Here is a 202,224-nt window from a genome sequence, read left to right as displayed (position 1 = left end):
TGGATCAGCAATCCTCGAAAATTTTCAGAATAAAACACGTTCGGTAATTATTTAGTTTAGGGGCCTTACCTGGCGATGTAATTATGCTCAATCGACGCGTTTTTGCACGAAATAATCTGGCAGAAAAAAAGTGTCGCTCTCACACGTTCAAACACGGTCTCGGTTTGCACGAAACGAAAGAATCTAACAGAAAAAAGTATCGCTCTCACACGTTCAAACACGGTCTCGGTCTTGTACTGTCTCGAAACTCTCGAATAATAACCGATACTATCCGACAAGGAAATGTGAAGAAGAAGAAGACCAGAAACTATCCCCACTCCATATCACGTGACCGATTTTAGTTCCATTTTCCGGGTCATAGTGCAGATGGCGATAATGTACATCCGTCCTTCGTTTTAGCATGGGAGTTTGTACACCTCATAGAAGTTAGCCGGACAATTTCGACTTACGACATTTTTTTTTTACGAATCGATTGTTAGTCGTTTGTTATTGATTGTTAGACTAATTAGAACGTTTGTTAGTTAATAGTTTTTACGTAATCACAAAAATAATTTGTAGTGTTAATTTAGCCGGTAAATATAGAATTCTTTACAATTTTCGATTCAAACCGTGGTCAATCGATGCGGAATCGTTTGTTAGTTCCGAATATACTAAGTAAAACGTTTGTTAGATCACGGTTTCGCTAAAAAAAAGCGAAAAACTGTATATCGTTTAGCTGCCGGAGAGTGGGGGTGAGACGTAGAATATGTGGTGGTTTCGGAACGCATTACGTTATAGTTTATCAACACGGGAAACGTGCTTAACCTATTTTTAATTTATTTGTCAGATTTGTGTTTATGCCTAATACCTGGCTACATTTCACGTGCAAAAATATAGGTAAGTGTAAAATGCAAATTTAATTCTGAACTTAGTAAAAAGTATCCTTGCAATATGAAAGAGATATAGATTGCAAAAGTAGAGAGGTAACCTACTAAAGTTGTATTTGAACAATTACATTAAATTACAGATTTATGAAATATAGAAATAAACTTATATTGTATGTACAAGTAGATATAAGTAATTTTGTCATCGTACGGAAACTCGCAGTTTAAACTAACTATAAAATTGTTTGCAGATGCTTGATGTCATTGATGTCATTAAGAGGTAGAAAAGCAGTGGAATACTTCATGCACTTCCAAGTAAGTTAGAAAAGCATTAGCGAAGCTACTTAATCTTGTACAAATCATATTAAAGTACACATTAAAGAAATATAAATATATTTTGTCATTGTGTAAGGGTTGGAATCTGTCTTGGGACAAACGCAAAAAGAGAAGCCATAAGATGTCAAAGCGCTTAATCGAAACGAAACAGAGCATCAAGAACCTCGTCGTAGAGCGAGAAGCGGTGGCAGTCGAGCTGCATCATCTACGACCGGAATTTCCGAAGATGGCAGTTCAGGCCAACACGCTGATTATTATACAGAAGTAAGTTTCATTTTCAAGTTACAAATTTGATTTTGGACGTTTCAGAACTTTTATAATTTAATAACAGAAAGAGATAGTAGCAATAACTTGAAAAATATGTGTAACGCTGATTGACTATCGTGTTGTGAGGGCGTAATTTTCTTAACGTTGCCGCGCTATGAAAGGTTTAATTTACTGCATGATTTAATTTATCCGTATGATATTGCAGACCGAGGATTGCGAAAGTAAGAAAAGTTTATAAGAATTACATTTGTAATTTATAGGACGTAAACATAGAAGAGGATACAGAGAGTAGTTCTGATTACATGGGTGAAACGAGTAACGATGAACACAGTGGGTGGTGGTAGCCAATCTGGAGCCAGTATGAAACCAGGCGATGATCTTGCTACAGATAGCACATTAAAACGGATTCTAGAGCAGGATTATGACCTAATGAGTATTAAGAACAAGGTAAGCTAGTAATTAAATTTTAGTTAATATACATATATATTACAGATATAAGCTATAAAGCGTTTGTGCCGGATACATTTTTCAACAACTAAAAACTATTCCTGCTGTTTGCATTTTATTTATTTTTCATATTTAAATTAAAATTATACAAGGATTGTAATTTATGTTAAAAACTAATCTTTCACTGAAAACAAATATACAAATATATCACTGATATTTATTTCAGCTTATACTTCCGGCGCAACCTACTGTGATAAATATTCCAGAATCTCTGGCACAGCATTTCACTACGACGCAGTTTACGAATATCCCAGAGAAACCTTAATTCTCATATCGCAGTTTACGAATGTCTCAGAGAAACTCTCTGATTGTGTCGATTAATTATCGAACGGAAAAAGGAAAATACAATAGCAATGTTTTTTTTACGTATCAGGATAAGCTGTGATTATATAAAAAAAGAAAGAAAAAAATAACGGAAAACAGAACCGAGCAGGAACAGGACGCAACTGTATTTCTAGACAGTCTGATTTTGTAAATTATTCTACAAGGAAAACACTTGTGTATTATATATATATATGTATATGCGGATATGCGATATTCAATTTGATATGATATATGATCTATGACGTTTGTTTATTACTATGTAAAGTGACAGACTTCGAAATTAAACATTAATTACTGTTAATCGTGGCGTTTTGAATTTACTCTTTTTCTTTTCTTTTACCTAAAGAGGATTATGAGAAAGTGAGAAAATTCCAAACGCTGCGAGAGTGCAGACACAATGGACATCCGAATTTTACAAAACGTGAAAAAACATTCGTCTTTTCTCATCTCTAAACTCTTCAGACCGTGTTAATGATTAAACAAAATAATTTACACGTCACTCATAGAGCTAGCGCGATAAAAAAATAAGTTAACATTCGTTGAAACAACATTATACATTTATGCCTAACAACAATTTTTTGTGCTTGCACTCGCGAATCTCTTGCCGACGTGATACTCGATTTTCTCACACAGAATTTCTTGCTATAAGACACAAAGGGGAGTTTACTTCTTGCGGAAAATACTCGGCATGCTGAGCGATTCAATTTTCTGTTGAAGAGATCTTGTTCATCTTCTGGCGCATATCCTTGGCAAACATTCACCGTCGTCATCGATAGGGAAAACCGGAGCTCGTCGAGTGTCCTGGAATGAAGATAATTTTTTTACAAACGTTTAAACATTTTTCGTTATCGAGAAAATGTGTACAGGATACATAATGTTTCTAGAAAAGTATTCAATGGTCCAAAGATATCGAAATTCAGAAATATTCTACCAAATCTACTATGGATTATTGCGACTGTAGATTACAATTATATAATCACAGTAATTTCAAATCCAGGTCGCTGCCTGGTCTGCCGAGATCAGGAGATCTTTTTTTCGGCAATCAAAAATTCCAAGAAAATTAGCGTGTCGCTATAATAATGAGGGATGTTCGAAAGATTGCACCGCGTGATAAATTATAGTAATAAAATATAAAATTTCTTATATTTCTTTACCTCTGTATGTCTTATAGTTATTAATTCGTCAATTATTATAAACACGATCAGATATGTTTATCAAGAATAAATAAAGGATGTCTTTCAATACATTTGTATTTTCTACTACTAATCTTTATTATTATTGAATATTCTGAGATCACAATTTATAACATGTACAACTATTTCTTCTTAAAATGTAAAATTAAAAAATCAACTAGCAGAATTTAATAAAAAATGTAGCTATCACAATTTAAGAAATAAAAATAAAGAGACATCCTCTGTAAAAAGAGAAGTTTAAGAGAGATAATTCATAGAAAGATGCGTGGCAGAAAGATCACAAGCTGCACGGAAAGCACGAACAATGATATCGTACGACGCACTGAACAATATTAAATGTAAGTAAAAATTTATGAATATGATCAAATTTGATATGCAGTTATATGCAGATGTAATTAGGATTCATCATAAAGTATTGTGAGAATAAATGTATGAACTGATATTATTTGTTGTGAGATATGGATAAGTAATAAACATTCCATTTCGTTTAAACTGTAAGTTAGGAAATAGCATTAGAAAATAGCATACTTTATACTAACGTCTTACCTCCTCCTTGGACTCCAGTAAGTCTCTCACAAGTATAGTAATTCTTGGCAATAAAATCGTTCTACAGTCCACATTTAAAAAAAGCGGATTGTGGACGATGTCATTTACCGTCATCATTTTTTGTTTAGTTAATCTACCCGTTGGTAGAGTCACGAGTAAATCTGTTAAAATTGTGCTTAATTGCTTGCCGCTATAAACTCTTAATAAATGAGGTATCGTCGTTGGTAGGTACTTGAGACAGGCGTCTTGAACCAACAGAGTACCATCTGTTTCATGACTCATGAGATTAACGATAGACCGTAATAGATCAGTTAAGGTTTGTGAGAATTCTTCTTCATCCTGATTTAACCTTTAAAAATAAATTACAAATGTCCATTAAAAATCATGCATACTTCTTTTTTTGGAACAGATATTCACAGCCATATTTATTATATTGTCGTATTTAGACAATCGTTTTATTAACGATTATATAACGTATGAAAAAAGAATTGTAATGACAAATAAAACGTACTCAGTAAATAAAAGACGAGATTCGACAATAAATCTCATGCAGTATTGCAGACTTTTCATTGTCTTAAGCAATAAATCTCGTTCCTGTCCATCGCCGTTGTTGACGTTATCTATACGCTTGCGTAATACCGCAATTAATGTCTTATATGCAAGAGTTGCAGAGAAGCTCTCAGAAATATATAAATCTAATACTGGCTGGAAGTACTGGTACTTTCTATCGGATACGAGTCCGATAATATATAAAAGGCACTCAAAGACCATGTCATCGTAGACATCACTGTCTGAATATTACTCATTAAGATAATAAATAAAGCATCCAAAACATCCTGGAACGTAATAATTTCAATATAATTTTCCCTTATAAAAACATTTTTTATTATGTACGTAATCTTAATTTTCGTTAAATCAGATTTATTTTACCTGCAGAAACTTCACTATTTCCTCCCCGTCAACTTTCATTGAAGCAGCTAAAGATTCTTTTAAGTCCGTATTGTGCGATGCCCAATTAAGTAAATCTAATAAGTCTACATTCTGGGTTAATTTAGTTGAGCAAATATTGGTCGCTATCAAAAAACTATCCGTAATGCTTAATGTTAGCGATCCTAAACTTGGCTTTTTCTCCATGTTTAATTCAACCTAAAACACAGATAAAAATAAAGAAAAAGTCAGTGATATATTTGTATAATATTTGTTTTCAGAAAAAGATTAGTTTTTAACATAAATTTAAATTATACAATCCTTGTATAATTTTAATTTAAATATGAAAAGTAAATAAAATGCAAACAGCAGGAATAGTTCTTAGTTGTTGAAAAATGTATCTGGCACAAACGCTTTATAGCTTATATATATCTGTAATATATATTAACTAAAAATTAATTGCTAGCTTACCTTATTTTTATTTGGTAGATCTTGCTTGTCCTTCACCTCACTTGAATGCCGCCTATCGCCGAATCTGCTCTCCATCCTGGAAGCAAAACAGTCCACGTGAATGTTTATATGTTGTTCGTAATTTTGCCGGTCCGCACTGTACGCGTCGGGGCGCAATAATCTCCCGGTCGGAGTCAGTCCGCAAACGGGAGAGGAAATTCAATCAACTGAATCGTCGTTGGTAGATAGGAGCACTTTATTTTACAGTTTCGGATTATCGCGCTCGACGTGTCACTCTCGTGGCTTCTGAAGGCTCACTAAATTCCTGGCCGCGACCGAAGAACGGTTTCCGCGCGTGAAACGCGTGATCGAAACGTGATCAACGGCCTGTCTTCGCAGGCATGGAATGTCTTTGTCTGATTTCGTAAATATTCGATCACGCGTTCCGCACCTGCGGTGACGAGCTTCTAACACCACGTGATTCTCCAAGGACGAGAATGTTAGACAGAGACCCGAAGAATCGATGAATAAAAGTACAAGTTATACGTTGCATGTATGCTAGGATAACTTGGCTCGCCCGAAAATCGGCCAGGAGGTAGACGTATCGTACGTCCGGCACGTCCTCGATTAACGTTAACGTCAATGATTGAAAGCCACGACATGAAATATAATAAATTATATGCGAGACGAAAAAAACGAGAAAATTTCGAAGAAAAACGATAGAATTTCATCGTCGTCAGATGATTGCAGATTAATTAATTTCAATAATGGATTTGATAGAATATCTGAACGTCATGAACAGTCTACTTGCTATTTCAAAAATAAAAAAGGATTTAAATGATTTTCTTTTAGCAATAAATCTCACCTCCTGTACTACACCGCACCGCGATGTCCCTAATTTAATTAATTTCTTTGCAATCTTCTAATTCGATAACACTTCAAATTGCAACAATTAAGAAAATAAGCTGAAGATATATAATTAGTAATCCTTAAGATATATGTAGTAATCCTTAAGTCCTAAGAAATTAATCAATCATAGTTAATTATTTTCCTCACATTCGATTGTGATTGATCAATTTCTCACAGCAGATCTTAATGGAACACTTAATAAAGTTGTAGGGTAGTATTTTATTGTCAGATCTTTTATATTTAAGGCCGGCTGGAGTAATCTTAAGAGAGAGAGATATTATAAACTAATCACTTGATTGTTAGATATAACAGAGCCGTATATATTATCAACCTTAAGCCATTGTCTTGAAATAAGAACCGACTATGTATACTAGCCTTAATTTTACTCATTAATTGTTCGTTGCTTAGCAAGGAAGATTTTACAGAAAAATATATTGCTCTTTTTCTTACCTATATAACAGGAGATGAGGTAATATGCGAAATCGAAATATATACGCAAGCCGTCCGCGACTTCTCTGCATATATTTACTTCGTTTACTGTCTTCTCTATGGTATACGGTATTATTCACTTTACTCCGTTGAGGTTTCTGTTCGTAATATTCTCGGTTCGGAATATTCGTAAACTGCGTCGTAGTACAATGCTATGCTAATCTGACAAATAAACTGAAAATAGGTTAAGCACGTTTCCCGTGTTGATAAACTACGTAATGCGTTCCGAAACCACCACATATTCTACGTCTCACCCCCACTCTCCGGCAGCTAAACGATATACAGTTTTTCGCTTTTTTTAGCGAAACCGTGATCTAACAAACGTTTTACTTAGTATATTCGGAACTAACAAACGATTCCGCATCGATTGACCACGGTTTGAATCGAAAATTGTAAAGAATTCTATATTTACCGGCTAAATTAACACTAAAAATTATTTTTGTGATTACGTAAAAACTATTAACTAACAAACGTTCTAATTAGTCTAACAATCAATAACAAACGACTAACAATCGATTCGTAAAAAAAAAATGTCGTAAGTCGAAATTGTCCGGCTAACTTCTATGAGGTAGTTTGTACCCCCTGTTTTTGTGAAAAATATACACGATCGTTTCAACGTTCTCATTTTTATTCCAGGCTTTCAATCTCAATTTCAAAGGTACGTTATTGTTTGTGCACGTCTTCTGAAGGGTGGGAAAGTTTAATTTTGTACATATTACGTACACAACTGTTTATATCAGAAAATAAGGTTATGAGGTGACAGCATTTTAAAATTTTTTTCAATTATTACTAATTATTTGACAAGTACCCTTCATTAGTACCTCTACTTTACTCCTGTAAAAGGATTTTGCGATCTGTAAAGCGGTTTCAAAATGAGAGCGTTGAAATAATATAATTGTCGGTAATTTGGACGGCTTTAGCATCCCCTTAAGCCGGCGCTCCGACAGGAGCCGGCACTTCGTCTCCGCCACAGCTTTCCGCTGCTCCCGACGAAACCTATCATATCCAAACTCCTAGAGCGACACACCACACGGGGTCCGGAGTTCTGAGCCTCGACTGAATATTCTCAGGTGTCCCCGAACTCCTGCCCAGTCTAACTCTCGACGGCCACGGATATCAGGGTCGAGCGCGCTCGACCTCGCAACGAGAGTTCTCGCTGCTGTAGCCCCGGGACTCCGCTACCCTCCGTTTTCTGTATATACCGCATTTCATTTCCGTATGCCTCATATGTAAAACCGCGCTCCGTGAGTCCGTCAGATCGCGCCGAGTGCATCAGCACTACCATTCTCTGTACACCGCGCTCCGTCACTTTATATCTATCATATCGAATAAACGTTTTAGTGTATATTACAATAAGCTGATTACTGTCTCTGAGCCTTCCATCGAACCCCTTATCCGGCGAGCTAGTCCGCGTTCAATTACGAAGCCAGAGCCAGGCCGCTACACAATCGAAAAAACAAAGCGGAGCCGCACGTGAGATCTCGCGTCTTCTCTGGACGGATACGGCGGTTCGTTCGGCGTATTCACTACGCGCCCGAACAAGCGCAATTATTGATTGTCGTACAAATCAATATAAAATTAATGCAAAGAGAGTTTGCGGGATAATAGGACTTCCATGAAATAAGTAGTGTAACTTTGACTTTCCAATACAAATAGATTTTATCGTTGTGCTTCATGAATAATGGATAATGGAACTTACAAGTTGTATGTTGTTTCTTTAATGATATACACCTGGTCATTATATAAATGATGTGTTCCGGTTTACGACGCACAAAAGTTTGCGGTCCTCGGTCGAATTTGCCCACACCGTATACGCAGCGATCGTAATCGAGCCGAGTAAACTTTGTGGCAAAATCGAAATTGATAATAATTGCTTGAAAAGTTCGACCGTCACCGATCGCATCATTATGTATCTTTTATCACCTCTATATCCAAGCAAGAATAGTCAAAAAACAGCACACGTTGCATTTTGCATTTGTTGTCAGGGATACACTTTAATTTATAAAGTGTCGTACATGACTAGTTAGATTCTAGATGTATAGTATATGTATATATATGTATAATATATTATATATATACACGGCTACTGAATAACATGTATACTTTTATGATTTGTCCCTTAATTGTCGTCTTTTTAATACAAATAATTTCTAGATCGTTGTACATTGTTACGTTACCGATCCGCTCTTACGCGAAATTTACTTACAATCCCTTCGCTCGCTGCCTTACGACTAAATAAAATATAGATGTATTATAAATACCTGTATTTATATATATATGTATATATATAATTTTTATATATGTATATATTTTTATACTTTTTTCCCCGTTTATATATAGTTTACTTAAATCGAGTTTGTTCAAGCTTTATTACTCATAGACAATCTGCTTGATATTTACAGAGATTAGATACAAAATTATAAACAGTTCTTAGTACAAAATAATTTTATGACTATAACGATCAAGGTTCGATAGCGTAGAACAGGCATGGGCAACCCACCGTGGCCAGTGGTCAGTTTCGCTGCGATTCTCCTCTTGTCCGAGACCGAAGAATTTCTTTTCACTGAGTCAATCCCGAAAATTTCGTCTATCGGACAATTTCTCTTAGGAAAGAAATGTCTCCAAAATCATAGTGCAAAACGTGGTCGTAGCCGAGTGATATGGCCGTGCGCGTTGCCCCTGCCTAGATAGAAAATACAACTAGATGAGCTCTCCCCCCAGTTTACCCACGATTACCTGTAAATTCCTCGTAATTCCACCATAGAGGTCAACAATAGAGTATATCGAAATTATATTCGCTCATGCGTACGAAAGAAAAATTTCATCCAACGTTTGTATATTAATTCCATTGCCACGATCTTTAATCATGATGATATACCACTTTGTACGATGCAGTTTAAGTTCATCTGAAATGACATCTAAATTAAACATAACGCTCGTATACAATATACGTGAATGCATGATATTAATGCGTATCATTATGTCATCCATCATTAATGGAGCTATAAAACGTCCATTTCTCTTCTGAAAATGTGATAATTGAAATTATTTTAATTAGTATATTATTCGGCTGTCACGTATGAAAAAACCTAATGATTTCCTTTGCGCTAATAAAACTAGACTCAAAGTTAATGACAAAGATCATGATCGTGCTTTAAATTATTATAAAATGTCAATTCTGTTAGTGATAATCGTATTTTAAAAAAGTCACGAGATTGGTACTAAATATACATATTTTCTAAATTCCGAGGCAAGCGTGATTGTCAATTATACGCATATAAAATGTATATCGAAGAAATCAGCAATGTATACAGTAAATGTATACAGATAAGGATTTGGAACTATCGTTGCAATTAAAATGATAGCTGAAAAATCGAGCTTATCGATAAATAGAGCTTTCTTCGAGAAATGAAATTTCACAACGATCTAGCGTGTTCGTACCTCACAATGCTCGAACAAAATATTTTTACTCGTCCCTGACACTGTAGTTCCGAAAATTTACCTCCAGTGATGCCATTGACAGAGTTCGAATTGTCCGCAAAGAATATAATTAACCACCATTGGAAAAAGGGCACGCTAGGTAGAAGTAAGTTGTCTAGGTCATAATAGCGAATCTTTGCATAGAGAAAGGATTATGCATATCTTCTTATCTCATATTAGCCTATTTCACTACGCGTGACTTCTAAATAAAATTATGGAGCAGCTGCATTTTGGATTTATATGGTGAAGCTGCTAGATCCTAACGTAGGAACCGTATGTTCTTCATCATTCTTTACAATTATCAAAATTTTTACTAAGAGAATCGATTATGCCAACTTTTTATCTGAACCACAATCTGTAATAAAAACAACGTATGTTCGGAATAATCCTTTCGCTATGAAGATTTTTGAATTGGTATAGGTACAGGTAGAAATATACTAAATTATCACATGAGTAGACAAGTAAGTTACTCGTTAGCAGTAAAGGGCAACAATATAGCCAAAGGCAGCGTTATGCTTATATTGGCGAATCTAAACGCAACTACAATTCATTCTCTAGTATCATCTAGAAATACAATGGCAGTCTGCTTCGGACTAAAAGTGTATCGACGATAGATATTATTGTTTCAACTCAGTCACAACCGGTGCGAAAAATCGATTGGCCAAAAATTTCGCGATAGCACGAAATTATATGTCTCTGTTGATCTCTTACATGCAAAATGTAAATTAGACTTAACAATCTTAGGCTTAATCGATTGGCTATTTACTATTTACCTCTGGCAAGATCAAAAATTGGTATTGCCTATTTTCTATTACCTCGTAAATTTATATTACGCGAATTCGTATCTCAGCGATTCTCCTCCGCTCGCTTTAGAGACGATCTTCATATCCCGGTGATATAGAAGCAATTCCAGTTACGTTTAAATTCAACGCGTATATTTTAACTACATATGGCTATGGCCTCCGTACCGTCTCTACTCCTTACGCGGTATTACGTTAATTTATATAAATAGTATTTTAATGATATAACGGTAACATCGCCTATCCGCTAAGTATCGCATAAGTTATAATAGTGTCCATCTGGTATATAAATACACGGAACTTAAAGTCGAAATATATTATCGGAGTCGAGAGTACACGGTGAAGACGCGCAACGGGCGTAGGTCCATCTCTTCTAAATGTTTCCATGTTACGACCACTCCTCTGTCCTCCGCGTGTTTTTAAGTTTTATAAGAAAAGTACGTTCCGATATGTCAAACTTTCGCGTCAACCTTATTACCACTCGCTACGGACAACTTATCGGAAGCTAAACAATTGCCATACGTTTTCACATTAATATCAAATTACAAGCGAGCGTGTTAACGCTATCTCAAAGATAATTCGATTTTCACCCATCACTCTTAAAAAAATTGATGATGACACTCTTTACTACGGTACGCCTATATATATATATATATATACAATATTCTAATTTCATTGATCCCGCCTATCATATAAAGTTACAATTATGATGTGTCATAGTCATGATACGTAGTCTATTACCGTTTTCCAATGCAGAATAGGTGAAACATTACCCTTCGCTTCTACCTTACGCTTACGATGTATGATACTCGTCTATGTTATGACATTAACAAATCCCATTCACGTTAATTGCGATTGCGGTAACTATATTCGTTCGAATAAACATGTACTATCGAGAAATCTTTACAGTCACTTGACTGCTTCTGAAATTTAACGTTCTTACGTGCGTTACGTTTCCACACAGATCTCTGTTCAGACACGAACAAAAAGCAGCGTTGAAAAGACATTAAATTTCCACACTATCGGACAATTCGTCGTTGATGCGCGATAATCATTTCACCGTTTCGCGATATGCCCTATGACGATAAAGAATTTTGCGATGTAAATCACACATGTAGATTCGTCTCACAAATAGGCCCAGAGTGTCTGGGCGATACAATATACGTTGAAAGAGAGTAAAGGAGCGCGATAAAGAGAAAGGGGGGAAATAGGCACCCATACGTTCATAAAACACACTCAATTATAATGCTTTACGATATTAACTCGAACAGTTGTGCCGTAGCGTCTAATATCGTAATTGCTATATTGCCGTACGTCGAATGTGATTCACACATTTCTTTTTTTTTTGTCATCAAACCCTTAATCAAAATGATATAATCCCGAGGGAACCTTAATTATTCTCCTTAAGTAACGACTCTTCCTATTTACGTAATTGTCTAATTGCGCAGTATAGGTACCCATCCGTGCAGGAATGTTCACAGCTGTATTACAGTTACATGGTATTGCTCCTAAGTTCCCGACGATTGCGATAGGATCTTTCACGGTCCTCACAAAACGTCCAATCTCCATCAAACGATCATCTACGATGGGCCAGGTTTTATTTCGCTCTCGTCCAAATGTCGTGTTTTTACAAATTCGCGTCCGTTCCTGTCTTTCTTCTCGTCTTCGAAGTACAGCCTATGCCTATCCCAAGGGATAGATCTTCGCGCCATACTTCACCGCGAGTATTCGCGTCGAGATCCAACACCCTCGTGCCCTAAATCGATAAGATATGCCTCGAACAGTCTCTCGCTACTGATAATTCTACGGAGATCAGTTGCATTCGCGGCACCCCGAACTATTTGTACGACAAATCCGGGTATATCGTAAGATATTCTCAAAGCCCGCACTTAACTTTTTCTACCTATTCTAACTTAATTTCATGTCCGCTAATACTCGTTGTCCAAAAAAAAGGGTATAATACGAATCGAAACGAAATTGAAGGACGATCGATTCCTGTCGTAAACTCCAAGTTCCATACCCTCGTTTCGTTGACGGACAATAAAATTCCATTGTTGTACTTATCATTTCGATGTCGCGATACATAATTGTCCTTCGTTCTTTTCTCATCAGTCGTTCCTTCCTCTCACTCGACCGTTACACTCGCTCGTTTTCGTAATTCCTCTGAGAACGTTGACCGTCGTTGCACGCTCGTCGTTCCAATTCGGTAACGAGCTTATTCTGATTCGCGGTATGACTATTAAGAATGTCGCGCTCACTGAAATTCGGGGCTCAATATCAGGATGTTGGAGCGTATCCAAGATTTTTCCGCTGCAGAAAGAGCGATATCTCACGGAAGGTCGGCCTCTCGGTCTCCTCTCGTTGCCAGCACTCGAGCATCAGATCGTAGATGTCCTTGGAGGAGGCGGTGGGTCGCGGCAGGTAATCGAAGCCGTTTCTGGAATCCTCCTTGCAACTGTCTTCGGGATTGCCGGCGTTGCCGCAATCGGCAGCGTGATGCAGCTGCCGCAGGCACTGCACCACTTCCTCGTCGGACAGGTGCTCGTAGGGGACACGTCTGCCGAGATTCAAAATCTCCCAGAGAGTGACCGCGAAAGCCCACACGTCGCTCTTGGTCGTGTATTTTCCCTGGAAATCAGACATAACGCATGTTACTCAAGCATTTCGAGCAATTGCTAACAATTTCGACATATTGCGCGAAATACCGTGGGTAGAATACAGCCCTATTCCTATCGCCCCGTCCGCCCCGATAAGAAAATATTTATAAAATTATATGACGAAATCTGGATGAAATTGGGAATTCTGCAATTGTCTCAATATTTGCAACAATACTAGTAGAAATTTAGACCTTTGGGCAAATATTGATAAATATTTGCACAATTTATTTCTAAATAGTATTTCAGTAAGACAGCAATGTTATATATAAGGAATCAACTTAGCGGAATATTTGCAAAATTAAATTTGGAAAGAAATTGCGAAATATATAATTGAGAAATATATATATATATATTTGAGTTTTATTACTGTTTTATACTTGTTACTCCTGTATTACTTACACTGAGAAAAAAAATTTGTTAATCTCAAGAAATATTTAGTCCGATACGTTCAACTAAATATTTTAGTTAGTTAACTAAACATTAGTTGAATTAATTAATTCTTGATTAAAGAAACTAAATAAATTGTTGAAACAACTAATATTTAGTTAACTAACTAAAATGTTTAGTTGAACGTATCGGACTAAATATTTCTTGGGATTAATAATTTTTTTTCTCAGTGTAGCATATTCCGTGTTTGCTGGACCATCGATAGATCCTTTTTCGTACGTAAAATATAAACGGTGGTGTATATGTAACTGTTATATATCGGTGTTTGTGGAGTGATTTTGCTTCAAAATATCAAAATACTTGTTCAAAATTTAAACCTAAAATCGAATTTCTCAAATTTTGTGCAAATATCACTCAAAAATTTCATGCCAGCAAGAACATTGCGTTATGACAAATCATCTTAGCGCAATAATTGCAAAATTTCTTTTAATTGAATGATGCAATTATTGTACAATATTTACGCAATTTTCTTATCGGGGGCAAGGTCACAACTTACCAAAAATATTGACTCCCAGGCCATCCATCGCACCGGCAGTGGCATAGTTCCGTCGACCTTGTAGTAATCGCAGGCGTACAGCTCGTTGTCCGTGCCGAAGTCCGAGATTTTGATATGATAAGCCTTACCCACCAAGCAGTTTCTACAAGCAAAATAATGACGTATGGAGAATGCGAAATTATTTCATCTGTTATCGCGTCGAGGGGGGAGAAATTCGCGTCGTTTTACATTTATTTTCGCGCTGCTCGATAATCTTCGCGAATCGTACGTCGATCTCGGCGCCCGTATAATCGATCGGAATACAACGCCCGGACTTTAGGATAACTTGAGTATTTCTAGAAACTGAATGGAGCGATTTTTCCGTCGCGATTCGCACGCGCTAGCGTGCCGGATTGATATCAGCCGGATCAAATATTTTTCCGAACGGCTTGTCTGACAACGAAAGAGGCGCAGTCAGATTGATCTCTCGCCGTGGTACGTGGGGCGCATAGCGCGCCCGCCAATCTGCATACGCGTAAGTACGCATTCTGTGCATGGCAGTCAACCGGAAGCGAGAATGGTTGTCTACATGTAACATTTGCTTGCATATGTGGTCGGGCTGCGTTTCCTGCCCAAATACACGCGGGTATGCAATTATACTTGACGCGTCGAGTAAACTTTCTCCGCGTCGATAATTATGGTGCAGCCATTATCGTAAATCGTAAATCGTTTCCTACGAGAGAAAGGCTTGATATCAATTCATCCGTTTGACAGTATCCGCAGAGATAGTTATAGTATTACATTATACTGGTGTTTCAGGTCAGGTCAATAAAACTTCAGAGTTTTATAAAAAATTGAATTTGGAACAAAAAAGTTTTTATAACATAAGTCCAGAAACGCTTCGTTAAAAAGTTATAACTAAGAAACTTCAAAAAATCACATATTTTAGTGATTTTTAAAAATAACTAGCTAATTGTTACGCTAAAGCGAACGCTACGAATGCAGTGTTTACAAATAAGATCGTTGAAAGGTAGTTTTTTCAAGTTCCTGCTTTTTTTGACGTTTTATTTTGTTCTCTTCTGTACGCCTTATCAGAATTAAATAAAATGGGTAATTTAATCTGTTATTTAATTATTCCTCAGATTTTTTTTTTATTGAATAAAGGGTTTTAAGGTGGTCCTTTCGTGAGAACAATTATTAGATAAGTACCTAAATTTGATATATGTTAAATATACAGTAATAAGGGACATGTGTACGAAAAATCAAGTGAGGTTACCGACACTTTACAAGAAATAAGTCATTCTAAATGTGCGTTCGCGGAGCGTGCCATTGTCATTCTATCCTTGTTTACATCTAACGAACGAGAAAGATAGAATGATGCAAATCGTCACGGCCGAGGTTTTCAACGATTAATACATGTACTTAGCGATCAGATGAATACATTATTCATGTCTTAAAATATTCCCTGAAGTTTCCGAATTTCGTACATACCTTGAAAATAAGGGCTTGCCGAATGTTTTGCTCTGATATATCAGGTTAAATAAGTAGTGGATCCAATCGCATATTGCTTTACTCGTACTGTCATGCCTGACCTAACCTAAATCGAGTCCAACCGCACTACTATTGTGATATTTTTTTAATTAGTAAACAATTAAATACGATTAAATCGTGCGTGTAAAATCATGTTATATTATTATAATTATTGGGATGTTGTGTAATGTTTGTCACTGTTTGTTTTCAATTACCTCATGACGGACTGTTACTTGACTAACTGGCTCCGCGAAAGGACCACCTTAAAGGGTTATTTTTTAAAATGATAAAAAAAACGTGATTTCTCGAAGTTTAATAGCTATAACTTTTCAATGAAGTGTTTCCGGGTCTATGTTTACAGAAACTTTTTTGTTCCTAATTCAATTTTCTGTAAGACCCTGAAGTTTTATTGACCTGACCTGGAACAGTCTGTACATCATAGATAATAATCTTAATATATGGATGTAATTACTTAATCTCTCTTATCGCGAACGCGTCTGATATTTCATCTCGTTTGTCCTTTGAGCGCGGGTTCCACTGGAGATATAGAATATTCGAGCATTTCCCTGAGGAGTACTCAAAGACGGATAGACATTCATGCAACTTCCGCTCAAAGCTCCAGACATTGACCAGTTCACTTTAAAGACGAACTAATCTTCGCCATCTGAGAGACGACGACCAGTCAAAACGTTGTTCCGTAGTAGCGCATGGGTATGGAATAGATAGAATCAATCAATTTCGTTGCCGGAACAAAGCTCCAATTTGGCGGCAGAACCTGGTTAATTAGGGGCGCTTTATCGATCATTGCTATTGGCTACTTCGCCATCGGGTTACTGCGTCGATGAGACTGATCCCCCCCCCCCGGTCCTCCCTATATTGTAGAGTACGACGGTAATGCAATAAGCTGCGTTCACGCCTCGCATTAAAGCTGTTGCAGTATAAATCAGGTGTGATGATCTCCGCTTCCCGCAGACTGACGGTTAGAACTCTGATCGCTTACATTGATATAAAAAATAATAAATCGTAATGACGAAGATCCAAAATCTGTGTAAAATTTATATATCTTATAAAATTTTAATTGCGTAATTTGCGAATTAGGTATAGTAGTGCTTATTGCTAATATATTATTTGTAATAGTAATTTTAGTAATCTATTATATATTACATTACTATATTCGTGATATTACGATATCAATTTAAATTATTTTGTCTGACGACTTCAAATATCTTGTAAAAAGATTTAAAAACATTAATAGATATTTGTTGCTACATATATAGAAATTTTTCGCGTACATGGAGAGAATTTTCTCTTAAAATTTACCCTGAAATCATGGTAGTTGTGGGACAATATGTACCACCAAGAATGTTATGTGAGCTATTCTGATTGATATCTACCATAATAAAAAATATTAATATCTATTACATTAAAATATAAAATATGTTTGATTAATTTTACTAAATTATATCTAGGAAGTTTCAATAATTTTTCAAAATGTACCAATCTGCTTGGTAATTTTTATTACGTTGTTTATTGTAAAATGTCTTGTATATTTTAAAAATTTCTTGGTTGCCAAGTTGTCTCAAGTTGGTAGTGAATTTAAGAATAAAATATAACAAAAAATTCTCTCCGTGTATATTAATTAAATATGTATATTAATACACTGAAAAGTATTATACTTTATGCAAAGCCAAACTCATTAATTTCTACTATCTAAATTTTAATAATTCATGAGATTATGACAGTAATTATTCAGAATTTATGAGATCAGAGAACAATTATTTTAATCTTCGTTGATTAAAAAATAATAATAGAATATAATTAAAATAATGTTAGTTTCTCATCGTATTTTATTTATCTTTTATTTTACGTGTTACACACACAAAAGGGAATTTTAAAATTATTATTATTGAGGAACGAGGATATCAGCGACATTACAGCTGCAGTTGTGTTATAAAAATGTAAAGAAGTGTGAAAAGAAAAAAGACGGCCCAAAATCAGACTGTATAACGAGCTATATGACGAAAGGCCTCCTTCGCGTTTGTAATCGAAAGCGGAACAAAGGCAGGCTTTCTTGACGGAGAACGGAATGTCTACATTCAGCTCTCACGACGACTTCTTCGGTGGATAAAGAGAATCACCCTCTGTCATTGTGCAAGTTGTAAGTCGAAGTTAAACTCGGAATCACTTGGCCATTTGACGCAAGCACGGGTGCTATTGTCAATAGGAATAGAAACGTTAAGTGTACTTGGCTGATTGACGCGGTTGTATAATTGAAGTCGAGGTTCCAGCGTATCAACATTGAAGTCGGACGTTCGGCGGCCCCCCCCCCCCCCCCTAAGTTAGATTGAAAGTTGAATATTGGATATGCGTTGCGAAGGAAACAAATGAACCATCGAAAGGTTTTTCAGGCAGAAATACGGCAGAGAAGAAGCCGAGACGCGGAAGAAAAGCCGTCTTCTTTGAATTTTTAACCGGTTGTTCGAACGCGTAAGCTCTCGTCAGCGGAGAATAAAATTCTTCTGCGCGCCAGCCTTCGGTATTCTCGAGGGTGGATAAGGAGAATCGTGCGGCCTCTTTTATCGCTCGAAGTTGCATTCTAAATCCCAATGTTGAGATCGGCGAGGCCGAATGATTGCATTACGAGTTAAAAACGTGCAACATTTTAGTATTAAAGTTTGCCTATACTCGCTGCAAATAGAAGCTTACAGCTTTGCTGCAAGAGAGAGAGAGAGAGAGAGAGAGAGAGAGAGAGAGAGAGAGAGCGAATACGAACGGAAGTATTTTCGAATCTCTTAGTAAAGCATCTGCAGAACGTATATTTTCCGCGGAAGAGCAGAAATGTTTATATCATATTTTTGGCTAAATGGAAGGTTAGAAATTGCAAAACTAAATTATCGTGATATTTTGAATGTAACAATTACAATGGTAGAAAAAATATTAAACATAATATTGAGTACTATGTCTCTACACTTGTTGCCAGAAAGGAAAAACGAAAGAAAACTCGTCCGGTACATTTGCGATTCGAAATAGGATGAAGGAAATCTCTTTTACCGGAATACGAAATACCCACACGCGGGAATACAGAATGCCAGGGCTTATGCTATTCCTGCTCCTTTAGAGCAGCACGTTTATTCGCAGGATGTCCACGCTATCGCCAATCTCCGATGTCGCACATTAGTAGAGTAGCATTATCAGCGTTATTGGCGAGAGTCGTATTATAACGCGAGATTTTATACCGTCGTTCGTATACAACACCGATCCTGATGTTTCTTCCGGTTGGACAAACACCCCTCGTAACTGGCAAATCCACTATCCTTTCCATCTTTAAAGCATTACATAGAGCAATCGATCTTCTCATTCGTCGGTATTCTTTTTCCATTCGAGCCAATTGAATTGCATTACCGTTTGATCAGCAATCGATCCCTTTCTCCTTTTTCACTCGACTTGGCCCCGACAATGACTCTATATAGCTATACCGCGCGCTCGCGAATGAAATAAGAGGCTACGATGGATTGGCAGTTTGTCTCGGACGAGAGAGGAGTCGGTAGAGAACATATTCTCTCGGTATACCCGACCGACTGGTTCCGATAACGTTTTAAACTTTATAGCACGAAGAATCCCACGCCGGGTTCGATTTAAATGAATAAAAATGTTTCGCTTCGCTCTTTCTCGTTTATTGCGCGATAGATAAATCGCGCGCGCAAAGGTCCTTCGAATAGGAAAGGGTAAAAATGCATTTTGAAAGTATAGCGCGCGCACCATTGATACCCGCAATGTCTATTTCTCTTTTGACGCCGCCAGTCACGGAAGAATTTATGCCCCACGGTGGAATTCCCATACGGTCGCGTATTTCACTGAATATCGTCGGTTCGTCACGCTGACGTGTGCCATCAAAGTGGAAGTTCAGCGGTGGTGTGCCATTAAATTCTGATTAAATTTTGATTAAATCCGGCGGCTATACAAAAGGCATCGATCTATTTGCAACGCGATCGGATCGTATCTCTATACGCTTTTTTTCCTCGCAAAAGCACAGAGAGGGATAACGCGTCGCGGTTTTGACGCAAGTGTCGCTTAAATTTTATAAAAATTCCGCGCGCAGCTTGTTAAAAATTTAAACAAAGCATTGGCCGCCGCGATCTCGCAGACGTCGACGTTCCACGAAAATATTTTGAAATTTGCAACACCATTAGCACTTTGTCATGAAAATGTGAAACAGCGTAAATTAAATATCTCATTTCGAATATCAACCAGCATATTATAGTACATATTATTAATATAAATTTAAAATTATAACTCTGAATTATACATTTCAAATTACTTATATATATTTCATATTTCTATATTAATCATAAAATAAACATTTTATCGGTTTAATTGTGCATGACGGTGAAGTACGTGAGACAGAGGACGACACAAAAGTTCTGACGACACTACTGAACGATATTTCTGCAATCGACGGGTCGAATCGGTGTCAAAAGCCCTCAGGAATGCTGACAGGGCTGATATCGTTCATGAAAGCTTCGCAGGAAGTGTCTCTCGCTATACATTAAGATTTACGAGCGAGGCGTTTGAGAGACACTGTCCAGCCGGAAACTAGGTCCCACGTGCTACGAGAGCTCGGCGGTTTGTGCGCGAATGTGCGATGTGCGCCCGCGTGTGTATATGCGGAAGATATACATATATGCACATATGTGCATCTAAACGTCCTATCGATTCGGCGAGATGGCCATTGCATTTCAATAACAGCCACGTAGATGGACTTCGTTCCATATACGATGTGTACTTTGTATTCGTAGATCGATGATTACCGATACCGGTCACTGTATACGTCATGTGCGGCGTATGAAGATCATCATAAATTTACTTATGCAATATGAGAAGAGCTTGGAAATTAAATGGAGCACGCTTGAAAGCATACAGAGAGTACGAAGAAAAAATATATAAAGTACTTTTCAAAGTGTGTCGCGGTAGAATAATTAATTAATAAATTACGCAACTTGTGAAATTGATTCAAAAATTTATAATATCTACGAGGTATAGATCGATGCAGCCCACATTTTATTAACGCAGTATTTTCATTAGTTTTACTGGCGTCTGCGCGTTACTCGTAGTCAATGGAAAATTCAAGGAGAATAATCGGCAAGTTCCGGCATTAAAATTTCACTACTAGCACAGGCTTCTTAAATTTTAACCTCTTGTGCTTTTAAGTTTAAGACGCGTTTGGATCTAAATGTATAAAAAATACACGCGTTTCTTTTTTTTCAGACAATATCTCCATAATCGGCCCTTCCCCGACAATCTCGATTTATACTTAATGCGTATGAGGGGCGAGATTCCTTTTAGTGCCTGAAAGGAAAATCGACCGCGAACGTGACAAATATTAGGCCATTATATTGGACTGAGAAAGGTGGCTATTGTGTGCTCGAAGTCGCGCGCACTTTGGGATTGCTCCTGCGAAAAACTCCGGAGGAATCACTCCGCGAGTAGTCTGAGAGGGACACAATATTAGAAGCTGATCCGAGATGGTTACGACGATTGAACGCGGTCGAATAAAAATAACATAAAATAAAATAAAACGTAGAAATTTTCTACACACTGAGGCCCGGACTACCGTTGGCAAACTATATAGCTGGCTGCTCTTCTCGCTGCATTCCTCGCGACGATTCACTAACAAATCGTTGATTTCCCATGCGGTTCCCGGCTCCGTTTGTTTTGGGGCTTATGGAAATGCACTGCGGGGGTTGGTATAATTCAATTTCATCGTGAGAGTGTAACGGGGGGAGAGAGAATCGATATCGGTGCCCCCGTCTCCCGTTTTAACAGGTTCTCGACGTGATAAAATCCTCCCTCCACACGTATATACACGTTCCCGGTGTACAACCACACATCTCTGTTAGTTATTAGACTGTGCCCAATTAAAGCGGACGGCACAATCTCTCGAGCGAAATCGCAGCGAGAGGGGGCACATATCCGTCGAAAGATAATCTCGATTCGCGACGATTTAAAGTCGATAGCACGGACCGCGGAGTCTTGTTAGCCCGATGAAGCGGAAAGCGAGACGGGCAAAAAATACGCCCCCCGCGGGGAAGAGGGGTGAGTAAATTTACGTCGGGAAATAAATCAAGAGCGGCAACGGATCCCATTTATCCCTTCCGCAATAACGTAAAAACCATGCCGCGACATTCGCGCCATACCTCTTCCGTGCGTTTGATTTCGCGACCGACTTTCAAAATTACTTTTCAATAAAAATCGCGTACGGCGGGGGGGAGGGGAATATACATCGCGTTTTTCAACCGGTTCCCCTCGCAACGGGGATCATCTCCAGGGATGCGCGTTAGAAATTATAAATCCTGCTGCATATTGTTGCCGCGCCACGGAAGCGTTTGTAATTTTCCTCGCGTCACGTCGACCGAGAAAATTCCCTTGTAATCTTACATCTCCTCGACACGCGTCGATGCATTCGCGCGAGAAAGAGCTTCATATTCACGTCTGTATTCAAATCTCTGACTCTCGTTCTCCAATTTCGTTTAATCTAAGGATCGCATGCGGAGTATAAGAAGATTTTTACACACACAACCGTCTATAGAAGATGTGATAAAAAGATGTATGCAATATAATCTTGATTTTTAACCCTAGCTAGCCATACTTATTTTCGAATCTTTCATTCGCCACACGCCGGTCTGTGAGACTGCTCGACTTCGTCACATTGTTATTTTCATTTTAATTATAATATTTTTAAGCTTGTACTGTAGAAATTGGAAATACAGACTTTGAATAAGATGTTTATGATAATATCAGGCCAAGAAAATTATTTGAACTTAAACTGAACTTGTTATAAGGAAACTAGAAAATTGTGTGTTATTATGTGAAAATTAGAAAATCGAAAAACATTCACGGTCCGCTGGAGTGTGGCGAGCTAGGGTTAAAATTATATCAGATAATTAATATATAAGAAAATTCTTATGTAATTAAATACATAAAAAAATTATAGAGAATTAATAACGATCGTTTGCCCACAAGCTTGTGTCGTTTAATGTATACATCGTAATACCATGCAAACCGAAGGCGAGAACCCGAGTGTTTAGATACATATAGTGAATACTGGTCGAGGACGATAAAGCCTCCCCGTATACGTAAGTTTATTCTCGAGAGATGAAAGCGAATCCGCGGGAGATTCGTTTCGGCAAAGTCCCATTGTACTCACCTAGTAGCCAGATCCCGATGAACGAAGTTCAGGTTCTCCAGATACCGCATGCCCGATGCGATCTGCGCCGCCATATAGATGAGACAGTTGAAACTGAAACGACGACGAAGCGGCGTGAGTTTCCTATACGCCCGACCGCCGCCGTCACCCTCGGAGGGATTCTCCTCCGAGGTGTAGGTCGACGGGAATACGGGGGGGGGGGGCTGCGTCAGAACGCTGTGTGTCGCTCACGATTAATAAACGCGTCAAACTCTCTCTCGCGCGCGGCGCGCGGGAGAAACTTATTGCGTGTTAACTTCAGCGACGGCAGCTCGTTGGAAATGAAACCGAGCTCCGGTTCGTTAGAGACGATTGCAGCACTTCGGCTGCCGTAATCTTGAATACTTTAAGCTCGGTAACAACAGCGCGTTGCCATATCTACATACATTACGGTAGTATACTCATATATCTCAGCGTTAACATTACAGCAGACGAGTTATCAAACAATGCCAGAGTTAATGAAGAATCGGAATTTCTTCTCGGATTTGTACGGCTAGATAATGTAATTTTCTTAAAATTTTCTTAAAAAAATTGCGATTTTCTACGATATGACGGTCTTCGAGATCTCAACGACTCGAGATTAGACAATATGAATTTCTCTGATAATTTTCAAGCAGAATACATGTGTCGGCGTACACATTACGACATTTGATATTTTTAGAAGTATTGAGAGCATTTGATTCGTCGATTTCAACATTTTTTTTTATCTTTCACGAGACTTCGGCGGAATATCAGCAGTTTCAACATGCAAAATTAAAAGGTCGATACCGCGACTTTTTATTGGTGCTACAAGGAATTCCGGAATACGCAAATTGGAATTTATATAATACCTATCGTCGCTAAAGACGCGATCGTGGATTTTTTAAATACTTTGATGCGAGGTAATAAAAATATTAATCGTGATGATATTAATATTTAGCTGCGTTTTCAGGGAACGTCTCATATAATGATAAAAAATCTTTATATCGCATTAGCCAAATATATACATATATGTATATATGTATATATTTTAAGACAGCGGGATATTGCTTTCAAACGCATAGAATGTGCGTTTCATGACTTTTTCACAATTTTATTCGCGAAAGGTACTCCAATTTGATATTTTTTGAAGATATTGCGTTGCTTTTATTTGGGAACGTTCAATTTCCGCAGCGATCGTTACATGAAACATCCTGCACGCGTGCTATTTTTTTTCGGAAAAACGACAGCGAATGTTTTGATAAACATTGCTCTTTCACTATATCAATAAAATAACAAGTCAGCAGAAAAATAATTGAGGGCGATACAGTAATTTTAACGAAATAAAAGAATAGAAATTTATAGTGATTATCACGACAATTCAAGAGTAATTTGTCTCAAATTTAGAAATTATAGCGATTAATATATAGGCATTAACACTAATTAACAATTTTAAGAAAAATTAGTCGTATATGAGGAGGATTATACCGAGTGCCGAGCCTTGATTAATCCCAAAATGTGTCGCTGGAAAGTTACCTGAGTGTCTTGACGCCAATTGGCATGGAATGCGCGTCTTCGGCAGTGATATGCGTCTTGAGGAACTGGCAAAGATCCCCGTGCTCCAGATATTCCATTACCACGCAATACGGTTCCTCGCGGTAACAGGCGCCCAGGACCCGTGCGATATTGCGATCTTCCAGAGCTGCCAGAATCCTCACGTCTCTTTGGAAGTCCAACCTGTGCGGGATTAACCCAGTTCTTCGGTGACTTATCACTAATACTGTAATTAATTAATCTCGCGGGAACTTCTCAGAATGAAAGAAGTCTAAATTCATGTTCGATTTTGCATCAATTATTGAGATGATTTTGTTATACGATTTTAAAGACAGATCTTTAACCCTCCGTTCTCTTGCACCCTCGAAGTGTACACGTGGGTCTGTCACGTTCGACGCTACAAACGCTATTTTTCTCTACCTTAAAGTATTTTTAAAAATCTGAAAAAATTCATGAACCATCTGTCTACATTACAGTTGACGATTTTATAGTCATTTTGAAAAACATCGTTTATTTAATATTTTCTGGCAGACTTGCAAGTTTTACAGTTACGAGCAGAAATCATTTTGGCTCGGACGCCGTAGACCCACGTATACAGACGCAGGAATAAAACGCGAGACACGAAATGTATATTCATGTGTTTAGATATGTGAGAAATACGAAATATATAAATATATATGTGCAAAATAACAAGGCAACGGTAAATAAATTTGATATCGCGTTAAAGCAACAAGAATCACCGCGTACGTTGTCCGTCCCAGATAATGACTCTCATATCGCGTTGCGCGTTCTCTGCATTGTGATCCCGACGCTCGTACAACGTTAACGACCGCAGTCGCCGTCCAGTTCGTTGGGTCGCGTACTTCCCGGATAAGGGAAGGCGCTTTTCAGCGCTATAGAGTACGCACATATGCGCGACGCGCCTTTCCACGCACAGGATCGTTACTCCGGCCTTACTTACGATCGGCTTGATAATGGCACTCTCGCGTGATAGTTTAACGCGACCGTTAACAAAACTGCGGCGCGCGGCGCCCTGCGTATCGATTCCCCGTAAACTAAGAATCCCGCTGGCGTCGCGCGCGATAGTCCTTCGAGCCCGGCAGCGTGGGCGAAACACCATGGTCTTGTCGTTGGCCACTATATGCAAAGTAGCCCGTTTAGCGTTACCGCCGCTTCTAGGGCAAGTTAATGACTTCGCATTAGCCGAAAGTTCGTATTCGCGGTTCAATCTTCCCTCCTCTTGTGCCGCTGACATCGGCGGTTATGCAGAAATCCCCCCGATTCTGCATGCGTTGGTGGTGTTCACGGTACCGCGAACGTGATGCCGAATTCGTAGTTTAATTTCGATCTATGACTGCGAGAATATCCTTTGTCTTCTCGACAACGATTTTTATCTTAATGGCATTATAATAAATATAAATCTACAAGAGCATTGTACTTAAGATATAATTATTAACTTAAGGCTATTATTAACGGATAACTTTCGAGAAACGGTATAAAAGCATTTAAAAAATTGCACTTAGATTTAATTATAACTTCTTGAGTTACAATTCTTGAAGTAAAAGTGGAACTTGCGCGTAGCAAATAGATCTTAACAAATTAGCAACTTCTAAAGTGACGAAACTTTATCATTGTGATTTCGATAGCTCGCGGAGGAGTGATAACCCGTCGAGTAAAACTTTTGTTTAAGGGAGGCACCTCCAATGACCTTGTCCTTCACATTTTTTATATTATGAAGATTATTCTTCTATATAACAATAAGTAAACTTTGAAAGGTTTTAGTCGTTGCTCGTTGTTTATTAAAAAGTTGTTAACAAAAAAAGTTAGAATGCTATAGTATATACGATATGAATCAAAAGGACAAAAAGAAGTAGTCTTGTTTTTTATACTTTATACAGTTTTTAATTTTATCATACAAATATATAGTAAGTACCTGTTAAAAAAAAAATAAAGCTAAACTTTTGTAATTTTCATAACAAAACGATATACTTATATAATAATATATTCTATATAATACATTCTTTAATGTACAAAATAATATACGTACAAAACCAAAATTTTAAACTATATTTGATCAATCTAATGGACACATAGAACTCATTACCTCAAAGAAAGCATCGATGCGTTCATCAAAATCATATATTTTTTTAAATAAAAGTTCTGCAAGATAAATACAATGCAATAAACCTTATTGTTATAAAAAATGTGTAAGTATATTTTGGGGCAGGACACACAGGATGCGAAGAATCTCTGTTGCTTGTTAAGATGTAAATTTATGCACGTACATTTTTAATGAGTAACGCATTAACGTCACAATGACATAGGTTGAGTTAGGTTATATTTTATAGCCAAAAAAATATACTTACAAATTTTTTACAAACAAGGTTTATTATTGTACGGTTCACGTATGTACGTAAATATTTTCTTAAATGTACATGTGTCAGAAAATTACGTTCTACTCATCAAATTTATTTTGTTAATAACTTTTTAATAAACAACGAGCGATGGCTAAAACCTTTTGAAGGTTACTCTGGAGGGTTATAATATATGTAATATATGAAGGACAAGATCATTGGAGGTGCTTCCCTTAAACATCAGAAGTTTTACTATCCGTCGTTTGCCTCGAATGGACGCAAATCGGAGCAATCGAGCCGATGCATTATTTTTAATAAAGTATCACCGCGCGAGTTGCGCATTGTGATACGCATGGCGTATAAAACATTTCTTATCTATCGTTAGCATAGCGGGGGATGCGAGCATCCCTCGTTGTACTTTTTTTATTTATAATCGCGTAACAGACCCTTACGATCACTGTTAGACTCTATACGCAATGATATGCAGGCAATGTAAATTTTGCAAAAGAATCGATAAAACGCGTAACAGTATAAATAAAAAAATTAATCTCAAATATATTCAACAAAATTAGAATACAAAGTTAATTATGCAGTAAAAATGTAATTAATATAAGTATTAGAATAACGAATTGACGCCGCGTGGCAAGGATTCCCTTTAGGTATCTCTCGCGACATGTTGGCATGCACTATTAAAGGATGAAATTTAAACCAGTGTACCTTGAGTTAAATAACATTTTGTCAGTTTTAATTACCATGTGTGTCGAAATTTATTATTTTAACACAGAACAGTATTATTTTAACTCCATTTTAGTTATTAACATTGGTTTAGTTAAATTAACGACATATTAAGTAAAAGGAATGATTAACATTGACTCAAATTGAGTATAATTCGACACTACAAATTTAACGGTGTACCTAAGAGTGCGGATTTGCGGTTCCCATACGTCGCAGCAGTTGCTCGCGTTTCGACGCGGCGGGCGAACTCGCCGATGCAGTCACGAGATGCTATAAGTCATCCGCGCGATAGGAGCTTGTTGCGTGAGCAAATGTTGAGGATACACCGAAGATCTTTTGAAGATCTTTCTCGCGCGCGAGATAAAATACGACGAGTCTCGGGAACCGTATGTGTATCTAGTCGTTATATACGGGATCGACAGAACTCGATTTTTGTCCGCGGAGATTGTTCCGGCAATCTTGAAAGTTGATCTTCTTTTAACTCAAATGTTCAATAAATTCTTTACATTTCTTTACACTTAATTATTAGCATCGATTAGTTAAATCGATCATCGGTTTAAGTATGTGGATTTATTGTTCCGACAAAACTTAGAGCTGTGTGTTTCAAAACCAAAAAATATTCGGCGCGCAGTTCACTTGGAATATAAAATAAAAATCACACAGAAATATATTAGTATCGACACAAACATCCTGTCACGGCTCTATCTAAGCCCTTTGTTATTTAAGTGATCTCAAATGTTCAGATACCTATATACTTATAGCTTTCGCTTGAGTTTCGCATTTTTGTAAAGGTTTAACGAATGGATTGATTATGTGAAAATTGATTCTCCCGGAACTAAATAGCGAAACGTCGATAAAGCGTGTCGATTGAGGTAATGGTTAACAATACATAAATTAATCACTTTCGTAAGATGCTTGTGCAATCACTTCGCACTCGCACACAACGTAATGTATCATGCCGGTGCACTCTGTTACGGAATTGCAATATGCAGCGAAACTCCTCGTACAAGTAGACACACTCTACTGCACGCTAAATCAGCCAAATTGCTCGCTATTCTCCGTTCACGTCGTCTGAGACGTCCGACAGATTGCTCCGTGGACGGAGTCGACGAAATTTCTCTTCGGCTTCGATGCCAGGAGTGTACACCGGGCGGTGCGGTATCCAATGGGGAGGGCCGTCGATTTTCGTATATGTTTGTCGGTGGGAAGCTTTGTCATCTCCGCTACGAGGTCTCCCGCCCTTCGTTCCGCGCAACGTCGGCCCGTGGTGCGCGCCAAAGTCGGACCCGATACCCTATCTCCCTCCCGGTCATTGTATGCAAATCCGTTCCATTCGTGGAATCGAATTGGCCTTTTTTTGATGTCTGACGCGAGATAGTCGCGAGAACGATCGTCCGGGAACGGTATATCCGGACGTTTCGCCGCCGCGGGGCTTCCTCGGCGGACGTCGCGCCGCGACGCGGGTCGTCGCGTGCATTCGGCCGGGGAACACGGACGGGGACTGGTCGTTCTCTATCTCCAAATTTGATGTATCACGTGCTGTTGCCACGATAACGGTCGCTCTCGTATAATTTAGTTTGCCGCCCTCTTTTTCCGTATTTTTGGACGTGTGCCTTATATGCTGTTACGCGAACTCCCGTTTCCATCTCGCGAAAATACTTCCTCTTATGTAAATTTCGATACCGTGGGCTATCGAGCTGAAAATTGTTTTCAACTAACGCGCGCGATAGTTGAAAACGCGGCGATTCGATACACAAATTGAGTCAAATATACTCAATTTTAGTCGTTTTTAACCATTCCTATATAGGTCGCCATTCAACTCCTATTCAATTTTAGTCATTAAGTTAACCAAAACAACGTTAATTTAACTAAAATGGAGTTAAAATAATATTACTGTTCTGTGTTAAAACAATAAATTTTAACACACATGGTAGTTAAAAATAACAAAATGTTATTTATCTCAAGGTATTGGCAAATTTCATCCTTTAATATTTATTAGTGCATAGAGATGTTAACTAATGCATAAAAAGTTTACTAAATCTGAGTGTACTTCTTCATCTAACATTTTACGATCAATTTGTCTCACGATGAGCCTGGATCGCATTTTTTTAACGTTGACTATATCGATCGTATCTGTTCCGGGAGTGAAGTAACTTATGATCTGTATGTCGATCGATATCAATAATGATGCATAAAAGTCGCGAATGCGATCGGATAGCAGACGTGGAAACGCGTCTCCACAATGGACGTAAAAAGTTTATCGTTGTATGTACACGTGAAAATGAAACGGGTTAGAGAAAGGCATGCTCGCGTTCAATCAAGCGTCACCATAACGAAACAGAATGCAAATTTCGGCTTCCATACGGACGTGTATACTCACTTTTCCTTCTCGCTGGCTTCCGGCAGTAAAAACTTGACGGCGACGAGTCGCTTGCCGAGGGTAGTCGTCGTTCCGTATTCCGGAATCCCTTCAGCTTCCGCCACGTATACCTTTATATGCATAATTTGTTTGAATTGCGTTATGTACATGCATGGAAATTACTCATGATCGGGGTAAATTTTGCAGAAATAACCGAAATTCTGTTGTAATTTCGGTGAAATCTCGTCGTACGTGATTTTGCATAAAGTCAACTCTTGGCTAATTTTATTTATCGATTATATTTTATCCTTTTTTAGATAAATAACAATTTGGCAAGATCAGTAATTTTTACTTGGTTTTTCAATTATACAACAAAGCCGAGGTTCTTCTCTGTTTTTAATCTTAGCGTATTATTTTTAAAGAAAATGCAGATTCTTTTGCAATACAGTGAAATCTAAATAAATACAAACCAAGAGAAATTCACTCTCATATTTTATAGTTCCAAGAAAAGTCTGTCTTGCAATTTTATCCTTCCCTTACTTTACGATTATGATAAAATTATGATGCAATTATGATATAGTCTTTTCATTAACCGATAATATATAAAACTACATTCAGAGAACTTTCTGAGCTGTAGTAATCGTGGCCTACAAGTCTATAACGGAAGTAAAAAAATGATCGATTGTCGTATGCATCGCGTAACACATTACGATTGTATCCTTTTGCGACTTCCGCGTAAGAGATTCGACGATCTCGCAAGTCGACCGGGACTCGAGATCGACATGACCGATCTTGCGTACTCGTGGGAAGTCTCGCACGATCGCGTCTGCATGCGGATGCATCCGCGTCCACGGAAGTCTGACGCGGCAACTGGCGAACTGTGCGAAACGAACGAGCGAACGTTTCGGCGATCCTCCTCCTCCTACTACTCCTCGTCCTCCTCCTCCTGCTCGCCTGTCATCATTAACGACGCGTCGGTACCCGAGGCAGGAAACAAAAGGGAATTATTAGCCGCTCTAACGCATCCTAAACTGATTATCCTCGACGACCCCGACGAGGCGCCATTGTGCCGGCGAAGAATAACGCGTCCCGGGCACTTCATTAATCGACGTATTGTTGCGCATCCTGTGCACGTTGAATTGCCTGTGCGCGCTGCGCCGCGCGCCCAACAAACGGATTGATTTCGCGATCGTCGACGGAGGAGTTGCGACACATCGCGCAAATTCACGCGGGATAGGACGAACTTGCTTTATATTCGTGTAAAATTACATGGCAATGGATAACGCTGATAAATTAATTGTTATAACGGCGTAAGGCGTAACAATTTTTCTACGTTACACTAAAGTAATTCCATATCTCTCAAAATTACACCAGATAATTTTCAAAACAAATTAGAGAGTATAAGTTATAATATACTAGATGCACAAATAATCACAAATTAAGCTGTTTTTGCAAGTTTCTAAAGTTGAAGTTTCATCAGCATTAACTTGGTAACGGGCGCCTGGGATTTTTACATCTCAGTATCAAAAAATGAAGTTCACGTCACAGTAATTTTAATGTGCTTCTTTTATGTTTTTAAATATTTTTTTGATTTGTTCTTACTTTTTTTTAGATAATGTTGAATAAATCTATATTATCCTTAAGTACTGGAAATCACTAATAAATTACTAACAAATACTAATAAATTATAAAACAATAAAAAATATACGATATGTAATTAATAACAATGATTTTTAATTGGGGTGTAAAAATCACCCCAGATGCCCAATCACGCAAAAAAATCAAGCGCCCGTGCGATTTATTAGCGTAATAGACGTTACACTAATCAAGGTTCGTTGATGGATAGTTTATCGATTTATCCACTGCCCGTGTCTAATTGGGAATAAATACTTATTATTCGCGGGGTGTAATTGTGTAATAACCAATGTCAATTACCGTTCCGAAGGCGCCTTCGGCGAGTTTGGAGAGCATGCGAAGGCGATGCCGTGGGAAGAGCGGTACGCTGGTCTGCTCCAGACGTCTCTTCAGGGCCGAGAGTACCTCCTGTTGAGTCGGCGACTGCAACACGAAAGCGCAGATGCATTGTGCGGGCTATCCGACGATAATCAACGGTCTGTGATCACGCTAGTCTCGCCAGAGCGCGCATCGTGGGTATCGCAGAATCTATCGGCCGTCATTCGACAAACGGCCTTATCCCCTTCGATCCTTCGCGTTCACGTCTGCGGATTATCGAGTGCACGAGAGAGCGAGCACGCGGAAACTGTAGCGCAACTTACAAGTGTTCTATTGGTCGTGAAATATTGTCGATTGGTAAAAGCCAACTCGCAGAATGTTAGATGATAAGACGCGATATATCTCGCTCGCTACTTTCATCGAAATACTTTTCCGCTCTGGGATTATAGAATATTTCAGTGAGATACGTGAAAAATTATAGGACATTGCAATAAAGCGTTTTAAAGTAAAGAGAAATAACATATAGAAATCTTGTCGGATTTCGTGGATCGTTTGAAGGATCGGAATACACGAGATTTATAAATATTCCGTTACGCGAATTGTTGCACTCATATGGAAAATGGACGCACTTGTGCAACAACGTATTGTTAATACGCTGTGTGCACAATCGTCTATTTTCATTCGGGGGATATGTATACGTAACTGATCGCGGAAGTCGTTCTGAAACCTGATGGTCTCTCATAAGTGAGAGTGACATGAAAAGAAATATTGTCGAACGCGTCCGGGTGTATACCGCCGAGTAATCCCCCGTTTTACGGATAACAGTGAATCCGCCCGGAGAAGGATGATTGGCATTGCTACGAAGCGTCAAGGCCAGACTCGCTGCGACACGGGGTGAAATGTTTTGACTGTTTCGAGTGGCGCTGTCGGGTGTCAATCACGCGCAGACGTCTCGACGTAGACACGGGCACTTTCGGATCTGGAGCGTTCCGTCCCGGGGAGCATTGTGCCCGGATCAATCTCGATTCACGCCGCGGAAACGCCGTATACGCAAAGCGCAATTACCAGATGTGTCTATCCGCGGGACACATCGCGTATCTCGGCGCAGAGAAAGGACTCACTCGACAGTGAAGAAGCTGTTTGCATTCATGACTTCGAGGGAATCGATCGTGGAACAGGGCGGCAAATATGCTTATCAAGTATTCTCCCTTATATCTCCCATAGAATCCCGATCCAAGGCAGAATATTGTGCAATAAAAAATACAAAACACTTTGAATGTCTAAATCGTCCGCCGCGTGATTATAACTCGAGCGACCTCTCGCATTCGTAACAAGATATAAATAAAGATTGTCACAATAAAAATAATTAGGTATGTTACGCTCGATGAAAGTAACAGCTAATTAAAGCGAAAAACGGCCAATTTTCGAGCAATAATAAAGGTGTTAAAAGATACATTAAAACAAACTTGTTTATTAAAAATTTGACAGAATAAGCTGTTTACGTTTCGAACCATAATAAACACAACGAGAAACGTTTTTCGGTTTTCCAGTTTTCGCATAATATAACATAATTATCTAAACAGAATAATAAATTTCTTTCGCCAGTATATAGAATAACAATTAAAGTAATTTAAATCGACCTGATTGGCAATATATATAACGTCTTTCCGATATGAACATTGAAAAACTGTGAGCCAACTTGGTTTGTCGGATTCACACAGCACTTTTTTCAGATCAATATCGAGACATTATTAATTTTGACCATGGTTTTGGTCAGTTGATGTAATTTCTAAATTAAATAGTTTTTAATTTTATTGCGAAAAATATTACCCCAGCCAGGGTTTGAACCTGGAACCTCCCGTATACCGTGCGGGTGATTTTACTTGCTGACTGTCGAGATTTTCTTCATGAAAATGCATTAATAAACAAATAGTCGCGCGCAATGTTATTTCTAAAATATATAATTGTATATACAATTAAAAATCAGCCATTTTCTTCTGCAGAAAATAATTCATCTGAAACATGTACCTTCTGTATTTTGTCGCCACTTTAAGACAAATTGGGCGTCACACGGCTCTTAAAACAAGAGATTACTTGCGTCATAAAATTTTGTACGGGCCGTATGCTCTCGCCGGCACTCGATCCCGGGATGGTTGGCCGTGAAATCAACCCCTATCATCGCGCGATATTTTTGCAATGTCGACTGGATGAGCTTCACCGCTGGAGGCGGGGAGGCGGTTGGAAACGTGATTACACGACGCGCTTTCTCTCCGCAATTAACGGAGCGGACTGAACCGAAAGCCGCTGAACCGCGTAATGATGATACATTCCATGAGGGTTGCATGCAGGTTTGCAGCGGCGGTCGTATCCGCGAGAGGACCCCTGTCGACGTGTCCTGTCGACGGGAGTTCGTTTACCAGGCCGTGCGACGACGGCGATCAATCGATCGATTTCGCGGACAACCCGTTGACTATGCCGCCAGACTCCGGCTCTATTTCCGGCGCGTGTGGGACGAGCCGCGATAGCGATTTATCGTCTAAGCAGAGCGACGTCACACGCCGGCTGTTTTGCCGTCCGTCCCGCGTTCGGCGATTTGTTCCAATTACCCTTTTCCGAAGTCACGTCGCTCCTGTCGCGTTAATTATAATTATTTGCGTTGTGCTAGGCGTGGAAGTTACAGTCGCGCAGTTAGGTATACTGAGAAAACATAACGAAACAACTCTTATTTTTATGTGTCAATCACGGATACTGAAATAAGTGATGAAGATAACGATAATTCAACGAAAATTACGAAGTTAGTTAACAGTAAAAGTTAAAAAGATTTCAATATGTTTAATTTCGACAATGTAAATAATTATCTAAACGTTTCTTTACATTTTTTTAAAGATTAGTTATAGAATCTAGATTAAAAAATATTAGATATAATTGAAGAATCTTGGTAAGACTCGTAGAAAACAAGCATAACTTTGATGCAAATTTCACCAATAAAGTTTCAACCGTTGAGTATTTTTTATCCAAAGATCATAAAAAGTTAAAAAGATTTCAATTAATATGTTTAATTTCGACAATGTAAAGTTATCTACACTTTTTTTTATATTTTTTAGAGATTGATTAGAGAATCTAGATTAGAAAATATTAGATACATATATTTGAGGAATCTTGTAAGACTCATAGAAAACAAGCATAACTTTGAACTTTGATACAAATTTCACCAATACAGTTTCAATCGTTTTTATCCAGAGATCATAGCATGTAATTGCATAATAGAAGAAACATCAGATGATATTACTTATAATATATTATTCCCATACATGAAAGGTGCGCATAAACTCGAACGGCCATTTCAAAGACAGCTTTTACTGCATGTGTATCAAGCGAGGTATCAAGTATTGTCGGCCTCCATCAGCAGCGAACGGTATCGCCGTATTGTTGACACCGGAGAAAAACATCCGTCAATACCGATTATTATACGCTCGCTTTTAACTTGATCTTCGCGGCCGCGATCCCGTGATTCTTTTCATGTCGATAGAGAGCCCAGGGGATCGTCTCGCGTGCTCAATGTCGGTCCGGAGGGGTTCCCGCGCTCTTTTCCGCCCTCGTATAGCGCTCTGGCATTCTGGATACGAGCTACGTTATACTGTACCCACGGGAGGTATATCCGCCCCAAATGTTCCGTTCTCGTTCCACCATATTGATTTAAATTATTAATTGCGAATTTATCTCCGACCGGTGAAAAGTTACGTTTAATGGCACGAAAACGGCGCGCACTTTTTTTCGGCTTTTTATTTATAGAGCGCACATTAAAATCAGTCGGCAGTATTCGTTAAACGTTAATGCCATCGCCTTTCCTTTTCTTGATTAATATAGATTCTCATCGTCTTGCAATACCCACAATTATATATATATATATATATGTAGGTCCAGAGGTATGTTCCGGGACTGTTTACGTTTTTTGAAATGTACAGTCCTGGAATATAACGCATATATATGTAATCAGATTCAAAAAACTGTCCTGTATATATATATATATATAATATACCGTGCTAATTAAGCTAAAGATATTTTTCTACCCTATTTATTGAATAACGTAGTAAAATACAAATGTTAAACGAGAAATATAATATTAACGTATGTTTACATACAAAGATCCAAAAAAATATTTTTGGTTTTTTCAAGACGTTTTCTCTAAAGTCAATAAAGATAAATAATTTGATTTATATTAAAAATTGATATTTAATGGAATCTTTTTTCTGCATTGGATCGTTATTAAAGGACCCCGCACAATTTATATAAAAAAAAATGTTTTCGGTCAATTTTTTTAAATTTTTAATATGTTGAAGTACCCCCAATAGCAAATAATAGTTAATATAGTAAAAGCACGAATAAAAGCCGCAAATTTTCATAGAAGAAATGCAATCATGGAATCAATTGAATGAAAATCATGTACCCCATTTTCCTAGCTTTACAAGGGAATGTTTGGAACTCATCGGTCTCTCACCGATTTTGGATATGTTTTGAATGGGTATTGGATATGTTTTAGAGTAGAGAAAAATAACAAATACGTATTTTTTTATCGGCTTCGAAGCATGTTTAGGAGTTAAAACAACCCCTCGAAAAAACTTCCATGTGTTTGATTACGAGTTGAATGTGTCTGACACCGTGAGGTACATGAAAAAATGTTTTAAACAAAAAGGTTAGGTGTACTTAGATATTTTTAAATGTTGAATTTTTGCAAAAATAACACTGAACGGTGAACGCTATTTTCAAATGCCTATAACTTGATCCAGAAACTAATCATAGAAAGTTGATAAAATTTGTAACTTTTCATCAGAGACACACACAAGTACTACAACATATTAAAAATTCAAAAAAAATGGCCAAAGAAACGTTTTTTTTCATATAAAATATTATAAATCATGCGGAGTCCTTTCTCTTATAATATTGAGATACCATTAAAGTTAACGAAAGATTTCATCTTGTTCATTTTAAAATTGCAAAATTATTTCTGTTACATTCTGGTTTTCGACATCTAGGTTCGTGGGCTTGACGCATATATCATTAATTAATGTTCCTGATGGGTACTCGTCGCAGCTATGTTGGAATGTGACGTCAGAAGCGAGAAATGACACGTTGAAAATTCTTGCGTAGTATTTCCAAATAAAAAGATATTTGCTTAAAATAACACTACAGATCACTTCAGCACACTTCGAAAATACTCCGAGTTGAGATCTATACCTCTTTCCCTTGACAGTTAATAAACAGCCGTAAAACGAATGTGATACGATGCAGGCTTGTGCGCAGGCGCATGACTAAATTTCATATTACATTCATTTTACGGCTGTTTATTAACTGTCAAGGGAAAAGGGTAAGACTTAACTTCAACTCGGCGTATTTTCGAAGTGTGCTGAAATGATCTGTAGTATTATTTTAAGCAAATATCTTTTTAATTGGAAATACTACGCAAGAATTCTCAACGTGTCAATTCTTAACATTTCTCGCTTTTGACGTCACATCTCATGAGATGTCGGGAAAAAGCCCAGAAGCCTTAACGTCATTAAAAAACGAATATAAAATGATCTCATAAAGTACTAAGAGATATGAATCTGTCACCTTCTTGTCCTCGGTCTTCGTGGCCCGCGAGCTCTTGGAGAAGAAGCTGTCCTGGTCGCCGGTGGCGCTGGAGACGGTCGCCCCGCGGCCGGCGCCGGCATCCTGATTGAGCAGGGGCACCGTGCCGAGTTCCGGTACCGCATAATCGTACGACGTGTCAACTGCACCGTTCGCGTACACCGCTGCGGATGATATAGCAAAGGAGGAGCGAGCGCAGAAGGGGATGGCGTATTGATTGCGGTCAGGGCGAATGCTTTGTTGCCGGGACCGTATATGTAGGTGCACGGCCGTTGGCACAGGAGCCACGGCTGTTCGAATGTGTGTACGCGGAGTGCGTACATATGTGTGTCTGCACGAGCGTGCGCGAGTGCGCGAATATAGTCACGAGTAGATGTATAGGTATATGGATGTCGTGTGTGTAGATGTATGGATGTAGGTGAAGACGCGTTCGAGCGCCGCATACCTGAGTGATTGATGTTGGTGCCCTTGTTGTTCAGCATCATGTCTTTCATCTCCATAACGACGGTGCTGTAGCTGTAGTACGGCGCGTACTTTAGCGCCTGATACGGCTCTTGGTAGTCGTCCAACTTCACGATGTCTAAGAGACGATTCCCGAGATCGCGGGGCAAAGTCGGCAGAGAACCGCCCGCGTATCTGAAAGAGGAGCGATCGATTAATAGCTCAGATCGCGTTCCATCTCTCGTCAGATTACGATGGCTGATAATTTCTTAGCTACATCACTCGCGCTCTCCGATTATAGTCGCAAAGAAATAACGGTGCAACATATATTCCCTTCTGGGCATATGTGACTCGATATATTTATCATATAATCTACTATTTATTAACTCCAATTGCAATAGGCATCTTTTATCAGTCCCTTACTCGAGCTGTGCATATAATACATAAACAGCCTCACTTAAATCGTAATATCAATGCGGTCGGATATTACATTCGACCCGCCTCACATTTAAAGAGAATTACGCATACAAAATGTATTGGAATGACTCCGACTTTGCGGATTGTATACGGATCTTTGGTTTTCAAGGGCAGTATATATTTTCCGCTCGAGAATTTTAGTATCATGTGTGCGGAGCACACGCGATCCGTCAAAGGACCGGCGGCGCAACATTCGCACGCCTACTTGAAGTTACACGTTACACGTTCCTCTCTTTCGCTACGAAGCTCGCAACCTGCAATATCGGATTGCACAAAGCGGACAGAGGGGGGGCTCGGGAGGAGAGGGATCGATGCCGAAACCTGGTGCGGGATGCTTCGGAGTTACGAGGCGGCTGTAGGATCTCTCCTTTGGAGACATTCGTGCCGCACAAACTCGATATATTGCCCGAGGATGTCCGTTATTGGACGTTATTGGACGTTCGCTAACGAGCACGGTGGATGGAAAGTTTATTGGAAGGCCGCTTCCGTCATCTGAGCGTGTGGACACAAACTTGGAAGAAATGAGGAGAGCACGGCTTCGTACGACGCGGTCGTGTATTACCGTTAAACACGCTTCGCGATGCAAAAGCGAGTATTCGTATGGTCCTATATCCGGCTGTCTAGACATCCATGGTCACGCAATAAATAAGAACCGACTAAAAGTAATAAACATCATTCAAAGTTGCTCCATCTTACTAGCTGACAAATTTAATTATTATAAAGTTATTTTCTATTAAATTCATATTTAATTAATTACTTAAATTATTATAAAGTTATAATTATTCAAGATATCATATCATATTTCAATTCGAATATGTGACTCAATGTTGAAGATTATTTTAAAATCATGCGATTTTATTTTATCTTTCAACAATGCGCGTATTTTAATCGTAAGAAAATTCTATTAATATACGCGACAGAGAAAGAGAGAGAGAGCGCATCGAAGAAATTACACCCCGGGTTTTTTTTACGTTGTCTAGGATCGCACTGTTCTTAGCAATTTCGTTTCCTCTTTATACGTTATTTTTTTTCTTATTTTTCAACAAGTAATCGATTGTACCTTTCATCGTCCTCCAAGGTGTACGCCATCAGAGCCGCGCCTTTCTCGACGGTGGCGCAGGTGGATCCTAAATGCGATGGGGCTTTACCGGTCATAGGGCTGGCGAAGCACTTGCGTTGCCTATGTCGCGAAACAATCAGAAATATCGCCACGGCGAGTGAAAGTATTACGGCGGTCAGCACGCCGATCACGATCGCCATGTACGTCGGGTCGTCATGTTTCGCCGTCGAAACCGGAAGCTCGCCCTCGGCGGCGCCGTTCTTCTCGACGAAGACATCACTCTGGATAGGCGATTCGGTGGTCGGGGCCTCCTCGGGCGTAAAGTTGCCGTGCGCTATATCTAAATTAGAAAAAGAAAAAAATCAGTTTCTCTCTCCTTCAGGATCCTTGAAATATGCATCCATATTATATATCTGTGTTTTCAGTCTCGAAATTTGGTTGTCCAAATTTGCGAATTCTTCAAATATATTTAAAAAGGATTCGACATATTTAAATATATTAAGAAGTATAATAGGTATTTATGTACACTCGAATTCATCATTTTGTAATACATGATTTTCTAAACGCGCTGAATGACATAGATAGATAATCCACTGTAGCGTACAGCGAAATTTGATATACGGCAACGCTTTGTGGTATCATTCGTAATTATTATGCCAGTACGATTGCAATTAATAACTACCATTATTGTTACATACAATGCTATTATCTCTGTTATTATTATGCCTGTTATTATAATGTTGCACTACGTGTATCATGTCATTATTATTGAAACGCATCCTGAAGTCCTTGAGAGATATTATTAAAAAAAAGTTTGTTTTCCCATCATTTAACCATTTAACGCGAGTGGATAGCCACTGGATAGGTATCGTTGACTTGAACTTTGTGTACATAGCCACGAGCGTTAAGCAGCTCCCCTCACAGAAGGGTGAGCGTCTAATACCTATACGCGCGGAGAGATCAAGCTAATCGTGCATAAGGTGCGCAAAGATCTGCCTTTGAGGACTAAGGATTACAAAACATATGCGCGCGAGATAGATATAGGTGCGTGGGCCGTGTGTAAAGAGCGTATGTAGAGCGTATAATATAATTAACCTATACCTGCGCTTTGACATACGACTTCACTAAGGATGCTTTGCAAGGATACACGAAGGTTCGTTACGGGGAAGGGTCGTTTGGTTTACTTCTCTCGTAAACGCGAGAGATAACGTTCCCTATTTATTATCATCGCGATATTCGCATGAAAGAGAGACCCCGGGCGCGCAGCTTTCAACGTGTAAACATATTATATTACGCTTTTGTCGATGGGCTGTTCTGTGCGCAAAAATTGCGTAATTAAACCCCCCGCTGTTTGTTCTTTCAGAGCGTAATTATACGCGTCACTCTCATGGTGTTTAATAATGCGCTTTAACGAAAAACGATATGCGTCCTCTCGTCACCGGTAGCAGGATTACGTTTCATCTTGCCATAATTATGGGGAGAGAGAGAGAGAGAGAGAGAGAGAGAGAGAGAGGGAGAGATAAAGATTATTGCGTTAGAGATAAGGATTATTTTTCATGCGAAAGATGCATTGATAGTATACACGCCTCATATGTGCACGTTCCATTATTTATGCTTTGTCTTCTCGATTTTCCATTTTACAAGATTAACACTTGGGCGCGTCGAAGATATATATATATATAATCCCCCTTCTGACTCGTCTCTATTTAAATACTTGAATTATTACTTTTTACTTAAATTATTACCTCTCGATACGCTCGACGATTTTTAAATCCCATTTTCGTCACGGTCGACGTGCGCCGTCATTTCGTCGAATACGGGGTGTCACCCCGTTTCTGTCGTTGCATTTCGCTTGCCCAGCGCGGCGCGGCCGACAGAACAAGAAATAACATACACAGGAAGAAACGAAAAAGAATTACGCACACACGGGAGCAACGTGTGATGCACGGATTCACGGCGTGAGCCTCCTAAGTTTGCCGTTGGAGCCTTTTTGTTGCAGCATTCGCATGTGGAATTCACCAGCGAGTTCTTGCTCGAATTTTTTTACGCGCGGGAGCGCGCTACGAAAACTCCACTTCGTCGTTTTACGCGCAGTAAAATAACTTCGTTTTGATGCAATTTCAGCAAGATTGGGTCGGATTATCCTTCTAACCCCCGGTATTTCCTAAAGTTTCGGAACAACGTGTTTTCCGTTAAAATTGCGCATATTGCGAGCCAAGGAGCAATTAATTAAATTGATTAATTGAACGCGTTAGCATAATCACGATTTCTACCGGTGTATATTTATATGTCGACGTTTCGCATATATTAAATCAAATAAAGCATATTATGAACGTCGGTAGTTTTAGTAACTCTTCCTGCACGTTATGTCATTTATCAAATAATTTAATATTCTATAAACAACGGTAATTGGCATCTTTTTAATTGGTATAACAACTAACAATTCATTTAACAAATATAATTTCCAGGCAGATATATGCTGAATGTGAGGAGAAATTAAATTCTGCTGCCGGCGATGTTTGCTTAATCGACTAATAAGCTCGTAACGATATACATTTTATTGACGGTTTATGTAACTTGGAATCGATTCCAACTTGATAAAAATTTGACGGAAAGCCATTATTGCTACAACTTTCTCGTCTTTCAACGTTAAATATTTTAGTAAATTGTTAAATAACGAAATATTTTATTAATCCCCACTCAAATTTGAAGAACAAAATTTTGCCATAATTTACAACATATCGACAGACGTGTAGGAGATGTAGGATCCATCCCAATCATTTTATGTAACTCGTGAATATGGCATGTGCAAGTGCTGCTGTTCTCAGTACCTTTCCAGGAACGTATAATTAACTTCTTCCGAGTCACTTCGCAATCAGCTTGTAATTACACAAAAAAAACATTGCAAACTAGACTGGGATATAGTATAGTATACACCCCACGCGACATAATCTGTACAGTGAAGAATAGAAAATACATGATTACGATAAGTGTCTCTGCCATTGAATGTATATTTATTTGATATGATAACCTGTCATATTAAAACATATGATATAACTTCAATGTCGTTACATTGTAATATTTACATAGCATGGTTTCATTTGTGTTTTCATATTTTTTTTTACTTTATAGGCTGTACGGAAGGTTTATGTGAATGAATTATTAAAAATTATATGCGAGAAATGTATAGAAATAAGTAAGAGTGATGATTGGAAGTTTATTCATTCAAAGTGAAATTAACTTTTTGTTTATTTCTTTTATTTTTGTAATAATTACGATTTTGTTACTAACAAAAGAAACCTACGAAAGTGTTCCTCTCCGATTTTGATGAGCTTTTAGTATGTTGTTCTCTAGATAAAAATAAGAAATGCATATTTTTTTATATGTGCCCATACGCGTGTTAGGGGGTGAAACATCATCCCTTTGAAAAAATCGGTTCTTTTTTCTTTCTGGCTGAATATCTCTGAAATTATAAGATAGAAAAAAAATTCGTATAGAAAAAAATGTTTTAAACAAAGGTTGAATGGTTTGAAGAGTAGGGGAGACCCCGGGCCACCCCGACTCCACAGTCGTCACTACAATTATCTCGAAATCTGTATGTTGTGTTAAGTCGCCATTAATATTGTAAACACTACTTATGGTGTCTATGTGACTAACGGAGTTTAGTGAGATTATATGCCATGTTGTGATTTTCATTAAAGCAAACGTGTTTTCGGAGGTCAAAAGTAAAATTTTTTGCGCGTCAAAAATTTTAAATATTTTAAATATTATTTTCTCTCCGAATCTCGAGATGTGATTCTGAAGAGTAATGCATGCTGAACACAAATCCAGTAAAAACTTTTCATTTTCGTTGATTTCTACTATTTCATGAGCGATCAAACTTGAAATCTGTGTCCGGGGCGAAGTCGCCACCAAGCCATATCATGGAGGCTTCAGGCGAAAATCAAAATCAAAGAAGCAACAATGGTCGGATTCGGGCGAGGACTTGGATAATAATGTACTGCGTGTGCTCAGAGATGACAGAATAGAGCTGACGAGAAACAGTGCGTTTTGTGCGAGTGTAGGGCATATAAGTGTGTGCGCTTTTCTTGCAATTATTTTCCGCCATCGTGTTTTTAATTAATGTTTCTATTTTTTCTATTTAAAAAATAATTAATAAAATGTATCCTATCATTTTTCATGATCGGAATTATGAATTTTTATTTAAAATTCAGTCCAAGATTGGAGTGACGACTCCGCCACGGCAATTTTGACATTTCAATTTTTGCACTTTTGTCGTTTTCATTTTATACCAGTTGAACAAAGTAGACCAAAAATGTCCGTAAAATTTTGTAGTCAAGGGTTGACTCTTTACAACGGTATACCACATTTTACTAAAATTATTTGTTTTGTTGTTAAAAATCGGCACCGAAAAAATAGTGACGATTGTGACGAATTCGCCTCGGTCTGTCCTACATCTTATACACTTTTTAAGCAGAAATCAGTAATCTCTTCACCGATTCTCGCCAAATTCAATAACAATCTTTCTTTAAAATGATACTCTATCCATCAAATAACTTAGGGTAGACCGAGGTAAATCGGATCACAGGGCGAATCGGAGGTTTCTCTAAGTTTTAAGACAGTTTTCGTTTAACGAGCTGTTTTATCGTAGCTAATTAGTAAGTCCGATTCGCCGATTCGCCTAAAAGAGAACTGACATGCTTTTAATTCCCTAGAAATTTCGAATTCGTTTTCGAGGTACGTCACAATTTCAGGATACCCAGCGTTATCGCGTTTACATATTATTTTCAATTATATTAAACATACTTTCGACATCCCGCAAAGACGTTCCTGCAGGAACGTTGGAACGTCCGCATCGCGTTGCGGCAAGATTCTAATTTAAGAAAAACGCGACGCACGCGGCGTACGCATACTTATTTTCGCGAGAGGAAGAGAGAAAGGAGAGCTACGTCTCTCGAAAAGAAAGCATAACTCGTCGCCCGTCCCCAGATTTTCCGCGCGAGTCATCCTGGAATATCCAAGCCCACAGGAATATAAATTTCTTTGGATGCAATCCCGACGCGCGCGCTCTGTGAGTCGTCGTCGTCGTCGTGATCCGAGACGGTTACCTAGAAGGACGAAGCGTAACGTGCGCAGGAGCGCGAAGGGAGACCAGCCGGAGAGATGACGGGAGATCCGAAAGGAAAAACCACGCCGGAGAAGCTTCGTTGCTGATGGGCTCTCTCTCGGAGGCAACCTCGGAGTCTTCGCGCGCGTGCGGTATTCCGTCGCGGAATTTCCGGCGGGATTTACGCCGGACGGAAACAAAGCCGTTATCGCGTTTGATGGCTGGCCGAGCATCATTCATGACGGCCGCGGCGCGGCACGGAGCGGCGGGACGACCCCCGACGAAAGGCCCGTTTTCTCGACGCGATCCCGCATGAAATCTGATATTAAACATTCTTTGCGCCGGCAGGTGGTCGTGTGGACTTGAATTGAAAAAAAAGAAGCTCTGCGCCGCCGGTGTCAAGATATCACCGCGCGATCTCACAAAATTTGACCGCGCGCGGTTGCGATATCCAATATCGATGATGCAGAAACTTGTGTTTAAAATGTTGACGAATTGTAGGCGGTAAGAGATAAAAATGCGGGAAGAATGATCATCCCTGTGATCCTCGTATTCGCGTTTATGCGAATGAAGCTTATCCCCATGGAATTCGTTGTGTGACGGAATATTTTCACATGCGTGCTGTAATCGAAAAGAGATTTCGTAGTCGCGAATAAAGAATTCTATAGCGCTTATATTTGCGCAAATATCAAATCGGATTACAGCAACATTTTTTTCACAAGGGTAGATTAGTAACAAAAATTCTCTAGCAACTGAAAAAAATAACAATTATTATTATAATATCTTACGTTGACAATTGATATTTATAAAACATATGGTATTGTTTACTGTATCGAATACATAACAAAATAGGTAATTATGCAGTATAGGGGAGGCACCTCCGATGACCTTGACCTTGACATATGTTGTCAAGGTCACCCTCCTGAGTGACCTTCAGAAGGTTTTAGCCGTCACTCGTTTTTTATTAAAAAGTTATTAACAAAAAAAAGTTTGGCGACCTCACCGATTTCAATGACCTTGATATATGTTGTCAAGGTCATGACCCCGAGTGACCTTCAGAAGGTTTTAGCCGTCGCTCGCTATTCGTTAAAAAGTTATTAACAAAAAAGTTTGGAAAATATAGCATATATAGGTGCATATATAGGTTTGACGCGCTTTAAACACTTAAATACTTTTAAAGCGCGTCACTAACCTACATAGGTACGATTTACTGCTTTAAATGTTGTGTTTTGGTAAAGCAGCAATTTTTTCGCAAAATAAAGTATTCTCTGCTTTAACAAAAAAATTTCAAATTATCAACAATTTACTGCTTTAAATGGTTTGTTTTGGTAAAGCAGCGACTTTCTCGCGAAATAAAGTATTCTCTGTTTTAAAGAAAAACGTAATATTAGTCGTTTATGCATCTCAGTACCTAAAATAACTGCTATATTTTCGAAACTTTTTTTGTTTATAATTTTTTAATAAAAAACGAGCGACGGCTAAAACCTTCTGAAGGTCACTCAGGAGGGTGATCTTGACAACATATGTCAAGGTCAAGGTCATCGGAGGTGCTTCCCCTATACTGCATAATTACCCTAATTTTGTTTCGCTTATAGTTTTAAAATATGAGAAAAAGCATTTATGATATGAGAAAAATTATAAAATGCACTCAAATCTGTTGTCAGAAAAGTGAAAGAAATATGTGTTGCAAATTTGTGTCAACATATCAAGATGATCTTGGCGATTAGTTTGCCATTATCTTCGATTGAAATCGAAAAAAAGGAAGCATTTAACCATCCGATAAGTGTGCTTTTACCTCGAATAAATATTTTAAAAAGCATTGTGAAGCCCGCACAATATCGATTATCCGTTTAATTATAGCATTACGTCGTACTGCGATTATTCTATCATCTCAAAACAATATATATATAAAGAAAGAAAAATAAACACACTATCTCTCAAAAGTATTTGCCATCTTAAAGAAATTTGTCAGAGATGAGTTTATTAATAAAATGTTAATTAAAAAATCAATAATTTGGTACATGTCTTTATTGCATAGGTAGTTACATGTTATTTAAATAATGTTAAACAATGATTCGACAAGAAAATAACATCATTTTAAATTTTCGCCTTATTAATGTGGCCATCACGTTTTTTTATTACTTACACAGTTTTTGGTATCCTGAATTTTGTAATTGATTTTTGGCTTATTAAATACATCAACGTGATGGTCTCGGAAAATGTATTTATTATTTGAGATTTTCCGTGCGCAAAATAATTACATAAAGATAGGTAGTAAGGAATTAAAGGATAACAACATAACATAACAGTTTTGTATAAGGTAACAATGAGTACATGCCATGCAATAATCTCTACTTTAAATTAAGCTCTACTTTAATTATTGCTGCAAAAAACTAGAATTTTTTCTATTTTTTTTCTGGGGTGGCAAATACTTTTGAGCGGTAGTGCATATCCATTTACACACTGTGTACAAATATTGTATTTAACTAGATTTACGATTGATCATGTTAACTGATCGTAACAGATGGATCGGTAAATTACGGCAATATTGCACATAAAACATTGTCAGAGAATACATCAAATTTCTTTCTTTCCGTGTTCTTTTTACAAGAAAAGGAAAAAGTAACAATGAAGAAAATCGAACGACGCGACGGTAGAAGAGAGAAAACGCATTGGAATCCGAGACTCATCGTCGTATCGCACGTGTTCGCGTCTCTTTTGCAGCTTAGGGTGCGTTCGGGGAGCGCGCTATTAGCGCTATTGCATCATTCTATCTTTATCGCTCATCAAGTGTAGAACAAGGATAGAATAAGCAAATAGCGCTAATAGCGCGCTCCCCGAACGCAGCTTTAGTCGAGCGTGGATTCGACGCTGACAAGACATGGACATCGACGACGACGACGACGATGACGACACGGTGCACATGCAAATGTGCGCGGTAGTACGACGCGACGCAACGCGACGCGACGCGGATGCAGCTGACGCTTCAACGTCAAATGCAACTAATGCGCGCCTTGATCTTGTGTGCTCGGTGAGTTTCTATACCCCGCGCCACGCCGCCGGCATCGCCCCGCTACTTTTTTAACCCCGTTGATTTACCGTTCGAAATGACGCGACGGTGCAGCAGCGAAGCTGCTTGACTCCGCTCGTGACCTCGCTCCCGATCCAGAGACCTCAATCGTGGCGGCGATCTCGGCAACGTGGGATAAGCCCGATTGTCCGACGAGATCACCGCCGGTGTTCCGATCACGTAAAATATGTCACCGGCAATCGGTTGTCGCTTTTCATTCGCTCGCGCCTGACTCGCTTTATATTTCATTCCTCCGGCATCGGATAACCGCGTTGGAGCATTGTTTTTGGGCCGCCACCGCGCCGTGGGCACGCGCGACGGTTCGCTCGCTAAATAACGCGTGGAATGATATGCGGTTGTTAGTAGGTCAGTATTTTCGAAACCCGCTATGCACGAGTTAATCCTTAAACTCGCGACATTACTACAGCGTTCTATTTCCTTCGCACACAAATAACGTGACGATATTCGTAAAACCGTTAATCGAGAGATAAGTATTTTAACTGGGAATTAGATAACCGTTACTAATACGTTCAAGAACAATAAAATGAAATAAGAGCATAATATGGATAAAACTAGACATTGCGAGTTAAAGTTTCAAAACAACGCTGATGTTGTTTTCCGATAAACACTGCGATCGATAAACTGTGGACAGTTTACAATGATTCTGTCTGTTTAAAAATAAGCGCAAGCAACGCCGTTGGCTCCGCGCTCGGCTAGTCGCGCGCGCGCGTTATCGGTTGCCACGATACTTCGGTCTACAAAGTCGCGCAAGAACGCCGAATAATTACGCGGTAATAATCCCCGTCCGATAAGGATAAATTAACTTCGCCAGGAGCGCCGCGGAGCCTTTACGCAAAGCGGCGGAGTCCATAAGGATAATGTTAACGAGCCAAGTTTAAGTACATTTTTCGCGTCGCTCCCGCCTTTGTCAATTAATAATCGACTACCTGGAAGAGAGAGCGCATTAAGTTAGCCAGATGAAGGGAGTTCTCCCTCCGATAACGCTCGAGGCTCGAAGCGACAAATCGCCGGATGTAAGAGCTCGTGATATATCAGGACAGGGAGGGGGGGACACGATATTTAGAATATTTAAGAAAACCTCCGGCATGACCGATCGTCGGCGGTGATTTCATTTTTACAACGGACTGAATAATCGGGATAGAGGAGGCGGAAAACGACGTGGCATATGCGAGAAAGAGAGAAGGAGAGAAAGAAGAGAAAAAGAGACGGTGACTTTGGCTCCACGGAGGAAATCCATGGCCAGTCTCCTCGTATTTCTTTGTCCAATTATGTCTGTCGACATTGGGGCGAGGGGAGAAGGGGCGGGTGATGGGGTTGGAAATCCTTGCAGGACCCCGTACGTGAAGAGGAAGAGGCCGCGGGAGGTGCATCCATTATCTTCTCTCCTCCGACTGCATCCGGAGATGCATCCATTATCTATCTTTCTCAAGGCGGAATCGGACGATATCTATATCACTCGCCCGGTAAATTGCGAGAAAATATACGAACGACGGTCGATAAACTTTTAACGAGTTCCTTTTGTGTTCGGGCGCGACAGAGCCGCGCGAATATCTATAAGTCTCGAGGATCGCGGATCCGATTTGATGAAAGTCCTCGTTGACTCTCTCTCATAAAGAGGGTCACTCGTCAAATGCTCGAGGCATAAAATATTTGTAAGTTTGAAACAAAATTTTTTTTCTCCTCATGAATGAATAATTAAGAGGAGAATCGCAGTTTGATGACATAATTTACTTGATAACTGTAGTAAAATGTAATTTATATCTGGAGATATTTTATATCGTTCCGTATTTTTTGAAAATGTTGGAAGAAGATCTATATAGCTTTAAATCCATGTAACAAATATTAATAATTGTTCACGTTTACTATTGCTGCTTGCATAACAAAGGTACGTCATAACGTCAACCACGATACCATTACATCTACTTTTCAACGCGAGAGAAGTTGTGATATCAGAGGGTAATCACGGAAATGTCTTGTCATTCTCGTATGAGAAACGGATACCTACATCTTCGTAATGTTGTTTCATAGTTCGTCGTGCTACGTGGCATTCGTTTGAAATATCATAATGACATGCTACCGGAACCCTTCCCTTCCGATCCCGCGCGACCTTGCAAAAATATCCACAAGGGAACTCGAAATCACACCGAGGAATATGATTTCCTCCCTCGCGGACACGAGTCGTAATTTGCAAACATCCGTCACGGGGCGGTCATTCTCGTGGGATGTGTCGTTAGCCTGTATCATTTTTCTTCGTCTTCCGCTGGTCCGCTGTCTCCCGGCGCGCCGGTCCCTCCTATCTGTTTCGCAGCTTAGCCCTTTTTCGAGGCTGTGTCCTTTTCATAAACGAATTCGGGGCGATTCGACGCACATGCGATTTCACGCTGCGTACACGAGAGAGAGATTCGCGCGGAATTATCCATCGAGCTGGGCTGGCTCTCCGAGGGTGGTCCTCGGTTATCGTTCGACCAAAGATCGTACGACCGAACTGTTGAAACGAAGATTGAACGAGGCAGTATTACGATGGATCGCTGCATCGAACGTGCAGGTTTCGCAATTCGTCGCACTTACCAAACTTGTAAGATGCATCGATTCCATCACGAATCTTTAAAATGTAGTTTAAAAAAAAACGGAAATTATATTAAAATATTAAACTTCTGAAAAAAATCGGGATATTTTGCGGGACATTAAAAAACCACCAAAAATTATCATTTTTTAATGCTACAATAGCGTTATATTACATGTAAAATTTAACGTTAATAAAATTTCCTCAGTATAAGCACGTTGTTAGCAAATATATAAGTTTTCTTTTTTCCGTAAAAGGCTCTTTTGATTCTTACATCAATTAATGGATTTTGTGCTATATATTCTTCTCATGACATTAATGTCTTTCATCTATATACCGACCCGCCCTGAAAGAGACGCGTATTTCGATGGCATATTATGGCGTACAAGGCGTAGGAACATTATGAATGTACTATAGGGGCAAAGAGTTTCAGATTCCCTCGCTCGGTTCATGTGATCTTGTTGGCAAATCCGCTTGACAAACAACCCTCTATACGCGAATATCTTGAACGAGGGCAGGATGCTCTTTTATGGAAGCTTCCTAGTTACATCATTATCGAGTAATAACTCATAGTTATCTATGAGTACATCCCGCCGGAAGCGTACGAGTTTCTTCCGTAAAACGCTCCTTCCGAGGTTGTTATCAACGGATACTTTGAACAATGACGGACGTTCCCCGATGGCGATCATTATCAGTGTAATTCGGCTTTCAATTATAATCCATATTTCGGAGAATATCGCATTCGCGCGTCCACGATTAAATGTCGCCGAAAGAGACGAGAGAGAATGATGATTCCTATTAAATTTCTATGTACGAGATTCATCGCTATCAAGCGCAGTCGATGACAATTCGCGATTGTGAAGTATAACTATATTAATATTGATTGTCCGTGTGTTCGTTACCGCAACGAGCTTGCTGTATTATTTGTTTCTGGTGTGTATGGCAGGTCTCGAAAAGTTTCTTCTTAATTATAAAGCAATTTGTGTTGTAGACAAACAACACGGTATACCCAGTAGTTCAACACGCACTAGAATCGATCGGATAATTAAATTACCGTAATGACCGCGTTGGGGAACTGTTGAATGGGTATTTTGCATGTTAACGTCATTGTTCTTATTGCGATTTGCAATGCATTTTATGCGCTTGCAAAAGCGCCGTCTGGCACGCATTTTTGCATATACTCCTTTGACGTGGAAAAAAGAGCGCGGAGCAGAAGGAAGGCGGCCAAAGAGTTTCGTACCCGCTTTATGATCTCGTCGCTACGTCGCTAAGTCCTCTCGACAAACGACCCTTTGTACGTAAATACCTTGAATAAGAGCGGGGATGTTCTTATCTCCCATTAGTTCGTCGCGTAATTTCTCATTATACAATGCGAAGATTACGGTTTCCTCAGCACATTTCTGAATTTTAGTCACCTTCTCTCTCTCGGTTAATTTTACTTCCGCTCGAAAAACGCCATTAGTACGTGATCTCTTTAGACTTATAATTTATATATACAAATATATACATATGTATAATGCAAATATAATTCTTCTAATTAAACGAACGCTTTTATATCGGGATGACTCAGACAAATAAAGAAAACTATCTTTCTTCGACACTTGATGTATCAATCCGGATTTCTTGCGCATCGCATATTCGCATATTATTCATAATTTATTTTCTATATTGAAATTTTTCCTGTGAGTATATATATATATATATATATATATATATATATATATATATATAAAAGTACAGCGGAGATATAGTAAAACGTGTTTAAAAACTCGTGTTGTTATTATGTTGTCTATACAGAGTTACGCGGTACGGTTAACAAAGAATTCTACGCGCGAATTGAGCGGAAAAAGCGAGCTCCGTGTCATTAGCGGTCTGTCATAAATGGAAGTTTTTGGCAATATAAAAGCCCCTTAAAGTTACCCTTGTCACGAACGATGTATCGGATTTATCGAAAATTTCGTATCGTCATTGCCGTTCGATGACTTGCTCACCTGCGCGAAAGCTTCCCGTGTATGCGTTTCCGTGCGAAAGCTCTTCTTTTGTCAGGGGAAATTGAAGGGTGACTTTAAAGGATGAGGGATAATCGCGATCTCCCACCTTTGTGTCGCGTTTCCGCTACACGTTTGCTACGTATCGTAATACGCGACATCGCTCGTAGAATTACTACACGCTTTTTTACAAATTAAACTCGGCGAGCAGCGCTACGAGGATTTTTCTATGGTATATTTATCATATTTATCATATTTATGTCGTTTTAGTAAAATAATTTACGCTTTCGTAGTATTCGTGTAATGAGAAGCCATGTTATACCGAGCGCGTATTGATTATTGATTTGCAGTATTCAAAACTATTTATATATACATGTAGATACGTTCGAGCTTTTCTCAAGAATCAAACACTGAACCGTGAGAAATAAAAATCACGCTATGTCTTGTGACAAATTTCATCGGAATTCTTAAACTGAATCCCGATTGTAATGTATCGAAAATGAATTTTTACGTTTTATTTATTGAACCATATCTCTAGATTGATTTCAGTTGAGTTTTGCAGCGGGCTATAAATGCGACTATAAAAACGGAGTTTAGTCATGGTCGTTTGTTCCATTCGTTTGCAGAGATTTTCTTTTTTTTTTATAAAAAAAATGTTTTACTATAGGACAGAGAGAGAGACTTGAAGAGGTAAAGAATAATTTCGCAGCTTCGCAACGTTTTGACCTAATTGTTCGATGACCCAACTGTATTATTTTTTTACATTTGTGACTTTTCAGTTGCTAAATGTGAGTGTTATGTAAATCGATGGAGCGTACAGTTTCGCTCATATTGAATTATTTCAAAGATTGAAATATCATGACCTGATTGCCTAGTTTTAACATTCTCGTAATATCACTCTCTTGGTTCTATTATTCAAGCTGTCCCGCGGAATTGTCCCAGAATTGTCGTTCTTAATTTCAATTTGAGATTATTTGAGATAATGCGCGATGTATTACCTATTATATGTAATATTACCCGCGATAGTTTTGCGCAAATAGATAACTGCGAAATACATTGCGCAATTTACAATTTGTACGATGTCAGTGATATATGTCCCCTGCATTCCATCTACTCTACTTTGATTATAAATCCTTTTTATTCGGCAGTCGCATCGTCCTGAAAATGCGAATAAACTCCTCGTAAGATGCGATTTCCATTGAATCCGTGTTAAATCAGGCGGAATGCGAGAACGGTGGGACGAGGCGAAAGTCGCTTTTCAGAGAATCGCGCACACTCGATATGGAAAAATATCCCGCGATTTATATCTCCGCTGATAAAGCGCCGTCCCCTCTGTCTAAAGCCCGGTCTACATAGGCCGCAGTTCGCAAAACGCAAGCCACACGCACAGTCTACATGTCAATCTAACCTCTCTGGGCATATAAATGTTAGATTGACATGTAAACTGTGCGTGTGTTTTCAGTGTCTTGCGTTTTGCAAACCGCGGCCTATGTAGACCGGGCTTAACGTTCACGCCACGCAGCGTTTCTTTCCCTCAGGAAGCCGATCGCGCGAGAGGAGGGAAGTCGATTTCCATCAAGTGAACGTTAAATCGAATCACAGTCGACTTTACTGTACGCGTGATGTCAAAACCGGGAAGAGATGCCGCGTAAGGAGACACGATATAGATTATTTGCATGCATCTCTTTTTCTCTTTTCCACCCCGCGAGCACCGTCCGTTTTGAAATCGCTGCCTGGCAGATATACGATAAGCCATTGTCAATTACCGCACGTATCGGTTTAAATCAACTTCGAGATTTATTTTTTCGACGATTGACAGGCAGCAATCGATAGCCGAGGTCGTCGAGGGAGCAAAGACGGAGAGAGAGAGAGAGAGAGAGAGAGAGAGAGAGAGAGAGAGAGAGAGAGAGAGAGAGAGAGAGAGAGAGAGAGGCAAGTGGGATAGCGCGGAAGATGGGCTACGGTGGTTCGGTTGCGCCGAATTGGAATGAAATGGCGGAATCGCAAAAAGAAAATACATTCTCCATCGGCCATCCCTTTCTCGCCGCGCCGTCCTTGCTAACTACGGTGAAAGCCTGCATCACGAAACGATTTCGCGTCACGAGCAGAAATTTTCGTCTCTAGTTACGCCGCGATACGTGATGTCCCACGGCTCTTTTTTCCCCCCCGGCCATTGTTTTTGTCCGTTATGGCCGCGCGGATCAGCGTGGAAATATATCCTCGTTCGAGAGTTTTAATGTATTCCGGAATTTCGACCGGCGCACGTCCTGCTGGGGGTAGCTGTCACGGGACGGATGGACGAGAAATGATGGATTCAGTGAAATTAAATGACGGATCGCGCGACATCTCTTTTTAACTTCGTCATTCTTCCTCCCTCCTCCTCCCCCTCCCACCCCACTCCCGCTCGTGAAACATCGAACGAATAAATTTCTATTGCCCTAGTTGCTTCGATCACATATTATGGAGATTTGGAAACATTGAATTTAAACTGTACCGTTTGTATCAAACGGTGCGCGCGCGTGAGTGGACTGCGGAATAAAGTTTCATAAATTCCTTAGCGTTTTCGCTGACTTTGCGTTCAAAGATAATGCACAATTTTCTAAATTGGTACGCTTCTTACATTTTGACGATTTCATTAGGCGTTATTATTTCTTTCTTGAAACTAGAAAGATGGAAAATTATTGTCCATTTAAAAAGGTTCTCTGTCTTATGTTTAGAGAGAAAGAATTGTTTTTAAGGGAAAAGTTTTGTGGTTCTCTGTGTAATATTAATTCTCTCTAATAATAATTGAATGTCTGTAAAAACGTAGATTGATGAGGAATTATTTACTGAAAGGACTTGCAGAAAGATAACATGTGCCCACATTTTTACGAAAAGTGTACAAAGCAAAATATTTTGCGGGATACAATTCACTCACCAGAATCAAAGGTTACTTCGCTGACCATGATCCATCGATCCGAGAAATGCAGTCTCAGCTTAACGAATTTCCCGACTCGGTGATGAAGCTTGATCGTGATGTTTCGAGAAGTCTCGAAGATCTTGTCTTCCATGTACGTGTAGGTAATGGGTTCCCCTGTGTAGTATTTCCCGCCAATACTGAAGAGTATGTCAACTTGTGAAAACACCTGTAATCCGAAAACATGCATAAAGATATTCCGAGTGTTATACTTCTGAGCGTGAATACAAAGTGATCCTTAAGTACAGCAAGAAAATTCAGGAGATGATTCCTGAACCAATTTTGAGACGAAAAGGTCAAATAAAGCTTTGTCCTTGATGGCTTCGTGTCGGAGATACAGTGCGTTTGTAAAAAAAATTTTTTCACTTAATATTTCTGAAATGCGTTAAGATTTTTTATGAAACTCGGTGTGCGTAATGAGTACTCAAAGAGTATTTAATTTTTTTTATTGAACACTGTATCTCCGAAATGAAGTCATTAAAGACAAACCTTCATTTTGTCTCAAAATTGGTTCTCAGAAACACGGAAAAGAAATTAGCTACTGTAGCAAATCTACTCGTAAAATATGGACAATTAACATTTTTTTGCTGCGAGAGCATATTTTTAGTAATAATAGCAAAATATTTTGCTACTATTACTAAAAATATAGCTCTTGCAACAAAAAAATGTTAGTTGTCCATATTTTACAACTCCTTTTTTCCATGAATCACCTCCTAAATGTACTTAGGCTTATCCTATATAGAACACACATATGCAAGCAGATACGAATAACTGCGTGAAAGTAATACAGGTTGCTGCAGTTAATCGAAGGAATTGTTTATTAATAAATAACCCTAAGCCACGAACGGTAAGGGAATACGGATTACACGGTGAATAAGCCAGCTCGAGTGAAATTTATCATACGTATTACGCGCATGAGTGTCTCTCGTCGGCGGGAAAGGGGGGAAAAACACAGTACATATTTCGCAACGGCAAAATTCCTATTTCGCCTCTCCCGAGCTACTTTTTCACTTCCTGAACAACCGCATCGCATGCCCGTAAATTTTTGACCGCGGATAGCATTTTTCAGGGTCTGACTACTTTCGTGGCCCGTAAATTCACGGACGACGACCTGACAGGAAAGGAATTTCGTCGTCACGGAATGCCGGGCCCTTATACTTGCGCCGTTCCCCCGAAGCGAAATTGGGGTCGATGGAGATCGCGGTCGTAAAATCGCGCGCGCGCCCGAAATCGATTCCAATATTGATCGTCGTATTTGTATGATTAACTGCGACCGCGATCGCGCCGCGGCGCGCGGAAAAAATTATTTCTGCTACGGTTAAGTGAGTAGAGCGCGGGCTGATATGAAATAAAACGGATTACGCTAGTGGATATTAGGTAAAATGGATGCCGTGTGCGCCGCGCGACGTTGATGGATAGAGCCGACTCTCGAAAACCTCACCGCTCGCTCGAAGAAGATTTACCGACAAAGTAGAGTGCGGATCGTTCTCCGCGCGCGCGGTCGGAAGTATCACGAAAGACCGTTATACTTTTGAGAACGTTATAAAAGTTTAATGTGTCCCTAAAGTTCGATGGAGTATATGATCTGACCATAAATCACTTATTATCCGAAGTATTATCCGTGATTGCGCGGGCTGTTTTTGTCAGTGGAAAGAGTGCATGTGTATCGAGATTGTATCCATACAATATACTTCTACTCGTTCGCCAGGCTTGACTTCACGATCCGTTTTTTCTTCCCTTCGTGTTGTTTCTTTCTTTCTTTTTTTACAAAAGTCCATCGATTTTCGCGTCAACGCGCAAGTCGCGATCCATTGGTAAATGGAGAAGGAAGAGAGCCGCGCGCCGATCCGTTTCTTCTTCGCGAAGATATCCAGCGCGTACAAAATCGGATTTCACAGCGTAAATGCTGACGTCGGGAAAGCGCAGCGCGATTGTCTAAACAATATCGTGTGCAAACACTTTCGCATCGAGTGTGCGAAGTGCCTGTTGAATATTCGTAAGTCACGGTCCATTTGAAATTCCGAATATCCGGCAACGACGACGATGACGCGGCCCCGACGACGCGACGGATAATCTGGAATTCCGTAAGTTTCGATTAATGTTGAATAATTCCTGGGGAAGGTTCTTAAGTGGACGCTGGACTCCGTTACTGCTGCAAGCACGCCCACGGATGCCTTTCTCTCTCTCCCTGCCCCCCTCCCCGTCTCGACTTACGCAGAGTCCACGGGCGGACTTGGCGAACCCGAGTAATTTGTCGAGGAATTCTGTGTGCGCTGTATTCCGCTGGAATTGTAAACGGGGGATACATCATATCGCGTAAAGTTAATATTGTTAAAAAGTACAGCGCGGAGCCACATGTAACAGCTTGTAAGCGTCGGCCCTGTATAGAAGTTACCGAGTTACCGAGTTTGTGAGCGATAAAGCAAGTTTCTTTGTACTTGCTTTCGGTGTGAATGCATCTAATAATAAGAATATAAAATAAGTTTGCCTGCAAAAATCCTTATGTCAAAAAATTTAATATTCTTAAAAGAAACGTCTGTTATTCGACAATGCGTACATTTTCAATGTATGAATGTAATACAAGCTTGAGAAAGAAAAGAATGAAAACTAGAAGACTAGACAATCGTACCGATTTAATTGGAAAATAATCAGACTTGTCGACGTGATTTTTGATCTGGCGTCATGTCCGAGGTACAAAATTCAACAATGCTTTTAGCTGCGTGCAGACACGCGAGATAATAAAGCGCCGCCGAATTTCCTCCGCGACGTCTGTATCTTCTCGTTTCGTATCTTACACATTCGATAGTACAGTTCGTGCCAGAGAATACCCGGAATACATTTCCAATGATGCGACAGACAGGGGGAGTCGGCCTGATTCGGTTATCCTAATCCGCGTCATGTAAATCCAATTTCCAGAGGTTTATCTCGCGGCAATGGCAGCCGCGAGCGATATACCGTGCGGCGGGAAAACGCGAGATTCGATAGTAACAGCAGGTAGTATAATATCGACATGTCGATGCACCTTGCCTTGCGCGTGGTGGGCGCGTAAGTGGTGCATGAAGATAGGTCGCCATGAAACTCGTTTGAGCTTTCCGTGCTACGTTACCGTCGAAAAGTAGTTCTCTCCGGAGAGAAGAAGAGATATATATATAATGCACGCATGCATGCGCGAACATGCGTGGGTACGCACGCGACGAGAAGTCATATTATGCAATCCGAGACGTAAAAGAAAATATAATACGTAAAACAAAACATTTCTTACAGCATGTTAAAAAAAATCCTGCAAATGTGAGTATTCGCGAAAAATATATAAATGAGCAAAACCAAAATACTTATAATGTTATTTAGAAATAATATTTAGAAATAATATTTAAAAATAATATTTAAAAATTATTTAGAAATTATTGAAAAAAATACCCTTACAAAAATTTAATACTATAAGTGAATACTATAAGTGGTTATTTATTTGATTAGTGATTAATTACTTATTTTGAGTATTAAAAACATTAAAAACAGTGCTTTTAATACTCAAAAGTAAGTAATTAATCACTAGTCAAATAATAATCACTTACAGTATTAGATTTCTGTAAAGGTATTTAACTGCGCATCTATGGGTATCTCAGCACTGCCATCCAGTCAGACCAAAAAAGTGAAAGAGTGACTGCTTTTTGACAAAAAAAAGTGGCAAAAAGTAACCTTCTAGGCATTAAAATATTATAGTTAATGCCTTAAAATATTATAGTTAATTAAAAGTGACATGTTTTATCAAATTGTCAGAGTAATTAAGGCTATTTAAGCAAAAAAGAAAAAAATAAAACATTTTCTCTTATTTTCTCGAATCTACTGCATGGATGACTAGATGACAGCGCCGGTATCTAAATAATATTTTTTGACATATTTCGCATATAATTAAATAATAAAAATTAAAGCACTTATTGAGAGATAGATACCGTGGTCAGGAGACGTGAATAAATATACTTTATCAATAGAACGTCATGTACCGAATTATAGATGCAGCACTAAAAAAAAAACGAAGTAGCGGACTGTAAAAAGAATCCTATATACAATAATTATGACAACACGTGTACATTCCATTTCGTTCCATTAGCCGGCCATGGAGTTTTATTCATTACGTTGAATAGATAACGCTCTTTCGTTCGACCAAATACGTGCCGAAGGGAATGTCCGTTAGCAAAACGGATTCTAAAAAGGAAAGAGCATTCCTAAATAAAATCGGCACGCCGAACACGCGGAAGACCGTTACGCCCGACCCGGGCGTGCAATCACGCGAATTTATGCACTTTGACAAGGCGGCACGCAAATGAGAGAGGAAGAGAAAGAGAAAGAGAGAGAAGTATTCCCTACTGCAAGTCGGAATATCAAACAACGAAAGAATCTTCGCGATGAGCGTTCCGCTTCTCTTATTATCTCTGGCGGAACGAGTAATACACGCGGGTAAATTTATTTTTCGCAAATAAGCAGATTCGTCTCCCCCTTTACGCTTATTACATCACGACGCGCGGCGCACACTCCAGAAAATTACCTGACTCCGGAATGATCCGCGCATGCTATTTCGAGCGGATTTCCAGCCTCGCGGCGCGGCACGGGCGGATGAGCCTGTTTTGATGGCTAGCCTGGTATTATATCGCGGTTCATTATCGCTCGTTGCGGACATGTTTCATCGGATTGCTCCGCCGAAGGGGAAAATGTTATTTGGGATATCAAAGATGCGCCCGCGGAGAGACGGCGAGGCGAGAGTGGAGAACCCGAGAGAGCGAACCCGCATATTGTATAAAGCTCGGGTTTATAAGCTCGCGCGCGGCGTCGTCGCCGGTATATAAAAACCAGGCAACGTGTGTATAAGGGAATTCGGAGGACGATGATCGGGTGTTGGGTGCCGTTACGTCGAGGTTCCCGACCACGAAGGGGGTTGCAACGTGGCCGTTTTGGAGGACCGCTGACCGCTGCATCAAAGACCCGGGAGCGCATTTATGGCGCGTCGCCAGTGTGTGTGGCCGCCGCACCGTGCCGTAGTTTGTAACGGTGAGCGTAATGTGTGTATAAGGGACTTTGTAATTATTGGGTTTAATCGAAGGTTCCGTTCGATTTTTCAGTACGTCCCGATTATCCGAATTGGTTATCGAAAACCCATTAGGATACACTCTCGCGCGATGAGGCGGCCGCGTTTTTATCACTCCCTTTTTTTCCCCCGCGAAAGGATCCAAATGTGCCGCTCATAAATTCAGTAATAACTCTTCCATGTATCAATGCCCAGGCTTTTAGTATTCTCATAAACGAGCTTGAGCGCTCCTGAATAAAATACTGATTCGCGACTTGTACCTTGCATCTCTCTACATATGTTAGGATGTCTATTGATACTCCGTCCTTTTAATGTTCCAGGATAATATATATATTTTTGTATTTTCCTATTTATACCTATATATATATATAGGTATATAGGTATATCTCTATATATGATTCTTTTACGATTGGTTTCTACACTTGGATCCAGGGAAAAACCAAAGGCAAGGTCCAGTCATTTTAAAAAATTACTGATCGCTCGCTGAGTTGCTTTTTCTGTTGAACGCAACCATTGAAATTCATTCACGTCTCAGAAATGTTTATGATAACACCATTTCTGAAATACGAATAGATTTCAATCAGGACTCACTTCTTCCACGGTAAGAAATTCAATCACCGCCCTTATTTGTTACGCGTACCTAACACACCAGTTTGAACTGTTCGTGTGACACAGTAACGTCTGATCACACCATTCAACATAACGCAACTAGAGACTTCAAGTGACAATTAACTCAGTGAAACGCAAAATTTTCTATGGCGTCAGATTCGAAAGAAAAATATTAGGAGGCATTACTTCGTACCGATCCTCGTAGTTAGGCACGTAGCTCGGCTTATAAAGTATATAATCCGATCCATTTATGGTCCATCTCGCGTATGCGCACATTTTTATGTTATCCACCCTGCGCGCCACGCGATAAGGAACGAACACCGCTCGCGGTATACTCGCAGCAGATTTCAACGAGCGCATACATTCTAATTTACATTTAACAGGCTATTAAAGTTTATATACATTCGGCGGGAATCTGGGGTGAAGTTGAATCGTAATACGAACACTTTGGAGGAGGGGGGAGGGGGAGGAGGCGGGAGCGTATTTGGAAGGGTGATCACTGAACCCAGCATCAAAGAGCTATACCGGGGCGTTTATGCCGGATTGCTCGCCGCGCGGCTGTATTTGCGCTTTGTGCAAGATATTCACCGTATACGCGAACCAGTTCGCGAATGCGAGTGCGTGCGCACGCATGACTACGAGCCCCCGCGCATTTTTGACAGGTGCCAAATAGTATATTATACACTACAAGGGCCGAAAGTTGAATTTTCGATTTTTCGCGGCAATTGTTTCGTCAACACCGCCGCTGGGGCCGGATGTGTACGGCTCTTCTGGGGAAAAAAAAAAAAAAAAAAAAAAACCAGCGGTGTCAGTAGCGCAAAACTAACGGAAACACGTCCCTATTTGAAGGACCTGCGCTTAACGACGTACTCGAAACACTGCAGATCAAAGTTCGTTATCGTTTAGATTGCTGGATCAAAAAGAGCGCTTTCATTTACAATTTTCCATACACCGAAACTGACGCTGCGTTCTCTGCGCGTATAATATTCACTCGCGCGCTCGCGGTTTTATCCGCTATACAGTATCCGCTGTTCTATTTTTGTGCCTAATTTTTAGTATATATAACGATTAAAAAATTATTTGCATGCTTAAGTATAAGTGCACTGTTCAATATTAAAGGAAAATTTAAACCAGTACCTTGAGTTAAACAACATTTTTAATTACTGCGTGTGTATCAAAATTTATTATTTTAACACAAAACAGTATTATTTTAACTTTATTAGTTTAATTAAATTAACGACATATGAGAAGCAGTGACAATCTAGAGAAATGGTTAAAAATGACTCAAATTGAGTATAATTCGTAAAAACACTACGAATTTAACAGTCGGCACAGCGACTTTTCATTAATCAATTCAGAAGATACTCGAAATGGAGCAAACAATGCTGGCCTCGCTATTCCAACCACTTAAAAAAATTAGTAATATAAATTTACGATTTATGAAAAAAAATAATAATAATATTTTTTATAAAATATGCTAATACTAAAAATTTCCCCGTTGTACAATAATAGCCGAATTTTTTGCATAACACGCGGTATTAACGACGTAAAATCTCTTTTCTCCCCTGCGATTTTAACGTGAAAGAATTATTCGGGGCAATTTTACTCGGATCAAAATTCGGTGCTTCCGTTTCTGACAACGTTCAATAATCTCCCATGCATATTTCACCGCACGCGCCGTCGAGCCTCTAAACGAACTGTAAGCATATGACAGAATACGCGCGCGTGTTTAAAGCGGATTTATCTCGGGTAACGATGAAACAAGCAATATGTGCGGTATGGACTTTGTGTCGTCGGAGATCTCGGGTTTTCATATTTTCGGTACGGTATCATTGGATGATCGTTGCGATATACATGATTTACATGTAACACACGATAACACATGTCGATAACGAACGATCATACGTTACAGGTACTGCCGAACCTACCTCTACTCTCTTTCTCGCTTCGACTCGTAATTCTTCAATTCTTCGCCTAATGATGGGTTTCTATTCTCTCATCGTTGTGTCTTATCTCCTAATATAATCGAGGTATCAAATCGCAATGAGAGAAAAGTGCATCGCGCGGTGCTTCGGTATAATAAAACACGCGTGTCTGTATAAAAATCGCCGCGGGTCGAGTATCATAATCCTATCGAGTCATCGGATCTACGTGGGATGACGCGGCGAGGTCGCGATCTGTGGCCACACACAAACGAAAATTACACAGCGGGTCGAATTATAACTCGGCGGCGAAAGAGCGAGGAATCCTCTCTATAAGCCGCCCCCGCGAACTCATTTCCGCGACTACAACGCGCTGAATCACGGATATGGCGAATGATGCGAAAAGTTTCGAGGTTTCCTTACCTATGCCTCTCAAGAAGCATCCGGGAATTGTTTTTCTTCCATCAAGTATCTCTGCTCGAATTTTCCGTCTACCCCTTAAGTTCTCCGCGAGTAAAAGTTGAAATTACGAAACAGAGAGGGGTTACGTCTCTCAGGGTTTGAGGGGGGGGGAATGTAAGATTCGCGGGAGAAATTCCGCGTCTATCGCAAACAATCACGACAAGTAACGTTGGTATTTGCGCAATCAGCGAATAATTCACTCGCGATCTCGCGTGCTTAGTGCAGTAAACGCGCGATTTATATATCACGTTAAATTTATCATATCAAAATCATTCCGCGAATATCAACGGTTTTCGGCGCTTGAATTCCAACTGAAGGCAGTGTATGTCGTTGCAACGTGTGCATGAATTCCCCATCGAGATTCGCAAGATTCCTCGTGAAATAACGCGGCTAATAGCCCGACTCAGTGCGATCATCGCACCGTGAGAGAGACGACCGTGGATGGCAGATATCAAACTGCCGGAATTGCTGCTTCCACGGTGTATTGATATTCAACGGGCGTCCGCCTGATAAAGCGTCGAGTGGAATATTCAATCAAGCGTGGTGGCGAGAGGGTGAGCGGGAGCAGGAACGGGCGGGGTGGGAGAGGAGGGGAGCGCATCTTGCCGACCAGATATGTTGCGCGAGCGACGATTAAGGTAGACAATGACGGTAAAAGGTGGAACACAAGAGATCCACGCGAAGAACCGTGAGGACGGCGAGCGTGTTGATCGACGCTGCTTGCGCATTCCTTGGCGAGGACTTAAGGAATAACGTCGCTAAAGCAAAGGTAAACGATTCCTCGGCGTCAACGAGTTCACGAGGGGGAGTCCTCGGCTGGAAAAGTAATTCGATATAGAAGCGGTGCGTGCTCCGTCCTGATCGCGTGGATTCTTTAGGTTTCTTCCCGTGGTATTACTCCCGGCGCGGAATCGCGACGAGCGGCCCGAGAGTTTAGATGTGTGTTTAAAGTGAAGTGTATTTCGTGTATTTCTAGAAGGACGGGAGAAATCCTCTCGACACGCGCTTTTCTACCTGATGTACCGATCCAGCTTTTAATGCAGGCCTACCGCGCGTTAATCTTTCAGTAAAGAGGATTTATGTCATATATTTCCACCTCTATTGTATGTACAAGGGTATAGCAATATGTTACTGTCAAGCGGTTGTACGTTCGCTCTGCGTTAAAACGACGCGTCGGTACAAATGTAACGAGTTGTATAACAGGTATAACTGATTCGAGATTGTTCTTACAGCGGGCAAAACCCGCGTGATATTCAGTTACACCTATTTTTGTGGTCTCATTCCATTATATTCTTGAAAATACAGATATCCATTATTTTTTTGTTTACAAATATATACTGTTTGTAATGTACAAACCTGGACACCTCGGGTGAATTCGTTATTGCAGTAGATATGGACGGCGGAGAATTCCCTGACTTTGTCGAACTCGAACTTGATCTCGACCGGCTGGCCGCGGCTGTCGTTCCTCCAGCCCACCCAGCCCTGGGCGCGATCGTTCTGTTTCTCGTAGTACATTTTGAAATTATCAGGCCCCGTTCTGCCGTCCGTCAGCTGACCCAGGCCACGGCGCAGCTCGCCGTCCCAGTGCCCGTCGTAGGTCGCGTCAAAGAATTCCCATCCGTTGCCCCTTTTATCGCCTTGGGGCATCGAGTAGGATACCACGCCGTCTGCGGGAGGAAGAGTCAAGATACGTTGTTGACCTTTCTATTGACGATACTGTCTTCGATTTGTTCGGGAGTAAATCACACGACCTTTTTTATTTCTGTATGACAGATGTATAAAATGTACATTAATATAAATAAGTAATATACATTTTATACGTGGTATACGACTTCCAATAATATTTTTAACACCTATAGCAGCATGAAATATAAACTAAAATTGCTATATTTTGTAAAAAAAAACGTGACATCGAGTTCGCTTACGAAATTAATTATTTACCTACTGAATATGATAGTAATATTACACATAATCTAATGTTATATGCAAATACTTTTACGCGTTGTATTAATCCGAATGGGCGCCTAATTTTCTTTGCATAAATGGTCACCTGTAAAGTGATTTTTACACCCCAATTAAAAGTTATCGTTATTAACTATACATATTGCATATTTTTAATTGTTCTATAGTTTATCAGTATTTGAGGACAATATAATGTATATAAATTTACTTAACATTTTTACTTAACAAAAAAATATTTACAAAGCCAAAGAAGCATATTAAAGTTACTATATGGCGTGAGCTTTATTTTTTCAATACTGGGGTGTAAAAATCACTCCAGGCGTTCGTTCCCGAATTAAGTGTCGAGAATATGTAAAAAATCAGAGATTGATATACTTTTCTACATTTTTAAGCTTATATTTGATCTTTTAAGCTACTTATGAAACAAACTGCTCGTACAAGCGCATTTGTGCGTTCGCCGAGTGACTTTATAGTCTAACACGCGCACTAATGATTTACCGCATTTCCGGCATTGAGAGCACACCCATTCGACGCCCGTATAACTAATTCGATTTCCGGGCGAAAACGGAATTATACGAGCAAGATTTTGAAAAGCAAATTTGCTCTGGGCACGCCGGTATCAGGGTTAATGGACAGTCCGGCGGCGGCGGCGGGTGTACCGGGTCAGCGGCGCAAGTTTCACGAAAATTGGCGAGTGCAAACAGCTTACCGCTCCAGTAACACCCGTAGAGCTCGACCCGCATGCAAACCGTCCGCCTGTGATAGCTGTAGGGTAGAAAACGGATCTTGCTCGCCCACAGAGGCGGCTCCAGCTCGCGCTTGGACTCCAAATACGTGTTCGTGTTACCCGGTATTACCTGAAACACAGAAAGCGTCGGTTCAAGTACAGGACAATTTCAGTTTTCGGTCCGACAAACGGCGTTTGAGCATTGCCAGACACACCGCCACTGGTCGGCGGAGTCTCATTAGCTCTCTTTCCGCAACGGCGTTACATTAACCTCGGACAGTCGGATATTTGAGCACGTGCGCCATTCCCGCCCGTGCCATATACCGCCGCATATCGGACGATGCCGCCGATGTATACGCGAGTAGCTCGTGGATGCAAAACAGCGGACTTTTATGTGCGCCAACAGCCTGCGAGATAAGAATTTTTAATATACCGTACATTTTTGAACCGATAGCTGTAACTTCAGCGCGGCGTCTTATGCATACGTAAAAGGGAAGAAGTCTGTACTGTCGATAAACTGTCTCGGTAAAACTGAATCTTGCCGTAAAATTTTTTGCTATGCTAATGAATTTGTGACGTTCTTTGCAAATCCACGATTGATATACAACGTGTCCTCACGTGGTATATATCAATCGGATATAATCCGGCAGGTCGGAAAAAGCATTCGGACGCGTTACTTTATATCCCCGTTTGGAACGTCGCGATTGTCTGGCAGTAGCCGATGACATTTATATCGTCTGGACAATGCCTGCGAAATTCAGCAGCGCGAAATGCCGCCTCTCTTCTCCTTTCTCCCGGACTCGGATATGTCCTGTCATAGAATGGACATCGCGTTCCACGGGATCAGACGGGGGCTAAGGACTAATTTCACCCTACATTCCACCGCATTAGGTCCGACAGAGACGCGCGGATAGAGATAGAGAAAGATATATATATGTACACAGGCAGAGACAGAGAAACCAGCACAGACAGGCAAATCGAGAAGGGACGAAGGGTTCGCGACGGGGGCGCAGGCAGGAGAGTAACCGAGAGGACGAGAGAGGGTTGAGTTAAATGTCCGCCGTCCGCATTCCCTGATCCCCGTCGAGGCAAGCGAACGTGTTGCCGTCGTTGACGACGTCTCTCTCTCCTCGAGTGTGCCGGAGCGACGGTGCAATATTGATTCCACGTTGTGGGTTTATGAATAAAATAAGCGGTTTATCCGGCGGTGGTGTGTAGGGTGGTGGTGTACGGTGTACAGAGGGTGAGGGGCGCGCGCGGGCGAGTGGCACGGTCCCACGGGATCACGCGAAGTGGCGTTGCCCATGGTGAGTAGATAGCCAGGTACGCTTATATACACAGGTACGTGTGGTGTGCGCATACACATATAATACGCGTACCTATATATGCCGGGTTAGAGGGCACATATTATACAGGGTGTATCGGAAGATATGTGTTTTCTCTTCTATAATTATAAACTCTTCGACGAGCTCGAAGGCAGTGTCTCTTCGGCGCGGTTAATTATTGAGTGGTTGGACATTGAGAATTAAGCGACCGAATGGAAACAAGATAACAAGAGATCGATTATACTTATGTGTACTTTGACAGAATCTTAATTTGAAGCTTGGTGAGCGAGATGCTTAACGATAAAGATTGAAATGTTACTAGTTATACAATAACGGCAGTTTTTAGCTACTCTTTTCGTAAAAAAAAACACACAATTTCGAATTTGTTGAATGGTCTTTAACGAGAAAAAAATATACAACTCCACGTGCAAACACATACATTCAAGCGCACGTTTTCTCTCAAAGTAGGCGTAAATGATATATATTAATGTTCATATGTTAATGTTCAGCTATGAACGTGTGGATGCAGGACTTCGTCCTGTAGCGAGGAGCTCGCAACAATTGCGCGACAAAACGTTTTACGGCAGGCGCAACGCATTCCGCTCACGTCTCGTGGCTGAACACACGTTCCTAGCCTTTAGCCACCTTCTACCACTTTTCGGTGCACCCATGCGCCGACCTCTACTACTATACTACCGTTGACGTGCCTGCGCCGCGCGGGACCCCGTGTCAAGATACCCTAACCGTGGTCCTTCGGGACATCTTTATGGGTTCAGTACCGCCATATATCGCGGGCTAAGCAACTGACCTATTTTCACCCTGTTCACCCATCGGCTCGGACTTTATATTTCCTATTTCGCGGCCCCGCGCTCTTCACAACTCGCAATTGCTACCTTCAAATGACGTTTCTATGGCTCTACAATTTTCGGAAAACACTATTCGCCCCCTGTCTCGAATCGCTGGCGTATAACCAGCCCAACTTGCTTCCGGTACACATATAGCGGAGTTCAATTACCGAGACGTAAAAGCGTTTCTTGGGTTTTCACTGGCAACCTTTGCTTCCCTACTTTCCCTTCCCAGATCTGCGCTGCCGTTCCCTCCTTTCCCAGAAACAGACACTTCGAAAGTACTTCCAAAGGCGCGCCCTTACCGCCTTACCACCGGATAGCTTACTGCACCCTGGGTGAAAAACTCTCCGTGTCCGGGGGTCGATTCTTTCTCATTTTATGGCAACGAGGGACCTATTTCAGCTACGCGTTACGTTGCCGCCGGTTTTCGCAACAGGGTAACATCAAGATCTTGCAGGGTGGAATAAGTATTCGAACGAATCTATTTTTGCAAACAATTCGATAATATTGAAATGTCAAAAATCAAATTAAAACTCATGTTTGTTGGTGCCGTTAATATTTTTGTTGCAGGTCCAGAGAAACTAAACTAATTAATAAGAAATATGATAAAGTAGTTTGGATATTGTCAAAATATCTCATATGTTTGGCAATATTATTAATCATGAAATTAACTGGACTGTGCAGCAAACTTAATTATAATAATTAATCTGTCATTCTCGTTTTATATCGTACTATTAATTTGCATTAGATTGTTGATTCATGAGCGTAATTACCATTTTCACGAGCTATTAATCATCTAATCATCATATGTAAATCGTCGAATTAAATGCGCTTCACCCTGGCGTCATTACACAAATGCACAATGATTCGTGATATGTGTATTTGGTACCGTTATACGCATCACGATATTCGTATGTATTATTTAAAGAGCCGCTCGCGCAAGATAAGCAATTATTATTTCGTGTTATCTGAATTGCGAGAAGAAACGTTTCGAAAAGTTTAGCGATAATTTTCATTATAAGATACCGCTGCGGATAATATCTATACGTGCCTTTCCAACGTAATTTCCCGTTTCTTTTATTTTCACCCTTCGTGCCTGCGTGTATCCACCTGGGTGCCCATAAAGGTCAAATGTTAAGTAACGATTATAGGTATTATCGACCTGTAATAGTCTCAGGGAATGTTTATCAGACCTTGTATCACGAGAATATGCATATTTAACGTTACGTTGTACTGTCCATGTACAGAATTATAGACAACAATTCGTAGTGTAGACTGGTAATAGACTAGTAATACGAAATATGTTCTTATATTAAAAAAAAAATATATATATATACATACTGGGTGTACCGTAAAGACCGGATCAACTCTTAAGGGTAGATTTCAGAGATCGTTTGGAGACAAAAATCCTAATGCCAAAATGTCGAGGCTGTCAAATTGTCATCCCGATATTCGTCGGTCTTGCGAACAGTGTACAAAGAAATAAAGTAAATAATAATTTCAAATATTTCTATTGAGTTGAGTAAAGTGTGCAAGAGCTGTTTTGACATCCAACGTCCGTGAGTGTGCAAAATTTCGACAAGCACACTAGTGAACTTTAAACCTTTTCCGTTTAAACACTGTAGCAGCCTCGACATTGTGGCATTAGGATTTTTGTCTCCAAATGATCTCAGGAATTTACCCTTAAAAGTTGATCCGGTCTTTATGGTACACCCTGTATATATATATATATATATATATATATATATATATATATATACATATATGACTATAAAAAGAGTATACAAGTAAATCTCAAATACTTTTTATCTCGTGAATTATTCTCAAGCAGAAAATGGATAATCGTGATAAATTTATCGTAGATAAAAGACGTCGGAATTGTTAGTATAAAATGCACGAGGGAACGTTGGACGGAACGTAAGGCGCTTTTCTATGTCAGGATTAAGGAACGTCGACGGAACAGAAAATGAAAACAGCGAAAACCATTTTGCAAACGAATGACAACCAGATGACGTGACCGAGCACGAGATGGGACATCTGTCGGCTCTTATACGTCTATCGCGTTGCACCGGCGGCGCGGGCGTTGCAAAATTATGCAGCTGGCACTTTCTCGAGACAGAAACAAGTGCACGGCGCGCGGGCGATGGAAATGGGCGATGCACACAATGTAAAAGAGTCAAGAAGATGCAGCAGCAGCCCGATGGAACTTTATCTCGTGACGGCTTCTTCAAATCATAATGGCTGCACGCGCAGTTTACGGCGGAAGTGTATCTCGTAAATATGCATCTCCGATGACGTCACGATCGAAGTGCATTTCGAGGATGCTAGATGCGGTTATAAACTTTCTAAATTCAGATGCCATTTGAGAAGTGAGTCGCGCTCGCGAGACTTTATCGCGATCGTCACGTAAAAGTTGGCCATTCCAATTTTTGCGCGTATCCGTAAATATAATTTTCAAAGCTGTTTAAAAATGGCAAGAAAATAATTCTAAAAATTCAAAAGATAATTCAAAGCAAGAAGAGTTCTACGCGTTAATCTTGTAACAAAAATATTTATTTATTCGAAACCCTTCAAATTCTCAATATATACTGGACACAAATAACATCTCCCTTCTGTCTAAAATATACGTAATTTAAGTTTCTTAATACTCTATTTATTTTTTTTTTATTTCTCCGCGTAACTTTTTACAACCTATTTCGCGAATGCTCGCTCTGACGGTTTGATTACGGTTTTTTGGGCGCTTTAGGTGGCATCGAAAGGAGATCGACGAAAAAATTTGGTGAGCCAAGCGAACCTCTGCTCTTCTTCTTCCTCGTGTGCGATTTTGAAGTGTTCATAACTTATGCCCGTGTTCGTTTTTTGCCTGTCGAAGCGCCGTATAAAACGAATTTATTGCGTCGGCGCATGCATGTCGTGGCGGTGGCTGCCTCCGCGAATATTTTCGTGCACTTCTCTTGAATGACGCTATCGGAATTTCGTTCGTCGATGGGCCGATATTTTTAGGACGTCATACCTATTACCGATTATGGTTCTACTACTCCGCTTCCATCGAACCGCTTCCATTTTATCTGCAAAAAATATTCGTCCTTTTTTTTATTTAAAAAAAATGTGTGTTGCTTGAACGATGTATGACCCGATTCGGCTCTCTCAAATAAAGAGAAAAATTCTTCGTTTGGTGGGAGGAAAGACACAGTTTCCTCGCGTTTTCATTACATTCTCCGTCATAAATTTCTTATCTTTTGCATCTTAAAAGATTTCCTTTTATAGGAAATAATAAAAGAGATCTATAACACGTGAATCTCGCAAAAACTGCGAATAAGCCTCTCAAACGTTATCTATAATTTAATCATAATATTCTTATGAAAAAAATGGTCTTATATCGAAACTTTATCTACCGTCAAGAGACGTAATAAAAATAAGAGGATATTCCAGAGAAACACTGCCACTTTACCGTTAACTGTGACTGCAATCTTCTCCAGAAGCGGTCCTACTATATTCCTCTCGAAAATCCGCGCCTACCTTTATCTCCTATTAAATCTGTCGGCCTTGATGTGCAATAAAAGCGGAACGTTAACGCTCGCCGTTATCATGATTCGAGTTATTACCCAATATTGCATTCGCAGGACATATCGTAGTCGCCGTTGATCAAGCGCGTAAACGTATCTCGTTTCGACGACAGAGCTATCGCTTTCGTATCAACGTACCGTCGGCCGAGCCCTTGGTTACACTTGCAATTACAATTATACGTATGTACACGCCGCGAGTGCCGGGCGAGCGCGCGCGCACGCGTGTGTCGTGACGCGCGTGAATTATCCCGTGGACAGAGGCGAGCGTTTTGCTAATGTTCTCGGCTTCCTGTGCGTGCGCCATCGCGACCCCCGGGGCATCATCGCAGCGGCCCGGCAATATCGCTCTCTTGTCTCCTTTAATTTTTTTCTCCGTCCTCCACGCCCCCAGTCGTCGCGGCTACCTGGAAACAGTGCGTGATTTACCGGGATCGGGCGCCGGAAATCAACGCAAGAGCGTCGGTTGCGTGTCCGTCCGCTCTGGCACGCACACATCCGTCTCCTCACGCACCCCCAGTCGCACGCACTTATCCCCCCCCGACAATTATCGGATTTCCGCACGGAATTCCCCCGCTCGACCTCACCGCGGGGAAAGCCCCGGCTCGAAGTCGGTTCGTCACCGGACAAGATAATGATGGATCAAGGGGCTAAAACCTACCACTTATATATATCTACCGTCTACGAGCATTCCCGTGATCATCGCTTTTGCGAGAAGGTCATTACTTCGAAGTCGTGCGTACTCTTTAATTATAGACGATTCGACTTCGCTCGGGAGACGAATGTGTATCGTATAATCATAGGGCGTAAAAGTCGGCGCAATGTACGGTTGTTACTGGAGTGAGTGTTTTGCTCGACTTTGTATCGATTAACCATCACGTTTGATTGAGTTTTACGACACTTTTAAATATTTAACTCTAAAGGCTCGTATAAATCCAATTCATTTGACTTTAACGGAATCGTTAGACTTTATTCAGATCGACCTTTAAATTTTATTTCTAAGAATCAGTGCTCCATCTTATAGTTGTTATTGCGATAAATATTACCACAGCCCTAGTAGTCAAATTGGCACGACGCCCGCACGGTATACGGGAGGTTCCAGGTTCGAACCCTGGCTGGGGTAATATTTTTTCGCAATAAAAATTTAAACTATTTAATTAGAAATTACATCAACTGACCAAAACCCATGGTCGAAATTAATAATGTCTCGATGATTGATCCGAAAAAGTGCTGTGTGAATCCGACAAACCAAGTTGGCTCGCAGTGTTTCAATGTTCATATCGAAAAGACATTATATGTTGCCAGTTACGGTCGATTTAAATTACTTTAATTGTTATATACTGGCGGGAGAATTTTATTATTCTGTTTATTTATAAGTCTTTTTACTTTTATTATACATATTTAAAAAAATTTTATATTTATGATTAATAAATATTATAATGGAGAATTTTTTGACATTTGAGTATTACATCAAATTGAATCAAGTTCTATGTACAATGTTGCGGGGAATCGATATTATCCACTTCATCGATAGCCAACTAGAAAAGCGTTATTCGTGCCGCTGATAGTCGCGTTACTGCATGAACTTCCGTGATTAAGTGTCGTTTTAAAATGTAACGCATAGAACACTCGGCGTTAAAATCTGGTGGAAAAAGAGGGTGACATGTCAGTTGCCGCGGGTTCGTTGTACTCTCCGTCGAGGACCGTGATTAAGAGTCGTTTCAACTCTTGGCATATACCATCAGATATGTCGCTTCTTTGAATGTTAATATGGGGCCATTCTGATTAAGCATATACTTTTTTACGAGCGTTGTTTCGAAGATTTTTATCACTTTTACATGAAAGAGAAATTGCAAATCCGATATATTTGTCGTTCATACGCTTCCCCGTAATAATCCTATTTTTATATTTTCGTCACACAATCACGAGAGTTATATATAATATACACCGACATTTTCAGTTTAGTTTCACGAAGCACATATATATTTTTTACGTTTCACGCCAAAAGTAATTCGTCACCGTCACATTATTCCGACGTCTCGAATATGCTTTTAACTTTTGACACCTATTAAAAGTAGGACGTCTCTTTTTTTAACTGCTTACGTCGCGCTAAACAAGATAACGAGCTAAAAGGTAAAAAAAAGAGGCGCGAGACGCTCATTAAAAACTATGCAGATAGCGGGAAAAAATAAGTAGGATAGTTTCTCGACGCTACGAAGCACCCTTCGCGAGTCTGTTTGTATTTTATAAGTGTGGCGCGCACACCCTGCAAACATCATTGGCGAAAATCGCCGGTAAACACGTTATTAAAATGTTTACTGACGTGAATGAGCTGTTTGTCGATTATATTTTTCAAGCAGTTTTCCAACGGTCCGCAAGTCGTCCGATAATCGATAAGCGGTCCTCGCCTTTTATTTTTCGGCCGAAGACAGAAAACAATAAGATACACTAGTTGCGAACGCGAACATTTTTAACAATATAAGCTCGGTCAATTTGTGGATGTTCTTCCGGCGTATGTCCAACGACGCAACGTGCGGTCCGCAGGGAGTAGAAAATATCCATATGTTGTCCTCTTTGTGCAATGGACAGGATCTTCCGCTTTTATTCTTCCTCCGACGCTGTCCTTTAGAAAATTAAGTCTGTATTTTATTGCGATCGAGAATAATTTTTCTATCATATCGTAACTTTCTCTTCAGCAATAAAAATATACATAAATAACGCAAATATTCCCGTGTAGAAATTTGTTAGGGACGGCTTTACATAACATAAGGCCCCGATCATTAGTTATTAAGGATGCCATAAAAAAGATTTCCGTATTTTAACCTGATGAGATCCCGATTATTATTTATTAGGGATGCAATAAGAAAGGTTTCCTTATTTTTGTATAATGAGGCCCTTGTAAGGATTTGATAAGGATGCTTTAACTTCATAAATACTTATTTATTTAGCTAACCTGATGAGGTCCCGATCATTATTTATTAGGGATTCCATAAGAAAGGTTTCCTTATTTTTGTCTAGTAAGGCCCTTGTAAGGATTTGATAAGGATGTTTTAACTTCATAAATACTTATTTATTAGGGCTAACCGGATGAGGTCCCGATCATTATTTATTAGGGATGCAATAAGAAAGGTTTTCTTATTTTTGTCTAATGAGGGCCTTGTGTGTAAGGATGTTTTAACTTTATAAATATACTTGTTTCATAAATATATTTACAAACACAAAATTTCGTAATAAACCGGCACTGGTTTCTGACATTCACCCAACAATAAGAAATATTATAACATATATCCAATTCAAAATTTTATCACTCTTTTTAAACTGAATTTGTTTCTTAAGATGATTTTTGAAAAATTATATATTTGCGCCGGTTTTGACATATGTAGATTATATATAACACATCAAATTAAGAAGTAGTCTACCACGTAAGGCAGTTAGCTCACGGTCCCGAGGTCCCGAGTTCGAATCCCACACTAAAATAAGTGTTTTTTAAATAGAGAAAATATTTATAATATCATAGACTGCATCTTAAAAATAATAAAATTTCAAAATAAATAATTTTTTTTTATGTCGAGTGAATATCGGAAATAAAGGCTAAAAAAACTTGCCTTATAAAGGCCCGAAAAATTTTCCTTATAAGGACCTTGTAAACAATTTGTTACATGCCACATAAGGGCCTTATTATTTTACCCTACAAGGCCCTCATTTATATTAAGGCCAACTAGTTGGGCCCTTATTAGAGCCTTATAAACATTTTTACACGGGTTAGAGTCATATCTTTGTTCAAACAATCGACGTTTAAAATTGAGTGAGCAGTTCAAAAAATGCAAACATGAAAGATACATTACACGTGAATTTAAAATGTATACCTTAACTTATTTGCAATCAAAATCCACAAACTGTTTTTGGGCAATATTTGTCGCGCTAATGATGTTTGCAGTTTAACGAGTGGATTTTGATACGCTGATTAAAAGTACGCCGATGTCGCGCGTGAAACACAAAAATGTGTGCTAAACATGAAAAGTTGCCACTAAAGAAGTAATTAATGCTTTCAAGAAAAAAGCGGCAGTATGCCCGGAATAATGTAGGTAAATTTGGAAAATTAATTACGGATGTTACCGGGAAATTAAGATAAGGCGTTATCTGGAAGAAAAAAAATGCTCGTGTAAAATAAAGAAAAGATAATCATTTTTCACTAAAAAAAAACTATATGTAACTTTTAATAAATAAAATATTTTTAAAGCATATATCTTAACGCCTTTTTTCACCGTGCATTCGTTTATAATTATTTTCTATCAAACTCTCGTTCGCGAATATATTTAATTTGCGTTAATTGCGATATTTTGATGGCACGACGATGACGCACGGTTGTGCACAAAACCGGAACTACGGTGAGAAAAAAATATCGTCGTTTCGAGAAAGCTTCTCTACGCAGAACGTATACCATTTCCTGCGGGCTGCGGACTGCGCAAGCTGCGCTCGGGCGAATTTAACTGCACCGGAGAGAGATTCCAAGAAAATCTATTTAATCTCCCGTCCGTCGATGGAGCGCGGACGATGGGAGCACGCCGTGGCGCGCGTAGACTAATGAGAAGTGGGGTCGGTTTTTGACGTGGGGTATTTATTATTGAGACGAGAGCGCGCTAGAGAGCCCGGTGGCAGAAATTGGATGGTGTGTTTTCTCTTTCTTGGCGAATAAACGCGCGCGGGCGCGAACGAGGGTGAAAGACGGAGAGAAAGTGCGAGAGAAAGGTCGCGCCTCAAGCTTTAATTACCTCTGGCGGCCTTTTGAAGCTGGAGTGCCTCCGTCTTTCGTCCCCCTTCGCGTTGACAATTATTATTAGCATTACGTGGTACTATTCACGTCATTTTACGCTGGCGCGGGCGCGTATACACGTGTGCGCGTGTGTACGCGTTATGCGACTGCGTATGCACTTTGCATCCCACACGCACAAGTGCACACGTCAGAATACATTAGCGCTCCTCTCTTGTCCCCGAAACTGTTAAAGACCTCGTGGTTTCTTATCGTCTCGGCGCAGCGCGCGAGTCTTTGTAGAACGTTTTTTCTCTCCTTCTTTTCTCGTCCGGATATCTCCGCAAAACCCTGGAAAAACTTCCCGCGGCGCGTGACGCGGGAAAGGGAATATTTGCTGTCTCGGGTATATTTGCTGCGGAAGCAAAAATTCGCTTCCTTCTACGAGCGTCTGCCTAGTTAATCTCATTTCCTCCGTACAATAATTAATCGGATTTCTCTCACAACTACTTCATGTCTACCCTTGGAGAAAAGACATTCCCTTGATTCTCGTAGGGAAAATTGCAATATCCGTCCTTTGCTTTGTTATTTGCAACACTTTGAACAAACAGCAGTGGAGAATGTTTCCGCGCCAAAGTCGCGTCAATGTGTAATATTATAACATAATATATTGTAATGACAAATAATTTCCAGGAAAATTTTCATGTATATAAAAATATTTAGTAGCAAATCTGTTTAGCAATTTTAACGGATCAATTTTCCTGGCTTTTTTTCCAGACGCAGCAAAAAAGTAAATTAATCCCAAATTAATTCTTAATCGTTAATGGACCTTTTCTATAACGAGGAAAAATGAATCAAGGTTAGTAATCGGATCGTGTTTGGCGGTAAAGCGGTGAATAATCATGGGATCGAAGAGGCTACGCAGCGTTTGCATGAAATTACGCGGTCGAGCGCCGATGACGGGTAGACAGCGTCTTCGGCAGCATATGCGACGAAGACGCGCAATCCTCTGGCGCATTAGCGCCGGTGCAAGCTGGCTATCAATATTAACAAGATAGTAATCGGATGCCAGATGTAGAGACACGTCCGATCGATAACGGATAACTGCTCTCGGGGGAGACAAATCGATAGAATACCGAAATAATCGCGTCATTGTTGTTTTTTATCCTTTCCGCCGATTGGTAATTTGCGTTTTCCGCGCGAGCAACTCCTCGCATTTGCTGCAAAAGGGCTAAGTACGCCGAGTTGATAACAAAGCCGTGAATAGTGACGAGCCGGGATATGTCACATACTCGAGGAACTATGTTCGCGAAGCAGAATTTTAGATTCACGTCACGTTAGCGCCTGTCCAATTACATCGCCATTAATCACGCGTTTGAGTTAATAATGTTCTCGATCGTTTTTCCCCGTCTGACATATTTTCGAAGTAATCGAATTAAGATGGAGGAGCGTGTTAAATTGTTTAGCAGAAAGATTATTGAAAGGTATATCAAAAGCACTTTTGTTAATTGAAGTAAACAAATGAAATGGGACAGAAATGTATTTACCTCTATCATTATTCAAAACGTCTATTAGACTATATTTAGATTTATTTTGGAGCAGCTCAGAATTCGATAGCGGATTTAAATCCAAAATTCGAGCATATACATTATATAAATCTCATTGTCAGTCCGATCGCGATATTCTACACGCTATGCAAACCGCTATACATTTCAGATTCGCCAAATTTAATCATGCCAAATTGAATAATCACAAAGTTTCGATTGCTGACCGTATTTTCAAGAGGGTCGCCTGCGAAGCAGAAAACCGAGCGGGCTAATCATCAAGTATTGAATAATCATGAAGTTAATCGTGCGACACACGCGAGGTGTCTTCCTCGCTGGCGAAGGGGAACGGCGAAGTCGCCGCGCGCGGTCCCTCGACGCATTAGCGCCGGCGCGAGTGGTCCATCAATATTAATAAGATCGTAACCGGACGATCGAGAGCGGCGCGGCGGGGACGTATAGGGAACGGGCTGATCGAATGGCCAATTTGCCTAGTGGTTAGGCGAGCTTTTTCGTCTCGCCTTTCAGGAACGTGTATCGCCGGTCTTCTTATAGTGTCTCGTAAAGCGAGACGGGGATCGTCGCCGCATTAATGAACGGGATACGCGTCGCATCGCTACACGGAATCGTGCCCGAGGGGACGCGCCGGCGAACGAGGCTTAAAGTGTCGTAATAGCGACGGCGACGTGGTCCATAAACATTACCCCGACGACGGTAGACGACGTTGAGTTCACCGGGAACGTGTCTCGTCGCCGTCGGCGATACTCGTGTGTGCGGCTCCCTCAAAGGTAAACGGTATCGGGGCACATTTGATGTTTGCGGTCGCCATCATGTGGACAGAATCTACTCCGAGTGATCTTGCCTGATCGTTTGCGGACGGATGTGTGGGGTAGCCTTATTCGTTTAAAACACTACCCTTACCTTGAATCATCGTTATTCTCGCGGAGACGGTTACTTTCTCCGATATAAGAGAGAATGCTCGGAAGGGAAGAATTTCCATCGTAAAATTATTTCGGCGAAACGAGTCGTTTATCAAATCGTCGTATAAAAATGATTGTCAGGTCGCTGCATTGTAGTGAGATTTTGAAAGTCCTTAACATTTGTGAGAAGTCCAATCTGGAAAATGCCCTATAAACGTAGTAATGGCGCATCGATCGCGGCTCGTCGCTGCGGATATGAACGGAATATACTGCCGCTAATGCATAGTACACGGTAATGCCGGTATCCTAACTTTACGGCGTCCATCACGAACTCGTTCCGCTCACCGCAGCTGCTCCCGCTAATACTTCAACGTGGGCTTCGCCCGTTAGTCGAGAGACTCCAACTCGGCAGCAGATTCGCTCGCGAGCAGACGAGCGGAAGGCTCAGAGGCATGCTGGTAGAACGGCGGCGGCTCGACAAAGTGGCGCACACCGACGGTACGAAATTAGCTTACGGATTCGCGATAAGCGGCTTACGTTTCGAGCAAGGATAATCCCGCGCCCCGCAATCGATTCTTGATCGCCGAACACTTTGAACTCGCGCGCTCGTCCCGCGCGCGGGCATATATACGCGCTGCTTTAACCGCTCTCAAATAGAACGGGCTGCATCGAGGGCTCCATCCTATCCCAGCTCCGGAATAACGATCTCAATAGCTTAGTCAGAGGAACGATGGCACGATTATTTTGGGTCAATGAAATCGCGGGTCTATATTTCGATCGTTTCGTTGCAATCGCGGCAGCTGCGGCCTCAACTGGCGCGGGCGCCGGTATAAATGCGCGAATCGGCGGCGTCGGCATCACGTCATAAATCACGATAGCGGCGAATGTTTTTGCCCAAGTAGTGTGCCTCGCGTGCATCGATCCGATGCGTGGTCTGTCAGTTCTAAAGAACCATCCGTGGTTTTTCGTACCGCGTTATGCTGTCTTGATGTTCGATATAAAAATACGAGAAGTTGGAAAAAAAGTGTTTCAGTTGAATGAAGTTTCTATTTTTTCCGTAATTATCACACCTCTATATCGCAAAGAGGTTATGAATTGCGAAATATATGCAGAAGACATATACATAATTAAGTAGCCTTATTAGAAGTAAAGACCGACCCTCAATGCCCAGTAGGGTCGATACTTTACTTCTTAGGTTAATTATTGACTGGCAAAGTAAATGCTACTTATTCGGTTATAATTAACTAGTTATTTTATTTTTACTCGTTATTTAAAAAAATAAAATTGAAAAATAAAACATACATCATATAGTAAAAGAATTGTTAGTACAATTTTTCCATTTCTCCTTTTTCTTACACAGTTTACGATTTAAATTTCCAATAATTTACGATACAAATTGTACCATTAGGGTTAATAGGTGGGTAATGGAGAATCCAATCAGTCCGATTTAGGAATTTGGTCGGAAAACGTCGAACAACTTCGCGGCAATAGTACTCTATATCTATACCGGTATGTCCGTAATCTAGCGCCGCGATAGAGAATCTTTAATTAAGTTAAGGCGCTCACCTCCTCTCCTTTGATGTCTCTATACCGAACCCATTTGCCCAGTCGCGGCCTCCAGTATTCCAGCAGATAGTACTCCGCGAATTCAACACCCACGCCGTTTCCGAAACGGCCCTGGGTAGCGGTGGCCGTGATCAAGTGGATAGTGTGAAGGTCGATCTCCAGCCACTCCCGAGCTTCCTTGGTGATTTGGTTTTTAGGACACCAGGCGCCACCGAGGTTCTCCGATTTCAATCTATAATCATCGACAATCGAGTATCGCGTTAACTTTTGCTTTGGTTACATTGTACCCTTAAAAGAAACATTAATATATTTAAACATGTATACATTTTTATTTATATACAAATTTCACACGAAAGTATTTTCTGCTATTTTATATCAATGTATTTTCATGAAAAATTCGAAAGTACGTAAAAGAACGCAAAGAATTTGATAATTTACTATTAAATAACCGAGATTGGAAAACACACAAACTACCAAAAAATTCTGAAAAATCGAATTTCAAACAGTCAGCACCTTCAGCTCGGCCCCGTCCGCTCATAAAAGTAACAATCTAATTAGACGTGAAAGTATCAAGTTAGCCCTCGCCAGCGCCGTTCATCGAAGTCCTCACACCGAATTCCGATATTATCGCGTTTACGTGCGCGAGAAATCGGAGATTTTGTGCTCTCTCTCTCTCTCTCAAATGTTATTTCCTTGACGTCATACGGGTTATAGGCAATGTAAATCCGAACTGCATCTTAATGAAGCTTAAAAGATCTACATTGAGAGCCGAAAAATAGTAATAGTCTCTGAATTTTCGTTTATTTTCAACTTTTAATCTCAATACACAGATGCTTACTTAAAAAAAAGTAATATCTGCGGAAAAGCACAGTAATATCTAAAGATTAAGATCGTAAGCGATGTACTGTCTGAAAGAAATAATAGAAAAGAAATAATTACTGAGAAGTTCCATTATTCAATCATGTGCGATTCTGTAACCATTACTTGTGGCTCTCCATATTCGTTCTATCGCACGAGTTCAGAGCAGTTCAGAGAGATATATGAGATTCATAATAGTTATTGTAGAATAGATTGTTAGCTCAGCGTTAGCGTATATTAGGCTATCATTCCGGAATCTTAGGTTCGAATCCCGTCTCCCGTCAATGTTTTAAAAAATTGTAAAAAACAGTGCGTATAATTTTAATTAATAAAATAGAATATATGCAGAACCACGAATATATACAAATTAAACCATAAAAATATTAGAAAAAAATAAGAACCATTTGAAAATAAAAAAGAATTTTCTTTTTGATTAAAATATTGCACCGGAATAATTATGGTCTTTATCGTAATGGTTACTGTAAAATCCGTACTGGTTACTGGGAGAATGTTTACTGTAGTAGTGCGTAATGGTCGCTGTAAGAAAGCTTAAAAGTTGAGGGTGAACAAAAATACAGGAATTATTACTGTTTTTCGGCTCTCAGTAAATTGGTATAAAAAAGTACCTTAAATTTCTTGGTTAAAAAAAAAAAAAATTCGAGGTACATATGCAGATATAACAAAAGTTGTCACTACAGTATATCGTCGTTATTATGTATAGCTTAAATTAAAATAGATGTTATTTGCCGGTGGAGTAAGAAAACGCAAGGGAAATGATGAATAATCGCGGATATAAACGTATAGGAATGGGCTTTCCGACTCGCGACATTCGCCGAGATCATCGAAAATCCGAAAGCTTATCGAGATTTCCAAAGGTCCCGGCTCGATAACCGAACGGATTTACATAGGCGGAAAATCGTGAGAGGTATTCTGAGTTGACCACGTATCATCCCCGCGCAGGTGATACGGGTCGGACGGGTAGTATATACGCGCGGCCATTTATACGTTCAAGCTGTGCCCGCCTCGTGCTTCGGTTTTAATCTTCGAGGGGTCGAAAGCAAGGCAAGGAGAGAGAGAGTGTTCTGCGCCGGGGCCGGCATGAATAAAACATGAAGCGCGAAGCGCCTTCCCTAATTGCGTGGACCGTTTAAATGCTCGACTAAGAGTAGTGCTCCTTTTCGGCGTTACGCCGAGGATAGGTAGGTATAGTTATATACGGCCGGGGTGTGTATTCTTCTTAAATTGCAGATTAGGAACCGCCGCGTGAAACGTTCTCGCAGACTTAGTGCGAGTTACGCTCTCGGCATACCAATATTCTCAGCGTGAGAAAAAGGAGGATCGGAGGAAGACAATAAGTTCGCGACAATTGCGCCGACGGTGGGATGGCGGTCGGTTATGCGAGACGCATTTATTGCGACAAAATGAGATATCGCTTGTAACGAAATGGCACAATAAACCTGCATTATTACGACGCGGGGATGATTATAATAATCTTCCTCGATAATGAGGAACATAATAACGGCAGAGCTATATTTTACGATGAGTACGCGCGTGATCAAAGAATTGCGTCGCGACTGATCCACGAGGTGCTAATAATCATACCTCACGTTCGTCATTAACCGAGCACGATAACACGGCTGCGTTCTCCACGGCAGTGCGGTTGATCGCGCGGTTATAATGGCTGCTTTCGCGAGATTTACAACCTGCGTGGCGGAGGCGCCTCTTTATCGTTAACAACCGGCTCGTTCGGCATGATCAGCCGAAGGTGGAGTAGCAATGACAAAACGCAGATTTCACGAGCGTACAACGCACTTTTCTATCGTTACGAGAAAATGAGATCAGATCTGATGTCAACGTATCTCAATCTATAAATATTATTAAGAGAACTGTTAAGATAATTCTTCGCAGTTATTTAGATGCTTATAGCATCTAAGTTAAATCGATATCGATTTAATTAGGAAAAGGAGATTTTAATGTTCCAACAATAATTGTGTTTTAAGCCCGACCAAGAATCGGCGCGCAATTAAGTTGGCAAATGTGAATAATATACACACATTAATATTAGGCTATACTAACAATAAGATCTAAGTTCGGACCATAAATGGCAGTTTATTCTAATTTCAATCTATACATTTTTTTCATTGTGACTAACGATAATAATTCCTTGTTTGTGAGCAAATCCCGAAATTTCATAAAAAATTTTTGAAAACAATCGACTCGTGAGTCAACATATGATCGTGATCATAAAAGATATATTATTTCGAGAGAAGTTATATGTTGTGAGATGTTTGTAGTAGATATTCGAATGAATACAATTTTTTATTTACAGGACATTTTTTTGCGAATTTGTAACAGATGTCGATCGATGGTATTTATTTAAAATGTTGCTGCAGGGTTTTAATTTCCGCACAATATTGGAGTATCGATGATAAGGATCCGAAGTGAAATCGAACAACGTGATTTCAACAGAAATAACTAATGAATTAAAACAAATATGTGTTCGATCATGTTAAATGTAATATTATAGTTTCTCTTGCTCGATAAAGGTACGTATTATGAGAGAAAATAGGCAATGGAGTCTATTTAAATTGCAAACAATTACAAACCGTTATTTTATATATTTAAAGAACCAAAAGTAATTTCCTCGCAAGATCTCGCGGGATACATCAAATAAATATAAATTATGAAAAAAATCTATTTCAAGAATTTAGTTCGAAATGAATACTTTAACCTTTCGGAATATTATTTTTTAATAGAAATCCCATCTAAATAACAAAATTCCGCTAAATTAAATGCAAATGCATGCAAACGCGAAGTTATTTCTGCGAAGACAATATCCCGCTCCGTCCTTCGCGCGTTGTCTCTTTTATATCGTCAAAAAATTCGCGACGGTGCCCAAAACCGGCTCGCGGGTTCTATTTATAATGACTTTCCGTGAGTGTGTCGCAGGGCAAGGAAGGATCGAAGTGTGTGGTCCCCCGCGCGCCCGCGTACTCCAAAAAGACGATCCGGTATAATCGTTTTCTCGGGCGGTGGAACACGACTCCGAACCACCGAAAACTCCATGTCGTTCGCTCCACACGGCTGACACGGACGGGTGGCATTAAATCGAGCGAGGCGAGAGGAGAGGATGGCGTGGCGAACTTAAATTTTCCATCGCGTCAACCGCCCCGCCGCGCCGATTCTGCATTCGCCGGTATATAACGGGCGTGTGACAGCGAGACTGCTCGCTATCTGCGCGCGTTAACGCGCTCGCATTATGCAAACCATCGATCGGGAAGATTGACGGACATCTCAACGCCACGCCGGCCGCACCGCCACGCCGCCGCGCCGGCGAGTATGGCTGAGCCGAGCGAAGCATTGGCGAGTGGCGCGGAGCATTCGCGATTGGCCGGATGGCCATCGATGGAAAAGAATTCGCGCGCGATTTCGTGCGACAAAAACACCGTCCCGTCAGCCGCGGTCAGAATTTAATTTCGCAGTGAGGAAAAAAAAGTCGTCGTTATTACCGTTTCGACGATGACGTTGTCGGTCACGGGAAAATTGAATCTGTCACGCGGCGGAATTTTTATCGTGCGTTATCGTTACGAATTGAACGATCGTCGCGGAGAAGAGAAGTTATTTTTCAATCTAATTCAACGATCTCGGATTTACGTTACTAGCATAAAAGAATCTCTCGTGTTATGCACTAGTTAATTAGATTAAAATAGTTTTAATTAAGGTAAATCGGAGGAAGATGCCAAGTAGGTCGAATATGCCACTTATTTGTTAATATTTCGTTCATTTATCCGATAGATGGTAATGTTTTCTAGTCGTTAACGTGAGATTCATACAACGAGTGACACATGCAAGCTTCTCCAATTTTATTGTGTTAAATCCAAAGAATTTGGGAAGATCTGTTCAAACCAAGTAGTGAGCAGGCTTTTTATAATATTGTATATATTACAATATACTCTTCTTTGTTAAGATTTTTTATAATCTCTTTTCACACATTGAAGTGGATTTATTTAATTTATTTAGTTTAAAACCATGTGAGAGAGAGAGAAATGGCTGTCTCATAACCTAAATAACCATTTCTTCTATAACATCAGTGTGTAGTCAAAGGTAGCATCTTCTCTTCGTTACTGATATAAGATGCCACTTCAGGAAAAAAACACCATTAGCGTGACGAACTATTTTATTTACATGAATACTGACGTATACAATTTTTGTATTCCTATATTCAATTTTAGTTTTTTATAAAATATCGTAAATATTCGATAAATATATATGTCTAAAACAAAAATATTGATTTTTCTGAAATTGTATTTACTAATTATTAATAGTTAAACTTTATTGTTAAAAATAACTCTATATGTTTTTGTATACGTATTATACACGTCATTTATTGAGTGCTGCATGTTTCTCACAGTACTTACATCCTTCCCTTTACAGACGGCATCTTATTTAGATATAAGGGTAAGATGCTAGTTTTATAAGGATAAATACATATAATCAAATTACGACACTTTAACGATAATTTTTAGGGTGGTTATTTTCAGTTCTGCTATGTGAAGGCTTAAAGTATCATATCTTGCCAAAAATTCCGGTTGTGACTATTTTAGTTTGTTCATATTTCTATAATATTTTTTAACTATGGCATCTTATCTCAACTTACCCTATGTAACATATGCAGCGTCGAACGATCTTATATATAATTAGATATTTAGATTAGAGAAGAATATCAGTTCAATGACTGAATTTATTAAACAAAATTATTCTTCAGGCGTATGCTGCTTTGCATTCATCTCTTAATCATATCTTTTCGATTTCGTTAAGTCTGCCTCAAAAATTCCGCTTTTATAAGGCGGATTTCAATTCGGCGAATTAAATAAGTAGCGACAAAGTTCTCGAACTATTTCACCGCAAACGAATAAATAGCAAAGCGCTAAGATATAGAACGGTTAGCCTCCTTTATTAACGTAAAATACATATTTACATTTTCAAACCAAATGCTGTGCAACAAATGAGTCCATATGATAATTGTGTAAGACTGTAAGATGAGCAGCGAGCCGCGCCTCTCGCGCAACAAATATTATCGCGATATACTGCAGCCAGAAGAATAAAGTATTATATATCTCTTTAAAGAATCGTTGGTTTCTCCGTCGCGAAATCAAGGAAAGATGATTCCGGCTACTCACTAATCGAATCTTTACTGGCATTCGCTGTCGCTATCTCTAGCGGGATGCAAGATCAATGCATCCATAGCGCAAATATCGCAGAACTAAATCGAGCTCTAAGACTACGGGATTTAAATTGCGATTATCTTCTTCTTGAGAAAAAAAAATATTTTGTATCAATTGAGGACATTGTGAAATTTGCATGCTTTTAGAATGCTAACTTAAATATAATTTTGAAAGAATAGCAAGATATTTTTATTTTTATAATGAATAATAGATACACAATTTCTTATATATTTATCTCATGATACTATAAAGAGCTGTTTCAGTTAAAAATTTTTTTGAGAGCACTGATGTTTTGCGCTGGAAATAAATAAATATCAAAAACTATTTTACTGATTCATCGTTTGCAAAACATCAGCCAGATCAGAGGCTATTTTCAGAGAGCTCTTCGCCTGTGCTGCTCGAGGCGTCTCTGTTCCAATCATCCTCTGATGTCTTGACTCGATGTTGAGATGGAGTAAGATCGAAGATGGGGTCCACTTTGGCATCGTTCGACGCGTAAGCGTAATCGGCCGCGTGCCTATAACTGGTGCGGTCTGTCTCTTTTAACCGCCGTCTTATCTGTGCTTTTCTAAATTATAGCGTATCAAGTAATGGCTCTAAGTAAGAGCTATTACGGACTCGTAAAAATTCGCTAACTCAACGCCAGCACGTTCTTTCCGCAGTAAATATCTTGTATCATGCAGTTTCCTGCCGTTCCTCTAGTTAGGAAAATGGTTCGTATCATATTTCCAGCCAGTTTGAACGGCGCGATTCGTATACGTGTGTGCGTGAAGTATATAATACATGCTGCGGAAATAATCATTGCTTATCGTTTCAAAGCTATAGTAACATTAACGACGTGCATTTACAATGTCACGTAAACAATAACAATTAAATATTTCGCTCTCAACGTTGAAAATAAACTCGCGAGCTCTTAATAGTATGCATCGACGTAATTAGCACGTAATCACAGTTACGCCCGGCGAGACAAATTGAAACGCGCGCTATTTTCGTTTCGAACGAAATTACGCGGCGAAAATCGTCTCGTGATTTCTCAACAGCGGCCCTCCCCCCAACGTCCAATTTCTCCCGAGCGAGGTATCTCGCCCGTTCTCTATGTTCCTACTGGCGTCTTAATTGCACCCATTCTAGAAATGCCGTTGAACGGAAGAACACGAAGAAAAAGAATGGCGGAAACGTGCGAAAGAACTTGCAGCTGCGCGATTCCTGAAAAGAGTATGGCATGCGCGGTATACGAAATATTACCAGCGCCCGGCCTTTTCAGCGCAGATTGTACGTCAAAAATTTTTCACTCGATAATTGGAGAAAAACGCGCTCCATTAGCTCGCCGCGATACGCATCGGCGAAAACTGTTTATTCTTTTATTCGCGGATGATTTATCGCGGCTCGCGCGATGTTGTAACTCGAGAATTTTCGATTTTAATTGAAATGGACAATATGACTTTTGTTATATTCGAGGGAAAAACGAATCTTTTCTCCCTGTATGCCTTTCTCTCCTGTACATCTCCCACGTACTTTCCACGCAGTAACTCACAAAAGACATTTTCCAGTTACGCCAAAATGGCCATCGGAGAATATCCTGCTGTCTAATACATTTTCATATTAAAAATCAACGTCAATCGTTACACATACAATGTTCAGACTATGAGCCATTTATGTATTTTATGTTCCCGGTGTTTTCATTCCGAATGATTTTCCTCGTGTAACCAACGCATCCCCAGGCACGTTGTTTTAATTCGCGACGTTTCCCAGTATAACGAGAATCCACTAACGGGAAAGCGCGCGCGGAACCTAGCTTCACGTTATATTTTTCCTCTTTCTTTTTTTTTTTCGAACGTGCCCGCCGCACCCTCGACGTTCGCGGTGAGCGAGAAAGAAAAATACGCCATAACCGCGGTAATTCGTATCGGGGCGTGCAAAACGTTCGTCGGCCTATCATCTCGCGGAATTTCGAAGGAAATAGCGAGGAGCAATTCCCCCTCCCTTTTTTTTCGTCCCCGTGAGCACGAGCACGAGGACAAAGGAGAGCGCGCACGTACCGCGATTGTAAGCGTCTGCGGCACCTCGCACGCCCGAGGCCGGCCTGTATTAAATTAGATATGGTGACGTGCGCGCGGCCGCGTCGAGGAGGATCCCGGGCGCGCGCGCGCGATGCTGCGCGGAGGCTCGGCGGAGCTCATCAAGACTCGGAGGCCCATTCAGCCGGTCATTGTCTGCGGTAATGGAATGTATTAATATCGGAGAGCCCGCGGGGCCGTCGACCAACGCTCGGCGTATACTCCGGTGTGCCTGATGGTGGTGCCGCCGCGCGCGCACCCGTTCGGTTCTACAACCCGCGGTCTGCCGGGCTGGGGATACGTCCCGTGGGATGGAATACTCGTATAAACCGCCGCTGCACTGCAAACCGCCGGCGAATACCGGGCCCCACGCATTAATATCTAAACGCGAGAGCGCGAGAGCGACGGGGCAGTCAACGAGAAGCAAAGAGAGAGCGAGCGAGAGAGAGAGAAATGGAGAGAAAGGTAGAGCGAGGTCGAGAGAGAGTGAGGAGGTAGTTGGTGCGCGTATTCTGCCAGTTGCATCTCGTATTCATGCGTTGCAGCAGCGGCCAGCAGAGGCGTTAGACGGCCAACCCTTTTACCACTGGTCCAGGTGTAATATACTTTTTAGTTCAGGTATGATACGTCAAAGGTCCTTTTGTGATAATTACATTAGAGAATGGGAGCCTCAGCCTCCTGCGAGGCATGTCCGTTGAAGGCGCTCTGTTTTTGCGCCGTAGTCATTGCGCAAATGTTTGCCGGGGTAGGGAAAGGGTATACGAATATGACGGAACAGCGGGCAAAATGTAGATGGTAATGCAGGTGGAAATTAATTTGAAATGGAATTAATTCCACCCCGTCGTGCTTCATCGTTTATTAACTATAAGGAAAAAGTAATGTTAAACTCGTTGTTACTCGTGATTAAACTCATATACTCATGCTGTAACATTAACTTGCGACGGGATATGCATACGGAGGTTTTTAAGTTTTCGACGCGGCCGGCAACCGGCAACGTTGTCGTTGTCGCGGTAAATAATTACGCGCGCAAACAGCACGGCCAAGGGACGTATCGAATAATGACGTAGAAATTATTAACGCGGAACAGAACGCACGCGCGCAGTATGTAAATCCCCGATTGGTCGTAAATTCATGTTGAATAATTTTCGTCAGCCACAATTAAAAATAAATTCGTTTTTAAACCGAGGAATAAACCGGCGCTCAGGGAGAACGATCAATTTAACAGCTCTATAAATATTCATTTCGCGCGCGCGAGAGCAAGTGCCAAACGAGAAACGATAGCTATCGGAAAGGGGTACGCGGATTACTTAATTATATGTTGTTGCAGCCGTGAATTTATTCTCGCGGGGATAGGCGTTAATTTATAATTAGACTTCATAAGCTTTCTCGCGCGCGCGCGCTCAGCCGGTGCGCTCTAAATTTTTTTCGTTTCACGCGCGACGCGCGAAGCGCGACGATAAGTAAGAGACATCGACTAATCTCCGTTAGCTGGTCTTTGCGCGTAAACGGGGTTATAAAGCTACACCGTTAGATTATAAAAATAATTACGTTCGCGGCGGCGTTGCTCTCTTTGTTCGCGCGTAATAACGTCTTTCATAAGACATACAAACCTGATATTCCAGATTTTACGTATTAACGAGCAGCCGAGGGTTCCTGGGGACTTTGGTATTCACGCGCGCGCAAAGCGGAGGCGTCACAATTAACACGAGGCGATATATTTAACTCGTTGACATAGAGCTTCTGTTTTTTTTTTTAGAAAGTCCTTAAAAGTAGAGCGCGGCGCTTTCAAACTCGTTACTTCGTGGTAATAAAAGCGCGACGCGACGAAAGTGACGCTCTATATCGCCTTTATGAATGTTCCGCTTGAAGCCCGGTTTTACGCAGCGGAAGACTCTCTGGCAAAAGACGCGGACGGGATCAATTTTTGCGCGCGTTTACGCCAGCGTCCCGCGATATCGGCGGCCGTGGCGGTCGCGGGTGCGTCGAACGTAACAGAAGGCGCCGGTAGATACCGAGTGATCGATGGCGGTCCGGCAGACACCATCCGAATGAAAAACTGTCGCTTACCGTGCCAGGTGGGGTCCGACGTTTCCGGTGTCGAAGCTGGAACTGGCGTTGATATCCGTGTCCGGGATCGCCCCGGACTCCATGCCGAGCGGCGCGATGCATTGGGCTGCAACAAACGAACGTGACGTCGCCGAGGTTAAAGCGAGCTTTGGATTTATATGCGCCTCTCTCCTATAGGCGCATCACGGGCCGGATCATAAACGGCTAAATAACCAGCTAACCGAGATGGATCCGCGCGATAGCCGGTTTATACGGCTGCCTGTCGTGCGGTAGAAGTTACGGTTCGAGGGCGGGCGCGCGGACGAGCGTACCTGTGAGCAAAGAGGTAAAAAAAGAGGGGCCCGCCTTCCCATATCTCCTGGACCGATCTAATTGTTTCATAGGTGAACACAGCTGCCTCGCCGAGGACCGCTGCCGTCTGCACCATCGACGCCGGGAACGAAGGGGTATATATTTCGCGTGCGCGGAATATTATATGTATAACGTCGATCGCGTATATCGCATCCTCGGGGACGGCGACAAAAAATGACGCTGGCAGTGGGAGGGAGCTTGAGAAACGGAGCGCAAATCGCGACAACGCGTTACGCGTGCAATTTTTACCCCCGCGGCCGTAATAAATTTGTGGCGTTTTCAGGCGTGGCCAACTTGGACTTTACGAGCCCTCGTCGTCGTGACTGCACGCTAATGAGGATCATAAAACGCTTTGTCTTCCGGAGATTTAATATCTGAGAAGAGAATATCTTCTCCCGTGTGCGGATCGGGTCAGCCCCCGCGTGTCCGTCCGCACGAGCACCAATGACAGGGTTAAGGGCCGTCGAAAAAACGACACCGTCTACTTTGCATACATTACTCCCGGCCTCGCCGGCGCACGCATTTTCGAGAGGCGTTCTCGCGATCGGTCCGGTCGCGCAATAAAGTCCGAACAAAGTGTATGGCGCATGCACGCATTCGTGCCGTTCGCGTCACGGCGCGGTGTAATTAAGGAACGACAGTAAGGACCCGCGACATTTCGCGTCTCTCGTTTTTAAAGCGCTATTAACCGCCCACGCCGTTATCGGCCGTTTGTCTCGGCAGAGACGCGAAACAGAGAGCCGCGATTATCCAGCCGCGAGCGTATCGGTCGGTTCACTCCAGCAGGTCGGATGCTCCGTCGCGTATTACAGAGTCAAAGCTGGTATATAAGCTCACAGACGCGTGTACGATACACACCCGGGTCCTTGCAATTCGACAAAGGAACGCATATCGTAGTGTAACTAATCCGGATATACGACAACTCGAATACGTCTGCTTCGTTTGCGACGCGGCGCGGCGCAGCGGAGCCTCGTGTGTGCATGATGCAGCACCACGCCGCGCATCGATTACGGTTTACGGGTTCAAGTAACGATACCCATTACGCGATACGGAAATTGCTAAAATTTGAAGTAGGTAGCCCGAGCCGGGGGAGTCGGACGAGGTAGCAGGTACACGTAGCCGACAACGATAATGCCTAATGCCCGGATATCGAGTGCAGAGGCAGCGCGCGCGAGCCGCTGAGCGCCGCTGGGTCGCCGGGGCGAGGGGGAGGAAAACCGTAGTAGCTTCGTACCGGGGAGTGTAACGGAAGGAATCCGCGCTAAGCCAACGAACAGCAGAACGGGCATGTAGGTGGCCATTAATACCGGCGAAAGTTTGCAGTGTTCTTCCGACGATACCACTCCTCTCCGCCCACCCCCCGCCTCGTAATTCCGCGCCCGGCCGGCGTCGGCCGTTGTGAAATGTGTATTTTGGTCTTACGTTTTAATCCAACGTATTTTATTGCCGAAATGGAATCTCGGTAAAGCGTAGATTCCGCCGACGCGGTTTACAAATACACATAATACTCGCAATTTGCGCAGACGCGTATATCTCGATGATGTACAATCGGTATTTTCCTTGAGTTTGTATAGCTAGAGTGACTTTGGCGGGCTTCGTCATTTGCAACTCGCGCGGGGAGAGATGGTCGGAAACGATATCGAAGGAATATCCACCGGGGGCACGATGCGTCGCTAATGCGCGCCGCGATTTTGATCGTAATCGGCGGCGGATGGAAAATTGCACGCCTATACAAACGCGGCGGCGTCACGTTGGGAACCGGCGAAATGGCCGATCGGATTAATCGCCGTTATTACTAACGGAGCTCCTCTCGCCATATCGCGATTCCGGCGTTCTAATATATGTATGTCCGACTTCCTCGGACCGCGCGCCGCGCCGGCCGATTAGAATCAGCAGTAAGAGAGTTGAGTCGACAAAGGGAGGAAATCGGCGATCGGACGCTCGTGCGGACTGGTCGTCGTTATTAATGAAGGCACTCCCGATATGTCCGCCGCTAATATATGTCCTCGGATTCCGCGGAGTTGCGCCCGGCATCGATAGCGGGAAAGTCTCGTCTCGCGGCTCCCAGAGCGAGTATACGCGTGGAGCATGTTCGAGATCGTCGCGACCGCGGGCCAATGCGACCGGGCCAACAACTCGGTATTATTATTAATGAAGGTCAAGTCCGATACATCGCGATCCCGTCACTAATGTATGTCCACGAATTCAGGCTGGGGCAGGCGATTCGAATCAATGGTAGGAAAGTCGTGCCAACAAAGGGAGCAGGGAATACCGATCGAGATCTTCAGCTGGCCAACATGGCGAGCGAGAATCGCTATTATTATTAATGAAGGTCCAGCTGATATATATCGCCGCGTATCGCGCACCCTCGCCGGAATTCTCACGGTCGCCCCGTCCTCGATAAAGTTCGACCGGAGCAGAATCCGTTTCCTTTGTCGGCGGGTTCGGCCTAACGAGTCCTACCGTAAGATATCACGTTAGTAAATCGATCGGGAATAAGGGTGAATAAACGCGACACCCCTAGTGACTTTTCGAGACGCGGAGACGCCGACCTTTCTCCGTTAATCCTCAAGACGCCTGACGGCGCGCAAGACGCCTCGCATGATTCCACATCCCTTGGAGGATGTCCGGTAAAAGTCGCTCGTCGTTAACGGGAGGACTCTACTCGAGAAAAACACCATCGATTACTTTCCGGCTATTGACGCTAAGATAGATTACGAGGAAAGGGAGAAAATCGCCGAGGATGTTGTTTGGAAGGGCTCCGTGAGAAGCGCAATTATTAAGCTTTCCATTATCGCGACTACGATGCAATTTTTCTCTCCTACGTCCGGAAATCTATTTCTATTAAAGCTGTTTCTCGCGAACGGGGCTTCGAAACAGAGCGATTACTTATTATTAAATACGATAAGATGGGGTATTCCGTGCTATAATCTCTTGAGAGCAAGATTTTATTTATGTGCAAGAATTTTCTTTAATCTCTTTGATTTTTTTATAAGGCTATTCTTTTTCATCACAGCATATATATTCCAACTAATTATAGATTTATTATTCATTACAATTTTAACAACATTGATTAAAACATGGATTAATTTTTATTTCGATTCGTAATTTTTTTGGAAGAAAATCAGTAGTTAAAATTCAAATAAAATAATGATATTAGTCTTTTATTGCTTATCAAAATGTTTGCGATAGTTAAGTACATTATCAATAATTTTCTTGGCGGTTGATAATGTTCAGGTTTAGATGTTCAAGTCTCGCCCACTCGAAAACCCACGGAACATCGCTAAAATAGGCGCGCGCGCGCGCGCGCGCGACTCAAATGATAAGACGCAATGTCCCCAGATTGGTACGCAGGATACCTAATGACCACGGTCGAAGTCGATCCCGGATTGAAAGTTCGTCGACTGCGAGCTAAGTTCTTGGGGTCGCGCAACCTCCGCGTCGTTAATAACTTATAAACGAAACAACCTGTGCGCGAGTCTCCGAGCCAAAAGGAGCTATAGTCGAGCGAAGTTTCCCCGACGAGACGCGACGGGTACTATAAGGCCTGGCGGATTAGAGCTTAGGAACTACTTACAGAGGTCCACGCCGTGGTAGGCGGGGGCGAGCGCGAGCAAAACGACGAAAAGGTGGACAGCAGGTGGTGCCCTTCTGGCGAGGAAACCCAAGCTTTTCACCATAGCTCCCTTTTCCTGCGAGGGCTTCACCCTCGCCCTTTCCTCACCGAGACTCCCGCCGTGCCATTTCTACCTCGTCAACCTGAAACAAAAAAAAAGAGCGCGATCGTTATGTCATGCTTGACGATTGTCAAGTTGGGTAGGGCGAGCGACAAAGGGAATCGTTTCGTTGACTGCTCCCGGAGAATGAGTTCGCTTTGGCGGAGAAACGCGACACGCGCAATTATCGCGCGTGAATGTCATTCTGAATGCTACATTGAAACATGGGACTGATGTTGCGTGTATTTAAAAACCATAACTCGCGGCTATCGCGCGCAAGAGAGACATTGTCATTGCAAAGATACCTGTATCAAGAGAAATTTATATTATTTCACCCTACAACTATGAATATTTTACTTACAACCTGCAATTTTACCTACAATCTACAATTTACCCTACAACAATTATATACATGTTACAACATTGTATAATTGTTATGATATTATCATGATTCAATTATTTAAATTATCATGAATATTGAATTTCGTAACAGTTGAATATCGGATTCATCTAGCTATATAATTTTTCAATTTAAGAGAACTTTACAGTATCAAAATTCCGCAGAGAACAATGCACAGATGACATCATGTCTTCATGCGATCTGCCTATATAATCCTCGTTCAGTTTTCCGTCGATTATGCGCCGCACGTGGAACCGTTTCCTTCCTGTACGTACCGAGGACGGGGCTAAACTTCCTATATACGACTTCCATGTCATGTAGTTTCCAGGAAGAAATGCACGAGAATTGCGACGCACGTCAGTTTTGCATGAAGATGTCTTGTAGATCCCCCGATCCGTGTACCAATATGCTCGTGAGCATATTTCGCAGAAATGCCGAGATCGAGCTCGGCGAGCAGAACGGAGGAACGTTCCGTGAGTGGCGCGATAACAACTCGTTATTGGCTTACGAGCCTATCGGCCCGATAATGCGTTACTCCCATTTTGCGCAAGCTCCGGTACACGTCAGACATGTGCGCGAGAGCGTAACACTCGCGGCTCTCTCTCGATACCCCCGTAGTGAGATAGGTGTCTCGAGTTTGATGGAGTATCCGTTGGTAATTGCGCCGACGGTGAATAAGTAATGCGCGAGTACGGCAGTAAGAAGTCATTCGGTCGTAGGCCTCGCGTGCTCCGCATTAAACATACATACCGCAGCTTATAGCCGCGACGCGACGACGGTGCAAAATCTGTTCTACGGCGCGCGTCTCGCCGTCATTTCTCTCCCTCCCTTTCTCCCTCCTCCCATTCCCCACCCCCTCTCTCTTTCTCTCTCATCGTAAAACCGGTAAGATCATCGCTCCTCTTGCAAAGTCCTTCACAACTGCGCGATACTATTGTAGATTTTATTTGACTTTAGAGCGGCATGATATGTTATGCTTGCAGCTTCCGAGCATGTATCAATGATGATTATATATATCAATGAGTTTATTTTCTGTAATCGAGCAATGGAATATTTATGAGGTATAAAAACAATAAGTCGCGTTTGAATATTTTTCGCGCGCGGGAATAAATCCTTTCCCATTACGAAAAAGATAATAAAATTATGCGATTTTGCACTTTACACGAGTAAACAACCTTTCTTCTTTGTTATTTCAGTATATCTGAGATTAATATACGGAACGATGACGAGAATTATTGGAGATGAAGTAATGGTGAATGTATTTTTCTGAAGTAATTGACTGTAAGAAACTGTGGTAATCGAAGAATTAAGTAAAACGCGTTTCTCACAACGGACATAATTATTGCGCGGCGACGTTGAATTAAGCGTAACGGTACACAATAAGACTCGTTGATTAGCGGAGACGCCACGACGAAATGTTCCGTCTCTCGCGTAAACATTTAATCACCCTTAGCACTAAGTGTTAAATTAGAAATTATCGGAAAACGGTATCGTTTATACGTCGAGTCGCCATAAAACCTTTATCTCCTGATTGTATTCATGAGGGACTTAACGCTCGGCGCGCGCGCGCGAGCGCGCGCGATGCGCGCACTCCGTCCGAAATCAATTCCCCGGACGTCGGTAAGCACTCCGGCGGTGGCCACAAAATTATTCATCGATTGTTTTCTTTTAATCTCCCGCGGACTGCGAAGGGGACAGATTATCGCGCGCGATCGTTTCAGGCAGGTGCCATTTTCTCGTCGTCGCCGTCCTTTTGGATGGCCGGCCAGCGTTGTCGTCTACCACCACCGGGAAAACGGAGATTTCGCAATTATTATGCCGTCGACGCGACGAAGGAGATTCCGTTTACGATCGGTATCGTTTACGATACACACACACACACACACACACACACACACACACACACACACACACACACACACACACACACACACACACACACACACACACACACACACACACACACACACACACACACACACACACACACACACACACACACACACACACACCGTGCGCATATGTATCCATCTATATTATATTTATGCGCTCACACCGCGGCTTGTGCACAACGGCATGCGCCCGCACGCGTGTTCACGTATAGGAGTTCGTTTAAGCCGCGACGTAAGCCGCGGAGGCTTTCGCGTGATATCCTAGTTCAACGTCGAATCTCTTCGTTTGCATAGGAATGAGTTTATGCAGATTAATACACGCGAGACGTCCGTGTAGGGTACGGCCACGTGGGATGTAGCCGCGACACCTACACCGATGCCGCGAGTGTGTACATGCATATTTTATTGGCGGCATCGGGGCGCTTACGGATTTCCGATCGCGCAAACGCGCGCCACACACGACGCGGCGATTCGCCATTCCGCGCGAGTTCCCCCTCGTACTTACCTCGTTTCGATTTAATCGACGTTACTCAATATCGATATCATTTAATTTATTTCCAATGCCGGTAGAAACGCCAGACGCTGTTTGATGGGGGGTTGTCTCGTATCGCTGAACGATTATTAATTTCATTTCCAATACGCAGCTTCGAGAGGTCTCTCCTAAATGTTTAACAGTTCCAATCTATAATTAATTCGGTATTATTTATGAACCAGTTGCGAGACACAAATTTTTGTCAAAACGGCGACATAATTAACTACGTATCGAATAGCATGTTATTTAATTGCCGCGTAGCCGAATTTAAGACGCTTTACTATTAAATAGCTGATGGAGTTTTACGAGATACCCGTTTCCTTTTTCCTGTTAGGATCGCTCTCTCTAAAAGATATCGCTCCCGACAAAACGTCTAGTTGACCCTAATTGCGCGGAAGCCAAGAAGAAACGTTGTCGGCGACATTGGAGGCGAAGTCCCCCGTACAAAACGAAGCCAATGAATTTAGTAATCCGCTCTGTCGTCGGCAGAGTCGTTGTCCAGGACGAGGTCGGGATAGCGGAGGTACGAGGTACGAGCGGAGCGAGATGTCTCTCGGTGGAAAAGCGATCCTTATCAGTCGTAAAAACACCGTATTGCACCGACTCTCGCAGAGAAATACGAGCTAGCCGCGAACGTAACCACGCCCGACGAATGGAACGTTAATGTCAGTTAATTATCTGTTAAGTCCTCGGGAGAGAGCCTCTCTCAGAGAGGGAAGATTCGTTTTCGAGCGCGGCCGTTTGTAAGGCGTGGGCGAGCCGAACACGCTTTTGTAGAAAGAAACGACGTGCGTCTCCCCTTGATCTCGTCGTCGTCGAAAAAATGCCGCCTGTTTACGGATTCCGGGAGAATCCGGGAGAATCTGTTAACTCGTCGTCGAGCCAGATGAATCGAAAGATTATAACGAAGCGATCCTGCTATTAGGCGACTCTGCCAGCTCGGCCGAAAATATCAAATTTTTTTTCCGCAATCTTTTTTCTTCGTTAATGGTACGCGTCGGTGGTATTAATAACGATGAATTTATTAATCGATACCTTGAGAAAAATATATTTAGATCCAAAAAAATATTTATTTAGATTGCTGCCACACACACACACACACACACACACACACACACACGAGCTTATTTACTTAATCTAATACACATATTTATTTAGAATTAAATATTTTTATTTAAATTAAGTAAAAATATCTAATTCTAAATAAATATGTGCGTATTATAAGTAAATAAGCTCTTGACAACAATCTAAATAAGTACTTTTTTTTTATCTAAATATTTTTTTCTCAGTGCAGAATTGTCTCGATATACTCGATATACAGATTTAATTCGTATATTCCACAGAAATTTGCTTGCTTTAATTTTGATACAATTTAATATTTTGTACATATTTCTTACACGCGATTTAATTATAGAATTTATTTACCCGCATAAGGATCCCGCGTGAACGTTCGTCGAACGATTTTTATTCCAAGACAGCTACCAGATGTGAAAATTGTAAATCCAAGAAGATAGCGTGTTACGCGGGGAGCAGCGTAGAATACGAGCGAATTTACGGATTGATCTCCAGCCATGATCCTCGTGTCGCGTTCGAAAGCACGCTTCGATGACTCAGATCCATTCTAGTTAGGAGATCCTCGCGAGATCGCGTAGCTCGACGAGTGGAAGCAACAGAGTCTGTACGCAAAATATAAGTGCCGTGCGCTTTACTTTCACAGATTACACTGCGTTACACCGCATCAAATTTTATCTTTTTTACAGATTTGACTTCAACGCGATTTTCGCAGATGAAAATTTATGCATTATCGTTCTTTTACACACCGATATATACTTTTCTTATTTATAGTTGACTATAGAAGACGCGAGATTATAAATTTCTCGTGCGGGATATTCAATTCGCCTCCATTCTTCCATTTTGCTGAATTCAGTTGCTCACTCATTGAGAGAAACTGAAATACAAGAAACTTTTCCGAGTGTTCACCGTTCACCCTATCGACAGATAAGATAACCCGGATAAGATAACCCAGAATTATAAAGGGCTTTATTCGAGGATCGTCTATCACGTGACGTTCGGATTTATGGCCGCTGTATGTAGCGGCCGGTCGACTTTCCATTTATCCAGAATGCGGTACCTGTAGCATTTCGGGCGCGCGGATGGCCGTGCGAAACAACCGCAAACTTCGATCTCCCGCGAACAAATGGACGGAGTCTCGCGGAAAGAAACGGAAAAATTACAATGGAAGGCAGCAGTCGGATGCTCCGGCATTCCCTCCCTATTGTCCGTCGACTCGTGAAAAATGCACGCTGATTTTCCGTAACAATGCTGACGAAAGGAGGATTTTACTGATCGCGCCCGACTAAAGAGACCATGAGATATTCCGGCTACGTCCGAGATATGATATCCCGACTGTTAGATACAATGCATAATATATAACGTGCAATATATCATAAGAATATTGCGTTTACCGTAAAATAATAGGTACTATTAACGTTTTCTCTCTTTTTTTTCTGCAAATGGTTCCTACAATATACATATATTTTAATTCTTTCTCGGTTTTTAAGATGCTTACCCGCGAGTCTTCCGCGTGCTTCGTATGAATGGAACAAGATAAATCAGAAAGAGGTGTCTAACAAAAAATATGAAGTGTCCTTGAGAAGAATTCCGGCGTAATTCAAATAGATACATTTCTCTAAAAAAAAGTTTCTGAGATAAAAGGGACAATAGTCTAGCGTTTGTTCGCCACGGTCGGAAGTGGATATTCATGGTTTTGATTTGTGTGACTTCGTTGTTTTAACGTGGGACCACTCGATGTCCCTCGAGTGGAAAGAGCCGGGGAGACGTTTGCTGTCGAGAAGGAGAGACCCTCCTTGACTTTCACCATGCAACTCTTGCCGTGTCCTAGGATGTCTCTTCTTGCCCTTTGCCGACGATTCTCTCTCAAGAGATTTTTGTTTATAAAAATACTGTAGTAAAGTCGTCCAATAAATCTTCTGGCTGTCTGCAGTTACGTCCGTTGTACATCTTGTTTCGCGGTCACAACATGTACGTCAAAACTAGAATACGAAAATTCCTCTTCGTAAGAGAAGATACGGTATTTCTTTACGTAACGTAACTTATATTAAAGAGAATCCATATCCGCAAATTTTTTCTGATGACATTTCAAAGCTTCTATTGCGGCGATTTTGTGACGAGTTTTTGCATCGTCACTTAGCAAATATTTCGGAAATAACAAGACGCTCGTTGAACGATTCTTAACTATCGCCTTGGCGCGTTCGCGTGATCTAAACTCTTTAAAAGGTCCGAAAGGCAACACGCATCATCAAACTGGACCCATTCCCGTCACACGTCACTCAGGATCGTGTCCGATCCGCGTAGTGGAGAACAATGCTACCAGATGATCCAGCACCTTTATAGTTCGAGACGGATCATAATCAGCACTTAAGCCGAGTACTTTTCGTGACGGAACGAAGGAGGCAGGTCCGTCCCTCATTGTGCCTCGTAAACGATTTTATTTGACCCTCGGATTACCGGGTTGAAAAGGAAAGGCGCGCGCAAACACTCGAGAGGACTGTTTAGACGCGTTGGGACTCTGCCATTAAAGTCCATTATTGTAGGCAAGAGGAAAAGGATTGGTCATTAGAGATACGTTTTGGAAAAGAGTTTGCCGGATGATGGCAGCCGGACTCGTAAAAAGTACGCACGTAGAGAGTCAATATTTCTTCGGGCACCCCGAATAGCGCGTTTGTCTCCGTCGAGAGACGTTCGTGTCGGCGCGAGGATATTACACTGCTTTTTTTTTATTACGCCGCGTTTATTTAAGTATCACCGTGTCCAAGGAAGCATTATACGTAAGTTCTTTCCTGAGCGGCGCGTGTGTCAGATTTGTCAGTGGCATAATCGGGCTCGTAATTAAACGGCCGTGAGCGTGATGCATTTTTTCCGCTACCGGCGCGGCGAGCCCGATGCGTCGGCCCGATGATCTCCAACGATTGATCGTCCGTACAAAGTGTATTAGCATAACTATACGATGCGGCTGTGCCGCGCAGTGACATCGGCATTTGTTCATCTTGACTCCTAATCTCTCGCGCTTGAAACGAGTCGTTAGTCTTTCTCGAGCGGGCATATGCCCGCGCGTCGGTCTAAGAAACGCCCGCTGAGTCATTCGGCTGACGTAGTGAAAAGGCGGAACAAAGCGTGCAGGCGCAATCCACGTAGTTTGGGATATTTCCAAATTTACCCTTATAATACGCCCGCTGAATTACGCGCTGACCCGCACACGTTCCCGGGCACGATCTTTACCGTCGCGTGTTTAATTAAGCTGACCCGATAATTTTCCTCCCCAAATATTTAGAACGCGAATGTACGGTAATGCACGAATGCGGAAACGCTCTAATCATTAGTCCTGTTACGAGCTTCAGCTGTGAAACGTAATATCGTAGCGTAGTTGCATTATACTATGTTAACAGAACGCGCACCGTGCGCGCACGCGCGCGTGCTTTCATGCACGATTAGTAAACAAATTGGCATTTATTCAAATTAATATAATTCGCTTTGACTCCGTAACGCGCGTTAGAATTACTGCACATGCATACAATGTCGTTTCCATATATTTCGGGCTCTGCCGCGTTTCTAGTTCTAACAATGTCAAAGAAGGGGAAAAGCTTAATTTTTACAGAAAGATACACTGAGAAAAAAATTGATTGTACGGACTAAATTTGTATAATTGTTGATCCAACAATTATTAAATTACATTAAAAAAGGTACAGCTCATTCTCTCATGTCAACCATAAAAATTTTTAAATACAAAATTAATTAATTTAACTAATGTTTAATTATACCAACTAATGTTTAGTTGAACGTATATTGGACTGAATATTTTAGTTGATAAAACACATTTTGCATTTTTCAACTTTTTTCTCAGTGTAGCTATTACTGAAAAGCGTCTTCAGTTCTTCTATATATACAATTATAAAAATGTAAAATCTAACATTTGTAATATAATGTAAGTTACATCAGTGGATTTCACGCCACTTTTCTCCGCTGCTGTAGCAATGCACGATGTAAAAAAATGTCTTACGTTACTACAGAGTTAATAGCCGACATTTTTCAATGTCGCCGTGTTAAGGGACGCCTAAAAGCCGATAATTCTGTCAGCGTCAATCAGTCTCTATGTTCTTCAACTTACGGGTCGTGTACACAATCCCTTCGCGCCTAATTAATCACTTCTATGGATCGTAGATTTATTACAGGTACTTTACAAAGAGCGACGCTCGATTCACGTTCTTCCTTTGTATCCACAGATGCACGCGGCACTTATTAGTCGTTGTTGATGTGATTTATCATTGCGTGATAAACGTGCAAGATAACGAGCGAATGGGAAACCGTCTAAATGAACCGTAGCTGCCTAGAAAGATTATACACGCGAGAATATTGTCTGCTCTCTTCGTTCACTTTTATATAAAAAACACATCTCGAAAGAGCAACATACCATTGACATAGGAAAACTCTGACAAAAAATACAATATTTAAAAAAATTATTACTAATTATTTAAAAAAATCTAATTGCTGTTAAAAATATTCGCTGGCGGTTTTGAGACGTCCTGTATATGGAAATGAAAAAAATATACGCGCCCCTATCGATTTCGTTACTATTTACAAAAACGAACCTAATGCAAATAAATGGATTTTCGATGAACGGAGTGAGCCGAAAAGTGCATACACCGCGAATCGATGCGCTGCGGGGGACACAAAAGCGGGTGGAAAATCGAACTGTCGATACACATACATGTATGCGCCGCTTATACATGCATCTATGCATGTATATAGAGTGTCCTAGAACTGTCATTACGTTTTTATTCACGAGAGAAAGAGAGAAAGGAGAGAGATTCTTGAGCAATTTAGGGTTAAGTGCAAGAAAAATGTGAGATAAACACACCAAAGTATCTAGAAATTCAGGCCGCAAATTGATTAAATAAAAAAAGCATAAAAAATGCTTGATATTATTTACAATAATTACTAAATCGTTAAAAAACATAAATCGATTTTTTTTTAAGTATTCTTTCGGAGAATTGCCTTATTGCATTACGTATCCATATTGGCGTCTCTCATTTTTACTTGCTCTTAATATAATAATATATATTAAGTAAAAATCACGACCAATAACTAACAAGTAAATAGAAAATATGTCAATATACTAATAATATAAAAAATATTATTAGGCACAAAAGATTTAGCCTGACCATATATTGACACATTTTCTATTTACTTGATTCTTAATAAAATAGCTATTGATACTTGGATAATGTAAACATTTTCTTCTTTTTAGTTATCTTCCAGTATCCGCTGTTAAAAGGACAATTCTGAGACACCCCGTATGCGTCCGTTCCTATACGTATATCGCTACTTTCTGCAATAAAATACAGTGACGCGCGTAAAACGTCGATGCGTCCGGGGGCAGCAAAGAACAACAAGCAGCGACTCAAGCCGAGGTTGATTTACGATTTACCATGCATAAACTGCAACCCTCGAATCCTCTTTCGTCTACCCCGTGTTGTCCCTTTCTATCAGTCGTGCCATAATCATTGCTAGATTGCTTTTACTTTCGACAAAATTTATTATTCAATCTCGCTGAGGGGTAATCCCGCATAGCTCATTAAAAACGCACGTCCTCGTGAAATAAGTTACTCTCTAACAAGGCTTGTTTAAGCCGTTAATCAAAAGGTCAGCGAGCGCGTGCGTGCGAGTATTGGCGTTTATTTTATAGACGTCCTTAGCTTTCGTAGTATTTCACCGGAACAGCCTGTTATCTTCAAACGCCTTTTAGAGGAGGCCAGTTGAGTGATGTCGGACAAGCGAGAAGCAATAAAATCAAAGTGGTCTCGCTGACTTCTAGTAAAGGAGTAGCGCAAGGGAATAAAAGAAGAACAAGGTGTAGCCGGGAGGAAGATAAAGTGCGCGCAGCAGAAGGGGTATTATAAGATCTCGAGATCCGTGCCCTTTTGCAGTTTTCGTGCGTTATTCTTAAAGGCAGTTAGTTTCCGTTAGAGCGTGTCTTTTGAAAACAAAGAATATAATTGTGTACTTTCCCTGAATGATAAATTGAAACCACACAGAAATAGCTGTCACGAGACTGCATTTTTATACATTCCCGCGCTTTGTGATGTCCTCGCACCGCGTAACTTACACGGACGACGGCGGAATTTTTTTCAGCGAAAGTGACGCGGAAACATGGGAGAAATTCTATCAGACGTATAATGCGAAGGAAGGAGATTAACGCGCGCAACGTCTCGTTCGCGCAAAAGTAACAAAGTGAAAGACCGTGGCGGCGGCGAAGTCGAAACGAGAACCGACGTTTCAAAGGGAGAAGACGCGGCGAGGGGGTTAAACTTAAACCGAAGGCGAGGGAGAGGGACTCGCGGTTCTTAAACTCCGCTTTTCATGTCGCCGTCGCGTCTTAATATTTCCGCGCGCTCGAAATCTCGCGCGTTCTCCGACTACGGCGCGTATACCCCTGGCTTGAAACACTTGTTTAAACGTCGCCGTGTACAAGCAAACACACGAACAAAGTGCCGTCGAGTGGCTGGAGCACGGCTCGATGTCTGAAGGATCTTGCAAACACACAGTTCACGGGATTAAGTTTATCTTTAGAAAAGACGACGCGTTTGTCAGGCTATTATCGAAAAACTTAACATTTATTATTTAATAAAATGAAAGGGGACGAATAAGAGAGAGATGCAATAAAACTAATCCAATTATTACTCAGAAAAAGATCCATACATCTTCATTAAAATTTAATCTACAATTATGATCGCTTACATGAATCTCGTATCACAGGTAAGATAAAGAATAAAATTTCACACCTTGAAACTTAATATTTTTGTATGTTCATTAAAAATAAAAAATATATTCTAATGAGAAGTGGCGTAATATATCACTCACCGAAGTGGAGTTATGACTACGTCGAAACTACGTTGAACTACAAAATAGAAATATATATGTAAATTATAGAGATGCACAGAATAATTATTATTTAGAAGAGTAATTGTTTTCTCGCACATAAAATAATTATAAATAATCGATTCCGCAAAAACAAAATAGAAAATAATGATTTACTCACCTACATGGTCGCTCCCACCGTCGCCTGATGCCTTCCCCTCCTCTTTTCACTTGTCAGATTCATTCGTTGCACTCGCACAACACAATACAACACTTGCGAAAACACGGTTATTACCGTACGTACTAATTACCAAAATGGAATAATTACACATTGTACTACAACTTTGTACAACACTTCTTGTTAATCACGCGTGACACGCTCTTTACCAATACGATGAAACAATGTGCAAATAGTACGAAGATCGTCGCATTATTATCCGCCCGCAAATATCACAAATTAGCGCGATAAACGTAAATGAATATAAATCAATCGAAAAAGTTAATTTATCGTGGCTGATAATTGTTAATTGTATATACAGAGAATCACGTATTCTCTTAGCTCTTGTCGCGATCCTGTTTCGATGGGTAGTGTGACAATACACGTAGCGGTTCATGCCCGCTCTCGGGTCTCGCCACTCGAACACGGCGGCATTGCGTACATACGCTGCGAAAACAAACACGGCGGATCATGCCGGTTGTTTTGTCGTCCCAAAAATATTTAACGTTTTATAAAATAGATTTATGTCGCATATTCTGTTCTTCGCGTTTCGAATTACTTATTGCCAAACGTTCGATATATCACGGCTTTTCATAATTTTAATTATTCGATTCGTGCGTTACTCCGCGCTCTCGATGTGAAATTAATAATAAGCAAATTAACTCGATGAAAAATTTAAAGAGCGTTGTATAATATATTGCAAATAATTATAATTATTGTAACGATAGTGGTGAAATAATTATTTGTATAATAATTTCTGTTGTCTATTGTTCCGGTTCAAGTAAATAAAAAAATTGCGCAAAATATTTTCTTTAATAAAACCTTTTCAATAAACCCGCGTGTCATCTTAATATGTGTACGAATCGCGGATATCACTTGCACAGGTTGAGCTCTCATTCGTTAAGAGAATTATCTCGTTTGGAATCTCTCTCTCTCTCTCTCTCTCTCTCTCTCTCTCTCTCTCTCTCTCTCTCTTGATCGCGTTTCGAGTGGTAATACGACGACACACGCGGCGGCTCGTATCGCTACCTGCCCGCTTGAACGTCGTCCGAATGATAAACAAGATGCGCGTCGACATTACGTATGTATGTACATACATACATATACATACACGCATGGTATACTATAACAACAAACACCAAAGCTGTATGTACGTCAGGCAGTCTCGCCGCAAAATATTTAACGTATTTTCAATTAAATGTATTCTAAATACTCTCTCCGCGGGTTTCTCCAATTCTAAATTAATTATATAACACGGAATAGCTTATGCTCACTCTGCTCTCTCGAGTTTCGCTACGAAATGATAATACAGCGCGCGACAGCATACGTCGTAACGTGTTGTATGTTACCAAACAAACAGGCTTTGTCAACGTACAAGTCCAGCCAATCTTGTTGTCGCGAAATATTTAATGTGACTATATAAATATTTAACGTTGTCACGTAATATTTACTAATAAACTAAACATAAATGCCGAATTTATTTCTCATATTTTAAATTAATTTCGATAAATGAGATGTTAGTATATATTTTGCGCTTTATTCTCTGTGGAACGTCATTTAAGATGTTTGATTGAGTGTTTAGAAATTACTCAATTTCTAATTAATGGGAGTATTTGTTTCAATTTAGTTAAAATACGTTTATAAATGTATATATATTGATAGCAAATTTGTTTTGTTAAACGCAAATTATTTCTTCTTTTAATGATAAATTAACATGTGTTAATTATTATTAATTATTAATTAATTATGTAGGATTTGAATAATATATTTAATATTATAATGTGTTGTGTGTGTACAGCAGAGAAGATAGATAATCGCATCGACAGACGCACGTCATAACTCGCTCGCTGTTCGACTCCTCCTCACGCTCCGCTCGCCGCAATCACAAAAGATAACACCACCGCGACGATTGTCGGTTACCTCTCCTTCTCGTCCTCGCTCGCTACAATACGCACGCATTTTTCGAAAACGCAAAGCTACGCTTATTCTTATATCGCGGATACTACATTTATATTAATTATTTTGTTTAAAAAATATTATTAAACTTATTGTTTAAAGAATACAATTCAGCATTGTTTTAATTAAAAAATTATTTATACAGAAATTATCTTCAATAAATTAATTTATTATTATTATTACTTCCAGATTTTTATCCAAAATAGGAGAGTGAGATTGTACGATTTTACCTAATGTTTATACAACTCTATATTTGTAAGTTCAATTTCTAATAAAATTCATAATATTAAAAATTAAAGTTGCTTTGAACAAAAATCTATGATTAACATTAACAAAGCTAAAAATTTTACACAACTACTTCAATTAATAATCATTATTCATAATATAAAAAAATAGTTGAAATTCTCAGAAATCCTTTATACGAACTGTAAGATTAAGAATAGCTTGAAGCTTCCCCAACACGCTATCATTAGTCGCATACCGATAATTAGCGACCGCCAACCGCGAATTACGACGGCGAGGGGTTAATATTCCTGTCTGCACAACGTATGAAATCTGTCGCCGAGGCTTTTTTGCATCTCGGAGGAAAAGAAAAATCGCGCGGCACGACGTCGACGACGGTAACGCGAATCAAAGCTATTATAACCCACGGAAGCTCCCCATGCAGCTAGTCTAAAAGAAGAAGCACACGTTCGGCAGAGAATAGTAGATAAAGCGTGTCGGGCGGAAGAGAGGCGAGGCGAGGCGAGGCGCCTTCGCGCGAACACTCCGACTTCTGTGCGCCTCCGTTTAACTCCCCGCATTCCATCACTCCGCGTTCGGGCGTCTTAACAAGCCTCTAATGAGGAACGGGTGTTACTCGAGTCCGTCGCGGTACTTTTGCGCAATTACCATTTATCACATCTGCCTCTCTCCCGCCGCGTTTTGTGTGCCCTCCCTTTTTTTTCTTCTCCTCTTCCTCCCTTTCTCCTCGTCATCACTGTTCCGTTCTTTCTACGACCGCCCGATGTCCGCCTTTTCTTATTTTCGTTCCACGATAGGAAGGCTCTATACGAGGTCGACGATGAGACGACACATCCGGTGTGCGCCACGCGCCGACCTTTCGCCCTAAATGCGATGCCGACGAAGGTCGCGGATCGTTTAAAACGTCGTAAATTGAGTAATGTAGATTCCTCATAGCTTCCATTAATTTATGGGCTAGCGCCCAAGCTTGCGCCTAGATTTATGTATATCCATGCGAGAAGTAATGTAAAAATCGCTTACTAAAGAGTAGATTTAATAAAGTATTAAAATTTGAAGCGACGCTAAAAAATGTCTTTCAAAATTATTCACGGGATTTCCATTATGCACTTTTTTTTTGCAATGCGACACGGAGTACAGAACAATAATGAAATATTGACGCGCCAACAAGGTAATAAATTTACATCGTCGTACAAGACGGTAGAAATGTCGAGTCACCGGCGCAATTAATCCACGTCTTGAAAGGTACGGTTTATATTCATCGAGATCGGCGATCTGGAGATAAACTCGCGGAAACATTATTTATGCATGTAAACGAATAGGATAAGTACTTTGCGGCGTATAAATCCGCGAGGTTTGCGGCACTGGAAACTCAATCGATCCCCGCACGTTAACCGTATGTTAATCCAAACGGATCCTGTAACTATCTTAAATTCGTTATTGGAGAACTGGCCCGGGCAATACGTCGTTTGTGTTCCAATTAGCTTTGATTTGAAATCGTTATCGGTCTATGCATCATGCATACGCGCGCGCACGAAGGTAAATTCCGCCAAGTGTGCACTTGGCTTCTATCGTATTGATTATTACGTTTTCGTGCTGTTCGCGCGGCGCGCCGATTTCCGATTTCAGCGCGTCGAGAACTTTTCTCCAGCCGCGAGAACGCTCGAGCGCGTCTTTTTCGATCGGGAAACGAAAACGAAACGTAGAACGACGGCAAAAATAGCAGGGAAAACGGTAGAAGTAGGTCAATCGTGGGTCGGGAATGAGCCTCGCACAATTTTGCTCAGTATTTCGTTGGCGTCGAACATGGGAATTTCCGATTCGACGATATCGTCCCGGACGGTCAAACAGTATCTGCACCTCGGTGAAAAGTCGGCCGAGTTAGCGAGCAATCGGTTCCCGCGGGGAGGGGGGAAAAAGGCGGAAAAATAAAAGGGATCGGTCTGAGAGTACATTGTTTTTCCAGTACAGTTATTTCCTCTCAAAATTCCGGAGCGTAAGATAGAATTCAAGAAATCTCTTCCCCGGTTTTATTTGCCCCGGTTCTGATTTTACAGCGCAGCTACCGGAAGCGAAACGATCATAAGAAAGCAGGTCGAATGCCTAGGTGAAATCGAAAATCAGTTTTACGCTGCGGCGATCAGCGATTCTACGGCGGTTGTCGATCTCGAGGATTTTCCCAGACGCGCCGACATCATTTCTGTCGGTTCGTAACTCCGATCGTAATTCCGGTAGTTAAAACTCGCTCGCGGAACTGGCAGTTCGTTTGTTTGAGAAATAAAGGGACGGTGGAATCAGAATGTAAATCAAATAAGATAGATTTGACGTCATTTTCTACCTATTAAAACCGTCACTGGTGTTAGACGTTAGTAAATTTTGATTGTCCATCCCATATACTCAATGCTCTTTTCTTCCAGTTTGTTTCTATGCGAGACAGCTTTCGTCTTCGGACATATTTATGCAAGAAATCGGCACCCTTTAATTAAACTATTAATTAAATTATTTGTCCATAATTCTACACTAGAAATTGATGAATGTTTACGTTATAGTTATTCATCACAATCAATATTTAAGAATAAAAACATCAATATACATAATATTGTATTTATTGCATTAGCATCATAATGACGGCAAAATGCATTTTGTTACACACAAGGATCATATAAAAGACTAAATAGATAAATTAAATTATATTATGCACTTGCAGATGCTTTATAAAATTATTTTCTAGAATAATATTCATAGCTTCTTATAAAACATATTTCAAATTTATATTTATAATTAACTTTTTTTGTCAAATTCAAAGAAAGATGACGCGCTTTTGTTTATCCCAGTTATTAACACTAATTGATTATCCCATTTACCGGCAACAATCATTTTGAATTCGACAACGTTCTTTCATACTTCCGTGATGGATGTTATTCTTCGGCACGCCCGCGGTTCCCTCCGTCCAGGAATAATCGCGGGGTGGGAAAGGGTGAGAACGTGAAATGGATGAAGTAAAGCGGTCGGGAGGAGAGGATGGACGGAATCTGGAAGTAGGGCAGGACCAAATCGAAAATCAGGTTTACACGACCGTTCAACGTTTTTACAATCCCGGGGAAAACGCGGGGATTCCCGCTCGGCTGTCGCTATCGTTCCGGTTGGCTAGAGCGAATCTACGCCGTTGAAAAGTCGACCGGTAGCTTCCACGGCCATTTCTTCAGCGACGGACAGAGGGGAGGAACGTGATAAGGGACGTTCGGCCAGATCCAGGGGATTCTCTCGAAACGGTTATTTCCCCGTTCATTAACTTTTACGGACTTCGTCCTCGAGCGAGTTCTCACTTCTCGCCCCGATGTTTCTGCGACGACGGTTGCTTCGCGATTTTCAATGGCGTGCGACCTCATTACCGAAACGGCGCTCATTACCGTTGCAAGCGCCGGCGGATAGGCGGTGGGACGAGCCAGAGGGACGCAAAGAGGAGCGTGCCGGCTACCAGGGTTGGCAAGTTTTGTCACAATGTTACATACCGGGGTAGTCCCCATAAAAAGGACCGCTCGCTTAATGACCACGAGTTATTCAGCTGCACATATAATCGTTCGAGCGACTGCAGGATGGGAAGAGCAGAGTGGCACGGAAGGGACCAGTGAATCCGAGAATGCCGAGGATCCTTCGACGCGGACGAAGTTTCACGAACCGCTCTGAATAAAAGACGGGAAAAGTCCGACGATAAATGTATCTCGATTTGTACGCGTCTGGCTCTAGAGTGACGTTCTTAACGCGCGGAGATGTTCGAGCGACGCACAAAATGGTCGCCACGCGAGAAAGAGGAGGGGAGAGGAGGGGAGGAAAAGAAGTCCGCTTTATACGGCAATGAATACGCGGGAGCAGGCGGATAATTAAGCGGGTGTTTAAATCTTTAAATGCCGCCGGCGCAATATCTTCATTACGTACGTTAGTCGCGTACACGGGTATGTCTATATATTTTGGATGAGCGCGCGACCTACACCGTTTTCCCGTTACTTCATCTGGTATAACACAGTAGAATAAAATTTATCGTCAGCAGCGTGCATATCAACAAATTTTCATTTATCTGACGCGTATCAAGCTTGCGCAACAACGTGCATCACGGTCCCGTCTGCGGGATGTATATATAAAAGCTTCGCGCTCGGTATATATTAAATACAAAGTTCGCGGCACGTATCGCGGAATATAAAAACAGTAATTTTACCACAGGTTGTAAACATATTTCATTACAGTTTAAAAAAAAATAATATTACTTAAACGCTTAAGTAGAAAATATTTTCTGAACTAACCGACAAAAGTTAAGATGAAACGCCTTACATTTTCCTTTGTTTAATGATAAGAAAATAGTCTCGAGATGACGAAGACCTCTTCTCTTTCATTCTGGCCCTTTCTGTCGTATCATTCTAAAAAAAGATCCAATCGATCTTTGCGCGTCAAAGGTCTCTTCCCCCGCGTGGAAAGAAATCTTATCGGCGACATGCCGAACGTCCCGTGTAATTCGAGGGGGCATATCGATAATCAACCCGAGCCTGGGGAAGAGATTAAACATCAGGTACACGTGCAAGGACCCGAGAGAGAATGGCATTTGGCGGAACTTCTCTCAACAATGCTGCTCTCCCTTTCTCGTCCTCGTTTGCCGCTGCTCTCCGTTCGCTCCGAGCGTCAGCGCGTCCTCCTCCGTGTTAAATAACAATGGGATCGCGCAAGTGGGACTACTCGAAAACATTTGCCCGGTTTCTCGTCCCTCCTTTTGTCGCGATTCATTCGGGCTCCCGCATAATGACGCCTCGCGTCTACGGAGCAGCCACGCAGTTCGCATTCACGAAGGGTGAAAAAGGACGTGCGCCGCCATGCCATGCCGTGCCGTGCCACGTCGCCTTCCGTCGCCTTCCATCCTCTTCCTCTTCCGGCGATTTAATTGTTGCGCTAACATTTGCCTCGCGGGTATCGACTCAGCTGTGCAGCAGAAACGTCGTCACGTAAATAATACAATTACGGCCAAGGTAACGGCGTATCGATTCGTAGTCGTCTCGTCGAGAGCTAACCAGGTTCTTTCGGTCGTTTCGTGTCTGCCGTCGATTTAGGCGAAACATTCAATTTGCTGAAATTTGTCTTGCCTGTTAGGAATATTACTCTTACGTCAAGGGGGAATTGCGCGTTACATATTTAATACGATGAAATGAATACATTTCGCTTTTCTAGTCGAACACATTAAACTTTCAAAGATCAATTAGGCTTTTTTTGCCATTACATAAATGAGGTCAATCTAATTCCATCAATAGTAATGAAGTAAATATTTAATTTACTGTATGTAGCTTACTAATTAACTCCGCAATTAATGCTAGTGACATAATGTTGATTTAAGATAAATAATTTGTATGACATTATAAATGCAAAATCTATGAATACCATCATATTTGTTTGGTAATAATAAAAAATTTGTTCATTAGCCTCAGGTTGACCCACGCGAGGGCTAATATGCCGTAAAGCCAGTTTACCTAGACCAAATTTACATTCGCGTATATTATGTTCATAGGTTACGGTTGCTACATTGTAAAATCAAAATACGGTCGTGCTATTATGCATAATTTCGGGGAAATATTTCACGGTGGACTCGCCCGCGTCCAAAATTTGATAAAGATTTTTCCTTTTATCACGAAAACGGAGAGAAAGAATCTTCGCATCGTTGGGTGGCGCATCGTTGAATAATACCTCTCGCGATTATTCGTAAACGATCGTATAATCGCGGGGCGGGTGATCGCTTCCGCAAGACTTCGCGTCTGAATACCCGACGGCTACGCCCATGGCTCGGTACACATGCCTACATGTATGTGGTCCGGTATACGGTCGAATAAACCGGGGAAGAGTTTGTGCAAGCCGGTCTCTCATTAGGTTAGAGCAAATTAGCACGCGAACCCAAACACACACACACACACACACACACACACACGACACACACCACCGGGTTAGCCCCCCGCGCACGACCTCGCCGAGCCAACCCGCGACCTCTCCGGGGAGACGTTCCGTTTCGAGATTGATTATCCCCTATCGGCTCGTGTGTGCAGCGCGTTTCCTCTCCCGGTCGAAACTTAGCGGGGCCCGGTATCGATAATGCGGAGAGAACAACCGGCGCGGCGACGGCAGCGGCGGCGGTGGGCACAGGCGGTTCTGGTTTCGGATAGAACAGGAAGTGTAGAAAGACCGTAAATTTTCCCTCGGTCGGATCATAGGCCGCGCTGCAAAAATATACAAAGCGGGGCATACCAGGTCGGATAAGCTTTTGTGGCGGGCGCGCGCGGTCGATCAATCGGCGACGACTATTCCCATAAGACGCGCCTCCTCTCTTCCCCTTCTCTTCCGTTCTTCCGCAAAGTTTCAGACAGTTTGTTTAACTTGCCGTCGCGAAGGTCTCGCGTTATCGAAGCAGGAGTGAGACCGGGAGAGCTTTACCAGTTATGCGGTAATTACTTTCCGCGATATTGTCATCGGCTCTGCGCTTTATTAAATAAACAGCTTATTGTACACGGTGTAAACCTTTACGAGATTTTATTGCGAGAAAGCCAACCCGAGAGCTACCTTTCGCGCTAACCGGTTCCCTTTTCCGCCGCGACGCGCGTTATTATTCACCCGGAGTCCTCCGCGGTACAATCAAGTTATTCGCGAGTAAAACAAATCTCACGACTTCACATTTCTGAGGAGATGCTCTAGAATAAACGAGCGGAAGAAAAAAAGAGAAAACTTCGCCTTTATTGCGTACCGCTCGACTGGGCAGGATAGGAAGTAATACGAGAAAGCAACGACAAAGGGAGACGGATAATTGCCCGGGAGGGATACGCAGGAATTCTTCGCGACTGTATGTAATTTCGAGAGAGCGGCATAAACGTTGGTGGAAAAACTAATGCTCGTCGCGAGACACATGTACCGCGGAAGATGACGTTGATAAGTCGCGAGAAAGAGAAAGAGACGTACTCCGAGAATAGCGAGTGGGCGGGAAGATTGCGATGAAGGAAAAGGGGGAACGCTCGAAAAGGGGCCGAAGACCATCAAATCAGATTTACAAAGCTCAGTTAATGTATACGATTTCCAAGGGGCAAATTACCAGGCAAAAAGCGAAGGACGTGGGGCGCGAGGGAAAACGGCTTTCTGCGACTGAGATCGACCACATAACTTTGAGATTAATTAAATTTAAGCGCTGTTAAAAGGATTAATTAGTAGTACGTACTTCTGCGAGGACACCGAAGCTCGGCACAGAATTATGCCGAGACGAAAGTTTCGCCGAAGAGGGATGAGTCGACGGTTAAAGTTAGGGGTTCGTTTGCACGCTGATGCCCGAAGCTCGGAGACTTCGGACAGTTGATTCCGAGCGAATGGCTCGAGCGTCGTATCAATTGCAACTGTAAATGTTTTGCGAAAGATATCTCGAGGAATATTAATAACAGCAAGAGCAAAGAGGAAAGACGATGAAACATATCGCAATTTTGATATTCGAGTTTGCTAATCAAATTCGTGACTTTATTATATTTTTCAACCGAATATCGACTTGAACTTATACTTCAGTGCCATTAATCTCCATGAAAACACTGGACGCCGAACGTCCGACGCACAGCGTAACGTGATAACAATGAAAATACGCTATATTGCGCGTTGGCTATTGTAGTGTCAACCTATTGTCAATCCGAAGTTTCCAGGTATTATCTTACCAAATATGCTGCCTCGCTGCGAAAGTGATACCGGGCAAGAACCACTCAAACTCGAGTATCTTGTACCTATACCTCGCAGGAGTAACGGCTGAAGTACTCTCTAAAGGCGGGCGGACCAAATGCCGAGCAGCTCAGTGTCGGGACAGCCAATTCCAGTCTGTTAAGTATGCTTCGCGGTTTGAGAACTAATACTTGCCGGGTATGTTACTAGCTAGCGGGGGCGGGGCGTCTCCTCGCGTTACGGAGAAGTTCAATTGCGGAAGGATGCACATTCGTATTCCGGAGGTCGGTTTACGATCCGTATAGGACACTGGGAAAGGCTGTTTCAATGCTCGCCCGATCCACCATTTTCTTTCAGGTGCGCGCGAGTTTCACGTATACCTACATATAAAGCTACGAGGGACCCTGGACCTTCTTAAAATCTATTTTTGCAGAATCCGCGGGCGGAGAGGCAATAACGCGCGCAAATGGGATATAAAATATTATTCTGAAATTATGCAGGTTAGCCCCCTTACTACAAAAAATTACTTCAATTTTTTGAATCCATCGCGCGACGGAAAAGCCGAGCGCCGTGATTAATTCACGAGCTCGCAAAGAGCTCTACAAAGATGGGCCCTTTTATCTCTGTCCAAACGTGGAGCGGCCAATTCGTGCGTGCTTTCGTAAAAAGGAAAAGAAATGCTATCTCGTTCAGGAAAGCGTTTAGCGCGACGTGCGTTTTAAAATAGCGGACAATGGCCTCACTAATCGCTTAAAACGGTGATCACTGCGAACACGGGAAACCTACCCGGAATATCAATAATAGACATCGATGGTACTCGATTGCCTTTAGTTACCTATTATTTGCACGGTACGAGCGAAAGGAGCGAGCGCGAGAGAGGTCCTCCAGCGGATCGCTTTCGAGGCACGTCTCGGAAATTTTCATCCCCGCTGTTTACTTAGCTCGCGTCGGGGGGAAGAGGAAGTAACTTCCGATTGTGTAGACTTTCTCGCAACTCGACGGAAAGTCTCTCATCGCAGTTCTCATCGTCCACCCATTTTCCCGACCCGCCGCCGATTCGCCGTACGCGCATTCTTGTTTCTTGCCGTTCGCCGTTGCTCCGCCGGAATAGTAAATAAGAATGGGCTCGCATCCTTTTCACTCGTATAACGTTCATTTTGCCAGGGAATGCCAGGAATGGCGTTCGAGAAGGAGAATGCGGAGACAGCGAGAAGGAGAACGAAATAGAAGGGAGAGGGGAGGGTGCTCAGCGACGTGAAAGAGAGCAAAAGAGTGAGCGGTGTGGCCCAAGACAGCGGGACATTGTTCAAATTGCGGAGAGTGGAGACATCGATCACCGTGGTGCCGCCGCAGCTGAGCCCTCGGGGACAGAAACAAGCGACCTATCCATCCCCCTCGAATCTCTTCTTCCTCTGCCGGTACTCTCGCCATCTCTCTCACCTTCATTTCTTCACCTTTTGTTCCGTGCGAAAAGACAAGATTCCTTTTCACCAGATTGTTGCACATTAAAAAATCTGTTTCGTTCGAATCGCCGAATTTTTGGAATTTTATTACACCAAGTAACTTAGGATATATCAATTAACTTGTCTTTTATTACTTGTCTTTTATTACGTGTGTTTCTATTTGGGCTACTGATGCACGTTTATTTATTATCGTGCAAATTGTAATTATTGCATTATCATTATAATAAAAAACTTCCGGCAAATGTGTATTTTGTAAGCATTACAAAAAAATTTTTTTTAAATAGATAAATTAATATAATATGCACTTGCAGATACTTTATAAAATTATTTTGTATCATAATATTTATAGCTTCTTATTATAAAACATATTTCGAATTCATATTTATAATTGACTTTTCTTAAATTAATTTAACATACAGACAACTTGTATTTGTTTCATATACGACTCTTTATATACGGCAGGGGAGACCGGGGCTCGTTGGCACAAGAGGCAAGTTGGCGTTGCGTTCCGTTTATGTAGTTATTGCGAAAAATACCATGGAAAAGTTGTCACAAAATATCTCTTTTATGACATAATAGGTACTTCCTCCATAGTTTTATTTAAATCAGATAAGTATTACAATAAAACAAGAGAAAAATCTGATTCAAGAGGTGGCAAGTAAATTTTTGAGCGTTACAAAATATCGTATTAATGTTCTTCAGCTTGAGAAGTAAATCTAAGTAACGTATTATTAGTTAAAAGAAAAGTTTCTGTTACTATATACGACATGTTATATTTTGAGTAACAATATTAATTTATTATAATAAAATGACTAAAATATAAAATCATGTAGGGATGGGGCATGTTGACATATGTAGAGATGGGTCATGTTGAATCATATTAAGGCACGACGCACGCTTAACTTGACCTTGCTGTTGCCGCGCGCGTGAGACGTGTGCGAACATGTATAATTCGCGTTACAATGCTGATAGAAGCAAGAGAAGCAGAAGATGTAAGTAAAATGTTTATTAATGAATGTAGTTGTCGGTTGATGATTACAACGGATGTAATCAACGGAAGACACACACACAGTCTACATGTCAATCTAACCTCTATACACAGAGAGGTTAGATTGACATGTAGACTGTGCGTGTGTCTTGCGTTTTGCGAACTGTGGCCAGTGTGGCCTACGTAGACCGGGCTTTATATATTTAATATTTTTATGAGCCTGTGTGTGTGTGTGTGTGTGTGTGTGTGTGTGTGTGGTGGGTGTGTGTGTGTGTGTGTGTGTGTGTGTGTGTGTGTGTGTGTGTGTGTGTGTGTGTGTGTGTGTGTGTGTGTGTGTGTGTGTGTGTGTGTGTGTGTGTGTGTGTGTGTGTGTGTGTGTGTGTGTGTGTGTGTGTGTGTGTGTGTATGTGTGTGTGTGTGTGTGTGTGTGTGTGTGTGTGTGTGTGTGTGTGTGTGTGTGTGTGTGTTCACACGAAGCGTTTCTACCGCGCGGTTGCCACGCGATTGCGGCCGCGCGTTAACGTTTGCACGAGCCGCGCGCTGGCGCTGTCGCGAGGCAAGGTGCGACGGCGAGTGCCCTATCCTATGGGTCTAAAATGCCGCAAAGCGTATCGTAGACACTCGTCGTCACGCGTACGCCGTTTCGCGTAGGCACGTATGCGCGCGTTGTCGCACCTTGCCTCGCGATAACGCGCGGCCACGCGTCAAAACTGCCTCGGGCCTCGGGTGAACAGACTATATTGAAGAAAGCAATATCTAAAATAATTTACAATTGTTTTTCTACAACAGCATTTTGCTCGATCATTACAAAACAACTTTAAAAAATACAATCTTTATCGAGAACATATCTGCTATATGTTTTTTATTTTCTATTACGTTTTCATTAATTTAACATGGACTTTAGTCCTACAACCTTACCTGTAGCCCCTGTAGCCAACTTACACCATGATATATGTCAATTTGCCCCACTATCGGGGCAAGCTGGCTACAATGCAGCATGTTCCTATTTCACTTATTACAAAGAAACTATACAGTATACAGGATCGTTTCGGGCATGAAAATGTAGAGAAAGGTTCTCTCTATCATATTAGCACTGTTTAATCATGATAATTAGTTGTTTAAAAACTCAAATGCCAAAATTGTGAAAACGGTTCCAACGAACCCCGGTCTCCCCTATATATTTTTTAGCTATCAGTTGTATTTAACTTCTTAACTACTGTCAATGATTCTTGAGAGGATTACTCTTTTAGAACATAATATAAACTGCTCTCTTTTTCCTTCTCGGTCTTTTTGCTCTCCTCCTCTTCTTTCGCCCACGATCCCGTCTGTTAAAGCGATGCACTGGAAAACGCCACGTTGATGCTTAAAGAATAGCCATCCTTGTCTCGCCACGATCGACCTTAAGCACCGTTTCTGAACTTTCGTTTAGGTACGTATAGCCACCGTCGAATCGATACACCCCGTATTCGGGGGGTCAGTCGATATTCACGGGAGATCAAGCGGCGAAATTCGTAGGGCAGGAAGATTTACGGGCGAAGGGCGGAGAGAGCCGTGGATCAGGCCGACTCTTCCGGGATGTGCAAGTTAAACTTTTATTTCCGGTGAGTTTGCATGCGCGACACGACGCGACACGATGGCGGCACTTCGCTATCATGCCGGGTTTGGATTATATACTCGTGTATTTTTGACCTGCATACGTCGCGCGACTGCCAAAAATAGAAATCTCGTCGCGCGCTATCCAAATTTTCACAGCTTGCAGATTCTATATTTGTAGATCAAATTTATTAACTGTAAATTATATAGATCGAAGCACCTATCGGCACGACCATTCTATTCACGTATCGAGAGTGAAAACGCTCTCTCAAAGGAAAAAAAAAATATATCCCGGTATTCGATACCGTCAACTTAAAGTGGAATCGATGTCCGGAGCCATCGATCACGCCGACTAATCCAACTTAAGAATATGCGTCACGTTAGCCATCTCGCCCGCGGAGTCGTGTGTCACGGCGCTCGATTCCTGCAAATCCCAGATAGGTATAAGTAGCACGGCAAAAAAAAGCTTGACGAGCAGAAGCGCAGCCGTGCTGATGCTGATTTGTGCACAAACGGACCCCGGTTTTCGCGATTTCTGCCTGTTCGGCGAGAGGCAAAAAAACCTTGCGTTCGGGGAATGGGCGTCGGCCGGACGAGAGACACACCGCTCTCGATCTTGTACACATCGCATCGGAATATCCCGAACAGCACGGATAGCACGAGGAGGAACCGGGCCGGCCAGGCCGGAGAGCATCCAATCCTAATAACGTTGAAATTTTTATACGCCGACATGGGCGAATAAATTCTTGGATCGCGGCCCAGTGCAGCGGCCCGACGCGAGATGCGCGCGCGTTCTCCTTCCCCGTTCTCTGATTTATTCGAGATCCATTCCGGTATTTATCTTCCTACTCCGGATACGGCGTCGATTTACTTTCGGCTGAATATTCAAGGGCGCTTTGTGCGCCTCCCGCGATCTCCTCGTTGCCCGGTTATTAGCCGTACCCTACTTTCAATCGCGGTCAAGCGCACGGCGAATTATCGATCGGCAATTAGCTTAATTATCGCGAATGATAACTTCCGTAAGATACTCGAGCCGTTCCTGATTAATTACGCAAAGCCGCAAGATGCGCCGCTATGAAGATGCAGCGAGCGGTTCTTCTTTGCTATTTGACGTGAAATAAAAGAAAACTCCAAAGGGCGATTGAGCTCTCTCTCTCTCTCTCTCTCTCTCTCTCTCTCTTTCGGATATATTATTTTATTTCATTTCGGCGCCTAGAATCGATCCGTTTCTGACCGTGAAACGCATTCGCTCCGTTTCGCTCCGGTTCCTACATAGATGTCGGACTATCGAGTGAGATTACGCGGCTACTTCGAGATGCGAGAGTATGTTTGCTCGGTATTCTCGGCACAATGACGCTCAAAAGCGTCTGACAAAGGGCGCACGCATACCTAGAATGAATGGAAACAATGCGACGGAGAGGCAGTCGATGGCGAAGTGAATTGTGGTGGCAACTTATCCGGGAGTTTACGCCCAATGCACCACGCCACACTCGCATTTCGGAAAGTTTAAAAGCGAATCCAAGTCCTCCGTCTAGCGAATTTCACGGCCCCCGTAATTACTCATATTACCGCACCGGTTTTGTCCGGATATATACGTATCGCGTAGAAATACGCCGCTTCGTGGCATTAATTCAGGAATGCGCACCAGCGACAAAGTTATTTCTCCTAACTATGCACTGCCCCAAATTCAACGCTTTTCCTTTCGAATGGAAGACATTACAAGAGAAATTATGTCAACGTTGGGATATCAATGTTATTTTGAATTTAAAGTAATCGAAAATCTGAAGGGAATAAAGTTTAACAAAAGAAACAGTTTTATCTTTTCATTTCAAATAGACTGTACGAAATTTTTTGTTTAGCAAAAAAATAATCGTAATTCAAATTATGAAAATACTAAAAATATTGCAAATTACGGAATTGTAAAGAATTATATTCTTGTATATCATTTCTAAAACAGAGATTTAATTCAAGATTAATTTATCAAAGATTATTATATCATTATCGTTAAAGAATATAAACTTCGACGACAAGGAAATAAACTGAAAAAGTAGCCTGTAAAAATTCTACTTTTCACATTTATTGTATATCTCTTTGTCTCTTAAAAGTATGCGAATAGTCGAGGCGATTTTTTTTTAATTTTCCATACGGGTCTTTCTTGAGAACGAGACTCGAGAGGAGGAAGAGGCAGTTCGTCGTCGTGGTGTAATTTTAATTCCGCTATTCGTGAAACGCTGGATTAGAGCGGCTTAAGGACGGCTGTTGGCTGCGCAACGCGGATGTTCAGTGCTTACGTTTCGACGCGATGAATATTTAGCTGCAGTGTTTCAAAACGTTAAGACGCCTCGCAGACGCACTACTGAATTCTAAGGTTAACCCTATCTCCACCTACGAGAGCGCGTTTCGCAGTGCGATGTAAAGGAGTACGTTTCCACATTAACGTTCCGACAACGCGGAATTCGCCGCGAACTGCCGTCAGCACGGACGACGATTGCAGCTTTATACTGCTGATGTTTGCTTTAGTTATGTACCGCGACACTAACTCTAACGACACTATTGCGCGATAACAATGAAAATTTCTGTCATTTCTGATAACGTTATTATAGAATATTGAGAGACGCGTTCAGATGTCCATGTTGTAATTTGCAGTTTATTCTTAATATCTTTCCTGACTTTTTTCTACTTCAATCCATTATAGAAGAGTTTAAGTAGAAATATTAGCGTTATTATGATTAATGAAATTCTTATTTTGATTAAATTTGCATCGTATAGGGAGAAAGGAGACTTAAATATTTGTGACCTTTTGCAAATAAATATGTTGGATTTTGTAGATCAAGTATAGGATTAGAATTTTTACTGTTCCCATTTTACAAAAAAAAAAAAATTATAATAGATTTCAAAATTCGGAAAACTGATGATTTATTTGTTTGAAAAAACCGAGTATGAAGTGAAATTATTCTCTGATAAATGCTTACAAAGTCAGTAAATAATCTAGAACAATTCCTTTTAAATTAAATATGTCGAAAGTCCAAGTCATTTGATTTCAATATTAGTTTAATATTAGTAATTAGTTAATAGTGATTTAGACAAGTGATTTTAATTGTGCGCCGGCGGATTTGATCGAAATGCCGCGAGTCGCGACGCGGAAAAAGTCAATGACTCTCCAATCGATCTTCTTGGGAACTGTGACACACGAGTCGGCGAGCCATCGTGGATTTTAATCCGCGGTGTTCAATTAACGAACGCTTGCTGAGCCATGACGCGTCAGCCGTATCATCGCGCGTAACGATTGCTTTCGTTGCGCGACAATGCAATGCCGTTCGCAAATTGGAAAGCGACGCGCTTCACGCTCACGCGCCGGTGGCCGCGCGGTACGATTAACGCGTTAATTATACAGATCAAGGGACGCTGCGTTGGGTGTATTTTAGGTAATTGGGAGCGCTTGCCGGAATCGTCGGGCGCACCCCCTTACACCGCCGCCGTCACGCCTCTGTAAAATGTCTGTGCACGCACGTGTATACGTTTCTCCTGAGCGTCGACGGTGAGAATGGCGACGGAATGACAACACGAAGCGAGATCGAATTGAGGATGTGTTTCCGCATTTTTCCCAACTTCATTTTTCATATCGAGGGTCTATCAACGCAAAGTTGATAGATACCTACTTACTTGTTCAAAGTTATTCTTTTATTCTAGCGATATATTTTAGATATCAGAAATATATACGTACGCGAAGGAAGAAAGCGAATAACTTGACATTACATATTGAAAAAAAAATTATTATTTGCAAGGAAATGGATTTCTTTGAATTTAGTTTCCTTAATTCAAAGAAGTAGATTCGAGAAAATATTTTAAATTCAGAAAAAATGTTTTCTTAAATCTATGCTTCTTTGAATTAAAGAAATTAAATTCAAAGAAATCTATTTTCTTGCAAATAATAAATTATTTTTTGTAGAATGTTGAGAAAATCAATCTTATATTTTTCTAATTAATACTTATCGCGCAAATAACTTAATAAAATATATCACAGCTTCAAGACAAATTAAGTAAATATAAAATCTAAAAGAAAACTGGAGTCTGGACCCTTTACGAATTTATAACGTGCTAACTTTCAAATATGTAAATGATGTAAGACGCACGTGCAAAAGAAAATGTTTCGACGGCTATCAATTTCAAAGATTATTTCGAACAAAGTAGTAATAACGGCATCCATTTGACGCAAGAAAGCGACTACAATAATTTCCGTGTAACGACAGCCAATTCGTTTATCGATCTCCGCGGCGGGCGGTCCCTTTTTACCTGGGATGCAGCGGAAACGTTCATCCGGCTGGATATCATTTATTTAGAAACACTCGTTCGCTCTCGCACGGCACGGTGTGCCTTTATTATTCACAAGGTCTCGATACACCGGCGAGACAGGACGATGCGTTAAGTGATTGGAAATTATATAAAATCGCACGGAGGTGGATGTGTGTAGATTTAACGTGGGCCAACATTATTCCTCTCCGGCAAAAGTCAATCGAATCAACGCCGCGCGATACGTCGGCGTCGGGACGCCGAGGCCGGAGGAAAAGTTTTCCCTCACGCTATTCGCCGATCCGTTTGTGATTTAGCGCGGATGCAATCGCGCGATCCCGCCGGCTTGACGCGGTCGGGCGGCGGCGGTTAGCGAAATGGTGATGTAGGTACCCGCCGCCACCTATGACTGCATCCACCTACCGGTTTGTGCCTCGTGGCGGATGACTCTCGTAGACTGGTGTTAGGGATCCATTAGCTAATGGCCGCACCAGCCATCTGCTCGACATAGCTTTTATTCACCCATTGCATCCCTCTCTCGCTCTCTTTCTCTCGCGCGCGAGAGAGCGAGCTCTCTTCATCTTTTTCCCGCCGGTTTACTTCGCCGCGGCTTAGTACGGCCCACTATACGAGCCAATGATTCATTTATTCATATTCTCCTTTTTCCCATCTCGCTTGGACGAACGGCGCGGTTGTTTGGCGACCTACACAATGGTTTTTCCATAGTTTTTAAACAGACGGGAGGGAATGATCGGGAGAAAAGAAGTCTCCATTTTCGCTCGTATTGTCTATTTGTATTCGCGTTTTCCCACTGTCCGCTCGTTCCTGCTCTTACGAGGTGAATGTTTTCAAGAATCTTGTGGCGCTTATGACTATGGCGCAGGCGGGATTCCGCAGGGAAAACCATAGAAAAAGTGTTCGTGCCATGTCGACGATCCACTTGGCACAGCCAGTTTGGTCGTTACGCCTTACTTGGCGAGAAGAGTTCGCCCGATTCTCGAGGATAACGAGAGCGGGAGAAACTTACCGCCGAGTCCGGAAGAAGTCTCGACACGTGAATGCCGGGTACGATGCGGCCTTTAAATATCGCTCCAATTCGCCCGTGCGAGTTTGTACAACCCCTGCAAACGCGTACTGAGTTGCAGTTTCACCGCAAGAGTCTCTCGACGAAAAGGCCCTTATCCCGGCCGCTTAACGAGGCTCATTATCTCGCCCCGTGACGCGATCGAAGCTTTGGGAACGTCGCGCGTTGATGATATCTAATGGGAATCCAGAATATCGTCGCGGCATCCGCGAGAATTATGCCATTGTGCAACGGATTGAAATACGAGAGGTCAACATTTAATTAGAAACAATTACCCGTGTGCTTATTAATTAAATTTTAATAAAATAATATTCTGTCGAATATCGAAAAAAAAATTTATAATTCAGTATCAGAGGTTCACGATTAATAAATCAACTATCAAGAAGTAAGGAGCGAGCATAGAGCCGCAACTGGGTTAACCGTGTTAACGTTGAAACATTGTATTTATAAAATAAAACCGAACCTATATAGGTACAATATACGTTTCTGTTATCAAATCATCTTCAGTATAAAATTGATAATGTCAAGGATTAAAAATTAACGGTAAAATATATAAACTAACAGATAAAACATAGTTCACATAAACTCGCAACATTAATAAACGCTAATTACTTCGTTGTTGGAAAGTCGAAGAGTGAATCGAAGAGAAAATCTGGAGATTTCGTTATGGCAAGTCATGTTGTAGAAGGTCGTACTTTATGTTATCATAAAACGTTTGGAGAGATGTCAACTAATCTTTTAAAAATCTTATACTATAAAATGGGTGAAAAGAATAATAAAGAAAATGCACTTAGCATTTTTGCAAATTTTTAAAAGATAGAGTCCTATATACGCACAAAATAGTTGAATTTAAGTCTGTATCCTGCGTTTTACGTACGCGACCTGCGTTCCACGTTCATTATGAGCGCAAATACTACAGATAGTCCGTTGCGAGCGATGTCCTCGGTAATTAAATGGGGTACACTTCACATGCAAAATGCCATTACAAATTTAGATGAGGTGCGCGTGTGACGACGCATAATTCGTGCTATCGCGGAAAATATAACGCGCGAGCTTTTACGCCATATAGTCGTCCTCGTCGTCGTCGTCGTCGTCGTTGTGCCCGTCAAAAGAGTGACAGAAACACATGAATACATTCGAGGGTAGCAAGAGCCGAAGGAGATGCGCGCGGAATTTAATTTCCGGCCGCTAGTTATCCAAGACCGAGTGTCGTAGAAACGAATACTTAAATATATCTTTACGATGAAGTGTCGCGACTGACTTCCCTTGTAGGATTAATAGCGCCATTGCCCGGCGATACTTAATACAACGTTTCGAAGAGGCGAATCTTATTCCAACAATTTAAACTCTCGCCGGCGCGGCGCGGCGATGGCTCGACTTTTAATGGACTTCGAACTTACTTTTAAGCGCTAATCAATCATAATTTCGAAATCAGCTCAATCTAAAGTTAACGATAAATTAAAGTTCTATTTTGTAATAAATCATCCACGATTTCGCGCGTTTTACACACAAGACGCAAAATCGAGAGAAGCGACATTCATTTATCGCGTATCAAAGAAAAATTCTTCGCGCTTTTCGCCGCGCATGCACTTTGCAGATGTAGATCGTCATCGTTTTTAATCTTTTCGTGTTATCCGTGTTACATTTCCGTGTTTTTTCCCCCCAGCCGTCGACGCGCACGTTACAGCAAGAAATTACGCGCGAGCTTCTAAAAAACATTTTCACATAAATTATTCTGTGATTACAGCGCGGACAAAAGCGAATGTAATTCGCGTGATTTTATTCAACGGCCGATCGGATCTTCCTGACTGCGCGTCTTTGTTTGATGATCCGGGGGTCCGCTGTTGCTTACCGAGGCTTACGGTCGAAAGGGATCCGTACCGGATACTTAAACGTGTGATATATGCGATATATATGCTCGGTGCTACCCACAGGTACTCGCCTGTGTACCTGCTCGCGGGTATACGAGACGAGGAGGCCTCCGCTGGCTCCGCTCTCTATACGACGCATGTTCGCCTATTTTACATCCCGGTGAGTAATGCGCGACAGTCCCGGCATTAAAAGGGCCCAGCAACGTCGGCTTCGTGGCCCGGAGGCCACGGGTATCCCGGCGACCACGTCGTGGAAATCCCGTACGTACATCAGATGATAGACGAGCATCAGGTATAATGGTAATAATACCCCATTAAAGCGGCTGTTAAAAAAAATCCTGCGGCGCGGGCGTCGACGGGGCGATTACGCGAACGAGCGTTCTCGGCGCGCTTTCATGACTCGAATGAGTCTCGCGCAATAGCAAAAATTGCTCCCTACCAAATTGATATCTCGGATCGGCTATTATCAACGCGACACGTCGAACGAAAACGTTATTTTTAATCAATATTTTATATGACGTGCTTCATCGCGACGCGTCACGCAAGTTCAGACACGTGTATTACTTTGTATATAGGAACGACATGCGATAGACGGGGAAAAATATACTTCATGTGGAAGTATCACATCGTAAATTTTTCGCCTTTAGCATTGGGATAAAAATAGCATACGTTACGGCGGGGTTTTCGATAAATCAAATTCATCGAGACCCAGATTTTTTTTACGGCCACCTTCGACGTACGAGAGAGGATGCAAGAAGAGCGGTCCATATGGGAATTGCGCATATGATACGAATATGTGATCGGATCATCCGTCGTTTGTCATTTTTATTGTCATATGAGAACTGTGCTAACAAGTGTGTCTTTCATATATACATATATCACAGGATAGTACGTCCCACATTTGTAAAATCTTTATTTATCGTAGATATCTTCTGTGAGAAAGAACGGACTCTCGTAACTCGACGGTCTATGGTTAAATAAATCTTGCGCGCGTTTCTTATGTACAAAATGTCCCCGTAATCATGATACGATATTTTAAGAATGTATTCTGAAGACTAATTAAGGCAGACATTCCAATGCGAAAAAGTTATAATAGTTTTCCGAGTTATAAATGATTGAGATCGGCCAATAGTCACAAAGTGATGTGTCACAAAGTGAAGTGTATTCTATTTAAAGCATTATTAAATTTAATAATTATTTGAAAATAAATTTTTAACTAATGAAAGATTTGGGAAATGTATAAAAGTATTCGGAAATATAAATATTAATTAATAAAAATTGCTATTTATTGAATATAAAAATTTGAAAAGGACTAATAATAATTCTATCAATTGAAAGAAAAATACATTTTATTCTTCAAATAGACATTTTTAATAATTCTTTTTAAGCGAAGTCTCGTATAATATAAGATTTCCAAAATACACTCAATCGAGCACAAGTTAATCATTATCTTGATCATAATGATCATAAATAAAATTAACAAGTCCATAAAACAAAGCACATAATGCATAATACTATCGAAATTTAAAGTACCAGAAACAGGATATATTCAGAATATTAATATATTCTGTATATTAATTAATAACACGTATCGTCTATATTTCTTGGAAGCAACCTTATTGGCATCATTCGTAATATTGTGAACCTCGAGCCGACAGGTGCTCAATTCTCTTGGCATTATCGCACTAAGTGCCGCGACAAACAAAATAATTTCCTATAAACAATTAGGGATTGTCTAACCGCGTGACGCATTTATTTGAAATAGGATTTGTAGCGATGAGAGACGAGAATTAGTGCTGTTACGATATTACGCTCTGAATTTACCGTCGATTTAGATGTAATGTTGTAGATCATTGCCATCGAAAGAATGAAGTATAACATATGAATCGCTAAATCGCGTGACTTGCGCGACGGAAAAGTATGCGACCGTTTATCAACGGTACTTTTTGCAGAATCTACATATACGCGTTTGAAAATGTATTGCGTTAGGGATATCAAGTATCGTAGTATTTCGTAGGATAATATCATTTTTTACATTATCTTTCCCGTCTCAATGCAATAAAATATGCATCGCGTGAGCAATTAAAGTCGGGAGTGCCGTGCCAAATGCCGTGCGATTGCCGTATTCTGATTAGTCCGCGCGCGATCGTAATTAACTGTTTTTTTTGTCGCGAGTGTTGTGTTGTGTGATCGTAATCAAGGAATCTGAGAAGTCTAAAAAGCATCAGGCAAGAACGGAGCAATCATGGGGTGAGTAATTGCAATTATTCATTTATTATTCGTTGTATATAAAATTAATTATTTTTCGAAAATAATATAATTATGAAATGTTTTCTTGCTTGCAAAAAAAATAGAATTTGATATATATATGCGCGCAATAATTATTTTTTTAAAATATTAATTATTTTGGATGCTGTTGTTTAATTTTGATGCTCATTTTATGGATTTACGTAGCTATGTTATAACTCCGCCTCTGCGCATCATATCCGTGAATTAAATGATCTGTTATGATAATGGATCTATAAAAAAGAATATTGCAGATAAATATCTTATTTATCTATCGTTTTAAAATGGGTGAACTAGGATCGATTATAGTGACAACTTTTGATCCTGGAATGTGCATAAATAAACATCACACACAAAATGTAGAAATTATTTTATTAATGTAATAAATATTAAAACAAAAATTATTTTACAATTATATAGCATATTCTCGTTAATTAATGCAATAAAAAAATCGCAGTAAGACTTATTAAATACGTCCATTCTTATAAATGTCTGACTCAAGGGCGTCCACAGGAGTTTTTTCAGGGGGAGGAATGATTCAAAATGTTACTTCTAGATTTAAAATACTTATAATTTATTTTATTTATTAACTTTTTTTACATATGACTTCAATCATTTTTATTTTTTCAATTTTGGTCAAACAAAAAAACTAATTTTCTATCATCTTGACCAAATTTGTCTATCACTTGGGTGATAAAGCTTTTTTCGTTATTTACAATCCTTTGCCTATGGACGCTTAACATACAAAGACCACTGAGTCTTGATTCAGACATTGTTGAGCGCAACCATGTCTTAACACGTCGTAAGATATTAAATGATCTTTCTATTGTTGCTGTCGTAACAAGTAACAATAGCGATTTTAAAAGCACAGCTTAAATTGCAGGCACAAATTTGGCGGCAGTATAAGCATATCGTCCAGAGTAGATATTTCAGAGTCATTTATTATTTTATGACATACAAGACCTTCATTAAATAAGTCACCACTCTCATCAATCTCTATAATAACAACTGCTTGCTCTGCTCACGGGTCATGGTTTTGAAAGTGGAAGGATACAATCGAAAAAGATTGAAAATACTTGAATTTTCTTCAGAAAATCTAATACTTAACGAACTTATAAGCGAATCTATATACGGTAAAAACAGACTTAGTTTATAGTATTCTTTGGGATCTTCTGTGGAATAGTTCGCTCTTTTAGTTTGTCTTGAAACAATTAATCCGTGGTATTTTAATCTCAACACCAATCGAGCGGCTGAACTTTTCGCATTCTATAAAAATACGGTTAAATTCATTCCGTTCTTCATGAAGTATAGAGATTAAACGTTTTATATGATTTTGACATTCAAGCAAATTTATTTGTTTATTTTGTAGTAATACGGAAATAGGTCTTAATATTTCGGAATATTTTGATGTTTTAAATAGACATAATAGAAATATTGGACTAGTCGCAACACAATATAAACAATTAGTTTTTTGCTTTTCACTAGTGGACCCTTCAGAAATTTTAAGCAATTTATCCAATATTGTTCCAAAATGTTTTTTAAATAAGCCAATAGATTTGTGCTTCTCGGATCAGCGTGTTTCGCCAAGCATGGGAATTGAAGCATTGAAGGAACCAGTTGTCTTCGAATATTACTTTCCCTAAATAATTTTATTATTTCTTTTTTATTGTACCTATAGTATTCCTAACTTCGCCTAATTCATTTAAATCATGAACAACCAAGTTCAATCTGTGTGACGAGCAATGGACATAATGAATATTCGGGTACTTTCGTTGTATTATACTCTTCACGCCATTCTCTTTTCCCGCCATTGCAGAGCATCCATCATATCCCTGGCCTACACAATATGCCATGTTTAAATTTAAGCTTTGGCACTTCGCTAAAATAGCATCGGAAATAGACTGAGCATCAAATTTTTTAAGCTCAACAAAGCCAAGAAACTCTTCATGTATAAATAATTAATTTGCCATCTTCAAAATCGGCAAATTTAACGCCTAAAGAAAGTTGTTCTACCCCAGCAATGTCACTGCGGTCTCATCTGCTAGAATTGAAAAGCATTTGGAGACATTAGCTTTTGAAACAATATCATTTGCTATTATGACTTTCACAAATTGTAATTATCTCATGCTCGGTTCTAACAGATGTATATTGCGCATTTTGTGCACCTTCTTCCAAATGCTGTCTTAAAACCGAATCACCAGCTTGTACTCGAAATTTTGAAAGATCTTTGAAATTACCTTTATTTGACATTTTGCCACGAAAACGAAGAGCCAAGTCATAAGTGCCCCCCCCCCCCTGTGGATGCCCTTAAGGCATCAATTTTATCCTTTTTCATTTGAAACAAAATAAAACCAAATTCTATAATTGTTTTATTACAAAATGAAAAATTATGCATTCATATTATATGTGAATGTCTTGCATCGACCTAGCGTCAAGGTGGAAAAAGACAGATTTACGGTATGCTCTGATGATTAATCCTAATGGAGATCGGTTCAATCATATTATCAAACAATTGTGCATGCAATATATACACGTAACGATGAATGTATTACGTACTATGCATATTGTTCGAATGCAGTGGGGGATTAATTTTGCTTTGCGGTTTAGTGGTAATATCGAGCATATCGCCACCTAATTTACTAATTGAAGAATACCATAGTTTAGCCGCATTCGATAATAATAGTTAGTACATAATAACCGCCGGTTATCGGTTGCGCTTTTCTCATAGAGCGTATCTATAGTATCTACTAATGCCTTCACGCTTCGCGATCACACGCACTTGAAAGCTCTTAATGCACGCAAAATAGAATGGATTTCTGCAAAACACACAATGCACGACTTGTTTTCTAAAATGTAAACTATGTATTATAATATACGTATACGCAATTGGACATAAACTATATAAACAATTCACATTGTAGAACATAAGTTGCGCATATTATGATACAGAATTAACTCCACGTGCGTTTTACTGTTTCGGGAAAAATTACGTTATTTTTTAACGCTATCGTAATCATAATTAATCGTAAATTACGTTGATAAACGGAGTTACGTAAAGAAATAATTTTTACCCGCGGGGCATGACTTTTAAGTTATCGTAACTCCTGCTTGGCGCCGGAGTAAGTACAGCGTACAACTCGGCATTGTTGTCTTAGAGTCTCGCATTACACGTCTGCTTTCCTCCAAGAAGTGCACCTACTAATTACTCCCTACGTCAGTCTCCTCGTTAGCTTTATAGATGAGTGCAACGTGTAAAGGATAGAGAAAGGGAGGAAATTCTGGGTAAAAGCGCACTGTATTAACGCGTTTGATCGACGCTAACTATGAATGTTAATGAAAATTTTCCATACGATGATTCCTTGCATAAATAACAGAATTATGTTATCCGTTATAACATAACGTTGTTTCTCATGCAACGCTGAACTCCCCTCAATTATATCGAGATTTATTATTTTGAATAAAATATCGCAATTACGGGTGCTAACTGGTAAACAGATCGATCGCATGAGCGATCGTATGAAAAATCTGTGTCTGATTTTCCCCTGTTAAATTCTCGCAAAGTTAATAATTTATAAACACGATACGAGAGATCCGCAAATCATAAATCGCCCGAATTGCAGACGCGCCGACGGTCGTCTTTCGCAAAATTGAATGTCGGGGATGACGGAAGCAAATAGGTTGTCCGCGAGAATACCTTCGGGAAAGGCAAATACCGGCAATCACTGGCAATCGAGATAACCAGCGATCTAACACGATTCTCTCAGTTTACAATTACTCGCTCATCCGACTCGGTGTTGACTCTCGACGATTGTTTCCTTCAACAAGTGCCTCTCCTAATTACTCGTCGACCGAGAGTCCTCGTTAGAGTTCGTCGTAGACTGGCGGAGATGGAGACTGGTAGTAAAGGAGCAGTCTCGAGGAAAAAAAAGGAGACGGTCTCTCGCGGTGGGAGGTGCATGGCATTGGCGGCAAAGGCGGGCCGTGAATCAGACCGAGAAAGAGAGAGAGAGAGAGAGAGAGAGAAAGACACGACAAAAAGAAGTAGGAGAAAAGGAATGAAAAGCGAGAGCGCGCGGTCGGATTCTCGTATCAACATAGATTCCTCAAATTCTTCTTTTCACTTGGCGTCAATTATGACTGACGCGTCGGCGCGAGATAAACGTGTGCGAAGGCGCGACGCGAGAACGAGTAAAAGGAGACGAGCATGAATTTAACATTTTATTCTACACGACTCTACTCTAGGGAAACCTGTAAACATCTATTATATTTTTATTTTTCTCTTTGAATTATATCCTAATTGAATTGAAATATTATGCAATTCGAGATTAGCGTGAATAAATGTTAATAATCAAGTGGAGTAGGCTAGAGAGAATTAATAGTTAAGTATTCTATATCTTCGAAATGATCACATATCGCGCTCCATCACCCATTTGAGAGATAATACATAGGACATTGTGATGCGTAATCGATTGAGTGACATTAATAGTGGACGTATATGTGTATACATTAGCATTGATAGAAACCGCACTGCTAATGCCGTTTGTAGAACCTACTCTCTTGCGAGTCTAAATATAATCGATAGAGACGCGTTACAGGAAAGGTATTCAGGCGAAAGTAAAAAAAAGTAACCCGAAGAGACAAGAGAAACCAAGCAAATTATCGAAGTAATTTAGTTGCGTTTGTTGCATCGAAGGCACGAGGCGAGTGTAAAAAAAAGGAATACCGGAAGAAAGGCAGAAGGACTGAGCGGAAGGGCAGGAATGTTATTCACATCGGTGTCAAAGCGCTCCGGAACCGGCAAGGGCCGCCTTTGTTGTGTCCCTCGGGACGTTACTTTATTAAAATTGGCCCTGCGGAAACACTTAACGGCTTGACGAGTGGCGTGTCTCAAGGCGTTCTGAAATACAGCTCTCGGTAGGGTACCTCTCCCAATGGTAGCCATTTGGTATTTCTCTCGATCTGTTTTCTCTCCGCTCGCTCGTAACGGCGTCATAATATTTACGGTAATGCCATTAGCAAAATTCCGTTATGACTTATAAATTTGACTTCATCCAATTTCAGTTTTGTTCAACTTGAACTTAGAAATTGATAGATCGTAATATGTTTTATTATTGGATAATATCTATTCGAATTCGCGGGTGAATTTATAATCTGTCCTGCCAATAATTATCTCCAATTATATTTTTATTTCATATTAATTAATTATTTTATTATGTACTTTCTAAAAGTCGAAGAGTGAAACATCACTCGAAACGAGTGAAATGCAAGCGTAACGAAAAATAAAAATTGAGCCTGTGCACTTCGAATGATTCGCCACTCTAAGAAAGAGTGCTCTATAAAGTACTAAAATTGCTTTATGTTGGAGTAAAATCAGGAAAGATTCCGATAACCCTGGCGTTTAAGTTGACGATGGTTTCTGGTAGTACTTTTAACACTGAACAAAAAATTATATATATTTTATAAGGCTAACCGATTTGGTTTTCAAAAAGTGTTAAAGTTAAATATACATTTTTAAATAATACTTCAATTGTTTGTGTATAAACAGTACACATGTAGGCAAGGGAAAGGCTACCGCCCCTCCCCCGCAAGCAATGAAGGTGGGGATAAACCTCGGTTACCTCGAAAAAGTTAAAAACCCGTTTTTTCTTCTTTCGTCGCCTCGTATGAAAAGTTGCATTGTGTAAAAATATTTAATACCTGTAACAGAAATAATTTGTTGTAGCATAAAATAGTTAGGATATTGAAAAGTGGCACCTCGTGACACCTCGTTTCGCGTGGAAAGTGTATGCGTGGAGACAGTAGGTTCCGCCCCCCGCAGGGGGACTCCACTATTGTTAAACTAGACACATAGTGTGCTTTCAAAGTACAGGCGTGGGTTTTCCACGCGTGAAAAGTTATGAACCCATGTGGCACCTCGTTTCATATCGACAACATGTATCAAGGTCATTGAAATCGGTGAGGTCGCCCTTAATCTAAAGTTTTACCAACTTTAACACTGTATATCTCGAAAACCAGAGCAGTTAGTCCTATAAGACCTATATAATTTTTTGTTCAGCATTAAAAGTACTACCAGAAACCATCGTCAAATTAAGGCGCCAGGGTTATCGGAATCTAACCTAAAATCGCACTCCATCTGAGTGAAAGGGCACTTTTTTCGAGTGCGGTACATCAGTGTCCATATATAAGAGTGAATTATATCACTTTACAATTTTGAGTGGAAAATTTCACTCTGTTAGTCATTTATCAATCAATCTTTAATGAATCGTGATTCACCGTAGCTTTAGAATGAAATCGTATAACTGCGGTAGAGTAACCGCTCTAAAAATTTGAGTGAAAAAAAAGCACTCCTGCCTTATGAGTGCTCGCATTTACTCAAATTAGAGTGACAACCCTCTCTTTTGGAGTGACTATCGCAATCACTCTAATATATTAGTGGCGAAACCACTCTATGAGATTTAGAGAGTACCGCGGAGTAATGCTCTTGCAAGAGTTTATAATAACTTATGTCAATATATATAATTTGATAACAATGACCTCGGTATCTTCGTGTAAGATAAAGTTATGAATAATTTCGCGTTAAGAGCTCTGAGAAATATTTCAGATCGTTTCGACGTTTTCAAAAAAAAAAAGGAAAAAAAAAAGAAGAAAGGATAAGTAAGCGACGTTTACGGCCAAAAACGCGCGAAGTTTCGAGGCGCGTACGAAACGTGCGCCGACTTAAACGAGCTTTTATGACATGTATAGGAAGTCCCGCGCGGTATGCACGGGTACTATCATACTCGTGAAAGCACGACTCAGCTGCCCTTTCTTGGAAGCGCGCGAGGCAATCTCGAAGACGCTTCTACTACTTTATCTGCGCATTCACGGGCTATGACTGTGAAGACGTGGAACGGGCTGTATCGAATGTCCCGGCTTGGGCTGATTGCCGCAATACCGGGAAAAGGCTTAACGAACGGATTGTTGCTTCGTCGAGCGGCGGAGTGTGTGACCGTCACGCGGGAGAATGAATGTCTGACAAGTAATAAAGCGTATTCTTTTTTTTCCCCTTTCCCAAGCGCGCGCGCGCCCGCGCGCGGAGATACGGCTGAGATATGCGCAACGCCGTATCTCGGCACGTTGAAGCGCGCCGCGCGAGAAAAAATGGACTTCGAATTGTACTCGGGCAAACTGACGGACCCAGTGATTGACGCCATCAGATCTAAATTGTCAAGCTCATTCGCCCACAATATTATTGAATGATTGATATCGAGTGAATTACAGTAATCGTAAAAATTCTTTGTTAAAAATAAGCGATATAAATAAATATTATAGTTACGATAATATATAGGATTGTTGATGTCGCTTTTTTTTAAATATCGCATTGAACCATTGTGTAATAATGCCGACGCTATCCGGCAGTCGATGAAAAATAAATGAGAAAATTACTTTAGTAGCGACGCAATCGTCGGTATAAGCTTATATACGGTGTATAACTCAATATTGATATCGGATTAAGCAACTTTTTATATATAAGCAATCAAGGTTTACGTATTAAAGCGCGCGCGGAAAGCGCTTACGAATTCAACGGTGCGGTAATCACACTTGACATAATGCTCGAGACGATATGCACGTACAAAGAGCACGTTTGCATGGTTATTAATTTCTTCCCGTAAATGGGCGCGTCTGTGCTTTGATGTGCGCGCACCCCGCGCGTATATCGAGGAAGGAAATACTTCCCGATATTGAATATCCGCCCATCTAACTGCGCATCCCGCGGTGTACGAGAAATTGCTTAACGAACAGGCTACAGACTCACGTAACGAGATACACTAATTCGCGCTCTCATCTATGGAGCGCGCGCGCGAGCGCGATCCTTAAGGAAGCTTGGCGAGATAATACGCAATACTGGGGCTGTGCGTTGTATAAATGGAAATTAAATTCGCGTTTCGACGGAGTGAATTATATACGAAACGGAAAATCGAATCGCGGCTCTCGTCGGCCGAAAACGGTTTTCATTATTGCGACTTACCGCGCGGCGCGGCGCGGCGCGCGTGTATCTTGAATATTCATTTCTCTGTGTCGCTTCACAATGCCCTATTGTTGCATCCCAATAGAATGCTATTCATTGTTCATATAACACTTGCACGAATCACCGCGGCAGGGCAGGGCGCCACGCCGCGCCGCGCCGTTTCGTAAACACTGACGAATGTGAGAGCCGAAGTTGCGCGTTTTCGAGTTTGCTTTCAGAACAACCTGATTTTTGCGCCGGCACATGCAATAGCATTAACTCTAATCCCTTTTGCACCGCTCCGTACTTTCGCTCCCCGGTTTTCGAGGTTGCGCAAGTCTGGTCCGTTATCCGTTAGACGCGGCGTGGCGTAAGACAAGGCGATGCCCGGCGAGGTTTACCGGACGAGAAAGACATGATTACGTTCCGTTAATTATTTCGTTGTTGGGGATACGCGCGCGAAAAAACACAAATCCGCTCCGGGGAGAATGCGCCTCCACATAAAAAATTTACCGCTTGTTTCGCGGATCAGAGGGAGCGAAATGAGATCATCGCGGAGGTGGGATGAGATCCTAAATGCCTTCCGCCGCTGTAATTTTGCCTCGCTACTGATTAATGCCAACTTCCATTTGCACCGCAACGCGGGCGCTACTAAGTGTAATTGTCCGTTGTGTCAATCAGTCATTTCCGCGCGAGGTGGCCGGCAAATGGGATTCTTTACATCGGAACGCGACGGCAATGAGCAAATCCCAGAAATACTCCGTCTTGCAAATAAAATTATATCCGCAATCACTTTTCTGAAGAATTCATTACCGACGTATTCAAATAAAATAGTAAAAAAAATGATTTTGCGTTAGTATTTTAAATATACAATACAACATATACAATGTGTATAATCCACGTGCGCAACACATGTATATAAAGAGAATAAGTCACCACGCTCGGACACGAGTAATAGGACTGAGGTATTTTAAAATGAATATTATTATACCTTCAAGCTCGAAAACATGGACGAGAAATTTACGGTCGGCGGTCCGAGGTATTAAATTCGCGTTAGATTCCCGTGTAAGTTGCTCCGTGCGTTGTTTGTATCGATGTATCGGGCGAAAATTCACCCTCGTTCCCGGAATAACGAAGCTCTCCGCGGCGGCGTTGTATCGCATAACGAGTGCATAACGCCGGGGATGCGCATCACGAAATATCGAATTCGCGCCGCCCTCCTTCATCCTCTCCAGCACACGCTTACAAGCGGGAATTGCTTAGTGACGATACTCGTTCTTTCGTTCACTTAGTTTAGCATGATGCCAATGGGGAAACCGCGACATAAGTGGATGGTGTCCTGCGTGCTTCCAAGCCCTCCTATGGTTAAGTGCACCAAGGGCGGCTGCCGGAGGGTGCAGTCACACCATCCATCCACGAGTGGGCGCAAACTTAAGGGGGACATTACGAAACGGGGGACCGAGCTACGAAACGTATGGTATTTTTTTCGTACATTTCGCGTTATCTTGTTCTCTCTGCTCTTCGTATTTATGATCTGTATATGTAATCCTGGTCTAAAAATTACACCAGCGTGTAATTTTAAATACCTTTTTATCTCTTCGAAAGATGAAATATTTATTAAGATTTCTACGATTTTTTTATCAGATCTGTCTCTTTAATGTTTAAAGTATAATCCATTTTATACGAATGTAAAATTGTATTAAAAGATGAAATCCTAAATAACGAAAAAGCAGTTTATCAAAATTTGACGTAAAATACGCGCGTTGCTTAAGCTGAACATAATTATTTCGCAAATTTTGAAAATTATATATGAGAGCTTAATACGCTCCCGGCTATTATCGGCGAATAAAAGTCGCTGTATTAAACTGCTGCGAGTGCCGAAAATCGTGCATAGCATAGAGGCGGCGAACGACATTGGCGTATGTAAAAAGTTACTGATATGGCACCGTTTGACGACATAGTTCGTTTCACACAGGATCGTTTCCCGCTCGCTTCGTCACTCCCGTTCTCCCCGTGCCCGTCTCCACGCGTCCCTCTCTCCATCTTCACCATTTCCTCCCACCTCTTTTTATCATCGAAGGTAACGTGGGCGGAGAGGTATATGCGTTGTCAGATCAAAAGCATGAAAATACGGGGGATTCCGCGGCTGCGTCCGGCAGAAACAATGAAAGCAAATACGGGCAATGGAAAACTAGCGGGTACAAAAGAACGAAAAAGCGGTCATTGCGAGTTACAAAGGACCGCGTGGAAAAGTACCGTGGATATCCAGTTTGGGCAAACACGAGGAATACGAATAAAAAGAGAGGGAGGAGAGGGTAAAGAGAGAAAAAAAGAGAGAACTGAACAGACGTGCGCGCGTCCTCGCCAACTACGAGCGGCGTGAGCGATCTCCGATATTGCCGAAAACCACCGACTTCGGGACCGATATCGACAGTCGCAGACGTTACCGTCATATGCCGGGTTTTTCCGGATGTCCGACGAGCGCGGAGAACGGGGAGGTTGGCAATCGATTGCGGCTAGATATAATCTCCAACCTTTTGAGCCTAACGTCTCGGCGGCCGTTTTCATAAAAGAGGAAAAGGGCGCGACACGGTTATCGAGTTAATTTGACCGGTAAAATCCGCTCAATCTCATGCAAATGTTCGAATGCGCGATTGTAAGGCCGTTCATGCACGTGGCACCGAGACTACGCTTCCGCATTATTAATGCAAGATAATAAACTGTATATACAATATACGTTGCCAAAGCGAGACGCAGATGCGCGAATATGAGAGGGTCACAGATGCGAAAGGTGAAGCTTCGTACGAGAAGCGATATATCGTCGGGCGAGGGTATCGTATTTCGTCGATACATTACATATTCCGCGTGTGTGATTGAATCAACATACGCGCGAAGTGTCATAGTGAAGTCGGCCATGCGCATGGATCGCATAAACTGGCGATCATCGCGGAGAATCGGAAGATACCTATTCGGATGTGGTGGGTATAGTTGTAGCGCGTACAGCTCATCGCGGGCTCAATTATAAAATCGAGCGTTTAATAAAACAACAAAACGCGATTTATCTCATTATCACGTCAACGCGTAGCGAGGAGAGAACCAAAATTTTTTTCCGACTGTTAAATTAATTTTCAAACAAAATAACGCAATATTTTCACGTATGATGCTTTTTGATCGTGCTTCTCGATATGTAATTGGATTCAACATGCGCGAAGTTTGCGCCATCTCGCGTATATAACGGGCACACGTACGGTTTTGCGTCAAAGGCACCGAAGTAATTGCGAAAAAGAGTTATTCTGCCGCCCGGCTGGCTTTCACCGAAAGCGCCACAATCCCTTCCCTCCCCCACCTCCGCATCAGGGAGAGAAAGAGAGTGAGAGCCGCATGGCATTAAAGCCTCGAACGTTGCTTTTCACCGAGATGCAAATCCACGGTCTTATAACTAAGCCCTTCTCGAACGCTACCTGCGCCGCGCTGCTGCAGACGAGGGCTTCGCGAACACGCGACGTGCTTTAGGCGATTAACTCCGTATCGCGGTTCATTAGTCGTGCAGTTTTATAAAATAATAGCCCTCGGCGACGCTCTCTCTACATTTTCGATATTTATGAACGGGGGTGGATCGCTGCCACAGAGATACGGGCAATATTTCCAGAAAATATCGGCCCGGCGAGGAACTTGATTTTTTTCCCTTCCAGTGGAAAGCGCGCGGGCTGTCTATTGTCTCGCAAAAATTCGCGCGAACCTTTTTGACGTCGTTGAATCGCGATAACTGTCTCGAACGATATATTAACTGGTGAAAACGTATGTGTGATAAACGTATGTAGGAGAGACCGGGGCTCGTTGGCGCAACAGACAAGTTGGCAATGCGTTCCATTTATGTATTTATAGCAGAAGAAACAATGGAAAAGTTATCATAAAATATCTCTTTTATGACATAGGTACTTTTCTCAAAGTTTTATTTAAATCAAACAAGTATTACAATAGAAAAAGAGAAAACTCTGATTGAAGAGGTGCATGGCAAGTAAATTTTCGAACGTTTCAAAATATCGTATTATCTTCGGCTTGAGAAAAAAATCAAAGTGACGTACTAATAAGTTAAAAAAAAAAGTTTCTATTACTATACGACGTGTTATTTTGAGGAACAACAGTAATTTAATGTAATAAAATGGCTGAAATATTAAACGTATGTAGGGATGGGGTATCGGTCATATCACGCTTAGCTTGACTTGTTGCCGCGCGCGTGAGACCTGTGTGAGTATGTGATTTGCTACCTACAATGCTGATAGAAGCTACATATATATTTATATTAATATTTTTATATTGAAGAAAGCTACATCCAAAATAGATTACAATTGTTTTCCTCGATTTTTCTGCAACAGCATTTTACTATTCGATTATTACAAAATAACTTTAAAAGATACAATCTTTATCAAGAAGTGCATATCTGTTACCCGTTTTGTGTTTCTATTACGTTTTCATTAATTTAACATGGACTTTTGTCCGCATAGCCAACTTACCCTATTATCGGGGCATCAGGTTAGCTGCAATGCAGCATGTTCGTATTTCACTTATAACAAAGAAACTATACAGTATACAGGAGCGTTCCTGGCATGAAAATGTATATAGGGAGAGGTTCTCTCTATCATATTAGTACTGTTTAATCATAAAAATTAGTTGTTTAAAAACTCAAATGCCGAAATTGTAAAAACGGTGCCAACGAGCCCCGGTCTCCCCTATTCTTTTGAAAGAGTCTTTATCGTATATAGAAACGAGAGCATTTATATGTGTGTAAAACTGGAGAAGTTATTTATCTATATTGTTGATGCAGGATAATAATGTATCTATATAACTGCTTGCAAGCACGTATTATTGCGTGTTATTGTCTAGGCGCACGCATCGAGTCTTAATTTACAAGACACGTGCGTGCTGTGACAGATTCGTATTCTCCATTGAAACGCGCTTTCCAATTGAAACTCTCGGCGAAGGGTGCGTTCGAAGTATCGAAACACTGCACTGGTACTTATTCGCAATTGCTTTCGAGTGTTGCATATTAAAAAAAAAATTCGGTCGTCTTGAGTCTATTATATCCGACCGGCTCTCGTTTGCTCGCGTTGCCAGTAATAATTCGTATACGTCTGGCTGTATAAGGGTGAGAGACGTGGGGCTCTTGAGCGAGTAGAATAAACAAGCGCGTAACGATCTCGCATTCGATACAAAAGACAGGTTTCTATACCGCCCTTTGCAGTTTATGGTAACACAGTTTTACGAACTTTCCTTAAAGCGTTTCGCGAAAGAATTTTAGTCACTTCAATATAAGTAATAATACGATAATGCAATATGAAATAAAATAGAATTTTTAAAATAAAGTTGAACATTGGTAAAATTATTTAATTCAAATATTCGATTGCACTGAATCTATCATCGCATTATGCTGTAATAAAAAAATTTATTATCTTATCTTCCTCTCTCTTTGTTATTGTATTATCTATTAGTTTCACGATACGTGTGTATAACTCGCTTTTTAATTATGACACTTAAATTGCTTGTACGCCGGGATGAACGCGGGCGCGAAGCATGGAGCATGTGAATTAAATAGAAAATCCGCGCGACACATTTCAATAAATTAACGAGACGTCGCACATGCGCCGACGGAAATGATTGCATTCGCGGATAGCATCCCAGAGTTTTTAAGCACATCGAGCGTTGGAATTGGAGCTCAGGTGCATACCGTTCATTCAGGAAAATCCCTGCCGGAGGAGACGAGGCAAGTTTATTGCTCCTGTCGCGGAAAGGAGAGGAAAAGAGTGTAATCGCGCGAATACTGTCGATTCGTTTGGACTCTCATATCTGAAATTGCTGTCGCCTCGAATCTATTATATCTGAGCTGCTGGTGAGGCCCGAGCGCCGGATCTCTCCCTGTAATAGAAATCCGTGGCCGAGTTCGTTAATTCGCGCGGGCATACACGAGCGTGTGAGAAGGGAAAGCGGGAGAAGTCGAACAGAGAGAAAGGGAAGCCGGAAGAGAAAAAGGATCGAGCGACCTAGTAATAGAGAAAGGGAGAGAGAGCGAGCAGAGAGCAGGAGGATGAAACTCGAAGGGATGAAAAACGGAGTAAGAGATCGGCGGGGATGAAGCTTGGAGCGCGACTACTCGAGAGAAAAGAGAAAAACCGGGGTACCTATGATTCCATTGAGCGGGGGCACATCTGCCGCGTTGCATTGTGCTGCATGCTGCACTCATCCGCGTCATCCGATCTGCTCGACGCAACCTCGAACCCCTTGAGAAGAAAAGAGCGAGCGAAATAACGAAATAGATCACGAGAGGAAACGAGAGAGGATGTATATAATATATATATATATATATATATATATATATATAGAGAGAGAGAGAGAGAGAGAGAGAGAGAGAGAGAGAGAGAGAGAGAAGTTGTCGTCCCCCTTTGCGGCCTCGTGCCAGAGTTATATCGTCATATCGTCCTACCTGCCGAACGATAAATCCGTCCGATCCCTTTCGGCGAAGTACCCACTCAGATTTATGAGGGAATTAATAGTAGATCCGACGAAAAAATATCGGCGATATATCGGTTACGCGATTATCTACCATGAGTGAAGCCAAAAAGAAAGGCACGCTGCCTTTCGAGAGTTTAATCAAATCTCGAGTCTGACACAGTAAGTAGCTTTCTTAAAAATATTTAACAAATTTTGATTATTTAATGTAAATTAAATATTCTCAGGATGAGGGAAATAGATTTTTCTCCATTTAATATACCGCAATATATAGATTCGAGCATGTGTCGTCGAATAATTTGACGTGCGTCACATAAAGTTGCACGTGATACTGTTCGTTAATCCGTTTGCGTTCTATTTACTCCCACCGAATTCAGATCGAAGTTGTCGACGCGAATTACTCACGCTGAAATTTAATTTTACGTTTTAATTCGATGAAAAAAAAATCGTTCATCGCCGGCGCAGATAAAAAATTGTTAACTGTTTAAACGCTCGCCGCCCACAGTAAAGTGGTGTGATATATTCCTTTTTCGTTGCGCAAGCAACGTTGGAAAATTGGACGAAGCAGGATGACGGAAAACGGCGCGGTATAAAAGAGGGCGCGCGCCCCGCCCTTATAATCCAGAGTACATTTTTCACGCTGGAACGTTATATTACATATTTATGTCACGCTCGATGTCCGACTCCCTTCGCGTTACGTTGGATATGCAACAACTGTGCTCTTAGGACGCGGCGCCCATTAATGATTCAGCGAGCCGAACAAAATACGGTGCTTGAATTTGTTCATGCCTTCGTGGAAGAGAGCCGAGAAGCAAAAAAGTTTACGACGGAACATAGGTTCCGAAAATTTCGACTCCCGTTTCCATGCGTATATATATGATATAGAATATATTCACAAAAAGCATTAAAACAAAAAATTCACCATTTTTAATACCTATATGTAGTTATTAATGTTTACATTGAAAATATTCTTGTAAATTGTAGAATCCGCTGTGTTGGTAAAGTTTAAATAAAATTTATTGAACGTTGTCACTTTTGTTTTTCGTCCTGTAATTAGAACGTGTCAATTTTTATGTAATTAATTAATAATTTATTATTATTATTACGTTACGTTGTTCCAATCATATTTTATGTGCCATACACACATTGGGATAATATAATTTTAAGATTTTCACGTTTCTCGAACTTATAGCCGGCATGATTTAATCAGCGAAATGCATCGGCTTTGAAATTTGATTAAATGCACTACTGCATTGCGGAGTGCTTTTTCTCTCGCATCGCCATCCAGTTTACCTTTTGTCATCCTACGTTTCGTGTAACTATATACCCCGCAACAACACCACGTACAGTCTCCCTTGTATCACGATATATGAATTCTCTTCCTCATTCCCACCGGGAATTCTGACTGACGGGGATGAGGATTGGGGGGCTTACAAGCGATTACAAACCCTCCAACGAAGCCCTCTGGCCAGTTGGCCTACTTTCATATAACTTTCGACGTGCTGTTCGACCGTTTAAATCTATAGCTATCCGCGCGAGACCGGGATATAATATCGCCGGCTCCATAAATCGAAACGTTAAGTAGGAATATAGGTCCAAGTCGCACGTAAAGAGCACATTCTAAAAGTAATGCAAATATTAAAAATTAAAAAATCTATATAAATAAAACAAAGTCGGGTTAGTTACACCATTTATAACTCAAGAACGACTGGACAGATTTTGTATTGAGACCATATAAAATAGGGGTAGAATTTTCCGGCGAGTGCTATAGAGTGTATAGTTTTTCGTTACCGGGGCGTTTTTCGTTACCGGGGCGAAGCTCGGGTAACCAGCTAGTTCTATATATAACTCAAATAACAAATTATTACAATTATACAAATAATAAGTTTTTAGTAAAATCACGATTATATTTAAATTTAGTAGTACATATTACATACAATAAACATAATTTCCAATTTTTTATGGGAGCAAATATTCTTGTGGTTTTATGTTTTTTCGCTCTCGACGACATATATGCTTTTCTTTTTTTTTGTACGTTCATCATCTACGCGGCAATAACGTACATATGTGTATAATTTAAAGATATCGGTAATATTATAATATTATGATATCTACGCAGAGATTGGAATGAATATTTTGATCGGACAATAAGGGCGATAACGATTGTCCCGGATTGCATTGTCTGGCCCGAGATAATTTATCACATCGACGAATTTATGGCTACTGCTATGGCTAGTGCGATGAGGGGGCTAATTGCATATCCTAGTGTATGTTGAGTAGTTGATTCTATTATTCGAATAACGGCTGCTTCATTTACATGGATAATTAGGTAATGCGATATTCGAAGCCCCCTACATGTTACTGATACACCTGTATTTGCGATCGCGTATGATATGGATAAATATCGCCGTTCGATTAATAAAATCATCGTTATGGATTATTGCTGGCTTTCTTTGAGTCCGCTGCGAATCAGTTTTGCGCGATTAGATTATATCCTATGTGACGTTGAATTATTCGTTCCTATCGGATCGATACCCTATCGTATCCGTACTGTATTTTCGTACTGGCGAGCGAGGGAGTTAATAATAAGATGGGGCGAACCCTGTCTAAGAATAAATACAATTTTTCCAGGAAATTGATATAAAAATATCTGATATATGAGAATATGATCGATAAAAAAGTTACTTATTATATTTATCGTATAACGAAAGAGTGTCGTGAGTAATTAATTCGGTCGTGCATATAGGCGTCACGTAGGAGCGGCGATATTAAATTCTCTTATCTGTCATCGGACCTTCGGAGAAAAGCATACGCGATTATGACAGTCATCGAGTTTCTCGGTCACGACGAACGCGTGAAGCCGCCCTTTTCCCCGTCCCGCCTGTGGCGCATACGTACGCCACCGTGAAATCCTATTGAAAGGGTGTGCGCGATCACGATCGAGGGTCGTTGTATTCAAACACTCTGATCGCACGCTTTTCACGTGTCTCGAATTTACATATAGGGTTACGACTCCATTCGCGGCCTAAATGAAATAATCTCATTATGTAAATGGACGCCTGCAGGCGCGAGATGCAACGTGACGCCACGGCGCGGTGCGGCGCCGTGTTCTCGCAGCGATGCGATGCTGCGAATCGGTCGAATCTCTCTTTTTCCCCGTCATCTATCCCCCGAACTTAAAAGCGCGCGCGGCCGATAACTCAATGCAAAAGTCATCGCAAATTTTGCAACCCACATATCACAGCGCCAATCAGTTTAGATAATTATTCAGACGCTTCAGACGCTTTACTCATCACGCTTCAACCGGCACGACATGCAATTTGAGCGGTTTTAAATATATTCGGTAACGATGAGTAATACATATGATTGGACATACGAGAAGAATGGCGCGTGTGTAGAAACGGGGCGCGTATATCTAGACCGAGCGATCTCACACTCGCGTCAAAAGTGTGAATTATTTGAGTATATTGTTGAATAAACATCAACTCTTAAGGCTGGCATCTCCACCAAGTTCCGGGAACACAATATCTTGGAAATACGTCTGCTGTCTGTCTAAGAAACACGCAACGTAAAAAAATGATGCATTTAAATGGTCAAGCCTGCAACACGTACATACCGCTGCATACCAAGTTAAATTTGTGGAATAGAAAATAAAATAGCAAACGCGTATTGTGTGTCTTCAAAGGAAATTGCAAGTATCGCAATCATGAAAATCACATATGAGAAATTCGAGATAAATTTTTAAGCTGTCTTATTAGATATTCTCCGGAAACTCATTCAAAATTAACAATATATCTTGAAATCGCTCTATGAAAATGACTAAATCGAATAAACGTGGTTTTCATTATTTCATGGATTTGTCAAAAACTATATATGTAAGCGTATCGCTTACATTAGGTCACCATGGTCCGGGCATGGGCGAAAACGTGCTGTGGCGGCGACGGCGATAAGAAGAAGGCAATGCTGGATCTCGCCAAAAGCGCCGTGGAGACCTTAGTCAAGGTACGACAGAGATCGCCGGAGAGCCGCGGGGATCGTTACATGCTCCTGACCTTCGAGGATCCGCCTCAGAACATCAAGGCGGGATGGAAGGAGAACCTGGCAACCCTTACGAACGAACTGAAAAACTTGCAGGGCGTTGGCTGGACGACCCTAGGTGCCGCTTTGAAGCACGCGTTGGATGTGCTGAGCATAAATCGTATGCAGACCGGCATGGACACGTGTGGCCAAGGGAGATGCCCGTACTTGGAACCGTCCGTTATAGTTGTTATAACAGAAGGAGGAAAATATACAACCAACAGCGGGGTTCACCAGGATTTCACGTTACCGATGCATTCCCCGATACCCGGATCCGAACTGACGAAGGAGCCATTTAAATGGGACCAGAGATTTCTCTTTGGTGCTGCGTTTATCGGGGACACCAGCCGTTGAATGAGATTTGGTTCGAAAGTTTACATAAAATGTACAGGGTTGGGTACGTCCCGAAAAAACGCCGATGTTTTTCTTTTTGTTGTAGTTTATTTTTATTTTATTATTATTTTTACTTTTATTTTTGATAATGGCACGTAGAATGTAAAGGGTTGGGTACGTCCCTGAGAAAACGCCGATGAGCCCATGGCAGGGACATATGTACAGGGTTGGGTACGTCCCTCCAAAACGCCCTTTTGGACCCCTTTGGGGTAATAAAGAAGCTCAAACTAAACTAAAAAACTAACTATCGCTTACATTAGAGAAACTTTGAAACAGTCGCATCAATTGCATAAATTCCTCGCGAGAGGAAACGACGAGCTTTTACGTTAGAACAACTTAACCAGTTCCGTCAAAAAAGTTAATCGAAGTTAGTGCGATTAACTCATTCTTAGCGGCGGCGCAGCTCGGGTTACGACCTTACGAGCACTCGCGTAATCGTCCGTCATGAATTGGATTCGTCGTGAATTATTGGATGAAGCCATGTGTTCGCGCTTGTGCAAGGAGATGTGACGGCGTCTCGTTATTCTGTGATGCATTCACAGCACGAGATGTCGCGGGTCGTCCAGTCTTATTCGCAGACGCGGCCCGTGCGCGATTCATCGTAAATTAAACGAACGAAGGGAGAAATCAGCGATCCCGCAATAGAGATAAGACTCGTCGTGTCGCCGGATCTCGTTTAAACGCGAGTGACGGCATCTGCCGCGCGGAGGCTGCCGCGGATATACAGAAGCATTATAGGCTCGTTCTCCACATCATTACTCGTCCGTCGTTAAGAAAATCTGCGTCTATTGTCCCGGGTCAGTGACGAGACGAGACGAGAAGACGAGATGACGGGACGCGCTCTTTCCGCCCTCGTCCTGTCTTTTATTTCTCACTTTTTCCGCCCGTCGAAAAGGAGAGTTCGAGAGATAAATGTGTAAAGAGTCGTTGGCCTCTCTTTTACCGAGAAAAGTTCCTTTCCTGTTACACGGGGAGATGCATATGCATGGGCGTTCGCGGGGGAACGTCGTGATTCTTCGCGCCAATCGGACGTTTCTTTCTATGCTCTTTCTCTCCTTTCCTCTTTCCTTCCTTTTCTCTGCCTCTTCCACTTCTCCTTCCACTTTTTCGGCCTTCTTCCGTCCGCGAGATAAAACAGCTCAAGTCGGCTTTCGCGATAAGAAGGAAAAAGCAACAGCGTGTAGCCGTGTACTCGAGATTATTTTATCGTGGCGCATTGCGATACACGTGGGATTTGGCTGTTTTCCTTTCTTTTTTCTTCGAGAACAGATAAATATATTTTTTGATTAAAATTTTGCCTTTCAAATTTTGCCGATACGCCATAATATGCAGCTCTATATCGTCCTTTAATTTGCGTGAATTGAATAAAAAAATTATACAGAAGATAATATTTTTATAATTTACATCTATTACGTAATCATTTTGATTGGTTTTGATAAGCTATTATTATATCGTAACTTTATTAACCGTATGTCTTATTAATGAAAGTGCATGCATGTCGTATGCCGTAATTACAGCCAATAGGAGTTTATGAATATTACGTCCGTATAATAGGGATCAACCTAGAAGCGAAATGAGGTCAGCTATAAAGCGCATTATCAATTTGTATCGGACGTAATTAATGACGGAATATGGATAAGCGAGCATTATTAAGGAAGACAGCTGCAAATGCAGCTTCGACGGTAATCTAAGAGACACGTGATTATTTTTTCCGCCTTATTCGCCGCTCTTGATTAGCAGGTAATTAATAAAACCGATAAACGGATGCAGAGAAGTCAGTTGGAGCCCTGTAATTTGCGATAAACGGCCACGGTGATATACGGGTACTATAAATCTATACGAACGTGAACGTTACACTGCATATCGGTGATATGTAATAATATCGCATAAAGATATTCTTTATGTCAGTTAATGCAATTCGAGGTTTATTCGATCGGATTATTCCGCGCGATTCTATCCTATAAATTGGAGCAACTCGAGGCACACACCTTTTCGTTTCAATTGATTTTTATACGGCCATTTAGATATTACTGCGATGTAATATCGATTCTCTCTATCGAACTGAAAACGGATCGTCACGCGGAATATGACGCGAAGTAAAATTAATCTCCATCGTTAATAGCAGGCGGAGAAGGCTTCGTGCGCTTACGATAAAAATCTCTCAGACTCAGTGCGGTTGGACAAGCGCTCTTTACGAATAAGAGTGTCTTTCGTTCGGGAAATGAGGTAATAATAATACCACGATAGCACGGCCGATATATTATGTTCCATTAGCGAAATCTCATCGCGCTTCGCATTGATTATCATTAACGACGGCGAAATCGATAGCGCGTACTCGTCAGGTTTCATGGAAACAGTCGATAAGCTATTCGGGGCACGGCATAATTCGTAATGAGAGAGAGAGAGAGAGAAAGAGAGAGGGGGAAGCGGGCAGGAGGGAAGAACGAGATAACAAATCGCGAATCACTCGACCAATCATGAAAGTTGATTTTTTTTCACGGGCGGTTTGCACATGCGTGTAAGCGCGCATGTAAAATTCCCCGGCTTCCTCACGAAGGTGCCCCCTTCGCGGAAACGAGAAAACGTGGTTGTACAGAAATTGCTTTGCCGTGTTTCGCCCGCGTATACGATCTCCCGCCCCTCCTCCCGCCATCGTATCTCCCGTGCTTTTTCCTCTCCATTATCTTACTTCGGTGACTTACACACTATTCTATGGGCCGCGCGTATCTCGATGGGATTCATGGCGGAAATGTAATAAGATCGTGCTTGCGCCCAACGATATTTCCCTACGAGGACGAACTCGTACGTTAGATCAGTCGCAATCCATTCCCGTGCGCAACGTATACACCGCATTTCTCGATAACACCGAACGCGATCATGAATATATTTCCAGCTTGCGGGGGAGTGCACCGCGCGCTCTCCGTGCTCGTCTAATTACGTTGCTTGTTTCCTTCGTGCTTAGACTTTAGACGTTGATACGATCTGTCGGTACAACTTTCAGTGTCACGGAATGACTTTTGCGCGCTTGAATGCGATCCGTAGAACCCGATCGTGTGTGTTATACGATAATAATATCTCAATACACAATACACAAATAAGTAGTTTGACAGCGGTTTAAATGTCTCGATTATCGCCAATGGTCCAGTTTTTAATTTTCGCGAAGGAAGTAGCCGGTGCTTAAGCATGTGTCGCCAAAAATTGGAGATACATGTTAAAATTTTGTCCCTACGCCTACGTAATTACGAGGGACACAAGTCACTCTTAAGCATGTGTCGCCAAAAATTGGAGGTACATGGTACCTCGAAGTTAGGAAGTACGTTACGGGCAACGAATATTCACCCGACAAAAACAATTATTTATTTCAAAATTTTATTATTATTTTTTAACTAAATTTGTTTCTTAAGATGCAGTCTATGATTATAAATATTTTCTCGTATTTGAAAAATCACTTACCATGGTGGGATTCGAACTCGGGACCTCTGGATCGTGAGCTAACTGCCTTACCTGGTAGACTACTTCTTAATTTAATGTAAGTGTTATATATAGTCTACACATATGTCATAACCAGCGCAAATATATAGTTTTCAAAAATTATTTTAAGAAACAAATTCAGTTTAAAAAAAGTAATAAAATTTCGAATTAGATATATAATATAATATTGCCCGCTGCTATTCGCGAATGTCTTTCGTTCAACAAATGACGCGATCATGCCATGGTTGACTACGTATACGAGGTATGTATGTAGGAGGTATATACGGAAAGCCCCCTAAAAAACTGTATCTCCTAAAACTGTACCTCCTATGACACGTCCGTGCACGTCCGCGTTGAGTGCCTTCGCGAATGTCTTTTATGTAACACGTGCATGGAAAGTGGCCCATTGCGCACGCTACGCGTGCGTGATAGACCCCTTTCCACGCATTTGCAACATAAAATAGGGTGTGCAAGCCGTGCGTAATGATGAAAATTCACGAGCCTTCGGCTCGTGCGTCAACTCCGCACCCGTGAATTTTCATCTTACAGCACTTTTTGCACAAATAACTATTGTACGAGGTACATATGTAGGAGGTACACATTTGTACGAGGTACATATGTACGTACAAAGTACGTATGTACGGAGTACATACGGGAAGCCCCCTAAAAAACTGTACCTCCTAAAATTGTATCTCCTAAAAAATTGTACCGGTGAATTTATAAGTGCGGTACCTCCAATCGGTACCTCCTCCTTTATCAGTACCTCGTGTATTCCGTACCTCGTGCTACTGTACCGGGAAAAGTATCTCCTAGCAGCATGTAACTCAAAATGTCATTTCCATTTAGAAATTAGTACCTCAAATTTGGAGATACTACGCGGTACATGCTTAAGAGTGTGGTTGCACTCCTTTCAGAAAGCATTCATTCGCACAAACGTTTCGAACAGTAGCGATAAAATCTCGCGGTTTGATAACTCTCTCTCTCTTCTCTCTCTCTCTCTCTCTCTCTTCTCTCTCTCTCTCTCTCTCTCTCTCTCTCTCTCTCTTCTCTCTCTTTTGATCCTTCTCGAGTAGGTACTAGTAGGGGCGGTCTCTTTCCGAGATACCCTCCCCCTCCCCCTCTCCCCACGCAGTCCGACCCGCATTTGCCTTTCTCTCGGTCGAGGCCTTCTGCTCTTTGCCGCTTTCAAGGAATATTAATTACGACCGCCTCACAAAAGACACCGACCGGAAGTTTTCGCCGGCTATCAAATGCAGAACAGGTTAATTAAATTCTCGCTGCCGCGTGCGCGTTCGGCGCGGCGCAAAAGGGCCCCGCGACGCACGGCACAATGCCGGGGTCAGAATGCCACGGGGCACTGTTAATTAGGCATCCGCGATGAATAGCATTGCGATATACATCCGGAAACACTTATAGTCAGCGTCACGGCGTCTGTCGTCCGTCTGGCGTCGAGTAATTCTATAATAGAGAACCTGTGTAATTTTGACGCTCGAGGAAATTAAACAAAATTATATGTTCTTGCAAATTGTTTAATGAATGAAACAGCTAATATAAAATCACAATAGAAGTAAAATTTAAAACATAGTTGTAAATATGTAATTATATATAGACATAATACCAACGTTACAAGAAATTTTTTGTTTAAAACCAGTTATTTTGCTTTATTCATTATAAATACAAGCAGAGAAATAATAAATTAAAAAAGAATGTTAATTATATTGATAGTAATACTTTTATTTTTCACATAAACTTGTAGAAATAGAAGTATCATAAAAAGTTCTTAATAAAACTAAAAATCCATCGCCATGCAATTAATTTTAACACATACACAACGCGAACTTGTTTACAATGTTTGCATCCATATGATTCTACAATATTTGATACAATTGGTATTATATCTGGATAATAGAGAATATGTGTATGTATTGTTCTCTTTTTGTGCTATACGCTCGCAAATATTTTTGACAATGCAAAAATTGAACTGGACGCCGGCTGCAAACAGGAGCGCGCGTTAGTTACGCGGCCTGGAGTACGAGACCATGTAAATGGCTTGTTTTTGCCGGCGGCTATGCATGGGCGTATACTGCACACGCGGCCGCCGCCGGCTTCTGAGCTAATTAGGCGATATCATCGATGCGCGGCCAATGAGGATTGATTTTCATGTATGCGCGGGCAGATCCGTACGAGCTTAATTGGATAGAGAATGCCACCGCATGCAGTTTATATTGATCGGAATGTTCACATCAACGATGTAATCATATTTGTCCAGGCATGCTTTGGGAGAGAGCCTGCCGTCTGTCCCGTCATGTTTGCTTAATAATTATGGATCGATTTTGGGACCGGATAATATTGACCCTCGATACTGCCGTGTAACGCTCCATCGTGCCGCATGATGCAGTGCCACGGTGCACGCGCGCGTGTCAACCGAAAATCACACGTTGACACACGGACGTGCCAGACTACACGCGGGGGAATTCGCCGGCACGCTTTTGTCCGGGGGAACCGGGTCCGGGTTTTTTTTTTTTCATTTTCAAATTAAGCCGCATTTCGACGATTCCGTAATGAACGCTGCATGCCTCATTTTTTCCTCGCCGAGCGCACCGCTGTAAATAAACTGAAAGAGAAAAAAAGAGAGAGAATGTGTCGACGCGATAACGTCTCTATCGGTGCGCTCAACTGCGAGAATCGTAAAGCGAAGTTTTCGTGATCGAGAGATATTCCCGTCGTTGAACACTGGAAACAGCTACTAAAAATGCGGCGGGTTGTCGGGTTCGGTTGTCGCGAGGACGCGGTGGCTTTTAATTAACGACATGGTGGAGGGACGGTCGGCGGGGAGACCCCCGACACAGAGCGAGAATCCAGCGTCGGTGATCACCGCGGAGATATGTAACGCTGTGTACGCTGCGATGGTGGCCTATATAAACCCCTGCGGGGATTACACGTGCATACGTGCGTAAACCCGAAGCTGAATGGCCGATGTGGACGCCGCGCTGGCCCGTACAGCTATTCCATCCGTTGGAAATGCGCGAATGAACGGACAAGCCCATTTATGTGTACGCGGACTTCCGAAAGCATCGCGTGACACTGGCGAGCTTGTGCTCATTCGTCAAATTCCAACTGAAAAATATAGCGGAGCGCAATTCCATTTCGAGGTCTGATTAGCCGGCTGGTATTAGCGGCAAGAACATTGCCCATTTTATCAAGAGGTTTTGGACCATGCACACACTTGGCTTCTATATGCATTTGTAGAGGAAAGGTTGGTGGAAATAATAATAACATTTGTCTCAAAAACGTGAAAAATATTTTCTGGGGCGTGAATATTTCGCATATTACCTTATGTAATATTAACTAATAGGTATACTAAAAACTTTGTACTATTTAAAACTGAAATATTATATTTATATCACTATTTATATAAAATAATATTTTTTATAATATCGTCCAGACTTTCTTGCGCCCAGGGCACTTTCCCGGGATGACAAACGGTAACGAACAAACTTATTGTTTGTTCGGCTAATTGTAAGTCAGTCGTAACGGCTGGTTTGCATTTTTTGCTAAAAAAAAAACTTAAACACAAGAATCAAGCTATTATCAGAGCATATTAAAAATATTTTTACATCATTTTCTGACAGTTCTGACGATGAAGGTAATGATAATGAATAGGTATTAACACTGGCAATTTAACCGGTCATAACTTTTTCCGCCCAGAACTTAAACTTATTTTTCTAATAATGTACAACAATACCTAATACAAAACGGCGTATGATTCTATGTTGTGCGCCAATGGCCCATTTTAGGCGAGGTTGTTTGAGCAAAAAAAAGTGCGGTAAAATAAAATCCGCGGTCCTGTAAAAACAGCGAATATAAAAATATTTTCTTCTTCCGTTAAATATGTAATATAGGTCAACGTTATGCAAATACCGTAGCTTTTTAAAAGCATATCTTTTAAAACGGCGTTTTATCAAGCTGTTAGATTATTTTAAACTACAGTCCAAATACGTCAGGCTGCAACTGCATTTTGTGGTACAATGATAATGGAGTTAGAATTGCTGATATTAAGCAATTAAGTGCATTTAGATGCAAATGCACGAAGCTGCCGCGAGTGCTTATTGATCGGCGATATATTATCTGCATAACGTAACTAACCAATAGTATTATATCTGCATTTAACATTTATTTTGCCTGCCGTCCAAACAAGTCGAGCATGTTTTCGATACGAATGCCACTGCGAGACATTAATTCGTACGTTGAATATAATGAATTACATTTGCAGTGTCGCGTTAGCACATTATCGAAAAGTGGTTACTTCGAGTTTTCCGACTCATTATTTCGGTAATTAAGACCGGAAGTTACCGGCGCGGTCGCGGTCGCCGAGATTCGACCCGCGTGTAATTCTAAAAGCATATCATATTATCGCGCGGGGTAGCGCTAGTAAAATAACTTCTATAAATGGTGCATACGCGTGCACGTTTGTGTATGCCGGTCTGGTGTTAAATGCCGAAAAGTGTTCCGTGCGCATGGCAGGGTGTAGGTGTTACACGTATCCCAAGAGGTACCGGTGCATGTCGGGCTAATTGATTCCCAACGACGACAACGACGACGACGGGGACGAGGACAAGGACGCGTGCACGTGTCACGGGCACGTATCAGCGCAGTTCATGTGCATATGCATATGGCGAGGCTCGTTTATGTATATGAAGATCGATTTTGCGATCTATACGACGTTGGATAAGGTGTCTTCTTCGGATCTAGCCGTTGGTAAAATTCAAATGCGACGCGAGGAGATGTCGCGCGAATTTTTGCTTCATTTTTGTGTAAAAACTCGGGACGTACATCGGATTTTAATTAACGCGCGATATCGCGTATTCGAAAGTATCGCGATAAATCGGTAAACGCCGCGCAATAAACACCGAGTTAAGAGTCGGAGGAATTAAATTTAAATCGCGGTTTAATTGCACAATTAGCACGCAATGCGACGTATATTGAAGATCGTATATTGAAGAGAGTGCGTTGATACATTACATGAGTACTCTATACACGTTACGAATTAGAATTAAAAGCATACGCTTTTTCCATTGTTACCATAAAAATTAATTTTTTAATATCTTTTAACAACGAGAGAGAGAGAGTAGTTTCATATATATATATATATATATATATATATATATATATATATATATATATATAGAAGATATATATAGATGTATTATATATAGATGTATTATAGATATATATAGATGTATTATATTTCTGTCGTATATATATATATATACGACAGAAATATAATACATTTATTTAACGATTTTTAGAGCAAATTATAACGCAGCAATTATTAGTTTCAATCGCTTCTATTTTTCTCTATATAATCTGAATCCTGCGAGCTCAATGATTTTGTTGATAAACCCTTTATTATTTGAAACGCAAGCAAATTGTACAATTTAATATAAATACCTCTGCACATTCTCTCTTTCTCTCTCTCCACGTGAATCTATCTTTTTGTCGTATTCAACGAGGATTAATATCACGCATCACACCTATCTCTAATTATTTCAATGATTATTATTACTGATCACTGTCATTATTATCTTGTTAAAATTATCGTTACAATGATCACGATTATATTAATTTTTTCCTTATATTCTCATGGAACAAAGCCTTTAATTCTTCCATTTCACATTCACTCTAAAAAATCTAAAGTAAGACATGTTTGAATTTCAAACATTTTTCTACAGAAAGTGACTGATTTTCAGACATCAGTCATCAAAATGTGTTTGATATTCAAACAGCGCTATACTCAGTTATTTTTCCTCATTGCACAAAGTTCTTCAAATGTTTGATACTAAAGCATTAAATATAGTAAGAGTTTATATGCAACTTACTTCGGTGATCAGTCAAACGTTTTTGTAAAAATAAGACAGTTTCCTCTTTTCAAACATTTTTGAAGCTGATTTGAAATCAAACACTTTTGGTCTTAAAAGAAATACAAATGACGCAGCAGCCTAATGCTCACAGTGACGATATTGGTGGTTGATTCCCTCAGAACACTTTTGAAGAAAGTAGTTTTATTAAAGTTTTAGGTAAACAGAATTTTGAAAATACTCATACTTATACATCCGTTTACTTATACTTGTTTGTTTTATTAAAAAAATACTTTATAAATATACTTTTTTCATAAATATATTCACGAACACAGAATTTCGTAATGAGCCGGCACTGGTTTCTGACGTTCACCCAAGATGATTTTTGAAAAAATTATATATTTGCGCTGGTTATGACATGTAGACTATGTATAACACTTATGATACATTAACATTAAATTAAGAAATGGTCTACCACGTAAGGCAGTTGGCTCACGATCCAGAGGTCCCGAGTTCGAATCCCACCAAGGTGTTTTTTCAAATACAAAAAAATATTTATAATCATAGACTGCATCTTAAGAAACAAATTTAGTTAAAAAAAATAATAAAAATTTGAAATAAATATTTTTTTTGTTGGGTAAATATTCGTTTTAAAGTATTATTATAATTCCTCTAGCATTAAGAGGACTACAATATGAAAAACGTCTTATTCTCAAACATGCTGTCTTACAAGGTGTTTGATAGTCAGTTACTTATAAATGATGAAAAGTAGTACAAGGAAAAACAACTTATAAATCAAACACTTATTTCTTAGAGTGTTCATATGCATGTCACGTTCGCCGTAAGTAGCAATTAATAATATCTTCCGCACATTGCGATATTCGACTTTATATAATTTTTTTCTTACAGCTTTTTTCTCGTTTACAGGGATATATATGTATATCAAAAGAAGCGAATACGCGTGTACCTTCGACGTGCAACCTCCATTTTATTAGAATAGTTTGGCCTTAAGTTTTTTAATAGAACCCGAGAACACGGGCTGGGCCTTTCTTGCCTATTATTACGAACCGAGAGACTAAAGTTTTTACAGTGGCGCGTAACTTATGAGAAAAGTGGTTAGCGCGACCGACACTAAAAATTTTTTAGCTCAAGTCCCTCTATACACCAGTCAGTGTTTTATATTACACGATAATAAAATTATGTTTTAACTCTATAAAATAACTCCATACATTAATATCTTATTTTTATACACCATTATTCTTTAAAATAACTGTCTCACGCTAATCTATCTAAGGCCTATAACCTTCTCCACTTAGAGACTAACTCCATTTTGCAAAAATTCAACAGTTTAAATTTAATTTCTGAAATACCTAGTGACTATTTTTTCTATATTGTTTAGATACTATATACCGGTTCTTTCGTACAATAAAAGAATTCTTATGGCGCATATCCTTGGCACAGTGCCTGATAGCTAAATTATTTTTGCGATAATATCGCGCGGTTATTGTTATTGGACGCGATAGGGATATTTGCTTCGTCGAGGCGTGCGGAATCCGATACGTCCACCCACCCTCGCCCAGTCATGGCGAAATTTGTACGTTGCCCGCTTTGGCAGCTTACGTCGACAGTTTGAATCGTTTCCGCGAGCGGCTATCTTTCATTCACGGTAGGCGATATTTGGCCTTTTCATTAAGCGACGAATGCCGCTTGATTAATGGAGTTTGGTTACCGCGCTTGTCGTTGGTTTCCATCGCCGCAAGCCGACAAACGCGTCAGTCACTACGCGCTCGGAGTTTGTGGAAACGAGGGTAGGAGCGAAGGTTTTAGCGGAAATCCACGACGTGGATTGGTGACGGAGAGCTGGCGAAACGGGTTTTCACGTGATGGAAAGAGGCGGTTTTGCAAGGCGCACTAAGAGAACTTACAATTAGAGAAGAGAGTGTAAAAGTAATAATTCTTCCATTTGAATCCATCAGTCAATTATTAGATGTTTTAAAACCTTCGCCCGCATAGGTGGGTCGTTTTCGTCCGGGCGAAAATCAAATGTAGTTGTAACTTTTGAAAACGGGTAGAGAGGGCGCCACTGCGCATCCGTAAAAAAAGTTATGCTCCGAGAACCCGCCTACCGAGTTTCAAGGCGCCAGTCCCCCTCCGGCCGTCACAAGAGACACGTAATTCTTGAAAGAACGAGGTTTGCGGCGAACACTTAAATACTTCATTTCAAAATAATTGCATGCAATATGTTTTTTATGAAAGGTACGCTTTTCCTCTTCAATTCCCTTTTTTATTCATTTCGATATCTTTATTTGTCTTAAAGTAATGATTTTTTGAGTAAAAAATGATTTTACCAGTTGTAGTTGTAGTTGCTCCATTTTTTAAATACAAATTATGTAAAAAAATCAAATTGTTTATAATTTAATAATAGATACTTTAAATTAAAGGTTTGAATTACCTCTATGAATTTTTTCAGATTTTTTTGTAACACTTTAACACTTTAAAAAAACGTCAGGACGAAAACGACCCACGTATGCGGCGTAAAGGTGCCAAAAAAACCTATGCGGGCGAAGGGTTAATAAGTCCCATTTCTTTCAAAAATTTGACGTGTTTAATAAAAAAAAATATGAAAAATATATAACATGTAAAAAATATAATTTAAATTATATCATAGAATACGCAACAATAATAATTTTCAAATAAAATCTTAGATATAAATACGTCTTTTAAGTATAGAATTTGCCAAAAATGACCTACAATTTTATGCGGCTCAATTTTGACCATCAGTTATTACTTTCTGGCGAGATGTGCCAGTACCAAGAAAAGAAATATTGGCCTATCCCGTATTTCACGTAAATGAAATGCGGCATATTGGACCGTGAAAAAGCGACGTATACGATAGCGCGCGTGCTTCGTTGTATAAAATTGCTTTCACTTAGATCACTGCACGTCAAAGGAGAAATAATGATCAAAAAAAAATCGGACGCTTGAAAAAGACTCAAAATATGCACAAATCTTATACTAGACTATATGTATACTGCGCTTGTTTTATTTTCACAGAGGTGCATATACAGTATATAGTATTGTATATGCGATTACCGGTACGTGGACAACTCCGGCTAATGAAAAATGTTTGTGTGAAAGGGATGTAAGTGCATTATATCAAAAACGAAATGCGATCCTCGACCAGTGTATATAAAATACCCCTTCGCGCACGCGGCGCATGCGCGTAGACGACGATATCTATATCTCTACCGCATATGGGAATGAAGCGGCGCGCTGAATAACCGTCATCGCGACTCTCGTTTCCGCATAGTTTTCGTATATAAAAAAGTTGACGCGAATTCAACGCGGTAGATAAATACGCGGATCGACGAACGATTTCGCCAAAACGAGACCGCCAACGTCGGCGATCAACGTCGCGTAACGTGCGCGACCGCGCTGGATTCGCGCAAGGAGTACGACGCGCGATACGTTAAAAATCCGTTTTATAGCAAAGCGAATATGTACGTGTGTATCTTCGCCGACATTATAAAATACTTTTGCGCCGGTGCGCATCAAAAACGGAATTCGCGTTTGTTTCTCCCTTGTAAAAAAAGCACCATCGGTACGCACACACGTCGCGCGCGTATATTTCCTTCAAAGGGGCAAAGAATGTCTCTCTGTGTGGCGGTGCGCCCAGACAGGTATGCGTATACGCGCACAGACACGCGGACACGCGTGTTATAAAACACTTTTGCGCAATGTGCGTGCATCGGTGGTTGTACGATCCACATGCGAGCAGACCCCTCCGGCTCCTTTTCACGAGTGCATATAATACGATCTCATTTTATTCTGCATCTCTTCCTCTCTTCCCGGACCCCTCCGTTATCGTTTGCGTGCGTATAATGTCGGCGGACGGCGGGCGCTACGCAGCGAGAGGAAAAAAGCTCCTGGCCTTTTCCGACGTTTTCTCGTTTCGCAGGTATTCGCCCGTATACCCCTGGCGTACCTCTGCCCCGGCTTCGATTCTCGTTAACCCCCGCGATCCTAGGAGTTTTCTATCACCGAGCCAGTCACGAGTGAGCATTTTCGTTTATACGCGTAATTAAACAAGAGAATATTTTTTTGAAACAAGAATTATTTAAACGCTGCAGTAGACAGTGTATCATGACATTTTGAACCGTCCACTGGTGTGTGTGTGTACTTGAAGTAAACATTAAATAAATTTCTGAGAAAATCCCAGAATTAATATATTTTCTTTTATTAGGCGATTTTTTATCCTTGTTTTACAATAAAACTATTCTAATCATGAAAGATATTTGAAGCAAAAGATATATATCCATTCTCCTCGATTTGGAGATTGCATTTTTTTGATTTTCGATTTTATGACATAAAAAATGACTAAATAAAAAAAAGTCAACAAGACATCTTCTTCTAAAATATTTATGTTTCTATCTAGCTTCTGTCTCTTATTATGCATCATATAATCTAGAATACGCGTATAAAATCGCTTTTCGACTAACCGAAGAACACGACAATGGCTGAGAGAGCCTAGATTCGAACATAACTCGGGCATATAACGGTATTCGTTGTTTTTGAAACTATTACATCATCGGTGGAACGACGATATGCTCGCGGTATAACTACATTGTCATTGACGTGGTCTGGCCACGAGGGTAGAGGAATGGCGATCGTCGACGGTCGTCGCAATGATAATCGAGAGGTTAACGATCGCGTGTGCGGCGTGGACGGAGGTATAGCGTAGAAAACAACGTGACGCGCCGCTATTGATTGTTACGTCGCTCCGCAGCTACGGCGGCGGCGGTGGCGGAGTAACGTCGTGCGTAAACGAGCGAGACGCCGAGGGGGTGGCCCCGAAGGGGGTGAGAAAGGGAGGAAACGGATAGTCGACGAGCGAGTTAAGAGATGGAGAAAGAGAGAGAGAGAGAGAGAGAGAGAGAGAGAGAGAGAGAGAGAGAGAGAGAGAGAGAGAGAGAGAGAGAGAGGAAGAGAGGAAAAAGGAGAACAAGACACGAAGACGGTGCATGGGAGAGAAACAGCGAGAGAATGCGCGAGAGCGTATGCCGTTGCAGGCTTCGACCCTCTCGACGTAACAAATTGTTTATTGCCACATGCTCGACTCTCACACCGTACGGAATATAGGGGGGTTGCTGCTCGGCCTCGCGATTCTGCCGGTCCTGCCGACACCCTGCGCCGACCTTTCGCCCATCGGTATCGCTTAAGCCCATTTCCCTTCCTTCCGACCATGTCTCATGTCACGGCGCATACACGCACGCACCGTGGGCTAGTTTCGCCACCACCCTCCTCGAGGAGAATGGGAACGGACCGTTGTTTTTTTATTACTCGCTGGATCACGCGTGGATTCGGCACCGCGCGCGTGCGGTCCAATAATGCGGACGCACAATGCGCGATGCGTAAGCACGGAGGCTCCTTTTCTCCTTTTGTCCGCTGGCATTACGTAGGCCGGATGGAACGACCGGGAAATATCTGGAATATTCTCTTTTCCCCCTCTCTTTCTCTCTATCTCTGCGCTTTGTGGACATTGGATGGAGGATATGGAGCGAGGGATCTTCTTTCGAGAGACACGACTCCATTATGAGAATCATAAGAACGCGATATAGACATTTTTAAGGATCACGATTTCGAGAGGATCCCGACCGAGAGTGCCATAATCGTCATCGACCGATCGTCGTTCGGCATTACGGACTTGAACTGGAAGAGGGCGATTTTCGCTTTCGACGTGCTCGCGATTCATCCTGATAACACGCGCGCGCTCTTTCGGTCCGCAAAACTGGTATCGCGCGTAATATCATTCCGGATACCTATCTCCGAAGTCAGATCCGAATGCATCGAGGCGCCTAAGTGTCGGCAGAAATAATCGGTGAAGGCGCTTAAGGCGCTTAAGGAAATGGTTCCGCGCTCGATCTCTAATCACTAATTACTCTGACGGCTGGAGCGCTCGGAAGAGAGCACTCAGCTCCGATGACTTTAATGGCCCGTGATTGTTGTTCGGCAAAAATTCAACCGCTAACTAACCGATATAGAAACATCGGCGTTGTAAAAGGTCAAGTTGCGAAGCCCCCGAGGATTCTCAATAGAGGAAGTTCGAACGAGAATGAACGGGAACGCGGTTCTTGCAGAAGCCCAGGTTATTTCAAAGAGGAAGAACCGCGAGTACACAAAGAGTACAGCAAGACCGGGGGCTGGGGAGAACAAAGAGAGGGGTCACGGGCGGGGCCGGAGGAAGAAACAGGAATTGAAACAACCGGGGGAGGTTGAGAGAAGAGACCGGGTGCAGTTCACCGGACAGTCGTTATCTTATTACCGATATCGCATCGCCACTCGCACCTCCGCCGCCGCCGCTACCGCTTTTCCTCCCCCGTCCTGAACAAATGTTTGCGCCGCGCTGCCGTGGACAGATAGCGGCGCGAAGCAACGGTAGACTGGTCCTGCAGGGAACCGCTTCCTGTTTGCCTTCGGGTACGCCACGGTGCGCACCCACACACACACACACACACACACACACACACACACACACACATGCATACATAATACAAGCATCGCGCTGATCGCGCGCGATTTCACGCGGATCTGCCGAAAGAAGCTATCCGGCAGTCGGTTACCCCCTCTGTTCGGAAGTTTGCATCCGTTCGCGTGTACCGAACACTTCCTACGGCGATGCAGGTTACATGGGGGATGCGCGCTTTCGTAATACGCCAGGTGAAACGTATCGTACATCCGGCGCCCTAACTTCCTCATCTTGTCTGAGCGAGCTAATAGGTCGGATAAACATGTACTTTTCGCCGTATGTATTACGCCCAAGTACGCTCTTACATTATTTCATTTTAATTGTATATAGTTTCTCATTTTCCACTTATAGTACAGCAATACAACTATTTTTCAAAGAGGAGAGATTTTTAATATATTTTATGTTAAAATATAGAAAAGTTCATATATATACTGTTGTACATCTGTAGTATATGCTTGAAAATAATTTTCTTCGAGTATATTTGTTAGATTGATACCCATAAGAAAACTACATTATTTCTATAACACAATTTAATAATTTATTTTTCGTAATTATACATATTATTAATTTAAAATAAAATTATTATACTTTAATAATTATTAACTCTTTTGAGAAATTTCTTAATCTCTATTGTATTTGCGCGAGCTATAGAATCGAAAAATATCGTATAATAAGTTATATTATTGTAATATGCAAGAGAAAGTACGTCAAAGACTTTTCCGCACTACAATACGCTATTAAATTACGCTGAGTTATCACGGTTCGGAAGTTTGTGCTTGCTGACTTCCGATGCAGCCTCGGTATAGGATGGATATGCACTTTCATAATCTATCGCTGATATATGTAAGGCGCGTTTAGAGTAAACTTCCTGATTAACTTTACGTGTGAACTGTTTCATAATAATGAAGATAAATATTCATATTTTTCATCGACGCGAGTTCTGTGGCAAGATTTGTGAAGGAATCTTTCTGCAATACGTTATATCAATTTTGCAGAAGATATCCGTTAAAATTCAGTATTATTGCAACACGAAAATATACAATTTGTAATTTATTTTTCAATTTTCTTTAGAAACTTTTGAATCCAAAATATAAAAGTAAAAATTTTAGTTTCAAAAGTTTACAGTAATAAAAATATTTTGACGCAGTACAAATTAAAAAGAGTAAAATAGAGAAAGATATCGATTTTGACACCATTTTCTAGGGGAAATTGTGAATTAAACCGAGTTATTACGTTACGGAAATTTGTAGCTATTTTCACGATGACGTTGTAGAAGCATTTTGTACATTCATAATACGCATTCATAATACGCTATCGTTTTAGCTATAAATATATTATGCGCGCTTTAAACGAACTTTCTGATTATGTTTATGACCAAGCTGTCGCTCGGTAATGAAGATAAATACACGCACGCTTTATCGTCGCATGATTTGTCGACGGCTATACGGGAAAATGCGTTCTGCGGGAAATTATTGTAAATAATTACGTCGACAAAGGGAGCCCGTATAAGCGAACGTGGGCGTCACACTATTTTTATAAAAAAAAAAACCCCCAAGTTATGTGAAGTTATTGTACATTTGAGAAAATTGCTTCTTTCAATATCAAAAAATAAAGATGTAATCAGAGATACAAATTACAAACCGTATTTTCTCGGAGAAAAAGTTTACGAACTTTAAGAAAAATATAAAAAGAGACAGAAAGAAAGAGAGCTTCATTGTTTCTGCGAGACAGAGTAACTGTCTACAGAAATTAATTATCCGCTACGTGTTACTTTGTCGGCGACGTTATCTTATTATAACAGCCTAGTCGCGTAAGTATTTCTTAATGATACGTAACTCGTACTTTCACGGTGAGATTAATTGAGACAAATATCAGCGGAGCGCCAAGCGACTACTCCTTACGCCATAAACATGGCTAGCTAAGTCCTGCGTGTCGTCCTGAACAGGACTATACTTGTAAGCAGGAGTTTGCACCTATATACTCGGGGGGAGGGGGGTCGTCGAGCACTTTCTACGATGACGCAATCCTCAAGTGAACACACGCACTTTCGTAATACGCTAACCACGCGCTCGTATATATTTATTTCGCGGCAAATGCGTACCGCGTGTAAAAGTTCTCGTTATGCACGGGCTAACGACACCGAGGAAGGCGGACACGTGCGGTACCGGTTCGCGATTTATGGAGAAGGATTAGATCTGATAAGCGATCATTTTAGTAGAGCGTTGCGACGGTTCATCGTCGGGAAAACTGATGTATTTGCCACCAAATGGATCGATATGCGATCCGCGAATTGCACGATTACGTGCGTGCAGCGAGGGAAATTTAATGGAGCAGCGTCTAACACGGTCTCTCTCTCTCTCTCTCTCTCTCTCTCTCTCTCTCTCTCTCTCTCCCCCCCTCTCTCTCTCTCTCTCTCTCTCTCTCCCTCCCCCCCTCTCTCTCTCTCTCTCTCTCTTTCTCCTTCGATCGTACCTGTTTTCATCTGAATTCACAGACTGAGTTCCTGCTACTCTTAGTACATTTAGTCTTAGCTTCTTCCTTAACGTGAAATTATCTTGCGATATTAGTGTTTTCTTAAGTCAAGTTCTGTTTAGATCATTCTTTGTTATCTTTTCCTAGTTTTAAGTTGCGTCATACTTTTGTTGCGTTAGTGTTTCTCTGGTTTTAGCTGCGTACAGTTTATATTAAGCTGTGTTTATACTTAAGTAGCGTGTTTTTTGTATTTTAGTGTATATTTTGTATTTTTATAGTACTTTGCTATCCTTGCGCTTTAGCTTTGCTTGGGCATAAATATACTGATCAATCAATCAATCAATCTCTCTCTCTCTCTCAGATTTTATTCCACGGCGACTCTTTTCTACCAAAACTCGGCGATACGTAATCTCGAGGAGTGACGATGGCGAGGCACCGATTTAAAGGTAACGTAACGCCACGTCACGCCACGCCATTACCTGCCTCAGTTGCTTTTATATTCGCTTTACTGGCCGTCCCGCAAGCTGTGCGAGGCTGCACGCTGCACTGCGTTCCTTCAAAGTTGAACGACAACTCGAGACAGCCCCGGGAGACGAGATCAGCGGCGGTAAACCGTGACGAACGAATGCGCGAGCGCTTGTCAGATTATCCGGAAGGTATAGCTCGCAGATACGGGCATGCAGCCTCGCGGGAGATAAACTGGCGCAACGGCTTTCGCCTAATCACTAACGTGGGCTGCTAATCTTGCGCGACGAATAGGCCCTCGCGGATTTGGATTAACCAGTCCTTTCGTTGTGCGGACTCGCGCGACTGTCGCTCCACTTTCGTTAACTGCCTAGTAAAATTGGTACGCGACGCATAAATTCAGCGAAACGTGAATGGTATGCAGATTTTATAGAGCGAAAGATAAAACTGTAGGAAATGTAATATTATCGTAAACGAGATATATAAACACCTCGCGTAATTGAAATAGTTTCTAAACGTGAGTGGAATTATCTCCGAGTGTTATGCTCGTAACGTAACTTTCCACAGGAAATTAGATATCAGAATATTTTTCAATGTACGCGAAAGAGACGCGATTGCGATACTTGTATATTATTAATGCGATCGTGTCTTACCGATAGAAAGCATAAGCATACAAAATGGAGTCAAGAGTCTCCGGAAATAAATTACAAAAGTTTACTTATGAGCGAAATAAAGATAGTTGCGAGAACGTCTAGCCGCTAGAAATCGATACTTTAATCGCACGCCGTACCAAATGATATCGAGCAGAAAATGAGAACGTAATCACACGGGCATAATCGCATGCGAAACGAGTCGATTATTCATTAAACGAGCGCTATAAATCGTTTCGACGTGACGATGCGGCGCGACGCACGCAATGGCACTTCACGACCGGCCATCGGTTGATTATACGATAAATATTTCCTAGGCGGCGAGATTAGATTAAGTTTTGGCACGGCGCCTGTGATGCGGCGGTTCATGATGCTATACCGGCGTGAAATGCTGCAGTGAATCGCGGAGTGATTGCGATTACGTGCCGACGATGACCCAATGTCGTCACGCTTGCCGGCTGATCTTATAATTACCGCGGCGCAGATACAATCGCTAATAACTATGCTAGCTTCAATAGTTTTTACCCCGTGAATCATTGCTCGACTCTTCTCTGACTTACAAAATGACTGCTAGCAGAGTGAAGTGATATTAACAATTATATTGTGTTATTCTTATAGAAATCTTAATATATCTGTTCTTACTATACACTGAAAAAAATTAATTATTTGTAAAAAAAGAGATTTTTTGAATTTAGTTTCCTTAATTCAAAGAAGTATTGGGTAGATTTAAGAAAAAATTTTTCTGAGTTTAAAATATTTTCTCGAATCTACCTAATACCATCTTTGAATTAAAAAAGGGAAACTAAAATTTAAAGAAATATATTTTCTTGCAAATAAGTCTTGCAAATTTTTTTTTCCGGTGTATAGTTGAGCGATTTAATAACAAAAATACAATAAAAAATAAAAGGAATAATTAAGATACCAGATAATACATAAATAGATGTAGATATAATGTGATAATATATATTTCTTCAATAAATATTTAATAAATGCAGAAACATTATATTGAATTGTACATATGAAGCAATGAACGCGAAATAATTTCAACGTCAAAATATTGATTTTCCAACTCTAAATTTTTTAATTCAATTTCACATTTTGTATGGCTTTTGTGAAATATAATTATAATAATGTGTATTATTAAAAATACTACATTAATCCGGGACAACTCGAGAGGCAAAGTATCGACCTACCGAAAATTCGGTCACCTTTTATCAGAGACTCAACTTATTCCGCTTAAATTCTTATTCAAAGATCGGTCTGCGCCTTGGTAACAGCCACCTCAATCCCGCGGTTTGCTGAACATCCACTCGAGTGGGTCTGCTTCTCTTCACCCGGAAAGACTTACCGCAGAATTTTCCAAATTTTCGTTCACTCAGCTTTTGTAAAGCCGATGACGATAAAGTAATTTCGTATATATACATATTGTATTACCATCCCCAATATTTTACAAAATTACGTACAAAAAAAGAATCCCATCTCTTTTCAATATACAATGGCATAGAACGAAGTAGATATTCGCGAAGCGAAATAAAGTTTCCCCGTTGAAAAACGTCCACCCTAATGTTTACATTTCATTTCGTAATTAAAAACGCAGCAATTAATTTTAATCAAGCGACGCGCAAGATGAAAAACGCGGCGCCGAGGCGCGTTGATTTTTAATCGCCCCCGCTACTCTTTTTTGTACTTTCATTGTGGTTACACCCGTATTTACCGTATCCAGCCGAAAATGAACCGTTGTCAAGGGAGTGCCATTTGTACCGGAAATGTATATAGTTCGACTATACATTAGAGGCACGCGCGAACGTGCATGCACGCTCGCCCCGTCGGAGCGTTAATTTCATTGTTCTGTTTATTTCCCGTGAATAAAATTAAAATAGCTTCTCTCGGACACGAGAGGGCCTTGACACGGGCGGGATGTGCGGCGCGGCGGTACGCGCGAAATGGGAACGGGTAAGGGCCGGCCCAGGAGGTAGAAGGACCTTATTGTGACTCCACCTTTTTAATTAAAGTTTGAAACTGAAGTGGAAAGCGCATGCGAGAGGCGCTCTCGAGGCGGGCGAAACGCGGGCGCATAAAATAGTCAAGTGTAGCCTTCCCGGCAGTAGCATAGTGAGCACTGTCATCTCGCTTGTTTAACATTCTGCCCATCATAAAATGAGTGGCTGGGCTGAGTCGACCGAATATCTCGTTGTCGAGATGTAATTTCTGGAAACATGTAATTTACCGGTAGGTTGTCATGTTTAGCTGATATATATTCTCCAATGATGGAAGCGGCGATGAAAAATTATCGAGAGAATTTCTTGTCGACGAAACAGTTTGAAATGAACTTCTGCATACGCGTCGCCGAATATAAAATAAATTAAAACAAATGGTATTATCTTTTTGCTATTACTTTTCTATTGAAAGCGGACCACGTAGAAACCGACATAAACACGCGCGCGACTAGCGCAATCTGCACCGGTGTCTCGTATCTAATTCGCTTTCTTAAGCTTTATAGCGCTATTCTATTGTCTACAGGCACCATTAATTTCGCTAATGGTTAATCGATAGACAGGCGAGTTGCGGCTACCTATCCTACGGTCGCAGTTCACGTGTAATTGTACGGATTCGAGCGATCCGCATGAAGCAAAAAGTACAATAAAGCTACAATAAAGGTACTCGGGCTGGGGTATGCTCTATAGCTATCAGGAACGGCAGTCGGTAGTTAGACACCTGTTCTCTGCGCGGCACAGATACTACATACTGACTGTATACGAGAGCGGGCGCGCGTGTGTGTGCAAGTGCGCGCGCGCGCGCGATCGTTGCGCGAGGAAAATGAGAAAAAGGCAAAGCCGACGAGAGGGACAAGACACGAGGAGTGATCGGGAAGAGGAATTATAACCGGCGAGAACGGAAGGTGCTATTTATTATCAGCCTCGTGGGGCACAATGGCTCTCGCAACTGCTGATTGATGTTCTCGCCTTTAGTCACTGTCGGACGTGTGCTATATTTACAACAATCCGCCTAACCCCCGTACATCATCGAAGAAAAGCATGGCACCCGCCGCGCGCGAGAAGCGAGCACGCGCGAACCCGCGCGCGTTTCCGCTCTCCCCCCCCCTTTCCCTCCTCCGCGCCCTTTCGCGAGATTCTATTATTCCCCCCATCGCGCTGATTTGCGCTATAAACTTCGGTAATTAAAGTGATAGAATTATTCAACGGCGCGGTGTAGCCGCGCCCCGATATGAATCCGTATTCGCGCGGGAGCGAGCGAGCGTGCGTGCGTGTTCTACGCTCGCTATTTACACAATTTCGAAATATACGTTCGACGGTACAATTCGTCGTTTGTCCACAAAGAGAACCTATTTTGATGGAGCGCGCGCTACGTATGCGGGTTGCCAAACGCGCCGATTGCCGAGTTAATTATTTACGCAGCGAATTTATCACGAAAATGTTATGACCGATAAATTACACGGGAGTTAAAATTCAGAGAAATATATGCACCGACTGGACGGTAGTTGTATCGAGCGCTCTCCGATGCGTACAAATCGGACCGTGGACCTAGAAATATCGCTAATCGATCGACCGTCAGTAAGTACAATCAGCTGAACAAGTCGTCGTCCAACGACGACTGGCAGCAGAAGCCCATTCTACCTAAGAATGTGACGTGTGCCACGCACAGTCGCACACAGGAGCTTACGTGACGAGAATTTAGTTATCGCGTTGGAAGCAACCAGTGGCGCAGATCCCCCCCATGCGGTTACGTCGTACACCTCGCGGTAAACGTTCGCAAAGCGTCCCTAAAAAGGATCTTAACGCCCGTGACTTCAACCAAACGCGCGTTCGCGTAGCGAGGAATTTCATGCAAATTTTTTTATTATTTTTTTTTTATTTTTACGTTTCCGCCCGAGAACGCGAAATCTCGGAGTGTGTCGCGATGAATCAGTCGGAGTGGCTGGCTGGCTGGCTGGCTGGCTGGCTGGCTGGCTGGCGCGCGCGCCGAGGATGCGCTTTCCGCGTCGTCAGTATCGCGATCATTTAACTCCCCGAGCCGGAGGCTCGATAACGTAAGCGCGCCGCTCCGCTTTATCTCGGCCCTATCTCGCGAGGCCGCGTTATTAATTGCGTGCCGGCGAAGTCGCTCAATTGCCGAGAAATTGTCGGCACAAAGCGATCCTCGGAGAGAGAGAGAAAGAGAGAGAGAGAGAGAAAAAGAGAGAGAAAACCCGACGCCAACGAAAGAGACGCGTGACGCGATTATCGCATCAGTGACAATCGCCGAGAGTCTGCTGCTCGCTCCGCTCGCTCGCGTCGAAAGGGCAACACGTTCCGCGCGCTTGACCGTGCTCCGAGCGCGTAATAATGGAACGCAAACTGCGCCGGTGTTTACCGTGGCCGGTGATCGTTCAGGATCACGCGAACGCACGCTTCGATCTGTCACGGTGACAGCTGACCTCCTTGACGACGAAAGATTTCCGCATCCTTCTTATCGTCGAGACACGCGAGCATTTCCCTTTAAAAATTATCATTTATTTTTGCCGATCACGACGTACGTGTTTCTCTCCGAACGCGACGATCGCGCGATGTTGCTCCGAAAAGTTGCGGGACGTTCTCTTAGGCCCAGTTTCACACAAGTGTCGGTTAATTTTTAATCTTAGATTAACTCACTCTTCGTCTCCTTCTAACGTCCCCCTTAGAAAGAGGGGGTTTCACTTGTGTGAAACTGGGCCTTAAAGGAGTTACTTGAATATCTCTCTTTTTATACGTGGCATATCAAATAATTTGTATTGAATCATAAATCTTCTTATCTTGTCGCTAATAATAATTAGTCCGAGTAAGGATAATATGTGGGGATATAATCGTACTCAAGGACGACTGATGTTCTCTTTTTAGTTTCTTTAGCAAATTCCGACATACTACAATTCATCATGTTACATATCATGTTGCAATTTGCAAAGTTTTATATATGCAAGGGCGCACTGATTACAAATTATACTCAATTTGAATAATTTCTAACCATTCCTATATAAGTCGTCGCTGCTCCTACTTAATGTGTTGTTAATTTAACTAAATGGAGTTAAAATAACAAATTTCAACACGCATGGTAGTTACTAACAGAATGTCATTTAACTCAAGATATCGGTTTAAATTTCATCTTTTAATATTTAACAATGTGCAGAGAGCGTTTTTAAACGATCCAGCAACTCCACGAGGTGTGCCTCTTTGCGGCAAGCTACTAACTCTCCGTCATTTAATTAAATGCTCAAGCAACTGTAATTAATTTTAAAAAAAATCAAGCTTCCGCTCGACACAACAACAGAGACCGCATTCTCGAGCCTCGAGCCTACCCTAATGATTTTCGTATGCAACTTTCTATTTGAAAAGCATTGAATTTCGCATGCGAGTTTCATGAAAACGATTCGAGAATAGGGCCCCAGGTCTATTTTCTGTTGCTGCGCTGCTGAATTAGTGCACACTGGTGCAGCAAGTTGGAGTAAAACAAAATATACTTGTCTCAATCTAACTTGTTGCACCAGTTCACTAGTGTACTATAGTTCAGCAGTTCAGCAACAGGAAACAGACCTAAATGTATGTTGAGATTAAAACGAGAATATGAGAAACGCTCATGGTTCCAAGAGTATCGCATTCTCGAAGTGCAAAAAGGGTTAGTTTCATTCAATATAAGCGGATGCGGAAAGCGAGCACTCACGTTTAGTGACAGTCGCGTACGCCGCAAGCTCCCGTTATCGTGCCGCAGTGTGCTCACCGGTGAGATCTTCCCTCCTTCTCCTGCCACTCTCTCGCACTGCCACCCCGCGATTCGCCGTCCGATTATCGCGTTTCACAAAGTGCCGTCATCGCCACCGAGCACACCACACTCTTTCGCGACGCGCGTCACCGTGGAAAACAATCGGGACGCGGGCTGTCAGCGCGGCGAATAGAATACTCTCACGCGGCCGTGTGCTTTTTCGCGCGACCGTACGAGCCCCGGGTACCGGGCGAACCGACGTGAGCAGTGCGTACCCCTCGCGACCCCGTGACGGACTGAGGATCTTGTCCGTTGTCGACGGTGCAGCGCCGCCGTGACCCGTGGCGACACCGCGAACTAAATCCGCGCCCGCACATATACGCGCCGCGAGTATCACCGGCGCGGCGCGGTCCACAGTCCGCTTCTCCTCGTCTCTTCCTTCCGCCAATTTTTAACCCTTCGGGTACGGGGTACGGCGCAGTACGGCGCGACGGTGCTCGCTGGTGCCCGGGTGCCCCCTTTTCATCCCCTCGAATTTCGGAGCTGTGAATGAGAGAGGTAAGTATGCGAATTATCTGCGTTTTATTTACTTTTGTCGTCTTGACTTTAAAGCGCTTCTACATAAGTCGCGATTTGCGAAACGTAGTTCGCGTATCACCGCACGATATACACACAGAAAGGTTAAAATTGACATGTAAGCTGTGCGTATATATCTTGCGTTTCGCGACTTGCGAATTATAGAGATAGAGGCGCCTTTAGAGTAGGAATGACGCTTTGAGTATAGGTATATATGTTTTTCAATTTAGAAGGGGGAGGGATTCGGTATTCGGACAAAACGAGAAAGATGAAACGGATGTAATGCGGCATTTTTTTTTTCAGCTGCACAGAGCGTGGAACGCGAAGTAATCGAGTTTTTGCAACCGTCGAACCGGCGTAGTTTTTGCATTGTTTCTGCTCCCTGTTACCGAGACCGTAAATATACTATCCAGCACAGAGTGAATATGAATACGACTTCATTACCGTAGTTATGTGTACACTTTGCGAAATGAATAAAATGTTTCAGCAGCGGAGCGATATTACCAGACAGACTCTGCTGGTAATTAATATGTAAAATTTACATGCACTATAAATAAGTGATGTAGCAGTATGTGCCCGGTACGAAGTAGCGGGCCAAAGTTATCGAGGAGGAAAAAAATACGATTCATTAATTTTACATTTTTAATTCGTATGAGTAACATAAATTTTCTATCTTCCATACAAACTATAGCAAACATTTTGGTGCTGCGAAAGGTTCGAAAAAAATATGATAGCAGAATCGTATTCCTCAACTAATTTTAATTGAGCAGAACTTTAATCTAAGAGCGCTCTAGTGAAGAAGTTATATATATTTCGAGTTTTATCAGAAAGCAGCAGAAAAGAGAAGCCGGCGTCGCGAATTAATTTTTTTCTAAGAAACAATCGATTTATTAATTTTACAATTTTGATTCGTATAAGGAACATTTTCCTATCTTCTATAACGAACTATAGCATTTTGTGCTGCGAAAGGTTCGAGAAAGATACGACAGCAGAATCGTATTTCTGCTTTCGTTCGACTAATTTTAATTGAACAGAACTTTAAATCTAAGCGCTCTGGTGAAGAAGTTATTTCGTGGTGGATATTAAAAAGCAGCAGGAAGGGAGAAGCCGGCGTCGCGAATTAATTTTTTCCTAAGAAACAATCGTCTTTTTAAATTACTCAAGACACCGACTTCCGTCCTGCGGACGGAAGAAAGCGCGGGGACATTTTGCATAATGCATATGTCATATAGACGTTGATGGGGTTAAACTTGGCTATATTCCATCGTGCTTTCTAATGTTTCCAGCTTGCGTCTCGCCCCAAGACGTTGGCGTGGTGCGGTTTCGCGTTGCTCTCTTTCCCACCGGGTTTTACGGTTCACGGTTCGAGAGCGAGAGGAGGTCCGACGTGGTTCGTCTCGTTCGACGAGCGGCGAACGTCGACGCGCGGGAATCCGGAGCGGGATGGAGGACTCTCTCTCGTGTAAGTGCCATGGCACCGTCGTCGTTCCGAAATATATATCGTTGCGGTAGGTCGCGCGGGAAGATCGTCCGTGGTGCCCGGAGAACGAAAGACGCAATTATCGGTTAGCGTGGCGCGCCCCGACGACGCTGCCTCGGTTCGGTTGCTTACGCCATTTTACCGTATTGCTTGTACATTACCGCTTTTCTTCGGGACTCGGGCTTTATTTACCTGACGTTAAACTTGCGCGCAGACTCCCCCTGCGATTCTGTATTAATGAAAGGAGGGAAGTTTTCAGGATAAAAGAGAGAATTAAGCAAGGATTATATATTCTCTCTCTCTTTAACAGAAACGCGTACCATTATTATATATAAAATATATTAATAGCGAGCGAGGGGAGAGAAACTTATTCTCTCCCCTCGCTCGTGGAGAGACTGAGAGTTAAAATACTAGCAAAATTTCGATTGTACGGATGAATCTTTCCTCGGAGGATAGAGTGGGTGATTAGGTAACTTTTGTTCCGGAGAGGAGAACTTTGAAACACATCGCGCGGGACAAAAATGAAGATTCTCGTTAATGAAAGTTTGTAATTCGCCGATTCGTCGATAAAAATTACTTTTTGTGCATATCGAGCTGTATCGCAGCTGTTTATTGAGTTTGCGATTTATCTCTCCCTCGAAATGACCCAGATTTTCAGGGTCGTCTCCAACTCGGCTCTCTCCACGCTTTTTCAAACCACAAATCTCTCGTACCCGCAGATGTGGACACACGGTGTAATTTAGCCTCTCCGATTTGGGTCGACATCCATTGTGCCGAGGAGGTACTAAACGGCTGATCGGAAACATCGGCGAGCATTGTGGCGACACGGATCGAGAACAATATCGCGTGTCCATGAATCAGGCATACCCTCCACTCGAGACGTCGGCGTCCGATCTGCCCGGCGTAAGCCCGTGTGCACCGATAATGTCAGCCGATAGCGCGGGATCGGCCGGCCGAATCAATCAGCAGATATATCTCGCGATCCGCGAGGGTCCGTCTAGAATGGGCATAGTTCGCAGTTCAGGTTCACGGATGTAGGATACGCGGGGAGGACAAGTCTCGTTTCATTCCGAGATGCTGCGCGCATATGGGGGGAGGGGAGGAGGGATGTTTCGTGCAATCTGCCGCGACTCGCGTCCGTTGTAAACTGGGCATGTAATGTATTTGGCGGGGAAAGGGGAGGTGGGAGCTGGGAGCTATTGCTTTCGGCTGGAGTTACGAGAGGAGCGCGACCCTCCGGAACGACGAGCTTATGGTCTCGTACGAGGCCAAATACGAGGCACTTAAGCGGCGACCGCGCTGACCCGCGCGCCGCCGCGTCCCCGACTCCGTTTGTCTCGGCGAGCCATCGCCTTTGACAATTCCCCTAACTTGTTCCGAGAAGCTCCACCGGAGCATTGCTTACTCGCGACCGTTTCGAGACTTGGTGTGTCGTCTCGTTACGTAAGTGGTATACGTCTTCGCTTTACGACGTTCGTAAATCAATGGAGTCGCGACGAACGTCGAATTCTCATTAGTCGCTCGTGTGGCGCGCGACGATCCGCGTCGTACATTTTTCGCCTAAAATGACGTTAGGAGCACTTATTTCACCGGCGAATCGAAAGAATCGGATATCCATCGCGATGCAATCCTTCGCGGCCAAAGGGAGCTTTTTCCAACGAGTAATTTCTTTGTGATTAGTGGCTCGGGGCCATCGGCTTACTCGGCCACGAGCAAAAGAAAACGTGGGATTGTTTCCTCGAGCTGCTGCTCGAGCTGCCGTTGTTACCGCGCCCCGCTCTCCTAAAGCAAGCTTAGATTTAGTGCCACGTGGAAATAAACGCTTTCGCCGCGGTGAACAACAAGAATCGTTCGTTACGTTAATGACAGGTTTCTTCGGGCAAATGGGAAACTCGGAGCTCTCTCTTTCTCTCTCTCTCTCTTTTTCTCGTATCGAACAAGAACTCGCGCCCCTTTTCATCGAAATGAAATATCTTCGTGCGCCGCGTCGGCCGAATACCGACGCCAATTAATCGCGCTGATGCTGATTAATCCTCTGTAATTTGGTAAACATCGCGGAAGCGACGCACACCTTCTTCGACCCGCCATTAACCGGATAACGCAAAATCGTTCCCTCCCCTCTTCTCCCCCCCCCCCGCGCCACCATCGGAAACAATGTTTCTGTAGTGAGAGAGCGACCATAAATCTCGGCCGCGTCTTTCGTTCGCGCGCCCCGGAAGTTTTCGCGTCTTATATTCGTCGGGTTTCGAAGGGCCTGGCGCGGCGGCGCGCCCGCTCGATATTTTGTTATGCCATTAATAACCACTGTGTCTCGCTTCTCGGTAACAGGCTTTCTCAATTAATCTACGTTACGAGTGTGCCGAATGGCGCAGGGGGGAGAGAATGTAAAAGCTCGAAAATTAATATTAATGCGCGGAGCGCGGAGAAATCCATGCCATTCGTAGAACATGGGGCGAACCGATATTTTACGCAGCGATGTCAATGGCTAATGAAAACGTCGAATAATCCGATGCCGGGCGTAGGGTATTCTTCGTATTGTTTCGCACCGCGGCGCACCTTTGTCGCCAATAAAATTGTTTCACCGACAATTTGCGTTATGCCAGTAAATTGCTCCTCCGAGTGGTTATGCGACGAAAATCGTCGAAAAGTGAAACTCGTTTGTCGCCTCGTTTAAATTCGTCCGCGCGCGTCGCGCGATCGTAGTTCGATATTCTTCAATTAATCCATCGTATCTATATACCCATTATATTGAAACGTTTCCTTTTTGCACGATTTGTGTCTCTGATCCGTTTGACAAAATTAGTTTGTTGACTCACAAAACTAAAAGCGACGTGAGGTGGCGGAAAATCGGCGTCGATTAGGAAAAGGAGAAAATATATTTTTTTCCCTTCTTTCCGAGAATCGAGTTGTATGAGTCACACGGTCGGTTTTACTCGCTGCACGAGAGCGAAAAGTTACATCGCAAATTTTAATGCGGTGTCCGCTCGAACGAATGACTTCGTATAAAAACTGCCGGCCTCAGAAGGACCGGTAAAACGGATCGCTTTTTTACGTGTCACTGCGCTTACCTTGGATTCGCACGACTCCAACGGAGCATGTGCACGTTACTTGCACCTTATACGCGGGGCTGGGTTCGCGTGAACGAATACGAATTGTTACCGCGGTAAGCAATCTCCAGCGATTGTCGGATAGGCTCACAAATCACAATTCATTTATTATGGTTCTTACACCTGCTTCAATTTCCAAACAATAAACCGTTTCCAAAATTGTAATTCGTAAAGCATTTCATATTCATATGCCCATCCTCTCGTAATTCGGGTTATTTAACGCTTTGCTGCCCGGCGGAATATTATTGAGGCTTCGTTTGATTTACATAGATTGCATATGGCAGTAGTATTAATTAATGCAATGATTAAAAGACCGCTATGAAATAATTCAGATAATATTAATTGCGGCACATGTTATTAAAATATTCACGTCCCGCTGATGAGTTTGCAGTCGCGCCGATAATGCTTTTGTATACGAATATACCGTTTTGATACCGTTGTACATTCTTAATGTCCGATCACGATAAAATGCGACGTTTAATCCGCTGGTCAGCTTTCGTATCAGAGCGAATCCTGCCTCTCTCCTCCTCCCCCGCCCCCCGATAACTTGATCGACTGTTATTCCACATTAAACGCATATCTTCGTCAACCGAACTGTGTTCGCGAGCGGTGTACCGTTGGGCTTCGTACATTCGATGAGCCGCGATATTTCCATATTAACGCGCATCAATGTCAGTTATCGGCTGAAATTAGTCGAATAATTTGTTCACCGATGCGAAACGGCGCGGATAGCACGGCGCGGGGAGACACGGACGGAGAGAGCGTGCGGGAACGACAGAACGTGGGACGAAAGAGCGAGAAGACTGCGTAGAGATCCGCGGTTGTTGTTGGAATTTCATAAATCCCCATTGAGTCGCAATTGGTACCAACTGCGGACAAACAACCTCCGAGGTCCTAATTATTTTTTCCTCTCCGTGCAATATTGACATCGCTTGCTCGTTTCACGTTTATACTCTATTTAAACTTTCTCGATGACTCTATTCGCTTGTGGCTGTCACTCGATTTTATACCGTTCGCTTTTCGAGTGAATATTTTTTTAGGTAACATTTTCAACGAAAATACTTGTTCGTATAATACACTGGACGTACATACGTGGCGCAACAGCACGCAAACATATGGACATGTATGGCCCGCGTCGATAATACGGGATACTTTTGTACGTATTTGCAATTTACAATAAGTAACAGCGTAACGATGTATGAGCGTAAAATATCTCGTGGTTGGCTGGTGCTGGGTGAGTGAGTCGCGGTGAGGGTTGACCTGGCAGTCGGATCGATCCGGACTATCCACGTAGAAACCTAGCTTCCTCTTTCGCGTTTGTGCCCCTGCGTCGCGCCTGCTTGCGCTCGTGCCAGCCGCAAGGTTCTCCGATGTTTTGTATCCGCGTTCCGGGAGCGCTCGCCGAGGCCTCGCTCCAGATACCACCGTCGCCAAAATACTTCCAATTGACCCAGTCAAGCCCCGAATAAAGGCACAAAGGGCACAAATCGAGTTCCCTCCATATGTTCGCGAAAACGTTCAAAAATATCGAGACGCGAGATTCTTGGAAAACTCTCGCGGAAAATGTTCCTCTCGTCTCCTCTGGCGTCGACGTTGTCGAAAAATAATTGGTCCGGCATTCCGTCGCTATATGTCTACATGGAGCGCGCGCGTCTTCGCCGCGCTCTACATCTGTTTGCTCTACTCCTACTCCGGTTTCGGCCTACCGGAATACGCCGGCGTTGTATCCGCACTTGGGAGCGTTCCATCTATCCGCGGCGGCGACCTGCTCCAGATATTCCGGCCGAACATTCCAATTAGCCCGGTCATGCGCCCTCGGACCACATAAAAGGCACGAAATTCCGCGTGCGGATTCGGAGGTTCTGGGTCAGGCAAACCGTGGAGCGACAAGCTCGTCTATTGTTCGCGTTCGCTCGCTTGGTTTGCGCCCGAGCTACGGGAAGGAAAATCAAGAGGGTTAGCGTTATCGTAGATTTGGAGTTCAGCGAATCGAATTCTGCTGCCGGATAGCGGTCGAAGATTCCGCTAAAGCTCGTCGTAGGACGGCGCGGCGCGCAGATTGAATCACGCGGTGAATCATTCTTATGTTAATTCGCAAACGTGTATACTTGGTACTCGTTACGTGGGCGAATGGATCGAAGGAGCTTGACGATATTCACTAGTGCGACCGATGATGCTGTCATTACTAACTTGGCTCATGTTATGCATTTTTTTATCAAACTTAATATGACAATTTTTTGCACACAATTTTTCAGAACGGATATTTGATCGCGCCGATCGTAAAACATTTCATACGCCTTTGCAGGTGCTGGCTCTTTCACGTATTCCTAACGCTCCTTATATTTCATTTGGCGCGGCAGCGATTCTCTTAAGTACCGGAACTACTTTGGGATCCAAACTTCTCCCGGCCTTCTGAATTGCTTAATGTCTGGAAGCAGGGACCTGACCTATATTCATGCTCTCTCTATCTTCCCGTTAAATATAGGCTATCCCGTCGTCTAAGACTGTCCTCAAATGCGCGATATCGACGCTAGGCTCCGATGTCTATAGCGTGTCTATTATGGCTCACTTTACGCGGTCAACGTGCCTCAGCGGCGGGATTCCGCGTAACCGGTATCGACAGGTTATTTCTACGGAAGGGGTGGCTTCGCTGCTATCTCCATCCCCCCTTTCCTCTCTTCCTCTCGATGAAGGGGTTTAGACCCGCATTATTGCCTTAGAACTATGATTACTGTATCCGACGTGCAGGCTATAGCGTCCGACGTAATGGCAGGCAATAGATGAACCCGCCTCATTACTCAACGAGTATCAATTGGATGCCGATATATAGAACAGATGTGGCTCGTTAAATCCCATCGCTTACTTCCGCATACCGTTTTTCTCCGTGATTTCCGATGCATCCGCTATTAATCTCGTTCGCGAATTGCAAACGTACATACCTTCTGTATCGCGAAATGTATTTCGTGTTTTCCGTTAATTAAGACACATCGATCGCGATGCCGTCGTAGGACTGACGCATGGCGATCGATTACCGGTCTCTGCTTGAGCTTCTCGTAAAGGAGTGAAATAGTGAACGGCGTCTGTCGTGAAGACGGGAAGGGAAGACCGTTGCCGGCGCATAGGCGCGAGATATAGGCGACAAAGTCTCGCCTGGACTTTAGTAGGCAATATATATCGAAGGGTTTTCCTATCGGGATCACGGTGGCAGAGCGGCGTAATGCGGACTGGCAACGATCCGTCCGTCGGTTGCCGTGTCGGGGTGTACGTCGGAAAGGGAAACGCGCGCTGCCGTTTCGCGCCGGGCGCATCCTTTAAAGCCCGTTGTATCCCGTCACGACGACGACGGCACGAGGCCAGACGAGACGGGCAGGAGAGAGGCTGCCTGCTCGGTTGGATGGCGCGGGCTAAGGTGCCGCGCGGAACGACGAGGTGTTTCTCGTTGTTGCGGGTGTATGTACAAACGGGGTGGGGGTTGTGGAACACAACGAGGGGTCGGAACATTACGTTCGCCGCCCCGTCTCACCGCCGGCTCCCATCCCCGTCTCGCAACTGCCGCTCCGCCGCCCGCTTCCGCGCTCCCCCCGCTCCGCCCCCTCTTCTCGGAAAACCTGTGTGGCGTAAGCGCTGTTTATGGAGACCGCAGGCGGCATCTCCCGTCGAGCTTAGCGTTACCACCGCGCTCAGCCAGCCTCGGTTACGAGCGAAGGGATTTTCTGCCGGATGAGGATGCCATCCCCGACAGCCGCTCGACTTCCTCTCCCTCGTGTCCCCTTCTGCGCCTCCGGATCTCGGTTTAATGTATAAAAATAAGCTCGTTCGACGCGCATTCTATTCCGCGTGGCGCGTACGTAGGGCGTCGCGTGCGGCGCCAATGTAGTCGAGTATATTCGTGCGTGTCACGGGATAGATGTTAAAATTGCATTTTCTTGTCGCGAGTCTTGTTCATCTCGCGGCCAGTTAAATCGGGCCGAGCACGCCCGATGCGTTTTAAACGGGACATTTTAAACGCACGGGCTAAGCGACGTGGCGACGGGGCGATTCTTGCAAGGTTTTTTAGTCGCTTCTAATTGCGCACATTACACGTAAATATAATCGCGTCTAAATGTGACAGCTGACGCGAGTTGTCAGCTTTTGCTCAACGATTTAATGCCGACCTCATGAGGAATCCGGCGAAATAGCCGTTATGCAAATTTTTACCGCGCGCTTCTTTTGCAGCCGCGCGGTTCTCTCCCGTGGTCAGTTCAATGTATGAAAAATACGCGTGCACCTCGACTATCGCGCGAGTGGTCTCGCGTGTAAGGGACAACAGGTATCACAAGCCCGCATATACCGCCATAAGTACATTTGAATACGTTACGGCCACGTAAACGTAAGGTGAACAGTTTCTCCGCCGAAGAGACGTCTCCATCGTACGCGGATTCCGGGCACCGCGTTCTGAAAAGAACGCGAAGCGTTATGGATATTTATGCAAAGCAAGGGACGGAATATTGTTTTCTTTTGTAGATGGAAATCGCGTGCGCGGCCGCGAAATAAAAAAAAATTTTCCCCCCCAGCAGCCCCCACGGTTTTGCGAAGCACGCGGCGTTATAACCCCTGACATTTACGTACGGGCACGCTCGCGACAGTCATGCGTGCGCGCGTGTTACAGTACGCGCGCATATTTGCCCCGTTATTCGCCGATTTAATACCACAATCTCGAAAAATCCGGCGAGACAGCAAAAAGCTGGAAGGCGGGAGGACGGGAATGGGGGAAGCGAGGAGAGAAAATGGTTAAGGCGGTAGGTCACCGCGAAACAGGTACGACGAGAAGGAGGGCGGGAAACGATGAATTAAAACATTTTTATACATTTTTTCCTTTTTCTTTTTTTCTCCCTTCCTTCCTTCTTTCCTTTTCGCCCGGCTGTCGGCCGGTCTTCCCTGGATTCTCCGTCCCGCGGCTGTTCTTTTCGCTCTTCCCCGTCGCTCTCTTTCCCTAGGTTGCTCATCCGCGGACCCGGCTGTTTCGCCTCCGGAGAGATTATTTTCCTCCGGATGGACGGGTGAAATGTGTAAGGTGAGCGAGATTGGACAGACGTCGGCTTTCGCGAAACGCGGGCCACTTAATAGAAAAGGATTAAAAAACGAAGAGAGAGAGAGAGAGAGAGAGAGAGAGAGAGAGAGAGGGAGAGAGAGAGAAAAGGAGAGAGAGAGAGAGAGAGAGACGCAGCAGCTGCAGGCGAAACAACCGTGCGTGTATGCGTATCGCGTTTTAAAAAGGAATTCGTCAGAGAATGGTATTTCATCACGACTCTTTTGGCAAGGGGAACCCGTGCTCGATATCTTATTTTAACCCAGAAAAGACATTTCTTGCGAATTATTTCCCCGTCTTTTCCGTCGCGTGCTCGTCCCCGCGGTATAGAGAGTTATATAAGTTTGTCTGTACGTTTGCACGCCCCGCCACGATCATTGCCATCGGCTTTGCTCCAATTAGTGTTGCCGGTCCGACTTAATACTTTTCGCGTTGCCGAAGCCGCCGAACGGTTTTTAACCTTCTTCTTAAACCACGGAGAGCGGAGTTCGAAACCTGGACCCGGAGGTTTTCAAGCGCGGTGACCCACCGAGTCGGATTAAAAGCTGCACGGAGAGCTTCCCGGCTCTCTCTCTCTCTCTCTCTCTCTCTCTCTCTCTCTCGCTCGCCCCTCTTCCTCCCGCCCGTTCCCGCGGGACCCCCTATTCCGGCTGCTTTTTTGTTCCAACCTGCACGATATCTAACTGTAGGTAAGAGGCTTTCGCCTTTGAAGTCCCCTCACTTTTGCAACTTGTATTTCTTTCATTAACGTACTTCGTTCCCGAGTATTTTCGCGGTGCGGCAGGGTAAAGCCAGTGGAAATAACTCCTCCTCCGTTCCTCCCTTCAATCCTCTCGCGCGATATCCTCTCGCGTTGTACGGCGGGCAGCGTCGTAAAAAATCTTCAAACCGCATTTCCTGGGCCACCTTGTCGTTTCCCCGTGCCGAAGCCTGCCTCGTTTCTTTATCATTAATTCTGAAGGTCCCGACCGCCGTTAATAGCCTTCCTTTTTAATGCAGCACCTAGACAAAATCCTTTGTGTTTTACAACCCGTTTGGGCCCACGCTAATATATATGTGAGTGTATACATATATATATATATATATATATATATATATATATATATATATACATATAGAAAAGAGAGGCACGGATATTAGTACATTTCGGCTTCTGTACGATGCTGCCCGCCGCACACGTCGAGGATATAGAAATACTAGTCCAGTCAAATTAGACAAAAAAAAGGCTTTTGCTCGGAAGTGAAGCGGTATCAATGAAACCTTTTTAGGGTTGTTGGGGAGATGTAGAAGAGCTTATTTCTGAGTTGTTGGGTTAATCGGACCGATGGGTTTTTAAGGAAAGGAGGGGGAATAAAAAATTTCGGTTTTTTTTGCAATAACTCGGCGAATTTTGACCGTACATGATTTACTAACCTTTCATTTTGTAGCTTTTTTAAAGCCCTACAATTCATTTCCTGAAGACCCTAACTTAAAATCAATATTTGTCGAGTTCTAGCCGGTGAAAGTGGGAAAAAATGTATTTTGTCGCGGTTTTTTGCGTTTATCTCGTTTCCATTAATAGATAGAAATGTGCCGCCACTGACAAAGTTGTAGGGCTTAAAGAGACCTACAAAACGAAAGGTCAGTCGTTCAGATTTGTTAAAAATTGAGCCCAGGGGAAGCTTTTGGAAGTCGCGCTTTTAATGCGTGGCCGATCGTCGCCGGCGGCGCGCGCGCCGCCGCGATGACGATCGGCCATGCGACGGCGCGTCGCATGTCGAGTCGAGTGCGCTCGGGACTCGCTAGAACTCGACAAATATTGATTTTAAGTTAGGGTCTTCAGGAAATGAATTGTAGGGCTTTAAAAGAGCTACAAAATGAGGGGTTATTAAATCATGTACGGTCAAAATTCGCCGAGTTATTGCGAAAAAACGAAATTTTTCATTCTCCCTTCCCCCCTTAAAACCCATCGGTCCGATTAGCCCGACAACTCAGAAATAAGCTCTTCTACATCCCCCCAACAACCCTAAAAAGGTTTCATTGATACCGCTTCACTTTCGAGCTCAAATGTCTAATTTGACTGGACTATACCGGTAGCTTCGGCGAAGAGTTGTGGCGCGGCGGCGCGGCGAGGACGCACGGCCGGGAGTGTCGGTGGGCTCAGGTGTTTCCACCGGCGTAGCTCGGTATAGCGGGGACCAAAGTGGTGTGGTCGATATGACTGAAACTACCCCTCCCCTGCAAAATCCTGTTGATCTCCCTCTGTCGGACCAACAGCATCTCCTTTCCGCCCGCGCCATTCCTTCTCTCTCTCTCTCTCTCTCTTTCTCTCTTTCGTTCTCGTATCCAGGACTCCCCCCCCCTCACAGCCGCTCTCTTTCATACACCTCTGGATCGCGCGATAGTGGTGGCATTCGTGGAATTTTGCTTTTATAATATTATAATCACGTTGAATATTGGAGAGCTCCCTCGAAGTGTGCGCTGTAAATTATTCGGCGCACAGGGCTTCTCAATTTAGGGATGCCGCCTAAGTGCCGCAGCTTCTCGTCCGTTTTTTCGAATTTAGCGCAACACATACGAAATAGAGATTCAGGACTTGAATACCTCGCTATTAAAATGTTGTAAGTAAGTGCAAGAGAAAGATTAAAATTCCAGGCCAAACTGCCTTTTAAAATAATATTTATTGCTCGTAAAAGATACAATATTCTTCATATATTTATTTTAAATATTACAAAGAATGTCGTAAAAATCTATAGCCTTTATATTATACTACAGTCTTTAATGCTATTAACTTTGTCACATAGATTCTGTTTTAATATGAAAGCAATTTTAACAATATGATGCTTATAGCTTTTTACCCCTTTTTTAGCCCTTTTAAGCAGCCGGGTTCTTAATTATTAATTATAATACTCTTATCATAATGAAACAAAGTAATCAGGACTTCAAAAGCAGTGCATTTTTAGAAGGCCTTGATGTGTAATGATACAACAGTCGCAAAGCAATAAGATTTTATTTATAATAAGATTTCAACTAAACGAACGATGTGATCAATTTAATGTGCATAAGAGTGACCAAATTACAAAATTTAATCCAGTTGATATGCAAAGTTTGAAGGTAACAGACCACAGATTCAATTTTATGCTGCTGAACCATACCGAATTCTTCCGATTCTATTGGGAGCACGGTCGTTTTTTCGACGACCGGCCATTCGGAAAAAAAGCCGAAATACATGGCGGCGTTGTCATGGGAAATTGAAACATGCTGACTAGCAGACCAATTTCGTCCTAATTAAAGGAGTTTTTTCTTGCTCCCGTGAGATTTGCCTATTCCGAATACGAATATTTTCATTGGAAAAACGCAGCGTTTGAAAACGAAGCCGTACTACTGTACTACGATTCTGTACTTTTTCACGTAACAATATAGAAATTTCAATATGCGCATGCACTCATGATAGTTGCCGAGAGAGACGGCATCGATAAATTACGTACTAGTTATGCAGGTGAATGTCAGAAAAGTCTTTATCCGTACGTTCTGTACCTATAGATACGAGAAGAGGCTTTGTTAGGTTTACCCGAGTTTTTTTACTTGCGATTAAAAATCGCTGCTCTCTGAGAGAGAGATCCTTCTTTTCATAAGTAATCACGTATACTATATATATGCATGCTCGTTATATCCATTTTCCTGCGCTTGGTTAATCGTTATCATTATAAAAGAAGTTGATAGCCGTGAACAGTTGGGAACGGAGAAGGTTCTTTAACTCGGTGAATTTATATAGACGAGGTATACAAATATCCGAGATTACTTTTTTTGAAAAAATTCCGCAATAGTATACTTGGTTCCTGAGCTACGAGATTATTTATGATCTCTGACATAATACTAAGGTTTTCTCATACACTCATTCAATATGTAATTATCTTGATCTTTTTTTCTCTAAAGAAGAAGGAAATTTTCTGTCTAATATATATAATTTTTATATATTTATATAATCTTTTTTTTTTTTTGCTTTAAAATATGTGAGAGTTATATGTTGAATATATGAGAATTAAACTTCCGATACAGCGGAGTGTTACATCATCTATAATGAAATATGATAAGCGTACGGGACATGAAAGCACTAAACGTTTAAAATAGTTGGCAGCGCGCGATACTGGCGATACACTCCGTATAAAAAAAAAAGCAATTAACTTCATCGATGTGCAATTGCTTTCATTATTTTGAATTAACGCGACGGAGCGGATTAATTTCGTCATCGGCGTAATTTTCACAAAAGAGCATCGATGTTTGACACCCGGTTTACACAAGAGGATTACGAGAGTGTAAATTTGTTATACGGTCAGTGCACTTCGTTTATTCCGTTCCACGAGCTTTATTTGTCGCCGATGATTATTTTACGCAAGAAACGCTTCGATAGAAATTTTCAATAATGAATCTTTATTCGAGGACGCGCGCGCGCTCGTGAAGTTAACTGAAGACAGTTTAAATGAAATGAGATCGTACTGTGCTGAGCTTTCATTTAAAAATCGCAGCAACTTATAATCGGTTTTTGCTATTTCGAATAATTAGCCGCACGATTTATTACTTTAATTATAAGCAATTTAAAAGATCAGTAATTTTTATCTCATTTTATATACATATATTGATATATGTTTGTTTAGCAAGTTTTTTTGGAGAAATCGTATGAATGTTTTTAATAGGAGCAATTATTCATTAATCTTTATAAGGTTAATTTTGAATTTCAGATCTCGGTATTATTAATAAAATTTTAACATATATATTTTACAATATAATGGATCTTAATTTTAATCCCGGATCGGGCGCGCTTTATTTTTACTTATTTTATATGGTAATAAATGAATAATTAATAATACACGCACACATGGATAAAGCATGAAGTTTTGGCATAGTGGCGATTATATCGACGGTGAGTGAGCGAACACGTCCATCGCAATCCCGTTTAGGGCGCGTAAGCTGAAATCATAACTTTTCGGCTCGGGGTATTAATTTAATAATCTCGAATAACTCAATATAAATCTGCGGCCGTCTGCCAGTTAACTTTCGCGACGGAACGGACTACAAGGGTGCTAATTAAGTGATTCAATTACAGTCGCAGGAATTAAGATTCGCCGCGGAAAACTAAAATTCAAAATAAGGCGCCACCAGCCGTTGCCGGAATATTAATAACCAGAAATCGCTCTTTGAGAATTGATACGCAATTACTTTTTTATTGTTGACGTTATTACAAATGGCGCAAAAGACCGATAATGAAAATGCATTGTCCGTATTGAGCAATGCATTTTCATTATTTTTCTCTAAAATCCGAAATAATTATTTTTTAATAGCATTTTACCATTATGTCAGCGACGTGGAATTGGCAGAGAATATTTTATTATTGAAAGATAAATATTGCTGAAACGTAAAATTTGTTATAATATGTAGCTCGAAACACAATTTTTAGTTTCAATCGTATTTTCACGGAGAAAGATCATTCTTGTATGAAATTTATAAATTTTCCGATACATTTATTCATTTAAATCAACATATATAACTGTAACGGAAGCCGGTGTAGACAATGCTGCATGTTAAATTAAAATAAATGTATTATGCCGTTTAAATGTAACTAATATAGGCTGCCCCGAGACCCTCTTTGCACAGTCCATTAAATCCAATCGGCCGTGATGGCGATAAAAAATGCTTATTATATAGTCGCACGTGCGCGATTCCTTTTTAAACGATCGGGGCTTTCTAAAAAGGGGACTCGCGCACAAGCGGATATTACAACGCCGTATAAATAATGGTCTCGCAGTTTTCACGCCAAACAATAATTAGCTCTGGCAGATGGAAAGATGCGATGGATGCCCTCCGTGCGGGTTGCTGGCGGAGAATCCATGAAACGCACGCGCGACACAATGTAGTTTTTGCAAAGCGTGTCATTTTATGCACGTTTACATATATATATATATATACATATATATATATATGTATATATATGTATATATATGTCCGCTGACGCTGATGTATTCATAAACGATCCATCAATTTTCCGAGTCGAGTCAGAGAATATCGAGGAGACGAGTTTTGAGTCGTGGGAAATACGGATGGGCCTCGGTGCCCTTTAATGCGGTCAAAAAAATTCTGCGGCTAAGCCAGTAAGTTTCTTTGAGGCTCTCTCCGTGTCGTCGATGATAGATGACGGACAGCCGCGCGCGATCAATAAAATTAAATCAAGGCACGGACTGGACCCGGGCTTGAAAATGATATCGATTGAAACGGGGTGGAAGCAAAACCGTTGGTATAGACCGTGGTAAAACCAGATGGCTTATGACTGATGATTACAGAGTGAAACGCAGAAATTCGAGATCGAGATCGTAACAAATTGAAAAAGTCCGGAGGGCGGGGCGTATATCCGAAAATAATGTATCGCGTCCTAATTCAATTTAGATGAGATTTGCCGGCGTGCCGCAAACGCGGGGCTCGTGTGTTAATATTATATATGCAAGTATCGCTTTTCCGATACGACGCGCGCGTTCCGTCGACCGAAACGCGATCTATTAAACGTCCCCACGTAACATCCGGGCCAAAAAGTCAGCGACGAGATGAAAGGCGTCCCACTTGCGGCGGATGTAAAAAGAGCGAGGAAATAAGACGAGTCGGGTTTGAGGGTCAAAGCGGACATACAAAGAGGAAGGACTCGCAGCCTCGTTCGCTTTATACCGTCCACGATGTTGGCTCTCGTCGCGATGGACAAGTCGGCTGACTTTAATATGCACCCTAGAAATTGAATTCTCTCCCTTTTCTCACCGCGTCCCCCAATTCCCCCTGATCTTTCTCGCTTTCTCGGCCTCGTCAAAAGCCCGGTTTCGGGCCTGAGAGAGGAACGCAGGTGCTGCGGGATCCGTAATATGGATTTAAGAACACTCGGTGATATTGACGGATATGAGCGCTCCCGCGGTGGCAAACATCTCCCTTCCTCCCACCTCTTCGAATGCCGCCGTGTTACGCGACGGGGAATCGTGGCTGGGAATGCACGTTTGTACATACATATACATTCGTGACGTGCAGTGATGAGTCACGCTGCAGTCGCAGTGGGTGTTTTTCTCATTCCGGCCAATCATAAAGTCTTATTCTCGCGGCTTAGCGCAGCGCCGTATAAGCGGCACGGGGGTACATAATGACGAGGGGTGAGTTTATCCGATGACCGTGTAATCCATTATTGCGTCTGCCACTCTCGATGACGTGTACCGTGTGCAGGAATCCAGAATTGATCCCCGGAACGCGTCCCAATGCCAAGTGTCAACGAGAAATACGCGGAGGGTGATCGTATTAGAGCGGTTAACCTTTGAGTGTAATTACGATCAGAACTGATCGCTCACTGAAAACGTTACAAGGATACAGAAAAAAAATCCACTGTTGAACTTTTTTCAACTTGACACTTGTATCTTTTGAAAAAGTGTATCTTTTAGAAGTACTATTCGATTTTATCTGGCGATATATACGAGACTTGTATATGTTTTTTGTGATTTTTCTTACATTGAATCTCTCGTTTGTTGCTCATCACAGTCAGCTATTTTTCACAGTTATGTAAGAACACTTGTACGTAGTATTTCACTTGCGTTTGCCACTTTCATCATTCAATTCCTTTAGTCGGCGTAAAACATCGCGGCAAGCTGATTTATTTTCCATTCTACTTCACGACGAAACCTTACAAAAAGCACTCGCCGCTTGTCTAATCTTCCAGATACATAAATAATTTTGCGTTTTCAAGTGCACTTGGTGTGAAGATGAAATATTCATCGCGAACGTCATGTACTTCAGCGTACCGAGCTGAAGTCTGTGTTGCCATTATTAGGAAAGCACTGGTAAAGTTACGATTGTCTTAGCAAGTGCGCGAGAAATAGGGTCAAAGTAATGCAGGGGATTAGGATGCTTCGTAATAACAGGTGAGGAAGTTTATCATAACTTGCTCATGTAAATCGGCAATAATACTGGCGAAACTGTCATTCACAGCAAAGTAAATTGGAGTAATATCAACTTGCTCGTGTTTTCTCTCTTATAACAATAGCATAAAGTACATCGCCATATTCCAAGTAATTGTCTAATAATTTGTAGAAAAATGTTTTTCATATAAATTATTTAATTATCGAATTTTATAAAGTTAAATAGCGCACAATTTCTTGTTTAAAATTATGAAATGTATAAGTAATAACGGTGCGCGATATCGCGATGTATAATATTTATATTTCATTAATAATAAAATTTCCGTATTTAATAATTGAAAGCTATAAATTACCGTTATTATTACGTGTATTATTAAAGACTTAAATGAGGATATTATTTTGAAATTTTAACTTTTTTTGTGCGTTATTTAACTTTATAAAATTAAATAATTAAATAATATATTATATGAACAATATTTTTCTACAAATTATTAGATAATTGAAATATGTGACGATGTATACTTTATGCTATTGTATATAGAAGAAAAAAGTTAATAAATATATAAAATATGTAATTTTTCTCGGTATTTTTTTCTCTTAAAAGTATTAAAGGGTTTTGTGAACTCCACTTTTGGATTTTCCGACTTCAGTACTTCAATCACAAGCTGAATGACACTTTCAGCGGGAACGGTGACGGAAGTTTCGTTCTTTCATCTACACCCGTTCCTCTCTTTCGACATATACAGCGCGTATACACATCCTCGAGTATCCTGATCCAGAAGGGTAAACTTTGTTCCCCATCGCCATATGCCGCGTCTGACCCGTGTCTGATGTTCCGGAGTATGCTCCGCGATTACTACTCGACTACTCTTCTCGAAGTAAGTCCGGCGTTTCGGGATTCACATACGTTTCTGTCAGATCGCTCATTCATCTAAGGGGCTCGAATTTCCCCGAGCTTTTTGCTACTTACCGCAAAATCCGCTAAGACTGCGCTCGAAACGAGTCCGACATTTCGATAAGAAGCATTTGCGACGAGTTGTGGACATATCTATACACAGAGAAGTTAGATTGGCATGTAGACTGTGCGTGTGTGTCTTTTGCGTTTCGCGAGGCGTTTCGCGAATTGCGAATTATGTAGACCGCGGGCTTTAGATTTCTTTCCCCAAGCTGTTTGGCTGTTATCGGGATAGAGATAAGATTTCGAAAGAATGACCAAAATAATGGATATCGCAACGTATGTGTTTATACGTCATGACAAATATGAGGTCGTATTCTAAGGCCAAGCTTTTTAGAATAATTTGTAGTATTTGTACGCACGCGTCACACACACACACACAGAGTAAGTATGAGATACATAAATTAAAATACAATAACGTGAAGAACAATTGACAATGTTCTTCTTAACGATTGACATGTTTCTTTTTAATGTCAGAAAGCTTGAGTCTTTCTTTAAATGCATTGGTGATATACTATATATATACTTATTGTATCGTAAAATGAGGGAATGCTGCAACGCGCTGCAGAAGTAGTAAAATATTAAAATTAGATAGATATATTTGATGACTCGTGTCTTCCGGGACGGCGAGATTTATCGATGTCGCTTGTACCAAGTTGGTACACTTGGACGTATACGCGGGAGATGTACAAGGCGAGTCTGGCGGTATTAATATTGAATTGCGTCTCTGCAGCATTCGGCTCATATTAAATGGAGCATTGTGGGCATTTCGAGGAATCGATCGTCCACAAAGTGGCAATCACACAGAGAGTTGAGACTCGATCACGTGATTTCCCGTGGGTGCCGTCACCGACAAATGACCCAGCTGCTGCAACGTGGATGCCGGTTCACCTTTGTGGATCATGCCGCGGTTACTTCGATATTATGAAACGTCCTGACAGAGCGAATATTTTTAATAAGCTGTATATCAATCGCGATTTCACGATTGAATGCAATATCGTGTAAAAGGGTAAAAAAGGTAAAAAGTGAAACGTGTATCTGTAAAATAAGAAATAATTGGTATTTACATGTTATTTACATTCCATGCAACGCTCTTTCGAAAATGGCTATTTTGATCTTTTTCCTTCAACATCGAATCTGTCCAATCGATATTTTTTCACGAAAATCCATACAACTCGCTATTTTCGTAATTTAACAAAGTTAAAGTTAACGGATGATAGGCGGAAGCCCCGCGGTAGAGCAGGATAGGGAGGAAAATACGATAAAATGGGCACTAACTAATTAATTAATAATAAAGTCAAAGCATTTTCCGCTAATCAACCATTTGCAAGTTCGCTCCGAGCGAGCTTCCCCGCGGAAACCCGATATTTACCAACTTAAGTATCGCATTATAAGCTCCGTGAGCGGTATCGACGGATAGTTCCATGAGCATTAAATCTAAGGATACCTCCGTCGGATCCCCGCGTTTTCTCCGCAGCGCGGCGCGCTCCAAAGTGAATTGATGCAACTTCGGGCTTGCGGATAAAGTCTTTAGTCAGATTCTGTCACGGCGACGCGGGATTCGTCGTTGCGACGCCGACGCGACGCACGTTATAAATAAACCGTACGCGTACACAAGTACGCTCGCCGTTTATCTAAGCGTCCGTGAACATTACGGTCCATCTGTGCGGGTATCGCACTGATTTTTTTTCTCTCTCTCCCATTCATCGTTTTTCGGTCACGGTGTATAACCGCTGAAAGATATTGCATACATAATAGCGATGTATCGACAGGCGGCCTGGGCCATTGCCGCGCGCCAGGGAGATTTATTTTTCGATGCGCCGCAAAACGCGAGACGATTCTCCACGGGAGTATACCACGCGAGTGTGGATATAATTCGTGGCTGACGTGCATTCGCCGTGCAGCTCGTCCGCGAGGAGGATGCTGCAGCCCTCAGATTCCGCGGTGTACCTTGAGATCCGGCGCAAGAACGGATCTCTCGCTTTCCTCGATGTACCTTATGTTGAATTTTCCTGAGTGTTGCGCGATCCTCTCGGATGAAAGACGATGTTTTTCAATGATCGGCTATTCATTCACAACGAATACGCGTTGTTGATGCACATGCCACTTCTCTTTATGTCCCCGAAGCAAGTTACGTAACAGAAATCCAGCTGTTCCATATCATTCGTGAATAATATTCATAGCTGGATTCTCGTTCGTATCTCATCACAATAGCTCTGTGACGCATTATACGGACATTGCGTAATTACTAATTAATTAATGATTAATGCGGTTTTACGTTTTACCGTTTCTGACAATGCTGACAGCAGTCATACAACGAAGTTTAAAATAAAAAGTTATCGACGCCGTTTTAAGATGTTCGCGCTGTACGACGTATTTCACAGGAACGAGATTAAATTTAACGGCTTTCTCCTAAAAAATACATAGACGCGACACAGACGGCGCGTTATACCATGAAAGCCGTTGAAAGTTTCGCGGAAGACTCGCGGAAACTTTTAATTTACTTTCGAGCCTTGGTTTATGCAGCTCGTTGTCAAGTACATGTGTGCCGCGCATAAACGGGAGTTGTTTCTCTTTCTCTCTTGGAGTCCTCGGGGAAACTCGATGACGTTGGATACGACGAGCGCGACGACGTAGCCGACGAATTCCCCTTCAACAAGTCTCTTCCTCCAGCTGGACCTCGTCGTGATTTAAAAAAGAGCTCCCCTCTATCCGTTTCTTTCGACTTCTTAATCGGGAGATTGTTTATATAATGTCACGGCTGATACAACTTGTGCAGATGATTTATTTTGACAGATCGCGTATCTCTCTGTTCTCATCGCATAGACGCTTTCTTTGTAAATTCAGGCGTTGTTTTACAATTGCCGTTTCCAAAAAAAGTTGAAAGACCTAAACTTATGGAACTTAATTTAATAAGTTGATTCATATAATATATTTTTTCGGTAAAATACGAAGAAATCCTTTTGCCATATACAGTGTTACGAATGTGTAATGACAATAAATATAATATACGCTCATGTATGAGATTATCGATAATGTGTCACGTATTTGATTTTTTTGTGGACGGTAGCCAATTACGTACTAATTCATTCTTCGCGCACAAATCTTTTCTAATTTTGCGCATATTGCACTTTCGCAATTTTCTGTTCCACGTTGAAAATCGAAAAGGTAATTTAGAAAAATAGTAATTGCCATTTAAATTTTCAAATAAACGATGATCTTTGTAACTATCCCGGTATTGTTGCACGAATATTGCGGGGCCGCGCTTTCATCGCGGTTTTTACGGTAACGACGTACTTTTGTATTTACAAACGGGCAACAGGCGTAATCAACTTTCTGCCTTCGGGCGATCGTCGGATGCGTAGAATTCGCGAAACGTTGTATTATCTCGCAAATATGATAAACGACCAGTTCACCGTAGCATGATAATATTTAATTGAATCCCTGCTGTTGCGAGAGCTGCGCTTTGTTTAAAATTTTAACGACCCGCGCCGCAAGTGACCGCACGTGTCATCCGTAATTAATTTTTTACCTTTTAGCAATTGCAATGCGCGCAATTCGCGAATCGTTGTAGAGAATTTTAAATATTATATATTATCTCGCGTGCGCGCGCGAGCAGCGGCTTGTACGCGCGGTGCATTGTAGTGGAATAATGTTTAATTGAATTTTTGACGAAGCCGCCGGTACAGAAGCTGTCTAAATTTTAACGGCTGTGATGCCGCAAATAGCCGCACGTGTCATCTGTAGATCATTGTCGACGGAGACAATGATATATAATGTAAATGGCGGGGTGGGGGGGGGGGGGCAAAAGAGGTCAATGGAATTCGCCTCATCGCCGGGATCGCGGGATCGAGATCGCTGAAGCTGCCAGCTGCAATGGTCTCGAATCAGATTTAATCTCGCTTCGTGCATTGACTTGACAATGGCTCATTGTCAATTGACAATCGCCATCGACACTCGCGTGACTCTCGAGGCTCAAATCGAATGGTCAAATCGAATTACTCTTTGTACTGTTACGGCAATCGCAATCGGCGCTTAAAGGGTGATGGGCTAGATACGGGAAACGCTTATATATCTCCCTCGTTATATATAATCGCGTGCTTGTCGATACTGTCCCGGCTGAGATTATTACGATGCTATGCCGGAAATGTCAGTGGATATTACGCAAGTGATGTAATTACGCACGCGTAGGCGAGTAATACAACACAGTACAAAATTACCTTTTTCAAAAAAGGTAAAAAAAGGGCGCCAAGTACACGCGTGGTTGTTACCTCGAAAAAAAAACCCAAGTGGTAGTATTATTAATTTTATTCAAAAATAAATAAAATCTATTCTAACCTAGGTGGTAGTAGCTTTAATTTTTTTAAACAAAATTATTAAATTACAAAATTGTTACTTTATTTAATCCAAGTGATATCTACTTCAAAAAAGCCTAAATAACAAGTAGTATCTATTAAAAAAAAAAAAAAAAAAAAAATGTGAAATCTTTTAATACTGCGCCAATTACAATTACAAAGAGAATATATACCTAAAATAAAAACCAAGTGGTATGTATCTTTGTATTCCTGAGAGTCTTTCTATCAACCCAAGTGGTAATATAATAGTTTTAATTCTCCTTGATAAAATTATAATATTACAAAGAATTATTTTAATCACAAAGAATTAAAGAGGTAACATTATAAAATAAAAAAATATTTAATTAAAATAAAATAAATAAATTTTTCTTGTAAAAAACTTGGCGCTGCTTTTTTAAGGTTCTCCTTTGCACAAGACTTTCGTATGGCAACGTAGTGTAACTAAACGTGGGTCAACGCACAAGAAACGCACATGACGCTTTATACGTCAATACGTTTTTTTGTGCGTTGATCTACGTTACGTTACCATACAAAAATTTTGTACGGAGGCTCTAACCGATACGTTTCTTGTGCGTTAATCCACGTTACGTTACGCTACGATATCATACGAGAGTCTTGTGCGGAGGCTCTTATCCAGACAAATTTGCATAGCGCATAAACATAAGAAATTAATTGGTTTATATGTATATGTGCAAAAGGAAATAGACCAATCCATCTCATTATGCATATGCTTATATGCACCTATGCAAGTTTGTCTAGGTTGACCTTGGACAAAGCAGCGCCAAGTTTTTTACAAGAAAAATTTATTTATTTTATTTTAATTAAATATTTTTATTTTATAATGTTACCTCTTTAATTTTTTGTGATTAAAATAATTCTTTGTAATATTATAATTTTATCAAGGAGAATTAAAACTATTATATTACCACTTGGGTTGATAGAAAGACTCTCAGGAATACAAAGATACATACCACTTGGTTTTTATTTTAGGTATATATTCTCTTTGTAATTGTAATTGGCGCAGTATTAAAAGATTTCACATTTTTTTTTTTTTTTTTTTTTTAATAGATACTATTTTTTTTTTAGGTTTTTTTGAAGTAGATATCATTTGGTTTAAATAAAGAAAAAATTTTTTAATTTAATAATTTTTTTTAAAAAAATTAAAGCTACTACCACCTAGGTTAGAATAGATTTTATTTATTTTTGAATAAAATTAATAATACTACCACTTGGGTTTTTTTTTCGAGGTAACAACCACGCGTGTACTTGGCGCCCTTTTTTACCTTTTTTGAAAAAGGTAATTTTGTACTGATATCATGCGTTTTGTAGTGTTACGCATTAGGCCAGTCATATTAGACTAATTTAGAGGGGTAACCTTCCAATCACTCTTTTCAGGTTGCAACCACCATGAATCGCTTTGATTTAAGGTGTTGTAAGTGTTGTAAGTAAATTTTGCTTCGCATAATTAATGCGCATTAAAAAGTTATTAACAATATTATCAACAAAAAACGCGATTTTTTTTATTTTTTTTATTTTTTATTTTTTTATTCAAATATCTCGAAAACTAAGCAAGATAGGGTAACTAACTATACGTACCTTTTTGTAGAGCGTAAAATTATCTACAATAATGATCTGAACAACATTTATTGTCAAGTCAGTCGTATAGCTTGCACGCGCCGTCAAAGTCCGAGACTCGGATCTCGAAAACCCCTCGATTTCATCAGTTTTTGATGTTGCGGTCGGTGATTTTTTTCAGTCATTTAAAATAAAATTAAAAATTCCCCAAAAAACACACATCATCTGAGAACTACAAAGAATACTTTTCAGGGTGTATCCGATTTTTTAGACCTTTTTTCTTTAGTTTGTAGCTATGTAAGCAAAAATTTTGATTTTTTGGACTACTCTTAGTTTTCGCTGTTTTCAGGCCTTAAAATTTATTTGAGACGAATTTTATCGTATGCATCTTGTTGTGGACGAAATTTGCAACAAAAAAGGACCCTTGTATTTTCTTCGTACGACGAACGCTGATTTTTTATTCACGCGCAAAGTTATCTAATATTGCGCATAGGTCGGATAACGCTTGTTTTACACTAAAATAATTATTTTTTATTAAAATTTACGTAATTTTTCGCATTATTATTGAACCATCGTGCAAAGCCGTTTTTAACACCGTCTCTCATGTTTACTTAATTATTAACAAATTGTTTATTTAAAAATTATTATAAACAATTAGAAAAAACATGTTATATTTGTTGTACTCGTCGTCTTATTTCAACTCAAAAAATGTTTTTAAAAAATTTATTCATGTTATTATAACATTTTTATTCAAACATGCAGTGCATCTTTGATTATTTTTCGCACCATCTCTGAGCCAATGCAATGGTGCGTTTTTTGTGGTTTTCCCTGTAGGCCTAATCCACAAGCATTGAATATATGTCCTTTCTATGTGATAATTATTTTGACATTTCTTGGATACTAAAATTATCCAACACGCAGATGTTGATGAATATTAACATTTGCCTCAAGATCGTCAAAAAGTCGTACGTTTTTCAGTAAATTCGGGGGGTTTTTTTTAAGGAAAAAAACGCACCATTGACTTTACCTCAGAGGTGGTGTGGAAATAGTCAAAGGTGCACTGCCTGTATGTTTGAATAAAAATGTTATAAATAATATGAATAAATTTTTCAAAAAACATTTTTCGAGTTGATATGAGACGACGAGTACAACGATTATAACATGTTTTTCTAATTGTTTATAATAATTTTTAAATAAACAATTTGTTAATAAATAAGTAAACATGAGAAAATGTGTTGAAAACGGCTTTGCAATATGGTTCAATAATAATGCGAAAAATTACGTAAATTTTAATAAAAATATTATTTTAGTGTAAAACAAGCGTTATCCGACCTATGCGCAATATTAGATAACTTTGCGCGTGAATAAAAAAATCAGCGTTCGTCGTACGAAGAAATTACAAGGGCCTTTTTTCTTGCAAATTTCGTCCACAACAAGATGCATACGATAAAATTTGTCTCAAATAAATTCTAAGGTCTGAAAACAGCAAAAAAATTAAGAGTAATCCAAAAATCAAAATTTTTTGCTTACATAGAACAAACTAAAGAAAAAGGGTCTAAAAAATCGGTTACACCCTGAAAAGTATTCTTGTAGTTCTCAGATGATGTGTGATTTTTTGGAAATTTTTAATTCCATTTTAAATGACTGAAAAAAATCACCGACGCAACATCAAAAAAACGATGAAATCGAGGGTTTTCGAGATCCGAGTCTCGGACTTTGACGGCGCGTGCAAGCTAAACGACTGACTTGACGATAAATGTTGTTCAGATCATTATTGTAGATAATTTTACGCTCTACAAAAAAGGTACGTATAATTAATTACCCTATCTTGCTTAGTTTTCGAGATATTTGAGAAAAAATAAAAAAAAATTGCGTTTTTTGTTGATAATATTGTTAATAACATTTTAATGCGCATTAATTATGCGAAGCAAAATTAATCCCACTTACAGCACCTTAAATTAAAGCGATTCATGGTAGTTGGAACCTGAAAAGAGTAATTGGAAGGTTCGATGTCTAATATGACTGGCCTACATCCTCTTCTAAAAAGGGCATGTCATCCATACGATCTATCGAATCTATCGAAATATTGTTGTCGCTTTTCCGCTTTTCTCGTCCTGCTGCCGAGAGATCATCCTATAAATACTAAATAAATTATATACATGTATAATATAAATATAAATAATTTTAATTACACACACACACACACACACACACACACACACACACACACACACACACACACACACTACGTTTACGCGAACGTTACTTCTGTAGTAACTTACGATAATTCCTTCGCGTAAACGGGATTTTGTAGTAACTTACGATAATTTACTCCGCGTAAACGAGTAAATTATCGTAAGTTACTACAGAAGTAACACTCGCGTAAACGTAGTACACACACACACACACACACACACACACACACACACACACTATCTGTCACGTATACTATGTTTACGCGAGCGTTTTACTTCCGTAGTAACTTATACGATAATTCCTCCACGTAAATGGAGATTATGTAGCAACTTATGACAATTCAATCCCGCGTAAACGAGTAATGCCGGGATTACGATGAATTTAACGTAACGGGACGCGACGGACGCGAAGTAACGTAACGTGAACTTAAGAAATTACGATCGCCGTAACGTGAAGCAGCGTGCATTTCAGAAATGATTTGACAGCTTGGTATGAATAGAAGGTTAAGATTAAGGTTATCTTTAAATTACGGCGATCGTAATTTCTTAAGTTCACGTTACGTTACTTCGCGTCCGTCGCGTCCCGTTACGTTAAATTCATCGTAATCCCGGCATAAATTATCGTAAGTTACTACAGAAGTAACGCTCGCGTAAACATACAGTTTGACAACTTTTACAAGGCAGCATATACGTACGTGTTTGTACGATTTTGTAGATACACCTTCCTTCTTAAAGATCTCTCGGCATCAGCTCTTTACGGTCAATACTTATATATATTTCACTATCTGTCACGACGGGGCAACGGTCACGACTATCACACACTTACACTTATCCTTTTCTAGGTTGTAAAAAACTGTCACGCACTGCGACAGTGCACGAGTGCACTCTTGTGTCAAAAATGGGAAAGTGACACACCAGCCGCCATTTTTGTCCGACGTGGACGTTTCTTAAAAAAAAATTTTCCACATTTGGTTTTTGCATTGCAATATCTTCGCTCGTAGGGCACGTAACAAAAAAAAAAGACTCTTATTTATAAATCAAACCCCAAGCTATCGATCGAACCTACTTAGAAGTTGATCCGTTCACTCGTTATTGAGATCTCAAAATCTCGGATACTCGCAACTCATGCGTTCGCGTAAAAGAGTCACGGTGCGTCTCGCTTCGCGCGTACTTGGCGCGAGACACTACCGT

At 41.4% G+C, this 202,224-nt stretch overlaps 3 protein-coding genes, 1 long non-coding RNA gene and 1 pseudogene across 5 annotated transcripts; 2 read left to right on the top strand and 3 right to left on the bottom strand.

Moving 5' to 3' along the window:
- The first annotated feature begins 575 nt into the window (after positions 1–575).
- LOC143896667 (uncharacterized) lies at positions 576–3,541 on the top strand. 2 transcript variants are annotated; one of them, XR_013256726.1, is made up of 5 exons: positions 576–876; positions 1,115–1,178; positions 1,276–1,463; positions 1,727–1,913; positions 2,140–3,541. It is a non-coding gene; the product is annotated as an uncharacterized LOC143896667 (long non-coding RNA). The 2 variants fall into 2 exon arrangements; XR_013256725.1 differs by having other exon boundaries at positions 1,672–1,913; positions 2,140–2,536.
- On the bottom strand, positions 1,915–6,998 carry LOC143896665 (dedicator of cytokinesis protein 5-like). The gene is made up of 6 exons (XM_077404636.1): positions 6,773–6,998; positions 5,435–5,510; positions 4,967–5,182; positions 4,548–4,872; positions 4,037–4,385; positions 1,915–3,098 (listed from the first exon to the last, which is right to left on the bottom strand). The coding sequence occupies exons 1-4, from the start codon at positions 6,841–6,843 to the stop codon at positions 4,732–4,734; spliced, it is 504 nt and encodes a 167-aa protein (XP_077260762.1). The 5' UTR covers positions 6,844–6,998; the 3' UTR covers positions 1,915–3,098; positions 4,037–4,385; positions 4,548–4,731.
- A 3,713-nt stretch (positions 6,999–10,711) lies between these two features.
- Positions 10,712–174,117, bottom strand: LOC143896662 (discoidin domain-containing receptor 2). Its single transcript, XM_077404628.1, has 16 exons — positions 173,771–174,117; positions 95,081–95,262; positions 91,153–91,258; positions 80,946–81,177; positions 66,412–66,559; positions 65,097–65,407; positions 55,629–55,836; positions 39,963–40,302; positions 38,430–38,620; positions 37,967–38,148; positions 32,339–32,461; positions 30,425–30,534; positions 24,938–25,138; positions 23,405–23,497; positions 14,692–14,833; positions 10,712–13,719 (listed from the first exon to the last, which is right to left on the bottom strand). The coding sequence occupies exons 2-16, from the start codon at positions 95,181–95,183 to the stop codon at positions 13,369–13,371; spliced, it is 2,841 nt and encodes a 946-aa protein (XP_077260754.1). The 5' UTR covers positions 95,184–95,262; positions 173,771–174,117; the 3' UTR covers positions 10,712–13,368.
- Positions 130,202–132,299, bottom strand: LOC143896563 (zinc finger MYM-type protein 1-like; annotated as a pseudogene).
- LOC143896562 (integrator complex subunit 6-A-like) lies at positions 148,071–148,598 on the top strand. The gene has a single exon (XM_077404504.1). The coding sequence runs from the start codon at positions 148,071–148,073 to the stop codon at positions 148,596–148,598; it is 528 nt and encodes a 175-aa protein (XP_077260630.1).
- Positions 174,118–202,224: the final 28,107 nt, after the last annotated feature.

The sequence above is a fragment of the Temnothorax americanus genome, unplaced genomic scaffold, assembly GCF_048541705.1.
Source record: "Temnothorax americanus isolate GAGA-0224 unplaced genomic scaffold, ASM4854170v1 Scaffold19, whole genome shotgun sequence".
In the NCBI taxonomy this organism is placed as follows: Eukaryota; Metazoa; Arthropoda; class Insecta; order Hymenoptera; family Formicidae; genus Temnothorax; species Temnothorax americanus.
This window is presented reverse-complemented; position numbering and strand designations above follow the sequence as displayed.

Excerpts from the sequence above, each read along its gene's own strand:
- LOC143896665 (XM_077404636.1), bottom strand. The coding sequence starts at position 6,843 with ATGCAGAGAAGTCGCGGACGGCTTGCGTATATATTTCGATTTCGCATA. Across the intron at positions 5,183-5,434 it reads ATCTACCAAATAAAAATAAG|GTTGAATTAAACATGGAGAA; the intron begins GTAAGCTAGCAA and ends TCTGTGTTTTAG. Across the intron at positions 4,873-4,966 it reads AAATAGTGAAGTTTCTGCAG|GATGTTTTGGATGCTTTATT; the intron begins GTAAAATAAATC and ends ATTACGTTCCAG.
- LOC143896662 (XM_077404628.1), bottom strand. The coding sequence starts at position 95,183 with ATGGTGAAAAGCTTGGGTTTCCTCGCCAGAAGGGCACCACCTGCTGTC. Across the intron at positions 40,303-55,628 it reads CGAAGTAACCTTTGATTCTG|ATATAGCGCACGGCAACTTT; the intron begins GTGAGTGAATTG and ends TTTCTAATTTAG. Across the intron at positions 14,834-23,404 it reads CATCGGGATCTGGCTACTAG|AAACTGCTTGGTGGGTAAGG; the intron begins GTGAGTACAATG and ends TTTTGCTTGTAG.
- LOC143896562 (XM_077404504.1), top strand. The coding sequence starts at position 148,071 with ATGGTCCGGGCATGGGCGAAAACGTGCTGTGGCGGCGACGGCGATAAG.